At 39.0% G+C, this 288,358-nt stretch overlaps 5 protein-coding genes across 6 annotated transcripts; 1 reads left to right on the plus strand and 4 right to left on the minus strand.

Annotated features, from left to right (window-relative positions):
- Positions 1-528: 528 nt before the first annotated feature.
- mov10l1 (Mov10 like RNA helicase 1) lies at positions 529-141,184 on the plus strand (the record flags this gene model as incomplete). Its single annotated transcript, XM_079820450.1, has 26 exons — positions 529-625; positions 712-899; positions 3,486-3,645; positions 10,483-10,595; positions 19,086-19,273; positions 21,619-21,759; positions 29,449-29,706; positions 38,527-38,724; positions 99,538-99,652; positions 102,493-102,670; positions 109,865-110,368; positions 113,334-113,404; positions 114,652-114,743; positions 117,635-117,716; positions 117,858-117,939; positions 120,113-120,294; positions 122,904-123,050; positions 123,167-123,288; positions 125,635-125,734; positions 125,843-125,989; positions 128,968-129,141; positions 129,220-129,369; positions 134,518-134,625; positions 139,062-139,202; positions 140,874-140,965; positions 141,073-141,184. The coding sequence occupies 26 exons, from the start codon at positions 529-531 to the stop codon at positions 141,092-141,094; spliced, it is 3,852 nt and encodes a 1,283-aa protein (XP_079676576.1). The 3' UTR covers positions 141,095-141,184.
- Positions 141,185-148,671: 7,487 nt separating this feature from the next.
- LOC307127992 (uncharacterized protein) lies at positions 148,672-150,835 on the minus strand. 2 transcript variants are annotated; one of them, XM_079819499.1, is made up of 3 exons: positions 150,765-150,835; positions 150,326-150,457; positions 148,672-150,124 (listed from the first exon to the last, which is right to left on the minus strand). In XM_079819499.1, the coding sequence occupies exons 2-3, from the start codon at positions 150,417-150,419 to the stop codon at positions 149,505-149,507; spliced, it is 714 nt and encodes a 237-aa protein (XP_079675625.1). In that variant the 5' UTR covers positions 150,420-150,457; positions 150,765-150,835; the 3' UTR covers positions 148,672-149,504. The 2 variants fall into 2 exon arrangements, with proteins under 2 accessions (XP_079675625.1, XP_079675626.1); XM_079819500.1 differs by having other exon boundaries at positions 150,692-150,798.
- A 10,053-nt stretch (positions 150,836-160,888) lies between these two features.
- On the minus strand, positions 160,889-171,069 carry LOC307127991 (uncharacterized protein). Its single transcript, XM_079819498.1, has 3 exons — positions 170,891-171,069; positions 162,186-162,348; positions 160,889-162,020 (listed from the first exon to the last, which is right to left on the minus strand). The coding sequence occupies exons 2-3, from the start codon at positions 162,268-162,270 to the stop codon at positions 161,041-161,043; spliced, it is 1,065 nt and encodes a 354-aa protein (XP_079675624.1). The 5' UTR covers positions 162,271-162,348; positions 170,891-171,069; the 3' UTR covers positions 160,889-161,040.
- A 28,676-nt stretch (positions 171,070-199,745) lies between these two features.
- On the minus strand, positions 199,746-228,965 carry LOC307127995 (uncharacterized protein). Its single transcript, XM_079819508.1, has 4 exons — positions 228,950-228,965; positions 228,656-228,854; positions 200,860-201,022; positions 199,746-200,708 (listed from the first exon to the last, which is right to left on the minus strand). The coding sequence occupies exons 3-4, from the start codon at positions 200,942-200,944 to the stop codon at positions 199,885-199,887; spliced, it is 909 nt and encodes a 302-aa protein (XP_079675634.1). The 5' UTR covers positions 200,945-201,022; positions 228,656-228,854; positions 228,950-228,965; the 3' UTR covers positions 199,746-199,884.
- A 19,686-nt stretch (positions 228,966-248,651) lies between these two features.
- Positions 248,652-267,857, minus strand: LOC307127985 (uncharacterized protein). Its single transcript, XM_079819488.1, has 4 exons — positions 267,794-267,857; positions 258,113-258,199; positions 251,037-251,170; positions 248,652-250,913 (listed from the first exon to the last, which is right to left on the minus strand). Exons 2-4 carry the CDS (start codon positions 258,118-258,120, stop codon positions 249,961-249,963), a joined length of 1,095 nt encoding a protein of 364 aa, XP_079675614.1. The 5' UTR covers positions 258,121-258,199; positions 267,794-267,857; the 3' UTR covers positions 248,652-249,960.
- Positions 267,858-288,358: the final 20,501 nt, after the last annotated feature.

Genomic DNA, 288,358 nt, shown 5'->3' on the forward strand with positions numbered 1-288,358 from the left:
ACTGATGTGTCCTTAACAATATAGACACAAAACAATTTAATATTCAACATAATACAATGCTATTGATCACTAATAACACCGAATTAGATAAATTAATCTCAAAACTGCAAATCTCACAAGTGTTGATATTCAGATGAAATTAAAAAATTAAAAATAAGTGCCATGCATCAAAAGTGCTGAGATTTTGTGTCATACTCATATGGTCAAAATTAAGGTGGTTGAAAAGAAAAATAAGCAATTTGATCATGTTTTTCAATTCGAAATTGAGCCTGAACACTTGTGTACCCATACCCATGGAAAATGTGGCAGGAAGAGTGTGCGCAGCAAAGCGTTAGCAAAGTTTAATTTTCATCGTCACGTGTTGATCGTGCACTAGATTTATCAAGCGTCTACGTCACACGTTTTCTCGTTTTCTCACTGTTAGGACACGTGTCCTTCATCTGGTACTGGAAACTCTAAAGAACAATATTTGCGGCTATTTTTGACGCGATATTGAACACCAGCTCTGTTTGGTTGCAGATAGTAATCATGGTGAGCGTCGTGCAGTGTTTCATGTCTAGGCTGCTTTCACCGCTGTGGCGCAGAGCTCAGGAGGATGAGGAGGAGAAGGATCCTCACTTTGAGGGTGAGTGAGTGGATGAAATGAGTAGATCCTAACTGATATTTTAAAGTCACCTTAACAGGCGAGACTGAGCTGTTTGCTGTGTTCAGGTGTGGCGCAGATCCGGCAGGTGCAGACGGGCGTCGTGACGCATCTGTGCGTGGATTATGGTCTCATAGATCATGCTGTGTATTTCACATCTGAAGTTGTGTTAGGAGGAGCCGTGCTGTGTGTGGGAGACACGGTCCAGGCCCTGGCCGTCCGGGAAGGAGCTCATGGACAGTGGAGGGCGCTCAGGGTGAGATCTGAGTACAAATTGACAGTTTGCATTCTGGTGTTCTTATAACTTCATACTCTTAAAGGATTAGTTCACTTTAAAAGGAAAATTACCTCATGATTTACTCACCCTCAAGCCATCCTAGGTGTATATGACTTTCTTCTTTGTTATGAACACAATCTTAATGCTAGTTATTAAGTTGCTTAGAGTTATTAAAACTAGTTTTCATGCATTCTGACTTATTTACACTGTTAAAGTGTTAAACATGGCCACAATTTCAAAAAAACAAGTTGGACGTGTGACAGAGTATTTCTGTGACATACATTCTCTCAGGATTCGAATACGTTTCGGAAAGTTTTTTTTTCTAGTATGGCACTGTATGACTTCATAAAGGGGCGGTATAGCTTGTATTGCACTTCTCCCGGATGAGCATGCGCACATCAACCAGAGCGAGAGCGTGCCCATCAACGAGCTTCGTTCGGGTTACGAAAGCCGTCGGCAGCACTGTCATTTCGTTTTTAGACCACGAAATCAACAATGTCACTAAAGAAGTGTGTTTTTGGTTGTGTAAGGGAAAGATAACCTTGTTCAGCTTCCCAAATAACCCAGTGTTAAGGAAACAGTGGATGCAGTTTGTTTTTCTGGAGCAGCAACAGAGTTTTGCAAGTGTGTTTGCATCAAATGTCTGTTTTGTTGGCAATCCGCGCGTAACTGCATATAATATAAACTACACAAACATGTAGTGAATCGAAAGTTATCAAGGGATGAATCCATGAATGCCATGATGTATTTTGTGTGCTAGTGACTCTTTAGCTCCGCCCACTGCACGCCTGCATGACCTCGGCTGTTTTCGTACAGAATCAGTACAGCGTATCTGTCTTTTATAAATATAAAGACTTTTCGGAGATATGAAGGATGCAATACTTCTCTATAGGTTATGTAAATATCCTGATGCGTCGAAGCTTTATAATGGCACTGACTGGGTCCATTGAGTTTGGAGGTCAAAAAAGCACATCCATCATAAACATACTCCACACGGCTCCGGGGGGTTATTAAAGGCCTTCTGAAGCGAATCGATGGGGTTTTGTAAGAAAAATATCTATTTTTAAAACTTTATAAAGTAAAATATCTAGCTTTAGTCAGACCGCCTTCTATATTCAACTTAAGAATAAAGTGTAACGCATCTCGCAGTGCAAAACGCATACTCTACATCCGACTTCATACGTCGCTTTATTTGTATGTTGAATACAAAGCAACGTATGATATGGCTTTGCTGTCATTTGCATGCATTTCAGTGTAGTTTACACTTTTAATACTGAAATGCTGGAGAAAGATTTGAAATGGGTCATTATTATGGCAGAAATTATATACACTACCAGTCAAAAGTTTGGAACGATTAAGATTTTTAGTTTTTTAAAGAAGTCTCTTCTGCTTCTGCTTCTGCATTTATGTTATTAAAAATACCCAAAAAAGCTGTAATATTGTGAAATATTATTAAAATGTAAAATAACTGTTTTCTATTTGAATATATTTTGAAATGTCATTTATCCCTGTGATGCAAAGCTGAATTTTGATCATCACTACTCCAGTCTTCAGTGTCACATGATCCTTCAGAAATCATTCTAATATGATGATTTGCTGCTCAAGAAGCATTTCTGATTATTATCAATTTTAAAAGCAGTTGTGTAATTTTTTTTTAGGATTCTTTGATGAATAGAAAGTTCAAAAGAACAGTATTTATCTGAAATAGAAAGATTTTGTTACATTGTACTACCGTTCAAAAGTTTTCGGTTGGTAAGAATTAATTTTTTATTTTTTGGGAACGAGCTTAAAGAAATTTAATAAATGTATTCAGAAAAGATGCATTAAATTGATCAAGTGACTGTATAGACATTTATACTGTTGCAAAAGCTTTATATTTCAGATAAATGCTGTTCTTTTGAACTTTCTATTCATTAAATAATCCTGAATTATTTTTTGTACACAACAATTTTACACAATCAATCAGCAAGGTGCATGGAATAAAAACGGTGCTATTTTTGGTCAATACCGGTAACACTTGTGACGTCAAAGGGTCAGAATAAACAAAAGATCGAGTTGAAAGAGTAACGATTAAGCTCTTTGTCATTGAAATGTCACGGTTGTCACAAATTGTTTTACAAAGTGTGTACAGTCAGCCATAGAAATTCAATGTAAAACAAATATATCAAATACACATCCTTTTTTCCTCATAAAATAGAGAGAACCTGTGTATTTACCTTTTTCATCCTAATATTTATAGGACGTTTGTTCTTTTTGTAATGTTTATTTGTGCCATTCACTATATAGGAAATAGTAAATGAGTGAATGGGTCCCTGTTTTTGAAAACCGCTATTGAATCATTCACTCAACTCATTCAAACTACTCACATACTGGCTCCAGGAACAGGATTTCCATACTTGTCATCCTGTGAAGTAACTGATTATGCAGTCTAGATGTTGTTCATTAATTTGTTCTCGAAAGCAGTAATAATGTGAGCATAATTTTTCTTTTCTTTTGAAGTGGTGTTGATTTTGGAGTATATTTATAAAAATGTAAATGTGTACAATTTCTTTTTGTTGATTTCAGGTGGAGCGACAGAAGGACATGTGGGAGAGTGGAGGATCAGAGGCACTCAACAAGGACGCTGCCAAACCCAGGCCTCTGATTGGTACAGTGACATCATGTGATCGAGATGGAGGACTTATAAACCAGACAACGTATTTCCCACGATCGGCTCTCTGCGAAGGTCAGAAGAGCAGTTTATTTGCTTTAATGCTCAATATTATGCTCTGATAGGCCTTTATTGCAGCTCACAGACTGATATTTTATCTCAGTGTGTGAGTATTTAAAGGTCTTTTATTATGTATCTGTAACTGTCAAAAACACAAAACATTTTCCCCTGTCCAAAAATAGAATTTATTGGGTTTGAGCATGTGTTCATTTTGTTAGCTGTTTTTCAATTTAGTCTTAGTCCTGTGTCAAATGTACTTTTTAGTTTTTATCATATTTAGTCAGCTTTGTTCTGTTTTTGTTTAGTCAAGTTTTAGTAGACTAAAAGGCTGGGCATTTTAGTGTAGTTTTACTCAACATGCATAATGGTTAATTTGATAAATAGGCTAACGATTATTTTGGGGTGGTGTTAATAAAGGCCTTCTGAATCGATGCGTTTGTGTAAGAAAAATATCCATATTTCAAACTTTATAAAGTAAATTCTCTAGCTTCCGGCCGATACCTTCGATATTCAACTTAGGGAAAGTGTAGCGCCCGCGATTCTCACAGTTCAAAATGCTTACGCCACGTCTGACGAGCGTAACTGGTGTGCAATGTCGTCAGATGCAGCGTAAGCATTTTTAACTGCAAGAGGTGCGGGCGCTACACTTTAAAATTTTTTTTTTAAATAATTTGATAAATTAATGACATGTATCACTTTATTCTATAAAACATATTTAATTTTAATTTATTTTTTATTACATTTAAATAATTCGTATTTATTTTGTTTTTTTTGTCACCAAAATGTCAGGTGGTGCAACTGTCCGAACAAATGAGAAAACTATTTAAAATGGTGTCTTGATAATGAAAAATGAAATGCTATGGCATCATTTCAGGTTTGAAACCTTTCATATAAACACATTTTAGAAATATCAGCAGTTTTAAAGCTGTTGAAAAACGGTATAGTCCCAAATACCAGGGTGGCACAACTGCAAACATGGCTCTTTTATTATGAATTGACAAGTTAATATCCGTAAACATAATGCATCATCCAGAGGAGCCCAACTCATGTGGCGGAGTGAAAAGGTTTGTAAGGTTTCTCTCAAATACTGGTAAACACTAGCCGCGTTTCCACTGTCGGGCCAGTGCGAGCCATATGAGGAGCTAAATATGGGTATCAGACAGTCCGGTATAAAGAGACGAGACATACTGATGGATCAAATAAATTCCTTATGAAACTTCAAAGGGTTTCCTTTAAAATGACACACAATACACAATTGACCTATCGGTAAGCCCCGCCCTCCTAACTCGGACAAACAAACGGAGTTGCTATATCTTACAATGACAGCTGTCAATGTGAAAACATTATCCCAAGATGTTTTTAGATACAGAATGTAGCGTATATCCCGTCCGAATGATGACCAAAGACTATTACAAACCGATTGTAATAGTCTATGATTTGTATGATTTCTTCAAGCGGTCGTTAGGCTTGCTACAATAGTCTGTGTTGCCGGTGTTACTAGCACTTGCACGCCCGCTTTGGGCCTAACAGTGGAAACGCGGATAATGGCCTTTAAGCAGAATATCTCAAATGGAGATCGCTGAAGTACTGTTTACTTGTTTGTCTGTTTTAATTTTGTTTTTTTTAGATCATCGGTGGCACTTCCGCAGTGTAGAGAGAGTTTGTGTGCATAGTTGCCATATTGCAAATATTAGGTAAAACTGCAGAAAATGTATCCTTTTAAAAGAAAAGCTCTAATTAGGGGTTTTAAAATGTTGACATCTGGCAACCGCAAACATGAAAGCTTGTAGAGGTTTGTTAAAAACATTCTGTAATATTGTCTCCTCTTTTTTCGACTAAAACAAAGACGTGTTTTGGGAAAGTTTTTATATTATTAACTACATTTTAGTCTATTTTATTTCTTTTTTTCTTCAACGATATTGCATGGTGATAGTCACAGTTATCGTTTATGACGTTGGTGTCATCTCGTTATCTTCTCTTCTTAGTCATGGTAAAAAAGTTCATCAAAGTACATTTTTCAACATAGATTTCGTTAACGAAATTAACACTAGTTTGAGCTATAAAACTGAAATTATTCTGAACTCACATTGCAAGTTTGTGACATAACAGAATGAAGAATGCATTTGAACACAAGGGCCCATGTCAGTGACACCTGTTGGATGACCTGATACTTGGTCTTCACACTCAAGTTGAGGTGCAGTAATAAAGAGAAAGGAGACAGCGGAATAGAGGCTGTTATTAAAATCCAGGGGCTTGCAGCTCGAGATGTTCTGATACCCTTTTTCCCTTCCCGATTCCGATACCTGGGCTCAGGGTATCGGCCGATACCGAGGACTAATCCGATACCTGGGTGTGTATCTGTACAGCTGTATATACTACTAGCCCTGTGTGAATTGCTAGAATTATTTTATGGTGTGCTTCAGACTTATCCCTTAATAAAACATGAACAAATACATACAGTGAACTACCTTATTCATTACAGTATTTTTATTATCTGACATGCATTTGACAGTAATATTAAAATCTCTTTACAACAAAACAAGTGGAAAAATAAGCAACCATCTAGGCATTATTATTATTAGTAGAGACATATTATTATTACTTAGAGACGTAGCTAAATCTACTGTACAACAGTAGCATGATATATTCTGTCAATTAAAAAAAATTTAAACCAAACTTTTATTTTGACGGGTTGCCGTGAAGATATTTCAGTGTCTGTGTTCATTATATGACAGTTTTCTCAAATGAAACGGTAAATTCTCATGAAGTGATAGTTTATGCGTTCTCTATTTCTCCCCAAGAAACTGCACTGTATCTCAAAAATGCAAACACATCTCAAGCTGGTCTCACTGTCGAAATAACCATGGCAACTGATAGTGTATCCTCCTAATATGGCGGTGCCTTCCCGAAATGCAACGCGGAGTAAACATCGTTACGTCACCTTTTCATTCTCAATAGTGACCATAGACTGAATATGGAAAGTGAAATCTGAATCCCGTTGTTGAAATATTTTGTCCGGTTGCTTTTGGCTCTCTATGGTCTTCTCGACATGCTTCTCCCTTAACTTTATCGGCCTTTATGCCTCCACGTCCCCCCCGATTGCCTCATAGACAGTAAAAAAATTGCCTGCAAGCTTCTCCTCGGGTCTATACGGTACAGCGCGACAGAGTCGCGTGGTTATGACGCAATCGTTAGCCTATTTTTTACAAAAACGGCTTCTACGGGGCGATAGTGTAAGATACAAGGTAATGGAGCATTTTATACATTGTCGTGTTTGTTTAGAAATAAACAATGGACAATTGGAGTCTTTAAACGCCTCAGATGTAAAGATATTCGCTGTCAAAGTGAGGCCAAAATGAAAGGGAGTCAATGGGATGCGAACAGCAGGTGATGGCTTGGTTGGCAATGGCTGCCCCTATGGAAGGTACGCTTTCCGGGGGCTGGATTACCCCCTTGCTGCTAACGTGTTTTAATTTCTTCTTCTTTGCTGCTCTAAACAGGGGTTGCTTGTGGCAACACAGCACAACTTCCTGTGTTTGCAATGCATTTCGAGCAGCGAAGAAGAACCGTGCAGCGGTTAGGCAAAGCTTGCGGTCATAACTAGGTCTTGTTTAAGAAAATGGTATCGGATTGGAACATGGGTTCAAGTACTCGCCGATACCGATGCCAGAATTTGTTGTGGTATCTGTGATATTTCCGATACTAGTATCGGAATCGGAACAACTCTACTTACAGCCACTTGCAACCATCATCTTAGTAATAATACAGAGATTTCAGTAACTGTAATACTACTTTTTAATATTGATATGATTATATACCAAAACAATTATCAGTAAAAATGAGGAACAAAAACAAACATCAAGGTATCAAAATAAGATAAGCAAAAATTACAAACTTTCTTTGAATTTATTTAAAATGTATTGTCAGTATTGCGTTTGCAGATCACGTGGGTAAGGTACTTTTTTACTGTGCGTGCGTGCGTGCGTGTGTGTGTATGGATGACCATGTCTGTCAGCAACCACGAAGACCATTTTTGACACCAGGAAAAACCCTGTACACACATCAAGAGTAATTTTAATCAATTTTTTTAGCTTGTAAACAATGTCTCATTTACCTCAGAAAAGTAATTAAATGACTATTAACTCATTAGTCAGCTGTTTTTAATCTTTCAGCTGTTTTTGTTCAGAGAATCAATGGGGTGCAACAGTTTAATTGCACAAAAAAGGACATTAAGGTTGTGTAAAAGTAATCCATTTGACTCCAGGTGTTTAATCCAGGTCTTCTGAAGTGATACAACCTCTTTCTATGATGAACAGAGTGAAAGTTGCAATTCACTCTTTTAAGCTATTAAATTTGTAAGCTTTAAAGTCATAGTTCACCCAAAAATGAAAATCACCCCATGATTTACTCATCCTCAAGCCATCCTAGGTGTATATGAAATTTTTCTTTCAGACAAACACAATCTGATTTATATTTAAAAATATCCTGGCTTTTCCAAGCTTTATAATGGCAGTGAATGGGAGCCCAAAATTTTAAGCTAAAAAAAAGTACATCCATCCATCATAAAGGTAATCCACACGGCTCCAGGTGGTTAATAAAGGCCTTCCGAAGTGAATCGATGGGTTTTGCGAAGTAAAAATATTAGTGCTGTCAAACGATTAAAATATTTAATCGCGATTAATCGCATTAATGTCATAGTTAACTCACAATTAATCACAATTAATCGCACATTTTTATTTATTCTAAATGTCCCTTGATTTCTTTTTGTCCCATTATTTTTTCTTATTTTAATGCTCTTATCAACATAGAAAAGTGGATCGGCTTGCTTTGTTCAAATGTTTGTTTTATTGAAAACAACATTGGCATACTTTAGTGTTCGATTTCACACCAACATTCTCACTTGGAGCAAATAATCTCACACAATGTAACACTGCCCATCAATAAAAGGGTGAAACAAATACTTTGTTGCACAAACAGCCCCTTCAACAGCCCTTTCTAAGGGATCAAAACAGGGTGATACAAAATAAAATTACAAAGTGCACATGCAAGGTAAACTAGGACTCCGCCTATAGTGCAGTTAAACCAGGGGTCGCCAACTAGCGGACTCCGGTCCGAATCCGGACCGCGAGATGCGTCCATCCGGACCGCGAAGCCTTTTGACATAATGAAACAGTTAACGTTGCAATGCTCACTGTTACTACGTTCAGACCCAGACGCGCGGTCAAGCATGCAGTGAAGAAGAGACTGATGGTGCGTTCACACCGGACGCGAATGACGCGACATGCACGCCGCTTAATCCGCGCCGCAGAATGTCTATTTGCGTCTTTGCATTGACTTAAATCACTCGCGCAAAACGCTTCATTCGCGTCTGGTGTGTAGGCTACGCACCATCAGAGCAGAAAGCAGCGCTCAAGACAAGCACTTTTAGTTGAAGACCCCTGAGTTAAACCATGGCTTAATACGTTTCTCATTTCGGCGTCTCACGCCTGCCATCCACGTCTACTCTTTTAATGGCCCAAACGAGTGCGGGCAGCCAGCCGCAGCGTGCCTGATGTTTTGTTTCCGGTCTAGCTACATCCGGAGTGGTGTTGTAGTTTTTCTAACGTTACTAGTTGTTGCAACAGCATGTGAAAAAACTACAAAGTTTGTTAGACCAAAAAGAACGTTAATCTCGCGATAAAAAAATTGACGCCGTTAAAATAGGTTTGCGTTAACGCCGTTAATAACGCGTTTAACTGACAGCACTAAAAAATATCCATATTTAAAACTTTATAAAGTAAAATATCTAGCTTCCGGCAGACCGCCTTCTGTATTCAGCTTACGAAAAAAGTGTAACTGGCGTAACTATGATGTTGACTGGAGCGTGAGTGCTTTGAATTTCGAGAGGCATTACACTTTGTGTAATTTGAAAACGGAAGCTGGTCTGGCAAAAATAAATAGACAAAAATAATTTCATATGTAAAATGCACAATTTCATACATGAAAAAAAATAAGATGGTAAAAAAGGGTATGCAGTCCATAGTTTTCAGTCACGTGACTGGAGGGCAAAACCGCCATAGAACTCCATAGAACGGCAGCACAAGCCTGTCAAATTTCCATCTTAAAACAAAAATATGTGAACAAGATGCACGTTTTGGGCACTTATGATCCATGTACAGCACCTGCTGCAATATTTCAATCACTGAAAACAGCGTGACATTTTTTAAACGCTTAACGTGAAAAACACTATAGGGTGAGTTGCACCAATAAGGATTAAATTAAGCAAAGTTTAAAGGATTTGATGATATGGGTTTTATTTTAAATCGAGTCGTTGCACCACTTCATTTTAAACATATAAATTACGCTGTAAAACCGTTATAGAGCTGATCAATCAGCAGACGGAGGTGAACTGAAGACAGGCTAAAGAATCCTTAGTGCAACCCACCCTTAAAGTGCTGTAATGTACTAAAACAGTGATATTAAAAGATCAAATTCAGTTTACACCTTTTTGATGATGCATACTATATACAGGCAAGTAGATGAGGCAAGAATATGAACGCAACATGTTTTCTTTATAATGGATTTCGATGGGAAAAACACCTAACGAGAAACCTCATGTTGCACTAATATTCTGTGTTCGTCTGCTTTCCTGTACAAAGTATGCAACATCACTAAGGTGTATATTGAATTTTGTATTTTAATATCACTGTCTTACCGCATTAATACTGACTACAAACCTGGTAAAAATGACTAGCGGGCAATGGAGGAGAGCCTTGTTTTGCCCTCCAGGTGGGCGTTCCTATAAGCGTGTGATGACACGTGAAAACTTTGAATAGAGTGATTTAAAATTGTGTGTGTGTGTGTGTGTTTTAGGATTCGAGCCAATGAAGGGAGACTGGGTGCTGGCGCAGTATGTCATCAGCCCTGCAGAATGTAGCAGTCAGGCACAAGCTGTTTCTCCATTGCGTTACCGCCGCATGGACGGGGTTAGTAATTATCACACTGTGCATGGGAGACTGTTGTGGGGAAATCTGTACTTTTTATTATTTATTATACTGTAAATGCAGCACTTATATTTGACACATTTGATATTTGACACAAGTTTAACATTTAACTCCCATGTCCAAAATACACTTAAATTCATTTTTCACCTCAGAAACATTGCAAAACTGTGCCCCATGCTATCGTTTTCTGTTACTGAAAAATTGATTAACACTTTTGTATTTTCACGATTATTACAATGCTCTTCTGGCTGGGGTCTCAAAATCTAGCTTAAATAAATGAGTCAGTTCAAAATTCTGCTGCTAGAATTCTTTTCAAAGACCAGGACAAGTGAACACTAGGGCTGTCATTTTTGAGAAAAATCTAATTCGAACGGATATCAAATATCAAGCAATGTATTCGAATATATTTGAATATCTACGAACGCCCCAAAAACGTGGCTTAATGTACTAAGACACTGTTATTAAGAGACCAAACTCAGGAAACATAATACTAATAACATATACTATGTACAAAAAATCAGATGAGCCCAGAATATGAACGCAACGCGTTAAGCCTTTTTCTCTCATAGAAAACCATTAGGCTATAAGAAAACGCTTAACGTGGCTTAATGTACTAAGACAGTGTTATTAAGAGACCAAACTCAGGAAACATAACAAAAATACTGTTCGATAGAACTGCGTTTGCTTGGTTTGTTTCCACAGTTATATGCGTGCTTCCTCAGCGATGCACACGCATATGCGGCTATTTTTTTTCTTCAACTCCTCAGGATCCATCTCGACGAGTGCAGGCAGATCGCGCGTGCGGTTGTGATTCTCCTGGAAGGGCGCGCGCGCTGCGTGGGCACAAATAAACTAATATGGATTTGAAATTATTTTATCATCTTGAAATACATGCAAGGCATATGTATTGTAGATGATTTTGTACATCTAAAATATACATGCATATATTTTTTGTATATATTCGTTTGCACGTGACTGTTTAGACCCGATGTTCTTTCTTGTCCGACCCGCACCCGTATCCGACACAGTTAGGATGTTTTTCACCCATTTCAGCAATATTCGCGGCTACCCGCACCCTTTAAAAAACGGATAGTTTATTTATATAAACCGGATTTCACGTCATATTCGAATAACGAATAAAAAGTGGCAGCCCTAGTGAACACATCACTCCAGTTTTAGAGTTATTGCACTGGCTTCCTGTCAGGTTTTGGATTGATTTTAAAATTCTCATGTTGACCTAAAAGGCCCTATGTGGCTTGGTGCCTCATTACTTGGCTCAACTTTTAACTGTTTACACTCCTAGATGTGATCTCCGCTCCTCTGTTTTGGGTCTTTTAGTTGTTCCTCCTACCCGTTTACGCTCTATGGGTGACTGGGCCTTCTCCACTTGTGCACCTAAACTATGGAATTCACTTCCCATTGTGATCAGACTGAATCTTGTACTGTTTTTAAATCTGCTCTTAAAACCCTTTTTTTCAGAATGGCTTTAATGTGATATTTTTTGTGTTACATGTATGGTGTGCCTTTATATGTTTATGCTTGTAAAGTGCTTTTGAGATGCACTTTTTAAAGGCACTATATAAAATGTATTATTATTACTTAGTGATGTCCTGACAAGGGTAGGGTTGGGAATTGGGAATCGTTTACAATTCTGGAATGGGATACTTAAGGTCAGTAATTGGATACTTGTTATAAAATTCAAATTTTGATTCTGCTTATCGATTCATGTGTGCGCATTTTAATGTGGTTTTAAACCATTCAAGTGCAAGAAGACTCAAAAGAGAACTCAAATTCGGCACTTTCGCTCTGTTTTCTGTGCTGGGCACGTCCAGAGTTTGCACACAAAAAGCTGCCTCTCATATAGTGCATGAATACCTAATTGAGTTCTCTTTCATGTCGTGAAAATTATGTCAAAATATCCTCGTAATCACACTTGGTTATGTCTTAAGTGAATGTAAACAGTTGTGAAATGGATCTGTGCTTAGTGACAGCAGGCTAATATATACCTGCTGCTGTCCGTGTCATTACTGTTAATCAAAGAACTAAAAAAAAAAGAAAACCACTCGCTGATCTTGACCGAATAACTTTTGTAACTTCAATAAAGATTCATCTGTATTGTATTTATAAAAAAAACTATGCAATGTTCAAGGGCTGGACCTGAGTATTCGAATATTTGTTCGGTGGGTTGGTATTCGATTTTCAATTTTGGAATTCGAATATTCATTTTTAAAAAAACAATTTCGCACACCTGGCATCCCTCTCAAAACGGTTCTCATTTGCACTTGAATATGTTAATACTATAAAAAAATATAGCGATTTACAATATTTATTTATTTTCTTTTTTTTTTTTTTTTTTTTTTTACAATTATCTTATAGCCTAGCCGTTTTTAATAGGATGGACAGTTGAATAGGAACCCAACCTCGTTATACTTAATAAATATATTTGCTGCGGTGGGCAAGTGATGTAATGGTGTTATGCCTAAACACCGGTAACATCAACTATCGCAGCAAACCTATTACCCGTTATTATCAATCTAAATGAATCTACTGCGGAATTATAGGAGCTTGTTACTAGGACGTAACAAACCTGTGTGTTTTGAATCACTAGTGCAGTGTCCATTCTCGGGAGATATAAGCCCTGTCTACGTGAGGTGCGCCGCTTCTTGAGATTCCTGCCTTTACTAGAGAGAAGAATATGCTCAGCCCCCTCCCTTTGAAGCTTTGAATATTTGGTGTTGATTACTACCGAAGCTTCGAAGCTCAAAAAATGGTATTCGGACCAGCCCTAATTTGTTCGGCTGTATTTATTTGTGCTTTTGCTAATTTGCTTATTTGTTCTCATATTTCTGTTTACAAGGATATTTTGACACTATTTTTTTGTGTGTTTGTCCGTTCAAGTGCAAGAGCTGAATAGAGTTCTCTTTCATGCCTTCCTGCCCTTGAATGGTTTAAACACATTAAAATGCACACACTTGAATCAATAACAACAGATTGGGCCATCTGGCCATTCAGAGCAGAGTAGGCTCGTGGGAAGGAGGAATTTAGAGAGACTGAATCATCCATCGAGTGGTTTGAGAATCATTGAACATTGTGGTGATGTGCAATGTATTTTATGAGAAAATTAAACTGACCTTTGGTGCATGTAAACCTATTGTTGGAGACATCCAAAACTAAATTAGGAAACTTTAAAATAGCATAATAGGGGTACTTTAAAAGACACTTAATATTAAGTAATATTATAGATTTTACTACACCAACACTTTCGGATGAGAGCCAAACCTCAACTGAATTGAGCTGAATAACTACACTATTGTCTTCTGTAGAACTTCACAGCTAAAATGTAATTTTGTCTTAATTGATGCAATGTGCAACATTTTGTAACATCCACTCTGGTCGTCGGTTCAGTGCAATAACAGTGTCGATGTTACAAAATTCATGAATTAAAGGATTAGTTCACTTTAAAAGGAAAATAACCCCATGATTTACTCACCCTCGCACCATAGGTGTGTATGACTTTCTTTCAGCTAGGGTTGTGCCGATAGGCGATATCATCGTCCATCGTGATGGCTGACCGACATCATGATGTAGAGCCACCTTCCTGATGCCACGCCCCCCGTTGCGAGTCTTGCGAGTGCGACACAATAATCCTAGTCTCTTCTGTAGTTAACCTAAAAACTTTGCAGGGATTGCTCTGTAAATTAAATTGAGAATATAACTAATGCATATATGCTATTTTAAATACTGTAGTCTATGCCAGAGACGTGACATGTTAGTCTGTGAAAATACTGTCAGGCAGGCTTCACAAATATTGATCTTGACATTGTTAGTCCTTTTGTCTTTTTTGCATGTCTTACACTGTGCATTTAAATGAAAATATTTAATTTTGTTCAAGAAAACATCCCTTATTAATGAAGTATAAGTAGCCTATTGTAGTGTCTCAGGAAATCTTGATCACTGTCACGTATAGCTCTGAGGCTACGGCACTGAAGTGGCAGTTTAAGATGAACCCAGACTTCAGCGAACATCAAATAACTTATTTTTTTATTTAACTCAGGATTTACATTTCACTTATAATTAGCAGCACAATTAACTTTTTGTCGTGCAAAGCATAGCATAGGCTACCACATAAATTATGTTATTGAACTATTGTAAGGTGGTCATATAAACTACACGAATGAATGTTTAAAAAACAATATGCAAAATCAAAATTGAATGGCTCCGTAACGGATTGCGAAATGTGCATATAACCTATTGGAAAGCGCGGATGAGTCATTAGTTGGGTTGGTAAAATAACGAAATTATAGTGTTTAAGTAGAAAAAAAAAAATTATGTAAAGAGATAGTAAAATAAAAATGGCTTAAATGTGCACAACTCTTAAGTGGAAGAAAAAAAAAATTGCCTCACGTGCAAACTATTGGAACGCGCGGATGAGTCATTAGTTGTGTTAGTAAAATAATGAAATTATAGTTTTTAAGTAGAAAAAAATATTTACAGCTCTGGAAAAAATGGAGACCACTTAACATTGGTTTCTCAATGTTAAGTGGTCTCTTAATTTTTTCCAGAGCTGTATTTAAAGAGATATAGTAATAACATTTAAATAATCAAATAAAATAAAACTCAAATAAAATTTGCTTAAAAGTGCACAACTCGTTTTTTTCCCCCGTTAGTAAAATAATGAAATTACATAAATATTTTTTTTCTACTTAACTAAAATTTCGTTATTTTACTAACCCAACTAATGACTCATCTGCACTAGGTTGCACATGAGGGGGGAAACGTAGCTTTCTTCCACTTAAGAAGAGTTGTGCACTTTTAAGCAATTTTTATTGTACTATATCTCTTTACATAAATATTTTTTTTCTACTTAACTATAAAGAAATATAGTACAATAAAAATTGCTTAAAAGTGCACAACTCTTCTTAAGTGGAAGAAAGCTACATTTCCCCCCTCATGTGCAACCTAGTGTGGATGAGTCATTAGTTGGGTTATTAAAATAACGAAATTATAGTTTTTAAATAGAAAATGATATTTATGTAAAGAGATATAGTAAAATATACCATACTGTGCTATGTCCTGCGTAGGGATGCGCGGTATACTGTACTGGGAAAATACCGGTATATATTTAATTTAAAACGGTACGATATCAAGATTTTGCTCATTTTGGTATATGCTGCTGTTCCGTTGTTCACCGCTAGGTGGCAGTGCGCTATCCAAACTGACGCGAAACCGGCAAATGTGGCAACATAGAACAAAATGAATACAGCAGTTGAATCTCACTCAACACGCACAAAAGGAGTTAATAAAGAGAGAAGTGAAATTTGGAATTACTTTGCTTATAAAACTGCTGAAGAACCATCAAACCTTGCCAAGCATCTGCCACTTGCCCATCCTGACTTGTACAAGACATTAAGAGATTGACAGGTGAGTGCATAAATCAAACAATCTAATTTAGACATTTATTTTCTTTTAGCACTGATCAACGCACATACATAAGATCGTATCGTTTAAATGTAATGAAATCTCCAGCGTTCGTTTCAACCAATGACGTTTAGATTTCATAATATTTGCACACCTACTATTGCACTAAATTCGCGCAAGACATAACCAACAATGTTTAGTGACTACTCACTAAAGATGGACATTTTTGACATAATTTTGTGTGTATTTGACTAAGGAATAACAACTTAATGTGGAATGCGGGACGCTCGTAGGCTTGTCTGTTTGTTGTTGGTATGAGCGCAAAGAAAACTCTCTCCCATCCCATGTATTACGGAATACTATAAAATCACTGGCATGTTCAAATTGGCCAGGTTTAAAAAGACGTGGGCAGTGATTTCCGTCAGCTGTCCCGAAACGAAAGCATAAGTTTTGAATCATTTTGCATTGAATTTGCATGTGATGTCTTTTGAAGCAATTTGCTCATTTTGAGAGCGAGAAGGATGTATTGCTGAAATTACTTTGCACAAGAAAGTTTCCAAATGACAGATTTGATAATCTTTGTTGATTCTTTTAATAATAAACATTTGCGTTAATTTCCCGCTTTATAAACCTCAAACCTGCGAGATTGAGTAAAATTATGCGCTATACCCGTGCCAAAATTCAGACCCTGTATGATATCGATTTAATATCGGTACTTCGGTTTTAGATTGTGGTACTGTACCGAAGCCAAAATTGTGGTATCGAGCCATTCCTAGTCCAGCGTCATACGTCGCGCCAGATACAGTGGGGCAAAAAAGTATTTAGTCAGCCACCAATTGTGCAAGTCCTCCCACTTAAAAAGATGAGAGAGGCCTGTAATTTTCATCATAGGTACACTTCATTAATGAGAGACAGAATGAGAAAAAAAAATCCAGAAAATCACATTGTCTGATTTTTAAATAATTTATTTTCAAATTATTGTGGAAAATAATTATTTGGTCACCTACAAAAAAGCTATATTTCTGGCTCTCATAGACCTGTAACTTCTTCTTTAAGAGGCTCCTCTGTATTATTGGCACCTGTTTGAACTTGTTATCAGTATAAAAGAGACCTGTCCACAACCTCAAACAGTCAGACTCCAAACCACACTATGGCCAAGACCAAAGAGCTGTCAAAGGACACCAGAAACAAACTTGTAGACCTGCACCAGGCTGGGAAGACCTGAATCTGCTATAGGTAAGCAGCTTGGTTTGAAGAAACCAACTTTGGGAGCAATTATTAGAAAATGGAAGACATACAAGACCACTGATAATCTCCCTCAATCTGGGGCTCCACGCCTGATCTCACCCGTGGAGTCAAAATGATCACAAGAACGGTGAGCAAAAATCCCAGAACCACAAAGGGGGACCTAGTGAGTGAGCTGCAGAGAGTTGGGACCAAAGTAACAAAGGCTACCATCAGTAACATACTATGCCGCCAGGGACTCAAATCCTGCAGTGCCAGACGTGTCCCCCTGCTTAAGCCAGTACATGTCCGGGCCCGTCTGAAGTTTGCTAGAGAGCATTTGGATGATCTAGAAGAGGATTGGGAGAATGTCATATGGTCAGATGAAACCAAAATAGAACTTTTCTAGAATTCGTGTGATTTTGAGTAAAAACCCCTTATATCAGCAAGGGCATTGAAGATGAAACGTGGCTGGGTCTTTCAGCATGACAATAATCCCAAACACACCGCCCGGGCAACGAAGGAGTGGCTTCGTAAAAGCATTTCAAGGTCCTCAAGGGGCCTAGCCAGTGTCCAGATCTCAACCCCATAGAAAATCTTTGGAGGAAGTTGAAAATCCGTGTTGCCCAGCGACAGTCCCAAAACATCACTGCTCTAGAGGAGATCTGCATGGAGGGATGGGCCAAACTACCAGCAACAGTGTTTAAAAACCTTGTGGAGACTTACAGAAAACGTTTGACCTCTGTCATTGCCAACAAAGGGTATATAACAAAGTATTGAGATTAACTTTTGTTATTGACCAAATACTTATTTTCCATCAGAATTTGCAAATAAATTCTTCAAAAATCAGACAATGTGATTTTCTGGATTTTTTTTCTTCTCATTCTGTCTGTCATAGTTGAAGTGTACCTATGAGGAAAATTATAGGCCTCATCTTTTTAAGTGGGAGAACTTGCGCAATTGGTGGCTGACTAAATACTTTTTTGCCCCACTTTAAGTTTTCCGTAAGTTGAATACAGAAGGCGGTCTGCCGGACGCTATATTTTTTACTTTGTAAGAAAAATATTCATATTTAAAACTTTATAAAGCCCTATCGATTTGCTTCAGAAGGCCTTTATTAAAACCCCCGGAGCCCCGTGGAGTACATTTATGATGGATGGATGCAAATTTTTTTGAGCTTCAAACTCAATGGACCCCGTCAATGCCATTATAAAGCTTGGAAGCATCAGGATATTTATTAATATAACTCAGATTGTGTTCATCAGAAAGAAGAATGTCATTCACCTAGGATGGCTTGTGGGTGAGTAAAGCATGGGATAAGTTTCATTTTAAAGTAAACCGCTCCTTTTAAGAAACATTCAATTTCGGATTTAAGCAGCTCTACAGAAGACAATAGTGTCATTATTCACTTTGAATCGGTTCAGTGTTGATTCAATTCAGTTCAGTAACAAAGGGAATAATGACACTGTTATCCTCTGTAGAGCTGCTTAAAGCTGAAATTGAACACATTTCATAATTTATGAACTTTTCACTGTTATTAAACTGAGCTGAATAATGACACTATTGCTTTACAGCAGATTTTGAATTTATTTCATTTTTGAAGTTTGCATCATGGATTTAGTTTTTTTCCTGTTTTATTACCGTAAAACTGTTTTGAAACAATCTGTATTGTATTAAGCGCTATAAAAATGAAGGTGACTTGACAAGTGCGGAAAGGGCTCATCACTTGAGAATTGGAATTTAAGTTATTTTTATTTGTATTGAGTGTTTTGTTCTAAAGCACATGTGAGGTGTGAGTTCCTCAGGAGTCTCCTGCCATCTGTCTCTCAGGTCAGTGTGACGAGAACACAAGGCAACAGTGGTGTTGTGGAAGACAGCGTGTTCTTCAGCCTGGAGTCTCTGATCGTGCCACCGGGCTTCAGACCTGCTCGCGGTGACGTGGTCAATGTGGTGGTGCTGGAGAGCAGTCAGTCGCTGTACTGCTGGAGAGCTCTTTGCATGACGCCTGTTCTGCACAGGTGACACTTCCCTCACTCCATCATCACGAGACTGAAGTGATTGTTTGCAAATAATTGCGTTTTTTTTTTTTTTTTTTTTGAAAATCCCCAAATTTCAGATGCATTTTGCTGTCACAGAATTTATTAATATATGTTATATTTTATTTAATATATTCTCAGAGTTTAGTAATATATGATTATAGAATATATAAATGCCATAACATTTTTCAGAACCGGAGTGTGAGACTCCACTTCAGTCACTGAGCATTTTCATCATGAAATCAAAATATTATAATATTTATTATGAATGTTTTATGTGTGCACATTATTAATTTTACAAATTCATGTCCCCTTGTAATCTTTAAACAAAATAACTTAACAAAATAACATCATCTCTTCTCTGATGATGTGTTTACTGGTACAAGGGCGGGGCAACCTGTCACTCACATGAGATTGCCCAATAGCAAACCATAACCATGCAACCAATTCCCCACAGACAAAATCAAGCCCCACTCTACATTTGATCTTGTTTGAGAAGCCGCTTCTCTCAGATATAAGTCATAGTAGGGAGGAAAAGACTTCAGTTACATGTTCAGACTTCATGTTTGCCCAAAAATGAAAATTACCCCATGATTTGCTCATCCTCAAGCCATAAGTTGGTCATGAACTGCATTTTTCTTTTACATGTTGTATAAAGTGAAAAACATATACATTCTCATTTGCAGTGTCATGCTATTAATCAAATGAAACGTGTTGTAATGTCTTACTGTTACAAAACGGATGACACTCACTGAAATTCAAAACAATAACAAAAGCAACATTTTCTATGTGCTTTCCTCTGTGTCTGATAATCCAACGAATTATCCTGATTAAAAATGCAGAAGCAAAGGAAAGAACGGCAAATCACCGCTATTACAACTATTCAGTTTGACTGCGGCGCTACTGTATAAATATTCAGTACAGATCAAACGATCTGTATCAGACAAAGCAATAGTGATACATGATGCATGATAAAAACTAACTTGTGTGTTGCGACATTACTGTCGTATCAGATCACTGTCATTTATTTGTTTATTTTTCTTCCAGTCTCTGAAAAGTCTGTGTCAAACTGTCTTGTTTAAAAACAAATCCGCAATAAAATTAAGTGAATTCAAACTTCGTTAAAATGAAAGTTCATCCATGCTTTCTTATTGCTAGGATCACAAGGTAGGCAATGCAAAAATTGGCCTTTTAAAACATATTGTAATCCTCAGAGCATCTCTATGGTTTTGTTGCTATAGTAATAATCCTGTATTTGCATCGGTCTCGTATTTACTACTACATGTCATGTGTGAATCAGTAGGCGGGGCTAAAGAGGCAATGATGTAGAAGTAGGTGTTGATCTTCTTCTGCAGAGACACACAATGATGTAATAATGTGACAATCCAAAACGAGTCGTTCTCTGGGCTTGGTTTCAAGGAACGCTGTTTTTGGACTAACAAGGAACTTTTGAATTCTAGAACTTACAGGATATTTTCATAGTACTATGACCTCTAATTTGTCAAAAGATCACGGAAATTTTTCTAATTTCATGGCCCCTTTAAATTCATAATTTCAGGGTGGAAAAAAAAGCTACCGTTTGACTACCAAGCCCGCTAGAGGGTGCAATGAGTAAATGTAATTCAAATCAAGCTTTTTATTTATTCTAGTTAAAGAAATAAGATTATGGTGTTAAAATAAATTTGTGCAATGTATTAAACACATGTTCATAAATCAAATATAATTTCATAAATTGTCTAAATGATTTTCTATATAAAAAGAGTACCATGTTTTTAAGCATAGTTTAATACAAGGACCATGTCTGACTGGTAACAAATGTGCAAGTAATAAGAAACAGCCTGAGAACCTACATTAAATCATATCTGTAATATGAGAAAACAAACTCTTAAGCAGACCATCTTATGTATTATGTGAACGCAAAAACACTTTTACAGTCCAGAAACCAATTAAGTACTTTTAGGGCTATTCAGCACATAGTGGAAAGCATTCAAATTAAGCTAGTACATGACACAAAGAGATCAGTTACGCAGTTAAATGCATTACCAAAAGTTTAATTTTGGTTTCGGTAAAATAATAATTTCAGTACATCACTATTTAAGCTAATAAATTCTTGGCATTCTACCCTGTGCAGTATTTGTTGTTTTGGTTCATAAGAGAAGGAAACAAAAAAACAATTCAATTGTTAATTGCAACTCTTTGTACAACAAACCAAAATATCATAAAGTGAAATAAATGAATGTTTTGACCTAGTCTCCATTAACAAAGTCATGACTTTTTTCCCCCTTACATGTTATTTTTCATCTTCCCTCTATGTGTGTGTCTGATAGTCCAAACCCCTCTGAGCTGAATATGCCAGATGCTGAGATTCACAGTTTGCTGGAGAATAAGGGTGGGCTTCAGGTCAGCCAGGAAACACATTTTGGGTCTCTCCTACTAGGAATCCGCAAGCAGCTGCTGATCTGGATCCGGTGAGTTCACACATGCACACCTTAAATATCATTGACTTAGGGTGCTTTCACACTAGCACTTTTGGTGCGCTCCCGGGTTTGATTGACATCATTGCCATTATGTACTGAAGCTTTGGAAATAAAACCAATGGTTCGAAAACTAAAATATAAAAGTGGGGTGAGCAACGCTATGCATTTTGCTGCCTTCTCCAGTGCTGTTGCTACCAAGCAACGGGGTAAACAGCTGCTGCTTTGACACAAACACCACGGTTCACACACAAATAATATAATCTGAACAGTCCAGCTGGGGCAGAGGGAGGGGGGAGCAATCGAACTCTGTTTCAGACCAGGCAATCAACCCAAGTGTGAAAGCACTCTAAGAGTTAGGTTGGTTAGTTTTAGTTAGAACGAAAATCCTGTCATTTATTCACCCTCATGTCGTTTCAAATAGGGGTGTGCGACATTGACTAAAATGATATTGATATTTTCTGGCGTTTTTGCTTGTTGCTGAAGATTTTAATATTTTGTGCAGCGGTCAGTTCACAGCAGTGACAGAAATTAACTTTTAGGGGATAGTTCACCCAAAAATGAAAATTCTGTCATTAATTACTCGCCGTCATGTAGTTATGAACCTGTAAGACTTTCGTTCATCTTTGGAACACAACTCTCAACTCTGAGAGCTGTCCTTCCATTGACAGTCAAAGCAACTACCGCATGTTGCATTTTTTTTCCCCCCACAATCGCGGTATAAAATTGAGGTTAAACCACTGGAGTCACATTGATTACTTTTTTTATGATGTATTTACTATTTTCTGGGGCTTGAAAGTGGTAGTTGCATAGACTGTTTTAACTGCATTCTACTAGGACTGCAAAGTGAGTGACATACTTGATAAGGTCAGCTTCCACATCATTAAAACAACAATTTCCATAGTATCGTAGAAGATGCATATTGCACACCTGTAGTTCCAAACCTGTATGACTTCTGTTGTGGAACACACAAAAGTGTGAGTGTCTGAGCTGTTTTTATGCATACAATTAAAGGGGTCATGAACTGGCTTTAAAAAAAAAAAAAAGTTGTTGTCTGAGGTCAACTAATGATGTTTGCGTGGTTTTTACATTCAAAAACATCATAATGAATAAGTAATAGGCTATTTTCTATCCTGGTTTTGAGCCTCTCTCATGGAACTCTCAGTTTTTATGGGCGTGCCGCACTGAAGACTTGGAAGTAAGCGCTATGATTGGGATAAGCTTTGTATATTATAATGAGCGATCAGCTCCCCTGTGAGTACATGTGAGGGATTGTTTTGAAAGCGTGGGGAAACGGCAACCGAAATGATGATTATCCCAGAGGGCTCGCAAAATTTTTATCAAACAAACACAATGATTTATCTCCCATCCGCCCGCAAATAATTGGAATGTTATTTTTTATTACTTGGCCTGCCTGATCGGTGGATATAACCAGGAACTGTGCAACACACACACACACACACACACACACACACACACACACACACACACACACACACACACACACACACACACACACACACACACACACACACACACACACACACACACACACACACACACACACACAAGCCTCACTGCAGAGTCACTGCAGAGTCACAACAATTCAACATGATCAAAACTTCAGAGAATGCATTTTTCCTTCAAATATCAAGTCAAGAGAGTGAACAATGCACATCAAAAAAAGGAATGTTATTTAATTATTTAAGATTCACCGGCCTGCCGACGGGCTCACGTTTTGGTAGTCTGTCTAGAAAACACATAGCCCCGGGACGTTGGGCTTTGTGAACCCTGGCCCATACATGTTCTAGTCTGATCACGAATCGCAGCAAGAAGCCGCAGCGGGTGCACTAATAATAAAGTTCTGTGTGAACTTGAATAATTAGCTACACATCAGAAATAACTGATCACAGATCAGAAGGAACTGAAAAAAGACTTCTGTTTTCATTTGTACATCCAAACACTGAGAAACTGCCAGCATTCACTCGTTCACAAGCCATGATCTCTCGAGGACAAACAAATATGGCGCTCGCATGGGCGTGCCAAATTCACTGGGTGGAGGAAAGGGAGGTAACCGTTCCGGTTATGACGTCATAACAGGAAAATTCAAGAAAAGCTCGTCTGAGCTGTCATTTTCTCAAAGGCAGAGAAAGACAGCCAGAACTCTGTTTACACCGATCAAAATTTCTTGCCACTTGGGGACAATATTCAGGCTAGGGGAACTCGTATTAATGTTGAAAAACCTCATAAAATGAAAATTTCATGCCATGGGACCTTTTTAAGAGATTGTTAATTTAGTTGTATACATGTGTGCATATATTTTTACATAGTTTTATACAATTCTTTTGCAGTGTGGTTTTTGGTGAAGTGTACTAAAATAAATATCACCTGTGTACATTAGCCCACTTCTTCTCGACACTTTTTCCTGAAGGTTTATAGAACAATTACTCCGAGTCACCCTCTGTCATTTCAAAGAATAGTACAACGGCAAGCGCGTCGAGTATAAACGCCTCGTCCGTTTGAGGGCGTGCGCAGTCAGCGGAGGCTCACGCTGCGGAGCCAGGCAAAAGTAGAAACAAGGCTTAAGACCTAATGCACGGATCCTATTGACAGGCATTCAGTTTGGGCGGCAGTGGTTCATGTAGGTTGTCTACAAACTGGAAGGTTGGTGGTTCGATCCCCGGTTCCACCTGACCAAGTGCCGAGGTGTCCATGAGCAAGACACCTAACCCCAGCTGCTCCCGACGAGCTGGATGGCGCCTTGCATGGCTGACACCGCCGTCGGTGTGTGAATGAGTGTATGAATGGATGAATGTGAGGCAAATGTAAAGTGCTTTGGATGGCCGTAGGTCTGTTAAAAGCGCTATATAAATGCAGTCCATTTACCTTTTTTTTTTTTTACCATTTCTTTCCCCAACTGATATAGTTCACTTAAAGCATAACTGACTGTGTTTACATGAATACTCATCAAGACAGCCATGTTGACATAACTCTGTGTGTATTTGACAGTTTGAGTGTGTAACAAGGCACGAAACAGAAGTGAAGGGATCACAGGCTTTCAGAGAGGCGGCTTGTGCGCACGTTTCGGTGTGTGTGTGTGTGTGTGTGTGTGTGTGTGTGTGTCAGACAGCAGACATTGCGAGACTACAAGGAGTTTTTTTCGCAAGTTTAATAACTCTTTTTACTGTCAAGCAAGTCACATAAGTAACCGTCGTGTGCCTAGTCTATTCTCTGCTATATGCGTCGACCTAAAACGTACACTTTTCACATGTTGAAGTAGCATATTAAAGTCATTCAGATATTGCGTGCCGTTGCGATATGCATATCGCGATATGAACATTTGCGATATTTCGATTATATTGCGCATCCCTACTAACAACACATCAAATAAAGGATTCTCCAGGCTGTGACAGTGTGCCAAGTTATGTTCAGTTAGACAGCTACTCATAATCAATAGATATCAAATGATCTGTAACAATGCAATACTGTCACATAAATTTTTTTTACTTGCATAAGTGTGTTGCTTAATTCATTCATTCATGTAATCTCTTCCTGTCTGCAAATCCAGTCTCTTGTTTACAAACGAATCTGTGGTGAAATGAAGGAACAAACTTACAATGTCTTCCCCACGTGAGCTGGACCTTCATCAAAAATAAAGTTCAACCATGCATTTACAGGGCTGCCAACTCTCACGCATTGGCCGAGAGACACACGCATTTGATTGGTTTCACACACACTCACACGCCACACCCCCGATTTCTCACGCTGAAATGTCAAATGCCTGAAAGATGAGTTTATCTATAGAGTTTATCTATAGATCTGATGAGCCACTTGTGATCGATTAGTTATGCTTTCGGTGAGGTGGTTCAAGATAAATGTGCAAATAAATACAGTGTCGCGCGACCAAAAGCTGCATTCTGTTTTGGGTTCTGAAGAGAACGAACCTGACCCTGTAATGAGCGGAGCGGTGTGACTCCGCTCAATAATCTGCTCACCGGTAAAACGTTCGCTCAAATCCCGCTTAGACATGACATTTATATGTACTTGTTGTAGCCATTAAACAATGTATTTTGTTTCATATTTATGTTCAACCCCTAGGAGTCTGAGCTGTTTTGGGGCCCTTTAGAAGTTTTGACATGCTCTGACATTTGTGCATTTTTCATTTGCTTATAAACATATTAATGCCAAAAGTGTAATTCCACTGTATTCAGCACAAACTGGGCTACCATAATATGTGAGCAACACGTATGTACATGCTTGTATTTTTGAGAGAATAATGTTTATGCATAATTTTTGAAAAAACAAAAAAAATTGTTTTAAAATTAAGGCTTCAAAACACAATAGATATGTGTTCACAAGCCCTTTGATTATTGGGTGTTTTTGTTTAGAGTTTTTGCTTTAAACTGATGTGAGAATCATTGAGCCTACTCATTCACATAAAACAATATATTAATTTACATTTTGTAAAACACTTTTTCTTTACTCAGGCCTTATGCGAGTAGGCGTGAACGAACCATGAATAATAATGTGATCACTCCTGAGAAACAAAGACCTGCATAATAATGAGCTGCATAATGAATGAGCTTTAGGTAGGCCTACTAGATTTTAGGTTTACTAGATAAGTACAGTAACAGTTAAAAAAAAAAAAAAAAAAAAAAAAGTTTTCTGAGGGAAAAATCAATGTTTTTTTACTTAAAACAAGCTAAATTATCTGCCAAAAAAAACAGTAATATTGTGACACTGAACATTGGCTCACTCATTTCAATGGCAAATATTTTCTGATTCATTTGTAAACGATCAAATACACACAATACTCAAATATCATTTCGAGCTTCAGTCAGAAACACGTGAAATGCATGAGCCAGCACTAAGGCTATTGTCTGCTATATTGGTATCAAATATACTAATATATTTATTATACCAGTCTGTTATATTATATTAAATATATTAAAAACATTGATTAAAATTAAGATACAATTTATACAAAACAAAATTCACTGTAAAAAAGGCAATTAATACTCAAATATCATTTCCATCTTAAGTTAATTTATTAGACGCGTGCAATGCAGCGCTGAGGCTATTGTCTGTTATATTGAAGCAACTATATTAAAAACATTGATTAAAATTAAGATACAATTTATACAAAACGAAAACAGGCCAAATAAATCTTGTCTAAACCGTCTTGCCATGTGGATTTCTATTTAAACAGTCTTTTTGCGTTTCATATTCACAGATGATAACTGAATAAACTTACCACAATGAGCTCTAAATCAGCTTTCCGTGAGGAGAATTATTCCAGGATTATTACTCAAAGCGATGTATCTGAAACATAGCTTCACTAGTTGTGTTTGCATGAGTTGATGTGTGTGTGGGTGTCGACGCATGGATTGCCTGTATTTGAATCTGAATGAGCGCGCGGCCCGTGGGTGTGGCCGCATAAGCGGATAATGAGTAAGTAATGAGTTGACTGATATCTCCCACTTTTCACACAGATTACATAAACACAGAATATTTTTTTTTCGTTTTGATTTACATGACTTAACCTGGCATTTCAACGTTTCTTTAGACATATGTCTCATGTTTGTGAGACAAGTATTCAGGTCATTTTCTGAAGAGAATCAGATTAGACATCATTGAGAGAGAGGCTAAAGATCGCGAATCATGTTTGTTTCCCTTATTTTACAAAAAGTACAACAATTTGTTTTTATTGTGACTGTACACAAAAAAAATAGAAACTTAACAGAATATAATGTATAACATTTGCATGAATGATAAAAAAAAAACGTTTTGAGTTATTTGAGTCTCTTTGGCACTGCTGACTCGAGGGGTTAAATATTATAATGCTATTTTAAAAAATGCGTAATATGTCAAAGATTTTGACCACTTAATCAAGTTTTGTTTTGTAGAAAGCCTTTATTTAAAGTGAATTGTATCTTAATTTTAATCAATGTTTCATCAGCCAATTGCCTGGATTTAATAAATAAGAAAAAAAATGACTATAGCAGACAAAAATCGTGACATGGAGGCGATCACTTGCATTGCACATGAACTGGAGAGCGTCTCATAAATAAACCGGAACTCAGCAGGCTACTTGCCTCACAGACATTAGAAATATGTGTATAGAAAGCTTGAAATGTCCACTTTTAAACAAAACAATTCGAAACGAAAAGAAAGTTAATCAAAGGGCACTACACACGAGCAGCTCATGACTGGCGTCTAAGAGCGGTTCTGTTCAGAATGCTGTGCTCCATCACTGCATGTGAGTTTAACTTAACTCCTGGGTATTTAATTTAAGTTGTATGCATTTTGTTCTTGCACTTATGTTAAATTTGTAGCCATTTTGCACTTTGACAGCCAGTTTGAGATGTAGGCTATATTTGAGTATTGTGTGTATCGGATAGTTTACAAAATCAAATGATTCTGACAGTTATTGCCATTGAAATGACTGGGAAAAAAGTGTCCCAATCAACCTGAATTCACCCTATACTTTTTGAAATCATAATTACATTGCATTATGTTGCTTGAAACCTCAAATATTATAACATTCTCCATTAACAATTGTTCAGTTTTTTGTAACAGTGTACATTACCCAGTAATTTTATGGAAATTTTCGTTAACCCTTAAAACACAAACTAATGCAATGTGTAATTCAAAATACAGGTAAAACACCTGTAAAAAAAACAATACGGAAAATTCCTTCATATTTATACCGTACATTGTGACCTATTTTTATGGACTTTTTTATATAGTGTATATAATTTATTTTTAAAAAAGTGTGTGTACGGTAATGATGCTGAATGAGCCAAAAATATTTGCTTTGTACGCTGCTAAATTTTGGTTGGCCCCACCAAATCTCACTCCAAGTTTTTTTTTGAAAAATTGGCAGCCCTGCATTCATAATATTAGAATCTGAAGTAAGCTTTTGCAGTGACTGTTCTTCCACAACCAGGCACCGTACAATATCTTGCTATCTTCTGCATGTTTATTGCTCGGTAGAGTGATCCGTTTAGCTCTACAAAGGCCCATGTTATTTGTTACATTTCTTGCAAAAGTCAGTGGGCTGGGCTACAGAATCAGGCATACTACTGCTGTTGAGGCGGCGTTTCACCACACTCAGAATCTGCCAAGCTATGACATCAGAGATCTCTCGTTAGCTGGGTCTGGTGTCAATAAAAGCTTTTCTTTGACTAACAAGGATGTTTTCAGCTCTGAAACTTACAGGATATTCTTATATCACGATGAACTTTTATGTATCAACGGCTGAATGAAAAGGTGATTTCTCAATTCATGAACCCTTTAAAAAAAAATCCCATAAAAGTAGCCTGTGTGACCCGTGCGCTGGTTGTGTGTGGTGTTACTGGTTGCGCTGCACCAAATTAGTAAAAAATATATGAGCAATGGCATTTTGCTGAACTTCTATCGTTTTCAATTAAAGAAAGACATGCAGGGTGAAAACCAGTTTTGACATTTCAGAGTGATGACATTTCATTACTAGGTGTGCTGTTCCTTTAACGCTTCAATGCCTTTATTATAGTATTGTCTTAGTTACAGTTAGTTATTTCCAACATTTACTATATTATGTCGCTACATTGTAACATCATTTCATGAGTTATTATTGAGGAATTATTGATTGCTCCTGATGCATCTGTTGCTTCTCTCTCTTTCTGTGCTGATTTAAAACAGAAACACAGGCTCAGAGAGTCACAGGCTGAAGTGCTGTGAGTTTGCAGGATGGGACTCGGGACAGCAGTTCTTTCTCAGTTCTGGGTCTCTCAACAATGGCAAAACGCAAGACAACTTCCTCCGGTGCGCTGGTGAAAGCAGGACGAATGGGGAGGTAGAGGACGGTGAAGGTGTAGATTCTGTGGAGACTCAAGCTGTGCAGATGCTGGAGATTGAGCCTGGAGAGAAGGTGTCTGTGACCGTCAGCTGTCAGGCCAAGTGAGGGGTTTTCAAACGCATTTATACACTCACTGTTACTGCACGATATACTGGAATAAAATTGAAATCATGATATAGCAGTCCCGTCATACAAAATTGCATAGTTGGGAAACAAAACAGATGCAACGCAGTGGTGTTCATATAAACATTATTTATTATAAATGCCAAGCCTAAATTAAATTACGTAAGGAAAGGAAATGCACTGAGACGTAACTGTACAGTGGATAGCGCGCTGATTGAGAATCTAAAAACGTTCTCCTCCAGTTCAGGCCAATGCACTTTGTGCCCACACTAGGGATGTCAATTTACACAAATTTCCATGATCGATCGTCGTTTAAATTAACGATCAATTAATCGATTAATCGTTAGCCTTAACACTGCATATGCGTCTACAGCAGTGGCTTATAGCCGACCGCATGACAGAGTGTGCAAATGCTGCTCAAGACACCATGTTCCTCACCAAATCAATATGAGAGGTTTTAATCTAAATAAAGGGCCATAGGATTGTAAAATGAATCGATGTGATTGATCATTTAATTAAATTACTTATTTAAGAATAAAATATGAGTAATACAACGTGTCACCTGCGGTAAAAAGCAGACCCTTTTTACAGTCTATGGTGTGGCTTTATTCCTCGTGTCTGATTTACAGTACATGTTTCGCGGTTGAGCAGCATGCACGCGTATGACCCTGATTAATCGATGATCGATAGGTTTTATCGATTAAATGTATTATCGACAATTAATCGATCATCGATTAATCATTAACATCCCTAGTCCACACATCAAATATACTAAACACATTTGAGCTGCTTCTTTTCCTTTTAATGAATGTCTCGGTTGGCAAACCCAGTTGAAGGTGCAGAGTGCCACCTACTGCACGACACTGGCATGACAGCTTATGTAAAATAAAGGCTTGGGCTTAGGATAAGCGGATAGTGATCAGTTAAAAAATGCTTACTTGGCCGTGATCCTTGAGGCCGGCTCAGGACATTCCTACTTTCAATGGATTGTACTGTTATTTAACAACATAAATTATTCAGCTGACATAATGTCTTCATGAAAAAACAAAAACAAAAAAAACTTTCAGTAGACAAAAACGCCATAAGAGTTGTGCAAGTTGTGAGTTGAAAATGATCAATACGTGATGTAGACAAGGACCTTTAAAGGGTTAGTTCACCCAAAAATGAAAATTCCGTCATTAATTACTCACCCTCATGTCGTTCCAAACCCGTAATGGTGCGTTCACACCAGACGTGAATGAAGCGAATAATAGTTGGACGCTTGAACATTTTGAGTTTTCTCACTTCATTTGCGCGTGAAATTCACTACACAACAGACGCGAAATCGCGTCATGGGTGGGGCTTCTGCCAGCCGGCTCGTCTCGTTGCGAAATGGCTGACATGGATTGTTTTAAAATACGGCGAATAAGCTCAATTTGCCGGCTTAAACTAGCTTGTAGTCTCAATAGGGTGAATTCGGGGTGATTGGGACACTTTTTCCAAGTCATCTCCAATAGCAAAAAGTGTCCCAATTACCCTGAAATCACCCTAATCCCTTTACTCAAATTGAGTAAAGCAGTGCTTCTCAAACTTTTTTGGTCATGCCCCCCTTTCAACCTATGACCCCCCCTTTGTCTTCAGTGAGGAAACAGCAGAGAACCCTGTTTCACACAGATAGGACGTAGCAAAGGGGAGCAGAATTGCAACTGCCTTCTGACCAATGAGTGGTAACTCCTTCTCCACACCAAGCCAGAATTCACAGAGGCTTTGTGATGGGAACTTTAGCCTCATGTTTGAGTCAGACGTCATTTCAATGAACTGCTCTTCCTCAGAGGAGCTCAGATCAGCAGGTGCAGAAGCAGTGAACGGATCTCTCACCCAATCAAACTGCACACTATTGTCAGGGAAGTACTTCTGAAAATGACGTCTCATAGCAGAAATGTGTTCCAAAAAACACGGGATCGATGTGATTTCTGTGAGCTTATTAATTTCTGAAAATCTTTTAAGATTTTCAAATGAATCTGTATTGCCTTGCTCAAGTTTCCTGCCCCACATCTCCAATTTTCGGACGAATGAGGTGACTTGGTCTGCCAGGTGGTAGGTGTTTGTCTTTGCCCTGCAGCTGAAGGTTTAATTGATTCAGCTTGGCGAACATTTCACTGAGATATGCCAATTTCATTAAAAATTGTTAATTGCTGAACTTGCTGGCAAGCTCAATCAATCCTTCTTCCTGCAGAAAAATTTTAATTTGCTCCCTGAGTTCAAACACCCTGGATAGCACTTTGCCGCAGGAGAGCCATCTCGTTTCGCTGTAAAACAGCACAGTACTGTGATCGGTGCCCATCTCCTGACAGAGCGTGGAAAACAGTCGGGATTTCAGCGGTCTTGTTTTGATGTAATTTAACGCAGTAACAACGTCCGTCAAAACATCATTTAACTCAGGACTTAACTGCCGTGATGCGAGTGCTTCTCTGTGTATAAAGCAGTGAGTCCACTTTGCTTTCGGTGCGACTCTCTTAATGAGTGCCTGCAATCCTGCTCATTTCCCAGCCATGGTCTGTGCGCCGTCCGTGCAAATTCCCAAGCAGTCCTCCCATTTAATCCCTGCCTCTGTCACGTACGTAATCTTGAAAAGTTCATCAGCCGTTGCTCTGTTTGGGATGTACTTGCAAAACAGTATATCTTCAGTCAGTGAGTTTTCATCAACGAAGCGCATATACGCGATTAACAAACTGTCTTGGAACTGTCAGTGGCCTCGTCAACTTGGAGCGCAAAACGTTTCCCTTTTATTTTCTCAATGAGCTTTTCCTCCACGTCATTTGCAATATCAGAAATTCGTCTTGATATTGTGTCATTAGACACCGGGATAGTCTTTAATTTCGTGACACTCGCCTCATCAAGCATAACTGACACCATATCCATGGCAGCGGGCAGAATCAATTCTTCTGCAATCGTGTGATTTATTGCAATGTGCAATGCGATAAGCAATTTTGTATAAAGCCAGTTGTGCTTTCGTTGTTGCTGAAGTGGCTTTTACAAAATTACTTTGCTGCCCACGACATTGATCAAGTTTTCTTTTAAAAAACTCAAGTGGCTTTTGAACATAATTCGGATGTACCGTCTCAATGTGTCTTCTTAATTTGTTAGGTTTCATGCTGTCTGCTGCCAGCGTTTTAAGACATAGGACACACATGGGCCTCTCCTCTTCGCCAACAACATTAACAGTAAAACCGAGAGCAAGATATGCCTCGTCATATTTTCTGCATTTCGCTTTTAAATGACCAGCACCTGCCTGGGATGTCTGTGAGACCTTATCTACTGCTTTTCTCTTGCCTTTTATAAAGCGATCCATCTTCCATGGGACGACAGGTAACTTGACAGTTGTAGTTGTAGTTGTTGTTTTTTAAATGTCCTGCGCCCCCGCTACGTCATTTGGCGTTGTTTTTTTTTATGTCCCGCGCCCCCCCTGCAGTAGCCGTGCACACCCTTAGGGGGCGTGCCCCACACTTTGAGAACTACTGGAGTAAAGAGTGTTTTTTCAACTTACCAGATTGTCCGACCTTCTCACTCACTTTCTTCCAAGCAAGATCCTTTTTATTCCTGTTTCTATAAAGTATGTATAGCTCCGGGTATCCACATATGATTTTGTCACTACTAGAGCAAGCTCCTGATTGGTTAACGCGGCGCGAATATCCGCCAAAGTTTAGATTTTTCACCTCGCGTCAAACACTCAATTCGTTCAATTCGCGCTGTATCATTTGCGCCGCCTCATTCGTGCGAATGTCGATTTGTGTCTTTGCATTGACTGAACGTGTAAATCACTCGCTCAAAGTGCTTTATTCGCGTCTGGTGTGAATGCACCATGAGACCTTCATTCATCTTCGGAACACAAATGAAGTTATTTTTGTTGAAATCTGAGAGCTCTCTGACCCCTCCATAGACAGTAATATAATTAACACTTTCAAGGCCCAGAAAGGTAGTAAAAACTTTGTTAAAATCATCCATGTGGGACTCCAGTGGTTCAGCATTTTATTTTATGAAGCGACAAAAGTACTTATTGTGGGCAAAAAACAAAATAACAACTGATGCAGTGTAAACCGTGTGCAGCGCTTTCAGAACGCTGGCTTTCCATTGTCCAACGTTGTTCACGTGAACACCACGACGCATGCGCACGAGTGGTTCTGCCATAGAACTAGGAAACATTACATCAACAGCATAAAAGTCTGGCACGGGCTAGAAGAATTTGTTGAATAAAGTTATTTTTTTTTTTTTTTTTTGTGCACAAAAATTATTCTCGTCATTTCATAAAATTAAGGTTGAACCACTGGAGTCACATGGACTATTTTAACAATGTCTTTCCTACCTTTCTGGGTCTTGAAAGTGTTAATTAAATTGCCTATGTGGGGTCAGAGAGCTCTCGGATTTCATAAAAAATATCTTAATTTGTGTTACGAAGATGAACGAAGGTCTTAACGGGCTGGGAACGGCATGAGGGTGAGTAATTCATGACAGAATGACACATTTTTGACACTAATCCTTTAATAACCGTGCTTGCCTTAGTAAAGACTGCATCTTTCCCTCACACACTACTAACTAATGGCTCGTTTCCACTGAGCGGTACGGTTCAGTACAGTTCGGTATGGTATTACATTTTTGCCATTTCCATGGTCAGAAGTTGTTAATGGTACTCTAATTCCGTACCGTACCACTTTTTTGGCACCCTTTCGTTGGGGTACCTAGTACAGTAGTTCGATACTAAAGGGTGGAGCTAGTCTCACTGCAGAACGTTGATTGGTTGACAAAGAATCGTCACTTGCGTGTGCTTTTCTGGCTGTTTTTCCTTGCAGCCTTGGCTCAAACTAAGTCTTCTTCTAGTGACAAGAGCCTCATACTGAGAATGGCCCTCCCCTTTATTTTGCTTATGCCACTGTCATGTTAACGTTACATATTGAAATTAATATATTATTGTGAAAAGTGTGTATCTGCATCAAAACAAAATCATTTAATTTTATCTCAGATATTTTCATGCATTGTTTTACTCTGCTGCTTGCACCAGGTTCAGTGAAATGTCCACTCGGAAGATGAGCCAGGTGAGGGAATATTTTGGCAACCTATACAACTTTTCTGTTTTCTTCTATGTCATGTCAAACTAGTATAACAATTAAGCTTACTTAAGCTTGTCATACTACCGGTTAAGAGGGACAATACGGTGTGAAATTTTATATCAGATTAAAGGAGAAACATTATGAGTGAAACTTACTTTTACACTTTGCTATATCAACATCCTAAGGATAAGACAATAAAGTTAAATAATGTATAGTTGTCAGATACTTTTGATCAAACCTGGTTGCTGTGGTAATGAACAGTACCACTCGGTGGCCATCTTTGAAACGCCTTTCGAGCATGCAAGTGCAGCTCATATCTCCAAAACTGTTCGCCAAGCTTGAGATTTAAATTTAATATTTGAAATCACCAATGAAGTCTCAAATCATGACAAAAAACTGCATTATTCAGCCTGGACAAAGCTCATGCGCAGGCCTACTACCTGTTTCTATAGCAACCGGAGCTTCGAACAACAGCTGCAGTGACGCATTGTTTTTACTAATCAACAATTGGCTCTTTTGTTTAGAAGGTGGGGCTTATTCGACATATTGGCCGTTGCACTTTCTCCCATTCATAAGTAATTGGTCTTCCTATATATAAATGTTGCTTAAGTGAACGCTCAAGTTTAATACAACGATCATAATGCAAGTTGAGCTCATCACATGTATCTGATTCTGACCTATTTTTGGCATTCATATGGGATTTGACTGTTCATAGATTGTGATCTTTCAAGTGGATCACATATATTACAGACTGTCTCCGGGAGACTGGGCTAGACTAGTCGGTTGCAAAATTTCTGTTTAAATGGTTATGAAATTAGTCGTTGCGCTCATCCCTAATCAGAAACCGTGCGCACTGATATAGAGATTAACTCCCTTTGGATGGACTTTGTGCTTTGTAACTTTGCAGACCTTTTTCATGCTCAAACAGAAACATTACACAATAAAGAAAGATAAACATGGCAAAAACATATGATATGCAGATAAAATTTACTTTAATTAAAAGTAAATTAAAAAAAATTGAATATTCTACTCTTATTAAATCTACCATTTGTTCACTTGTAGTATCATACTGAACTGACCAACAGCTTCAGTGATTATAAAAGGAGCACTCTTTACTAGTCTTTGTGACTTCCTTCTTTTATTTCCATATATTAGTAAAGGGCAGTGAAAAAGTATTTGTGGAAAAAAAAAAGTCAAATAAGTGCTCCTCTGCTGCTAACTACTGGTTATAGTGGTAATTTAATGTCTTTTTTTAAATTAAAGTGCTTGTTTGCCACAGTGTTTGCTTTCCTACAACTTTAAACTTTTAGTTTTACAGATCATCACATTTAAAAATAAATAAATGGATAATTAAAATTGGATAATATTTGGAGCTTTGAAGTGGGGAAAAAAAGAGTGAAGCACTTGAAAGCCCTTGAAAGGTGCTTGAATTTTACTCTCAAAAAGTTGTACAAATCCTGAGATGAATAAAGTAAAAACAAAAAAGGTTCTGCTATTTGTCACAATACCATGGGGTGTTACTACATTAAATCCATGGTGAATGTTGGTGATTTCGTGGACTGCAACCCCTGAACTTTGTTCATGGCACAATGTTTCCCCTTTTTTCCACGTCAGCGCTGTTTGATCTGATATCTGTGGTTTATTACAGAGAATTCTGCACTGAATGCTTCCCACTAGATTTCGCAGTAGTGATGTTATTAATTCTGTGGCGAATTTAAACACTACAAAGCACTGGATTTCCCAGCGCTGTGTAGTAGTGCGGTTCCGCTCTGCTTTCGTTTCGTTTGCTGTTTGATGTTTCTCATATGTAACAGAAATTGCAGCTCTTATTAGTTGGGCACTGTAGTTCACACACAAACAAAGTCGTCACACCTGCAGAAAAAAAGGTTGCAGCCTGGAGCCCTAACAGTAATGTTGTTGTTAGTTTTTGTGTTTTTTTTATTTTTGTTTGTTTTTTTAAATGTCTCAAGTCTCAAGTCTGATTTATTTATAAAACCCTTTCCACTACAGAGTAGCCCAAAGGGTTGTACAATAACAATAAAAAATTTCTAGAAATGTTAAACAGAACATAAAACAAAGATCAATAATTACAGAAAAAAAAATCAACAGTTAAAAGCCATAGAGAACAAGTATGTTTGCAATCGAGATTTAAAAGTGCCAATTGAGGGTACAGATCTGATGTCAGGTGGTAGGGTATTCCACAGTCTCGGACCAGCAACAGAAAATGCCCGATCCCCTTTAGTTTACAGGAAAGTTTTCGGAATTGCGAGGAGTAAGCAATTTAGTGATCTTTGAGGTCTACTAGAATTCATATGAATCAGATTCGTAATATATTCTGGGGCTAGACCATGGGGAGCTTTATAGACATAGAGCAGCACCTTATAATGAATCTGAAATTTAACTGGAAGCCAGTGCCGTTTTTCTAATATTGTCGTAATATGCTCCCTTTTCTTTTGCTCGTGAGGAGCCTCGCTGCCGCATTCTGGACTAATTGATGTTTTATAAACAAATTTCGGGAGAAGCACATTCAGAAAATTAAAACCTAATTAAACAAGTGGAGCAGGCCCAGATAATTAAACCTAATTGAACACGAGAGGAGCATATTAAACTAATCAGTTAATCAACGATAGGAGGTGTATATAGACAGCCGATTTACCTTCCTGTCGTTGACAGTTTCTTAGCTTCACCCCACCACCCCTTCTCCTCACTTACTTAATTAAACTCCTATAAGACATCAACACAATCATAAATACATGCAGTCTAGTTCTAGACTATTTCCATTACGGGGGGATACTCTGGGTTCGGGCCAAAATTCCTCCCCCGGAGCCCTCCCCCGGAAAGCACGCCAAATACGCATAATCTTTACTCTATTTAATTTGATGTAAGTGTGAACTCGTGAACTGTAATTTCGAAATTGGAGATCGATTTGCTCCAAAATAAAGTTCATAACAATAATCCAAGCGGGAGGAAATAAATACGTGAATCACAGTCTCAAGATTAGCAACAGACAAAAAAGATTTAATTTTAGCAATAGTCCTTAGCTGAAAAAAACTTTTTACCACACACTTAATCTGAGCAGCAAATGATAAGGATGAGTCAAATATTAAACCCAGATTCCTTGTCTTGGGCAGGACATTTCGTTGACCAAGGACCCAAAACATCTTTCAAGTCACTGTCATTTGGCCCAAAAATGATAACTTCAGATTTGGCCGCATTTAGCTGGAGACGGTTTTGCTCTAACCAGCACTTCACCTCCTTAAGACATAACAAAGATGAATGAGAAGTTGATCCTCCTGATTTAATAGACAAGTAAACCTGAATATCATTGGCATAAAGTTGATCTGACATACCTTGTCTTTTAAAGACACGACTTAAGGGCTGCAAAAATAAACAAAATAGGCCCTAAAATGGAGCCCTGAGGAACACCACAGTCAATATGAACTACAGAGGAAGAACTGAAAAGGATCTTTTCTTCAAATAAGAGGAATTTTAAGATGGCCCCTCTCAGACCCACAACATGCTCTAAGCACTCAATGAGAATATCATGATCAAAACACTTTTTATATTTTATTTTACATTTCAAGTAACACTGTCTTTGTATGGTTTTAGTTGATTATAATAACCCTGGTTTATGCTGGCTGACGGCTGCTACTCTCTAACACACATCTTCCTGGTTCGAACAAATTGTAAGGTGTTTTAATGTGTTTGCTGTAGGACTCTGGGTCGCTCTGCTGAGCTGCTGCTCCTGCACTTCTCCTCTTTCACCATTGCGAGGCGTCTGGAGGTGTCGGTGAGCAGTGTGGAGGAGAGTCTGCTCAAACCCAGCGTCCCCTACATGGCTTTAACAGCACTGCCACCGCAGCAGCAGCCCGTCCAGGTGCTCACGGTTACGGCTCCTCCGGCTCCCATCAGGTGAGGCTGATTTCCTGACACTCGCTGATCTTTACCAAAACATCACTGATTGTGCGCTCAAGTGCATTTCCTTTCCTGTTTACCCAACTTCATCAACAAGGTTCTCTTCAAACTGGAAGCTTGCAGTGTCTTTTATTTTATAGGAGTTTAACTACTATATAACTTAAAGCAGGGGTGTCCAACCCTGGTCATGGAGAGCTACCACCCTGCAGATTTTAGCTCCAACCTCAATCAAACACACCTGAACAAGCTAATCATGGTGTTCAGGGTGCTAGATAATTACAGACAGGTGTGTTGGAGCAGGGTTGGAACTGAAATCTGCAGGACGGTAGCTTTCCAGGAGCAAGTTGTGTTCACAATTTGAAGCCCTCCAAAAGGTTTTAACCCTCTCGAGTCGGCCGTCGCGCCGGCGTGATTGGCTTGCTTTTTTTCTTATCAGTGCCAAAGAGACTCAAATAACTGTCGTTTTTTATCATTCAGGCAAGTGTTATACATCATTATAATCTGTTAAGTTTCTATTTTTTTTGTGTACAGTCACAATAAAAACAAACTGTTGTGCTTTTTGCAAAATAAGGGAAACAAACATGATTCGCGATCTTCAGCCTCTCTCTCAATGATGTCTAATCTGATTCTCTTCAGAAAATGACCTCTAGCTTAGTGAGAACATGACACACGAACATGAGACAAATGTCCTAAAGAAACGTTGAAATGTCAGGTTTTAAATCATGTAAATAAAAACGAAAACAAATATTCTGTGTTTATGTAATCTGTATGAAAAGTGGGAGATATCAGTTAACTCATTACTGCCTCATTACCCGCTAATGCGCCACAGATACATCGCTTTGAGTAATAATCCTGGAATAATTCTCCTCATGGAAAGCTGATTGAGGCCTAGTCCACACGTACACGGGTATTTTTATAACCGGAGTTTTTCCTCCTCCGTTTTAAAAAACCATCGCGTCCACACAAGCACAGTTTTAAAAAAATCTCCGTCCACATGAAAACGCAAAACCGCGCTATGATTGGCTGCTTGATTTCCACATGGGTCCCATCTACGGCACCGATGCACTGAGGGATGCCATGGGCTCAGTGAAACCCTTCTACAAGTTTACTTTGGAATCAGTGACACTGACAACTGTAGGGGCAGGGCTCAAGTGGACTGAAGCTTCACACACTTGCCTTACTATGTTGTATTTTTGTATTCTGGCGCCTCTGTTCTGCAATACAATGAGATAACTGCGCATGTATCTGTATGTAATAAGCGCTGTTAGCAGAGTTATTAAAAGTTACGTCCGCCATTGCATAGACTCCACTCATGTATAAACAAAAGCGATAACGGCGCACAATCTGATGTCAAACAAAGGAGAGAACGGCACACATTTCAACTTAACAAGCCGAAATCTCCGGTTTCACCGTCTACACGACAACGCTGTAACCGGAGTTTCTAAAAAACTTCACCCTGGCCGGAGTTTTCAAAAAAGTCCGGTTTCAGTAACCGGATACTGCGTTTGCGTGTGGACGAACAGCCAAACCGCGTAGAAAAAGCTGCGGTTTTGAAAATACCCGTGTTTGTGTGGACAGGGCCTGAGAGTTCATTGTAAGGTAGGCTAAGTTTAAAAGGCTCAGTTAGCATCTGTGAATATTAAATGCAAAAAGACTGTTTAAATATAAATCCTGATGCAACATTACGCAAGACTGTTTAGACAAGATTTATTTGGCCTGTTTTCGTTTTGTATAAATTGTATCTTAATTTTAATCAATGTTTTTAATATAGTTGCTTCTTATTTTATAAGAAGTCAATATAACAGACAATAGCCTTAGTGCGGCATTGTACGCGTCTAATAAATGAACTTAAGATGGAAATATGTGAGTATTAATTGCCTTTTTTACAGTGAATTTTGTTTTGTATAAATTGTATCTTAATTTTAATCAATGTTTTTAAAACGAATTTTGCTTCATATTGATGTTTAAATATTATACCCTATGTTTTTGTTTGTTTTTTAGAAAGTTAATTGCTTTCTTTAAACTGAATTTCGTTTTGTATAAATTGTATCTTAATTTTAATCAATGTTTTTAATATATTTGATATAATATAACAGACTGGTATAATAAATATATTAGTATATTTGATACCAATATAGCAGACAATAGGCTTAGCGCTGGCTCATGCATTTCACGGGTTTCTGACTGAAGCTCGAAATATTTGAGTATTTTGTGTATTTGATCGTTTACAAATGATTCAGAAAATATTTGTTATTGAAATAACTGAGAAAAAGTGTCCCAAATCAACCTAAAGTCACCAGATACTATTTGAAATCATAATTGCATTTCATAATCCCAAATATTTTACGTATAACATTCATCATTACCAATTGTCACAATATTACTGTTTTTTTAGCTCTTCTTTCAAAAACATTTCTGATTGAAATCTTGTTTCTTTTTTGGCAGATAATTTAGCTTGCTTTAAGTAAAAACTTTTAAGTAAGAAAACATTTAGACTTTCCCCCCAGAAAAAAAAACGTTTTTTTTTACTGTTACTGTACTTATCTAGTAAACCTAAAATCTAGTTGGCCTACCCAAAGCAGTTTATTTATTATGCAGCTCATTATTATGCACGCCTACTCGCATAAGGCAGAGTAAAGAAAAAGTGTTTTACAAAATGTAAATGAGCCTACTCATTCACATAAAACAATATATTCAATGATTCTCACATCAGTTTGAAGCAAAAACTCTAAAAAAAAACACACCCAATAATCAAAGGGCTTGTGAACACATATCTATTGTGTTTTGAAGCCTTAATTTTCAAACAATTTTTTGTGTTTTTTCAAAAATTATGCATAAACATTATTCTCTCAAAAATACAAGCATGTACATACATGTTGCTCACATATTATGGTAGCCCAGTTTGTGCTGAATACAGTGTAATTACACTTTTGCCATTAATATGTTTATAAGCAACTGAAAAATGCACAAATGTCAGAGCATGTCAACTTCTAAAGGGCCCCAAAACAGCTCAGACTCCTAGGGGTTAAAGTATCCATGGTAACCCAATATCCAATTTCAAAACTGTTTCACATAATTAGGGGCCAAGCACCGAAGGTGCGAAGGCACCTATTGAAACCGTTCCCGTTCTTATTATTATTATTAGGGGCCAAGCACCGAAGGTGCGAAGGCACCTATTGAAACCGTTCCCGTTCTTATTATTAGGGGCCAAGCACCGAAGGTGCGAAGGCACCTATTGAAACCGTTCCCGTTCTTATTATTATTATTCATCTTCTTCTTCTTCTTCTTCTTCTTCTTCTTCTTCCGCCACGAAGTCTATGGCAGCCCATAGAACCGTATGGTAAAAAGTTGTGAAATTTGGCACACTAATAGAGGACAGTCTGAAATGTCACAGTAGCAAATTTGGAGTCTCAAACTCAATCCCTCTAGCGCCACCATCAGTCCAAAATTTGACTCATGTTTATGCTAATAACTTTTGAACCATAAGGGCTAGAAACAAAATTCCTTTTTCCTCTGATTCCTTGGCTCAAGACGATTCGATTGCACCCTATGACGTCATTTTCCGTCATAAAAATTTTCCCGCCATTTTGAATTTTCCAAAAAACCTACTTTTACGAACTCGTCCTAGACGGTTCATCCGATTTGCACGAAAATTGAACCAGATCATCTTCAGACCATGCTGACAAAAAATCTTGCAAATCAAGTTGATTCGTCAAATCATTTGCGATAAACGCGCAAACAAATTTTACGTAGCGGTTGCAAAAACACTCTTAAGGCAATATCTCCGCAACGCTTTATCGTATTTAAACCAAACTTGGTACATGTCATCACAAGCATGACTTGAGGCAACATACAGCGTTTCGGCGCAGCGCCACCTACTGGTCCGGAGATACGAAAAATTGCTATTTTTGCTTATAACTTCTGAACTGTTTGTCCAAAAATCATAAAAGTGGTCTCGTTACATTCAGGACGGCATGCCGAGTCGTCTGATATTCAATTTTACCATATCGGCCATTTTGGCTGTCGGCCATTTTGAATTTTGTCAAAAAATGCGATATTTTACAAATGCATTAGTATATTGTTACTAAACTCGGTATGTGACTTCCTTGCTATGCCCTGAAGGTACTCAAAAAGTTTTAGGGCAGTGCCACCTTGTGGTCAAAAGATATAACAAACTTGACAAAAATGCTAATAACTTTTAATTAAATTAGCCTAGTATATTGAAACTGGTCATAATAGAGTCATTGGCTCATGCCGATTCAATTGCAACCTATGATGTCATTTTCGGTCATGATAATTTCCCCGCCATTTTTAATTTTCCAAAAAACCTACTTTTACGAACTCGTCCTAGACGGTTTGTCCGATTTGCACGAAAATTGAACCAGATCATCTTCAGACCATGCTGACAAAAAATCTTGCAAATCAAGTTGATTTGTCAAATCGTTTTCGATAAACGCGCACACAAATTTTGCGTAGCGGTTGCAAAAACACTCATAAGCCTATATCTCCACAACGCTTTATCGTATTCAAACCAATCTTGGTATATGTCATCACAAGCATGACCTGAAGCAACATGCAGCGTTTCGGCGCAGCGCCACCTACTGGTCCGGAGATACAAAAAATGGCTATTTTTGCTTATAACTTTTGAACTGTTTGTCCAAAAATCATGTCTTCCGCACCATGCTTTGAAGGTACTCAAAACGTTTTGGGGCAGTGCCACCTTGTGGTCAGAGGTTATAACAAAATTTACAAACATGCTAATAACTTTTGATTAAATTAGCCTAGTTTAATGAAACTGGTCATAATCCAGTCATTGGCTCATGCCGAGAACAGAGATACTAATTTTTCCATATTTGGTCAAACATCCTGTCCTCAATGTTCTTATTTGATCAAAACCTACTTTTTCAAACTCTTCCTAGACCGTTTGTCCAATTTCCACCAAAATCGAATCGTATCATCTTCAGACTGTGTCAACAAAAAGTTAGGGATTTTGCATCAATAGATGAAACCGTTTTTGTAAACCGCAGCGACGAAGTTGAGCCATTATGCCAAAATTACTCTTGAGGCTGTATCTCTGCAATGCTTTGACATATTGGCATCAAACTTTGCATGTGTCATTGTTCCCTTATTCTGACCACACCACATCAATTTCGTATCTGTGCCACCTATTGGTCAAAAGTGATAAACCATTAACTTACATTATCAGTGACTCAATATATGATATTTCAGCCATTTTGCCTAATCTTCTTAAACTGTATAATTGTTAATTGTTGCAGTTGGTCTGACACTCTCAGACTACAATGCATTTTCAGCCTTTTGCTTAAAATCATCTTAAAACGTGATTAATTGCTCATTGCTCCAGTTGATCTGACACTGCCAGCCATTTTGGCATGTCTTGTCTTCTTCTTTGCGCTTGGCCCCGGTATTGCTGCTTGCAGCTATATTTCATCTTCTTCTTCTTCTTCCGCCACGAAGTCTATGGCAGCCCATAGAACCGTATGGTAAAAAGTTGTGAAATTTGGCACACTAATAGAGGACAGTCTGAAATGTCACCGTAGCAAATTTGGAGTCTCAAACTCAATCCCTCTAGCGCCACCATCAGTCCAAAATTTGACTCATGTTTATGCTAATAACTTTTGAACCATAAGGGCTAGAAACAAAATTCTTTTTTCCTCTGATTCCTTGGCTCAAGACGATTCCATTGCACCCTATGACGTCATTTTCCGTCATAAAAATTTTCCCGCCATTTTGAATTTTCCGAAAAACCTACTTTTATGAACTCGTCCTAGACGGTTCATCCGATTTGCACGAAAATTGAACCAGATCATCTTCAGACCATGCTGACAAAAAATCTTGCAAATCAAGTTGATTCGTCAAATCATTTGCGATAAACGCGCAAACAAATTTTACGTAGTGGTTGCAAAAACACTCTTAAGGCAATATCTCCGCAACGCTTTATCGTATTCAAACCAAACTTGGTACATGTCCTCACAAGCATTACTTGAGGCAACATACAGCGTTTCGGCGCAGCGCCACCTACTGGTCCGGAGATACGAAAAATTGCAATTTTTGCTTATAACTTCTGAACTGTTTGTCCAAAAATCATCTCGTTACATTCAGGACGGCATGCCGAGTCGTCTGATATTCAATTTTACCATATCGGCCATTTTGGCTGTCGGCCATTTTGAATTTTGTCAAAAAATGCTATATTTTACAAATGCATTAGTATATTGTTACTAAACTCGGTATGTGACTTCCTTGCTATGCCCTGAAGGTACTCAAAAAGTTTTAGGGCAGTGCCACCTTGAGGTCAAAAGATATAACAAACTTGACAAAAATGCTAATAACTTTTGATTAAATTAGCCTAGTATATTGAAACTGGTCATAATAGAGTCATTGGCTCATGCCGATTCAATTGCAACCTATGATGTCATTTTCGGTCATGATAATTTCCCCGCCATTTTTAATTTTACAAAAAACCTACTTTTACGAACTCGTCCTAGACGGTTTGACCGATTCGCACGAAAATTGAACCAGATCATCTTCAGACCATGCTGACAAAAAATCTTGCAAATCAAGTTGATTTGTCAAATCGTTTTCGATAAACGCGCACACAAATTTTGCGTAGCGGTTGCAAAAACACTCATAAGCCTATATCTCCACAACGCTTTATCGTATTCAAACCAATCTTGGTATATGTCATCACAAGCATGACCTGAAGCAACATGCAGCGTTTCGGCGCAGCGCCACCTACTGGTCCGGAGATACAAAAAATGGCTATTTTTGCTTATAACTTTTGAACTGTTTGTCCAAAAATCATGTCTTCCGCACCATGCTTTGAAGGTACTCAAAACGTTTTGGGGCAGTGCCACCTTGTGGTCAGAGGTTATAACAAAATTTACAAACATGCTAATAACTTTTGATTAAATTAGCCTAGTTTAATGAAACTGGTCATAATCCAGTCATTGGCTCATGCCGAGAACAGAGATACTAATTTTTCCATATTTGGTCAAACATCCTGTCCTCAATGTTCTTATTTGATCAAAACCTACTTTTTCAAACTCATCCTAGACCGTTTGTCCAATTTCCACCAAAATCGAATCGTATCATCTTCAGACTGTGTCAACAAAAAGTTAGGGATTTTGCATCAATAGATGAAACCGTTTTTGTAAACCGCAGCGACGAAGTTGAGCCATTATGCCAAAATTACTCTTGAGGCTGTATCTCTGCAATGCTTTGACATATTGGCATCAAACTTTGCATGTGTCATTGTTCCCTTATTCTGACCACACCACATCAATTTCGTATCTGTGCCACCTATTGGTCAAAAGTGATAAACCATTAACTTACATTTTCAGTGACTCAATATATGATATTTCAGCCATTTTGCCTAATCTTCTTAAACTGTATAATTGTTAATTGTTGCAGTTGGTCTGACACTCTCAGACTACAATGCATTTTCAGCCTTTTGCTTAAAATCATCTTAAAACGTGATTAATTGCTCATTGCTCCAGTTGATCTGACACTGCCAGCCATTTTGGCATGTATTGTCTTCTTCTTTGCGCTTGGCCCCGGTATTGCTGCTTGCAGCTATATTTATTATTAGGGGCCAAGCTCCGAAGGTGCGAAGGCACCTATTGAAACCGTTCCCGTTCCTATTATTATTATTATTCATCTTCTTCTTCTTCCGCCACGAAGTCTATGGCAGCCCATAGAACCGTATGGTAAAAAGTTATGAAATTGGGCACACTTATAGAGGACGGTCTCAAGTGTCTCCATAGCAAGTTTGGAGTCTCTAACTCAATCCCTCTAGCGCCACCATCAGTCCAAAATTTGACTCATGTTTATGCTAATAACTTTTGAACCATAAGGGCTAGAAACAAAATTCTTTTTTCCTCTGATTCCTTGGCTCAAGACGATTCGATTGCACCATATGACGTCATTTTCCGTCATAAAAATTTTCCCGCCATTTTGAATTTTCCGAAAAACCTACTTTTACGAACTCGTCCTAGACGGTTCATCCGATTTGCACGAAAATTGAACCAGATCATCTTCAGACCATGCTGACAAAAAATCTTGCAAATCAAGTTGATTCGTCAAATCATTTGCGATAAACGCGCAAACAAATTTTACGTAGCGGTTGCAAAAACACTCTTAAGGCAATATCTCCGCAACGCTTTATCGTATTCAAACCAAACTTGGTACATGTCCTCACAAGCATGACTTGAGGCAACATACAGCGTTTCGGCGCAGCGCCACCTACTGGTCCGGAGATACGAAAAATTGCTCTTTTTGCTTATAACTTCTGAACTGTTTGTCCAAAAATCATAAAAGTGGTCTCGTTACATTCAGGACGGCATGCCGAGTCGTCTGATATTCAATTTTACCATATCGGCCATTTTGGCTGTCGGCCATTTTGAATTTTGTCAAAAAATGCTATATTTTACAAATGCATTAGTATATTGTTACTAAACTCGGTATGTGACTTCCTTGCTATGCCCTGAAGGTACTCAAAAAGTTTTCGGGCAGTGCCACCTTGTGGTCAAAAGATATAACAAACTTGACAAAAATGCTAATAACTTTTGAATAAAATAGCCTAGTATATTGAAACTGGTCATAATAGAGTCATTGGCTCATGCCGATTCAATTGCAACCTATGATGTCATTTTCGGTCATGATAATTTCCCCGCCATTTTTAATTTTCCAAAAAACCTACTTTTACGAACTCGTCCTAGACGGTTTGTCCGATTTGCACGAAAATTGAACCAGATCATCTTCAGACCATGCTGACAAAAAATCTTGCAAATCAAGTTGATTTGTCAAATCGTTTTCGATAAACGCGCACACAAATTTTGCGTAGCGGTTGCAAAAACACTCATAAGCCTATATCTCCACAACGCTTTATCGTATTCAAACCAATCTTGGTATATGTCATCACAAGCATGACCTGAAGCAACATGCAGCGTTTCGGCGCAGCGCCACCTACTGGTCCGGAGATACAAAAAATGGCTATTTTTGCTTATAACTTTTGAACTGTTTGTCCAAAAATCATGTCTTCCGCACCATGCTTTGAAGGTACTCAAAACGTTTTGGGGCAGTGCCACCTTGTGGTCAGAGGTTATAACAAAATTTACAAACATGCTAATAACTTTTGATTAAATTAGCCTAGTTTAATGAAACTGGTCATAATACAATCATTGGCTCATGCCGAGAACAGAGATACTAATTTTTCCATATTTGGTCAAACATCCTGTCCTCAATGTTCTTATTTGATCAAAACCTACTTTTTCAAACTCATCCTAGACCGTTTGTCCAATTTCCACCAAAAATCGAATCGTATCATCTTCAGACTGTGTCAACAAAAAGTTAGGGATTTTGCATCAATAGATGAAACCGTTTTTGTAAACCGCAGCGACGAAGTTGAGCCATTATGCCAAAATTACTCTTGAGGCTGTATCTCTGCAATGCTTTGACATATTGGCATCAAACTTTGCATGTGTCATTGTTCCCTTATTCTGACCACACCACATCAATTTCGTATCTGTGCCACCTATTGGTCAAAAGTGATAAACCATTAACTTACATTATCAGTGACTCAATATATGATATTTCAGGCATTTTGCCTAATCTTCTTAAACTGTATAATTGTTAATTGTTGCAGTTGGTCTGACACTCTCAGACTACAATGCATTTTCAGCCTTTTGCTTAAAATCATCTTAAAACGTGATTAATTGCTCATTGCTCCAGTTGATCTGACACTGCCAGCCATTTTGGCATGTCTTGTCTTCTTCTTTGCGCTTGGCCCCGGTATTGCTGCTTGCAGCTATATTTCATCTTCTTCTTCTTCTTCTTCCGCCACGAAGTCTATGGCAGCCCATAGAACCGTATGGTAAAAAGTTATGAAATTTGGCACACTAATAGAGGACAGTCTGAAATGTCACCATAGCAAATTTTGAGTCTCTAACTCAATCCCTCTAGCGCCACCATCAGTCCAAAATTAGACTCATGTTTATGCTAATAACTTTTGAACCATAAGGGCTAGAAACGAAATTCTTTTTTCCTCTGATTCCTTGGCTCAAGACAATTCGATTGCACCCTATGACGTCATTTTCCGTCATAATAATTTTCCCGCCATTTTTAATTAACCGAAAAACCTACTTTTGCGAACTCGTCCTAGACGGTTCATCCGATTTGCACGAAAATTGAACCAGATCATCTTCAGACCATGCTGACAAAAAATCTTGCAAATCAAGTTGATTCGTCAAATCATTTGCGAAAAACGCGCAAACAAATTTTACGTAGCGGTTGCAAAAGCACTCTTAAGGCAATATCTCCGCAACGCTTTATCGTATTCAAACCAAACTTGGTACATGTCATCACAAGCATGACTTGAGGCTACATGCAGTGTTTCGGCGCAGCGCCACCTACTGGTCCGGAGATACAAAAAATGGCTGTTTTTGCTTATACCATTTGAACCGTTTGTCCAAAAATCATAAAAGTAGTCTCGTTAGATTCAGGACGGCATGCCGAGTCGTCTGATATTCAATTTTACCATATCGGCCATTTTGGCTGTCGGCCATTTTGAATTATGTGCTAAAATGCTATATTTTACAAATGCATTAGTGTATTGTTACTAAACTCGGTATGTGACTTCCACTCCATGCCCTGAAGGTACTCAAAAATTTTTGGGGCAGTGCCACCTTGTGGTCAAAAGTTATAACAAACTTGACAAAAATGCTAATAACTTTTGATTTAATTAGTTTAGTATAATGAAACTGGTCATAATACATTCATTGGCTCATGCCGATTCAATTGCATCCTATGACGTCATTTTCGGTCATGATAATTTCCCCACCATATTTAATTTTCCAAAAAACCTACTTTTGCGAACTCGTCCTAGACGGTTTGTCCGATTTGCACGAAAATTGAACCAGATCATCTTCAGACCATGCTGACAAAAAATCTTGCAAATCAAGTTGATTCGTCAAATCATTTGCGATAAACGCGCAAACAAATTTTACGTAGCGGTTGCAAAAACACACTTAAGGCAATATCTCCGCAACGCTTTATCGTATTCAAACCAAACTTGGTACATGTCATCACAAGCATGACTTGAGGCAACATAAAGCGTTTCGGCGCAGCGCCACCTACTGGTCCGGAGATACGAAAAATGGCTATTTTTGCTTATAACTTTTGAACTGTTTGTCCAAAAATCATGTCTTCCGCACCATGCTTTGAAGGTACTCAAAACGTTTTGGGGCAGTGCCACCTTGTGGTCAGAGGTTATAACAAAATTTACAAACATGCTAATAACTTTTGATTAAATTAGCCTAGTTTAATGAAACTGGTCATAATACAGTCATTGGCTCATGCCGAGAACAGAGATACTAATTTTTCCATATTTGGTCAAACATCCTGTCCTCAATGTTCTTATTTGATCAAAACCTACTTTTTCAAACTCATCCTAGACCGTTTGTCCAATTTCCACCAAAATCGAATCGTATCATCTTCAGACTGTCAACAAAAAGTTAGGGATTTTGCATCAATAGATGAAACCGTTTTTGTAAACCGCAGCGACGAAGTTGAGCCATTATGCCAAAATTACTCTTGAGGCTGTATCTCTGCAATGCTTTGACATATTGGCATCAAACTTTGCATGTGTCATTGTTCCCTTATTCTGACCACACCACATCAATTTCGTATCTGTGCCACCTATTGGTCAAAAGTGATAAACCATTAACTTACATTATCAGTGACTCAATATATGATATTTCAGCCATTTTGCCTAATCTTCTTAAACTGTATAATTGTTAATTGTTGCAGTTGGTCTGACACTCTCAGACTACAATGCATTTTCAGCCTTTTGCTTAAAATCATCTTAAAACGTGATTAATTGCTCATTGCTCCAGTTGATCTGACACTGCCAGCCATTTTGGCATGTCTTGTCTTCTTCTTTGCGCTTGGCCCCGGTATTGCTGCTTGCAGCTATATTTAGGGGCCAAGCACCGAAGGTGCGAAGGCACCTATTGAAACCGTTCCCGTTCTTATTATTATTATTAGGGGCCAAGCACCGAAGGTGCGAAGGCACCTATTGAAACCGTTCCCGTTCCTATTATTATTATTATTAGGGGCCAAGCACCGAAGGTGCGAAGGCACCTATTGAAACCGTTCCCGTTCTTATTATTATTATTCATCTTCTTCTTCTTCTTCTTCTTCTTCTTCTTCCGCCACGAAGTCTATGGCAGCCCATAGAACCGTATGGTAAAAAGTTGTGAAATTTGGCACACTAATAGAGGACAGTCTGAAATGTCACCGTAGCAAATTTGGAGTATCTAACTCAATCCCTCTAGCGCCACCATCAGTCCAAAATTTGACTCATGTTTATGCTAATAACTTTTGAACCATAAGGGCTAGAAACAAAATTCTTTTTTCCTCTGATTCCTTGGCTCAAGACGATTCCATTGCAACCTATGACGTCATTTTCCGTCATAAAAATTTTCCCGCCATTTTGAATTTTCCGAAAAACCTACTTTTACGAACTCGTCCTAGACGGTTCATCCGATTTGCACGAAAATTGAACCAGATCATCTTCAGACCATGCTGACAAAAAATCTTGCAAATCAAGTTGATTCGTCAAATCATTTGCGATAAACGCGCAAACAAATTTTACGTAGCGGTTGCAAAAACACTCTTAAGGCAATATCTCCGCAACGCTTTATCGTATTCAAACCAAACTTGGTACATGTCATCACAAGCATGACTTGAGGCAACATACAGCGTTTCGGCGCAGCGCCACCTACTGGTCCGGAGATACGAAAAATTGCTATTTTTGCTTATAACTTCTGAACTGTTTGTCCAAAAATCATAAAATTGGTCTCGTTACATTCAGGACGGCATGCCGAGTCGTCTGATATTCAATTTTACCATATCGGCCATTTTGGCTGTCGGCCATTTTGAATTTTGTCAAAAAATGCTATATTTTACAAATGCATTAGTATATTGTTACTAAACTCGGTATGTGACTTCCTTGCTATGCCCTGAAGGTACTCAAAAAGTTTTAGGGCAGTGCCACCTTGTGGTCAAAAGATATAACAAACTTGACAAAAATGCTAATAACTTTTGATTAAATTAGCCTAGTATATTGAAACTGGTCATAATAGAGTCATTGGCTCATGCCGATTCAATTGCAACCTATGATGTCATTTTCGGTCATGATAATTTCCCCGCCATTTTTAATTTTCCAAAAAACCTACTTTTACGAACTCGTCCTAGACGGTTTGTCCGATTTGCACGAAAATTGAACCAGATCATCTTCAGACCATGCTGACAAAAAATCTTGCAAATCAAGTTGATTTGTCAAATCGTTTTCGATAAACGCGCACACAAATTTTGCGTAGCGGTTGCAAAAACACTCATAAGCCTGTATCTCCACAACGCTTTATCGTATTCAAACCAATCTTGGTATATGTCATCAAAAGCATGACTTGAAGCAACATGCAGCGTTTCGGCGCAGCGCCACCTACTGGTCCGGAGATACAAAAAATGGCTATTTTTGCGTATAACTTTTGAACTGTTTGTCCAAAAATCATGTCTTCCGCACCATGCTTTGAAGGTACTCAAAATGTTTTGGGGCAGTGCCACCTTGTGGTCAGAGGTTATAACAAAATTTACAAACATGCTAATAACTTTTGATTAAATTAGCCTAGTTTAATGAAACTGGTCATAATACAGTCATTGGCTCATGCCGAGAACAGAGATACTAATTTTTCCATATTTGGTCAAACATCCTGTCCTCAATGTTCTTATTTGATCAAAACCTACTTTTTCAAACTCATCCTAGACCGTTTGTCCAATTTCCACCAAAATCGAATCGTATCATCTTCAGACAGTGTCAACAAAAATTTAGGGATTTTGCATCAATAGATGAAACCGTTTTTGTAAACCGCAGCGACGAAGTTGAGCCATCATGCCAAAATTACTCTTGAGGCTGTATCTCTGCAATGCTTATACATATTGGCATCAAACTTTGCATGTGTCATTGTTCCCTTATTCTGACCACACCACATCAATTTCGTATCTGTGCCACCTATTGGTCAAAAGTGATAAACCATTAACTTACATTATCAGTGACTCAATATATGATATTTCAGCCATTTTGCCTAATCTTCTTAAACTGTATAATTGTTAATTGTTGCAGTTGGTCTGACACTCTCAGACTACAATGCATTTTCAGCCTTTTGCTTAAAATCATCTTAAAACGTGATTAATTGCTCATTGCTCCAGTTGATCTGACACTGCCAGCCATTTTGGCATGTCTTGTCTTCTTCTTTGCGCTTGGCCCCGGTATTGCTGCTTGCAGCTATATTTCATCTTCTTCTTCTTCTTCTTCCGCCACGAAGTCTATGGCAGCCCATAGAACCGTATGGTAAAAAGTTATGAAATTTGGCACACTAATAGAGGACAGTCTGAAATGTCACCATAGCAAATTTTGAGTCTCTAACTCAATCCCTCTAGCGCCACCATCAGTCCAAATTTAGACTCATGTTTATGCTAATAACTTTTGAACCATAAGGGCTAGAAACGAAATTCTTTTTTCCTCTGATTCCTTGGCTCAAGACAATTCGATTGCACCCTATGACGTCATTTTCCGTCATAATAATTTTCCCGCCATTTTTAATTAACCGAAAAACCTACTTTTGCGAACTCGTCCTAGACGGTTCATCCGATTTGCACGAAAATTGAACCAGATCATCTTCAGACCATGCTGACAAAAAATCTTGCAAATCAAGTTGATTCGTCAAATCATTTGCGAAAAACGCGCAAACAAATTTTACGTAGCGGTTGCAAAAGCACTCTTAAGGCAATATCTCCGCAACGCTTTATCGTATTCAAACCAAACTTGGTACATGTCATCACAAGCATGACTTGAGGCTACATGCAGTGTTTCGGCGCAGCGCCACCTACTGGTCCGGAGATACAAAAAATGGCTGTTTTTGCTTATACCATTTGAACCGTTTGTCCAAAAATCATAAAAGTAGTCTCGTTAGATTCAGGACGGCATGCCGAGTCGTCTGATATTCAATTTTACCATATCGGCCATTTTGGCTGTCGGCCATTTTGAATTATGTGCTAAAATGCTATATTTTACAAATGCATTAGTGTATTGTTACTAAACTCGGTATGTGACTTCCACTCCATGCCCTGAAGGTACTCAAAAAGTTTTGGGGCAGTGCCACCTTGTGGTCAAAAGTTATAACAAACTTGACAAAAATGCTAATAACTTTTGATTTAATTAGTTTAGTATAATGAAACTGGTCATAATACATTCATTGGCTCATGCCGATTCAATTGCATCCTATGACGTCATTTTCGGTCATGATAATTTCCCCGCCATATTTAATTTTCCAAAAAACCTACTTTTGCGAACTCGTCCTAGACGGTTTGTCCGATTTGCACGAAAATTGAACCAGATCATCTTCAGACCATGCTGACAAAAAATCTTGCAAATCAAGTTGATTCGTCAAATCATTTGCGATAAACGCGCAAACAAATTTTACGTAGCGGTTGCAAAAACACACTTAAGGCAATATCTCCGCAACGCTTTATCGTATTCAAACCAAACTTGGTACATGTCATCACAAGCATGACTTGAGGCAACATAAAGCGTTTCGGCGCAGCGCCACCTACTGGTCCGGAGATACGAAAAATGGCTATTTTTGCTTATAACTTCTGAACTGTTTGTCCAAAAATCATAAAAGTGGTCTCGTTACATTCAGGACGGCATGCCGAGTCGTCTGATATTCAATTTTACCATATCGGCCATTTTGGCTGTCGGCCATTTTGAATTTAGTCAAAAAATGCTATATTTTACAAATGCATTAGTATATTGTTACTAAACTCGGTATGTGACTTCCATGCTATGCCCTGAAGGTACTCAAAAAGTTTTAGGGCAGTGCCACCTTGTGGTCAAAAGATATAACAAACTTGACAAAAATGCTAATAACTTTTGATTAAATTAGCCTAGTATATTGAAACTGGTCATAATACATTTATTGGCTCATGCCGAGAACATAGATACTAATTTTGCCATATTTGGTCAAACATCCTGTCCTCAATGTTCTTATTTGATCAAAACCTACTTTTTCAAACTCATCCTAGACCGTTTATCCAATTTCCACCAAAATCGAATCGTATCATCTTCAGACTATGTCAACAAAAAGTTAGGGATTTTGCATCAATAGATGAAACCGTTTTTGTAAACCGCAGTGACGAAGTTGAGCCATGATGCCAAAATGACTCTTGAGGCTGTATCTCTGCAATGCTTTGACATATTGGCATCAAACTTTGCATGTGTCATTGTTCCCTTATTCTGACTACACCACATCAATTTCGTAACTGTGCCACCTATTGGTCAAAAGTGATAAACCATTAACTTATATTATCAGTGACTCTATATATGATATTTCAGCCATTTTGCCTAATCTTCTTAAACTGTATAATTGTTAATTGTTGCAGTTGGTCTGACACTCTCAGACTACAATGCATTTTTCAGCCTTTTGCCTGAAATCATCTTAAAACGTGATTAATTGCTCATTGCTCCAGTTGATCTGACACTGCCAGCCATTTTGGCATGTCTTGTCTTCTTCTTTGCGCTTGGCCCCGGTATTGCTGCTTGCAGCTATATTTCATCTTCTTCTTCTTCTTCTTCTTCTTCTTCTTCCGCCACGAAGTCTATGGCAGCCCATAGAACCGTATGGTAAAAAGTTATGAAATTTGGCACACTTATAGAGGACGGTCTGAAGTGTCTCCATAGCAAATTTGGAGTCTCTAATTCAATCCCTCTAGCGCCACCATCAGTCCAAAATTGGACTCATGTTTATGTTAATAACTTTTGAACCATAAGGGCTAGAAACAAAATTCTTTTTTCTTCTGATTCCTTGGCTCAAGACAATTCGATTGCACCCTATGACGTCATTTTCCGCCATGATAATTTTCCCGCCATTTTTAATTAACCGAAAAACCTACTTTTGCGAACTCGTCCTAGACGGTTCATCCGATTTGTAGAAAAATTGAACCAGATTATCTTCAGACCATGTTGACAAAAAATCTTGCAAATCAAGTTGATTCGTCAAATCGTTTTTGATAAACGCGCACACAAATTTTACGTAGCGGTTGCAAAAACCCACTTAAGGCTATATCTCCGAAACGCTTTATCGTATTCAAACCAAACTTGGTACATGTCATCACAAGCATGACTTGAGGCAACTTACAGCGTTTCGGCGCAGCGCCACCTACTGGTCCGGAGATACAAAAAATGGCTGTTTTTGCTTATAACTTCTGAACCGTTTGTCCAAAAATCATAAAAGTGGTCTCGTTAGATTCAGGACGACATGCCGAGTTGTCTGATATTCAATTTTACCATATCGACAATTTTGGCTGTCGGCCATTTTGAATTATGTGCTAAAATGCTATATTTTACAAATGCATTAGTGTATTGTTACTAAACTTGGTATGTGACTTCCACTCCATGCCCTGAAGGTACTCAACAAGTTTTGGGGCAGTGCCACCTTGTGGTCAAAAGTTATAACAAACTTGACAAAAATGCTAATAACTTTTGATTTAATTAGCTTAGTATAATGACACTGGTCATAATACATTCATTGGCTCATGCCGATTCAATTGCACCCTATGACGTCATTTTCGGTCATACAAATTTTCCCGCCATTTTGAATTTTCCGAAAAACCTACTTTTACGAACTCGTCCTAGACGGTTCATCCGATTTGCACGAAAATTTAACCAGATCATCTTCAGACCATGCTGACAAAAAATCTTGGAAATCAAGTTGATTCGTCAAATCATTTGCGATAAACGCGCAAACAAATTTTACGTAGCGGTTGCAAAAACACTCTTAAGGCAATATCTCCGCAACGCTTTATCGTATTCAAACCAAACTTGGTACATGTCATCACAAGCATGACTTGAGGCAACATACAGCGTTTCGGCGCAGCGCCACCTACTGGTCCGGAGATACGAAAAATTGCAATTTTTGCTTATAACTTCTGAACTGTTTGTCCAAAAATCATAAAAGTGGTCTCGTTACATTCAGGACGGTATTCAGAGTTGTCTGATTTTCAATTTTACCATATCGGCCATTTTGGCTCTCGGCTATTTTGAATTATGTGTTAAAATGCTGTATTTTACAAACGCATTAGTCTATCGTTACGAAACTTGGTATGGGTCTTCCGCACCATGCTTTGAAGGAACTCAAAAAGTTTTGGGGTAGTGCCACCTTGTGGTCAAAGGTTATAACAAATTTACAAAAATGCTAATAACTTTTGATTAAATTAGCCTAGTTTAATGAAACAGGTCAAAATACATTTATTGGCTCATGCCAAGAACATAGATACTAATTTTGCCATATTTGGTCAAACATACTGTCCTCAATGTTCTTATTTGATCAAAATCTACTTTTTCAAACTCATCCTAGACTGTTTGTCCAATTTCCACCAAAATCGAACCGTATCATCTTCAGACTGTGTCAACAAAAAGTTAGGGATTTTGCATAAATAGATGAAACTGTTTTTGTAAACCGCAGCGACAAATTTGAGGCATGATGCCAAAATGACTTGAGGCTGTATCTCTGCAATGCTTTGACATATTGGCATCAAACTTTGCATGTGTCATTGTTCCCTTATTCTGACCACACCACATAAATTTCGTAACTGTGCCACCTATTGGTCAAAAGTGATAAACCATTAACTTATATTATCAGTGACTCTATATATGATATTTCAGCCATTTTGCCCTAATCTTCTTAAACTGTATAATTGTTCATTGTTGCAGTTGGTCTGACACTGTCAGACTACAATGCATTTGTCAGCCTTTTGCCTAAAATCATCTTAAAACGTGATTAATTGCTCATTGCTCCAGTTGATCTGACACTGCCAGCCATTTTGGCATGTCTTGTCTTCTTCTTTGCGCTTGGCCCCGGTATTGCTGCTTGCAGCTATATTTCATCTTCTTCTTCTTCTTCTTCTTCCGCCACGAAGTCTATGGCAGCCCATAGAACCGTATGGTAAAAAGTTATGAAATTCGGCACACTTATAGAGGACGGTCTCAAGTGTCTCCATAGCAAGTTTGGAGTCTCTAACTCAATCCCTCTAGCGCCACCATCAGTCCAAAATTTGACTCATGTTTATGCTAATAACTTTTGAACCATAAGGGCTAGAAACAAAATTCTTTTTTCCTCTGATTCCTTGGCCTAAGACGATTCGATTGGACAATATGACGTCATTTTCCGTCATAAAAATTTTCCCGCCATTTTTAATTTTACGAAAAACCTACTTTTACGAACTCGTCCTAGACGGTTCATCCGATTTGCACGAAAATTGAACCAGATCATCTTCAGACCATGCTGACAAAAAATCTTGCAAATCAAGTTGATTCGTCAAATCATTTGCGATAAACGCGCAAACAAATTTTACGTAGCGGTTGCAAAAACACACTTAAGGCAATATCTCCGCAACGCTTTATCGTATTCAAACCAAACTTGGTACATGTCATCACAAGCATGACTTGAGGCAACATGCAGTGTTTCGGCGCAGCGCCACCTACTGGTCCGGAGATATGAAAAATGGCTATTTTTGCTTATAACTTTTGAACCGTTTGTCCAAAAATCATAAAAGCGGTCTCGTTAGATTCAGGAAGGCATGCAGAGTCGTCTGATATTAAATTCTACCAAATCGGCCATTTTGGCTGTCGGCCATTTTGAATTATGTGCTAAAATACTATATTTTACAAACTCATTAGTCTATCGTTACGAAACTTGGTATGTGTCTTCCGCACCATGCTTTGAAGGTACTCAAAAAGTTTTGGGGCAGTGCCACCTTGTGGTCAAAGGTTATAACAAAATTTACAAAAATGCTAATAACTTTTGATTAAATTAGCTTAGTTAAATGAAACTGGTCATAATACATTCATTGGCTCATGCCGATTTAATTGCACCCTATGAAGTCATTTTCGGTCATGATAATTTCCCCGCCATTTTTAATTTTCCAAAAAACCTACTTTTACGAACTCGTCCTAGACGGTTTGTCCGATTTGCACGAAAATTGAACCAGATCATCTTCAGACCATGCTGACAAAAAATCTTGCAAATCAAGTTGATTTGTCAAATCGTTTTTGATAAACGCGCACACAAATTTTGCGTGGTGGTTGCAAAAACACTCATAAGGCTATATCTCCGCAACGCTTTATCGTATTCAAACCAATCTTGGTATATGTCATCACAAGCATGACCTGAGGCAACATGCAGCATTTCGGCACAGCGCCACCTACTGGTCCGGAGATACAAAAAATGGCTATTTTTGCTTATGACTTTTGAACCGTTTGTCCAAAAATCATAAAAGGTGTTTCGTTAGATTCAGGACGGCATGCCAATATTTACCATATTGGCAATTTTGGCTGTCAGCCATTTTGAAAATTGTCAAAAAATGCTACATTTTACGAATGCATTAGTGTATCGTTACGAAACTCAGTGTGTGTCTTCCGCACCATGCTTTGAAGGTACTCAAAAAGTTTTGGGGTAGTGCCACCTTGTGGTCAAAGGTTATAACAAAATTTACAAAAATGCTAATAACTTTTGATTAAGTTAGCCTAGTTTAATGAAACTGGCCATAATACATTCCTTGGCTCAGGCCGAGAACATGGATGCCCATTTTACCATATTTGGCAAACCTTCTTGTCTTCCATCTTGTTATTTGCTAAAAACCTACCTTTTTTAACTCGTCCTAGACCGTTTGTCTGATTTCCACCAAAATGAAATATCATCTTCAGACTGTGCCGACAAAATGTTAGGGATTTTGCATCAATAGATGAAACCGTTTTTGTAAACCGCAGCGACGAAGTTGAGGCATGATGCCAAAATGACTCTTGAGGCTGTATCTCTGCAATGCTTTGACATATTGGCATCAAACTTTGCATGTGTCATTGTTCCCTTATTCTGACCACACCACATCAATTTCGTAACTGTGCCACCTATTGGTCAAAAGTGATAAACCATTAACTTATATTATCAGTGACTCTATATATGATATTTCAGCCATTTTACCTAATCTTCTTAAACTGATAGATACTAATTTTGCCATATTTGGTCAAACATCCTGTCCTCAATGCTCTTATTTGATCAAAATCTACTTTTTCAAACTCATCCTAGACCGTTTGTCCGATTTCCACCAAAATCGAATCGTATCATCTTCAGACTGTGTCAACAAAAAGTTAGGGATTTTGCATCAATAGATGAAACCGTTTTTGTAAACCGCAGCGACGAATTTGAGACATGATGCCAAAATGACTCTTGAGGCTGTATCTCTGCAATGCTTTGACATATTGGTATCAAACTTTGCATGTGTCATTGTTCCCTTATTCTGACCACACCACATACATTTTGTAACTGTGCCACCTATTGGTCAAAAGTGAAAAACCATCAACTTATATTATCAGTGACTCTATATATGATATTTCAGCCATTTTGCCTAATCTTCTTAAACTGTATAATTGTTCATTGTTGCAGTTGGTCTGACACTGTCAGACTACAATGCATTTTTCAGCCTTTTGCCTAAAATCATCTTAAAACGTGATTAATTGCTCATTGCTCCAGTTGATCTGACACTGCCAGCCATTTTGGCATGTCTTGTCTTCTTCTTTGCGCTTGGCCCCGGTATTGCTGCTTGCAGCTATATTTAGGGGCCAAGCACCGAAGGTGCGAAGGCACCTATTGAAACCGTTCCCGTTCCTATTATTATTAGGGGCCAAGCACCGAAGGTGCGAAGGCACCTATTGAAACCGTTCCCGTTCTTATTATTAGGGGCCAAGCACCGAAGGTGCGAAGGCACCTATTGATACCGTTCCCGTTCTTATTATTATTATTCATCTTCTTCTTCTTCTTCTTCTTCTTCCGCCACGAAGTCTATGGCAGCCCATAGAACCGTATGGTAAAAAGTTGTGAAATTTGGCACACTAATAGAGGACAGTCTGACATGTCACCGTAGCAAATTTGGAGTCTCAAACTCAATCCCTCTAGCGCCACCATCAGTCCAAAATTTGACTCATGTTTATGCTAATAACTTTCGAACCATAAGGGCTAGAAACAAAATTCTTTTTTCCTCTGATTCCTTGGCTCAAGACGATTCCATTGCACCCTATGACGTCATTTTCCGTCATAAAAATTTTCCCGCCATTTTGAATTTTCCGAAAAACCTACTTTTACGAACTCGTCCTAGACGGTTCATTCGATTTGCACGAAAATTGAACCAGATCATCTTCAGACCATGCTGACAAAAAATCTTGCAAATCAAGTTGATTCGTCAAATCATTTGCGATAAACGCGCAAACAAATTTTATGTAGCGGTTGCAAAAACACTCTTAAGGCAATATCTCCGCAACGCTTTATCGTATTCAAACCAAACTTGGTACATGTCATCACAAGCATGACTTGAGGCAACATACAGCGTTTCGGCGCAGTGCCACCTACTGGTCCGGAGATACGAAAAATTGCAATTTTTGCTTATAACTTCTGAACTGTTTGTCCAAAAATCATAAAAGTGGTCTCGTTACATTCAGGACGGCATGCCGAGTCGTCTGATATTCAATTTTACCATATCGGCCATTTTGGCTGTCGGCCATTTTGAATTTTGTCAAAAAATGCTATATTTTACAAATGCATTAGTATATTGTTACTAAACTCGGTATGTGACTTCCTTGCTATGCCCTGAAGGTACTCAAAAAGTTTTAGGGCAGTGCCACCTAGTGGTCAAAAGATATAACAAACTTGACAAAAATGCTAATAACTTTTGATTAAATTAGCCTAGTATATTGAAACTGGTCATAATAGAGTCATTGGCTCATGCCGATTCAATTGCAACCTATGATGTCATTTTCGGTCATGATAATTTCCCCGCCATTTTTAATTTTCCAAAAAACCTACTTTTACGAACTCGTCCTAGACGGTTTGTCCGATTTGCATGAAAATTGAACCAGATCATCTTCAGACCATGTTGACAAAAAATCTTGCAAATCAAGTTGATTTGTCAAATCGTTTTCGATAAACGCGCACACAAATTTTGCGTTGCGGTTGCAAAAACACTCATAAGCCTATATCTCCACAACGCTTTATCGTATTCAAACCAATCTTGGTATATGTCATCACAAGCATGACCTGAAGCAACATGCAGCGTTTCGGCGCAGCGCCACCTACTGGTCCGGAGATACAAAAAATGGCTATTTTTGCTTATAACTTTTGAACTGTTTGTCCAAAAATCATGTCTTCCGCACCATGCTTTGAAGGTACTCAAAACGTTTTGGGGCAGTGCCACCTTGTGGTCAGAGGTTATAACAAAATTTACAAACATGCTAATAACTTTTGATTAAATTAGCCTAGTTTAATGAAACTGGTCATAATACAGTCATTGGCTCATGCCGAGAACAGAGATACTAATTTTTCCATATTTGGTCAAACATCCTGTCCTCAATGTTCTTATTTGATCAAAACCTACTTTTTCAAACTCATCCTAGACCGTTTGTCCAATTTCCACCAAAATCGAATCGTATCATCTTCAGACTGTGTCAACAAAAAGTTAGGGATTTTGCATCAATAGATGAAACCGTTTTTGTAAACCGCAGCGACGAAGTTGAGCCATTATGCCAAAATTACTCTTGAGGCTGTATCTCTGCAATGCTTTGACATATTGGCATCAAACTTTGCATGTGTCATTGTTCCCTTATTCTGACCACACCACATCAATTTCGTATCTGTGCCACCTATTGGTCAAAAGTGATAAACCATTAACTTACATTATCAGTGACTCAATATATGATATTTCAGCCATTTTGCCTAATCTTCTTAAACTGTATAATTGTTAATTGTTGCAGTTGGTCTGACACTCTCAGACTACAATGCATTTTCAGCCTTTTGCTTAAAATCATCTTAAAACTTGATTAATTGCTCATTGCTCCAGTTGATCTGACACTGCCAGCCATTTTGGCATGTCTTGTCTTCTTCTTTGCGCTTGGCCCCGGTATTGCTGCTTGCAGCTATATTTATTAGGGGCCAAGCACCGAAGGTGCGAAGGCACCTATTGAAACCGTTCCCGTTCTTATTATTATTATTAGGGGCCAAGCACCGAAGGTGCGAAGGCACCTATTGAAACCGTTCCCGTTCCTATTATTATTAGGGGCCAAGCACCGAAGGTGCGAAGGCACCTATTGAAACCGTTCCCGTTCTTATTATTATTATTCATCTTCTTCTTCTTCTTCTTCTTCTTCTTCTTCTTCTTCTTCTTCCGCCACGAAGTCTATGGCAGCCCATAGAACCGTATGGTAAAAAGTTGTGAAATTTGGCACACTAATAGAGAACAGTCTGAAATGTCACCGTAGCAAATTTGGAGTCTCAAACTCAATCCCTCTAGCGCCACCATCAGTTCAAAATTTGACTCATGTTTATGCTAATAACTTTTGAACCATAAGGGCTAGAAACAAAATTCATTTTTCCTCTGATTCCTTGGCTCAAGACGATTCGATTGCACCCTATGACGTCATTTTCCGTCATAAAAATTTTCCCGCCATTTTGAATTTTCCGAAAAACCTACTTTTACGTACTCGTCCTAGACGGTTCATCCGATTTGCACGAAAATTGAACCAGATCATCTTCAGACCATGCTGACAAAAAATCTTGCAAATCAAGTTGATTCGTCAAATCATTTGCGATAAACGCGCAAACAAATTTTACGTAGCGGTTGCAAAAACACTCTTAAGGCAATATCTCCGCAACGCTTTATCGTATTCAAACCAAACTTGGTACATGTCATCACAAGCATGACTTGAGGCAACATACAGCGTTTCGGCACAGCGCCACCTACTGGTCCGGAGATACGAAAAATTGCTATTTTTGCTTATAACTTCTGAACTGTTTGTCCAAAAATCATAAAAGTGGTCTCGTTACATTCAGGACGGCATGCCGAGTCGTCTGATATTCAATTTTACCATATCGGCCATTTTGGCTGTCGGCCATTTTGAATTTTGTCAAAAAATGCTATATTTTACAAATGCATTAGTATATTGTTACTAAACTCGGTATGTGACTTCCTTGCTATGCCCTGAAGGTACTCAAAAAGTTTTAGGGCAGTGCCACCTTGTGGTCAAAAGATATAACAAACTTGACAAAAATGCTAATAACTTTTGATTAAATTAGCCTAGTATATTGAAACTGGTCATAATAGAGTCATTGGCTCATGCCGATTCAATTGCAACCTATGATGTCATTTTCGGTCATGATAATTTCCCCGCCATTTTTATTTTTCCAAAAAACCTACTTTTACGAACTCGTCCTAGACGGTTTGTCCGATTTGCACGAAAATTGAACCAGATCATCTTCAGACCATGCTGACAAAAAATCTTGCAAATCAAGTTGATTTGTCAAATCGTTTTCGATAAACGCGCACACAAATTTTGCGTAGCGGTTGCAAAAACACTCATAAGCCTATATCTCCACAACGCTTTATCGTATTCAAACCAATCTTGGTATATGTCATCACAAGCATGACCTGAAGCAACATGCAGCGTTTCGGCGCAGCGCCACCTACTGGTCCGGAGATACAAAAAATGGCTATTTTTGCTTATAACTTTTGAACTGTTTGTCCAAAAATCATGTCTTCCGCACCATGCTTTGAAGGTACTCAAAACGTTTTGGGGCAGTGCCACCTTGTGGTCAGAGGTTATAACAAAATTTACAAACATGCTAATAACTTTTGATTAAATTAGCCTAGTTTAATGAAACTGGTCATAATACAATCATTGGCTCATGCCGAGAACAGAGATACTAATTTTTCCATATTTGGTCAAACATCCTGTCCTCAATGTTCTTATTTGATCAAAACCTACTTTTTCAAACTCATCCTAGACCGTTTGTCCAATTTCCACCAAAATCGAATCGTATCATCTTCAGACTGTGTCAACAAAATGTTAGGGATTTTGCATCAATAGATGAAACCGTTTTTGTAAACCGCAGCGACGAAGTTGAGCCATTATGCCAAAATTACTCTTGAGGCTGTATCTCTGCAATGCTTTGACATATTGGCATCAAACTTTGCATGTGTCATTGTTCCCTTATTCTGACCACACCACATCAATTTCGTATCTGTGCCACCTATTGGTCAAAAGTGATAAACCATTAACTTACATTATCAGTGACTCAATATATGATATTTCAGCCATTTTGCCTAATCTTCTTAAACTGTATAATTGTTCATTGCTGCAGTTGGTCTAACACTCTCAGACTACAATGCATTTTCAGCCTTTTGCTTAAAATCATCTTAAAACGTGATTAATTGCTCATTGCTCCAGTTGATCTGACACTGCCAGCCATTTTGGCATGTCTTGTCTTCTTCTTTGCGCTTGGCCCCGGTATTGCTGCTTGCAGCTATATTTAGGGGCCAAGCACCGAAGGTGCGAAGGCACCTATTGAAACCGTTCCCGTTCTTATTATTATTATTCATCTTCTTCTTCTTCTTCTTCCGCCACGAAGTCTATGGCAGCCCATAGAACCGTATGGTAAAAAGTTGTGAAATTTGGCACACTAATAGAGGACAGTCTGAAATGTCTCCCTAGCAAATTTGGAGTCTCTAAATCAATCCCTCTAGCGCCACCATCAGTCCAAAATTTGACTCATGTTTATGCTAATAACTTTTGAACCATAAGGGCTAGAAACAAAATTCTTTTTTCCTCTGATTCCTTGGCTCAAGACAATTCGATTGCACCCTATGACGTCATTTTCCGTCATAATAATTTTCCCGCCATTTTTAATTAACCGAAAAACCTACTTTTGCGAACTCGTCCTAGACGGTTCATCCGATTTGCACGAAAATTGAACCAGATCATCTTCAGACCATGCTGACAAAAAATCTTGCAAATCAAGTTGATTCGTCAAATCATTTGCGATAAACGCGCAAACAAATTTTACGTAGCGGTTGCAAAAACACACTTAAGGCAATATCTCCGCAACGCTTTATCGTATTCAAACCAAACTTGGTACATTTCATCACAAGCATGACATGAGGCAACATGCAGCGTCTCGGCGCAGCGCCACCTACTGTTCCGGAGATACGAAAAATTGCTATTTTTGCTTATAACTTCTGAACTGTTTGTCCAAAAAGCATAAAAGTGGTTTCGTTACATTCAGGACGGCATGCCGAGTCGTCTGATATTCAATTTTACCATATCGGCCATTTTGGCTGTCGGCCATTTTGAATTTTGTCAAAAAATGCTATATTTTACAAATGCATTAGTATATTGTTACTAAACTCGGTATGTGACTTCCATGCTATGCCCTGAAGGTACTCAAAAAGTTTTAGGGCAGTGCCACCTTGTGGTCAAAAGATATAACAAACTTGACAAAAATGCTAATAACTTTTGATTAAATTAGCCTAGTATATTGAAACTGGTCATAATAGAGTCATTGGCTCATGCCGATTCAATTGCAACCTATGATGTAATTTTCGGTCATGATAATTTTCCCGCCATTTTTAATTTTCCAAAAAACCTACTTTTGCGAACTCGTCCTAGACGGTTTGTCCGATTTGCACAGAAATTGAACCATATCATCTTCAGACCATGCTGACAAAAAATCTTGCAAATCAAGTTGATTTGTCAAATCGTTTTCGATAAACGCGCACACAAATTTTGCGTAGCGGTTGCAAAAACACTCATAAGCCTATATCTCCACAACGCTTTATCGTATTCAAACCAATCTTGGTATATGTCATCACAAGCATGACCTGAAGCAACATGCAGCGTTTCGGCGCAGCGCCACCTACTGGTCCGGAGATACAAAAAATGGCTATTTTTGCTTATAACTTTTGAACTGTTTGTCCAAAAATCATGTCTTCCGCACCATGCTTTGAAGGTACTCAAAACGTTTTGGGGCAGTGCCACCTTGTGGTCAGATGTTATAACAAAATTTACAAACATGCTTATAACTTTTGATTAAATTAGCCTAGTTTAATGAAACTGGTCATAATACAGTCATTGGCTCATGCCGAGAACATAGATACTAATTTTGCCATATTTGGTCAAACATCCTGTCCTCAATGTTCTTATTTGATCAAAACCTACTTTTTCAAACTCATCCTAGACTGTTTGTCCAATTTCCACCAAAATCGAATCGTATCATCTTCAGACTGTGTCAACAAAAAGTTAGGGATTTTGCATCAATATATGAAACCGTTTTTGTAAACCGCAGCGACGAAGTTGAGCCATTATGCCAAAATTACTCTTGAGGCTGTATCTCTGCAATGCTTTGACATATTGGCATCAAACTTTGCAAGTGTCATTGTTCCCTTATTCTGACCACACCACATCAATTTCGTATCTGTGCCACCTATTGGTCAAAAGTGATAAACCATTAACTTACATTATCAGTGACTCAATATATGATATTTCAGCCATTTTGCCTAATCTTCTTAAACTGTATAATTGTTAATTGTTGCAGTTGGTCTGACACTCTCAGACTACAATGCATTTTCAGCCTTTTGCTTAAAATCATCTTAAAACGTGATTAATTGCTCATTGCTCCAGTTGATCTGACACTGCCAGCCATTTTGGCATGTCTTGTCTTCTTCTTTGCGCTTGGCCCCGGTATTGCTGCTTGCAGCTATATTTATTATTCATCTTCTTCTTCTTCTTCCGCCACGAAGTCTATGGCAGCCCATAGAACCGTATGGTAAAAAGTTGTGAAATTTGGCACACTAATAGAGGACAGTCTGAAATGTCTTTTTGAACTGTTGAACTGTTTGTCCAAAAATCATGTCTTCCGCATGTCTTCATGCTTTGAAGGTACTCAAAACGTTTTGGGGCAGTGCCACCTTGTGGTCAGAGGTTATAACAAAATTTACAAACATGCTAATAACTTTTGATTAAATTAGCCTAGTTTAATGAAACTGGTCATAATACAGTCATTGGCTCATGCCGAGAACAGAGATACTAATTTTTCCATATTTGGTCAAACATCCTGTCCTCAATGTTCTTATTTGATCAAAACCTACTTTTTCAAACTCATCCTAGACCGTTTGTCCAATTTCCACCAAAATCGAATCGTATCATCTTCAGACTGTGTCAACAAAAAGTTAGGGATTTTGCATCAATAGATGAAACCGTTTTTGTAAACCGCAGCGACGAAGTTGAGCCATTATGCCAAAATTACTCTTGAGGCTGTATCTCTGCAATGCTTTGACATATTGGCATCAAACTTTGCATGTGTCATTGTTCCCTTATTCTGACCACACCACATCAATTTCGTATCTGTGCCACCTATTGGTCAAAAGTGATAAACCATTAACTTACATTATCAGTGACTCAATATATGATATTTCAGCCATTTTGCCTAATCTTCTTAAACTGTATAATTGTTAATTGTTGCAGTTGGTCTGACACTCTCAGACTACAATGCATTTTCAGCCTTTTGCTTAAAATCATCTTAAAACGTGATTAATTGCTCATTGCTCCAGTTGATCTGACACTGCCAGCCATTTTGGCATGTCTTGTCTTCTTCTTTGCGCTTGGCCCCGGTATTGCTGCTTGCAGCTATATTTAGGGGCCAAGCACCGAAGGTGCGAAGGCACCTATTGAAACCGTTCCCGTTCTTATTAGGGGCCAAGCACCGAAGGTGCGAAGGCACCTATTGAAACCGTTCCCGTTCCTATTATTATTATTATTCATCTTCTTCTTCTTCTTCTTCCGCCACGAAGTCTATGGCAGCCCATAGAACCGTATGGTAAAAAGTTATGAAATTTGGCTCACTTATAGAGGACGGTCTCAAGTGTCTCCATAGCAAGTTTGGAGTCTCTAACTCAATCCCTCTAGCGCCACCATCAGTCCAAAATGTGACTCATGTTTATGCTAATAACTTTTGAACCATAAGGGCTACAAACAAAATTCTTTTTTCCCCTGATTCCTTGGCTCAAGACGATTCGATTGCACCATATGACGTCATTTTCCGTCATAAAAATTTTCCCGCCATTTTTAATTTTCCGAAAAACCTACTTTTACGAACTCGTCCTAGACGGTTCATCCGATTTGCACGAAAATTGAACCAGATCATCTTCAGACCATGCTGACAAAAAAACTTGCAAATCGAGTTGATTCGTCAAATCATTTGCGATAAACGCGCAAACAAATTTTACGTAGCGGTTGCAAAAACACACTTAAGGCAATATCTCCGCAACGCTTTATTGTATTCAAACCAAACTTGGTACATGTCATCACAAGCATAACTTGAGGCAACATACAGCGTTTCGGCGCAGCGCCACCTACTGGTCCGGAGATACGAAAATTTGTAATTTTTGCTTATAACTTCTGAACTGTTTGTCCAAAAATCATAAAAGTGGTCTCGTTACATTCAGGACGGCATGCCGAGTCGTCTGATATTCAATTTTACCATATCGGCCATTTTGGCTGTCGGCCATTTTGAATTATGTGCTAAAATGCTGTATTTTATGAACACATGAACGGATTGTTACGAAACTCGGTATGGGTCATCAACACGGTGCCCTGAATGAGCCCAAGAAGTTTCGAAACAGCGCCACCTAGTGGAGATTTTTTTTTTTCAAATGCTTATAACTTTAGGTGAGATTGACTTATTTTCATGAGAGTAACTTTTTTTGTCTCCTGAATCCTTGCCGAGTCCAACGATACCAGACTTGCCAGGTTTCGGCGTATTATTTGTGCAGCGTTGTAATTTAGCACTTTAAAAACATTAGCTGATATCTTCGAAACCGCTAGTCCGATCGAGACGAAACCAGCATCAGAAGTTCGAAAACATAGGTCGATAAATATACAATAATGCCCAAATGTCAAAATATTGATAGTAAGGGGGTGTAAAATCCAATCAAAGTCAGGTGTCAGTCATTTTTCATGTGTTTTTTCATATAAATGTCTATAACTCCAAAACCAAATGAGATATTTTCACCAAAATTGATACAGACATGTATGGGCTCACTACGAGGACACGTAAAAAAAATGGTAGGATTGTGCCACTTGGTGGCGCTATAATAGAACAAAACATGAAATTCCCATTGACTACAATGCAGTATTATGATATAAAATGCTATGCTTTACAAATGAATTGGTGTATCATTACGAAACTTGGTATATGCCATCAGCACCATGCCTTTAAGCTGCTTAAACGGTTTCAAAACAGCACCGCATGTGGTCCATTCTTATATTGAAAAGGCCTCTTGAGGCTAAATTTTTGCAATGACATATTGACACATACAATGCATTTTTCATATTAGTCAAGAAGACTTTGTCTTCTCGACTAATATGTTTCATTTAGATTGTTATTATATTTCATTAAGCATGTCAAACACTTTTGTGTTAGTATTGTATATTAATACATGTATAATTAATATTAGTCAGTGTTTGAAATATTTTTTTTTTTACTTGGTAGCATTAGTGCTCCCAATTAAAAATTTAGGAGCACCAGCAAAAATGTAGGATTACCACAACTAACATGTTTATATATATATATTGTGTGTTTGTGTGTGTCTGTGTGTGATGAAAATATAATGTTTATTTTATAAATACCATTTTTTTAATCAATATTCTCACCATTTTTTATGAAGGCCATTCCCCTCTAATGTTATTAAATGCATTTTTATTTTCAATTCTTTAATTTAATCAATACATTAAAAGAATTAGAATAAAAGTGTCTATTAGAATAATTATTAACTATAGGGCTGTTGCCAATCAAATTAAATAATTTACACATGAACATAAACATCCAGTAGGTGGCGGAAGGTGACCATCTTAATGGGTGAGTCATTGAGTCATTTATTCAAACGATTTGTTCAAACGGCTGATTCATTGAATGAGGCAGTTGTTTATGAAAGGGTAATCACTAATGATAAGGTGCTGTCATGACATGCTGCTGTGATTTGTTTCTAACTATTTTTTTCTGCTGAAAAAGAACAAGTACATATTGTGTCTAAAATGTAATTCACTTCATTTGAACTGTTTATTAAACTGTTGTATGAAACTAGTGTTAATTTCGTCAGACGAGACGAGACTAAATATGTTCGTCAACAACCTTTTTTTCCCTGACGAAGACGAGACGATGACGAGACTGCATCAATGTCCAAAAACGCCGACTAAGACTAAATTAACATGCACTATTGTTGACGAAAAAGGACGAGACTAAAATGTTTTGCATAAAATAAAAACTAAGATAAAATCTCTCTTCATTTTCGTCTACAATCGTCTCTACTTTTTCATCATGAGATGAAAATTCAGCAGTTCAAAATATTCCGAAAGAGTTCGCGCTGTTGCTCGAGTAGGCTACAGGTCTCTCTCATTCTCCTCCTGTCATCTAGCTGCGGCGCGCGCGGTCAGTCACGTGGTTCACGGAGCGCTCAATACTTCTGCGCAAGTTACACAACAGCCGCGCAAGTTACACAACAGCTTCACTACACAGGTGTTTGCATCAATTTTTGGTAAACAGTAGCCTACAGCATATAGTGTGCATTAATTATTACATCAGCCACATTTACAGTATCATTTTATTATGGAGAGTGGTAGTGGAGATGCAACATTGTTAACATTAATGTTAATGTTTTTCTTGTATTTAGCCCTCAGGTATTCTAATTAAGTCACACTTATACTCATTGATGGTCAAATGTGACCGTACATCTTAACAATTTTTTTAAATAAATAGCCTATATTTTAGTTCAATAATATTTATTGAATATTTGGAGGTGATCTTTTGGTACTAAATACTATTTGTGCAATACTTATGGTCCATTAATGACCACTTAAAACATTTTTCTTCTAATATTTGTATTATTTATATTACAATTAGTGTATTAATCAAGGTTAAAATAGAGAATTCCAATGCAAAGAGGCAAATTAGAGCCATTTTGTGGCTGGAACAATAAAAAGTTTCACTTGTAATGCCTTTACTGGTGCCTGTATGGCTCTTTAATAAATATACATGTAGTCTAGTTGCTCAAAAAAGTATTGCAGATTATAACTGCTTACTTATTTGTTACATTTTAAGATGTTAATAATAGTGAATAGTGAATGCAAGCAAATATAATATAACCCCCAAAAAAGTTTAAAATAGTGCTAAAAGGCAAACTTGTTTTCCTTATATGTACAGTAGGCTATAGGCCTATACATATGTAATTCATACTGAATCAAGATCGAAATCAATATTTGTGCCCATCGTCTCATAAGCTAATGCTGATTTTAGGCATCTACACTGTAAATCATCCAGTTAGCTGTGGTGTTGTGGCACATACATTATGCAGGTTGTATGCAGAGTTTTCCTTTGACTAAAACTAGACTAAAATGACGAGACTTTTAGTAGACTAAAACTTGACTAAGATACCTTGAGTTGTTTTTTGACTAAAACTAGACTAAAATGACGAGACTTTTAGTCGACTAAAACTTGACTAACAAAAAAAGATATCTAAATGACTAAATATGACTAAAACTAACAAGGACATTTGGCACAAGACTAAGACTAAGACTGAATAAAAAATAGGTGACAAAATTAACACTATATGAAACTATCACATTTTCAATCTTTGTGTGTGCTGTTGATTTGTTTTAATTTCTCCTTGAGAGGCTGCACCAGCCTCAACAGGGCAACCTTGTTACCGTCAGTAACATTATAGTAGGCCCTACATACATTATTATCCACTATCACTTACACTAAATTAAATACAATCTGAATCATTATTGCGTTTTGGTTATTCTTTAGTTATGTTTGTTATTCAACAGTTAATCAGACTACTTATGTCTGGTCGGGCAAGTAAAATTCTTTCAGCTCTTTAGATTAGATTCAACTTTATTGTCATTACACAAGTACAAGGCAACGAAATGCAGTTTAGGTCTAACCAGAAGTGCAATAGCAGCAAGTGCAGGATATACAAAGGTTGCATAAGTGCAGGACATGGAAATGTACTGAATATATATAAATATATATAAATAGAGAGATGGTTATTACTATAAACAGAACAGAATTTACAGGTGAATATGTACAGTGAATAAATATACAGATGGCTATATTGCTATAAACAGAATTTACAGGTGAATATGTACTATGAATATAATATACAGATGGCTATTACTATAAACAGAATTTTACAGATAGAGTTATACAATGATATGTTAGGCTAAACGAGGAATATAGCAGTGGATTAAGTTAGTGCAATAAATTATGGACAGAAGCTATCCAAGAAAGTGTAAAAGTGCAGTGGAAAGTGATTGCATATTACAGTTAGAAGTATGGTGCAAAATGCAAATGTAAACAGTAGGTACTGTAAATAACAGTCGGCAGTGCAAATGAGCATAATCCAGTTAAGGTATTTTAGTGCAAAATGCATAAGTAAACAGTTGTTACTGTAATAAACAGTCGGTAGTGCAAATAACAAAGTGAATGTAGGTGTGAGGTAGGAGAGTTAGCAGTTTATGAGGGAAGTGGATCAGCTGGGGTTTGAGTTCAGTAAAGAGACAGCTCTGGGGAAAAAACTGTTCTTAAGTCTGCTGGTCCTGGTCCGGTGGATCCTGAAACGCCTGCCGGAGGGCAGGAGAGAAAACAGTCTGTGGGCTGGGTGAGAGGAGTCCTTGAGGATGCTGCGAGCTCGATGCAGACAGCGTTTCCTCTGGATGTGCTCGATGGCAGGTAGTGGAGTCCCTGTGATGCGCTGGGCAGTTTTCACCACCCGCTGCAGTGCCTTGCGCTCCGCAACAGAGCAGCTCCCATACCATACTGCCACACAGTTGGTCAGGATGCTTTCTATTGGGCAGCGATAGAAGTTCACCAGGATAGCCGAGGAGAGCTGATTCTTCCTCAGTGTCCTCAGGAAGAAGAGGTGCTGGTGAGCCTTCTTGACCAGGCTGGAGGTGTTGGTCGTCCACGACATGTCCGCCGAGATGTGGATTTACATTTTGCGTGCTGCATTTAGCTCTCTGTCATGTGCACAAAGCACAGTGAAAGGAAGTAACTAATTAAACAACCTAAAGCCTGCTTTAAAGTTTAGAGTGTGAAGATGAAGTTGAATTTGTTAATTATAGAATGGTGGTTCAGTCAGTGTATCAGCTCACAGCAGGCACAGTAATTACAATTTGTAGAAATGAAAAAAAAGTTTGCACCACCACAATTATTTGCACTTGCATATTCAACTTGCATATTCAATTTTACCATATCGGCCATTTTGGCTTTCGGCCATTTTGAATTATGTGCTAAAATGCTATATTTTACAAACTCATTAGTCTATCGTTATGAAACTTGGTATGTGTCTTCCGCACCATGCTTTGAAGGTACTCAAAAAGTGTTGGGGCAGTGCCACCTTGTGGTCAAAGGTTATAACAAAATTTACAAAAATGCTAATAACTTTTGATTAAATTAGCTTAGTTTAATGAAACTGGTCATAATACATTCATTGGCTCATACCGATTCAATTGCACCCTATGACGTCATTTTCGGTCATGATAATTTCCCCGCCATTTTTAATTTTCCAAAAAACCTACTTTTGCGAACTCGTCCTAGACGGTTTGTCCGATTTGCACAGAAATTGAACCATATCATCTTCAGACCATGCTGACAAAAAATCTTGCAAATCAAGTTGATTTGTCTAATCGTTTTCGATAAACGCGCACACAAATTTTGCGTAGCGGTTGCAAAAACACTCATAAGGCAATATCTCCGCAATGCTTTATCGTATTCAAACCAATCTTGGTACATGTCATCACAAGCATGACCTGAGGCAACATGCTGCGTTTCGGCGCAGTGCCACCTACTGGTCCGGAGATACAAAGAATGGATATTTTTGCTTTTATCATTTTTTTAACCGTTTGTCCAAAAATCATAAAAGTTGTCTCATTAGATTCAGGACGGCATGCCGAGTCGTCTGATATTCAATTTTACCATATCGGCCATTTTGGCTGTCGGCCATTTTGAATTATGTGCTAAAATACAAACGCATTAGTCTATCGTTATGAAATGTGGTATGTCTTCCGCACCATGCTTTGAAGGTACTCAAAAAGTTTTGGGGCAGTGCCACCTTGTGGTCAAAGGTTATAACAAAATTTACAAAAATGCTAATAACTTTTGATTAAATTAGCCTAGTTTAATGAAACTGGTCATAATACATTTATTGGCTTATGCCGAGAATATAGATACTAATTTTACCATATTTGGTCAAACATACTGTCCTCAATATTCTTATTTGATCAAAACCTACTTTTTCAAACTCATCCTAGACCGTTTGTCCAATTTCTACCAAAATCAAATCGTATCATCTTCAGACTGTGTCAATAAAAAGTTAGGGATTTTGCATCAATAGATGAAACCGTTTTTGTAAACCGCAGCGACGAAGTTGAGGCATGATGCCAAAATGACTCTTGAGGCTGTATCTCTGCAATGCTTTGACATATTGGCATTAAACTTTGCATGTGTCATTGTTCCCTTATTCTGACCACACCACATAAATTTCGTAACTGTGCCACCTATTGGTCAAAAGTGATAAACCATTAACTTATATTATCAGTGACTCTATATATGATATTTCAGCCATTTTGCCTAATCTTCTTAAACTGATAGATACTAATTTTGCCATATTTGGTCAAACATCCTGTCCTCAATGTTCTTATTTGATCAAAATCTACTTTTTCAAACTCATCCTAGACCGTTTGTCCGATTTCCACCAAAATCGAATCGTATCATCTTCAGACTGTGTCAACAAAAAGTTAGGGATTTTGCATCAATAGATGAAACCGTTTTTGTAAACCGCAGCGACGAATTTGAGACATGATGCCAAAATGACTCTTGAGGCTGTATCTCTGCAATGCTTTGACATATTGGTATCAAACTTTGCATGTGTCATTGTTCCCTTATTCTGACCACACCATATCAATTTCGTAACTGCGCCACCTATTGGTCAAAAGTGAAAAACCATCAACTTATATTATCAGTGACTCTATATATGATATTTCAGCCATTTTGCCTAATCTTCTTAAACTGTATAATTGTTCATTGTTGCAGTTGGTCTGACACTGTCAGACTACAATGCATTTTTCAGCCTTTTGCCTAAAATCATCTTAAAACGTGATTAATTGCTCATTGCTCCAGTTGATCTGACACTGCCAGCCATTTTGGCATGTCTTGTCTTCTTCTTTGCGCTTGGCCCCGGTATTGCTGCTTGCAGCTATATTTAGGGGCCAAGCACCGAAGGTGCGAAGGCACCTATTGAAACCGTTCCCGTTCTTATTATTATTATTAGGGGCCAAGCACCGAAGGTGCGAAGGCACCTATTGAAACCGTTCCCGTTCCTATTATTATTATTATTCATCTTCTTCTTCTTCCGCCACGAAGTCTATGGCAGCCCATAGAACCGTATGGTAAAAAGTTATGAAATTTGGCACACTAATAGAGGACAGTCTGAAATGTCACCATAGCAAATTTTGAGTCTCTAACTCAATCCCTCTAGCGCCACCATCAGTCCAAAATTAGACTCATGTTTATGCTAATAACTTTTGAACCATAAGGGCTAGAAACGAAATTCTTTTTTCCTCTGATTCCTTGGCTCAAGACATTTCGATTGCACCCTATGACGTCATTTTCCGTCATAATAATTTTCCCGCCATTTTTAATTAACCGAAAAACCTACTTTTGCGAACTCGTCCTAGACGGTTCATCCGATTTGCACGAAAATTGAACCAGATCATCTTCAGACCATGCTGACAAAAAATCTTGCAAATCAAGTTGATTCGTCAAATCATTTGCGATAAACGCGCAAACAAATTTTATGTAGCGGTTGCAAAAGCACTCTTAAGGCAATATCTCCGCAACGCTTTATCGTATTCAAACCAAACTTGGTACATGTCATCACAAGCATGACTTGAGGCAACATGCAGTGTTTCGGCGCAGCGCCACCTACTGGTCCGGAGATACAAAAAATGGCTGTTTTTGCTTATAACTTTTGAACCGTTTGTCCAAAAATCATAAAAGTGGTCTCGTTAGATTCAGGAAGGCATGCCGAGTCGTCTGATATTCAATTTTACCATATCGCCCATTTTGGCTGTCGGCCATTTTGAATTATGTGCTAAAATGCTATATTTTACAAATGCATTAGTGTATTGTTACTAAACTCGGTATGTGACTTCCACTCCATGCCCTGAAGGTACTCAAAAAGTTTTGGGGCAGTGCCACCTTGTGGTCAAAAGTTATAACAAACTTGACAAAAATGCTAATAACTTTTGATTTAATTAGCTTAGTATAATGAAACTGGTCATAATACATTCATTGGCTCATGCCGATTCAATTGCATCCTATGACGTCATTTTCGGTTATGATAATTTCCCCGCCATATTTAATTTTCCAAAAAACCTACTTTTGCGAACTCGTCCTAGACGGTTTGTCCGATTTGCACGAAAATTGAACCAGATCATCTTCAGACCATGCTGACAAAAAATCTTGCAAATCAAGTTGATTCGTCAAATCATTTGCGATAAACGCGCAAACAAATTTTATGTAGCGGTTGCAAAAGCACTCTTAAGGCAATATCTCCGCAACGCTTTATCGTATTCAAACCAAACTTGGTACATGTCATCACAAGCATGACTTGAGGCAACATGCAGTGTTTCGGCGCAGCGCCACCTACTGGTCCGGAGATACAAAAAATGGCTGTTTTTGCTTATAACTTTTGAACCGTTTGTCCAAAAATCATAAAAGTGGTCTCGTTAGATTCAGGAAGGCATGCCGAGTCGTCTGATATTCAATTTTACCATATCGCCCATTTTGGCTGTCGGCCATTTTGAATTATGTGCTAAAATGCTATATTTTACAAATGCATTAGTGTATTGTTACTAAACTCGGTATGTGACTTCCACTCCATGCCCTGAAGGTACTCAAAAAGTTTTGGGGCAGTGCCACCTTGTGGTCAAAAGTTATAACAAACTTGACAAAAATGCTAATAACTTTTGATTTAATTAGCTTAGTATAATGAAACTGGTCATAATACATTCATTGGCTCATGCCGATTCAATTGCATCATATGACGTCATTTTCGGTTATGATAATTTCCCCGCCATATTTAATTTTCCAAAAAACCTACTTTTGCGAACTCGTCCTAGACGGTTTGTCCGATTTGCACGAAAATTGAACCAGATCATCTTCAGACCATGCTGACAAAAAATCTTGCAAATCAAGTTGATTCGTCAAATCGTTTTTGATAAACGTGCACACAAATTTTACGTAGCGGTTGCAAAAACACTCATAAGGCAATATCTCTACAATGCTTTATCGTATTCAATCCAAACTTGGTACATGTCATCACAAGCATGACTTGAGGCAACATGCAGTGTTTCGGCGCAGCGCCACCTACTGGTCCGGAGATACAAAAAATGGCTGTTTTTGCTTATAACTTTTGAACTGTTTGTCCAAAAATCATATCTTCCGCACCATGCTTTGAAGGTACTCAAAACGTTTTGGGGCAGTGCCACCTTGTGGTCAGAGGTTATAACAAAATTTACAAACATGCTAATAACTTTTGATTAAATTAGCCTAGTTTAATGAAACTGGTCATAATACAGTCATTGGCTCATGCCGAGAACAGAGATACTATTTTTTCCATATTTGGTCAAACATCCTGTCCTCAATGTTCTTATTTGATCAAAACCTACTTTTTCAAACTCATCCTAGACCGTTTGTCCAATTTCCACCAAAATCGAATCGTATCATCTTCAGACTGTGTCAACAAAAAGTTAGGGATTTTGCATCAATAGATGAAACCGTTTTTGTAAACCGCAACGACGAAGTTGAGCCATTATGCCAAAATGACTCTTGAGGCTGTATCTCTGCAATGCTTTGACATATTGGCATCAAACTTTGCATGTGTCATTGTTCCCTTATTCTGACCACACCACATCAATTTCGTATCTGTGCCACCTATTGGTCAAAAGTGATAAACCATTAACTTACATTATCAGTGACTCAATATATGATATTTCAGCCATTTTGCCTAATCTTCTTAAACTGTATAATTGTTAATTGTTGCAGTTGGTCTGACACTCTCAGACTACAATGCATTTTCAGCCTTTTGCTTCAAATCATCTTAAAACGTGATTAATTGCTCATTGCTCCTGTTGATCTGACACTGCCAGCCATTTTGGCATGTCTTGTCTTCTTCTTTGCGCTTGGCCCCGGTATTGCTGCTTGCAGCTATATTTCATCTTCTTCTTCTTCTTCCGCCACGAAGTCTATGGCAGCCCATAGAACCGTATGGTAAAAAGTTGTGAAATTTGGCACACTAATAGAGGACAGTCTGAAATGTCACCGTAGCAAATTTGGAGTCTCAAACTCAATCCCTCTAGCGCCACCATCAGTCCAAAATTTGACTCATGTTTATGCTAATAACTTTTGAACCATAAGGGCTAGAAACAAAATTCTTTTTTCCTCTGATTCCTTGGCTCAAGACGATTCCATTGCACCCTATGACGTCATTTTCCGTCATAAAAAATTTCCCGCCATTTTGAATTTTCCGAAAAACCTACTTTTACGAACTCGTCCTAGACGGTTCATCCGATTTGCACGAAAATTGAACCAGATCATCTTCAGACCATGCTAACAAAAAATCTTGCAAATCAAGTTGATTCGTCAAATCATTTGCGATACACGCGCAAACAAATTTTATGTAGCGGTTGCAAAAACACTCTTAAGGCAATATCTCCGCAACGCTTTATCGTATTAAAACCAAACTTGGTACATGTCATCACAAGCATGACTTGAGGCAACATACAGCGTTTCGGCGCAGCGCCACCTACTGGTCCGGAGATACAAAAAATTGCTATTTTTGCTTATAACTTCTGAACTGTTTGTCCAAAAATCATAAAAGTGGTCTCGTTACATTCAGGACGGCATTCCGAGTCGTCTGATATTCAATTTTACCATATCGGCCATTTTGGCTGTCGGCCATTTTGAATTTTGTCAAAAAATGCTATATTTTACAAATGCATTAGTATATTGTTACTAAATTCGGTATGTGACTTCCTTGCTATGCCCTGAAGGTACACAAAAAGTTTTAGGGCAGTGCCACCTTGTGGTCAAAAGATATAACAAACTTGACAAAAATGCTAATAACTTTTGATTAAATTAGCCTAGTATATTGAAACTGGTCATAATAGAGTCATTGGCTCATGCCGATTCAATTGCAACCTATGATGTCATTTTCGGTCATGATAATTTCCCCGCCATTTTTAATTTTCCAAAAAACCTACTTTTACGAACTCGTCCTAGACGGTTTGTCCGATTTGCACGAAAATTGAACCAGATCATCTTCAGACCATGCTGACAAAAAATCTTGCAAATCAAGTTGATTTGTCAAATCGTTTTCGATAAACGCGCACACAAATTTTGCGTAGCGGTTGCAAAAACACTCATAAGCCTCTATCTCCACAACGCTTTATCGTATTCAAACCAATCTTGGTATATGTCATCACAAGCATGACCTGAAGCAACATGCAGCGTTTCGGGGCAGCGCCACCTACTGGTCCGGAGATACAAAAAATGGCTATTTTTGCTTATAACTTTTGAACTGTTTGTCCAAAATTCATGTCTTCCGCACCATGCTTTGAAGGTACTCAAAAAGTTTTGGGGCAGTGCCACCTTGTGGTCAGAGGTTATAACAAAATTTACAAACATGCTAATAACTTTTGATTAAATTAGCCTAGTTTAATGAAACTGGTCATAATACAGTCATTGGCTCATGCCGAGAACAGAGATACAAATTTTTCCATATTTGGTCAAACATCCTGTCCTCAATGTTCTTATTTGATCAAAACCTACTTTTTCAAACTCATCCTAGACCGTTTGTCCAATTTCCACCAAAATCGAATTGTATCATCTTCAGACTGTGTCAACAAAAAGTTAGGGATTTTGCATCAATAGATGAAACCGTTTTTGTAAACCGCAGCGACGAAGTTGAGCCATTATGCCAAAATTACTCTTGAGGCTGTATCTCTGCAATGCTTTGACATATTGGCATCAAACTTTGCATGTGTCATTGTTCGCTTATTCTGACCACACCACATCAATTTCGTATCTGTGCCACCTATTGGTCAAAAGTGATAAACCATTAACTTACATTATCAGTGACTCAATATATGATATTTCAGCCATTTTGCCTAATCTTCTTAAACTGTATAATTGTTAATTGTTGCAGTTGGTCTGACACTCTCAGACTACAATGCGTTTTTCAGCCTTTTGCCTAAAATCATCTTAAAATGTGATTAATTGCTCATTGCTCCAGTTGATCTGACACTGCCAGCCATTTTGGCATGTCTTGTCTTCTTCTTTGCGCTTGGCCCCGGTATTGCTGCTTGCAGCTATATTTCATCTTCTTCTTCTTCTTCCGCCACGAAGTCTATGGCAGCCCATAGAACCGTATGGTAAAAAGTTGTGAAATTTGGCACACTAATAGAGGACAGTCTGAAATGTCACTGTAGCAAATTTGGAGTCTCAAACTCAATCCCTCTAGCGCCACCATCAGTCCAAAATTTGACTCATGTTTATGCTAATAACTTTTGAACCATAAGGGCTAGAAACAAAATTCTTTTTTCCTCTGATTCCTTGGCTCAAGGCGATTCGATTGCACCCTATGACGTCATTTTCCGTCATAAAAATTTTCCCGCCATTTTTAATTTTCCGAAAAACCTACTTTTACGAACTCGTCCTAGACGGTTCATCCGATTTGCACGAAAATTGATCCAGATCATCTTCAGACCATGCTGACAAAAAATCTTGCAAATCAAGTTGATTCGTCAAATCATTTGCGATAAACGCGCAAACAAATTTTACGTAGCGGTTGCAAAAACACTCTTAAGGCAATATCTCCGCAACGCTTTATCGTATTTAAACCAAACTTGGTACATGTCATCACAAGCATGACTTGAGGCAACATACAGCGTTTCGGCGCAGCGCCACCTACTGGTCCGGAGATACGAAAAATTGCTATTTTTGCTTATAACTTCTGAACTGTTTGTCCAAAAATCATAAAAGTGGTCTCGTTACATTCAGGACGGCATGCCGAGTCGTCTGATATTCAATTTTACCATATCGGCCATTTTGGCTGTCGGCCATTTTGAATTTTGTCAAAAAATGCTATATTTTACAAATGCATTAGTATATTGTTACTAAACTCGGTATGTGACTTCCTTGCTATGCCCTGAAGGTACTCAAAAAGTTTTAGGGCAGTGCCACCTTGTGGTCAAAAGATATAACAAACTTGACAAAAATGCTAATAACTTTTGATTAAATTAGCCTAGTATATTGAAACTGGTCATAATAGAGTCATTGGCTCATGCCGATTCAATTGCAACCTATGATGTCATTTTCGGTCATGATAATTTCCCCGCCATTTTTAATTTTCCAAAAAACCTACTTTTACGAACTCGTCCTAGACGGTTTGTCCGATTTGCACGAAAATTGAACCAGATCATCTTCAGACCATGCTGACAAAAAATCTTGCAAATCAAGTTGATTTGTCAAATCGTTTTCGATAAACGCGCACACAAATTTTGCGTAGCGGTTGCAAAAACACTCATAAGCCTATATCTCCTCCACGCTTTATCGTATTCAAACCAATCTTGGTATATGTCATCACAAGCATGACCTGAAGCAACATGCAGCGTTTCGGCGCAGCGCCACCTACTGGTCCGGAGATACAAAAAATGGCTATTTTTGCTTATAACTTTTGAACTGTTTGTCCAAAAATCATGTCTTCCGCACCATGCTTTGAAGGTACTCAAAACGTTTTGGGGCAGTGCCACCTTGTGGTCAGAGGTTATAACAAAATTTACAAACATGCTAATAACTTTTGATTAAATTAGCCTAGTTTAATGAAACTGGTCATAATACAGTCATTGGCTCATGCCGAGAACAGAGATACAAATTTTTCCATATTTGGTCAAACATCCTGTCCTCAATGTTCTTATTTGATCAAAACCTACTTTTTCAAACTCATCCTAGACCGTTTGTCCAATTTCCACCAAAATCGAATTGTATCATCTTCAGACTGTGTCAAAAAAAAGTTAGGGATTTTGCATCAATAGATGAAACTGTTTTTGTAAACCGCAGCGACGAAGTTGAGCCATTATGCCAAAATGACTCTTGAGGCTGTATCTCTGCAATGCTTTGACATATTGGCATCAAACTTTGCATGTGTCATTGTTCCCTTATTCTGACCACACCACATCAATTTCGTGTCTGTGCCACCTATTGGTCAAAAGTGATAAACCATTAACTTACATTATCAGTGACTCAATATATGATATTTCAGCCATTTTGCCTAATCTTCTTAAACTGTATAATTGTTAATTGTTGCAGTTGGTCTGACACTCTCAGACTACAATGCGTTTTTCAGCCTTTTGCCTAAAATCATCTTAAAATGTGATTAATTGCTCATTGCTCCAGTTGATCTGACACTGCCAGCCATTTTGGCATGTCTTGTCTTCTTTGCGCTTGGCCCCGGTATTGCTGCTTGCAGCTATATTTAGGGGCCAAGCACCGAAGGTGCGAAGGCACCTATTGAAACCGTTCCCGTTCTTATTATTATTATTCATCTTCTTCTTCTTCTTCTTCTTCTTCTTCTTCTTCTTCCGCCACGAAGTCTATGGCAGCCCATAGAACCGTATGGTAAAAAGTTGTGAAATTTGGCACACTAATAGAGGACAGTCTGACATGTCACCGTAGCAAATTTGGAGTCTCAAACTCAATCCCTCTAGCGCCACCATCAGTCCAAAATTTGACTCATGTTTATGCTAATAACTTTTGAACCATAAGGGCTAGAAACAAAATTCTTTTTTCCTCTGATTCCTTGGCTCAAGACGATTCCATTGCACCCTATGACGTCATTTTCCGTCATAAAAATTTTCCCGCCATTTTGAATTTTCCGAAAAACCTACTTTTACGAACTCGTCCTAGACGGTTCATCCGATTTGCACGAAAATTGAACCAGATCATCTTCAGACCACGCTGACAAAAAATCTTGCAAATCAAGTTGATTCGTCAAATCGTTTTTGATAAACGCGCAAACAAATTTTACGTAGCGGTTGCAAAAACACTCTTAAGGCAATATCTCCGCAACGCTTTATCGTATTCAAACCAAACTTGGTACATGTCATCACAAGCATGACTTGAGGCAACATACAGCGTTTCGGCGCAGCGCCACCTACTGGTCCGGAGATACGAAAAATTGCAATTTTTGCTTATAACTTCTGAACTGTTTGTCCAAAAATCATAAAAGTGGTCTCGTTACATTCAGGACGGCATGCCGAGTCGTCTGATATTCAATTTTACCATATCGGCCATTTTGGCTGTCGGCCATTTTGAATTTTGTCAAAAAATGCTATATTTTACAAATGCATTAGTGTATTGTTACTAAACTCGGTATGTGACTTCCTTGCTATGCCCTGAAGGTACTCAAAAAGTTTTAGGGCAGTGCCACCTTGTGGTCAAAAGATATAACAAACTTGACAAAAATGCTAATAACTTTTGATTAAATTAGCCTAGTATATTGAAACTGGTCATAATAGAGTCATTGGCTCATGCCGATTCAATTGCAACCTATGATGTCATTTTCGGTCATGATAATTTCCCCGCCATTTTTAATTTTCCAAAAAACCTACTTTTACGAACTCGTCCTAGACGGTTTGTCCGATTTGCACGAAAATTGAACCAGATCATCTTCAGACCATGCTGACAAAAAATCTTGCAAATCAAGTTGATTCGTCAAATCATTTGCGATAAACGCGCAAACAAATTTTACGTAGCGGTTGCAAAAACACTCTTAAGGCAATATCTCCGCAACGCTTTATCGTATTCAAACCAAACTTGGTACATGTCATCACAAGCATGACTTGAGGCAACATACAGCGTTTCGGCGCAGTGCCACCTACTGGTCCGGAGATACGAAAAATTGCAATTTTTGCTTATAACTTCTGAACTGTTTGTCCAAAAATCATAAAAGTGGTCTCGTTACATTCAGGACGGCATGCCGAGTCGTCTGATAATCAATTTTACCATATCGGCCATTTTGGCTGTTGGCCATTTTGAATTATGTGCTAAAATGCTGTATTTTATGAACACATAAACGGATTGTTACGAAACTCGGTTTGGGTCATCAACACGGTGCCCTAAATGAGCCCAAGAAGTTTCGAAACAGCGCCACCTAGTGGAGAATTTTTTTTTCAAATGCTTATAACTTTAGGTGAGATTGACTTATTTTCATGAGAGTAACTTTTTTTGTCTCCTGAATCCTCGCCGAGTCCAACGATACCAGACTTGCCAGGTTTCGGCGTATTATTTGTGCAGCGTTGTAATTTAGCACTTTAAAAACATTAGCTGATATCTTCGAAACCGCTAGTCCGATCGAGATGAAACCAGCATCAGAAGTTCGGAACCATAGGTCGTTAGCCATATGAAAATGCCCAAATGTCAAAATATTGATAGTAAGGGGGTGTAAAATCCAATCAAAGTCAGGTGTCAGTCATTTTTCATGTGTTTTTTCATATAAATGTATATAACTCCAAAACTAAACAAGATATTTTCACCAAAATTGACACAGACATGTATGGGCTCACTCCAAGGACACATAAAAAAATTATAGGATTGTGCCACTTGGTGGCGCTATAATAGAACAAAACATGAAATTCCCATTGACTACAATGCAGTTTTATGATATAAAATGCTATGCTTCACAAATGAATTGATGTATCATTACGAAACTTGAAATTGGCCATCAGCACCATGCCTTTAAGCTGCTTAAACGGTTTCAAAACAGCACCGCCATGTGGTCCATACTTATAATGAAAAGGCCTCTTGAGGCTATATCTCTGCAATGACATATTGACACTATATTGACACTCTGCTTTGATATATTGACACCAATCTTTGCATGTGTCATTGTTCCCTTATTCTGACCACACCACATCAATTTCGTAACTGTGCCACCTATTGGTTGAAAGTGATAAATCATTAAATCATTATTATTGACTGTATTTATCATTTTACAGCTATTTTGCCTAAAATCAGCTTAATAGGTCTTTAATTGCTCATTGCTGCCGTTGATCTGACATTGCCAGCATTTTTGGCATGTCTTGTCTTCTTCTTTGCGCTTGGCCCCGGTATTGCTGCTTGCAGCTATATTTAGGGGCCAAGCACCGAAGGTGCGAAGGCACCTATTGAAACCGTTCCCGTTCTTATTATTATTATTCATCTTCTTCTTCTTCTTCTTCTTCTTCTTCTTCTTCCGCCACGAAGTCTATGGCAGCCCATAGAACCGTATGGTAAAAAGTTGTGAAATTTGGCACACTAATAGAGGACAGTCTGGCATGTCACCGTAGCAAATTTGGAGTCTCAAACTCAATCCCTCTAGCGCCACCATCAGTCCAAAATTTGACTCATGTTTATGCTAATAACTTTTGAACCATAAGGGCTAGAAACAAAATTCTTTTTTCCTCTGATTCCTTGGCTCAAGACGATTCGATTGCAACCTATGACGTCATTTTCCGCCATGGTAATTTTCCCGCCATTTTTAATTAACCGAAAAACCTACTTTTACGAACTCGTCCTAGACGGTTCATCCGATTTGCACGAAAATTTAACCAGATCATCTTCAGACCATGCTGACAAAAAATCTTGCAAATCAAGTTGATTCGTCAAATCATTTGCGATAAACGCGCAAACAAATTTTACGTAGCGGTTGCAAAAACACTCTTAAGGCAATATCTCCGCAACGCTTTATCGTATTCAAACCAAACTTGGTACATGTCATCACAAGCATGACTTGAGGCAACATACAGCGTTTCGGCGCAGTGCCACCTACTGGTCCGGAGATACGAAAAATTGCAATTTTTGCTTATAACTTCTGAACTGTTTGTCCAAAAATCATAAAAGTGGTCTCGTTACATTCAGGACGGCATGCCGAGTCGTCTGATATTCAATTTTACCATATCGGCCATTTTGGCTGTCGGCCATTTTGAATTTTGTCAAAAAATGCTATATTTTACAAATGCATTAGTATATTGTTACTAAACTCGGTATGTGACTTCCTTGCTATGCCCTGAAGGTACTCAAAAAGTTTTAGGGCAGTGCCACCTTGTGGTCAAAAGATATAACAAACTTGACAAAAATGCTAATAACTTTTGATTAAATTAGCCTAGTATATTGAAACTGGTCATAATAGAGTCATTGGCTCATGCCGATTCAATTGCAACCTATGATGTCATTTTCGGTCATGATAATTTCCCCGCCATTTTTAATTTTCCAAAAAACCTACTTTTACGAACTCGTCCTAGACGGTTTGTCCGATTTGCACGAAAATTGAACCAGATCATCTTCAGACCATGCTGACAAAAAATCTTGCAAATCAAGTTGATTTGTCAAATCGTTTTCGATAAACGCGCACACAAATTTTGCGTAGCGGTTGCAAAAACACTCATAAGCCTATATCTCCACAACGCTTTATCGTATTCAAACCAATCTTGGTATATGTCATCAAAAGCATGACTTGAAGCAACATGCAGCGTTTCGGCGCAGCGCCACCTACTGGTCCGGAGATACAAAAAATGGCTATTTTTGCGTATAACTTTTGAACTGTTTGTCCAAAAATCATGTCTTCCGCACCATGCTTTGAAGGTACTCAAAACGTTTTGGGGCAGTGCCACCTTGTGGTCAGAGGTTATAACAAAATTTACAAACATGCTAATAACTTTTGATTAAATTAGCCTAGTTTAATGAAACTGGTCATAATACAGTCATTGGCTCATGCCGAGAACAGAGATACTAATTTTGCCATATTTGGTCAAACATCCTGTCCTCAATGTTCTTATTTGATCAAAACCTACTTTTTCAAACTCATCCTAGACCGTTTGTCCAATTTCCACCAAAATCGAATCGTATCATCTTCAGACAGTGTCAACAAAAAGTTAGGGATTTTGCATCAATAGATGAAACCGTTTTTGTAAACCGCAGCGACGAAGTTGAGCCATCATGCCAAAATTACTCTTGAGGCTGTATCTCTGCAATGCTTATACATATTGGCATCAAACTTTGCATGTGTCATTGTTCCCTTATTCTGACCACACCACATCAATTTCGTATCTGTGCCACCTATTGGTCAAAAGTGATAAACCATTAACTTACATTATCAGTGACTCAATATATGATATTTCAGCCATTTTGCCTAATCTTCTTAAACTGTATAATTGTTAATTGTTGCAGTTGGTCTGACACTCTCAGACTACAATGCATTTTCAGCCTTTTGCTTAAAATCATCTTAAAACGTGATTAATTGCTCATTGCTCCAGTTGATCTGACACTGCCAGCCATTTTGGCATGTCTTGTCTTCTTCTTTGCGCTTGGCCCCGGTATTGCTGCTTGCAGCTATATTTATTATTCATCTTCTTCTTCTTCTTCTTCCGCCACGAAGTCTATGGCAGCCCATAGAACCGTATGGTAAAAAGTTATGAAATTTGGCACACTAATAGAGGACAGTCTGAAATGTCACCATAGCAAATTTTGAGTCTCTAACTCAATCCCTCTAGCGCCACCATCAGTCCAAAATTAGACTCATGTTTATGCTAATAACTTTTGAACCATAAGGGCTAGAAACGAAATTCTTTTTTCCTCTGATTCCTTGGCTCAAGACAATTCGATTGCACCCTATGACGTCATTTTCCGTCATAATAATTTTCCCGCCATTTTTAATTAACCGAAAAACCTACTTTTGCGAACTCGTCCTAGACGGTTCATCCGATTTGCACGAAAATTGAACCAGATCATCTTCAGACCACGCTGACAAAAAATCTTGCAAATCAAGTTGATTCGTCAAATCATTTGCGATAAACGCGCAAACAAATTTTACGTAGCGGTTGCAAAAGCACTCTTAAGGCAATATCTCCGCAACGCTTTATCGTATTCAAACCAAACTTGGTATATGTCATCACAAGCATGACTTGAGGCAACATGCAGTGTTTCGGCGCAGCGCCACCTACTGGTCCGGAGATACAAAAAATGGCTGTTTTTGCTTATAACTTTTGAACCGTTTGTCCAAAAATCATAAAAGTGGTCTCGTTAGATTCAGGACGGCATGCCGAGTCGTCTGATATTCAATTTTACCATATCGGCCATTTTGGCTGTCGGCCATTTTGAATTATGTGCTAAAATGCTATATTTTACAAATGCATTAGTGTATTGTTACTAAACTCGGTATGTGACTTCCACTCCATGCCCTGAAGGTACTCAAAAAGTTTTGGGGCAGTGCCACCTTGTGGTCAAAAGTTATAACAAACTTGACAAAAATGCTAATAACTTTTGATTTAATTAGCTTAGTATAATGAAACTGGTCATAATACATTCATTGGCTCATGCCGATTCAATTGCATCCTATGACGTCATTTTCGGTTATGATAATTTCCCCGCCATATTTAATTTTCCAAAAAACCTACTTTTGCGAACTCGTCCTAGACGGTTTGTCCGATTTGCACGAAAATTGAACCAGATCATCTTCAGACCATGCTGACAAAAAATCTTGCAAATCAAGTTGATTCGTCAAATCGTTTTTGATAAACGTGCACACAAATTTTACGTAGCGGTTGCAAAAACACACTTAAGGCTATATCTCTACAATGCTTTATCGTGTTCAATCCAAACTTGGTACATGTCATCACAAGCATGACTTGAGGCAACATGCAGTGTTTCGGCGCAGCGCCACCTACTGGTCCGGAGATACAAAAAATGGCTGTTTTTACTTATAACTTTTAAACTGTTTGTACAAAAATCATAAAAGTTGTCTCGTTAGATTCAGGACGGTATTCAGAGTTGTCTGATATTCAATTTTACCATATCGGCCATTTTGGCTCTCGGCCATTTTGAATTATGTGCTAAAATACTATATTTTACAAACGCATTAGTCTATTGTTACGAAACTTGGTATGGGTCTTCCGCACCATGCTTTGAAGGTACTCAAAAAGTTTTGGGGCAGTACCACCTTGTGGTCAGAGGTTATAACAAAATTTATAAACATGCTAATAACTTTTGATTAAATTAGCCTAGTTTAATGAAACTGGTCATAATACATTTATTGGCTCATGCCGAGAACATAGATACTAATTTTGCCATATTTGGTCAAACATCCTGTCCTCAATGTTCTTATTTGATCAAAACCTACTTTTTCAAACTCATCCTAGACCGTTTATCCAATTTCCACCAAAATCGAATCGTATCATCTTCAGACTGTGTCAACTAAAAGTTAGGGATTTTGCATCAATAGATGAAACCGTTTTTGTAAACCGCAGCGACGAAATTGAGCCATGATGCCAAAATGACTCTTGAGGCTGTATCTCTGCAATGCTTTGACATATTGGCATCAAACTTTGCATGTGTCATTGTTCCCTTATTCTGACCACAGCACATCAATTTCGTAACTGTGCCACCTATTGGTCAAAAGTGATTAACCATTAACTTATATTATCAGTGACTCTATATATGATATTTCAGCCATTTTGCCTAATCTTCTTAAACTGTATAATTGTTAATTGTTGCAGTTGGTCTGACACTCTCAGACTACAATGCATTTTTCAGCCTTTTGCCTAAAATCATCTTAAAACGTGATTAATTGCTCATTGCTCCAGTTGATCTGACACTGCCAGCCATTTTGGCATGTCTTGTCTTCTTCTTTGCGCTTGGCCCCGGTATTGCTGCTTGCAGCTATATTTAGGGGCCAAGCACCGAAGGTGCGAAGGCACCTATTGAAACCGTTCCCGTTCTTATTAGGGGCCAAGCACCGAAGGTGCGAAGGCACCTATTGAAACCGTTCCCGTTCCTATTATTATTATTATTCATCTTCTTCTTCTTCTTCTTCTTCTTCCGCCACGAAGTCTATGGCAGCCCATAGAACCGTATGGTAAAAAGTTGTGAAATTTGGCACACTTATAGAGGACGGTCTGAAGTGTCTCCATAGCAAATTTGGAGTCTCTAATTCAATCCCTCTAGCGCCACCATCAGTCCAAAATTGGACTCATGTTTATGTTAATAACTTTTGAACCATAAGGGCTAGAAACAAAATTCTTTTTTCCTCTGATTCCTTGGCTCAAGACAATTCGATTGCACCCTATGACGTCATTTTCCGCCATGATAATTTTCCCGCCATTTTTAATTAACCGAAAAACCTACTTTTGCGAACTCGTCCTAGACGGTTCATCCGATTTGTACAAAAATTGAACCAGATTATCTTCAGACCATGCTGACAAAAAATCTTGCAAATCAAGTTGATTCGTCAAATCGTTTTTGATAAACGCGCAAACAAATTTTACGTAGCGGTTGCAAAAACCCACTTAAGGCAATATCTCCGCAACGCTTTATCGTATTCAAACCAAACTTGGTACATGTCATCACAAGCATGACTTGAGGCAACATGCAGCGTTTCGGCGCAGCGCCACCTACTGGTCCGGAGATACGAAAAATTGCAGTTTTTGCTTATAACTTCTGAACTGTTTGTCCAAAAATCATAAAAGTGGTCTCGTTACATTCAGGACGGCATGCCGAGTCGTCTGATATTCAATTTTAACATATCGGCCATTTTGGCTGTCGGCCATTTTGAATTTTGTCAAAAAATGCTATATTTTACAAATGCATTAGTGTATTGTTACTAAACTCGGTATGTGACTTCCATGCCATGCCCTGAAGGTACTCAAAAAGTTTTAGGGCAGTGCCACCTAGTGGTCAAAAGATATAACAAACTTGACAAAAATGCTAATAACTTTTGATTAAATTAGCCTAGTATATTGAAACTGGTCATAATAGAGTCATTGGCTCATGCCGATTCAATTGCACCCTATGATGTCATTTTTGGTTATGATAATTTCCCCGCTATTTTTAATTTTCCAAAAAACCTACTTTTGCGAACTCGTCCTAGACGGTTTGTCCGATTTGCACAGAAATTGAACCAGATCATCTTCAGACCATGCTGACAAAAAATCTTGCAAATCAAGTTGATTCGTCAAATCGTTTTTGATAAACGTGCACACAAATTTTACGTAGCGGTTGCAAAAACACTCATAAGGCTATATCTCTACAATGCTTTATCGTATTCAATCCAAACTTGGTACATGTCATCACAAGCATGACTTGAGGCAACATGCAGTGTTTCGGCGCAGCGCCACCTACTGGTCCGGAGATACAAAAAATGGCTGTTTTTGCTTATAACTTTTGAACTGTTTGTCCAAAAATCATATCTTCCGCACCATGCTTTGAAGGTACTCAAAACGTTTTGGGGCAGTGCCACCTTGTGGTCAGAGGTTATAACAAAATTTACAAACATGCTAATAACTTTTGATTAAATTAGCCTAGTTTAATGAAACTGGTCATAATACAGTCATTGGCTCATGCCGAGAACAGAGATACTATTTTTTCCATATTTGGTCAAACATCCTGTCCTCAATGTTCTTATTTGATCAAAACCTACTTTTTCAAACTCATCCTAGACCGTTTGTCCAATTTCCACCAAAATCGAATCGTATCATCTTCAGACTGTGTCAACAAAAAGTTAGGGATTTTGCATCAATAGATGAAACCGTTTTTGTAAACCGCAACGACGAAGTTGAGCCATTATGCCAAAATGACTCTTGAGGCTGTATCTCTGCAATGCTTTGACATATTGGCATCAAACTTTGCATGTGTCATTGTTCCCTTATTCTGACCACACCACATCAATTTCGTATCTGTGCCACCTATTGGTCAAAAGTGATAAACCATTAACTTACATTATCAGTGACTCAATATATGATATTTCAGCCATTTTGCCTAATCTTCTTAAACTGTATAATTGTTAATTGTTGCAGTTGGTCTGACACTCTCAGACTACAATGCATTTTCAGCCTTTTGCTTCAAATCATCTTAAAACGTGATTAATTGCTCATTGCTCCTGTTGATCTGACACTGCCAGCCATTTTGGCATGTCTTGTCTTCTTCTTTGCGCTTGGCCCCGGTATTGCTGCTTGCAGCTATATTTATTATTCATCTTCTTCTTCTTCCGCCACGAAGTCTATGGCAGCCCATAGAACCGTATGGTAAAAAGTTATGAAATTTGGCACACTAATAGAGGACAGTCTGAAATGTCACCATAGCAAATTTTGAGTCTCTAACTCAATCCCTCTAGCGCCACCATCAGTCCAAAATTATATTCATGTTTATGCTAATAACTTTTGAACCATAAGGGCTAGAAACGAAATTATTTTTTCCTCTGATTCCTTGGCTCAAGACATTTCGATTGCACCCTATGACGTCATTTTCCGTCATAATAATTTTCCCGCCATTTTTAATTAACCGAAAAACCTACTTTTGCGAACTCGTCCTAGACGGTTCATCCGATTTGCACGAAAATTGAACCAGATCATCTTCAGACCATGTTGACAAAAAATCTTGCAAATCAAGTTGATTCGTCAAATCATTTGCGATAAACGCGCAAACAAATTTTACGTAGCGGTTGCAAAAGCACTCTTAAGGCAATATCTCCGCAACGCTTTATCGTATTCAAACCAAACTTGGTACATGTCATCACAAGCATGACTTGAGGCAACATGCAGTGTTTCGGCGCAGCGCCACCTACTGGTCCGGAGATACAAAAAATGGCTGTTTTTGCTTATAACTTTTGAACCGTTTGTCCAAAAATCATAAAAGTGGTCTCGTTAGATTCAGGACGGCATGCCGAGTCGTCTGATATTCAATTTTACCATATCGCCCATTTTGGCTGTCGGCCATTTTGAATTATGTGCTAAAATGCTATATTTTACAAATGCATTAGTGTATTGTTACTAAACTCGGTATGTGACTTCCACTCCATGCCCTGAAGGTACTCAAAAAGTTTTGGGGCAGTGCCACCTTGTGGTCAAAAGTTATAACAAACTTGACAAAAATGCTAATAACTTTTGATTTAATTAGCTTAGTATAATGAAACTGGTCATAATACATTCATTGGCTCATGCCGATTCAATTGCATCCTATGACGTCATTTTCGGTTATGATAATTTCCCCGCCATATTTAATTTTCCAAAAAACCTACTTTTGCGAACTCGTCCTAGACGGTTTGTCCGATTTGCACGAAAATTGAACCAGATCATCTTCAGACCATGCTGACAAAAAATCTTGCAAATCAAGTTGATTCGTCAAATCGTTTTTGATAAACGTGCACACAAATTTTACGTAGCGGTTGCAAAAACACTCATAAGGCTATATCTCCACAATGCTTTATCGTATTCAATCCAAACTTGGTACATGTCATCACAAGCATGACTTGAGGCAACATGCAGCGTTTCGGCGCAGCGCCACCTACTGGTCCGGAGATACAAAAAATGGCTGTTTTTGCTTATAACTTTTGAACTGTTTGTCCAAAAATCATATCTTCCGCACCATGCTTTGAAGGTACTCAAAACGTTTTGGGGCAGTGCCACCTTGTGGTCAGAGGTTATAACAAAATTTACAAACATGCTAATAACTTTTGATTAAATTAGCCTAGTTTAATGAAACTGGTCATAATACAGTCATTGGCTCATGCCGAGAACAGAGATACTATTTTTTCCATATTTGGTCAAACATCCTGTCCTCAATGTTCTTATTTGATCAAAACCTACTTTTTCAAACTCATCCTAGACCGTTTGTCCAATTTCCACCAAAATCGAATCGTATCATCTTCAGACTGTGTCAACAAAAAGTTAGGGATTTTGCATCAATAGATGAAACCGTTTTTGTAAACCGCAACGACGAAGTTGAGCCATTATGCCAAAATGACTCTTGAGGCTGTATCTCTGCAATGCTTTGACATATTGGCATCAAACTTTGCATGTGTCATTGTTCCCTTATTCTGACCACACCACATCAATTTCGTATCTGTGCCACCTATTGGTCAAAAGTGATAAACCATTAACTTACATTATCAGTGACTCAATATATGATATTTCAGCCATTTTGCCTAATCTTCTTAAACTGTATAATTGTTAATTGTTGCAGTTGGTCTGACACTCTCAGACTACAATGCATTTTCAGCCTTTTGCTTCAAATCATCTTAAAACGTGATTAATTGCTCATTGCTCCTGTTGATCTGACACTGCCAGCCATTTTGGCATGTCTTGTCTTCTTCTTTGCGCTTGGCCCCGGTATTGCTGCTTGCAGCTATATTTATTATTATTCATCTTCTTCTTCTTCTTCCGCCACAAAGTCTATGGCAGCCCATAGAACCGTATGGTAAAAAGTTGTGAAATTTGGCACACTAATAGAGGACAGTCTGAAATGTCACTGTAGCAAATTTGGAGTCTCAAACTCAATCCCTCTAGCGCCACCATCAGTCCAAAATTTGACTCATGTTTATGCTAATAACTTTTGAACCATAAGGGCTAGAAACAAAATTCTTTTTTCCTCTGATTCCTTGGCTCAAGGCGATTCGATTGCATCCTATGACGTCATTTTCCGTCATAAAAATTTTCCCGCCATTTTTAATTTTCCGAAAAACCTACTTTTACGAACTCGTCCTAGACGGTTCATCCGATTTGCACGAAAATTGATCCAGATCATCTTCAGACCATGCTGACAAAAAATCTTGCAAATCAAGTTGATTCGTCAAATCATTTGCGATAAACGCGCAAACAAATTTTACGTAGCGGTTGCAAAAACACTCTTAAGGCAATATCTCCGCAACGCTTTATCGTATTTAAACCAAACTTGGTACATGTCATCACAAGCATGACTTGAGGCAACATACAGCGTTTCGGCGCAGCGCCACCTACTGGTCCGGAGATACGAAAAATTGCTATTTTTGCTTATAACTTCTGAACTGTTTGTCCAAAAATCATAAAAGTTGTCTCGTTACATTCAGGACGGCATGCCGAGTCGTCTGATATTCAATTTTACCATATCGGCCATTTTGGCTGTCGGCCATTTTGAATTTTGTCAAAAAATGCTATATTTTACAAATGCATTAGTATATTGTTACTAAACTCGGTATGTGACTTCCTTGCTATGCCCTGAAGGTACTCAAAAAGTTTTAGGGCAGTGCCACCTTGTGGTCAAAAGATATAACAAACTTGACAAAAATGCTAATAACTTTTGATTAAATTAGCCTAGTATATTGAAACTGGTCATAATAGAGTCATTGGCTCATGCCGATTCAATTGCAACCTATGATGTCATTTTCGGTCATGATAATTTCCCCGCCATTTTTAATTTTCCAAAAAACCTACTTTTACGAACTCGTCCTAGACGGTTTGTCCGATTTGCACGAAAATTGAACCAGATCATCTTCAGACCATGCTGACAAAAAATCTTGCAAATCAAGTTGATTTGTCAAATCGTTTTCGATAAACGCGCACACAAATTTTGCGTAGCGGTTGCAAAAACACTCATAAGCCTATATCTCCTCAACGCTTTATCGTATTCAAACCAATCTTGGTATATGTCATCACAAGCATGACCTGAAGCAACATGCAGCGTTTCGGCGCAGCGCCACCTACTGGTCCGGAGATACAAAAAATGGCTATTTTTGCTTATAACTTTTGAACTGTTTGTCCAAAAATCATGTCTTCCGCACCATGCTTTGAAGGTACTCAAAACGTTTTGGGGCAGTGCCACCTTGTGGTCAGAGGTTATAACAAAATTTACAAACATGCTAATAACTTTTGATTAAATTAGCCTAGTTTAATGAAACTGGTCATAATACAGTCATTGGCTCATGCCGAGAACAGAGATACAAATTTTTCCATATTTGGTCAAACATCCTGTCCTCAATGTTCTTATTTGATCAAAACCTACTTTTTCAAACTCATCCTAGACCGTTTGTCCAATTTCCACCAAAATCGAATTGTATCATCTTCAGACTGTGTCAAAAAAAAGTTAGGGATTTTGCATCAATAGATGAAACTATTTTTGTAAACCGCAGCGACGAAGTTGAGCCATTATGCCAAAATTACTCTTGAGGCTGTATCTCTGCAATGCTTTGACATATTGGCATCAAACTTTGCATGTGTCATTGTTCCCTTATTCTGACCACACCACATCAATTTCGTGTCTGTGCCACCTATTGGTCAAAAGTGATAAACCATTAACTTACATTATCAGTGACTCAATATATGATATTTCAGCCATTTTGCCTAATCTTCTTAAACTGTATAATTGTTAATTGTTGCAGTTGGTCTGACACTCTCAGACTACAATGCGTTTTTCAGCCTTTTGCCTAAAATCATCTTAAAATGTGATTAATTGCTCATTGCTCCAGTTGATCTGACACTGCCAGCCATTTTGGCATGTCTTGTCTTCTTCTTTGCGCTTGGCCCCGGTATTGCTGCTTGCAGCTATATTTCATCTTCTTCTTCTTCTTCTTCCGCCACGAAGTCTATGGCAGCCCATAGAACCGTATGGTAAAAAGTTGTGAAATTTGGCACACTAATAGAGGACAGTCTGAAATGTCTCCCTAGCAAATTTGGAGTCTCTAAATCAATCCCTCTAGCGCCACCATCAGTCCAAAATTTGACTCATGTTTATGCTAATAACTTTTGAACCATAAGGGCTAGAAACAAAATTCTTTTTTCCTCTGATTCCTTGGCTCAAGACAATTCGATTGCACCCTATGACGTCATTTTCCGTCATAATAATTTTCCCGCCATTTTTAATTAACCGAAAAACCTACTTTTGCGAACTCGTCCTAGACGGTTCATCCGATTTGCACGAAAATTGAACCAGATCATCTTCAGACCATGCTGACAAAAAATCTTGCAAATCAAGTTGATTCGTCAAATCATTTGCGATAAACGCGCAAACAAATTTTACGTAGCGGTTGCAAAAACACACTTAAGGCAATATCTCCGCAACGCTTTATCGTATTCAAACCAAACTTGGTACATTTCATCACAAGCATGACATGAGGCAACATGCAGCGTCTCGGCGCAGCGCCACCTACTGTTCCGGAGATACGAAAAATTGCTATTTTTGCTTATAACTTCTGAACCGTTTGTCCAAAAAGCATAAAAGTGGTCTCGTTACATTCAGGACGGCATGCCGAGTCGTCTGATATTCAATTTTACCATATCGGCCATTTTGGCTGTCGGCCATTTTGAATTTTGTCAAAAAATGCTATATTTTACAAATGCATTAGTATATTGTTACTAAACTCGGTATGTGACTTCCATGCTATGCCCTGAAGGTACTCAAAAAGTTTTAGGGCAGTGCCACCTTGTGGTCAAAAGATATAACAAACTTGACAAAAATGCTAATAACTTTTGATTAAATTAGCCTAGTATATTGAAACTGGTCATAATAGAGTCATTGGCTCATGCCGATTCAATTGCAACCTATGATGTAATTTTCGGTCATGATAATTTTCCCGCCATTTTTAATTTTCCAAAAAACCTACTTTTGCGAACTCGTCCTAGACGGTTTGTCCGATTTGCACAGAAATTGAACCATATCATCTTCAGACCATGCTGACAAAAAATCTTGCAAATCAAGTTGATTTGTCAAATCGTTTTCGATAAACGCGCACACAAATTTTGCGTAGCGGTTGCAAAAACACTCATAAGCCTATATCTCCACAACGCTTTATCGTATTCAAACCAATCTTGGTATATGTCATCACAAGCATGACCTGAAGCAACATGCAGCGTTTCGGCGCAGCGCCACCTACTGGTCCGGAGATACAAAAAATGGCTATTTTTGCTTATAACTTTTGAACTGTTTGTCCAAAAATCATGTCTTCCGCACCATGCTTTGAAGGTACTCAAAACGTTTTGGGGCAGTGCCACCTTGTGGTCAGATGTTATAACAAAATTTACAAACATGCTTATAACTTTTGATTAAATTAGCCTAGTTTAATGAAACTGGTCATAATACAGTCATTGGCTCATGCCGAGAACATAGATACTAATTTTGCCATATTTGGTCAAACATCCTGTCCTCAATGTTCTTATTTGATCAAAACCTACTTTTTCAAACTCATCCTAGACTGTTTGTCCAATTTCCACCAAAATCGAATCGTATCATCTTCAGACTGTGTCAACAAAAAGTTAGGGATTTTGCATCAATATATGAAACCGTTTTTGTAAACCGCAGCGACGAAGTTGAGCCATTATGCCAAAATTACTCTTGAGGCTGTATCTCTGCAATGCTTTGACATATTGGCATCAAACTTTGCAAGTGTCATTGTTCCCTTATTCTGACCACACCACATCAATTTCGTATCTGTGCCACCTATTGGTCAAAAGTGATAAACCATTAACTTACATTATCAGTGACTCAATATATGATATTTCAGCCATTTTGCCTAATCTTCTTAAACTGTATAATTGTTAATTGTTGCAGTTGGTCTGACACTCTCAGACTACAATGCATTTTCAGCCTTTTGCTTAAAATCATCTTAAAACGTGATTAATTGCTCATTGCTCCAGTTGATCTGACACTGCCAGCCATTTTGGCATGTCTTGTCTTCTTCTTTGCGCTTGGCCCCGGTATTGCTGCTTGCAGCTATATTTGAGTTATGAGTTTATATCAGAAATGTGAGGGAAAAAAGTCAGAATTGTGAGAATTCCAATTATCTTAAATTGTTTCATTTCGTTGCAGAAACAAGCTTCCATAATATACTGTACATACTTGTGTGAATGGTGAAAATACACTAAATATGCAAATTTTTTTGTTGCTTTTTTGAGCATTTTGTCTATTTCGTCAGGCTTACAAGGCGGCATCTTCCAAACTTCTTGGGGCAGTACGCCGTGCCGCAGGCTCTCAGAGATTGTGTAGAAGCCCAGAAGGACGTGCTGGTTGTCCAGCCTGCTCTGGCAGAGGTAATGTTGTCTTCAGTGCTGTCTCTCCCACATGATCATTCATCTCAGTTATTCCCAAATTCTGTGTTTTCTGTTATACATTTTCTGGATTCTATTTAAATGGTGTAAATTACATTATTGTTTAACACAAATTACATTTTGGGGGCTCTATTAAATCCTTTTTATTTTTCCTAAATTAACGTGATTTCTGTATTCCATTTTAATGATTTAATTACATTTTCAAAAACTGTTCAATTATAATTTAATGATAATTAATAATATTTTCAAGTTAAACCGTACTTTTATTTTGACAGGTTGTAGTGAAGAGCTTTTGAGTGTGTGTATCTGATGTTAGTTTTCTCAAATGAAATGGTGAAATGCTGGGGAAGTGACTCTCAGAGCAGCTCTGGAGATGAAGTTCATGTAGTGAGACGGCAGACGAGCGTGCTTGAGTTTGTGTATTAGTGTTACACGTCTCATAATCACAATCATGATACTGGAATGTTTACTTCTGGGTACACACTACAAGATTGGGCCGATTTCTCCCCTTCCGACAATCCTAGGTAAAGTCCCGATTATCTTGATGGTTCTATAGATTATCTCATCAGATTTTCCTGTGGTGTGTTAAGAGTGAAAGTATCTGCTCGGAAGAACGTCAGAGCCTCCCCGATCTCAGAAATCCTGTTGTGTGGGGGGAACCCCGAGGACAAACGTGCACACGCTCTGGAGATTTATCATGTGAAACGAAACCATACCCAATCAGAAAGCGAGATTTTTCTTGTATGTGCTGATCCATGAATATGCAAATGATCCCCATCTCCACTCACTCACTCACACCAGCTCAGAGATTCACACACTCAACTTTACGCTGCACAATGGCAAGTGGAAATACTGGTTTAATTCAGCCATATATGTTTGAACCAGAAACTAATTCAGAAAAAGAGGAAGAGTGAATTTTATAGGCTCGTCTACAAATCGATGTATCAGAATGGTGATACGTTTTATGTATCTCTCTCTACAACATCTGACATAACGATAATTAATATGATTAGCCTTTGGCTTGATTACCTTATCAAACAGCTTATAATGTGTTGCTAATGTTACACAAACCATGTTCCCGTTCTCCATCTCAGAGTCAGATGGCTGCCTTCTAAAAATCAGCATCCTTAGAAACGCTTTGAACAACTCAAGAAAGAAAGGCATATAAGCCGCATTTCCAAATTACCCGGAACAATTTGTACCAGGAACTTTTTTTACAGGAACCCCCCCCCCCCCCCCCAGATCTGAAACTGTCTGCGTTTCCACTGCGGTCTAAAGTACCGGGAAGATTAGGCAAATTAGTCTGGTGATGTAGGACTGCGCGCGGCTGCTCCTCCCAGTCAACGACAGACAGGAATCATTTTTGCGCGATACTGTCTGCAACAATAACGAGAAGATGCAAGCAGCGCTGCTTTTGGTAGTTATGTATTGTTTTAATAAAGAGGTCATTAACAAAACGGCGGAAAAGAGACGAGCACTGATACTAAAGCTTATTTTAAATCTATCTTTACGAGCTTTCAGAATAAGACAACGCATGTTATTATCAGCTAATACGGACATTGTTCGTGAGATTGCTCAGAGGAACGTGCACCATCAGACAGAAAGAGCAAGACTGATATTTACTGAACGCAGAACGAACGAACCTCGCAAAAGACTTTTAAAAATGCTGGTTGAAATAAAATGCTGCGTGAGTTCAACCAATCAGCATGTTCAGCGCCCAAGTCCCACCCCCGAAAGTTCCCGAACTTTAAAAAAGTACTACACCGGGAGCAGGGCCGTTTGGAGGGGGAAATATTTACCCAGAACTTCATTTAGACCCTGGTTCCTGCGGTCGAAACACACAGAGTACCACCTCAAAATTCCTAGTTCCTGGGGAAAGTTCCTGCTGTGGAAACGCGGCTATAGTTCATCATAACATTGTAATATACATCATATACATAATTCACCCTCTATATTGCTAAATATACCCGAAATACTACAGAAATTGAATTAAGTAATCAAATGTAAAATAACACTGGATAGTCCTCATTGTAAATATTGAATACAGATTATTCCTTACAGTTAATGTTAAGAAAGTTCAGTCAAGAGCAGTGAGTGATTTTGTTGTCTTTAGTTGTTTGATTTAACATTAATGTCATAGATCGCAGCAGGTTTATTAGGCTGCTGTCACTTTAATAGTGAATGTACAGATCCAATATACTGTTTAGGGATGGGCGATACCACTTATTTTATTTTCGAGGCAATATAGATACTTTCAATGGCTAGTATCATTGAAATCAATACTGATACCTCCAAACTGAACTTAAGAGTAAAACGGGTAATGATATCCAAATAACATTATATTTAAAAGCCATTTTAACATTAAATACACCTTAATTACAAATTATTAGATTGTTTTTGTAAGAAAAGAGCTGACTCTGTAATTTGTAAATAAAATAATAATAATAAAAATAAAAAAAAACTTTAATTTTCGCTTTTTTTTTTTTTTTTTTTTACTTGGGTGCATGTAAATCTATTATAGGAGACCTCCAAAACAAAATGAGGAACCTTTTAAAATGGCATAATAAGGGCGCTTTAAAACCAGGTGTAAACCAGGCTTGGGAGTTGAAGTGTATTTACCAAATAGAATTTCACAATAATAACTTTTAAACACATTTCTTGAACACTCCGTCTACTAGTGGTTGGACAAACATAGGCACACGTTAAATCTCAGCATTTGTTAAAAGTATTTTTAAATGATTCTTTTGTAACACCTGTCACCTTTTTAATTGAAGTTATTAAAAGCTTGTTATTATAGCTCCTCTCCTCTTCTGTTTTTGCAGCCCTTGAGTTTGTCATCTATGTTGCGGCGTTTCTCTGCTCTTTTGTGGTTGGAGGAGCTGGAGGCTGAGAGGGAGCTCAGAGAGTTCAGCCTCACCGGCGCCATCCTCAGGAAGGGAGCGGTATACTTGCACCTGGAGGTGCCAGGACTCACTGAGGGCCGGCCAAACCTCTTCATTGGTGAGGGCGTTCCCTTTTTAATCTGTACTTTTTAATCATTAGTATGTATACGTTTAGGGGGAAAAAAAGATTTAGCCAGAAATTAATGGGAAAGCATAAGAAAAGTAGTCCTATAACATAGGTGAGGGTCTGGACCCAGAATCCGTCTCTTACGGACCCGGACCTACAGCCATGTCCCCTAAATTGGCAGTTGACGATGTTTACAGTAAAACATCGCGATGGACGAATATTATTTTCTACTTAAAAACTATAATTTCGTTATTTTACTAACCTAACTGACTCATCCGGGCTTTCCAATATTACACATGAGGGGAAAAAACATTGCTTTCTTCCATTTAAGAAGAGTTGTGCACTTTTAAGCAATTTTTATTTGACTATATTTCTTTACATACTTAAAAACTATAATTTCGTTAGCAATTTTTATTTTACTATATCTCTTGTAGCGACTATGAGTCAGAAAAAATAATAACTTATTAAATAACTTTAGGGAATTTAATTAAAATGAAAGAGACTCGAATGACACTATAATTTATAATTAATGTTTACACCTTAACTCATACATGGGCAATATACGGCCCGGGGTGTGAAATATACAGTGTGTAAAAAATACACACTGATGGCTGTGGAAGCAGCAATAACAATCTATTCAAATATAATTTTTCCGAAGTGATATTATACCAGACAAACATAGTGGAAGTAACTATTAAGTTTACTCTATTCTTGTCACAGTTCACCGGCCACTTTCTTGCACGTATTTCGGGAGAAACTGATAACCCTGATTCTCTGGGAATAAAAGCGATGCATCTGTAATACAGTGTTATTGTGGGTGCGGTGTCACGTGACAAATATGACGCATCGCCATGGAAACATTAAGGGGGAACAATCTAAAATAGGAACCGCCTTGAAAAAACTCACTGTGGAGTCAGTTAGAATATTAAAATTAAGCGTGAAAGGGTTAATATATGCAGAATAAATTACGCTGGCTTATCTTTTTATTAAGCTAGTTATCAGTGTGTATTGATCATTGATGGTATAAAGTTAAGCCCCCTTAACAATTTCACGTGCCCCATTTCATACTGCATTTCATACTGCAGCCGGACACACACGCCGCCTTTATCTGACAATCCAACAGATGTCGCTGTGTGAAATTACAATTTGTGACTTTACAAAGTTCCATTAAGTTACCCTTGATTGATGTTATTTTTAGAACATTGTTCAGTTTCATGTTGCTATTTCTTATGCATGTCCTGTAGATGGTGATGATGATACAGCTAAATCAAATTTAAATTCTGTGAGACGCATTGGACTATTCCATGTTGTTCTTTATCTTTCAAGCAAACAAACGTGTGATGAAGTTGATCTGCACTTAAATTGTGTTCTATTTTATAAAAGATTTAAACAACATGTTAAAAAAGAAATTACAAAAAATTAAATAATAACAAGTGAAATAAGCTGAATATGCTTTTCATTTAGTGATGAAGGTATCCCCAATTAAATTGTATAATTCCAAGCCAGATTGCCTGAAGTCTGTATGTTAATGTAACCTGCACACATACATTTGCAGTTTTGTTAATAGTTTTTGATCTTGAATAGCTATAGCTGGTATGAATGACAGTTGAACAAGATGCAGGGTAGTGTAGTAAATGAATCCTTGAAAGTAAATCTGTAAAAAAAGTAAAATTGTAACCTTAGAGTAGCCTATGTCAGACAGGCCGCACAAATATATATATTAGGCCTTGAAATAGGCTGGCAAAAGTAAAAGTAACTGTAGCCTTATACATATCTGCATTTAATTAATTTGTACGATTTAATCATGTAGCTATGTTTAATTGCAATTGTCCAAAGTGTGGCCCTCCTTTTACTTTGCCAAAGTAACTGTGGCCCTCAGACTAAAACTGTTGCCCACCCCTGCCTTAACTTATTCGTCCGCCGATATGTAAGAACTTAAAGGGGGCTCTGTTAAAGGGAAACATGTATATTTAGCTCAAATGAATGAATTAATTAATTCACAGGGAATTTTGAGAGTCTATTTCACAGCCGAGCAAATGACTCTTCCAGCGTTCATTTGGACAGGCCGTAAATATCAACTCTGCAGCGGATATTAATATCCGAACAATAGTGAAACACTATTTAACAGCCAGGTAACTTAGATCGGCAGTTCAAGACATTAAATTGAGAAGCACATAACACAAGAACAGTTAACTTTGAATACAAACGGAACTTTATTGATTACTCTAACACATCAAACTAATATCTAACATAAACACACGCACTCGCACATTCACACGTTGCAGAAAGGAAGAAGGTGAGGAAAAGAATAAGTTCTAAGAGAGAGAAATTATGAAATCCCAAGCAATATATGCATTTATGACACGACCTGAAGAAACCATTGATCAGTAATTTAACCTCCTATCGCTTCTTAGGCAGGGTTATTACATTTGATCTAATGCACCAGTTCAGCTGGGAATCTAGAGGCATTACTTGCGTTTGTCTCGTGTGTCGTCTGACAAAGGGGGTTCCCTTTTCCTGGCTGCACAGGGGTTTTCCCGGATCTTTGATTCGCTGAAGGTCTGGTCGTGTCTTGGATCGACGTCTTGGGAAGCCAATCACGTGGCGTGTTGGCGGCTGGATAAAAGTCTTGTGGGCGTTGTGTGAAGTTGAAGCGCGCTTTTGGAAACTCGTTGTTGAGAAACTTTTGCGGCGGAACTTAACAGAACCCGAGACTTAATGGAAAGAAAATAAACTTTAAGTAAAAGAAAGGAAAGTGAGAGAAAAGCAGATGGCCTGAATGAAATCGTTGTTTAACCCATTTTCTCTGATCTTGGTCTGCCACGATCGTCAGATCGTCTCCTGGGAGCTCTCTGTTCAGAACTCAACTCTGGTCAAACTGCTAGGACTTAATTCATCTCTAAACGAACAGGCCTTGAACCGGCTCGAACTGTTGTGACGTGAACTAGCTGTGACGTGAACTGGAACCGAACTGAATTCTTCGATCGTGTTCTGAGATTAAACTCAAAAATGTGCCCATCCCCTGGATGGGTTCTGGCCAATTAGGCTTCAGGGGTGACTGTGTCTCCACCCCTCCCATAAAATTGGGTTATCTATAGTAATTTAGTTTCCTGCTTTTAAGCAGAGAGTAAATTTAGACCTAATTTCTTACTATAAGGACATGATCAATTCTATAAAGATTTCATTCAGCTCATCTGTTGGATTATACCCATACGAACACACAGGTATCAAACATAGTGCCTTTTCATCCACTCATTCAATAGTTATATAATTGCATGAATTGGGAGTAATATACATGCATAATAGTCACGTGTATCAGTTGTAACACACTAACAAGCTATGTTGAAGGCTATTTGAATGAAAGTCTAACAAGCTATGTTGAAGGCTATTTGAATGGAAGTCCAATAATCAGTGATTTGATGCACTCCATATGTAACAGTTTCTGTGAGTTTGCTTTGAGTTTTAGCTGTGTCACGTGGAGTTAATTTACCGGTCATTGAAAAGACAGAGATCTGGTTTGTTTCTCTGTCTTGTGATCACAATGAGTCCTCTGTCCTCTTTAACTAAGTTTTGAACAAAAGTCCATCGGAAGTCAGTTAATTATTATCAACAACTAGTAGCTCCGGGCAGAATCGAGCCTCCATCTCTCTTGTGATCGATGGTCGATTTCCTGGGGTCTGGAGCTGAATTGGGCTTTGTGAAGGGGATGTTCATTTGATCGAATAATTTGGAAGATTCATTAAACTATATGTCTGCGTCCACAATTCCTACAGACGCTACACTCTAAACAGAAATATTTTTTTTCTACATAAATATAATTTTGTTATTTTACTAACCCAACTAATGACTTCCAACAGATTGCACGCACTTTTCGCAATCCGTTACAGAGCTATTCAATTTTGATTTTGCATATTGTTTTTTAAACATTCATTCGCTAGTTCATATGACCACCTTACAATATTTCAAGAACATAATTTATTTTCAAAAATTAATTGTGCTGCTAATTATAAGTGAAATGTAAATCAGAGTTTCGGTCTGAGTGTTGTTCCCGTTTTCTTGTTCTTGATTTGTTGTTATTCTGTGTTTTAATAAATGTGTGTTATCAGAATCACCTTCATTCTTTTATTTGATTTTACATTATGGCCAAGGCAAATTGTCTTTTAAAAGTAGCTATTAACCAGACAAAAGTTTTGACGTTCGCTGCAGTCTGGGTTTATCTGTGCAGTTAAGCCATCCCACTTGATACCAATCAAGTCTGTTTTCAAGGCCGTAAACAATAAACTTTGCGACTACAGTGCAGACAGATGAGAGAGGTAGAGGCAAGTTACACATGAAAAGGTGAGACGAAATAAGTGAGTGAGAGAAACAGTCGAGTGAGATGGAGAAAATGAGTGAGAGAAACAGTCGAGTGAGACGGGAGAGAAACAGACGAATGAGACGAAGAAAGTGAGTGAGAGAAACAGACGAATGAGACGGAGAAAGTGAGTGAAAGAAACAGATGAGTGAGACGGAGAAAGTGAGTGAAAGAAACAGACGAGTGAGATGGAGAAAGTGAGCGAGAGAAACAGACGAGTGAGACGGAGAAAGTGAGTGAAAGAAACAGACGAGTGAGATGGAGAAAGTGAGTAAAAGAAACAGACGAGTCAGATGGAGAAAGTGAGTGATAGAAACAGATAAGTGAGACGGAGAAAGTGAGAGAAACAGTCGAGTGAGACGGAGAAAGTGAGTGAGAGACGGACAAGTGAGACAAAGAAAGTGAGTGAGAGAAACAGATGAATGAGACGGAGAAAGTGAGTGAGAGAAACAGACGAATGAGACGGAGAAAGTGAGCGAGAGAAACAGACGAGTAAAACAAAGAAAGTGAGTGAGAGAAACAGACAAATGAGACGGAGAAAGTGAGCGAGAGAAACAGATGAGTGAGACAGAAAGTGAGTGAAAGAAACAGACGAGTGAGACGGAGAAAGTGAGTGAGAGAAACAGACGAATGAGACGGAGAAAGTGAGCGAGAGAAACAGACAAGTGAGACGAAGAAAGTGAGTGAGGGAAACAGTCGAGTGAGTTGGAGAAAGTGAACAAGAGAAACAGACAAGTGAGACGAAGAAAGTGAGTGAGAGGAACAGACGAATGAGATGGAGAAAGTGAGCGAGAGAAACAGACGAGTGAGACGGAGAAAGTGAGTGAGAGAAACAGTCGAGTGAGTTGGAGAAAATTAACAAGAGAAACAGACAAGTGAGACGAAGAAAGTGAGTGAGAGAAACAGACAAGTGAGACGAAGAAAGTGAGTGAGAGAAACAGACGAATGAGACGGAGAAAGTGAGCGAGAGAAACAGACAAGTGAGACGAAGAAAGCGAGTTAGAGAAACAGACGAATGAGACGGAGAAAGTGAGCGAGAGAAACAGACAAGTGAGACGAAGAAAGTGAGTGAGGGAAACAGACGAATGATACGGAGAAAGTGAGCGAGAGAAACAGACAAGTGAGACGAAGAAAGTGAGTGAGAGAAACAGACGAGTGAGACGGAGAAAGTGAGTGAAAGAAACAGTCGAGTGAGACGGATGAGAGAAACAGTCGAGTGAGATGGAGAAAGTGAGAGAAAAATAAAGAACAAATGGCGCTCTCCAAAAAAAGAAAAGTGGACAGCAAAAATAGAGCCTTTAATCCAGAATGGACAGATTAATTTCTGTTCATACTTCCCACTGGGAGCATTACACCAGTGTGTCTCATATGTTCAGAAACCGTAGCACTTATTAAAAGTGCCAATGTGAAACGCCATTATGAGACAAAACATAAAGGTTTTGAACAAACATACCCATTCAAATCTGAAGTGAGATCACAGAAAATAAGTAGCCCAGCTCAGAGCCCAATATGACCAGTCCACCAGGATCCTGAGCCACACATTCACTGCCCAACAACGTGCTAATGAGTGTTCCCTCAGAGTTGCATGGATTTTGGGTCAACACAAAAAGCCATTTACTGATGGGGGGATTGTCAAAGAATGCATGAGTGCAGTAGCTGAAACACTACTTGAAGGAAAACCAAAACAAGAGCTTTCTGATAAAATAAAGCAAATACCTATGTCAGCATCATCTGCCACAAAGAAAAGCAAACTATTAGCTCAGGACGTGCTAACCCAGCTAGATGAAGCCATGCATAAGGCATCATGTGTAGGCTTAGCTGTGGATGAGTCCACTGACATGTGTGACAATGCTCAGCTGTTAGTGTATGTAAGGTTTTTCAACACAGACCAGAAAGCATTCTGTGAAGACCTGTTAGGTGTCACTCCCCTTCAGACCAGTACAAGAGGAGAAGACATCTAACTGGTGTAACCACAGATGGAGCCCCTGCTATGATAGGGAGAGAGAAAGGAGCTGTAGCAAGACTGAAAGAGGACAATCCTGAGCTCATAGCTTACCATTGCATCATCCATCAATCTGTCCTCTGTGCTAGAGGGCTGCATTGGGATTGAGTCCCGCGGGACCCAACGTAAATCTCGCGGGAGCGGGCGGTTTGAATTTTGCTGCGGGCGGGAATGGGCGGCTAAAAAAAACACAGCGGGAATCGGCGGGATAGGGAGGTTACCTAACGACATGATGGAGAAGATGTCAATAGATGATGTAGAAAAGAACCTCAAACGAGGTATTTACAGCACAAAAGCTAAGCAAGGAAAGTCTGACATTTGGAGAAGTTTCTCAATTGTTTTGGTAGGCAAAATCATGCGGTATAACGTTATATGTATCCACATATTGCGCAGCTGGCAAATACATAGCTACTTGATCATACCTCACCAAAAACGCTCAGCACTCCCTGCAGGTCAAGTTGACATACATATTGCGGGAGCGGGCGGGAGTGTAACACATACGTTGCGGGAGCGGGCGGTAATGGTCAGAAATTCGGCGGGTGCGGGCGGGAGCGGGATGAAGAAAACAGTCCCGCGCAGGGCTCTACTCTGTGCCTCCCTGTCAGATGAGCATGCTGAGGTGATGAATACAATAATGAAAATGATAAATTTTCTCAGGGCATCCTCTTCTTACCAGCATCGCATGCTTAGGGAATTCCTCAGAGAAGTTGATGCTAATGCTGATGATCTTTTGTTGCACAACAATGTGAGATGGCTCCGCAAAGGGAGGGAGCTAAGAGAGCTAAGAAGTCAGAAGGCAACACAGTTTTCTCTCTTTTTTTTTTTTTAGAAAATGAGAAACGGATGGATAATGTGGGCTTTTTGGTTGATATCACTTCACATCTGAATGAGCTCAATTTGAGGCTACAGGGCAAGGACAATTCAATTTGTGAACTGATGACAGCTGTCCCCTCCTTTCAGTGGAAACTTGAGGTGTTCAAGAAAGACCTGCAGGGAGACTGTGCACACTCCCCAGCAGTGCAGGAACAGGTTCAGGGACAGAGAGATGTGTCTTCTTTTGTTTGTATTGATAAGCTGATTGTAAACTTTAGCAACCGTTTTGACAACTTCAGCTTTGGAAAGCAGCTCATCATGTTCATTCAGAACCCATTACTCATCACAGATGTGAGGGGGTTCTCGAAAGAAGTCACACAGCACTTTAAATGGGCAAATGCTGGGTCCCTCCAGATGCAATTGGTTGATCTCCAAGAAGATGTGGCCCTGAAAGAGCACTTAGTAAGAACTGACCCTTCCACTTTCTGGCTCCAAATGGTCCCTGAGACCGCTTTCCCAGGTCTGATACCCCTTTTCCACCAAGGCAGAGCTAGAGCTAGATTGGAGCCAGAGCCTAGTTTCAAATCGGTTCTTCGTGTTTCCACACCCAAATCCCCAGCTCCGAGCCAGGAAAAGTGGTTCTTAAGTAGCACCAAAACATTGCTGGGCTAGAAGTAAGAACTGATTACGTCAGGCGCTGGGGGCGGGGTCAACAAGACCAACACAAACTTGAGATCCGCCATTGTTGAAATAGCAGCTAATGGAGCTAACAGCTGCTGCTCGTTTGTAATCTCCGTCTATACAAATTACGGTGAACTGCATGAATGCGTTGGATTCGCTGTGTTTTCGTTGTGTTTTGATGCTGATGTAGGATCGTAAAGCCATGTGAATCAATAGTAACGCAGCGTTTGCATTGTTGATGGAAGGCTTGTTCGCAGCGGTGCTGTGCAGAGACCGATCGTCGTATGATAACGAGTCCAGCGAGAGTATATGACTCCTTATGCTTTTGATTCACTCATGCGTTTTTTTTTATATCATACGTGGATGGGTCTGTGCAGTGTTGATGCATCTCGAACAAGCCTGGTGTGTGTTTGTTTCCCGCTGCCCAGGGTTGCCAGGTTTTCACAACAAAACCCGCCCAATTGCTACTCAAAACAAGCCCAATCGCGTTTCAGGGGGGATTCCCCAGTAAAAATCACATTTGGGGGTAAAATATGTGTTTTTTTGGCATGGTTGCCTACTAAAATTCGCATTCCCGGGGCTAATATATCACACAATTGGGGTCGCTTCATCCCGCGGACATGAAAAAAACAGCCCGCGGCAAAACTACGGACTTGGCAACATTGCCACATCACCTGGCTCTGTTGTGGCTCTCAGCATGTGGAAAAGCAAACGGTTCTTAGAAGGCTCCTCAGTCGAACCAACTATGAACTGGGACTAGCTCTGGCTCTGAATTAGCTCTAGCACTGCCTTGGTGGAAAAGGGGTATGAGAAAAGTAGCCCTATACACCTTGACCATGTTTGGCTCAACATACAACTGTGAGGCAGTTTTCTCTACAATGAACATAATCAAAACTAAATATCGTTCTAGGCTCACCAATGAGCACCTCCACATGTGTATGAGAATGGCCCTGACTCCATTCAAGCCCAGGTTTAAAATTCTGGCAATCCAAGCTAGAGCTCAATTCTCTCACTAAGAAATGGGATATAAGAGGGAAAGAACGTGATACTCATAACTGTTCAATTGTTAAGATGTGTTGAGATTTATCATCTGTAAAATTGGTCGAGACTATTAAGTCAAGATGAGAAATAGAAAAGGGGAAATTCAAGCTGTTCCTCCCTTTGTTTTCTTTTTCTGAAGTTAAACATTTTGTTTGAACATACACAATTTTTGCATTTTATTTTCTCTTATTTTGAAATGTAGCCCTTTTATTTATTTAAAGCTACACTATGTAACTTTTCCGTCCACTAGAGGTCGCCTGTTCAAAATAAAGGCGTAGTTTGATGACGGCACGTTTGAGCGCAGAATCTTGGGACATGTGGTCTTCACCTCACAGCCGGATAAATAAAAAAAAACAGCTGAAAACGTAAACCGAAAATGAATGTCACCCGCCCCTCCCATTCGTGCGCAAGCGCTAAGGTTTCACTCACGGTCGAGCCGTTATCACGCGACGCGTCTGCCTATCAAAGATTAAGCATGTCAGCGGTATGAGAACAAATAGAGACGTATCCAGCTTAACTACCCATTGCCAGAAGCAACAATCCCCTTGACTACTGGCGCGCGAACGAAGGCCGCTTTCCATTGCTTGTGCGGATGAACGCAGGTATTTATCTGCCCCAAGCAGTGTTGCCAAGTCCGCGGTTTTCCCGCGGGATGTTTTTCCATGTCTGGGGGCTGAAGCGACCCCAATTGTGATATTTAGACCCAAGAATACGGATTTTAGCAGGCAACCCTGCCAAAAAAAACACATATTTTACCCCTCAAATGCCATTTTTCCCAGAGAACAGTGACAGACATTAAGAGACTATTCAGTGCAGCATCTCATGTTCTTAACGAGAACCATTCTGTGATTTTGTGTGCAGTTATTCCGATAATTGTGGATCTTTTTTTGTACAATTGTTAAAAAACTATTTTATTTGATGGAACATAAAACTTGAAGAATAATATTAGGCCTATTTGGTATTATTATTTAAATTTATTGTTAAAAATATTTTAGGTTTTGTAATGTAACTTAATAAAAGTTTGATTATTCTATTGGTTTCTGATTTTTTTTTTCATTTCAGATCCATTAAATTCAAGCAATATATATTAGTATACATTTTTAAAAGAAGCCATTTTCAGCTTCAGTTTCGGTTTTCGGCCAAGTGCATCCTAAATTTTCGGTTTCGGCCCAGAATTTTCATTTCGGTGCATCACTAGAGAGAACGTTATATATATCTACACTTATGTTCAGTTCTATGTTGCGTGACAATAAATATTGTCAAAAAGTTTTTGAATTGAACTGAATTCATTTGATTTGACAGTCAGGTATTGATTTCATGCAGATGTTGATACAACTATTAGGCTACTTAAATATATATCACACTAACTAGTTTGACATTTATGATCTTCCGGACCTTCGCGTCAAGAAATTTTCTCTAACTGGACCTCTTTAAATTTAAGTTGAATACCCCTGTCCTATAAAATAGTCCTATAAAATAGTCCTATAAATCAAGCACTACATTCCAAGTCTCCTGAGGCAAGGAGGAACAGGAGAAATACTGAATACAAAATATAATAGTTAATCACTGATAATGGAAAATAATACTGTGAGAATAATGCAAGGGTGAGTAAATGCTAAAATAAAGTTTCATATTTTGCATATTAAATATTCATAAAAAAAAAAAAAACTTGGTGAAAAGAGCAAATTCTGCATCTAATTTTGCATCTTTTTGTGAGAGTCATTTGGTGTACGTAATACTAAAATTGTTTAATCCTCCTATAGGTGATAAAGTGGTTCTGAAGAAACCCTGTAGTGGAGGAATTGTTCTTGAGTATATGTCTTACGTCACAGAGGTATCTTGAAAATTTCTGTTCTTAATGTTTAGATTATTCTTTCCATGTAGGTCTCCAACTAGGTTTCTTCATATAGTTAATTTACATTTACATTTATGTAGGGCTGTCACGAGTACTTGCTTTAAAAAAAAATTGTTTGCAATTTACCCGTGTCGATTTAACCAGCAAAATACCAGAAGTGGAGCATTCTACAGACGAGAATCCATGAACTGCATTATTAGACCATTTTCTAAGGTTGCACAATGTATTAAAACCATTTAAAAACAATACTAGAGCAAATATAATGCTATTGAGAATTCACAAAGAAATATTAAATTAATATATGCCCTGCAGGTTTAATATATGTATGCGCTTTTAATTATTAACATGCGTGTTGGTTACGTGTGTCTCCACATGACTGCTAGACATGAACTGTTCTCATTTACATGTTCTCATCTCTGCATATGATGTGAGTTTGGGATGCTTGTAACGTTCATCTGAGAACGCAAAGATTTGTAAGATAAATCATTTATAAACCTACAGCAACACAGGAGAGAACATCATTTTCTAAATATGCGAACTGTTCATCATGATTTCAAAATAAAAGTTTGCATGTTTTGATGTCCACATTTTCTTGTTCAAGAAATTACAGTGACTGTAGCATTTCTATTGTAAAGTGATCAAATATTAAAGCTTAAGTGAACATTTGAATCAAATAGTAAATAATATTGACCAATATTAAAGGATTTGATCTGCTGTAAAGTGTAACAACATCAGGCCGCTGGCGCCCTTCTGCAGGCATTTGTCATACATAAATGCATACATTATTTACTCAAGTTGATTGTAAAAATACATATTATATATAATATATAGACAGTGTTCTATAAAACCATATGATTACTTGATTTTAATACTTTATTTGAACCAAATATTACCTTATTGTTATTTTTTCTAAAAAAAACAAAATTATATATTGTTTGCATAGGTCTATTTTATATGATTGATTAATCAAAATAATTGACTGATTACTTGATTTAACAAAAATAATTGTTAGTGACAGCCCTACATTTATGTATGCTTTGTATCAGTTTGTGAATTTCCTGGTAATCAGAGCCAATTTTTTTTCAATTGTTTTTTTTTTTTCTTTTAAAAGTTGTAACCAATAAGACGGTGAATGTTTTGCAGGAATTTACCTTATTGTATTGGGCAGTATTTGTAATGTGATTTGATTGACTTTGTCACTCAAAAGTGTGCAATGATGTTCACAGATCACAGAAGATGACGTGAGTTTACGCGTGAATGCTGATTTCCAGCATAGCTACCTCGGAGAACCTCTGGACGTGGAGTTCTCCTTCAACAGGTGCTGCTGGCTCGCTCCACCACACTGCTGCCATTTCATGTTTAAAGATTCTTACAAGAATATCCTGTTTTGTCCAGGGTGACCACAAGGAGGTGCCATTGCGCTTTGGAACAGATAAAACATTTTGGCGACAACAGTAAGAATCACATTGTGCTAATTATTACATCAGATATTTTCAATGTCATATTGCTTTGACAAATAACTCTATTGCAAATAGTTTCTGTCACCATTGGGCAAATTATAAAACGACTTTTCTGTTGAGCTTTTAACAGCTGAAGTTCTGAGACAATGTCTAGAAAATATTGGCGCTTCTATGAGAGATAAAAACACCGTCTTGGACTATTTGGTGTGACATGCTAAAAGCAGTCAATTAAATGTCACATTATCAGAATTTTGGAGTCGCAAAATGATCTAATGAAGAATCAAATGGTTTGGTCGATTTTGACGGAACTCCAACTATTTGTTAGGGCTGTCCTCAATTAAAGATTTTTCTAGTCAAATATTAGTCGTTTATTATTAAGTTCGACTAGTCACTCATTTATGATATTAATATAAATATTTAAACCCTTTTCTGTTGCCACAAGTATATGTTTGAGTTTCAGAGCTGAAAATGAATATTCAATTTAACATTGTTAACATAGTACCCTATTTCTCAGTAAATGTAGAACAAAGCCAGGGCCTAAAACTAACTTTTAATAAATATTTTTTACCGAACATTAAACTGTTTTTGCAAAAAAGGCACCAATATACCGATACTGTACACATGCGTTTTCTTTCTCAACTGTTTACATTCACTTAAGATATAACCGACTATGTTTACTCGGATACTCGCTATTTTTTTAACATTTTTTTTGTGTGATTTTTTTTTGCAAAAGCGCATGTAGACATGAACGAGAGCTCCGTTTAAGTATTCACTTGCTGTCTGAGGAGCGGCTTTCTGGACGAGCTTTGGATGTGTGCGCACACTAAACTTTCCACACAGCGCGCAATTAATGAAATTAGCTCCCTTTCGCATCGTCTTGCACTTCAATGATTAAATTGTCAAGGTTTAAACATGACAATGCAGCGCTGGCCCGTCAACTGTCCCGAGCCTCGTTCAGGTTCATGCATTGATAGAATTGATGATAACTCTTTTCCTCTTCTTGTTGACTAATGTTTAGTCTACTATTAGGGGGCAGCCATACTATTTGTATAGTCTGACATGAAGTTTGGGATTTTATGTTGTCACTGGGGAAATATTGTGCAAACAAATCTTTTTAAGGACAGGAAAAGAGCTGAGTTTCGTTGTATTCTCCAGTCTTCATGTCTAGCATATGCTTTAAACTTTTTCTGTTAACCTGCACCTCCACATTGGAGCATAGACCGGTAAACCTATAAAATTGCAGTCGCTTAAAGATATAAATGGTAAAACAGTGGTCATATGTAGAAGCGCAGGTTTCAATTATTTTTTTGATTGATGTGTATTTTGTCAAGAACTGATATACACTATATTGCCATAAGTTTTGGGACGCCTACCTTTACATGCACATGAACTTTAATGACATCCCATTCTTAATTCGTAGGGTTTAATATGGATTTGGCCCACCCTTTGCAGCTGTAACAGCTTCAGCTCTTCTGTGAAGGCTTTCCAGAAGGTTTAGGAGTGTGTTTATGGGAATTTTTGAACATTCTTCTGGAAGGACATTTGTGAGGTCAGGCACTGATGTTGGACGAGAAGGCCTGGCTTGCAGTCTCTTCTCTAATTCATCCCAAAGGTGTTCTATCGGGTTGAGGTCAGTCAAGTTCCTTCACACCAAACTCGTTCATCCGATGTCTTTATGGACCTTGCTTTGTGCACTGGTGTGCAGTCATGTTGGAACAGGAAGGGGCCATCCCCAAACTGTTCCCATAAAGTTGGCTGCATGAAACTGTCCAAAATGTCTTGGTATGCTGAAGCATTAAGAGTTCCTTTCACTGGAACTAAGGGGCCTAGTCCAACCCCCGACACACACACACCATAATCATGTACAACACACACACACACACACCATAATCCCCCCTCCACCAAACTTTACACTTGGCACAATGCAGTCATGCAAGTAATGTTCTCCTGGCAACCACCAAACCCAGACTTGTCCATCGGACTGCCAGACAGAGAAGCGTTATTCGTCACTCCAGAGAACACATCTCTACTGCTCTAGAGTCCAGTGGCGCCGTGCTTTACATCACTGCATCCGACGCTTTGCATTGCACTTGGTGATGTAAGGCCTGGATGCAGCTGCTCTACCATGGAAACCCATTCCATGAAGCTCTCTATGCACTGTTCTTGAGCTAATCTTCTGCGCACTGTGCGCCTCAGCATGCGACTGACGTCGCTCTGTGATTTTACTTGGCCTACCACTTCGTGGCTGAGTTTCTGTTGTTCCCAATTGCTTCCACTTTGTTATAATACCTTTAACAGTTGACCGTGAAATATTTAGTAGTGAGGAAATTTCTCAGTGCACAGGTGGCAACCTATCATGGTACCCTGCTTCAATTCACTGAGCTCCTGAGAGCGACCCTTTCTTTCATAAATATTTGTAGAAGCAGTCTGCATTCCTAGGTGCTTGATTTTATACACCTGTGGCCATGGAAGTGATTGGAACTCAATTATTGGAGGGGTGTCCCAATACTTTTGGCAATATAGTGTACATTGGTTAAGCTTATGGTTTAAACAGGGGTCACCGTGACCACCTGCATGTTAACAAGTTTAAAAAATCATGGTGGTTTTGTTCTGAAGGAATCTGGATCCTACTGTTAATGATTTTTACAATTTAAGTATATAAAATGGATGAGCATTTGAGTTGTTTTTTATGGAGAAACAATAGTTTAGATTTAATGTTGTATTGTCTTGGTTGAGTTTTGTTTCCCAGTATGCTCACTCTGCAACCGCCCCAGTGGAATGGAGAGTGGGGTCCACAGGAAGAGGATGAACATCTCCCAGAGGAGGTGAAAGTGAGCATGTTCATTTATTCATCATAGTTATGACAAGATCTAACTCTTAGAACCTAATCTAACACTTAGAACCTAGAGTCTGTAATATATGATCATGGATCATGTGTTTGATAAGTCTGTCTGTGTTCTGATTGTCATCAGGAGAATGGCGCAACCCAAACAATCAATGGCTCATCGTCACTGACTGCAGAGATGGTGTCTGTGGCCACACAAACTAAAACAGGTAACTCCAAAAAAGAAAAGGGAAAAAAAGCGGAATTCACTTTTTTTCATCACTTTTAACTGCAACTTTTTTTAGGGGCCAAGCACAAAAGGTGCTTTAGCCACTATTGTAATTGTTGGTTCTCTTTATCATTTTTCTTGGTTTTCTTTATATTTCAGCCCTAGAAACCAGAAACTGATGAAATTTGACACCCTGATTATGGTGCTCCTGAATAGTAATCTGACCAATTTTCAGTTCTCTTGACCAATTTTCATTTCTCTTGGACCAAATCTATAGCCACACCGGCTGTTAAATTTATTTTGGTAATGAAATTATTAGTTCACCTGATTACTCTTCTCATGCTGATCACAATCAGTCTCTTAACTAAAACTAACGAGTACAGTTTCCTCCATATTTATACCATGGTTAATGTAAACATAGAATTAAACCGAAAGAAACAGGCTATTAATTAATTACTGTGTGCGTTCAGAGCTTTTGTAAGCACCAAGTTCCCTTATGAACTGAAAGGATCAATTATCAGCGCAATATGACTGAAGCCCTATTATTTAATTTTGCATGAGGGGTGTGTGTATCACTGTATAGGCCACTATGTGTGCGTTTGCGCTCAAAGTGTGATAAGATTTGCACAAGACGTTCCTATCACAAAGCTAATGATAAAATGTGTAACCCATTTGATTTCTATTGAGAATTTAATCACCGTTACTAGAAATGATAAAGTTTTATTGTATTTATTGTGGTAAGTTTTGACTAACTTATTGAGTTTATAATTGATCATCTGTTAAGGGCATAGGTTTTCCACTAAAGATTTTTATAGCATGGCATGTTGTAGCTATAGTTTCTTGATGTGTAGGCTGCTATTTTTCATAGATAAAAAAAGAAGGAAAAAATTGGCCTATATTATTTGCTAAGCCTCACCTGTAATTATAGCCTTGTCGTAACAGATGTGACCCATGCTGGCAAAATTAGTCGCAATGGGCAAATTTTCAAAAATGAGTTAGTTATTTTCAACCATACCGTAAAGTCCCTGGTAGTAACACAAAATTTTGCGCACACACCACATCAAAATCAAATGTCTATAGGAAAAATATTCAACTTTTTTTTTTCATGATACCACAATGGTTTGATTAACATTGAGACAGACAGCCTATATTAAGACCTATTGTACCGCACGTATCTAATATAATGTCAGACATCAGATGTTTTTCCCCAACAGTTAATCAAATGTTCACAAAAGACTTAACTTTTATTAAGATATTTTGAAATACTGTAATTCCGTGTATACGTGTATATCGGGATCATGCGCTGTCTGAGACGTCTGTGCGTGCACGCCAGTCAGCACAAGTAAGATCATTTTGTTTACATCAGCATGAGTTTGAAAATCACATTTCATTGGTTTAGACTCCATCGAGAATCATTTTGAATATTCACAAAGTTGGAATGCTGTACTTTAAAGTGATTCCAAACTTGTACTGAGGGAGAGGCGGTATTAACATTTAAGTGGCATGGCATCTGACGCACCGAAGCCGATGGCACATGTCGCTATGCTTAGTGACACATGTGGTGACCAGTGTTTAAATCAAAACTACATCATTGAACTCTACCCATTTACTGCAATCGCCATTTTATAATTTTTATTTTTCTTTTTCTTTTTTTGCTGCTACTCTTACCAAAATTGACTCAGAGGATCACTGGACCGAGCCACACAGAAATGACGGAACATAATTTTTCACCTCAGTTCATGTCATTGTAACTTTTGAACTAAGCAGTGTCGATCAAATTGGTTGAGAGGCTGTCTTGGCTATAATTCGATCTATTGAAACTAAACTCGGGTATACTTAATCAGCACTATGATCTGAGGGTACTTGCTAGATTTGGAAACAGCGCCACCTACATGCGCAGAGATTTGCTATATATTTTATACACTATGACGTATCAGCACAACATTTGGTAGAAATCATTGTCAGCATGTCCTGATGGTGCCTGACAAGTTTAAAGACAGAGCCACTTAACACTTACCTTTCTCAAGTGGACCGTGCATGTTTTTTGCCCTGAGCCATGTTAGCTTAGCTTACTAATCAATAATCTTGTTTCTAATGTGGCTCTTGCTGCTTGCATCTAGATTTCCTTCGGAATTTGTAATTTTGTGAATTCAGCCATATCTATGCTATTTCAGATTTGACGTTGTCTGCAAAACGCATCCCAAACGCTGGCCAGTTTTTCAACGTTCAGCTGAATTCTGCCCAGAAGGAGGCCATTAAACGGATTCTGAGTGGAGAATGTCGTCCCACGCCCTACATCCTGTTTGGGCCTCCTGGCACAGGCAAAACCATTACACTCATAGAAGCTATTCTGCAGGTAGTTTACGAATTACTACAGTTTGTGCCTGTGCCTGGAAATCTGCAAATTGTTTAAAAAAAAATGCTATTAATAAATGTTTATGTATTGCATAATGTTTAGGTTTGCTTTAGTGGTCAGACAATATTTGGCATTTTTTTGGGGTTATAAGCAGGGCTTAAAAACGGAAAAAATATCAATCGGTTCACTCCGAGCAGAATCGATATTATAGCGTTTCCGTTTTTGCGTTCCTCAATAAACATTACTGTTCCGAAAACGGTTTGATTTGAAAAAATACCGGTTAATAACGTTATTTTAATTTAGCCTATACTTTAAACAAATATGTATAAATAGACTTATTTTTCACTCAATAATAATAATACGCATGGTAATTAAACTTGAATATTTATTTCATAACATTTTTAAAACCACAACAGAAATACATGCATTAATTACAAAGCATAAACAGCGGGACAAATATTGACCTGTTTTAATGGAGCGGAAAGTGGCCCTCTTATGCCTAATTCTTTTCAGAAGAGTGATAACATTCTTTGTACATAACTTTTTTTTCAACACGACTTGTTTTAAAAATTGCATGAATAAAGAATAAATAAACTGGATAACCATTGCTCTTTTAATGCACTGTCAACTGCTAATTTCAAAGCAAACACTGCGCAACACTTCCTTGCATCACATAATCAAATTCTGTCAGCTAATAAAGCTTGATCATTTAATGCAATATAACATACCATTTAATACAAAGCATCAACCGTCTATATAGAAAACATTGACCTGTCCTGATCTGAAAGACTATAGGAAAAATGTTTGATAGATGCTAGTAGCCTACTTGGATAGGCTTAAACGGAATCCATAAACTAGCCTAAATCAGTCTATTTGAGCTTAAAGTCCGTACTGCTTATTTAAACATACGAAAAGAATGTCCTCCAATAGCTGCACATTCATTGTAGACCTCAGCGGGGAAAGAAATGTACTTGAGGCATGAAAATGCGCGCTCTACACTGACTTGCGTACCGGTAGATTCATAGATGACTGGTGCGCGGGCATTTCACTCACGCTTGATACGTCAACATCACATGCTGTACTACTCAATTCATGATTGGTCACTGCCAAATTAAAAAATTTGTTCCTCTTAATTTCGTTCGTTTTCGTTTTCGTTCCTTGAACCGGTTCAGAGCCCTGGTTATAAGTGTCAGAAGCAGGACTTTTATTTTGAGAATACCTAGATGGCCAGATGCACAGGAGCTTCCATTCTCTGGCTTCATTAGCTGTAAAATTATTAGACGATTAAACTGACTTGGCTTCCATTAATTGGTAATAGAAAGGCATAAACTATAATACTTTCTCATATACCATCGGCATTCAGCAAATACACATTCATTAAAACAATTACTAATTTGTTCAATTTGTCACTAAACAAGTACATTTCTCTTTATTATAGTGTTGTGAACTTCTGTTGTTTCTTGAAGTAGAGACCAGGAGAACTTGGATAGGTTTTTCAGCAGGATTCTTTATTGAGAAAAACGTGCTGTCTTTCCGCTGAGGTTCCAAGTCTGACTAAAGCCAGTTGAACATTGTATTTTATATACATTTCAAGGGGAGGGATTATACAGCAGGGGAGGAGACACTCTAAGCAATACAATGCTTGATTTAATCAGCATAACCGTGTCAATCAAATGCATAGATGCTAATCCAATCACTCAGCATAACAGTGTCACTCAAATGCATAGATTCAATCAGCCTACCATAGGGCTGGGCGATATATCGCATGACATTGTTAGGCGCATCTCGTCAGTAAAGCCGGTTCCTTGATTAGTAGTAAATCGCCATCACCTGCTTTCAGATAGAGCGGCATTTACTACACAGAGCCGTAGTTCACTGACAAGCTGAGCCATATCGCATTAATTATCACGGACGTATCGCCTGCGATAATTAATGCGATATGGCTCAGCTTGTCAGTGAACTACGGCTCTGTGTAGTAAATGCCGCTCTATCTGAAAGCAGGTGATGGCGATTTACTATTAATCAAGGAACCGGCTTTACTGACAAGATGCGCCTAACAATGTCATGGGATATATCGCCCAGCCCTAGCCTTCCACTCAGGGGCTCCAAAAGTCATTAAAGACAAATGGTGCTCATTTTAGAAACAATGAAGAGAACAGGAACTGGCCTGGAAAATACAGGTTTTGGGAAACCTGCCCAGACAGAGTATCACCAATCTCTGAGCTTATGCTAAATGGTCAGGAAGTGCATAAAGACAAAAGACTTAATGTCTCAAACACTTACACGGTCTTACGTAATCTCCTTAGAATTTCCTCAAGTTTACTTCAAAATGTAAAACACAAATATAGATAATGTTTTCAGTTATATTCTATTACATTGGAACCTATATATAACAATGTATACATTTGTAATCCCACAATAGCATTAATATTAAGCTAAGGGGGAAAAAAATACAGGAAATGTACTAAAACAGAATCCAGCAGTCATTGCCTTTTTTCATAATTTGCTGCTTTATTAGAACGCATGTCAGCCAAGAGTGCATGTTCTGTTTTCTTACATCAAAGCACAATAATGTGCATAAACTATGTGTACTGTGTTTGTATGTGCAGGTGCATCACCGCATCCCCTGCAGTCGTGTGCTGGTGTGCACACCCTCGAACAGCGCCGCTGACCTCGTCTGCATGCGCCTGCACCAGAGTGGATACTTGCACGCTGCCAGTCTGGCTCGTGTTAACGCCACCTGCAGGCCAGAAGAGGTGCTGTTGTGTCTCCAGCTGTTATTTTAATGTGGTTCTCTTGCTGTTCTCTCCCATCTGGTGATTCTACCTGGGTTAGTAAAGCATTTTTAATTATCATATTTTGTGCTCTACAGTCTATGCCAGAGGAGTTGCGTCAGTACGCAAGAGCTGGAGAAGATATTCGACATGCCAGTTTTCATCGTATTGTTGTTTGCACTTGTTCCAGTGCTGGAATGTTCTACCAGATTGGTCTGCGGTAAAAAACTGACACTTAACACTGTTACATGCTATGTGCACTGCATGGCTCTGTTCTTAAATATACTTCATAAAATATTGTGCATTGTGCTTTATTTTGACACTTAAACCACACTTAAATCGATTGGTTCACAAATGAGAATGCTGTCATCATTCACTCCAGTTCTGAATGTGGCGACTGACGTGTGAATGTGGCACATCACCTGAACTTTTGTTCGAAATACATGTAATGCACATGTAAATGAAAATGTGAATCGGACTGCAAAATTTGGGGTTCATATAAACAGAACTTTCAGAATCCAAAATCAGATTAATTCGGTTTGATGAACATTGTTGCATGTAAACTAGGGCTGCGTGGTATATCAGTTTAGCATCGATGTTGCAGGATGTACGAATACACGCCAAAATTATGTCAAACTGCCCGTCTCAGTGAGTATCCTCGTAAATGCAGTCGTTTTTGGCTTAGGTGAACGTAAACAATAGAAAAAAAAACAGAAGTGTATCATATTGGATCTGTGCATTTGGTCTTTAATGACAGACAGCAGTGTATTAGGTGTATTAGGCTGCTGTTACTTTATGTTAATGAAGAGAATACAAAGAGTAGGGATGCACCAAATCCAGGATTCTGGTTCGAATTCGGCCGAATATTAGACTTTTTGACGGGGTTCGGTTTCTGCCGAACCTTAGAATTTTTTTCCACCGAACCTGGGGCCTCATTTATAAAACTTTGCGTAGGATTTGCGTCAGAAGTGGCATACGGATGAAACATAGGACGTGCGTACGCACAGAAATATTCGGATTTATAAAACATAAAAGTTTTCCCTTAATAAATCACAATCAATTCTAAATGTAGCGGAGCTTTTGCGGCTTCATGTCACGCCCATAGTTGCCCATAAATAGTTAATATTCATCGATTGCGAAATCATGGCAAACATGGAGAGGAAATAAAAAAAACGTAACTTCACTCAACGTGAAATAGAAGTTATCGTTGACGAGGTTGAAAAGAGGAGAAAAATGTTGTTTTGGAGGGCACAGTGTGGGCATTACTAATGCCAAAAAGGCACTTGAGTGGCAAAAGGTTGCAGACGGCGTAAATGCTGTAGCCTCACAACCTCGGACCATGGCCGAAATAAAAAAGAAATGATCGGACATCAAATTCGAGGCAAAAAAGCGTCTAGCGCTCCATCGCCAGAGTGTGTCCTCATTTGCCAGCAAGTCTTCTTGCTGTCTGAAGATGCGTTCACTCCGAATCCTTCCATTTGCCACATCTTCTAGTGCAAGATCAGCCATTGTGCGTCTTTTACGCATTGTGATGGGGCATTTTATTTCCATCCATTTAATTGCATCTGACAAGCTACAGATGTCGGTTATAATCTATGTGGAAATGGGAAAAGTTCAGTGCAAATGTAATGTCTTGCAGCTTTCTGAATGGTTGAGACATACGTCATACATTATTTTATCAAAAATAAAACTAAAGGCATATGCATGAATACCATGATTCCGTAGCTGATGAAGAAATTGTACCATGAAAACAACTTTCGCCAGTGGACAATTAATACATCTATCCATCTATTTATCTATCTACCTATATATCTCCCTAATTATCTATCTATCTAATTGCATCTATATCTGCTCAGCCAGACGGACACATTGACGACAATATCAGTTTTGCACATTATTTCGTTCTGTTTACCATATTATTTGTGAGGATGAATTGCATAACATGCCAATATTATTGCGGAACATATTTAACTTTTCTTTTTGCAAATATTTGTTAATTTGCATTTCTGTTGTAATTTTCGTTTGATTTTGTTTTTTACACTGCAGATCGATCAAACGGGTGTTCGTGTAGGCTGTTAATTGTAAAACTTGCTTTGTGAAGTCTTCATGTTATTTATGATTGGCAGTATTGCCATTTTTTTTACACAACGGTCTACAGTTTCACACACTTTCACGTGTTTTTTCCATCTGCCGACGTTGTCGCCATTTCTCATTTCACCCGTTTTTGTGCGTACGCCTGGGTCAGAGCTTGCGTGGAGGACCGCACATTTTCCCGTCAAGTTTGCTTTTTATAAATACCAATTATTGCGTAGAGAGTGGCGTACGCCTTCTTTTGTGCATACGCAACGTTTATAAATGAGGCCCCTGAACACTAGGCTTGCACTTTGCGCACTCCGCTGGTCGAACGTAATGATGCCGCCGTTGTTTATGGGAAGGTGTTTACTAGCTGGACCGTTCGGCTGCATTACACTGAGTGAAATATAAGGGTTATTCACTCTCAAATTTAAAATGGCAACATATAATGTCAATAATGTTGCATATTTTGTGTATGTACGTGTGTTTTCAGGGTTGGTCATTTTACCCATGTGTTTGTGGATGAGGCTGGTCAGGCCACTGAACCCGAAACTCTGATCCCTCTGAGTTTGCTGTCTGAGACAAGTGGGCAGGTAAGACTTGACAGTGTTTGTGTTGACCCTTTGAAACCATATTGAGCTAGATTGTTCATTTATTTATTAGCCTACATCCTCTGACTTTTGCCCATCTTTATTCAATAGATTGTGCTGGCTGGTGATCCAAAGCAACTGGGGCCAGTGGTGAAGTCGAAACTTGCTGCTGTGTTCGGACTAGGGCTTTCTCTTCTAGAGAGGCTGATGGGAACTCAACTCTACAGCTGCAGCGAGAGAGGCTACAATCCCATGCTGGTCAGGACACAATATCACAGAATATTGCTTTATAAATCACACAAATTTGAGTTAAGCTTTACTGACAGGATGTGTGCCATGCTGTCAGTTACCACAGAAAATAATTTGGTCTACAGAAATTCAAACTTTTGAAATGCATCGTCATCTCACCGTTTAAAAATTAGAGTCTTATGACTGAAAATTAACAATCCTGCAAGTTAAATCTGTTGTCTAAGCTCATGACACACACAAGGTTGCCTAAAAGGGGCATTACCCAATTATCCGTAAAGCGCTTTTTAAGAGAGCAAGATTCTGCTCGCAGGAATTACATTGGTAACTCGTAACCTTGAGAATTTATCTTGCATAAAAATGACAGTGTTGTGACAAAAGATCCAGGAATGTACGATTTTTGTCAGTTCATGTAAAATGTGTGTAATTTCTGTGCTACAAATGCAACCAACTGGAATTGCAGAAGTAATGTTTCTTTTCAAACAAGTTTTCCTGTCATTCGACCATGTCTGCCATTTGAGAAAATGTCAAAACAAAGAAAATGTGCATCAAAAATGCTACACACAAATCATCTGGGCTTGGCGGGAATAAGCCTACAAATGTCTTTACTTATGATGTCTCTGCATATTAAGCTGAGTTATAAGAAGGTAACATTAGAAAAAATGAGGCATATAAATGGACTATATTCTAGACTAATTTCAGTATTGAAATATTAATATTGAAATCTCCTTGCTATTAATTGGCAGCTGCAGATTCTTGCCCTCCAGTAGCTCCATCAAGAACCAAGAATAAAATCAACACAAACATTTAAGGCTAGAATCATAGTGTATTTGCACATTTAAAATGGTTCAGATTTCCTTAAAAAAAGTTTTTTGGCTGTTTGTTATTCAACCACATGAGCGTTTACATTACGAAAGCAATCCGGTCGAATAAATAGTTGAGTTTTACCGTTTTTTTTAATCCATTCAGCCGATCTTTGTATCTGGCGGTAGCACTTTTAGCATAGCTTAGCATACATAATTGATTCTGATCAGTCCATTAGCATCTCATTCAAAAAATGACCAAAGACACTTTCAATATTTTTCCTATTTAAAACTCGACTCTTCTACAGTTACATCGTGTGCTAAGACCAACTGAAAATGAAAAGTTGCGATTTTCTACACCTATATGGCTAGGAACTACTTTCTCATTCCTGCGTAATAGTCGCGGATCTTTGCGGCCATACCATGGCTGCAGCAGCGCAATAATATTACGCCCCCAGCTAGGTAACTTTCAATGTGACCGGCACTAAGTTCGTGTAGTTGCAGAGAAAGTTTCAGGCTTGCAGCCGACAAATTGTGTTGTGGATTTAGTGTGAGCACGAGTGTGATTAGCCATGGTTCTGTGTGTTGTAAAGGGCTGTGATAGTAAGTCGAAGGTGTATACTACCACCATGTTTCACAGAATACCACCGAATCATTGCGCCGCTGCAGCCATGGTACGGCCGCGAAGATCCGTGACTATTACGCAGGAATGAGAAAGTAGTTCCTAGCCATATAGGTGTAGAAAATCGCAACTTTTCATTTTCAGTTTGTCTTAGCACACGATGTAACTGTAGAAGAGTCAATTAATACCAGGAGTAAACAGAACCTTTGTTTAGGGCTGTCACTTTACATTCGAAAATCGATTGCACAATCGATCGGACCAACCAACACAAATTTCGAAAACGAAAATAGGGAATCGATTTTAACCAAATATGTACACTATTATTTTTGAACGAATTAAACAAATAAATTTTAAACAAATAAATAAAGTTATTAACAGGTATTATTAATATGTTGAAATATGTTTTTAAAACTTGCATGAGGTCATATTGTGACAATGCTGTGTGCGTAGAAAAGAGTGAACGCTATTTCCTCCAGAATGAAGAGCAGCTTTCTCATTCCTCTCAGCGCCGCTCGCTCAACCCGAAATGCCCTTTGTGACATGCCGGAACAAATATAGGTCTATCTGAAATAAATGGCTATAGGGCTGCCCCAACTAAAGCTTTTTTCCTAGTAGGGTAGTTGTTCATTTAAGCCGTTGTTCACGCGGAGCCAGCGCCTCCATGTCATTGTATGCTATATTTTCTTATTATTTATTAAATCAATGCAATTAAATTAAGTCGATAAAACATGATTTATGAAAAGGAACCACCTTTGCCAGCTGACAGCGACCCGCTTTTGTGGTGGAAATACCACCCACCTTGCGCAGATGGCAATGAAGTACCTGAGTGTCCCTGGAACATCAGTGCGGTCGGAGCGCGTCTTCTCAACAGCTGGGCATATAGTGAATAAAAAACGCTCTGCTCTGGACCCTGAAAATGTTGATAGAATTCCTGTCCAATAATTTGTAATAGAGCCTTATTTGCACGTTTCATCAGTAACGCCCGCATAGCCTAAGTGTCGGTTACGTTCAATTAAAAAAAACACTTGGCCTGTTCGCAAGCTAAGTTCATTCAAAGTTTCATTTTGAACGGTTGAATAATTACGTTAAATTATTATCCACACGAACTTCACATTCAGTGTAGGCTAGTCAATTTTTAAGCTTTATTTTCAACCTCTTTTCATGGGCTACAATATTTTTGTTGTTGTGGAATTTATAATCGTAAACACAGCCATGTTAAAGCCTGTAGCTAATGTTTTTCTTTGACGTTATGGCAGTCCACTCTGCTTAATGTTTTTTTTCCCCAGAATGTTGCACTCCTGTTTGTCATTGTGCACAAAATAAATCATCAGAAATATTGCTGACTTGTGCGTCTCAAGCGCCCTCTTTACTTTCATCCTAATGCCCGTTAGTTGTCCGTGGATTGCCGTAGGCTATATTTAGCGTTGAAAATGAAAACGTCATTTAAAATTGATTTTAGAATCGATTCAATGAACACTTGTGTCTCAAAAATCGAACAGGATTTTTTTTACAAAAGTGACAGCCCTACTTTTGTTGAATACAGTTTAATCCTTGTTGCTTTGTAGGTGACTAAGCTTGTCTATAACTACCGATCCCATGAGGCTTTGCTGGAGTTGCCATCACGACTCTTTTATGCTGGCGAGCTGTGTGTGCGCTCTCAGAGAGCTGTAGTGGATGCTCTCTGCCACTGGAACAAACTTCCAACTAAAGGCTTCCCCTTTATTTTTCATGGAGTTCGGGTATGTAAAGACTCAAATGTCACTTCTCAGACCTTGCATGAGTTTTTGTCTGCTGTACATGTTGATTGTGTTTTGAAGGGCACTGAGATGAGAGAGGGCAGTAATCCATCATGGTTTAATCCTGCTGAGGCAGTGCAAGTCATGATGTATTGTTGCCAGCTAGCAAAGAGACTCTACAACCCCATACCAGCTACAGACATTGGCGTCATTGCTCCCTATAAAAAGCAGGTGAGTAAGTATCTGTACTAGGGGTGTCCCCGACTAATGATTTACACATTTGAATCAGAATTGTCGAATCTTTCTATAGTCGACCGATAGTCGAATCATCTGTGTGTGTGAACGGGTTGGGAGGGGCACGATAGTCAGCAGGAGGGTAAAACTATTTTTATTTTATTTTACACACTCCACACAGCAACAACTTTTAATAAAACGACCAAAACTGCCTGCCAACTGACAGACGAACTGACAATGCATTCTTATTTAGGTTTAAATAAAAGGTAATGTGGTGGATAAACATTCGTAAAACGTTTTCTCATAACATTTTAAAGCCGTGTTCGAAATACAGAACATCACACAAATATATAAAAGAACATTTTGATAAATAAACCTAAAAAAATACCTGCCTAGAGAGTAAAAGGACACCCTGAATGCAGACAGGATTTGCATTTCACATTTTGCTAAATTAAATTAAATCGGCAAAATTGCTGTGCCAGCATGCTTTTAGTGCAGCGCAACATCGAGACAACGAAAAACAATAAAAAGCATTAATTTACAGAATTCAATTAGAACAGAATATACATTTCTAATAATAAAAAATAAATAAAGTCAGAATCAAGTCTCAAGGAGCATAATAAATGTGTGCAAAATGCCAAAGTGCAGGGGAACATATGAAGACTTCAGATGCAAAAGCCTCTAAGTCTGTCTGACATCTTTCTTTAAAATAAGCATTTTTGACAGGCTTCTATGTATAGGTTTCTACCCAAGTACCGGTACTTCTGAAGGGGCTGAGGCTGGGATTTAGTGGGTTTGAAGTGAAAGTATTTGAAGTGAGAGCATTCACAATTTTTGACCGAAGTGGCTTTTAGAGGCTTTTGCATCTGAACTATTCATATTCATATATATATATATAATATATATATAAAACACAAGCCACAGTTAAATTAAGTAACCCTGAGTGATCAATAAATAAATTATTAAAACAACGAAAGTTTAGCCAAAATTGTGAAATTTCTCTTTTTAACTGCCGAAACAACAATAAACGCTAAACTGGCAGTTTTTTTAGCTAAACATGTTCACAGCAAGAAACGGCTGAAATGTTTGAAAACACTTATACCCTACCCGATCGGAAAAAAATCCAGTCTTTCACTCTGCTTGTGCGTTTGAGTAGTGCGCTCTTAAACTTGCCCGTTTTAAGTGGAAAGCCATGTTTGTTGTTGATGAGTGGTAGCCTAGGGCATGAGCTGTTGGCACAACTTGCATTTTACTTTTTTTGGATCATCTTTTACCATTTCAAAGTGCATCCACACTTTAGAGTTTCTTATTCCAGACATTGTTAAGCATTCCCTGCCGCCAAGATGCGCCTCATCTGTCACGGATCAGGGAAAGTGAAACTTAAATCTGTCACAGGGGTGGTTGGATTTATTCACACACACGTTAAAAATATTTATTGAACGCTTTTTTTTTTTTTTTTTTTAATTATTCATATTTAAAGTATTATCATAATTAAAGGCTGTATATAACTTAATATAACCATACAAAACCAGTAGTTCTGTGTGAAATTAGACATTGAGCACCCCCATATTGCCAAAATGGTATGATCCTCGTTTCATAACACCCGCGAAGATTCGAAAGTGAGATCGGTGGTCGAATCAGGCTCCGCATATCGATGCATCGAATCTTCGACTATTCGGGGTCACCCCTAATCTGTACAGGAGATGCACAATTTTCTCACCACATTTGAAAATGATTTCAGACCCTATGTCTCTCTTTACTGTTTTGATTATGGCATCATGCAATGTATTATTATTTTCAACCTCCTACTCCTGGTTTTACAAGATGAAATGCATAGGCCCCTGAAAATAGTTTTTAAAAGAAACCCCACCACTTCAGGTCAACTTTGCACCAGGGCCATTTTTTCATTAAAGAGTTTTTTAAATTTTAAATAATGTGCATGAAACCGATCCGATCAGTTATCCATATACAGAAGCCATTTGATGTTGACAAGTGTAAATGCGTGTGTCCTGATTGGCTGATGATCTGATCTTCTTGATCAGATCACGGTGATCGCATGTTATTGCAAAATGTAAACAAAGCCTATAATTGCACTGTAACAAGGACACATTAAAACAAAGTTTAACCATGTTTTTAATTAGATTTACTTTTTATAAAAAAGGAGAAGGGGTGTAATGTTACATCGTTATCGAAATATCACAATATGAAAATAAGATGTGTATCGTTGATGTAAATATGATACGCGATATAGAGTTAGTTTTATCCAAAGTCCTATTCACACAGGATTAGTATTACCTGGTGACCACTAGTAATTTGTAATAATTGCGGAGGTTGTCTGTGATCTTAATCCCTTGCGAATCGACCATGTCTGTAATTTGTAAAGTAAAAATTCCCCTGCAAATGACCTAACATATTTAATCTAACACCGAGGTCCTGTCATAATATTAGTCCCGTGCGAATCAGTGTCTCTGTGATTTGACCAGGATTTGACGGGTCGTAATAAACGTTTTTTTTTTTGCACATTTTTATCCATCTTTCGCAAAGAATGGAGGCTGCATTCATAACGCGGTGCCGTTAATGTCTGTTTGGCCGTGCGCACTATACTTTCACTTTAGAATTAGCACCAATTTGAAAGCGAATTTTACTAACCCAAATAATGACTCATCCGCCCTAGGTTGCACGTGAGGGGAAAAAAGTAGCTTCCTTCCACTTAAGAAGAGTTGTGCTCTTTTTATTTTAATATATCTCTTTACAAAAATACTATTTTCTACTAAAAATATAATTTTGTTATATTACTACCCAGTGTTTTGTATGTAAATGTACAAAACTGTTTCACGTGAATATTACCACAGGAGGGAAGCACAAAGCTTTGTTTAGCCTACAAAGGAAATAAATTAGCACTTCTTTATTCTGTTTTGCGATTTGGTCACCCGATTTTCCATGAATTTTAACAATAGGCCTAGTCCATTTTATCCCAGTGGACATGGACATCTCGTTTCCTTTCCCAAATCTTCACTCGTGTCGCACCCATTTTCGCAGGGGATTATAAACGTTATTTCCTTTCGTTTGCTTATAATTAAGTCTATTATAACTATTCACATCCTTTACTGTAGGACGAATACCTTTTTACTTCAAATTTTATTTAACACAGTTTGTTCTTGTTATTAAAGTCGGCATGAAACGGAAGTTGAGATCGTCTTTTTCTCCTTATTGTGACGTATATCCGAGTGAAACGGCTTCTGAAATTAGAAAAAATGTAGGGCGAGGCTTGATTTCGTCCTTCGGGAATTGATTGGATCGTTGGAAGTTGGGCGTTGCTAACAAAATGGAGGCAGATTTGAAGTTTGCACTCAGTTGTGGAGAAAAACTCAATCTATCTCTTAAATAAATGTATTTTCTTTCTAAATCTTTTCTACATAATGTTACTGAGCATATTTCCTCACTTTTCGCTGGTTTATGCTACAGATTTTACTTATTTTAAGCCTTTTATGGCTTTATTTCTGTAAAGCTTTTTTCTCAGCTCTCCCTTATAAAGGGGGCGCGCCGTAAGCGCGTTCACACGCTGCATTCCTCAGTGCGAGTCGTCACGATAAGCTGTTCGTCCGACTATGTTGAGTAATTTTTACATTAAAAAAAGCTTTTATTTCTCATATATTTCTCTCTTTTTGCCTCAAGTCCTTCTTGAAGAAGGTATTGTGTATACCGAGAAAAATGCACCTAACCACGATCAGTGACAGGTTTCTGAGAGGAGGTGCAGAAACGAGACGGGGCGATAACCCCGCCCTCGCGCCATAGCACATGACCGGGGGAGAAGAGAGGTCGTTTCATGGGGGAGGGAAAGTTAACATATTTGATTAAAGATTATAAAGGTAAATGAATTTTTTTAAAAGAATGAAGTGAACAGATAAATCAGTTTTAGTAAACACTACAATATTAATATAAAAATACAAATTGTAAAATTTGATTTCATGCCGCCTTTAAACTTGGTAAGGCGCGTCAAGTTTATTTGAATAGCGCATTTCTCACACACACACACACACACACACACCGGTAATTTTAGTTTCGTTTTCTCTGGCAGTAATTAATCAAACATTGCCTAAATGTCTTGACCCTGTGGAAGATAAAATTCGCTCTTCAGACATTTTACAACAAGTGTTGCTTTGCAACATCAGGAGAACACATGAAGATGAAGATATTTGAAAAGAAGGTGTCTATCCAGCTCGTGTCCCACATTCATCTCAAAGCGCAGAGCGGTATATTACGCATCTTTGCGGGGAAATCGAATGAATCAAATATTTTTTAACTAATATTTCATTTTCTTATATTCTTTAGGGTACCATTATTTACTGATGATCATTTATATGTTTTATTGGCTGTAGTGTGTTGTTTCACTGACGGAAGTGCTACAATAAACATGCATGCTTATGAAATGGATGTTTCAGCCTCAAATCATTTAAAAAAATAGCATATATGCATTAGTTATATTCTCAATTTAATTTACAGAGCAATCCCTGCTGATAGAAGCTAACTATAGAAGACAATTAGTGCGTGTAGCACTCACAACAAGACTCGCAACGGAGGGCGTGGCATCACGATGGTGGCGCTCCATCGTGATGTCGGTCAGCCATCACGATGGACGATGTTATCGTCCCTTGGCACAACCCGATTCAAAATTATTCTTGATGAAAAACACAACAACAGAACAGTACAATGACAAGTTCGCTTAAATGGGCGCTTTTACATTTAGCTTTGAAACCAAATCTTCCATTGTCATATTGTCAGCTCCTCACTCTCATGATAAATTAAATCGGATTCCTGCTGCTGGTCTGTGCTCAGTTCAGTTTCCAATTGTAGTGTCTGTTCTCTAACTAAAGCAAATAATTTTTATTACTATAAAAAATCTTATTTCTAAATTACACGAGGTCCCCAGACAATACTAATCCTGTGCCAATAGGGCTCAAGACTCTGCGTACCTTATTTATAAGGTATAATTCACCCAAAAATGTAAATTGTCATCATGTACTCACTCTCATGCCTTTCAAACCTTTTAGTTTTTCGTATGAGAACCTCCAAACACAAATTAAGATATTGATGATTTTTATGACAGATTTTATGTGTGAAAAGCCGTTGTGAATGTGTTGTCAGGTGGAGAAGATCCGTGTGCTGCTCCACAGGGTGGGACTGGGAGAAGTGAAGGTGGGCTCAGTGGAAGAGTTTCAGGGTCAAGAGTTCCTCATCATGATCCTGTCAGCGGTAAGAATCGATTTCTGGATGGGTGCTTTGGAAATAAATAAGTGGAAAAGTTCTAAATACAGTGCCCTACTTTAACAAATTTGGGAGTAACTGAGGATTTTGCATTTTTATATAGCCATACAAGTACTATATACAGTGAATATGAAAGGTTCATTCTATAATTAGGGGTGCATTTGGAAGTTGACAATGTAAAGAAATCAAGTTTTCTTTTTTTCCAAATCACAAACAGGACCTTACACAAAAGCCTTAAAATCAAGTAACTATTCTATTAGGCAAACTCGGCAAAAAACTTAGTGGATTTTTCCCCTGTAAAAATGTTATATGTATTCCGGTCAACTATGTTACGGACAAAATAAGTATTTGTTCATAGCTTGGAAAAATACCTACAATTTAAATAGCCACCTGACTGACAGATTATATATCCACTTACCAAAATAAAACATTATAATCATTAACACTTTATGGAAAATATTAAGAGGTATAATACCTCTCTATTTTCACAAAAGTAGTTAAATGGTCCTAACATTTTCTCAAACAAGTCAAATTTGTATATGTTTTTTTGGAAGAAAAAAAACCTTGATGGACAAAGGACACATCTGGTAATCTCATAACAGTAAACATGTTGTGCAGTAGGCATGTGGGTATTTTTGAAAATTAAAAACTCAGCAGTAACACAGTTGACCACATGGAAACATAGTTGACAAAGGTATCACAGTTGACTGGACATGAGAAATGTTTACTTCCTTTGTTTAGTTCCTGTCCTTGGCTTTGTCCGAAGTCGCCCCCTGTACCCTTCAATAAGGCACTATTTGATGGGACAGCCATTTGTAGTGGTGTCCGAAATTATTGTTGACATTATTGAGTGCACTTATTCAATCCCACAATGCACCGCAATAACGAGTGTACTGATGTATGCTTAACGGCTAGAGAATACCCATAATGCACTGTGATAGCCGCGCACTGAATGAATTCCAGCCTCTCACCAGAAAATGGCGACCGCAGCTGAATCATCCATTTTCCAAACCGCACTGGTCCAGCATAATATCATACAGGTATAAATTCCTTTTTAATCTATTATTAACTATTATTAGTTACCATGCCAACAAGTTCAAGGTATAAGGTGTAAAGCCACAAGTTTACTTTGGGTTTTTTACGCGGACACAAGGGTATGTGCACAGCCTTGCAAAGTATACTTCTTTTGACTTGTATGCGTACACAGGCGTTTGACGCATGCACAGTTTTGAGCAATCTCTCGCCTCGAGTTACAACCCATGTAAATACTGCTAAAAAATGAAATCGCATATGCGACCTGCGCGTGCAAAGTATGCGCGGTTACAAAAATCCAGCGCACTGTCCGCTTACCCTCGCATACACGTAAAAAGTGAAGTATACTTCACTTAAGGGTAAACAAATCATCTACACATATCCCTCGTCAGCCCCTGGTTAACTTGTGTATAAATACCCTAGTGTTTGCTCATGTTCTAGGTCTAGTCTGGTCTTGTCTTTTGATGGCTGTTATGTGTTTGGTTCTGTCCTGTTCATGGTTTCTGTTGTTTTGGTTCCTGTTAATTCTATTATTAAAACTTATCTGCATTTGGATCCTCTCGCCTTGGTCCCTGAGTTTCACCACGCGTAAAAGTTTGCTACTGTCCACTATGTTACCTTTACTGGGCAACACAGTTGATGGTTACTTAGTTGACATTTTTTAGCATTTTGGGCCTATACTCAACATTTGAAGCCTAAAACCACTGAGATCATGGTATGTTTAGAAATATATTTTCATAAACATAACACAAGTTTTTGTAAAAATGTTGTTGTTCAAATTTGCAGCAGTAAAACTTATGCAACACTGGACAGTCAATTAATCCACTCTTGAAACGGGTTTGCTTTTTTAACTAAAATTATGGAAAAGAGCGAGGACCCAACTTTTAGTCTTTCATCCCTGTGCTTCATGATGAAATGACATCACACTATGCAAATTATGTGAGATTGCGACAATCCAATTATTTTTGAAATGGGTTTTCCTAGTGGGTAACTTTTTTCGGACACACGTGATGTATATATTTCCATAAATATAAAGCCAAAGTGCTTATTTTCATAGTACAAAAATTATATTTTCCCCAGTCACACTACTACATGTGGAAAAACCCATATATTTTGTTAAATTAGGTTCATATCACATAGAACCCTGGTTCAGCTGTCCGGTTTTGTAAAGTTGCTCATTCTACTCTGCATCTAAGCATGAAAATTATCTCAAACTAATTAATTTTATAGTTTTACCTTCACTTAGATTAGATAATCAAGACATTAGGTTGTGCTCTTCAAAAATAATAAGGTTTTATTGTGATGTACCTTATTATTTTTGAAGAGCACAACCTAATGTCTTGATTATCTAATCTAAATGAAGGTAAAACTATGAAATTGACTAGTTTGAGATCATTTTCATTCTTCGATGCAGAGTAGAATGAGCAACTTTACAAAACCGGACCGCTGAAAACCAGGGTTATATGTGATATGAACCTAATTTAACAAAATATATGGGTTTTTCCACATGTAGTAGTGTGACTGGGGAAAATATAATTTTTGTACTATGAAAATAAGCACTTTGGCTTTATATTTATGGAAATATATACAAAATATACATCACGGACATGAGATGTACCCACAATTATAGAATGACCCAAAAATATTAATTAATAAATATTTAATATAAAAATTCTACACGCCTCTTTTAAAGCATTTGTTTTTTGTGATGTAAAAATGAAATGCAGATAAATCAGATAAGAGTACAGTTATTTATTCCAAGTTTTTCTTTCTAAATTGTCACTTTGGTTTGCAGTGGGATTGCATAAGTTGTTATTTTTACAGTTCTGATATGATTAATCTTTCGTATTTTTTACATCACAAACAACAGATTATTAGATTTATATCCACTTTAACATGTAATGACATTTTTAACAACCAGAGACTGACCAACAAAAACAAGAACCATCATTTTTTTCAAATGATACACTTTACCAATTTCACTAGCTTTATTAGGATAGCTCTTAAGTTTGTGTGCAAACCCTGAGCAGTATTGTAAAGCGTCTGCTGTATTGTAATGAATGTTTAGAAGAAATGTTTGAAGTGGTCTGTTTAAATAAATTCACTTGTACAGTTGTAATCAAAATTATTCAACCCCCATTGCAATTCAGGTTTCTTGGCAAAATTTGCAGACTTGCACAACAAATGTTTCAAGTGGTTTCCCCAAATTTAGCTGTAGAAGTCATAAAAAGTTGCATTTTTTCAGTCTCAAAATGATTCAACCCCCTGAATAGAATCCCTCAAAACAGCACAAATCTCAAGCACACCTGATGCAACTAATCAAGGGCTTCATTAGCACTAAATGTTTCTAGCGACATCGTTGGAAGCATAGTTTGCCAGTTCAAAGTTAGGAACAGCAGTTACACTACCTGGACGGGGCAGAAAGAGGAAGCTATCAATGGCAGCAAGCAGATTTCTGAGAAGGCAGGTTCAGAATAAAAACTTAAGTGACTGCAAAGGACCTGCTGCAAGACTTGGTGTCAACAGGCACTGAGGTTTCAGCTTGCACAGTAAGGCACGTACTAAACAAAATAAATAAATAAATAAGCCACAGAAGTTTTGGGATTCTGTTCTGTGGTGCGATGAAACAAAACTTTTGAACTTGGAACTTTTCAGCCCTATGGATCAGCGTTATGTCAAGAGGAAGAAGAATGAAGCACATTCTGAAAAGAAGAACACTCTGCCTACAGTTAAGCATGGTGGTGAATTGGTGATGCTCTGGGGCTGCCTTGCATCGTCTGACACTGGAAGCCTGCAGAGTGTGGAAGCCAAAATGGGTTCATTGAAAATGCCATGCCATCAGTGAGGAACCTTGGGCGTCATTGGACCTTCAAACAGGACAATGATCCCAAGCATACCTCAAATTCCCCTAAGCCTTGGTTGCAGAAGAAGTCCTGGAAGATTCTACAGTGGTCATCAGTCACCTGACTTGAGCCCCATAGAAAATGTCTGGTGGGACTTGAAGGCGGTTGCAGAACGCAAACCCCAGAATATAGGCCATTGCTCATGAAACGGCCTAAGATTCCTTAGAAACGTCTGGTTCTACATCTCGTTTGCAGCTGGTAATAGCAGCAAATGGGTTCTATTAAGTACTAAAGATGCTTGCCATGAAGGTTCGTTTGACTCATTTTGAGACTGCTGAAGTCATCAAATGTTTTAAGTGGTTTCCCCAAATTTAACTGAAAATGCAACTTTTATTGTATTGAGCTATTTCAATTACTTTTGTTTGATTTGTTCATTTCAAACAACTGAAAGTCAGTAAATGTTGCCAATTAACTGTAGGTACAAGTGACAGGTGTTCAGATTCATCTTTCCTCTCAGATAAATATAAACCTATTTGTTTAAATCTATAGGTCCGGTCCAATGAGTCCTTGCTGAATGAAGATCTGCAAAGCATCCTGGGATTCCTCTCCAACCCGAAGCGTTTCAATGTTGCCATTACACGAGCCAAAGCTCTACTCATTGTTATCGGAAACCCACACATTTTAATCAAGGTGAGATTTAAAGCCGTTTACTTTAACAGTAACTGAATGTCTTTTGTATAGATATGCAAAATGAATCCAATGAGGGGCACTACACTATAAACTTTCTCTATTGATCCTGAGCAGTGGACCAGGGGTGCCATGAACAGTTTTAAAGGAATTATGATTTGCGATGCATGTAGGAGATTCATTCATCATACTGTGATTGACTGCTTTTGTTCTTTTTCAACAGCGAAAATTGTTTCAAACTTTTTTTGTGAATTAGTAATTCATACAGCAATTAATTTGGCCTCATTCATGCGGAACAGATTTTTGTGTAAACCGTTCATAAAGCCGTTCTGACATATTTTTGAATTCATGAAAATGTTTGTATTTTCAAAATGTTAAAATGGTATGAAAGAAATTTATACATGCTCCCTACCATGTGTAAATGTGTAAATTCAACACATTCGTACATTCACTATCTAGACCAGGGGTGGGCAATTCCGGTCCTCGAGGGCCACTGTCCTGCAGAGTTTAGCTTAAATTCTGCAGGACAGTGGCCCTCGAGGACTGGAATTGCCCACCCCTGATCTAGACAAACCTCATTCTTTACAAGGGATGGAAGGGCAAAAAGTAATGTATGAAGACCTCCAGTGCTATAGCCTCTAAAAGCCACCTCGGTCAAAAATGAGATTACGATACTAGGGATGAAACGATTACCGGTTTCACGATAAACAACGATAAAATGTAGTGACGGTTAGTATCGTTTAAAATTGAATTATCATTAAAATAATGATGATGATTATCACGATTTTGAAAACTCGCGGTAAATCTTGTCCAGTCAGCGTCAGTCTGGTGCAGGCGCAGCGCGCAACGCTGTTTTTGAATGACAAGAAATGGCAGTGATTGCGGCACAAGATTTTTCAGCCTTCTACAAGGACCAAATCCGAGGTGTGGTCATATTTTGCCTTTTACAAAAGTCCTGAGTGAAACTTAATCAAAGATGGTCACCCTGTCTGCAGAACATGCAAGTAGAAAGTCGCTGTAATAGGGGGAAACGCTTAAAAACTACGAACGCAAGGCACACAAATTAGTTTCAAACAATTATCACACAACATAACCATAACGCACCTGATGTGACTGGCATAAAGGCGGCTTGACGTTCGATATTCACAAATTTAGGGACCGTCTGTAAAGTTACATACGACATTGGTATACATGTTTCTAACTTCAATAGCATTTGAAGAGAATGGCTTACAGTCATAAAACCAACTGTAAAGTGTTCATCTGTGTCAGGTATGATGCACACCTTTTTAGATTTTTTAGATTTAATAAATTAAAGATCCATATTTTCATGTGATTTGACAGTTTATTTCACTAGGCTACTGTATGAGCTCATACACTAGATTTAAATGTCATAGCTGATAAAAATTAAAATCTTAACAGCTTTTGATGACCTGTCATGTTATACATTACAACCGTAGACATCCAAATTAAGTCTACATGAAATTTACATATAGCCAACAACAAATTTCCTGACAACAAAATAATTGTGGCCAGTGAAAATGCTGAGTGGCTAGTAAAAACCACTAGCCACAGTGGCTGGTGAGCAAAAAAGTTAATGTCCAGCCCTGGCCTGGCATACCCGGTTTCATGTGTGCTTTCTCCTTGTTTGTCTTAATCCATGCGTTTTAATTACAGGACCCATGTTTCAGTGCTTTGCTGCAGTACTCGTATGATAACCGAGCGTTCGTGGGCTGTGACCCTCCAATGAGTCTACAGGCCTCGTCAAGGTTTGATGATTTTGTTTTTGTCACAATAAAGAACTAGTCATGTACTTTTGTTTTTGTAGTTCAGGAATAAATGGTTTCGTCACATAATGCTGTTAATGTTTTTACAGGATTCTCTCCGAAGAAACCTAGAAATCACTTTGGCCTGAACTTGGACCAGCAGAGAGTTGTGATAACTGGTCCACGATTGTTTTGTGTTTAATGAATAATGGATCTGTCATCTAGCCACTTTTTGCTTATTCCTAGTTCCCGTGTTCCTAATTCCCAGCACAAGTATTTTTGACTAAACCTCCCAGGATTTGTCCTGCTTCTGGCTGAATGGGACTGCACTGTGAGAACCAGTGTTTATTTCTGTTATGTTCCTTGAAATGTGTTTATTAAAATCATTTCAGCAATCATTCATTTAAAGTGTTCTTGCCACTGGGTTCCATCTGTTCCTTACACATGCCGGTACGTTGTTTAACGTCTCCCTTCCCCGTGTTCCGCTTCCTGTCCTTGACCTGTTTTTGGTATGTTGTTTGGTATCCACTTTTGATTGCTGCTGGATTGCTGCTCCTGTGTGATCGATTGCTCGCTGATCGATTGCTCCTGTCTGCCTGCTGTGTCTGTTGCTCTGTAGCTCAAGTCTGTAGCTCTGTAGAGCCTTGCTTACGTTTGAATCTTTATTTTGATATTTCCTCTTTCTTCTACTGCTAAATATAACTTACTCATCACCATACATTGTTTAAAAATTGCCTATCACGTTAAATTTGACATCGCTAGCTTTTAATCTAAATCACCATCACACGTTAGCATTTTGCTAGCCTGTTAGCTTGTTATCTCTGCACCCGGGCCTCCCTTTTTCTGAGTTCATAACTTGGATTAGTAAATTGTGTCCAGCAAACGATTGTGGTAAGTGGTAAATTGGATTAATCAACAAACACGGTAAGTCATGTCTTCTCCTGTCATTATCACCTGCAGTGCATGCCACATGTTCAGTATAGGCTTCTCCGCTGGCGAAAAGGGCTTCACATGTGATAAATGTAAGGAGATAGTTAGGCTGACGGAGAAGATTTCAGAATTAGAAACACGCATCCATACTTTATCTGAGAGTAGTGAGGATGTAACAGCTTTAGACACTGATTTGGATGCGAATAGCTTAGTGAACTCTGTACATTCTTCGGTTCCGGCTGCAGGGCCCTCGCAGCAGGGAAACTGGGTAACAGTGAGGCAGCATAGTCGCAGACCAAAGAACCGCTTTTCCGTTCCGGTTAGAACATCAAACAGGTTCTCCCCTCTCAGTGAAGCACCCACTGAGTATCCTGTTGAAAGTGCCCTAGTCATTGGCGATTCTATTACACGGAACGTGAAGATAGAGACACCAGCTACCATAGTCACTTGTTTACCGGGAGCCAGAGCACCTGACATCAAAGCAAATTTAAAAGTGCTGGCTAAAGCTAATCGTAAATTCTCTAAGATTATTATTCACGTCGGCACTAATGATGTTCGACTTCGCCAGTCGGAGATCACCAAAATTAACATTAAAGAGGTGTGTGAACTCGCTAGTACGATGTCTGAGGCTGTTTTTTGTTCTGGACCGCTCCCGGTAAAAAGGAGTGATGAGATAGTTAGCAGACTATCATCACTCAATGGCTGGTTGTCTAAGTGGTGTCTGCAAAATAACATAGGGTTCATAGACAATTGGAAAAGTTTTTGGGGCAGACCTGACCTGTTGAAGAAGGATGGCATCCATCCCTCTTGGGGTGGTGCCGCTCTTCTCTCTAGTAATCTGGCACATAGTCTTAGAGCTAAACCTTGACTCACTAGGGCCCAGGTCAGGAAGCAGACAAACTGGCTAAACCGACCGTCTGCTAGCTGTCTCACGTTACCGGAGTCAGATAAATCCCAGCACATAGAGACTCTTTCACCTAGATATTATCATATAGAGACTGTGTCTGTTCCCCGAATTAGTAAATACAAAAAAACATCAAAACCATTCAACAGTAAAAATTTAATTGACGTCCAACAAATAAACAAAATATATAATACAGATGAACAATTGATAAAGCTTGGGTTGCTGAATATTAGATCCCTTTCCCCAAAAGCGCTTATTGTTAATGATATTATTACAGATAATAATCTAGATGTGCTCTGTTTGACAGAAACCTGGCTAAAACCTGACGACTACATTACCTTAAATGAGTCCACCCCCCAAGATTATTGTTATAAACATGAGCCGCGTCTGAAAGGTAAAGGGGGAGGGGTTGCTGTAATTTATAATAATATCTTCAGTATTACTCAGAAGTCTAGTTTCAAATATAATTCCTTCGAAGTTTTGGTGCTTTATGTAACGCTATGTAGTGTACATGATAAAACCCGTTCAACATTTGTGTTAGCTACTGTATACAGGCCACCTGGGCATAATACAGACTTTATCAAAGAATTTGCTGATTTTCTATCAGAGTTAGTACTGGCCGTAGATAAAGTACTAATTGTTGGTGATTTTAATATCCATGTTGACAACGGAAAAGACGTATTGGGATTAGCATTTAAAGACACACTAAACTCTATTGGAGTTAGGCAACACGTGTCAGGAGCCACTCATCGCCATAATCATACTTTAGACCTAATATTGTCACATGGAATAAATGTTGATACCGTTGAAATTCTGCAGCAGAGCGATGACATCTCAGATCATTACTTAGTATCATGTATACTTAATTTAGCTAAGGTTGCAAAGCCGCCCCCTCGCTTTAAAAATGGCAGGACAATCACTGCCGCTACTAAAGATTGCTTTTTAAATAATCTCCCTCATCAGTATCATCTGCTCAGCATCCCAGATAGTATAGAAGAACTCGATGTTGCAACAGAAACTATTGACTCTCTCTTTTGCAGTACTTTAGACACAGTTGCTCCTCTGCGCTTAAAGAAGATTAAAGAAAATAGTCCAACGCCGTGGTACAACGAGCACACCCGGGCCCTTAAAACAGCAGCCAGAAAAATGGAGCGCAGCTGGAAGAAAACAAAATTAGAGGTATTTCGTAATTCGTGGAAAGAGCACATGATCACATACAGAAAGGCTGTAAAAACTGCTAGATCTGCTTATTTCTCAACTCTCTTGGAAGAAAACAAACACAACCCAAGGTATTTATTCGATACAGTGGCTAAATTAACCAAAAATAAAGCTTCAACTTCTGATGATTGTAAACAGCACAGCAGTAATGACTTTATGAACTTCTTCACATGTAAGATTGATAATATTAGGAAAAAATTTTTTAACCATGCAGCCGTCTAATACAGCATCACATCAGACAGAGCATTGTAGTGTCACTGAGGAAAAATTACACTCATTCACTGCTATAGGAGAAGAAGAATTGGCTAAACTCGTTAAATCATCAAAATCGACAACATGTATGCTCGACCCTATACCAACTAGGCTATTAAAAGAGATGCTACCAGAGGTCATAGATGAATTAATGATATTAAGAAGAGGATCTTTGTCATTAGGATATGTACCGAAAACTTTTAAGTTGGCAATTATTAAACCACTTATTAAAAAACCGCAACTTGATCCTACAGATTTAGTCAATTATAGACCAATCTCAAATCTACCCTTTCTGTCAAAAATACTTGAAAAGGCAGTGTCTTCACAATTATGTTCCTTTTTAGAAAGAAATGGTATCTGTGAGGATTTCCAGTCAGGATTTAGACCGTATCATAGCACTGAGACTGCTCTCGTCAGAGTTACAAATGATTTGCTCTTATCATCCGATCGTGGCTGTATCTCCCTATTAGTGTTACTCGATCTTAGCGCTGCATTTGATACTATCGACCACAACATTCTTTTGAATAGACTCGAAAATTATGTAGGTATTAGTGGAATTGCATTATCATGGTTTAAATCATACCTATGCGACCGTTATCAGTTTGTAGTAGTAAATGAAGATATGTCACACCGATCGCAAGTTCAGTATGGAGTACCGCAAGGCTCAGTGCTAGGACCGCTACTCTTCACCCTGTACATGCTACCACTGGGAGATATCATTAGGAAGCATGGCGTTAGTTTTCATTGTTATGCTGACGATACTCAGCTCTATATTTCTTCACGCCCTAAAGAAACTTACCAATTCACAAGATTAACGGAATGCATAGCTGATATAAAACATTGGATGACTGGTAATTTCCTGCAACTCAATTCAGAAAAAACTGAATTTTTAATTATTGGACAAAAAAGCTCCACAAGTAGTAACCTAGAATACTGTCTAACACTTGATGGCTGTTCTGTCAAGTCCTCGTCGTCAGTGAGGAACCTGGGTGTGCTCTTTGATACCAATCTTTCGTTTGAAAGCCACGTTTCTAGCATCTGTAAAACTGCTTTCTACCATCTTAAAAATATATCTAAATTACGGCACATGCTCTCAATGCAAAATGCTGAACAGTTAGTTCATGCGTTCATGACCTCAAGGTTAGATTATTGTAATGCTCTACTGGGTGGTTGCCCTGCTCGCTTAATAAATAAACTCCAGCTGGTCCAAAACGCAGCAGCTCGAGTTCTTACTAGAACCAGGAAGTATGACCATATTAGCCCAGTTCTGTCAACACTGCACTGGCTGCCTATTAAACATCGCATAAATTTTAAAATCTTACTTATTACTTACAAAGCACTAAATGGTTTAGCTCCCCAATACTTGAGCGAGCTCTTAACATATTATACTCCATCACGTCTACTGCGGTCTCAAAATTCTGGCCAGTTGATCATACCGAGAATATCCAAATCAACTGCAGGCGGTCGATCGTTTTCCTATTTAGCACCTAAACTCTGGAACAGTCTTCCTAACATTGTTCGGGAAGCAGACACACTCTGTCAGTTTAAATCTAGACTAAAAACACATCTCTTTACTGTGGCATACACATAAAACACTTTTTCAATGAAATGATTGTTAGGCTGCATTAACTAGGTCAGCCGGAACCGGGAACACTTCCCATAACACCTGATGTACTCGTTACATCATCAGAAGAATGGCATCTACGCTAATGTTAGTCTCTCTGTTTTATCCCGAGGTTTACTGCAGTCAGCTGGATCCGGGCCGTATCCAGATCAGATGGTGGACCTGCGCCCAGAGAAGACCAACACAGGACCCCGAAGTGTCTGGGAGACAGTGATTAGACTCCCCCTGAAACTGCCTCATCGACACGGCATCTCAATAAACCCGTCTCCTGCGTGTTGCCTCCGATCATTCGAATATTGCACTTTAATAATTATTTAATCAACATCATCCTCAATAAACCCGTCTCCAGCATGTTGCCCCCGGTCCCTCGAATATTCTGATCTATTATGACCTCCGAGCTGTAAAACTGCCAGAATAATAATAATAATAATACGCTGTTTGTTAATTGGCCAGAGGAGAACTGGCACCCCGACTGAGCCTGGTTTCTCCCAAGGTTTATTTTTCTCCATTAGGTCACCTAATGGGGTTTTGGTTTCCTTGCCACTGTTGCCTCTGGCTTGGCGTGCTCAGTTGGGGACACTAAATTTTTCAACTAAACATCGAAATACATCTAAATAATAAACTAAATTAACCATTTAAACTAAATTACTGATCAAATTATTAATCTAAAGCCCACACTGTCACTGTATGATACTTGAAATTTTTCCAGAATGGCTATACAGCTGAATAAAATTATGCTGCATTATTTTCCTGTTTAACACTGTAAAGCTGCTTTGAAACAATCTACATTGTTAAAAGCGCTATGTAAATAAAGTTGACTTGACTTGACTTGACATGCCGGTAGGCAGGAGGGGGGTTTGGGTTGTTTTAACGAGTGATGGAGATGAGGAGAGAGCAGGAATTGTCAAATAATCTACTGCCCACTGACTTGTTTTAAAGCTATTTCTCATCCATTTTTTGGCCTTCGAATGGCCTTAAAATGCACATATGTAGATCAGAGAAATCTAATTTTCTTGGGGGAGCATGCCCCCGAACCCCCCTGAATAGCAAGTGTGTGTGCTTTATTAATAAATAGGCTAAAGCACCTTTGTTTGCTGACCAATTAATGATCATACAAATGTTAATTGAGTGACGTCTTCAAAACTTCTAGTTTCACAACATGTTTTTGTTTCATTTTATCTTAATAGTTCTGTCACGTGAATTTGTGATTTGGACATTGTGGGCAAGTTTTGGTTATCCATGCCAAATAATATACACTAATATACGTTTCACACAGTGTGTGTTTGGATTGAAAAAGGTGGTACATGATCTTGGTTAGCAATTTGACAACATTGTAATAAATATGCTTTTTGATACACAGAAAATAGATATAGAAAGATAATCCAGCAAAAATTAGTGCATAAAAAGTAACCAAAATTAAGTATTTGAATGCAAAGTGGAAATTGGACTAGGGAAAAAAAGACCTGTTACTTCCAGGAGGTGAAGTTTTTACATTTAGTTGTCTGACAGACAGTTTTGGTGATCTTAACATTATTGAGACTCAAGATTTTTAGAACTTTATTACGTTCATCTGACCAACATCTAAAGCAACCAATAACCGTCAACTTTAATATGACGGGCAGGTATGGTGAATGTGGTATTCTGTAATTCTTAACGAATCTGAATATCCACGTGCTCAAGGTTATCAGATTTGATGGCACTAACTTTGAAAACGTCATCCAATTTAACGATTAGAGCTTAGATCTTCAATTTGACATGCAGCCCAGTACCTCGTAAACATCTTTTTCTTTTAAACTGATAAAAACGAATGTACCCTAATGTAACTCTCTGCCAGTCATGCAGCCAATCAAATTGTAGCTTGACGTTATCCAATGTCACACTATATAAAATACTTTTGTGAAGTACGTTTCTCACCAAATGTAGCACTTATTCAGACAGTGTGAAATGTTTGGTTTCCTAAGAATAAAAAGTGAAACGCCAGAGCCTTTCCAAAGGTTTAGAAAAAAAGGGGCTGAAAATAATGCTTATGTACACTGGGGAGGAGAAGAGGCCTTTCTTAATGACTGTCAATGGAGGCTTTAGTACACTGAATAAACTGCTTTTATGAGCAAACAGCTGACTACCGTTCAAGATATATATTGTAATACTATCATCAACGTCATCAGCAGCCCTTTTTGATAGTTGTTTTCGAGGCCCTCAGTTGTCCTCAGTGTAAAAAGATGGATCTAAAAATCATAGTCACTGCTGGGAAGGGTTCAAATATGCAAAAGATGCTGGAAAACAAAAAAAAATTTGCAGGACCTGAAGAATTTTTCGGAAGAACATTGGGTAGTTTACCTGTTCAGGACAAACAAGGGAATCAACAGCTGTTTATCATCCAGGTAACACCGTATTAAGAATCAAGGGTTCATAAACTTTTGAATGGGTTCACTTGTATAAATTCATTTTTGTCTTGTGTTATGTAAACATCTTATGTAAAATATCTAATTCAGGACCGTACAAAATCACAAATAACATGCATTTTGTACGATTCCTCTTATTTTGTTAAAATTAACATTTTGCAGATTCTGCAAGGGGTATGTAAACTTTTGAGAACAACTGTATATATAAATGTCTGCAAGTTTGATTTGGTAGGGTCTGTTAACTTGAGATCCGTTATAACATTTTCTGGGATAAAATCCAATGTCATAAAGTGATCATTATTTTTTCCCAGCTGATGGTCATAATTGTGGTAGATCACTAGGGAAAGTCAAGTGATTGAAACAGATGAACATTGCACTTCACATGTATATAGCCAACACTGCTTGCCGAGTCACATTTATTTATATAGCACTTTATACAATACAGATAAAATCAGTACAGCTTTACAGTCATAAACCGCATCAACAACAGGAAAACAAAACAGTATCAAGTCATATCAAATCATCAGTTGCAAAATTCTTCAATGAGGAAACAATAAATCCACTTCTAATTACTAAAAAGCACCCCTGGAGAAGAAAATATAGCGCCATTATTCCGCTCAATTCAATTCCAACAGTGTTCTCATTCAATAATTACATAAAATAGTGTGAACTTTTAAGCCTAAGGCTCGGTTACGCAATTACAATGCGCAAGCAAGTATGTTTTTCTATTTGGGATTTTCAGTCATAGTAAATCAAGGTCTGTAAAATGACCTCAATCGCAAGTATACCTCAGCTATGATTAACTAAACTGAATGCTTAAACATGGAGGAAGATATAATATTAATTAGCAACTGCTCTCTTGCACAAGTAATGTATTTACAATTAATATGATTTACAACTGCTAGTCCTGACATAAAGGAACTGCTAATAGTTTCCCGAATTAATATTTTGACTCGTCCTTTGTCGAACAAGCACAACTTTCGACTACAGGTCATTTTTAGAAACTTCCCTGAAAAAAATGTTAAATCTCTCAGTCGGCTGGACTTAAAAAAGAATGCATTTTGCCATCACTAATTGAAGCAATGCTTTTCTCTATGACCGGGTGAATACTCAAGTACAGGTTATTTGCAGCATTCCCACACCCAACACACACACAGACTTTCAGACAGTATATTTTATGGTTCTTTGAAACAAGCCAAAAGCAAAAAACGCTCAAGATTTCTCCTTTGCATGCCATCTTAGGTGTCTCTTTAAGTGTGCCGACAGGATAAATCTCTGACCACAGTGATCACATTTAAAGGGCATTGCTCCAGCATGATAGAGCACAGGAGTTTTGAAATTGCACACTTGCGCCATTTTCTTGTCACTGTGAGGACTTCGGCTTGATTTCTCACCCACATGAATTTTCATGTGACTTGTTAGGTTTCCTTGATGTCTGAAATTATTCCCACACTGATGGCATGTGAAAGGCCTCTCTCCAAAATGGCATATTATGTGTTTCTTCAGGTCTCCCTTGCGCGTGAAGCTCTTTTCACACTGCGTGCATGTGAAAGGCTTGTCTCCGTTGTGAATTAACAAGTGATTCTGGAGGTTGATTTTCTGTGTGTAACTCTTTCCACACTGAAGGCATGTGTACGGCCTCTCACTGTGAATTGTCATGTGATCCTTAAGGTCTTCTTTACATTTGTAGCTCGTTCCACAATGTGGGCATCCGAACGATTTTTCATGGCTTTTTTGAGAGTTTTCTCCAGTTGTGAAGCTATGAGGCTCCTGAGTTTTCTCCCCTTCATTCTGATCTTGACTTTCCTCCTCCACTTCCACTTCAATCTGGTCTAAAATGAACAAGTTGGTAATAATCAATTCAAGAGCAACAATGGTGAAAGATGATCTATAAATAAACCTCATTTGGACTGCAGATAAAGGGTGAGATAACTTCTATCATTAGCTTGCATAATGGCATCAAACGATGGTAAACAAATACACACAACTTCACGATCATTTATATTTTTTTCTATTCAGGATCGGACACCAACCTCTTTGCTCCTCAGTTTCTTCTTCTTTCACTCTTCTTTCACTGAATGGTTCTATATCAGGCAGATCCACAATCTCCACTTTAATAAACTCCATCGTCACGCAGATCTCGATTGATAAACCTCAGGCTTTTTCTGTTGAAACGATCAGAGATCACGATCGAGATGAGGATGATGGTCAAATCGAGAGGAAACAAAAGGCAAAATACGTTATTCTGTTACGGATGAATGTAACGTTAACACTCAGAAATGAAGATTTCTGCTAAAAGACGCCGTCGACACGTCACATAAATGCATTGTAAATACAAAAAATAACAAACAACATTAATTTAAGCATTACTAAAAACAAAACGGGTTTATTAATATTACCAGGTTGTTGGGGCAAAAAAGAGTGAAGAACTTTGAACGTTTTGTATGGTTTTATACAGATGAAAACACAAACCTTTTATCCAGCGGACATTAGAGAATGCGCGGGCGCAGAACTTATGACGTCAAACGAAGACGCCGCCGTTCAGAGAATCAAAATAAAAGTGTCCAGCATTTTACTGGTACAGATATAGTACCTATTAATGTAACTACAGCCCTGACAATGTTCCTGCCTTGCTGTCTTCTTTTTATAAACAACTTCTTCCCACATAGTTTGTCACAGCAAGGATATGCTGTACAAAAATAAACCAATTTATTAACTGGCTGAAAAGATGCCTTGAACCATGTCATTATGGTTTTTCATTCCACATAATATATATATATATATATATATATATATATATATATATATATATATATATATATATATATATATATATATATATATATATATATATATATATATATATATATATATATAAAATAAATAAATAAAAAATTATAAAAAAATAAATAAACCAATTTATTATCGTAGTACGGAGCCCCTAAAGGGACGTGGTGGTGGAAAAAAATTAGGATGGGAGGATATTTTTTTTTCCAAATCGTTTGCGTTCCCTCGCAAAACTTTTGCGTTCCCCCGAGAAACTTTGCGTTCCCTCGCAAAGATATTTGCGTTCCCCTGAGAAACTTTGCGTTCCCACGCAAAGATATTTGCGTTCCCTCGCAAAAGTTTTGCCTTCCCTCGCAAAGATATTTGCGTTCCCACGCAAAACTTTGCGTTCCCTCGCAAAGATATTTGCGTTCCCTTGCAAAGATAGATGTCCCACGGGCCGTTTCAAACAGCTCAGTAGGCTACGTTAACAATATTGTATCCATTAATGGAGCGGTTAGAGTTATTTTGAACTTGGACTTAGGCTATAGCCTAGTGCTTCGGTGAGCTAAACGTTGTTAAAACACAATGTCTCTTTAATGTAGACAACAAGCTGCAACCTATTTTTCCTCAAAACGCCTTATAATATAAATTAAATTGGTCTGAGCAGGCGGCTGAGAGACAAGTCCGAAGGAACTGTCTGCAAAGTGCAAAACCCGAAAAGCGTATAGCCTACTACAAGTCATTAACTTCAATGTTACACACTGTGTCTCCAAATTCAGTTTACACATCAATGGTCACTTAGTTTGATAAAAACAGTTTGTTAAAATGTGCTTTTGCATAATTGTTAGGATTATTTTATTATGAAAAATATTCAGCAAACTTCACTGAAATGCACTGTAGCCTACTGTCACCAAATTCAGTTCACACATCACGCTCTCCTGCTGGTTATACTACAACGCTTAGTTTGGCAAGTAATAGCACATAAAAATAATAAAAGTAATAGCACATAGCATAGGCCTATTCTTTACACAAATGATGTTGGTTCCCAGCTAAAATACAGTAGTTGCAAGTTCCATAGCTTTTGTATGATAATTGCTTACTGATTTTGATGGCATTACACTGTATACTGTATTAGTATATTGTAGTAGGAGATTGATTGTTATTGCCTATTTTTTAGTAACGCCTTTCGGGTTTTGCACTTTGCAGACGGTCCCTTTTTACTTGTCTCTCTTAAAGGGTAACTAAACCCTAAACCAACTTTTTTTAGTTAATGATCTGTAATACTGGGGCTTTATTAATGCTGTTCATTGATTCGAGTAAATGTTTTGACATTTGAGTATAAAGTGTTTTAATTCTATAAAATATGGTGTAAAACCGCCAAAGTGCTGCCCTCTTAAGGTTGAACGGTGGCTACTGCTGTTGAATTTTCCTATTGGACGTTGTGGTACATCGTGACGTAGGATGGTACCTCCAACGGCTCACTATCCGCGCCCCTAGCACGAGCTCCCCACGCCCTCAGAAATGTTTCCCCCAATCACACGATGAGAACGGCTTCACTCCAGTATGAACTGTCATATTACATGAGGTAGAAACATTATGAATGAAACTCACTTGACACTTGCTTTAACATTGTATTGAAGAAAATACGGTTAAATAATGCAGTTGTCAGTACACGTCAGGCTTTTCTTGCGATATTATTGCCGCCCGTCATGTGTACAGATAATTTTCATGCATGAGACGCGCTTTCAAACCCTGACACGCAAGTGGTTGCCGCGGACGCAGATAGATTAGGTCAGTTCTCTTGCGCGGCTGCTTCACTAGTATCGTCTGCATCGGGAGTTAACGCAGTTTGAGCAGCGGCTCGCATTGATAAGGCTCCGGGTTTGTGTCTGTTACAGACAATTCACCCTCCTCCACTTCAGGTGAAGGTAGGAGAAATGACCGCTCTGTTGCAAAGCTGGCGTCACTCCAGTCATTCTCCATCTTTGCGACTCGCGAGTCAGACAGCTGTCAATCAATCCGTCACTGCGGGTCTCAGGTGCACGCCCTCCGCTCAGCTCCGCCCTCGGTTCGTCCCCTCTGCCCACTTTTCCAGCATTTTTTTAAAATTGCCAGTGGGTGGAGCTCTTAAGCTCTGAGCAGGGGTTTAGTTACCCTTTAAGGCTTGTTTTGAGGGAAATTACGTTGCAGCTCGTCTACGTTAAAGAGGTCATTTGTGTTTTAACAACGTTTTTAGCTCACGAGTTATTGATCCGGGAAGTTAAAATCTGTGAATACATTGCCAACTACTGAACTCCGAATCACTGACTGTATTTATTTATACTTAAGCCCAAGTTCAAAATAACTCTAACCGCTCCATTAATGGATACAATATTGTTAACGTAGCCTACTGAGTTGTTTGAAACGGCCCGTGGGACATCTATCTTTGCGAGGGAACGCAAATATCTTTGCGAGGGAACGCAAAGTTTTGCGAGGGAACGCAAAGTTTTGCGTGGGAACGCAAATATCTATGCGAGGGAACGCAAAACTTTTGCGAGGGAACGCAAATATCTTTGCGAAGGAACGCAAATATCTTTGCGAGGGAACGCAAAACTTTTGCGTGGGAACGCAAAGTTTCTCGGGGGAACGCAAATATCTTTGCGAGGGAACGCAAAGTTTCTCGGGGGAACGCAAAAGTTTTGCGAGGGAACGCAAACGATTTGGAAAAAAAATATCCTCCCATCCTAATTTTTTTCCACCACCACGTCCCTTTAGGGGCTCCGTAGTTCTGTAGCCTATAGGATGATCATTTTTATTTGGTAACACTTTAGAATAATGGTCATCAGTTAACTACATTAGTTAACATTAACTAATAATGAACTGCACTTAATTATAAAGCGTTTATTAATCTTTGTTAATTTCAACATAATGCATTATTAAAATCTTGTTAACATTAATGCACTGTGATGTTTATATTAACTAACGTAAACAAAGATGAACAAATACAGTAACAAATGTACTGCTCATGGTTAGTTCATGTTAGTTAATACATTAACTAATGTTAACTAATGACCATTATTCTAAAGTGTTACCTTTTATTTGACCTTAAAGGGTTAGTTCACCCAAAAATGAAAATTCTGTCATTAATTACTTACCCTCATGTCGTTCGACACCCGTCAGACCTCCGTTCATCTTCGGAACAGAAATTAAGATATTTTAGTTGAAATCTGATGCCTCTGAAAGTCCTCCATTGGCTCAATGGTACTCTACACTCTCAAGACCCTTAAAAGGTACTAAAGACGTCGTTACAAAGTCCATCTCACTACAGTGGTTCTAAAATAACTTTATGAATCTGCGACAATAGTTCTCTTTCATAGGTTCACTCGACGCTGCGTCACTTTAATGACGTAATGGGACGCCCTCTGGGTGTGCCGATTGTCTGAAGCCCTTATAGAATCACGCCAATTGATTGGCTGATGGCGCGCACGTCGCCCCACTTGACGTAGTCACCTATATTAGCGCACGCACGCCATCTGCTCCTCAGATTTCTCTGCCTTCACGAAGCGGCCATTTCATGCCCTTCGGTTTTTTCGATTTTTCTGGCCCAAATTCTAGGATTTCAGTCGATATCTACCTCAGCACTTCAGCGACCGCGGATTGTGGAACTTTGTTCTCCTTGTGGTGAAGTGCTATGGAATTCCGACGTTGCCCACCGCGGTGCACTCGCTTCATCGCGATCGACGATCCCCACAGTAAGTGTGTTAAATGTCTGGGATTTCCTCACGCACGCGACGCGGTTCAGGGGTTCTCTAATTGTAAATACTGCGATAACCTCCTTCTCAAAACCCTCCGCTCGAGGCTCGCGGTTTTTGAGAAGGAGTCATCCGTTTTTCCCCGTCGCGCTCCCGAGGCCGCGCAGGCCTCTTTTGGATCCGCGACCTGGGGTTCGGATGTAGAGCTCGAGGATGTGGAGTGCGAGCAGACGGGCCTCGCCCTTTCTCTCCCTCTCTCCCCCGAGCACGTGCACGGCACTCCGCCTGTGGAATACTCGCATGATTATCTCTGTCCCAGCCCGGAGGCACGCGATGCTTCATACTATGGCCATTCTCCAGGCCTATCAGGCGGATGTGCTTAAGGAAATGGACGAGGGCACCGGTTTGACACCGGAAGCAGTGAAGGAGCTTCGCAAAGCCACGGATTTGGCGTTACGGGCTACTAAACACACAGCTCGCGCTGTAAGACGCTCTATGGCGGGCACGGTGGCGGCGGAGCGCTGAAGGAAGGAGACGCTGTTTGCCTTCTCCCCTCACGTCTGATTGGCTCACCATCCGCCGCTCGTCCAGACGGAGACACATCCGGTCTTCTCCGGGAACCAGAGCGGCCCAGCCTTCCACTGCCTACTCCGCGCCAGGACGCCACGTGCTCTCCTCTGCGGATGGCCACACCCCCCTCAGAGGTCCAGCTCGACACCCTATCTCAGGTGTGTCCACCGCACCTCATCATACCTCCCACTTTGTCAAATTTCTTCCACGAGTGGAAGCTTTTGCCAGGGATATCATGCTGGGTCCTCCGCACGATTCAGTCAGGCTACACGCTTCAGTTCTGTCGCAACCCTCCTCGCTTCGACGAGGTTGCTCAAACGGTAGTAAACAGCGCCTCTCAGGCTTCTGTGCTACAACAAGAGCTCTCTTCTCTCCTCCTAAAGGGGGCAATAGAGGAAGTTCCGGCAACAGAGGAGATATGTGGCTTCTTCAGCCGTTATTTCCTTGTTCCGAAGAAAGACGGCGGTCTGCGTCCCATCCTGGACCTCCGCCGCCTGAACTTCACCCTCTACAAAGGGAAGTTCAAGATGCTAACGCTAAAGACTATATTGTCTCAGATACGTGCGGAGGACTGGTTTGTCACTATAGACCTGAGAGATGCTTACTTCCATATTCAGGTTGTCAGATGACACAGGAAGTTTCTCAGGTTCGCCTTCAAAGGCTTATCAATACAAAGTCCTTCCCTTCGGCCTTGCCCTGGCACCAAGGACGTTCACGAAGTGTATGGATGCTGCTCTGGCCCCGCTGAGGCTCCAGGGCATCCGTATTCTCAATTACCTGGACGACTGGCTCATTCTGGCCCACTCCAGGGAGTTAGAATGGTTACGACGGACGCCTCTCTTACCGGCTGGGGTGCAGTATTCGAGGGCAGAACAGCTATGGGGATCTGGGAGGGGGAAGTTCTCTCCTGGCACATAAATTGCCTGGAGTTGAGAGCGGTATCCCTGGCCCTTCAGCATTTTCTCCCCTCACTCAGGGGGCATCATGTCATTGTCAGGACCGACAACATGGCAGTGGTGTCTCACGTAAATCGCCAGGGAGGATCACGGTCGCGCACCCTGGACAGGCATGCGCGCCGACTCCTCCTGTGGTCTCAGGACAAGTTTTTGTCCCTGAGAGCAGTCCATGTACCCGGAGTCTTAAACCTCGCTGCAGATTATCTGTCGAGACAGAAGCTCCGGTCAGGGGAATGGATGCTGAACCCTCAAACTGTGTCACAGATTTGGGAGATGTTCGGGAAAGCGGAAGTGGACCTCTTTGCCTCGAAGGAGTCGTCCCAGTGTCGGCTCTGGTTTTCTCTGAGCTCTCCGGCCCCGTTGGGGATAGATGCGTTCGCGCATCCATGGCCCAATCTGAAACTCTATGCGTTCCCGCCCATCAAGCTGATTCCGGCGGTTCTGTACAGAGTAAGGGAGAGTGGGGCCAGCCTCCTGCTGGTGGCTCCACACTGGCCATCCCAGACTTGGTTCTCGGAGATGGTTCTCCTCCTGGACTCCTCCCCATGGGAGATACCGGTCAGGAAGGACCTTTTGACACAACTTCAGGGCAGGATTTGGCACCCTCACCCGGAGATTTGGAAGTTGTGGGTATGGCCCATCAAGGGCCAACGACACTAAACACTGGTCTTTCTGCGGACGTTCAGGAGATCATTGCTAATGCGAGAGCCCCCTCCACAAGGAAGCTCTATTCCTCCAAGTGGAGGGTCTTTGAGTCGTGGTGCTCGACTCATGCAGTAGGTCCAGTTAACTGCCCGGTTGGTTCGGTTCTGGAGTTCCTGCAGGAGAAGTTTGCTGCTGGAGCAGCGGCCACCACCCTTCGGGTCTATGTCGCAGCTATAGCTGCCGGTAGGGAGTCGGACGAAATCCCTCTAGGCAAGCATAGACTGGTTTCATCTTTCATGCAAGGGGTTAGGCGCCTGAGACCAGCACGCTCCCCTGGTATTCCCTCTTGGGACCTCTCTGTGGTCCTTGAAGGGCTAACTTTGGCTCCATTTGAGCCTTTGGAGTCAGCTCCTGAGCGAATTCTGACTCTCAAAGTTGCTCTTGTTAGCTCTGTCTTCTTTGAAACGAGTGGGCGATCTACAGGCTCTCTCTGTTAACGGGACCTGTATGGATTTTGCCCCTGGCCTAGTCAAGGTTACCTTAAGACCTGGGGCCGGGTTATGTGCCCAAAGTTTTGTCCACGTCATTTCGCTCTCAGGTTATTACTCTTCACTCCTTTCACCCCCCTCCGTTTGGCTCGGAGGAAGACGAGAAACTTAATTTGCTCTGCCCAGTTCGAGCGTTGAAGTGTTATGTTGACCGTTCCGACGGGTGGAGGAAATCTAACCAGCTGTTGGTGTGCTTCGGTGCTGGCCGCCGCGGGCTTGCCGCTTTGAAGCAAAGGGTTTCCCATTGGGTGACAGAGGCTATTTCCTTAGCTTATGAGGTGCGTGGTTTACCTTCACCTCTTGATATTAGAGCGCATTCTACCAGAGGTGTGGCTTCCTCTCAAGCACTTTTTAGAGGGGCTCTTTTGGAGGATATTTGTGTGGCGGCAGGTTGGTCCTCTCCGCACACTTTTGTGAGATTCTATAGTTTGGATCTCGACATGGCTCCGGGTTCGCATGTCCTGTCTGCTTAACCTAGTCATGCAGGTTATCTGGTGTTCTTTGAGCCAGATACGGCAGCGCTTTAGCTTGGCGTGTTTGGTATATCGTTCCCATTACGTCATTAAAGTGACGCAGCGTCGAGTGAACCTATGAAAGAGAACGTCTCAGGTTACTTGCGTAACCTATGTTCTCTGAGTAGGGAACGAGACGCTGCGTACGCTGCCAAGCTCCTTGCGCTGCCGACAGGCCTTCCTTTTCGGCAGAGAAATCTGAGGAGCAGATGGTGCGCACGCTAATATAGGTGACCATGTCAAGTGGGGCGACGTGCGTGCCATCAGCCAATCAATTGGCGTGATTCTATAAGGGCTTTAGACAATCGGCACACCCAGAGGGCGTCCCATTATGTCATTAAAGTGACGCAGCGTTTCGTTCCCTACTCAGAGAACATAGGTTACGCAAGTAACCTGAGACGTTTTTGTGCGCAAAAAAAAACTAAATAACGACTTACATAGTGATGACGATTTCAAAACAAAGCATCATGAAGCTTCGAAGCGTTATGAATCACTGAGCCGAATGATGATTCGGATCGCGTGTCAAACCGCCAAACTGGGGGTTCACATTTATCAATGATTCTCAAAGGACTCATCCTAAATCCTTCCTTTCTGCAAGCTACTCAGCTCTGATTGGCCAGACGGCCCAGTCTGTCATGATACGTCTACCGCTTACAGCGCACGTTGGAAGACCAAACCATTACCATAACTGAACTTCAGCTCTTTTACCATTTCAATCCGAGCGCTAGTCTGATGATGAAACATAGGAAGAACTAGTTATTCAACCCGAACCTCCATCGCAAGGACTTGAGCTGGACATTTTCAGTGATATGCTACTTATTTTGACGTGCATTATGATACCTCACCATCAGCATTAACAAATGTGTGTCCACCAACAAACTGATGTGTAAATTAGTATTTCTAATTTATTGTAATAGCATGAGTTAGCCAGAAACTTAAACATTTTTAAACACAAAACTACGTATCTTGAACCCCTGGTAATATACACTCACCTAAAGGATTATTAGGAACACCATACTAATACTGTGTTTGACCCCCTTTCGCCTTCAGAACTGCCTTAATTCTACGTGGCATAAATTCAACAAGGTGCTGAAAGCATTCTTTAGAAATGTTGGCCCATATTGATAGGATAGCATCTTGCAGTTGATGGAGATTTGTGGGATGCACATTCAGGGCACGAAGCTCCCGTTCCACCACATCCCAAAGATGCTCTATTGGGTTGAGATCTGGTGACTGTGGGGGCCATTTTAGTACAGTGAACTCATTGTCATGTTCAAGAAACCAATTTGAAATGATTCGAGCTTTGTGACATGGTGCATTATCCTGCTGGAAATAGCCATCAGAGGATGGGTACATGGTGATCATAAAGGGATGGACATGGTCAGAAACAATGCTCAGGTAGGCCGTGGCATTTAAACGATGCCCAATTGGCACTAAGAGGCCTAAAGTGTGCCAAGAAAACGTCCCCCACACCATTAAACCACCACCACCAGCCTGCACAGTGGTAACAAGGCATGATGGATCCATGTTCTCTTTCTGTTTACGCCAAATTCTGACTCTACCGTCTGAATGTCTCAACAGAAATCGAGACTCCTCAGACCAGGCAACATTTTTCCAGTCTTCAACTGTCCATTTTTGGTGAGCTTGTGCAAATTGTAGCCTCTTTTACCTATTTGTAGTGGAGATGAGTGGTACCCGGTGGGGTCTTCTGCTGTTGTAGCCCATCCACCTCAAGGTTGTGCATGTTGTGGCTTCACAAATGCTTTGCTGCATACCTCGGTTGTAAAGAGTGGTTATTTCAGTCAAAGTTGCTCTTCTATCAGCTTGAATCAGTCGGCCCATTCTCCTCTGACCTCTAGCATCAACAAGGCATTTTCGTTCAACAAGGCATGTTTTTCCCTTTTCACACCATTCTTTGTAAACCCTAAAATGGTTGTGCATGAAAATCCCAGTAACTGAGCAGATTGTGAAATACTCAGACTGGCCTGTCTTGCACCAACAACCAGGAGGCAGCCCATGCTGACCCCTGTCCACCGCCGAAAGCGCCAACAGTGGGCACGTGAGCATCAGAACTGGACCACTGAGCAATGGAAGAAGGTGGCGTGGTCTGATGAATCATGTTTTCTTTTACATCACGCAGATGGCCGGGTGCATGTGCGTCGCTTACCTGGGGAACACATGGCAACAGGACGCACTATGGCAAGAAGGCAAGCCGACGGAGGCAGTGTGATGCTTTGAGCAATGTTCTGCTTGGAAACCTTGGGTCCTGCTATCCATGTGGATGTTACTTTGACACGTACCACCTAAGCATTGTTGCAGACCACGCACACCCTTTCATGGAAACGGTATTCCCTGGTGGCTGTGGCCTCTTTTCAGCAGAATAATGCGCCCTTCCACAAAGCAAAAATGGTTCAGGAATGGTTCGAGGAGCACAACAATGAGTTTGAAGTATTGACTCCAAATTCCCCAGATCTCAATCCAATTGAGCATCTATGGGATGTGCTGACCAAACAAGTCCGATCCATGAAGGCCCCACCTCACAACTTGCAGGACTTAAAGATCTGCTGCTAACATCTTGGTGCCAGATACCACAGCACACCTTCAGGGGTCTAAAGGAGCTCATTCCTCGATACTGTGAAACTGCTTTGAAACAATTGGCATTGTAAAAAGCGCTATATAAAAAGGTGACTGGACGGGTCAGGGCTGTTTTGGCAAAAAAGGGGGACCAACACAATATTAGGCATAATGTTATGCCTTATCGGTGTAATTGCACTGAACAAAACAGTAGATGGACTGAATTAAAACTCACTCTCGAACAGTAGGTGATGCTTATGTTTTATAGAAATGGAGAGCAGTTACCTCTGTACACAAAGCAGTTATGGAAATACTTTATTATAAACTTTATTCAGGATTATACAGAGGTGTGAAGAAAACACCATTGACACTTTTCTGAAGACAGTCAATACCCACATTTACATAAAACACCCCTCCATAATAATAATAATATAAAATCAGCTTTATAATTGTGCTGACATTCCATTTAATTTTGGGCATTTCTCCTTACTGTGCATCTGTGCAGTTCTGTAATGGCTGAATCTCTTGCCACAGTGACGGCATTGATACGGCTTCTCTCCAGTGTGAATTCTCCCATGTCCTTGAAGGGCTCCTAACTGACTGAATCTCTTTTCACAATATGAACACTTGTAAGGTTTTTCTCCAGTGTGGATCCTTTGGTGCATTTTCAACAGAGGGGCTGTAGTAAAAGCTTTACCACAATCAGAGCACAAATACTCTTTCACACCAGTGTGTATTTTCTGATGCTCTTTAAAACGTCCCGGCCATGCAAACGTCTTACCACAAACACAACACAAGTAAGGCTTCTCTTTTGTGTGAACTCTTTTGTGGCCCTTTAAATCTGATTCCTGAAAAAACTTCTTATCACACTGATCACAATTAAATGGCTTTTCTCCAGAGTGAATGAGCTTATGAATTTGAAGACTTTTTGTCCATTTGAAACTCTTTCCACACTGATCACATGTGAACGGCCTCTCATCAGTGTGAATTGTACTGTGGCTCTCAAAAGCTCCTTTCTGTGAGAAACTCTTGCCACACTGAGAGCATGTGAACGGCTTCTCACCAGTGTGACGTCGTTTGTGAATCCGAATGGCTGATTTATATTTGAAACTCTTTCCACACTGATCACATGTAAATGGCTTCTCTTCATTGTGAATTTGCATGTGACCACTAAGGTTTCCTTTAGTTATGAAACTCTTTCCACACTGAGGGCATGTGAACGGCTTCTCACCAGTGTGACGTCTTGTGTGAATAATTAAGACTGAATTACACGAGAAGTTCTTTCCACATTGAGGGCAGGTAAAAGACTTTTTGACTTTTTTTTGTCCTTTTATTTCTCCAGTTATGGCATCATGAAGGTTCTGAATCTGATGTTTCTTCTCCATTTTATTAAATTCTTCACTTTCCTCTTGCACTTTCAAGTCTAAAATGAAAAAATATATTTTTAGATGTGATTTTGAATAATATGTCTATTTGTCCTATGCTATTTTTTTGTTTTTATGAATCTTTAAGAACTGTCTACAATTCTGTTAATCTGTCAGAAAATGTTTCAATAGTAATTAATGAAGAGTCAAGAATGGACACCAACCTCTTTGTTCCTCTGTATCTTTATCTTTCACTCCACATGATTCTGAATTTTTGATATCATCATTGTCCCCTTCAATAATCTCCATCTTTACCACAGCTTTCAGTTGGCAATGGCTTGGATGAATGTGTGAGCAGTGATTGCTATGAGGTATGTAGGACCAGATCTGAAAATAAAGTGATACAGTACAGATAATTACTTCATACAATTAATTTTACTTGAACTTTATTCAATGATTCAACAAATTAAATGTTAAATTAAATGACACTGTGTCTGACACAGGATACAAAAATAAATCAAATCAAATCAAAATCAAATTACTTTATTGTCACAGAACCATATACACAAGTGAAACAGTGGGTGAAATTCTTAGGTGCAGTTCCGAGCAACACAGCAGCCATGGCATGAGACGCCAACATCAGATTACACATCTAATGCACGCACAATTACTCACATTTTAAACATTATGCAATTAATGATACTATTCATCATAAAATGAATACAGAGTAGGCCTAATTAGGAAATGTTGTTTACTATAATAGTTGAGTATGATTTACTTATTGGTTTGTGTCAATAGTGAACGAAAATGCACTTGTATTTATCTGCAAAAAGTTCACATACAGGAGCTTTCAGCAGACTGTTAATGTATAACTAGTCGTCTATTTTGAAGATATACATGTGCATAAACAACGACTAAAGCTGCCAGAAGTTTTTGCCCAAACTTCAAAGACACATTTAAATGATTAAAACTAGAGGCATATCTTAACTTTAATGTTACTTTAATCATGTAAACTACAGCATGTTATATATGCATATGTGTTTGGGACAGAGGGGAACCCGGTCGAACAAAGCACAGTTTTATTCTGCTTCTGTTTAAAGGACTCCCACACTTTTGAAAGTCGCGGTCTGGCTTTATCCCGGGAGCAGAAGCCGCCATTATTCTAGATCTGTTCTATCTAGAACGTAAATAATGTGACGCATCGACGCATTTCACGCATGTCGACGTATTTTCGTAGTCGACATCATCAAATTATTTATTTGTGCACATAATTTTTTTAATTGTTTGTAAACTTTAATCAGAATAACTTCCCATCCCTCTTGCAGTGACATCTCTTCTCTGATGACAACCTGTCACTCACATGAGATCGACCAATGGCAAACCACAATCATCCAATCAATTCCCCATGGACAAAATCAAGGCCAGTCCTACATTTGTTTTTGTTTGAGAAGACGTTTTATTTGGATTTATATATATATGATCGAGATTACTTTTTTTTATTCACATCCTCATTATACCCACTCGCATAGATTCGTTTTCAATATCCACCCAGCTTTGTTTGCTGGATGTTGAATATCTCCCTTGTTTATTGAGTGACCATTCTCCCCTTGTAATGTAATAGTCCATCCCAGGACAGGGACTTATAGGTGGAGACTAGGGATGGGCATTTTTGTCAATTTCTCATTTCGATCATCGATAGGTCTCAAAAACGAGTACTCGAGTACTCGGGGGCGGGGCATGTGCAGGGGGCGGGGCATGTCCGTCATTGAGATAATGAAAACTGTTATGAAAATGGTTGTTGACAAATACAAACGTGACATGAAAACAGGTATATGAAAACATGAACATTTAAAACAAAAAATAACTGCTAGATTATGATGCATAAATGTCTTTGAAAAAGAAACATCTTTATAAAATGACCGTCTCAAATAACCAAGTCAGTAATATTGAGCATTGCCTTTGAGCTGAAACTGTGAAATAACACCACCCTGCAGAGCTTGCTAGCTGGTTAATAAACTCAACCAAACGCACCCTATATCAATATTAATATGAAGATTAATATGAACCTATAACGACATAAATCAACACAAACGGACGTGAATGCGCACGTGAACTTCAGCGTGCTAGATTTTACAGGCTATGGTTTGAAACGGAACATTTTGAATGCGCTCTTCCCTTAACAACGCTGATACACGGACAACGAATTCACACAGAAACAACATTTTATTAAAATAGTGTTCTCATTATAATGCTTTGACAGATTGACTCTGCACATCATGCACTTAATTGTATTATTCATGATCGAAGCGTTTACAGACATCACTGCGCGTTTTCGAACTCATAACGAAAAACAACTTTAAATAAACTAGGTCTACTGTTAAAAAATACGAGAACAGTATAGCACTGCTGCATTACTAATATCAATGATTCTGAGAAAGAAATAGCCTATCTAAAAAGAATATGACCGTCTCTAAACCATCATGTCAAGCATGAAATATGCGTTTGAGCTGAAACGGAAGAGATTGAACAACAGCCGGTATAACGGCGGCGCTTTTAAGTTTTTGTTCCTGAAATCCACCCTTCTGCTGGGATCAGTATAATCCTGATACTTTGGATCTAACGTATCCCAATTTTACAAAAAATACTTGAACACAACAAACTAATGATTTGATCCAGATCAAAACCAAGATGGGATTTTGTGATCTAATCTGATTTTAGAATCCGAATTTTGCAACCCATTTTCAAGATTTGATACAATCCGATAGCTGAAATACGATTAGATTACATTTGAACAACTGGCCCCAAGAGATTAGAAACCCATCTTTCTCTGTTGATTAACCCAGACCAAACTAGTTTTGTAATTGAGAGACTATCAGCAAACAATCTGAGGAGATTTTTCAATGTCATTCATACTGCTAAAGAAAAACACATAGCTGTTTCTCTTGATGCCGAAAAGGCTTCATCGCATCGAATGGTCATATCTTTTTGAAGTGCTGGAAAAAAAATGAATTTGGAGCTGCATATATTGAATTCAATCACATTATAAATCCCATAAAAAAATTCTACTGGAATTAATGCTGGTCGATAATGGCAAAAATCATAATCACGATTATTTTGGTCAATATTGAATATATATGATCAACGTCTTATTTCATGATGTGAGTAATTTTAAATGTCAGTGAAATTTCACAATTGTTGATACTTCAGTAAAAACTAATACTAAATCAATGTAAGTAAAAAGTCCTCAAAACAGTTACAGAAGGCAAGTAAACAGTCCGCAATAAAATAAGAGCAAATAAACTAATTACAAACAAAACCGACAGAAAATACAACAGATCAAAAATACAGATTAAATAAACAGTGCTTTAGGTTTTTCAGGGAGATGAACTTACAGAGGTATTCAAATAAGTAATAGCCTACAACAGAAATTAAATAAAGTAATCAAATTGAAAATTAACACTGCTGTATATATTAAATATAGACTAAACCTAATTTAAAATTATTCATTCAAAGGCAGTGAGTGATTTTATCTTTGTCTTTTCTTGTTTGATTTATAGCCGAGGCTATTAGATGCAACCCTGATATAAAGGGCTTTGAAACCGGCCCTGAAATGCATAAAATATCATTGTTTGCCATAGGGCTGGACAAATTTACAATTTTGATATTCGAATATTCTTTTTTTTTTTTATCGCACACCTGGCATCCCCCTCTAAACGGATCTCATTCGTGCTTGAATATGTTTACACTATAAAATCTGGCGTTTTTAATAGGACGGACAATTGAATAGGAACCCAACCTCGTTATACTTAAAGGAACACTCCACTTTTTTTGAAAATAGGCTCATTTTACAAGTCCCCTAGAGTTAAATAGTTGAGTTTTACCGTTTTTGAATCCATTCAGCCGATCTTTGTATCTGGCGGTAGCACTTTTAGCATAGCTTAGCATACATCATTGATTCTAATCAGTCCATTAGCATCTCATTCAAAAAATGACCAAAGACACTTTCAATATTTTTCCTATTTAAAACTTGACTCTTCTACAGTTACATTGTGTGCTAAGACCAACTGAAAATGAAAAGTTGCGATTTTCTACACCTATATGGCTAGGAACTACTTTCTCATTCCTGCGTAATAGTTGCGTATCTTCGCGGCCATACCATGGCTGCAGCGGCGCAATGATTCGTTGGTATTCTGTGAAACATGGTGGTAGTATACACCTTCGACTAACTATCACAGCCCTTTACAACACATAGAACCATGGCTAATCACACAGGTAAATCCACAACACAATTTGTCGGCTGCAAGCCTGAAACTTTCTCTGCAACTACACGAACTTAGTGCCGGTCACATTGAAAGTTATCTAGCTGGGGGCTACTTTCAGGCGCTGCGTAATATCATTGCGCTGCTGCAGCCATGGTACTGCCGTGAAGATCCGCGACTATTAGGCAGGAATGAGAAAGTAGTTCCTAGCCATATAGGTGTAGAAAATCGCAACTTTTCATTTTCAGTTGGTCTTAGCACACGATGTAACTGTAGAAGAGTCAAGTTTTAAATAGGAAAAATATTGAAAGTGTCTTTGGTAATTTTTTGAATGAGATGCTAATGGACTGATCAGAAACAATGATGTATGCTAAGCTATGCTAAAAGTGCTACCGCCAGATACAAAGCTCGGCTGAATGGATTCAAAAACTGTAAAACTCAACTATTTGACTCTAGGGGACTTGTAAAATGAGCCTATTTTCAAAAAAAGTGGAGTGTTCCTTTAATAAACATATTTGTTCTTAGCGTTCCCTGCAATGGAGTATTCTCTGTCTAGGGCTCATAACTGCATTAGTTTATACGGAAGAAGCGCATGCCTGAGCTTGTATTTTGGGTTAAACGGCATTGGTTTGACATAAAAAAATATAATAATAGAATAAAAATGTATTAGCCTTTTTACCTGTTAGGGAATGACAGTGCGGCCGTGTGCATGTTACTTTCGGTTTAGAATTAGTGCCAGTTCGGGGGCGGGTTGCTTGAATGGTGGGTTCATTTGCCTATTATTCTTAATGAAAAACACAAAAACAAAACAGTACAATGACTAACTTAAATAGGCGCTTTTACATTTAGCTCTGAAACCAAATCTTCCACGATCATCTTGTCATTCAGCTTCTCACTCTCGTGATGAATGAAAACTGAAACCTGCTGCTGGTCTGTGCTGCGACTCTCATTCAGCTTACGCTCTATTGGGCAGACATGTTCCGTATTTATTTGTAGCGTTTGCTCTCTAACTGAACAAAATTATTTTATTAGCCTACTAGAAAAATAAATAAAAAGATGGTGGGGGTGGTGCCGCGTTGGGCAAGTGATGTAACCATGTTATGCCTATACACCGGTAACACTGACTATCGAAGAAAGCCTATTATTATCAATATAAATGAATCTACTGCGAAATATAGGAGCTTGTTACTGGGACGTAACAAACCTTTGTATTTTGTATCACTAGTGCAGTGTCCGTTCGCGGGGCATATAAGCCCTGTCCGTGTGAGGCGCGCCACTTCTCGAGATTCGAGCCTTTATTAGAGAGAAGAATTATGTTCAGCCCCCTTCCTCCGAATATTCGGTGTTGATTACTACCGAAGCTTTGAAGCTCAAAAAAAATGGTATTCGGACCATGCAGCCCTAGTTTGCAGATGATATTCTTTTATTTCTTACCAACCCCATAATTTAAAGAGCATGTTACAATTATAAAGCACTTTCTCTGGATATAAAGTCAATAGACAAAACTGTCATTTTGCCATTATCAGGATTTGACTATTCTACACCTGATGGTTTTTCCTTTAAAAGGTAGGGGTGTAACGGTACACGTATTCGTACCGAACCGTTTCGGTACAGGGCCTTCGATTCGGTGCACGCGTGTACCAAACGGTTTCTGAACGCAGTCTTTAACAGTTAACAGTCGGCTTGTGTTAAGTGCGGAACACACTTCAATCCTAGTTCCCACACGAACATATTAAGTATTCAGTAAATGTTATCACGAAATTCAAACGATAAATGCCGTTTTGACGCTCTTTTATGTGGCGTTACTGATCACCGTTCAAGCGGCCGCACAACGCATGAGCGCGATCATCTGTGAACGCGATCGATCATCACAATCAGTGTTTCAATGGCGAAAGACCTCAATATAACTGCTTGTAAACTAAACAATGTCATGTAGCATCACATTTACCTCAGGCGGTCATTCAGTGTAAATGGTAAATGGTAAATGGACTGCATTTATATAGCGCTTTTAACAGACCTACGGCCATCCAAAGCGCTTTACATTTTTGCCTCACATTCACCCATTCACACACTCATTCATACACCGACGGCGGTGTCAGCCATGCAAAGCGCCATCCAGCTCGTCGGGAGCAACTGGGGTTAGGTGTCTTGCTCATGGACACCTCGACACTTGGTCAGGTGGAACCGGGGATCGAACCACCAACCTTCCGATTTGTAGACAACCTACATGGACCACCGAGCCACTGCCGCCGCACTGCCGCAGTGTCCACAGAATTTTATTCACTAGAGAAATCAAATATTTTGCTAAATATATGCACTATATTAGCCTATTCATTATATTCTACTTAACCTGTAAGTGATGTCTTGATTAATTAATGTATTTTTTTTTTAAAAAACCTGTCATGAAAATGACACTGTATCAATGATTATATTTCAACAATCACTTGGAGAAAAAACTATTTTATAATTAGATTTAGAAGTTATTGCAAAAACTGCCTCATGTGAAGTTTACATGTTTGCGTACTATGTTATTTGAGTGATTATTATACCTAAAAATAAATAGCAACTGAATTTAGGCTAATAGTTTGGGCTCTGTAGTTAACCTTTAATATCCATGTGCAAGTAAGGGCTTCCTATATAGTTTACAGCAATTCAATAAACGTTTAGTTAGAAATCGTGGGTGATGCGGGTATGATGTCATTGATAGGCGACGCACGGACAAGGTCCGTGTCCTGGTTAAAATTGTTTATTTCTCTGGATGTAAACATTCTTGCAAAATTTGGGATAATGTACACAAGTCAGCTAAATATAACGTTGTTCTAGTGGTTTTTAGATATTTGGATATATTTTCTTAATCCAAAAATCTGACATATTGTGCCTTTAATGGCTTTTGTTCGGTTTTGTTTTTCGATTTTGTTTTTTGAACGAGTGCACATTTTTAATGGTTACTTTATTATTCACTGATTCGGGATACTTTATTTCATGCTAACTGTTGAATTTTCAACTTCCATTCTTTTAACTATAAAGATATAACTTACACGTATCATTTTGTTTAATTACGGTTATAATTTACAAACGTCTGCGGAGTATGAAATGGCCTTAAAAGTTCATCACCTGACAGGGCATAATAGCCTAATAAATCTGCGTAATGACACTGCAGCAAGGTAGGACTTTAGCCTATTAGCCGCAGAGCTGCCAACTCTCACGCATTGGCCGTGAGACACACGCATTTGATTGGTTTCACACGCTCACACGCCACACCCCCGATTTCTCACGCTGAAGTGCCAACCCGGTCTGTCAAATGCCTGAAAGATGAGTTTATCTATATATCTATATCTACATGTTGAGCCGATCATGCTTTCGGTGAGGTTCAAGATAAATGGGCAAATAAATACGGTGTTGCGCGACCTAAAGCTACATTCCGTTTTGGGTTCTGACGAGAACGAGCCTGTAATGAGCGAAGTGGAGCTGTGACGTTCAGGGGTGCGTTTCCCGAAAGCGTCGTTCGCTAACTATGGTCACAAGTTCCGTCATTATAAGCATAGTTAAACGAGTCGTGTTTCCCGAAACCATAGTTCCAACGAACGTTCGCAAACAGTATCGCAAAGTTGATTTGCATACATTTTGTTCTTGCACTGATGTTAAATTTGTAGCCATTTTGCACTTGGGCAGCCAGTTTGAGATATAGGCTATATTTGAGTATTGTGTGTAATGATTCTGACAGTTTTTTCCATTGAAATGACTGGGGAAAAGTGTCCCAATAACCCTGAATGCCTTTACTCTTTGAAATCATAATTATTGCATTATGAAGCTTGAAACCCCAAATTTTACAACATTCTTCATGAAAAATTATTCAGTTATTTGTATACAATCTCATTGTAAAAAAGAAGAAGAAAAAGAAACATGGTTTCAATGTAGCCAGCTACTTTTTGATAGTAACTTGTAGTGTAGCTATTTTCAAAAGGGTAGCTTGAATATAACTTAACTACTCAAAGTAGTTTTTACTACAACACTGTTTTTTTAGATCAGCCACAGCAAAAAAAGAACCACAGAATAGACAGAAGAGCGACAGGACAGTTATTTTCCTTTTTCTTCCCTGTAAAAGTATGCTGTAGGTTGATGTATAATCAATTTGTTCTATTTAGACAAAACCATGCCTCTACATAGTGCTTTAAAATTATGTGTGTGTGTGTGTGTGTGTGTGTGTGTGTGTGTGTGTGTGTGTGTGTGTGTGTGTGTGTGTGTGTGTGTGTGTGTGTGTCTATAGGATATACTGTATACAAAGCGTCATATAGATGCATTTTGTCTTGATAGAAATAATTAATTATCAACCTTATCTATCAAAGGCAAAAAAGAAATCAACAACAAAAGCCAATACTACCCCATTCAAATGCTGATGCAGAGAGAGTGTTTTCTGTGATGTGTGTGTGTATATAGCTATTATATACATATATATATATATATAGCTATTATTATAATATTATTATTTATTTTATTTTTTGTTGCAATTTTTGCTTTGTTCGCGGCAAAATTTTGGTTAGCCCTACCAAATCTCACTCTAAGTTTTTTTCAAAAGTTGGCAGCTCTGTAGCCGTACAGAATTCTAACAACTCATTCAGAAAAGGAAAACATTCTTAAAACATTCACAAAATACAAAGTGCCATCGTTACTTGTTTTGGATCTGACGTTTGACGAATCGTTGGTATTGACCCATCCTTCAGAAACAACTTTTTGGCAAATCCAGCGTTGTACTGACCCTCGTTGGTGAAGCAGTCCGGAGAAAAATGATTTGCGCAAATATACAACACTTTAACGAGGTTCTTTGGCACATTTCCTTCATAAATGAAATTTATCCACTGCCTCCTCAGTTGTTCAGATTCCCGGAGTCTATGGAGACTTTTATGTTCGTTTGTACATCCAATGACAGAACATTTGTAATGTTTTTTCGGCACAGACATTGTTTATCTCCAGCTGCTACAGCGAGAAAACAGAAATGAATGGCGGTGGGAGTGGTGGAACCAGGGTTGCCAGGTCTCAGAAAAAATGTCCAGCCCTAAGTCGTCTTCTTCTTCTTTGGAATTCTGGCGTATCCCGCAACATAGGCACATACCGCCACCTGTTTACTGTACTGTAGACACGTCTCTATTCATATTTTTATATTATTTTAATAATAAAATAAGTTTGTTTTATTTCGGGTTCACCCAAGCTGAATTTCTGGCTGCTGCGTGTTCAGCTCCCATGGCAAAAAACAGCTTGTGTGTTCCCATATTCCTTTTTATTATTATTATTATTAAAATATATCAAATTCGTTTGTTTAACCCTGTTTATATTTTATATTCAGTGCTGGGGAGTAGCTAGTTTCATGTAGCCTAACTATGTAATTTAATTACAAAAGAAATGTAACTGTAATCCGCTACATTTAGCCTACTGAGAAAAAAAAATTGTTATTAAATTACAGTTACTTATGAAAATGTTAATGATTACAAAGCATAATAAAAAGTTAGGATATGTTGAATTATATTAATTTGTTGCTTTGCCTGTTTTTGATATGCACGATGTCTCCTGCCATTTAAAGGCTGTTTCGTAAAGCAATGCTATTCTGATGCTTTTGATCAGTTCTCTTGTTTGAATTTGCAGAATTTGCACCACATCTGCCAATTACTTCGATTCACATTGTCGCTGAAAGCTTTAGGCTTCAACCTGTCTGAGAGTTGCCAACCTATCGAGTGATACAAATGCGTTCCAGTGCTGGGAATTAGAAAAGTAATCAAAAAGTAATCAAATGTAATCAGTTAAATTATACTTTAATAAAGTAATTGAAATGGTTAACCTGTAATCTGTAACCTATTACATTTCCAAAGTAACCTTCCCAACACTGTATATTCCATTACTATTCTTTGATTAATACCCTCTTTTAATCCTTTTCCTTATATCCAATTTATCTTCTTTTTTTCCTTAGTATTACCTTTTAAGTTCTTTATCATTTTAATTCTCTCTATAGTATTTCCTACATTTTAATATTACATGTTCAACAGTTTCTGTTACCCAACAAAAGGCACATTTACCTTTTTTGTAATATGTTTAACTATTTTGTATAGTGATGCATTTAGTCATGTGTATCCTAGTTAAAATCACCTCATCTTTCTGAAATGATAATTCTTTGACTGATGAATTCAACCCAAAGTCAACTCAGAACCCGCACAAAAGGAATGAAAACTAGCCCAATTTTTTCCCCTGTCCAATCACAGTTGCCAGCTTCGGGACGTTTTATTTATTCAATGTTTTAATTGGATTTTATTTGGATGATATTAGCTAGACTTTATATATAGACTAGTATGAATACTAGCCTATATTTAATTATTTAATGTTATCCCTCCTCAGTTATTTATTTATTTTGAATTTGGTATCCTGCATTTAATTCATCTTTCAGCCCTTTGCATGATAAATGGTTTAAAGGTCCCATGGCATGGCATTTTTCTATTATTTTATAGTGTTTCCTGAGGTGTACTTATATTGTTAGTATGTTTTTTACATCATAAAATGTCATAATTTAGAAATAAAAGGCATTTTTTCTATACTGCTGTTTGCCCTGTGGCTGAATGCCCTGCTTCAAGAGGCATGTCTGCTGTGAGACTTCAGTAAAAACGCCCACTGTTGTGATTGGCTGACATCTTTGCATTTTAAATGAGCGGAGGGGGCGTGGTTTAACAAGGCACGAGCAGGCACGAGTCTGCCAGAGACGGATGGACCTGAGTTTACTTCTCATCAGTTCTCTCAGCATGTCTCAGTTCAGGGTGAACTGTTGTAGTTACTAGCATATACTTCAGGTTATTAGTTTATTTCTAGTCGGAGGGGCTGTCACTCATGTCAGAAAGTTAGTAACTTTAGTAAATTATGGATCAGCGCTGACTCGAGACGCGAACCGTTTAGAATGATTCAGTCCGATTTGGTGAACTGGTTCGGTTCACTAAAAAGAACCGATTCAAAAGAATGATTCGTTCGCGAACCGGACATCACGGAGACGGAGCGATTGCTAACAAAGTTATTTATTGTAACTACTGAGTTATGAGAGCGCTGTCTTTCAGCGCAAGTTTATTGTGTTTGTATCTGAGAGTTCTGAATAAACACGAGTCCCAGTCACACCGAGTCCGTCTTCATCATTATTCTACCAACTTTGTAACACATGCAATGTACCATTACAGTGAGATGAACGAGTTAGTAAGTGTTGAGTATAGCATTATTTCTAGATATGTTCCAATCATATGAATAGCGTCAGTGACGCGCATTGAGTAACGTTACACAGCGCAAACAAAGAGACAACAGCTGTAATCGAATGTAATCCAGTTTATTGTGGGGAAAGCTGGCTAGCCTAGCCCAGATACGCTCACGCTTACCCCCGTCTGCTTAATCTCACGCCGCGTTTGGTGCCTCCGCTGTGGGTCAGATGCAGTACTGGGGGTCGGGGATGTTGAAGGCCGAGCTTCGGCGTGTGTGAAGTTTATCTCTAAAGATGTGACTGCTGATGTTAAACAGAAAAGACTGTATGCACATTTTAGAACAGATAGACGCGACGAGGACGTACAAAAACACTGACTCACAAGATAGAAAACACGAAAACACCGTTCTGTCGGGAGAGAGAGAAGCCGCAGTGTGTGCACGAATAATAAATAATTAGCTACACATAAGAAATCAATGATCACAGATCAGAAGGAACTGAAGAAAGACTTCTGTTTTCATTTGTACATCCAAACACTGAGAAACTGCCAGCGTTCACTCGTTCACAAGTAACGTTAATGATCTCTCGAGCGCTTGCATGGGCGTGCCAGATTCTCTGGGCGGAGGAAAGGGAGGAAACCGTTCCTGCTTGGACGTCAAACCAGGAGACTTCAGGATTGGCTCGTCTGGGCTGTCATTTTCTCAAAGGCAGAGAAAGACAGCCAGAACTCGGTTTTACACCGATCAACATTTCTATCCACTTGGGGACAATATTCAGGCTAGGGGAACTCATATTAATGTTGAAATACCTCATAAAATGAAAATTTCATGCCATGGGACCTTTAAAATGTGAGCTATAAAACTTACAATGTAATACACTGACACAGCCACCCATTAATGGTATTTTTCCCCCTTTTTAACTCATTTTAGTTGCAAACTTTACATGACCCAGACCCAGAAAGTATTCACAGCGCTTCACTTTTTCCTCATTTTGTTATGTTACATCCTTTTTCCAAAATTGATTAAATTAATTATTTTTCTAAAAATTCTACATACAATCAATTAATCCGAAGGGAAGCTGTGGTGTTGCACAGCAGCAGAGGCTTGCTTGCGGTCCATTTTCAAGCAGTACGCATTTCCATGTCCTTTTCATGTTTTTCCCCAAAGTATGTATATAATCCAGATTTACCAAGTTAATTTGCATCTGGATTGCACGAACACTTTCATACGCAATTTAGGACCCTGTCCGACTCATTTCCACAAACGAGACAAGCAGATGGAAATGTTGTACTTTGTGTCGTTCACTGTAACGCTTGTCTATACACAGGTTTTGTTACCGACGGTGCTCACTGGAAGACTACTTTATCCAGCATTGCTTGAGAGCCAGAGCAAACTACGGCAATTCAAATAGCTCAAAATACATAGCAATTTTTCCCCCTTGATTCTAAATGGTATAATTTTGTATAAAGTTGGAAAGTAATAGTAATGATTTAAGTAGTATTTTGTGTGCTTTATTAGGCAATTTTAAAGTAAAAGTAATATTGCTAAAAATAGAACAAAGACTTGACTTGAGACTTGACTTGGACCTCAAAGACTTGAGACTTGACTTGGACAACAGGGACTTGTGAACATGTCTGCTGCATGCTGTTTCTGTGAGAGACTATTGCTTAATTTCTACTTCAACAAGAAGTTGTAGCGAATTAGCTCTGAGGGGAAATATTCATAATTTTTCATAACTCATTATGATTATTCATTATTCAATTCAAATTTATTTGTATAGCGCTTTTCACAATACACATTGTTTCAAAGCAGCTTTACAGAAAGTGCATTTCATAAATGTACATTGAAAAAATGTTTGAAAGAGAATGTTAAAGAAAAATGTTAGAATAAGTTAATCAATCATGTATTATTTTAGGCCATAACAACGCTGGCGTTGAGTCGTCTCTTCACAGGCGTCGAGTCGTCTCATCACAGGTGTTGGGGCATCTGAAGTCTCCATGAGAGGCTGGATACAAACTGGAGCTGATGAACTATTTACCTCGGGACTAGTGTCCCGAGATAACAACAGAAAGGCAGATGGGAAATAATTAGCATACACTCAAAAAAATGATTCAAGCCCTTCTTAGATATGACACATTTATATTGTGTTCACTTTATTTAAATATATCTAATTAGGATGAATACTTATATATATTTAATAAGTCTAACGTAAAATATATAAACAGCTTCATCTATGAGATTTATTTTAATTCGATTAACTCAAAATAATTTGGGTTTTGGAGCACGCCATTCGAGCATGCGCATAACAAGCTCAGAGAATGGAACAGAACAAGCTCACAGTGTGGCCACCATTTTCTCATCTGGTGCGGCGAGGATGGTGCTGCGAGGACTGTTATTCCTTATTGGTAAGTATTCGTTTTTTTGTTTTGTTTTTGTAGTTAAGAATTTACCTCACTGTCAAATAATGTGTATAGGCCTATCGTAATTCTGAGTGAAATATGCTACAGCTGTGAAAGTTATGCGAGGTGGATTGTTCAAAGTGCTTGCGATCGTTTTGGCGCCGTTTATTTGTTGCTGCGTCACCGAATTGGTGCATTGTTCTCAATCAAATTTGACCTGATTAACACGAAAAATACCACATTTCGACATATAAATTAATCGTATAAGTGAGATGTTCAGTATTTCTCAATCTCCAAATGACTTTAAGCCCTGTTCAAGATTCAAGAGTTTTATTTGTCACATACACAGTTATATACACAATATACAACTGGCAGTGAAATGTAAACAGGTCCGCTCCATGGACAGTGCAAATAACAGTTACAAGAAATTAAATAGAAATAGAATAAAATTAGAATAAAAAGTATTAACATAAGTAGAATTATAAATAAATCAAGTAAAAGATAAAAATAGGAAATAAGATAAAAATAAAAATATAAAAAATATGTGGATATGATAAGTGAGATAAACTGTAGACTTAAAAATAAGTGGTTAACATAAAATATATAATATGTATATATAAAGAAGTATAATGTGCAAGGTTTATTACAGGTTGTTACGCAGTAACAATAGGGACGTAAAGTGCAGTGCAATTGCAGTATGTGGATGTTAATGTTGAAAGACCGTATGTTTATGCGTGTGCGGGGTGAAGTGAAGTCACGTGACTGAGTTCAGGAGTCTGATGGCCTGGGGGAAGAAACTCCTCCTGAGTCTTTCAGTCTTTGCCATCAGGCTACGGAAGCGCTTACCAGATGGCAGCAGGGTGAAGTGAGAGTTTGCAGGGTGATTAATGTCTCTGATGATTTTAGTAGCTCTACCTCTGCAGCGTTTGGTGAAGATGTCCTGCAGAGACGGGAGAGCTGAGCCTGAGATGCGCTCGGATAAGCGCACCACTCTTTGCAGGGCTTTGCAGTCGTGACTGGTGCTGTTCCCGTACCACGCTGTGATGCACTGAGTCAGGACACTTTCTATCGCCCCTCGATAGAAAGTTTTCAGGATGGCTGGTGAAACCCTGAATTTCCTCAGCTGGCGCAGGTGGTACAGTCTTTGCCTGGCTTTTTTCACCTGTGTCTGGATGTGTGTAGTCCAGGTCAGATCCTCGGAGATGTTCACACCCAGGTATTTGAAGCTGCTCACTCTCTCTACCGGTGTCCCGCTGATCATGAGAGGGGAGTATGACCGATGCTGTCTCTTCCTGAAGTCCACAATCAGTTCTTTGGTCTTGTTAACATTCAGAGAGAGACAGTTGTCCTGGCACCATGATGTCAGTTGCTCCACTTCGTCCAAGTATGCCGTCTCATTGTTGTTGGAGATGAGACCCAGGACAACAGTATCATCAGCAAACTTGATGATCGAGGTGGAGCTGTGTGTGGACAAACAGTCATGGGTGTAGAGAGAGTAGAGCAGGGGACTCAGCACACAGCCCTGTGGAGCTCCAACACTCAGGGTGATGGAGGTGGAGGTGAACTGGCCTACTCTCACCGCCTGGGGTCTGCCAGTGAGGAAATCTTCAATCCAGAGGCAGAGAGAAGAATTCAGGCCTAGATCCAGGAGTTTGTGTGTTAGCTTAATGGGAACTATGGTGTTAAAGGCTGAGCTATAGTCAATAAATAGCAGCCTGACATAGTTCCCACTTTTGCTGTCGATGTGAGTGAGGCAGGAGTGAAGGACGTGAGAAATGGCATCTTCAGTCGATCTATTGGGACGATAGGCAAACTGAAGAGGGTCCAAAGTGTCAGGAATGGAGGAGCAAATGTTGTTTTTAATGAGTCTCTCAAAGACCTTCATGACTAAAGATGTGAGAGCCACTGGACGATAGTCATTTAGGCAAGAGGGTTTACTGATCTTAGGTACAGGGATGATGGAGGATCGTTTGAAGGAGGTGGGGACAACAGATGTAGCAAGGGACTCGTTGAATATGGATGTAAAGAGCCCTGCGAGCTGATCAGCACAGGACCGCAGAACACGACCTGAAATACCATCCGGCCCAGCAGCTTTCCTGACATCCACACGTTTGAGTGCCCTCCGAACCTCGTCCTCCGAGACAGAGATCACGTGACCGTTGCTGCTCTGAGGGACTCTCTCTGACGCGTCACTCGCCGGAGTCGCGCTGCCGCGATTACCATCAAAGCGAGCGTAGAAAGAGTTTAACTCGTTCACCAGTAACGGATCAGCTCTCACCTCTGCAGAGGATTTAGTTCCAAAAGCACAGATGGTTCTCAGTCCCTGCCACATCCGCCGGGAGTCGTTGAGTTGGAAATGAGATTCCACTCGGTCTTTATAGCGGAGTTTTGCGGCTTTAACGGCGCGCCGGAGGGCGTAACATGAAGCTTTGTACTCCCTCATATCCCCCGTTAGGAGACCGGCATTGTAAGCGGTGGTGCGCGAGTTTACTGCAGTGCGAATTGAACTGTCCACCCACGGTTTCTGATTAGGGAAGGACGTTATAGTTATTGTTTGTGTGGCTTGCTCTGTCAGTGTGTTAATAAAGCAGAGCGCCACTTCTGTGAACTCGCTGACGTCTTCAGAACTCGCGCGGAACATGTCCCAGTCGACGTCATCAAGAGCTGCCTGTAGCGTGATCTCTGAATGGGATGACCAGCGTTTGACTTCCCTCCTCACCGGGGGCTCTTGAACGAGCCTTTGTTTATATTCCGGTGTGAGGAAAATGGCGGCATGGTCCGATTTGCCAAAAGCTGGCTGTGAACGAGCTTTGTAGGCGTTCTTAAACGGAGAGTAGCAATGATCCAGTGTGTTTGCTCCTCGTGTGGGACAGGAGACATGCTGGTGAAAGTTTGGCAATACTTTCTTTAGGTTTGCTTTGTTAAAATCACCCGCGACGATGAAAGCAGCGTCGGGGTGTTTGTTTATGAAGCCGCTGGTCACATCATGGAGGGCAGATAAAGCCAGCCCCGTGTCTGCTTGTGGTGGAATATAAACGGCAGTGGTGATGACCGAGGAAAACTCCCTCGGCAGGTAGAAAGGCCGGCACATGAGAGTTAAATGTTCCAAGTGAGGCGAGCAGGATCGCGAAAGAATGGAGATGTTCCTAGGATCGCACCATTTCTTGTTTATCATGAAACACACTCCACCGCCTTTAGATTTCCCGGCCTCGGCTGTTCTGTCCATCCGAAAAACAGAGAAGTTCTCGGACGGCGTCACGGCTGTATCCGGGACCGCTGGCGTGAGCCATGTTTCGGACAGACAATAGATGTTGCAGTCTCTCATGTCCCGTTGAAAACTTATCCTGGCTCTAAGATCGTCCATCTTATTCTCCAAGGATTGGACATTTGCGAGCAAAATGCTCGGGAGAGGAGGACTGAATGCTCTTTTTCTCAGTCTGTTGCGGATCCCAGCGCGTTTCCCGCGGTGTTTTTTGAATCTTCGCCGTCGACTCGAGTGGCCATTGTTCAACTCGGCGTCCCGGCGAATCTCAGATGGAAGATTGGAGAAAGTGTCCTGAAACAGGTCAGTGTAGCGGTAACCAATTTCCAGAAGTGTTTTGCTGTCGTAACAGATCAAAGCAGATGATCCGTTGGAAAAAATAGAGAGTAAAAGAGAGTAGAATAATAAATAAAAGCAAAGTCTTAGCGGAGCGACCTGAACGGCGACCGAGCACGGCGGCGCCATCTTTGTACGAACATGTGTGAGAAAATGCACGAAAACACTACCCAAAATTTATTTTATGGATTAATGTACGATCCCTTAACACTACCCCCAAACCTAAACATACCAATTTTATACAGAATATAAAGAGAATAAAACGTAATCATACCAATTTTATACAGAATATAAAGAGAATAAAACGTAATGGACAGAATGTGATGGAAAATGACGTTTTTAGTAACAATATAGCTTTAAAAATATATTTTGAACGGCTAATCCTACACCTAAGTTACCCAAACCATTTATTAAAACCATTTATTTTAAATAAAAGCACAACAGACAGACAAGTGTAATCACAATAATTTATTTATTGTAAAAATGTCAAAAGCGGTACCAAGAGTAGTTCAAATGACGATGTGTTGCAGTCGCAGTACTCTCTGGTGGTACATAATAGTTTTGTATGAGCACTGAGTAGGGTGTAAGTTATTAATCGGTGAAAATATTAATCCGGCTTCAGTCCGTGAAGGCGCGCTTTCCCCATTTTTTTTTTAGGACAAATCGACTGAAACACGGCATGTCACAATCTGTGACGAAGCAGGCGAGAGCCAATGAGCGTTCGATGTCACTGCCGTAAATCATGTCGTAATGCTTCACGAGGGCGCGTTTTTTGAATTTGAAATGTGAAAACATACCAATGAGCGCGGGATTTGACGTTTACGGTCGCTGATGAGAATGGAGGTGAAGATCACTGGACAAAGGGCTGAATTTGGATCAGTTCCACGCAAACGTATGGATTCTAAAGATTTGGATTACAGAGAACGAATAAAATCGATGTGTTTTAAGAGTTTATGTTGTGTTTTTGTGTATCTTATGATCGACATTTCAATCATGTCGCGCCACAGAATTAACACCGGCGGCCACTTATTGCGAGTAGTTATAATTTTTTTAAGGCTATTTAAAGCACGCGTATTTGTTCAGCTGCAGCCAAAGCCTTTAAAAACAGAGTTGCGACATGCTCTGCTCTCATCTCCAGCGGCGCGCGCGGTCATGTTGCGCTGTCCATACATTTAAATGGATACACAACAGCTTCACTAATACTAGTGATGCACCGATCATGATTTTACATGGCCGATTCCGATACCGATTTTTTTCAAGAAAACTGGCCGATTCCGATACCGATTTCCGATTTTTTTAATTTATTTTTTAGCACAATAAAATAATGAAAGTATACATGAACAAGATGTTTATTTGGTATTTAACAGGCTAAATTGGCTTTTGGCTAATGAAAACAAGTCCGCAATTTGAAATTAACAAGAAATTTAATTGGAAATTAAAAGACTGAAAGGTGAAATTAAAGGCAACAACTGCATATTCTGCAATCCAAACAAAGATGTTACTTAAATCAGCATTTGTTTTTAAATTCAGTGTAAAGAAAAAAAGTCTTTACCAGTGAAATTAAATAAAACCAAAGTATATAATTATTCCAAAATGTTAAATCAAATAATGTTTAGTGCAACGAAAAAAAACTAAGAAGGTGCTTTTTAAATCAAATTAAGTCAATGTAATTAAGGTAAAATAAAAGGTAACACTTTAGAATAATGGTCATTAGTTAACATTAGTTAATGTGTTAACTAACATGAACTAACCATGAGCAGTACATTTGTTATTGTATTTGTTCATCTTTGTTAACGTTAGTTAATATAAATACAGCTGTTCATGGTTTGTTCATGTTAGTTCACACTGCATTAACTAATGTTAACAAGATTTTAATAATGCATTAGTAAATGTTGAAATTAACATTAACAAAATTAATAAACGCTTTATAAGTGCAGTTCATTATTAGTTAATGTTAACTAATTTAGTTAACCAATATTAACTAATGACCATTATTCTAAAGTGTTACCAAATAAAAATGATCATCCTATAGCAGGGTTTTTCCTGGGTCAAATATTAATATTTGACATATCAATATTAAAAAGTAGCATAAAAAATTAATAAATAGCCAAATTTTCTACCATATACAATTTAGTAAAATTATCAGCTAGCTAACAACTTTGTTCTGGTCTCACCTCACTCCAGTCTAAACTAAATTATATTTCACTACACATTGTCAACATAAATAAGCTGAATGACTGTGGATGATTAAATTAATTCTTACTATTCACTCTTGCTGAATTGGGTAAGCACACTTGTGTTCTCATTTCAGAGGAGTTCTGAGTAAATTAATAAACTGGTTCGTTAGTTCAAGTGTTGGACGGATCAGTTGTTCTAACCAGTCGTTAAAATGATTCGGTTCAAATGAGTCATTGTTTCGCGAATCGGACATTAGCAGACGCGTTGTGTGTGCAGATGAAGCTGAGCTGAACAAACGCTCACTATCTGCACTTGTGCAGGGCGCGGAGAGGTAGGCTCGCGCAGGAAAGCGGCTCTTCCTCAGTTCTCCAGTTTCCGTTTGTAACACACTAGTGACATGTTCGCGAATGATTGCAATATAGGCGTATGTGCACGCGGGCGCACTTCCGGATAAATCGGCAGAAAAATACAAAGAAAACCGGCCGGTTGCCGATCGCGCGCTAGAAGCAAAAACCGGCCGGTTCCGGTTTTTGGCCGGTCAACCGGTGCATCCCTAACTAATACTATACAGGTATTTGCAGCAATGTTTGGTAAACAGTACAGCATAGTGTGCATTTATTATTAGGTCAACCACATTTAAAGTATCATTTTATAATGGAGAGTGATGGAGATACAACTTCGTTAACATTAATGTTAATGTTTTTCTTGTATTTAGCCCTCAGGTATTCCTTAATCGTTCACACTCATACTCATTTATGGTCAAATGTGACCATACACCTTTTTTCAATTAAATAAATGTTCTATATTTTGGTTTAAATAATATTTATTGAACATTTTGTGGAGATATTTTAGTACTAAATAAACCTAATATTTGTGCAATAATTATGGTCTATTAATTACCATTTAATGAATTAAAATATTATTATTTTTTAAAAATGTTCTTATTTATATTACAATTAGTGTAGTATTTAGGGTTAAAATAGATAATTCCAATACAACGAGGCAAATTAGTCATTTTGTGGCTAAATTAAATTGTAATGCAATTACCCACTATAGGTACCTGTATGGCTCTTTAATATAATACATATTTAGACATGATCAAACACTAGATTTCTTTAAATGTGGAATTGTAAAACGTTAATAACTTGCATTCTAATATTTTTAATTATACTTATATAAGGGAATATTAATGAATGCAAGCTAATATAATTTAACCCAAGAAAAGTTTAAAATAGTGCTAAAAAGGCAAACTTATTTTTCCTTATATGTACAGTAGGCTATATACATATGAATTGATACAATTCAACCCCGCCCGCCACCACAAATTAGTTTCTAATCTGTAGGAAACACTTCTTTAACATGATCTAATCATCTGAAATGGGTTTGCAGCAGAAGTCACAAACAGAGCAAAATGTTATTTTATATTAAGTAGATTAGTAAAATGCATTTAATAAATGCGACTGAAAACATGATGTGACAATTGAATACAATAGAAACAAAACATTAATGCCACGATTGTAATATTGCTGCATGGGAGCTGGTACACGTTCACACTTGGATACGTAGTGCTGTTAATACGTCAATATTGTACGTTTTAGTGTGTATGAAAACGTAAGTAAATGTACGTGTAGTAGAATAACACTTTAGTAAAAATACACACGTATTCTCATGAGATCACGTTGAAATTTGGAGAACAAGACCGCTCAGCAAGTTAATGTTGAATATGGAGAGGTGCAACAAAATGTATGTTCCCCATATATATATATATATATATATATATATATATATATATATATATATATATATATATATATATATATATATATATATATATATATATATATATATATAATTATAATATATAGCATATCATCCATTCTGCATGCATAGTAATGCACAAAACATACCAGTGCTTAGTGTGATTTTTTTTTTTTATTGTGTAGTACCCCATTAACCTATTTGAGTCAGAGGACAAATTTAATTTAAGGCCAAAATACTAAAGAATGACATGCCAACCCAGATCTAAATGGTGTATTTGTGTTTTTAAAGTTGGTCATCAACATTCACAACAACAGTTAAGTTATCTCTGAATAATTATTAGAATTATTCAAAATCATTTGACAACATAAAATATATTAAAACATGGATGTCCTTGTGTAATATTAATGGTACAGACAATTGTATCACGTAAACATTTTATTATTTAATTTTATTTATTATTTTATTAACATTAATTAGTTAACAAAAAATTGAATTACTTGTGATAAGTGTGAAGTGTATTCACATAATAAGTGAATTAATTTAGTAAAATATATCCATGTAAACAAAAGGCATATTTTCATAGTATTGGTACTGGTTCCCATTCCTAATCGACATCATCTTTTTTACAGTTTGATGGACATCACCAAGGTACCAGAAACCTCCTAGTTATAGTAAGTCATATACAAATAATGTGATTTACTTGTGTAATTTGTTAAATATTGTATCAATTAATACTTTTCTATTCTTTTTAGGATTGTGAATGTGGCAGTGCAAAGAATGCCCATCGAAACTAGCTAGCAGGTATTTGTTGCTGCAGCATTTTAGGCAGACTCATGTGTGTTTTAGTTCTCGCTATCCATGTCCATACACAGATTGCCCATGCACGTTTAGTACATGGAGTAAGCTTCTTAATCACACATACAAAAAACATGCTAAACAGGATACACCAAAACCAGAAAAATTAACCACATTCCAGTGTCATGTGTGCTTATGCAAGGAGCTAGCAACAGAAAGAGATTATTTTCTACACATTAATGGACATCTCAGGCATAATGAAACAGTTCAGTGTATGTTTGTAGGATGTGCATTTGAAAGTAATATTTACAGCACATTTAACACCCACCGATACAGGAAACACAATCCACATTCATTGAAAGACTTCAAAGCCATTGCCATCAGTTCAAGTGATTATTTGCGTCAGTCAGACAATTCTGTAGATGGTCCAGCAGAGTCTGTGGATACAGATTATGAATTTGAAACTTTATGCGGTGATGAAACTGTAGAAGTAGATCTGTCAAAGTGTATTGAAGAAAAGGTTGCTTGCATTTTATTGAAGTTGGAAAATAATGTTCATGTTCCAAAGTCAGCTGTAGATGAGGTCCTTTCTGAACTCCACTATATATTAAGTACAGCATCTTTGCCCATCACAAAGGCAGTCGTATCTGATCTATTCCAAAGTCACAATATTCAAGTTGAGGAATCGTTAGTTGATGAACTTTCTACAGTTATATGCACATCTAATCCACTGGGCAGAGCTATTTCTAAGGAGGGCTCTCTTGCTACTGCATATAAACGTAAACAGTACTACACAACTCATTTTGGTGTTGTAGAGCCAGTTGAGTACATTCTAGAATTACAGAAGAGCAGGACGTTTCAATATATTCCTATTTTACAGTCTTTGCAAAATCTGCTCAGTCAAAAAGATGTCCTTGAACATCTTGACATTCAGATAACTGAAGACCCTCAATTGACTGGTCTCAAGTATTACAAAACCATAAGAGATGGTGAGTACTGGAAGCAAAATCAGTTTCTTTCCGGAGAAGGTTTGAGAATAGCCATTAATCTTTATGTTGATGATTTTGAGTTGTGTAACCCACTTGGGACATCTCGAAAAAAGCACAAACTCTGTGGTGTTTATTGGGTCTTGGGTAATTTGCCACCCGGTTACCATTCAACTCTGTCTTCAATCTATCTTGCTGCTCTTTGCAAATCTGATGATATCAAGACTTATGGCTATGGAAAAGTTTTGGAGCCTCTTTTGCAAGACCTACAAGTTTTAGAACAGCATGGTGTTTTCATTTCTCAGCTTGGTCAGTTGGTTAAAGGAACTGTTCAGTGTGTAATAGCGGACAACCTTGGAGCCCACTCAATAGGTGGATTTGTTGAGAGTTTTTCTGGAGGTTCAATATGTAGATTCTGCACTGGACAAAAGTCAGAATATCAAAATAAGGATGTCGGGTCAGGGGCTTTCCAACTTAGATCCAGAGATAACCATGATGCTCATGTACAGACAGCACAGGCGAATGAAAGTATCTGTTGTGGTGTCAAAAAACAGTGTGTTTTAACTGAGCACCTTTCACATTTTCATGTCAGCACTGGCTATCCTCCAGATATTATGCATGATCTCTTTGAGGGTGTTGTTCCAGTTGAACTAGCGCGTTGTATTAGTTTGTTGATCTCCAAAAAGTATTTTACTCTTGACATTCTCAATAAACTGATACAGGCATTTCCATACAAATGGAAAGACAAAACTAATCGCCCACACGCCATACCACGCTCTTTTACATCCAACAACACAATAGGTGGTAATGCACATGAAAACTGGACTTGAAAAAACTTGTTAAGATTACTTCCTTCTATTATTGGACAGTTGTTGCCAGATGATGAGCCAGCATGGCAGGTGATCTTAGATCTTAAAGATATAGTCGAACTGGTTGTAGCCCCTGTTCACACAGACGAGACGATTGCATATCTGGAGGCCAAGATTTTTGAACACAGACAGCGCTATCTTGAACTCTTTTCTCATGTCAAGCTCCTACCAAAGCATCACTATTTAGAGCACTATCCGCAAATGATTCGTTGCTTCGGACCTCTAATTGGACTGTGGACAATGAGATTTGAAGCAAAACATAGCTTCTTCAAGCAGGTTGCTCGTCACACTAATTGTTTTAAAAATATAGCTCGCTCGCTAGCTATTAAACACCAGTTCATGCTTGCCTATCACACACATTCCTCGAGTCTCAAGAAATCATCCTTGGAGGTCACAGATGTTTCAGTTGTGCCTGTCGATGTCCTTAATGAGAGATTGTGTACATTGAAACAAAAGTATTTGATTAAACTGAGTTGGACCAACCCAGTTAAGTTGGTTCAAACTGAGTTGGACCAACTCAATTAAATTGGTTCAAACTGAGTTGGACCAACTCAATTAAATTGGTTCAAACTGAGTTGGACCAACTCAATTAAATTGGTTCAAACTGAGTTGGACCAACTCAATTAAGTTGGTTCAAATTGAGTTGGACCAACTCAATTAAATTGGTTCAAACTGAGTTGGACCAACTCAATTAAGTTAGTCCAAATTGGGTTGGACCAACTCACCTATATTTCATTGCATGAATTAGTTTTTTATGAGTTGGGGCTACACATATTTATTGGATGGAAAACCTGCCCTCAATTAAATTGAGTTTGTCCAATGAGTTATTTTTTTGAGTGTAGCTGCTGTTCAGAATATTAATGCTTTTGATCCGATTTAACTGTAGTATAAAACGTATTTATAATGTGAATGCTTGGCTAAAGAGATGCGTCTTTAATCTAGTTTTAAACTGGGACAGTGAGTCTGAACCTCGACCAATATCAGGAAGACTATTCCAGAGTTTAGGAGCTAAATGTGAAAATGCCCTCCCTCCTTTAGTGGACTTAGATATCCTAGGAATGACCAGAAGCCTCGAGTTTAGTGATCTTAAAGAGCGCGGTGGATTGTAGGGCGATACAAGATCCGTTAAATACACTGGAGCTAAACCATTTAGGGCTTTATAGGTCAGTAGCAATACTTTGTAATTGATACGCTAGTATAATAAACAAATGTTACATTGCAAATATGGAAACTTTGGACCGAATGAAAGATGTCCGATACAGTCCAACGTCGATACAGTTTCTATTCAAATAATTTAATTTAGGCTTGGTATTTAAACTAAATGTTGTTTGTAATAAATGGCACAATATATAGGCTAGACTATTTTTATATAGGCTTCTATGTATATTTTTTTATTACATTGCTACTTATATTTTTCATTCTTGTTGTTTTCTTAATAACATTAATTTAAGGATTTGTCATACAGCGAGGGGAAGTAAAATACGCAAAGCCATGTTAATAGTGTTTATTAGGCCTATGTTAATGTTGTATTTTATTTACCGGTATTTTTAACTAGGCTACTTCTGAATGTAGGCTAATAATAAAATGCAGATTTTACTACAATGCAACGTTCGCGTGTTTCTCTCTCAACATGACCCGGCGTGTGAATTAGGCTACACTCGGTGCGACTTTTCTGGCAAGGCTACGGTCAATTATAAAATATGCTGTATTATTACAAAATGCATAGGATGCATTATAGGCTATACATTGTGTTAATTATCCTCACCCACATTAACTTTGTCACTGCCTAATTATATGGGGGTCATTGGACATTTATTTACTCAATATGAAATAAACTCAAAGTAGGCCTAATAACTGGTGCGTATTTCCTGAACATGTCCCCGCCTGACTGGTGCGTTTATCTGCAGTTTATTACGTTTATTTAACCCATCGCAATTTATTGGAACTGTGTGAAATAGGGTACCTACAAAATGATGTTATGCTTATTACTTTCTTTTTTCGGAACACACACACACAGACACAAAATTCGCATTTGCCCCTTTTTTTTAAAAGCGGATGATATCTCGTAACATAATCCATATATGCAACTCATGCCATAGGCTATTCCAAGCGCTCTGAAGGTATACTGGGTTTGAGAAACAAACTGAAATGGCAAGATATTACAGGCTTTAATGAAAATCTTGTGTGCAGCAGTAGCCTACACAAGCACCCTTTCGAGGTATCAATTATAATCCATTTTAATAAAACAGGCATAAATCATAAAATAAAAGAGTAGGCCTATGTCTTTTAATATCTGTTTTTCTCCGGTTGTCTGGTTGTAATGCATCATTCTTTCCTTTTTGTATTAGTGTTTAAAATATTTATGTTTAATTATTTATTTAACGAAGGTAGGCTATGACAGCCGTCATATATCCTGCCAGCTGATGCAAAGAGGTGAATTTATATCTACACGAAAAAACCCTGCCTAGGCTCTGCCCCGGTACGGGTTGTGTCGAGCCATTCGTTAGTCTGGTTGTTTGATGAGAAAAATATATGAAATGTAGTTGCAATAAAAGCATTAAGAATCCACACAGCTGTGGCTGCGCAGGACTTTTATTCTGCTGTGCGGAACTGAGGAAGAACCGATGACGGAATAGTTTGATCTTCGGCTGACCAATCAGCAGAAAGGGGCGTATAATTCCCGCCCACATGTAGAAATCGAATATTCAAACTGTTTATACATTTTTCTACCTCTAAATGAAAAACGAAAAATCAAGCAGAAATCTCATTTTTCGTTTGTCTGAAAATAATGAAAAAAAGAAAAACGATTCGTTTTTTCGTTTTCTGTTTTTTAATTGAAAACGGATTTGGAATGGACGCAAGATACCCTGATTCCTCCGATATACCTTCCCCGTCACTCCAATTACAAAAGAAAAGAAAGGAACAAACAATAATGATAATAAGCTGGTAGGCTACTAACCAGCTCCAAATAAAGAAAAAGTCAACAATCCGCAATGGAAAGAAAATACACAAAAAAAACAATATTCAAATCAATCTCACCGTGTAACTCAAAATAAATTTAGACCTAAAAATAAATAAATCACATTACATACAATACACGCAAAAATAAGCACAAAACAGAAAAAAACTAATCAAAAGAAGGACACAAACAGGTCCACGATCGCCCGCAATGTGAAGGGTGAGCCAAGATTCAAGATTCAAGATTCAAGAGTTTTATTTGTCACATACACAGTTATATACACAATATACAACTGGCAGTGAAATGTAAACAGGTCCGCTCCATGGACAGTGCAAATAACAGTTACAAGAAATTAAATAGAAATAGAATAAAATTAGAATAAAAAGTATTAACATAAGTAGAATTATAAATAAATCAAGTTAAGATAAAAATAGGAAATAAGATAAAAATAAAAATATAAAAAATATGTGGATATGATAAGTGAGATAAACTGTAGACTTAAAAATAAGTGGTTAACATAAAATATATAATATGTATATATAAAGAAGTATAATGTGCAAGGTTTATTACAGGTTGTTACGCAGTAACAATAGGGACGTAAAGTAAAGTGCAGTGCAATTGCAGTATGTGGATGTTAATGTTGAAAGACCGTATGTTTATGCGTGTGCGGGGGTGAAGTGAGTCACGTGACTGAGTTCAGGAGTCTGATGGCCTGGGGGAAGAAACTCCTCCTGAGTCTTTCAGTCTTTGCCATCAGGCTACGGAAGCGCTTACCAGATGGCAGCAGGGTGAAGTGAGAGTTTGCAGGGTGATTAATGTCTCTGATGATTTTAGTAGCTCTACCTCTGCAGCGTTTGGTGTAGATGTCCTGCAGAGACGGGAGAGCTGAGCCTGAGATGCGCTCGGATAAGCGCACCACTCTTTGCAGGGCTTTGCAGTCGTGACTGGTGCTGTTCCCGTACCACGCTGTGATGCACTGAGTCAGGACACTTTCTATCGCCCCTCGATAGAAAGTTTTCAGGATGGCTGGTGAAACCCTGAATTTCCTCAGCTGGCGCAGGTGGTACAGTCTTTGCCTGGCTTTTTTCACCTGTGTCTGGATGTGTGTAGTCCAGGTCAGATCCTCGGAGATGTTCACACCCAGGTATTTGAAGCTGCTCACTCTCTCTACCGGTGTCCCGCTGATCATGAGAGGGGAGTATGACCGATGCTGTCTCTTCCTGAAGTCCACAATCAGTTCTTTGGTCTTGTTAACATTCAGAGAGAGACAGTTGTCCTGGCACCATGATGTCAGTTGCTCCACTTCGTCCAAGTATGCCGTCTCATTGTTGTTGGAGATGAGACCCAGGACAACAGTATCATCAGCAAACTTGATGATCGAGGTGGAGCTGTGTGTGGACAAACAGTCATGGGTGTAGAGAGAGTAGAGCAGGGGACTCAGCACACAGCCCTGTGGAGCTCCAACACTCAGGGTGATGGAGGTGGAGGTGAACTGGCCTACTCTCACCGCCTGGGGTCTGCCAGTGAGGAAATCTTCAATCCAGAGGCAGAGAGAAGAATTCAGGCCTAGATCCAGGAGTTTGTGTGTTAGCTTAATGGGAACTATGGTGTTAAAGGCTGAGCTATAGTCAATAAATAGCAGCCTGACATAGTTCCCACTTTTGCTGTCGATGTGAGTGAGGCAGGAGTGAAGGACGTGAGAAATGGCATCTTCAGTCGATCTATTGGGACGATAGGCAAACTGAAGAGGGTCCAAAGTGTCAGGAATGGAGGAGCAAATGTTGTTTTTAATGAGTCTCTCAAAGACCTTCATGACTAAAGATGTGAGAGCCACTGGACGATAGTCATTTAGGCAAGAGGGTTTACTGATCTTAGGTACAGGGATGATGGAGGATCGTTTGAAGGAGGTGGGGACAACAGATGTAGCAAGGGACTCGTTGAATATGGATGTAAAGAGCCCTGCGAGCTGATCAGCACAGGACCGCAGAACACGACCTGAAATACCATCCGGCCCAGCAGCTTTCCTGACATCCACACGTTTGAGTGCCCTCCGAACCTCGTCCTCCGAGACAGAGATCACGTGACCGTTGCTGCTCTGAGGGACTCTCTCTGACGCGTCACTCGCCGGAGTCGCGCTGCCGCGATTACCATCAAAGCGAGCGTAGAAAGAGTTTAACTCGTTCACCAGTAACGGATCAGCTCTCACCTCTGCAGAGGATTTAGTTCCAAAAGCACAGATGGTTCTCAGTCCCTGCCACATCCGCCGGGAGTCGTTGAGTTGGAAATGAGATTCCACTCGGTCTTTATAGCGGAGTTTTGCGGCTTTAACGGCGCGCCGGAGAGCGTAACATGAAGCTTTGTTCATGTCTTTGAATACACGCAAAAATAAGCACAAAACAGAAAAAAACTAATCAAAAGAAGGACACAAACAGGTCCACGATCGCCCGCAATGTGAAGGGTGAGCCAGCCAGGAACATACCTGTCAAGTTTTGGATTTGAAAATAAGGGAAATTTTTCGGCGCCCACCGCAAGCAGTCCCACCACCCCAACCAAGCTCCAGTATCCCTTACATTTTAAGACGGGTGTTATAGCCCAAATGATAACACAAAAGGGTATATATAATGAGCATTTATTTAAAGGCTTATTTGCATATTTTCTGTTCATTTAAAATTGCTTGTCTTTAGATTTTATTTTCATTCCACACATTCTTTTCATTTCATATTGCTTTTCTTTTACAGTTTTTCTTTTCATTTCACACAACTTTTCTTTACTCTTTTAGTGAGTTATTGTACACATTTGTTGCAGACTTTGCATTCTTTAAGACTGTTTTGGAAGGAGTGTATTTGTGGGCTGGGCCAGAGTGGTTCATTTTACATGAGAGTAGAGCACAAACAGTTCTGTTGTCTAATGTCATCCTATTCTCTGTAACAATCTTTCGTACCATGCTAAATACCCTTTCTGAACTTGCATTGCTATGGGCAGGGCTCGACATGAACACTTGTACGCTTGTCCGGTGTCCTGACATTTCATCCTACCCGTCAGATTGTCCTACCAAGGCTTACTGCGCATGCCCACATCAATGTTTTTTATATTTACATTTTAAGGGTAGGTTTATGGTAGGGATAGGGGTAGGTATGGATATTAATGGATATTAATAAAGCAAATCACATTAATATGATTCTGGTAGCACAATCTGATAGGTAGCATTTTACATCCATATTTAATATTTATTTATTTAAAATATTTACATAGTTTTCAGGGTAGGTTCAGGGTAGGAGTAGGTATGGATATTAATAAAGCCTCAAATCAGATGAATATGATGCTGGTAGCACAATCTGATAGGCAGCATTTTTTGCCGTCGAATCGTGCTACCTACTGTTTTAATGGGAGGTAGCAAAATCTGACAAGGTAGGACAAATCGACAGAACACCGGGACAAGTGGATTTTTTGAAGGGGCAAGTGAAAAATAATTTTACTTGCCCAACAGACAAGTATCCTGAGTAAAATGTCAAAACAAAAAAATAACTAGGGAATCACCAAAGTGCAATAATGATTCTGCATTCAGTTAGTGTAAGTGGAGATCGATAGTGGATAATAATATCAAACGAACTGACAACAATGTTGAGTGGTTGAGGCTCGCGCAGCCTCTCGAAGAGAAAATCGAAAACAAATGAGTGGCGCTCACACACAGAAACTCAGTTAACATACACGGTTAAAATGGTGTAGTTATTATATTTATAACATATGATACAGTTAAGCAACATTACACTAACAAGAGTGTTGTTTTCCAGAATACCATCACGACTGGAAATGACACTGATTTCATACGCCAGTTCCATAAACAATTAATTAACATTAAGTCACTTACATTTTATAATTAAATCCGCTGTCCCATTGATCACGGTATTGACAATAGGGGTTTTTTTGTTTTGTTTTGGCAGGAGTGCCTTAATCCGTCTCTATCGTTACGTCCATCATCATCCGTCTCTGTTTTGTTTTTTTCCCGCGTTGTCACTCGTCATCTGACCTCACACACTAGCCTCGCGACAACTGGCACCTATACTGTAGGCTACTGCAGATGCCAGTTATCGCGAGGCTAGTTACAGAGCTCAGATTGGAAATGTTTTTGTTTTTTTACTCCGGTATTATTGTTTTTTAATAACGCAGGTTAAAATACGGGAGATTTACAGGAAAATACTAATACGGGAGGACGGCGGGAAAGAAGGGTAAAATACGGGACTTTCCCGGCCAAAACGGGATACTTGACAGGTATGGCCAGGAAACAGCCACGCTTCCACTTTTACTCACGCTTCGGTGAGCAATCGTCAGAGCCCGCTGTTATCAAACACAAAGTTCACTCCTCAAAACGACAACCGGAATAAACCCAGGCAAGGCAGCAGTGCGTTAAATCAACAGACACTCATCTCGTCCCACAATATAGAGGTGAAACCCTTGATCCTGTCATTCAACCGGAAGATGTTCACAACGCGGTACTATGCATGGTCGCGGACCGTAACCTGCAATGGGTTGTTCGCTGACGAGCTCAAAGCCAGGGGCAGCCTACGCACAGCAGCACAACACAGAGACGGCACTCCAGACACTCTCCCATTCATAAATGGCAACTTCCGTAAAGGGGCGGTACGGGTGACAACGCATCCCAAGTGACAACAACCTCCCCATTTTATACCATGACATCAGACTGCTGATAGGTTCAATGTTTTCACATGACACTGGCCAATGATCAACAAGGTACACTTCACCCTGCTACACCAGTGTATGTCATCCATGGACAAAACGTGAACAATTTGCTTAGCCGAGCCACTGCGTCTGGTTAAACCATTGAGGAAGTTCACAATGCATTTGGAGAGCATAGAACTCTTAAAACAGAACCTGTTAAAATCCAGCTTAAGGAAAATGCTAAGCCATATGCAGTGCACACAGCACGCAGAGTTCCCCTGCCCATCATGCAAAAGGTAAAGGATGAGCTACAACGCATGAAAGAGAACGGGGTCATTGAGCCAGTGACAGACCCCACAGACCGGTGTGCACCCATGGTGCCAGTACCAAAGCGGAATGGCAAGGTACGCATCTGTGTAGATCTGAAAAAGTTGAACGAAGCAGTGAAACGAGAAAGATATGTTCTTCCAACAACAGAGGAAATAAAGGCAAAGCTGAGTGGTGCAACAGTCTTCTCATCTTTGGATGCTGCCTCAGGCTTTTGGCAGATACCATTACATCCAGAGAGCAGCAAACTGGCCACTTTCATAACACCATTCGGAAGGTACTCCTTTAAACGTCTTCCTTTTGGCATCTCCAGTGCCCCAGCAATATTTCAAAGAAAGATGACAGAAACACTACAAGGGCTTGAAGGAGTATCAGTGTATATGGATGACATATTGGTGTATGGAGACACCATGGAACAGCACGACCAACGGTTTACCAAGGTGTTGGAGAGAATTGAGTCTGCTGGTTCTGCTAATTGAGTTAAATCGTGAAAAGTGTCTGCTGAGACAACAGCAACTTCACTTCCTCGGTCACTTGATCGATAAAACTGGCGTGAGGCCCGATCCTGAGAAGGTCAGAGCAGTCCGTGAGCTCTCACCTCCACGTAATGTTCAGGAGCTAAAACGTGTACTTGGACTGTTCAATTACCTGGGCAAGTACATTCCTAATCTTTCAACAGAAGGTAAACCACTATATGACCTGCTGAGGTCAACAACAGTATGGACTTGGGCATATCCTCAGGAGGTGGCTTTCCAGCGCATTAAAGACATCCTTTCCACTTCTCAAGTTTTGAAATTCTACAATGTGGCTCTACCTACCGCTGTTTCAGCTGATGCTAGCAGCTATGGCATAGGTGGAGTGTTACTGCAGCTGCATGATGGAGAATGGGAACCTGTGGCGTATTGCTCACGCAGTTTATCTGAGGCTGAGTCCAGATACGCCCAGATTGAGAAAGAATGTCTGGCGAGTGTCTGGGCTTGTGAAAAATTCGAAAAGTACCTGATTGGCCTTGAAAACTTCAAATTAGTGACAGATCACAAACCATTAGTGCATATTGTGCATTCAAGTTCAACGTAATATACAGGTGCCAATAGATGGTAGTAGCTACACTGGATATAACACAGGTTTTATTTAGTGCTATTGACGGACTTTTCAACAACTTTATTGAAAATGAATTTGAGGACTGTCACCCAGACGAAAATTTGATTTAAACTTTAAACAAAGAGTTTTAAAGTATGCGGAGGAAAACTCGGGTGAAAAAGCTGCAGGACATTTCAACATTGACCCCAGGAGAATCCGATACTGGAAGAAACAGAAGGATGAGCTGACAAGATTAACGTTACACGACAAGAGCAGAGCACGGCTAGGTGGAGGCAGGAGGAAAAAGGTTAGCCTGGAGCTAGAAACAAAACTGCCAGAGTGGATCTACTCCATGCAGGACAAACACAACCGAGTATCAAGAAAAATTACACAAAATAAAGCGTTGGAGATCTACAATTCCGTGAGTGATGGAGGAGATTTGTTTGTGGCTAGCAGGGGTTGGCTACAAAGATTTCTACAGGGCAATGGTTTCTCACTTCGAGGTCGCACCACCATGGCCCAGAAGGACCCAGATCTACTAACTGAGAAACTTGTTTCATACGTTCACTACGTTAGCAAGGCTGTCAGTTCTAAACAGATTTTAGAGAAGGACGTCATTGAAATGGACGAGACTGCAGTTTGGTTTGACATGGTGTCTCCCACTACTGTTGACACACGAGGAGCAAAGAGTGTGGCTCTAAAAACCACAGGACACGAGAAAAGCCATCTTACCGTTGTCCTTGCTGGAAAGGCAGACGGAACCAAACTGAAGCCTTATATTGTTTTTAAAGGGGCTATTCGTGAAGTGAAGGTGATGCAGCAGCAGATCTCCAGCGCAGTAATCAGCACTTCTGTGAATGGCTGGATGAATGACTCTCTCACGGCAGATTGGCTGAAGTGTGGTGGGAAAATTCAACTTCACCCCGCGGCTGCTTGCGTGGGACTCATACCGCTGCCACATCAGTGCCGCCACCAAAATAGGAACTAAAATGTGGCTACAATATCACAACAGCGGTGATCCCGGGAGGCTGCACTAAAAATATTCAAGACCCCGATGTGATGTGGAACCAACCCTTCAAGGCGAGCCTGAACGATGCCTAGAATCAGTGGATGGCAGGGGATGCAGATAAGGAATATACAGCTGGAGGTAACTTAAAAGCCCCCACCCGACGCCTGCTTGTGGACTGGGTGGTCGCTGCCTGGAACAAACTGGACGTGGATATGATCAAAAAGTCTTTCAAAGTTTGTGGACTGTCTGTGAAAAATGACGGGAGCGAAGATGACCTCATCCTCTGCTTCAGGGAGGGACAGCCTTGTGCCGCTGGACGGGAGGCGCTCGATCGGCTCCGACAGCAGGGCCGGGAGAACCAGCGCAAAGCACCTCAGGAGGGGGAAGATGAAGAGGAGCTGTTTAACAATGAACTTGTAGTTATTGATGATGATGGTGAGGATGGGAATTTTGAGGTCGGGCACTGACAAATATCGTTGTGGCCGGGTAATTACACCATTTAATTTATAATGGTAAGCTGCAACAATGCTATTTTTAAGAATTTTGTTCGGATTCGATTTATTCGATACCGGCAGTTGACTGTGCTGTCAGGAATGTCTTTTGACTTTAATGTTATGGTATCCAGAGTAGCGTTACTTCAGATTTGTTGTTGTTATGTTTTGAGACTGGATGTGACATATCGTATGCTTACTACTCACACGTGTAATTTAGCATAACTGATGTGTAGCTCTGGATTTTTTTTGTCATGTTCATGCTGGTTAATAACTACCGTCTGTAACGTTAATCAGATACTGTTGTGTTGCAAACCAGCAATGTGTTTTACTTAGCTACCATATGCTCTTATTGTTATATGCCAGCAATTTTACCAGCAATAAAAAAAAAAATTGTTAGTACCTGTATTTGAAATAAACATTTTACATGTTTTGCTTTGTCGCCCTTCTGGCTGTTGTTGTAAATGGTGATATTTTTGTAAATTATTCTTTAAAAAAATAAATGATATCTGACCACTGGAACACTATCGATTTTAATTTAAAACAGTTTATTTAAAACAATTATTTTTCAAACAGATGGAATTAGAAATACAGGCCTGCCTCTAACAAAAGCCTGCTTCAAATAAAAGCCTGTTACATTCGGCAGTTCAGGTAAATAAAGGCCCCGGTTTTTATTTGAGGAATTACGGTATGTTATCATTCAGTGATTCAATAGATACAATTTATTTTCACTCCCTCATTGAGACTCTTACAGTTATTTTGAACACAAACTATTGGCAAAAGTGAATTCCCCCATTATGAGGCTTTTTTATTGTATAAAAAAACTAAGGCGAGCCAGTTACAAGCATGAAGAGGTTTGTTTGTGTTTTGATTGTTTATTTTTGAAGTCTAATAAATAGCCCATTAAACGCTGCATCCTTGAGTCCTTCATCCCTTGCCTCACCTGACAATAAGTAACATTAAAAATATTTTATATTTTAAATGTAATCTGTTTTATACATAACATTTATACTAAAACTCTATGACGTGTCAGTGATAGTGATTTGTCACATATATAATATGTGGAATAGAGATATATGTCAATATATGGAATTTCTGATAGCTGTGCATATATGTGCATTTATGCTTTTACTCTATATTTCATACATGAGACATATATGTCAAAATATGTATTATACATACATAAACATATATAATATATGGTATTGTTCCAATTCCCAATAGGTTTCATATACAGTATGTTTTTACTTTATATATCACATATATTGGGGCGGCAGTGGATCAGTGGTTCATGTAGGTTGTCTACAAACCTGAAGGTTGGTGGTTCGATCCCCGGTTCCACCTGACCAAGTGTCGAGGTGTCGTTGAGCAAGACATCTAACCCCAGCTGCTCCCGACGAGCTGGATGGCGCCTTGCACGGCTGACACCGCCGTCGGTGTATGAATGGGTGAATGTGAGGCAATGTGTAAAGCGCTTTGGATGGCCATTGGTCTGTTAAAAGCGCTATATAAATGCAGTCCATTTACCATATATTAATATTTTATGTATACACATATATTACATTTCCGTATGGGTTCATTGTTACCGAGTCCAACTCCACACAGAGAAAAGAGATGCTCTGCACAGGGAAGAGCTTGGTCTTCTCCCAATCGGGCTAGATGCTCATGTCCTCGTGTGCACACAACAGCTCTCGAGAGTGAGCTAGGATTAGCCAGTCGTCAAGATAGTGATAGTGTATCTCCCAATGGGGCAAGGGTAGACCTTGTACTGGTATGCCCAACCTTCGAAGGTGAACCATAGAAAATTACCTGTGCCAAGGAAAGATTGAGAAACGAAAGTATGCGTCCTTCAGGTCTACCTCGGCAAACCAGTCCTGCCATCTGACACACATTAACGTGTCTCTGAGTGAGCTTCTTGAACGGGAGACCCAATTCAGTACTTGTAGATCCAGAATCGTCTGAGCCCCCCACTCCTCTTGGGTATGTATGATGAGGTAAGGGCTGTAGAAGCCCTTCTTCACCTCGGCTAGAAGGACTGCAATCTCAAAATTATGTTTTTGGAGATTAAGTCATACATGTAATCATAGGCGGAGCATGTGTAAGGTTGGGGAAGATTTAGCCTTCCCCTGGCCACGAGTCAAAAATTAACTGGGGCTTTAGCCAAAAATGCACCTGCACATTAACGTGTCTGAGTGAGCTTTTAAACTAAATTTTGTAATAAAGTATAAATAAAAATTAAATAAAAAATATTATAATTTAACTTGTAACAAAAAAGTGTAGACAATCTTGCACAAACTTTTTAAAGTACTCATGACCACCCTTGCAACAGTTTATCATGTTTTATTTTGGTAAATTTTGAACTTCATGTAGAATTTAAAATGGATAATCTGATAAAAGAATAGATTATACACTGATGAGCCAAAACATTATGACCAGCCACATCTCCTAATCGGTCTGGGTAGAATAGACGGTAGATGAGATGGTAGGCAAACAATCAGTTTTTGAAAAAGTAGGTTTTTGAGAAAAAACAAAATTTTGGCGAGGAGTGTTCTTTTAAAACTGGACCAGCGAGTGGGAGCTGAAGGCTTGAAAGGAGTATTAAAAGTGTTGTAAACAGTGAGGATAAATCCTGTCCATTACACAGTATTTATTCAGTAATGTTCAATGTAACATTTAAAAGCATTTTCATTAAACTGTATAGCCGTTGATTTACCTTTCTTGTCTGCACTTTTTCTCATTCACATACATGTGTACATGTTTACAGTAACCTGTGCGTTACTGTGTTGAAGTGATTATAATTGCCAACCCATTGTGGAGTTAATTTTAACATAGCAGTATCACAACTAGTAAATAGTCAAATAGACCAGCATGTTGGGTCAAACATTTAATACGACCCAGCTGGGTCAATAACATCCCAGTGGTAGGGTAGCCAAAAATTTTATTGTTTTTTTTAACCCAGCATTTTTTGGAGTTTATGGTAAAATCATAAAGAGTAAAATAACAGAAAAATATAATTTAAACCATATTTTAAGAAAAGGCATGATCATAAATTGTTTTGTATTTTACATATAATTGTCCTGAATAAAACAATGAAAACTCACTCTTGAACAGTAGGTTTATGGAACAGCAGAAATGGAGCAGTTACCTCTGTACACAAAGCAGCACTACACTTATGAACATACTTTATTATAAACTTTATTCAGCATTACACAGAGGTGTGAAGAAAACACCCTTGAAACTTTTCTGAAGACAGTCAACAGAACACCCACATTTACATAAAAGCATCCCTCCCAATAATAATAAGTAAGAATAAAGCAGCTTTATAATTGTGCTGACATTCCATTTAATTTTGGGCAATGCTTCTTACTGTGAATCTGTGTAGTTTTGAAACAGTTAAATCGCTTGCCACATTGATGGCATTGATACGGCTTCTCTCCAGTGTGAATTCTCTCATGTGCTTGCAGGGCTCCTAACTGCTTGAAACTCTTTTCACAATATGAACACTTGTAAGGCCTTTCTCCAGTGTGGATCCTTTGGTGCACTTTCAGCTGAGTGGCTGTAGTAAACGCTTTACCACACTCGGAGCACAAATACTCTTTCACACCAGCATGTATTTTTTGATGGTCTTTAAAACGTCCCAGCCATGAAAACGCCTTTCCACAAACAGAACACAAGTAAGGCTTATCTTTTGTGTGAACTTTCATGTGGCCCTTTAAATCTGATTCCTTAACGAACTTCTTATCGCACTGATCACAATCAAATGGCTTTTCTCCAGAGTGAATGAGCTTATGAACTCTGAGACTATATGACCATTTGAAACTCTTTTCACACTGATCACATGTAAATGGCTTCTCTTCATTGTGAATTTGCATGTGACTACTAAGGTTTCCTTTATTTATGAAACTCTTTCCACACTGAGAGCATGTGAATGGCTTCTCACCAGTGTGACGTCTTGTGTGAACAATAAAGGCTGAATTACATGAGAAGCTCTTTCCACATTGAGGGCAGGTAATAGACTTTTTGGCTTCTGCTCTTTGAGATTGTCTTTTTTTTTCTCCAGTTATGGCATCATGAAGGTTCTGAATCTGATGTTTCTTCTCCTTTTCATTCAATTCTTCACTTTCCTCTTGCACTTTCATCAAGTCTAAAATAAAAATAGAATTTTTTAGATGCGATTTTCAAAAATCTGAATGTTTAACTATTCAACAACTGTCTACAATTCTGTTGATGTCTAAAATGTGTTTCATTCAGGTTTTTCAGCAGTAATTAATCAAAAATAAAGAATGGACACCAACCTCTTTTTTCCTCTGTATCTTTATCTTTCACTCCACATGCTTCTGAATTTCTGATATCATCATTGTCCCCTTCAATAATCTCCATCTTTACCACAGCTTTCAGTTGGCAATGGCTTGGATGAATGTGTGAGCAGTGATTGCTATGAGGTATGGAGGACCAGATCTGAAAATAAAGTGATATAGTTGCAGATAATTACTTCATAGAAATAATTCCACTTGAACTTTATTCAATGATTCAACAAATGAAATATTAAATTAAATGACACCATGTCTAACAGTCAAGAAGAGCTATAAAAAAGTAATTGTAACCTTGAGCTGTGTGATATGCATGTTCAACGATAATTTGGTAATTGTTTTAACGATGTGCAAGCTGACATTATCGAGTAAGTCAATCACTTTGGAAAAAACAAACAAAACACGCTTTGAGAGTCCTATTAGAATATAACAAAGTTAAAATTCCCTAAAAATTCAAGATATGGTTGCAAAAATGCCCCTGAATGTGTTTTTGTTTATATAATATACTATTTCTACATAATATTTCTATATAATACGCTTAGTCACCATGAAATCATCATCTTTTTTATAGAATAAGTATTTATCAAAATCCATGTGCCTCGTAATCTTAAAATAACTATTGCAGTGACATCTCTTTTCTGATGACAAGGGCAGGGCAACCTGTCACTCACATGAGATCCACCAATAGCAAACCACAACCATTCAATAAATTCCCCACAGACAAAATCAAGCCACGCTTTGTTTTTGTTTGAGAAGCCATTTTATTTGGTTATATAGACATCACAACAGGGAAGAAAAACATATCACGACTAAGAAATATCACGCAACTAAGTGTGCGGTTTATCCTGAATATCAGCACGAAAATAGGAAAAACTGTCATATATAATGCCATTTACATCATTTTAATATTATAATTTGTCTATTAACTGAAATTCTATGCAATCAATATTTTCAAACTTCAAAAAGTACATGACATTGTGACAATAAACCATATGAATATGGTTTAATTAAAGTCTTCTGAAGAGACATGATCACTATGCTATCAAGACGCATAGTCACTTTTTAGTGTGTTTATCAACGCCGTTTGATTCTATCCCTACACTGCCCCTGTCCCTAAACCTACCCATCTCAAGAAACATTCTGCATTTTTACATTTTCAAAAAAACATAATTTAGTATGTTTATAAATCCATTTACATTCACGCGGAATCACACGGCGTAGACATACACGCGGAATCACATGGCATAGACATACACGCGGAATCACACGGCGTAGACATACACGCGGAGATGATGGTTAGTTTCAACGTACACATACACGCGGAATCACACGGCGTAGACATACACGCGGATAGCTCAAAATGCGTACAGATAACACGCCATTTGGCTTTAGAAAGTGGCGTGTATGTTTACGCAAAGTCATGATGTCATGTTGCTCTCTCAATGTATTTGTGTTTCTACAATGAGGTAATTTTGATGCAATAGCTTACACAGCACAAAAAACTTGATTTCAAACTTTGAATTGAATTTATGACAAGACAAGTAAACAGAAAGCAAAAAAATATGAATGAATAAACTAATTACAAACGTCAGTAGTGTTGCATGATATACCACTGCTAGAAAGCACAGAGACACATTTCCACATGCGTGGAAAAACGTGCCACCTGCTGTCATCCAGCGGACTTTTGCAGACAAAAAAAAAAGGAATATTTCACTACAGACATAGACGTTGTACAAAACAATATTGACAATACAAAGCGCATTGAACAAGTTCTCTTTCGAGAGTGGTCACTTCAACATTGCGTTAGCTGACGCCATGGGAACTCCTCCCCTATTCTGAAATTCCTGAAAAATTATAGGATTACGGCAATAAAATTAACTGGTCAATTGTTACGAAATATGCAAATTGCATGCAAATATTGATGAGCCTTAAAATGCAGAGGAGTGACAATTGCATCGTAATCGCCTCCTTTACGCTGCCATTGACGCAACACAAGAGACTTCTTCACCGCATGCGATGGCTTACTTCTGTTGACTTTGTGTGTCATGGCCCAGGGCGTTCATCCTCTGCCGTCGCCCCATTCCCCAGTCCTTTTTGCTGATGAGAGCCTTCGCCCGCCACGGACATTGTTTCATGTCCATCTTGGTGTCGGAAAAGGACTGGAGTGAGTTGGAGTAGGATCGCCCCAACGCAGAGGACCCCCCAGACCTCCGGAAGAACCGGAGCCAGGAGTAAGCTTGACTCCTGGTACTTCCAGTTACAGCTGTAATCGGGCCTTAAAAGTTAGGCCCGACAAGGACCGAGCCCGACAGAATTCGGCCCGAGCCCGACAAGTACATTTTGATTGACAGGTTTTTAAAAGCCCGAACCCGTTTACAGCCCGACATTATTCAAATGTGCACGCACACAGCTCTTTTGCCTTTAGTCAGGAATGAGTGATTTATACATTGTTTTAACATCATTTATTCATGACTAACGTAGATAGGCCACTTGGAAGTTGGAACAAAGAAATAAATAAGTCCTCTGCAACATCGTAACTTTTACACTTAGCCTAAATAGGCTTACGGGCCCATAAAAAAGTATTTCTTAACAAATGAAATCAAGATAAATTTTATATTTAACGAATTAAGTAAACTAAATAACGAAATAAAACTAAAAGTTACATAAAATTGAGATTAGGCCTAAGATAAACGAAACCGGGACTTGCTTGCAGCCGCCTCTCTCCACAATCACGATACTAATATAAATAGGCAAACGCGCCAATAAAAAGGAGTATTTATTAACAAATTAAATTAAGATAAATTGTAAATTAAGATGGGCATTTGGTAATAAGTAATTTAAGATAAATGCTCCGCTGGATTGGCTTCGGCCCTTCTCTCCACAATCCGACCTCAACGCGACGGTGAACAGCAGCTGAAATGTAATAAAAGGATAATGCCAACATTAGCCTATACTCAGTCTAAATTATGCATTTAAGACTCAATTAATATTTAATTATAATTTGAAAAAAACTTTTACTCACCAAGATTAGGCTACATGTTTTTGTTGAGGAAAATTATTGAATCCACTGTAGATGGCTTCAGCGCGGTCCTACGCTCACTGATAGTGCGTCCAGCAGCACTGAACACCCTTTCACTGCTACTGCTACTGGCCGGGATGCATAATACTGATCTGGCTAGTTTTGCAAGTTTTGGGAAGGATGGTTTGTTGGTCTTCCACCAGCCAAGAACATCCATTTCATTTTCCATGACAGCCGTTTCAATGTAGCGAGTGACCTCGTCATCTTGCCTGACATTTTCTTACTCCGCAAAATGTGCCCTTTTTGCCGGAGGAGTGGGTTCGACTCTGGCGAGCTCTGGGACTGGGTCTCGAATCTCCACATCGGGTGCACCTGCAGCCATGGCTTGCAGAAGAGTGCGGACATGAGCATGCACAGCATTCCTGTCTGAGTGTGAAAACATTCTCAGCTGGTTAAATTTTGGCCAGAAGAATGTTGCGATCTTGTGGAGGTCTTGTATTATAACTTTACGCGCGAGCCAGTCTTCGTGCCGTTTACGCACGACAGCTTGCTGAGGGGAGTCCAGGGCATTGGGCTGGCAGTGGCGTTTCAGTTTCTCACACCAGAGACACACACTATTAAGTGTTGGATACTTGTCTCCCTCAAGTTCCCGCTGTGCTTCATAGAACGGCTTCAGAAAGTCTATCAGAAAGCCCAGTGTGTCCGGTGCTATTTTTTCAATGCGCGCGCTCTCCCCTCGTGCCTCCAGCTTTTCATGGAGCTCAGGATAAATGGCCTGTATAGAAGTCAGTGTGAGGTACACTGTACTGAACCGAGTGTCTCCCATTTGCAGCAATGTTGTTGACAGTTGCGCAGCCAGCCCCGACTGTTTAACGTACCTCACTAATGATTTAGCAGCAGAAATGGTATCTCCTATGTCCGGAGCACCGTCGGCTTTGGATAACTCGGCAATGTCGAGTCCATGGCGCAGTACCGTATTAGGGTGTACTCACACTAGCCAGTTTGAACCGTGCCCGAGTGCGTTTGACCACCAAAGCGCGGTTCGTTTGACTAGTATGAGTGCTCCGAACCGTGCCCGGGCGCGGCTCGATTAGCCAGCCCTGGCCCGCTTGGAAGAGGTGGGCCAGAGCACGGTTCAGTTGGACTCGGGCGCGGTTCGCATGCAGTGTGAGCGCTAACCGTGCTGGAGCACGGAACAGGACGTGTGACGTCACGTTTTTGCGACGCTCCAAAACCAACATGGCGGGGAAAGGGTCGCTTTGGTCTACGGCAGAGGTGCAATGTTTGTTGGAAATTTGGGCAGATGAGAGCATACAAGAACAGCTGGACAAAACGCATAAAAACTCAGATATATTTAGGAAAATCCGTGACTATCTTCTTCGTCATGGATATCAAAGAACTACCGAGCAGTGTAGAGACAAGGTAAAAAAACTGCGGGCACAGTATTTAAGGGTACGAGATGCACTCCGTAAATCGGGCAGCTCTGCAGAAGAAAAGGAAAAATTTCAATGGTATGACGCTGTCGACATTATAATTGGCAGCAAACCTTCTAGCCAACCGAATGTGCTGGAGTCCCATCCACGAAGATCGCTGGATTTTACGTCATCTGATACGGAGAACACAGGACTGGAGAGATCACAGAGCTGTGAGTAACGTTAACATACATACCAGTTCCATTTGATAGCTATTCTGTTAAATTAGTATTTGCATGTCCCTAAAGTAAATTACGCACGGTTTTACTACGAATCCAACCAAGGTTACTGTAGTAAAATCTTGGTTTCCACAAACTGACCATGGGTATGCTGTTAAAACTGGGTTTTACTACAAAAAGAAAAAAAAGTTTACATAAGGGATGTTTGTTTAATGTTATTATTAAAATGATTACCTTTTGTGTTTATTTTGCTTTTGTGTTTATTTCTGTAGTTACATCGGTCAATTCAGACTCAACAATCGCTTCAAACACTGGTGATAAGACACAGGACACATCAGATAACACTGAGACAATACCTTCAGAACAAGGCAAAAAGAGAAAGAGAAAGGTAGAAGTGAGTGACATGATGACTGCCTTTGTAGATATGCAGAAAAAACAGCATGAAGAATTCATGCAAGGGGAGCACTTGCGTTACCAGCAAGAAAAAGAAATGCTTGATAACTGGATGAAGGCTCAAGTACAAATGGAGGAGCGCCGACTGCAACAGCAGAGGGAGGAACGCCAGGAAACAAACATGATGTTCCTGCAAACCATGAACAGACTGTTTGATGCCATGATTCCCTCACACTCTCATCACCAACCCTCTCCTCACCATCCCTCTCCTCATGCTCCTCCTCCTACACCTCCTCCTGCTGCTACTCCTCCTCCTACTCTTCCTCCTCATCTGCAGTATCCCTACCATGCTGAGACATCATCATCCTACTCTGAGCTTGATAAGTCTACACATGTTTATCCCATCCTGTAAAAGTACAGTTGTTCACGTCCATGTTTTTATGTTGTTATTGTATTTTGGGGTTGCCTTTCATTATACGGGTTATTTAAGTTTTATCTTGTTTTTTTAATTAATAACATGTTTGTAATAGGTAAATATGACCAAAAGTTGTTTAATTTCCTGTAGCATATATTTACTATGCACTTTAACCTAACACTATGCATATATACCTCAAACCTCTAAACTTTATAATTCTACCTCGAACCTCTACAATATATACCACACAATTCCATAAATTATACACCACACACACTAGGTAGCTTATAGTTCTCTCAAACCTTTCCATATACACTCACTGGACTTCACACAAACTTTTAGAATTTCATGTTTATATACCTTCTATGCTGTATTGAATAATGACACTCAGGTATGTCTGCAAATTGAAGTAAGGTATACTGCAAGCAAATTGTCATTTGAGAAAACTTCTTTTCCCAGCAGTGCCTTGATACATAGCACTTTGTATTTGGTTTATTTTCTTATTTTGTTTCACAGATGCACATGGTTGTGTTCTGTGGAGTACTGTTTTTTTTTTTTCCTGTGAGAAGTGCTCCTGAGTTTATGATTAAAACTTTTTTCGGCATCATCTTATGTTTTGTGTGTTATTTGCAAATAACTCCTGCACTGTTCTTGAAATGAACAATATGACTTTATTGACAACAGCACGAAAATAAGTCTTAGTAAACCAATAAGTACAACAAATATACATGCACTGAATGTAGTAGCGGCATGACACAGAAATTTGTAATGAAAACCATCCTCCTGAAATATACACTATCTCTCTACACATTTGAGAAATATGAACACAATGCATCTCTGGTGGCATTTGAACTAGTGGCTTTATTACGAGGATTCCACTCACTGTTCACATTTTCCTCTTCTGTGGCAATCTCATCACATTCCTCACCATTTACTTGACAAAAATTGTGCAGAACGCAACATGCGCTGATAATAGTGTTTATGTTGTCTATGCGGCAATCACACCTCTTCATTAAGCATCTCCACCTCCCTTTCAGGAGGCCAAATGCCCTTTCCACAGTCATCCGTGCCTTGCTGAGGCGGTTGTTGAAGGTGGCCTGTGCAGGGGTTGTTTGTTGATTTTCTGGATATGGTTTCATCAACCATGGCAGTAATGGATATGCAGCATCCCCCAAAATCACCACTGGCACATCTACTCCTTCAAACCTCTCTGTTATCCGAGGGAACAGTGTATTACTCTTGACCCCTCTCAAACAAGGATGAATTGGCAAAAACTCTTGCATCATGAACCTTGCCCGGCCATCCCACATTAATGTCCCAGAACATAAGTCGGTTGTCAACCACACCTTGCAGAATAACAGAGTAGAAACCTTTCCGGTTGTAGTAGTCTGCAGAGCTAACAGGTGGAGCCAAAATCCCAATGTGAGTGCCATCAATAGCTCCTCCACATTGTGGGAAGCGCCACCTGTCTCTGAATCCCTGAATTATGCTTTCAAATTCCTGTTCAGAGGGTGTTCTGATGAAAAGGGAAAGCAAATTTTTCACAATTGCAGAGGCTACAGTGTTGGTGATGCTAACAGCAGTTGACTGACCAATCCCAAATAAATGGGAGATGGTTCTGAACTCTACATTTGTGGCCAGTCTCCATATGCATATTGCAACACGTTGGTCCACGGGCACTGGTTTTCTGAATGAAGTGGTCTGTCTTTGAAGGTGCGGCTGCAGGCTTTTGCACAACTGCAAGAATGATGTCCTTCTCATTCTGAAATTAGCCTTCCACTCATAGTCTGTCCAGCTGCTGAGAACATGCTGCCACCACACACCAGATCTCTGCCGAATCCATATGGTCCTGCAGCAGAATGGAGAAATATTGTTAACTGTATATAGTTTATGCATACACAATTACCTTACAGCACTTTGAAGTGTAATTAAATAAACAACAAACTACTACTCCAGTGCATAAATAACAGTTATGTGTCCCGTTGAATACAGGTGTCTTAATACAAGAATGTAGCTAATATTAACCAGCAAATGATATTAAGTTACATGATTATTAGCTTTAGAACGCTACTGTCATAATTACAAAAAAAAACATTATACACATATTGTATTTCAAATTTCACAATACACTTTTCAATTGTATTCAATGACATTTCAGTATATTAATTCTTACCTTGTCGATGTACGGGAACTGTAGTCCGTAATCAAAGCTGCAAAGTCCTTGCTGCACTTCAGCTGGTACCTTGCAAACCTCCTCATACGAGCAGCACGATTACGGGAAAATTTTCGTGCCACAAAGGCGATAGATCGGTTTAACAACAGGCTGTGAGAGGGCTGTGGACCACCGTGGACCAAACGACACAAAATTATCCACAAAGTAAACAGAGCGATGGCCTCCATTGTGTTCAGTGAGAGCGCCGCTCTTCCTGTTTATCCCGAAGCCGTCGCACCATAATGACGTAAGCGCGCCCCGGCACGAATGCTGAAACCCTATGTGAGTGCAGGCCAGAGGGGGACAATCGTACTCGGGCCCGGTTCATGGCAACAGTGCCTAGTGTGAGTACACCCTTAATTACGTGGTCAATGCAGTCCAATCTCTGGTATGGCCGCAGGGCTAATTTAATGTTTGCCCCCTCATCGGTCACCCATACAATTTTGCTGAGAGAGGAAGCGTCAAGGCCAAACTTTGTCACCAGTAGTTTCAGTATCTCCCGTCTGATATTTTCTCCCGTCTTTGCCTCTTCCAAAGGGAACATTGCAGTTGTCAGGGTTTTATTCACCAGTTCCATATCCTCACTTATGAAATGGCATGTGATTGTCAAATAACTGATTTTCCTATAATCCTCTGTCCACATATCTGTGGTCATTGCGACTGTGCCATCCTTCAACAAAGTCTTTTTCTGTTTCTGTACTAAGTTTCTGTACTAAAGCTTCCCTCTTTTCTTCTGCCATCTCAGTGCACCTTTTCGCAATTATCACATGGCGGGGAATAACAGAGTTTACGGGAACCCTCCCATACGCAGCCCCGACATTGATTAGTTCTTGTGCCAGCTCTTCAAACCCCTCGCCATTTACGATATTAAAAGGCCTAATGTCTTTACAGCATAAGCTGACACACTTCTCCGTCACCGTTTGTTTCACCTTTGCAGGGATGGGTTTTGATGCTGTAACGAACAATGTGATTGTTGGTTGATCCTGGGAACTGGCAGGTGTTGAACAGCTTCGATCAGCATGCCTTATCAGTGACGAATTCCCTGTCGTTTTGCTGTCGTACTTTAACAGAATGCCACATCTTTTGCATTTTACATAACCCACTGGCTCATTATTCTCATTATGCACATGGTCAAACGTTTTCCACACCTCAGACTTTGCTTTCTTTGCCGGTGCAACCAATACGTAATCGCCAGAGGCCAGCCTCCGTTTCACCTCCTCAGCATCCATTTTCGCGATAAAAAAACCGCATCACCTGACTGCTCATTTTACCGCGCAAACCCGAGCCCGGCCCGAGTCCGTGTAAAATGATAGAAATTAAGACCGAACCCGTCGGGTCCCGTCTGGCTCAGTCGGGTTCGGGCAAAGATCTTCAGCTCTACTTCCAGTCGGGCCGCCGTCAGGTTGCTTTGAGGAGGGAGACTCCGTTTGTCCATGAACACGTGGTGAAATAGTGGTTTGCACCCCAGTCGGCATGTGTCCACACTTCTATGCAGGCCATCTTTTCCCATGTGGAGGAAGCCCATGGTTATGTGCGCATGCGCCCTCGTCGAAGAGTCTGTCGCCACCCATCTGTGCTCTTCCTGCCATCCAAGCCTTGCAGACTAACTGCCCACCTCGCCGACAAGGCCTACACCAGCAGCACTGTACGTGATGGCGGTGCTACATGTTTTCAAGCTAAGATTCTGCAGTCCCCGGATGGCAGCAACGTGGACACAGACGCCTTACGGACTCTCTCTAAGGAGAGAGCTCGTTGGAGGTCTGGCCCCCAAGCCCCGCATTCTGCATTGTGTTCCCTCAGTTCTTACAGGTGACGAATGCAATGTTCCTATGTCTGTTTGTGCAAAGAGGAACTATGTCTGTTTGAGCCGTTTCCTCATACAATCAATATTGCTTTCCTTACCTCTTCTTTTCGCTGTTTCACTCCCCGCTAGTGGGGGACGCTCTGACATTGTGTTCCCACTGGTAAAGATTTTTCCCTCTGGTGTTATGCAAAATCAGGGAGGAGATCGGTGTTGGTAATTCTCATTGCCCCGAACTTGCCGAATCAGCCTTGGTTTCTGGATCTCAGAGAGATGCTGGCGGCTCCTCCTTGGTGAATTCCCCTCAGGAGGGACCTGCTGTCTCAAGCTAACGGTGCAATATGGCATTCCAGCCTGGAGTTGTGGAGCCGTCATGCATGGCTGCTTCAGGGGTCTTAGAGGTGGCCGGCGCCCGGCCTTCCCATGTGCTTGAGTCAACAAACTTACAGTCTTGTGCGCCTTCCACTAGGTGCCTTTATCCTATAAAATGGGGAGTGTTCGTGAAAAGGTGCCATGATAACGATATTGACCCGGCAAGCTGTTCCGTGTAGGATGTTTTACATTTCCTGCAACACAGGTTGGATAACGGGAGCCAGTTGTTTCGTTTTAGAGGCTCTTTCACTGGATAGTGGACGCTATTGCTTTGGCTTATGTGAGCCAGGGACAGGAATGCCCCCTCAACATCAGAGCACACTCAACGAGGGCTATCGCCTCTTCATAGGTCTGGTCTAAAGGCATGTCTATTTGGGATACATGTTTTATAGCTGGCTGGTCTTCTCAGAACACTTTCGCCATGTTTTACAAGTTGAATGTGCCGTCCTTGACGTCGCAAGTACTTTCGGTGAGTGAATAACCTCACTTATTTTCTTTGTCTTTCTTATTTGACTGCTTCTGGGCAGTTTGTTACTGCGTTGTGTGAATTTTGTGATAAAATGGACAGAATACTTAATATGTTCGTATGAGAACTCTGATTTTCTGCGGGTAAAACAAGCCTACTGTTAACTGTTAAAGATTGCATTTGGTACATGTGCACCGTACCAGAAATCCTGTACCGAAACGATTTGGTACGAATATGTGTACTGTTACACCCCTACCAAACCACCATAGACCAAGGCATTGTGTTTTGTTTATGCTTGGAAGGCTGATTCACAGAGCTCTCTTGCAGTGTCAAGTCAAGTCAAGTCAACTTTATTTATATAGCGCTTTTAACAATGTAGATTGTTTCAAAGCAGCTTTACAGTGTTAAACAGGAAAATAATGCAGCATAATTTTATTCAGCTGTATAGCCATTCTGGAAAAAACGCTGATGTCATCAGTTCATTTCAATTATCATACAGTGACAGTGTGGGCTTTAGATCAATAATTCGTTCAGTAATTTAGTTTAAATGGTTAATTTAGTTTATTAATTAGATTTATTTCAATGTTTAGTTGAAAAATTGAGTGTCCCCAACTGACCACGCCAAGCCAGAGGCAACAGTGGCAAGGAAACCAAAACCCCATTAGGTGACCTAATGGAGAAAAATAAACCTTGGGAGAAACCAGGCTCAGTCGGGGTGCCAGTTCTCCTCTGGCCAATTTACAAACAGCGTATTATTATTATTATTCTGGCAGCTTTACAGCTCAGAGGTCATAATAGATCAGAATATTCGAGGGACCGGGGGCAACATGCTGGAGACGGGTTTATTGAGGATGATGTTGATTAAGTAATTATTAAAGTGCAATATTCGAATGATCGGAGGCAACACGCTGGAGACGGGTTTATTGAGGATGACATATCGATTTAAGTATTATTTAATTGTAATATTCGAACAATCTGAGTCAACACGCCGGAGACGGGTTTATTGAGATGCCGTGTCGATGAGGCAGTTGCAGGGGGAGTCTAATCACGGTCTCTGCAGACACTTCGGGGTCCTGTGTTGGTCTTCTCTGGGCGCAGGTCCATCATCTGAACTGGATACGGCCCGGATCCGGCTGACTGCAGTAAACCTCGGGATAAAACAGAGACTATCATTAGCGTAGATGCCATTCTTCTGATGATGTAACGAGTACATCAGGTGTTATGGGAAGTGTTCCCGGTTCCGGCTGACCTAGTTAATGCAGCCCAACAATCATTTCATTGAAAAAGTGTTTTATGTGTATGCCACAGTAAAGAGATGTGTTTTTAGTCTAGATTTAAACTGACAGAGTGTGTCTGCTTCCCGTACAATGTTAGGAAGACTGTTCCAGAGTTTCGGAGCTAAATAGGAAAAGGATCGACCGCCTGCAGTTGATTTGGATATTCTAGGTATTATCAACTGGCCAGAATTTTGAGACCGCAGTAGACGTGATGGAGTATAATATGTTAAGAGCTTGCTCAAGTATTGGGGAGCTAAACCATTTAGTGCTTTATAAGTAATAAGTAAGATTTTAAAATCTATGCGATGTTTAATAGGCAGCCAGTGCAGTGTTGACAGAACTGGGCTAATATGGTCATACTTCCTGGTTCTAGTAAGAACTCGAGCTGCTGCGTTTTGGACCAGCTGGAGTTTATTTATTAAGCGAGCAGGGCAATCACCCAGTAGAGCATTACAATAATCTAGCCTTGAGGTCATGAACGCATGAACTAACTGTTCAGCATTTTGCATTGAGAGCATGTGCCGTAATTTAGATAGATTTTTAAGATGGTAGAAAGCAGTTTTACAGATGCTAGAAACGTGGCTTTCAAACGAAAGATTGGTATCAAAGAGCACACCCAGGTTCCTCACTGACGACGAGGACTTGACAGAACAGCCATCAAGTGTTAGACAGTATTCTAGGCTACTACTTGTGGAGCTTTTTTGTCCAATAATTAAAAATTCTGTTTTTTTCTGAATTGAGTTGCAGGAAATTACTGGTCATCCAATGTTTTATATCAGCTATGCATTCCGTTAATCTTGTGAATTGGTAAGTTTCTTCAGGGCGTGAAGAAATATAGAGCTGAGTATCGTCAGCATAACAATGAAAACTAACGCCATGCTTCCTAATGATATCTTCCAGTGGTAGCATGTACAGGGTGAAGAGTAGCGGTCCTAGCACTGAGCCTTGTGGTACTCCATACTGAACTTGCGATCGGTGTGACATATCTTCATTTACTACTACAAACTGATAACGGTCGCATAGGTATGATTTAAACCATGATAAAGCAATTCCACTAATACCTACATTATTTTCAAGTCTATTCAAAAGAATGTTGTGGTCGATAGTATCAAATGCAGCGCTAAGATCGAGTAACACTAATAGAGAGATACAGCCACGATCGGATGATAAGAGTAAATAATTTGTAACTCTGATGAGAGCAGTCTCAGTGCTATGATACGGTCTAAATCCTGACTGGAAATCCTCACAGATACCATTTCTTTCTAAAAAGGAACATAATTGTGAAGACACTGCCTTTTCAAGTATTTTTGACAGGAAGGGTAGATTTGAGATTGGTCTATAATTGACTAATTCTGTAGGATCAAGTTGCAGTTTTTTAATAAGTGGTTTAATAATAGCCAACTTAAAAGTTTTCGGTACATATCCTAATGACAAAGATGAATTAATTATATTAAGAAGAGGATCTATGACCTCTGGTAGCATCTCTTTTAATAGCCTAGTCGGTATAGGGTCGAGCATACATGTTGTCGATTTTGATGATTTAACGAGTTTAGCCAATTCTTCTTCTCCTATAGCAGTGAATGAGTGTCATTTTTCCTCAGTGACACTACAATGCTCTGTCTGATGTGATACTGTAGTAGACGGCTGCATGGTTAACATTTTTTTCCTAATATTATCAATCTTACATGTGAAGAAGTTCATAAAGTCATTACTGCTGTGCTGTTTACAATCATCAGAAGTTGAAGCTTTATTTTTGGTTAATTTAGCCACTGTATCGAATAAATACCTTGGGTTGTGTTTGTTTTCTTCCAAGAGAGTTGAGAAATAAGCAGATCTAGCAGTTTTTACGGCCTTTCTGTATGTGATCATGTGCTCTTTCCACGAATTACGAAATTCCTCTAATTTTGTTTTCTTCCAGCTGCGCTCCATTTTTCTGGCTGCTGTTTTAAGGGCCCGGGTGTGCTCGTTGTACCACGGCATTGGACTATTTTCTTTAATCTTCTTTAAGCGCAGAGGAGCAACTGTGTCTAAAGTACTGGAAAAGAGAGAGTCAATAGTTTCTGTTGCAACATCGAGTTCTCCTATACTATCTGGGATGCTGAGCAGATGATACTGATGAGGAAGATTATTTAAAAAGCAATCTTTAGTAGCGGCAGTGATTGTCCTGCCATTTTTGAAGTGAGGGGGCGGCTTTGCAACCTTAGCTAAATTAAGTATACATGATACTAAGTAATGATCTGAGATGTCACCGCTCTGCTGCAGAATTTCAATGGTATCAACATTTATTCCATGTGACAATATTAGGTCTAAAGTATGATTATGGCGATGAGTGGCTCCTGACACGTGTTGCCTAACTCCAATAGAGTTTAGTGTGTCTTTAAATGCTAATCCCAATACGTCTTTTCCGTTGTCTACATGGATATTAAAATCACCAACAATAAGTACTTTATCTACGGCCAGTACTAACTCTGATAGAAAATCAGCAAATTCTTTGATAAAGTCTGTATTATGCCCTGGTGGCCTGTATACAGTAGCTAACACAAATGTTGAACGGGTTTTATCATGTACACTACATAGCGTTACATAAAGCACCAAAACTTCGAAGGAATTATACTTGAAACTAGACTTCTGAGTAATACTGAAGATATTATTATAAATTAAAGCAACCCCTCCCCCTTTACCTTTCAGACGCGGCTCATGTTTATAACAATAATCTTGGGGGGTAGACTCATTTAAGGTAATGTAGTCGTCAGGTTTTAGCCAGGTTTCTGTCAAACAGAGCACATCTAGATTATTATCTGTAATAATATCATTAACAATAAGCGCTTTTGGGGAAAGGGATCTAATATTCAGCAACCCAAGCTTTATCAATTGTTCATCTGTATTATATCTTTTGTTTATTTGTTGGACATCAATTACATTTTTACTGTTGAATGGTTTTGATGTTTTTTTGTATTTACTAATTCGGGGAACAGACACAGTCTCTATATGATAATATCTAGGTGATATTATATCTAGGTTTAGCCAGTTTGTCTGCTTCCTGACCTGGGCCCTAGTGAGTCAAGGTTAAGCTCTAAGACTATGTGCCAAATTACTAGAGAGAAGAGCGGCACCACCCCAAGAGGGATGGATGCCATCCTTCTTCAACAGGTCAGGTCTGCCCCAAAAACTTTTCCAATTGTCTATGAACCCTATGTTATTTTGCAGACACCACTTAGACAACCAGCCATTGAGTGATGATAGTCTGCTAACTATCTCATCACTCCTTTTTACAGGGAGCGGTCCAGAACAAAAAACAGCCTCTGACATCGTACTAGCGAGTTCACACACCTCTTTAATGTTAATTTTGGTGATCTCCGACTGGCGAAGTCGAACATCATTAGTGCCGACGTGAATAATAATCTTAGAGAATTTACGATTAGCTTTAGCCAGCACTTTTAAATTTGCTTTGATGTCAGGTGCTCTGGCTCCCAGTAAACAAGTGACTATGGTGGCTGGTGTCTCTATCTTCACGTTCCGTGTAATAGAATCGCCAATGACTAGGGCACTTTCAACAGGATACTCAGTGGGTGCTTCACTGAGAGGGGAGAACCTGTTTGATGTTATAACCGGAACGGAAAAGCGGTTCTTTGGTCTGCGACTATGCTGCCTCACTGTTACCCAGTTTCCCTGCTGCGAGGGCCCTGCAGCCGGAACCGAAGAATGTACAGAGTTCACTAAGCTATTTGCATCCAAATCAGTGTCTAAAGCTGTTACATCCTCACTACTCTCAGATAAAGTATGGATGCGTGTTTTTAATTCTGAAATCTTCTCCGTCAGCCTAACTATCTCCTTACATTTATCACATGTGAAGCCCTGTTCGCCAGCGGAGAAGCCTATACTGAACATGCGACATGCGGTGCAAGTGATAATGACAGGAGAAGACATGACTTACCGTGTTTGTTGATTAATCCAACTTACCACTTACCACAATCGTTTGCTGGACACAATTTACTAATCCAAGTTATGGACTCAGAAAAAGGGAGACCCGGGTGCAGCGATAACAAGCTAACAGGCTAGCGAAATGCTAACGTGTGATGGTGATTTAGATTAAAAGCTAGCGATGTCAAATTTAACGTGATAGGCAATTTTTAAACAATGTATGGTGATGAGTAAGTTATATTTAGCAGTAGAAGAAAGAGGAAATATCAAAATAAAGATTCAAACATAGGCAAGGCTCTACAGAGCTACAGACTTGAGCTACAGAGCAACAGACACAGCATGCAGACAGGAGCAATCGATCAGGCAGGAGCAATCTCAGGCAGGAGCAATCAATCAGTTGTGTGTGAGGTATAATAGGTACTAATGATAGTCTCTCTGTTTTATCCCGAGGTTTACCGCAGTGTTGCCATGACCACTTATTATAAAGCATTTTTGGGCTTGGTGTTTGAGTTTGGCTACAATGTTGTCGAAAAAAAAGGCGGCGCCACTGAACTGCAAGAGCAGTGCAGCACCCAGACAGTTTAGAGAATGCGCAGGCTTTCAACAGGGGAAGCATTATGAGTGAAGCATAGACAACATCTATATCTATACATTAAAAAAATCCTTATGGAAGGATATCGCGGACTATTTTCAAAAGGAATTGCAAATTGTATTTCCAATTGCGTTTTCAATTTGTAGAGGCATAAAATGTGACAATCCAAACTCAATTGCAAATCACGCATTGCTGTTTGCATTTTCGTTTACGTACAACTCCTGCCAAATGAAATGAAAAAGCAAAGTCTGTTTGCAATTGCATTTCCAATGTCTATAATCTGTTAAAATTCATACTTTTAGTCAACGGTTAAACTGTCAAAATAAGCATCCCTAATTTTCATTTCTTCTCGATAATGTGCTTGCAACCAGATCAGTCTTCTTTTGGTTTCTTTTTGTTTGGTTGACAGGTGATAAATAGTTATATTTTATATAACTAAAATATATTTAGTTCCAGGTTTTTGATGGTGGCATAAAAGTAGGGCTGCAACAATTAGTTGATAAAATCGATAATAATCGATAATGAAAATCATCAACAACGATTCACATTATCGATTAGTCGGGTCTGCCACCAACTTCCACCAGTTACACCAAATTACAGCATTGAATAGCAAATTTTTTAAAAGAGTTTAATAAGAGTAGCAACTGTAAAGGGATGTGTTACAAGATGGCGCCGCGGCCTCTACTAAATTTTATTGATCTATGAGCCAGCTGCTTTAAGTGAGAGCCATTTTCCCTTTTTGTATATTAATACAAGACAGAATAATATTATCCTTTCACTACACAGCTCAGCCACACTTCAAGTAGTCACTAGCTGAATGTTATTTTGATGTGTATGTGTATGTGTATGTACATTACCCCTCTGTTCTCGATTCATCGCACGCACATACACATTAACATAACATTCAATCACTGTATATGGTCGAGCAGTGTGGTGAAAAGATCCTTCGTAATATTGGGTCAGAAAACAAGATGAGTAACATTGAATAATTTAAGTGAAATATGTGCATAAATATCAATCACAGCAGGCCAAAAATTACTAAATTTGATGGAATTTAAAGAGTCAGAAGTGGGAAATGAAGAGCTGTTTGGGAGCTGAAAGAGCAGACTCTTATTACTGAGCCAAATGATTTGGTTCTCTAAAAAGAGTCCTCCTGTGGGTTTAGTGTTCGCAACGTCAGAATTTATTCGGCAAATGCGTTTCCATCTCCCATTATTTGCATTAACTTGTTTTCATACTAGTCAAAAACCACCTCAAGTGAGTGTAAAAACTTTTTTTTGAATTTTGTTTCTAATTTTTCGCATTTCCATCACTCGTTTCTGATGCAATCCTTCAAAATACCTCAACACAGTGATAGAACCACAGCTAATAAGGACTGCCTGATTAGCCAGGGTCAGCATGAAAGATGCTGACGGAATTATATATATTTATATATATATATTGTGTGTGTGTGTATATGAGTGTCTGTGTGTATCTCAGCTTAAACATATTTTCCCATTCAAAATTCCTGTTTGTGATTTTACATTTCTGCTCTCAACAGAGTCAAATATAGATTCAGAAAGAGCTACTCAAATGACTGAGTGGCTTAAAAATAATATCTGGCCACTAAGTCAGGTTGAGCAATACATGAAGGAGACGTCTATCCATAGGGCCAAATGGATTCGCGACAATGGAACCAAGACAATCATGGAAATATTCAAGGAGTATTCACGTCTCCTCAACACTCCAGGCATGGTGGGTTTAAATTTAAGAAATTAAAACATTGGCTCAGTATTTTCTTTTTTGTTTAACAACTTTTTTTTGCCATGTTGGCCTTTGTTTTGTATTTTTTAGATATCCCAGGATTTCTTAATTTTGAATCCAGACTCCGCTTCAAAACTCACCGAAAATTGGGTCCCTGTGTTTAAGGATAAGATTCTGCAGTTTGCCAGCAGAGAGAAACAATCTCGTGATCTACTTTCCAGTGTAGACTTGATGTCAGCAGGTAATGGGTATTATTGTTACAAATAAATAATACAGTCATTCTAAAAAAGGAGAGATTTTCCCTGTTTACAGTTACTGTTAGTCATGACAATTTTCATAGTAAGATAGTAAGAATTTTCTCGAGCAAAATACATTGCTTGCTGCAGTTGATGTTTGCTTTAAGGCATTCTACATATTTGACATAGACTACCCGAAACAGTGTTCCACAGTGTGGCAGTTTTTACAGACTGTGGTTTATGGACTTTCTGGGGATGAAACGCCAACAATGAGAGTTTTGCGAGCATTCATTTTTGCTGACAAACAGTAATTCTCACATGATGTTATGCTCAAGATGTTGATGTAAATGCTTTGAAATGTTTTAAGATTTCAAAATCATATGTTCTTCAAAAGGTTCATTTTTCTGACTCATTTTGCTGACAGTTTTTGTTATTACTGTCTGAGACCTTGCCTCTTTTATGCTGTTCTTTTTATATTTACTACTATTACTTCTAAATACTTGTACTTTTCTTCTACAGTACAATTACACTACAATTGATTACTGAGTATTTTTCACACATGATGTATGCTCAAGATGTTGATGTAAATGCTTTGATATGTTTTAAGATTTCAAATTGTCTTCAAAAGGTAAATTTTTCTGACTCTTTTGCTGACAGTTTTTGTTATTATTGTCTCTGACCTTGCCTCTTTTATGCTGTTCTTTTTATGTTTACTACTATTACTTCTAAATACTTGTACTTTTCTTCTACAGTACAATTACACTACAATTGATTCTTACTGAGTATTTCGCTCACATGATATCTTATGTGCAAGATGTTGATGTAAATGAAATGTTTTTAGATTTCACTTCATATTTTCTTCAAGAAGTTATTTCAAGTCTCATTGAATTTTGTCAATAGGGAGGGAGTGATGAAAAAAAATGTATTCACAAATGGACAATTTTACTTGATAAAACAAAAATAAAATTTCATATTTTGATTACTGAAGTCTGTATTGCTGTAGATGTGTGTTATTTTAGTCATTTTAATTACTCAAATTTCTAGTTTAAACTTCCAACCCATTTTGGGTTACATCAACCCAGCAGTGTAGTAATTTTTAACCCATAATTGGGTTAAAATGACAACCCAGCACTGGGAACGTCCCTTTTTGACCCAGCACTGGGTTGCCAAAAAACCCAATTTGGGTTGATTTTAACCCAGCAGTTTTTAGAGTGTATCGTTTGGCTTTAAATGTAAATAAAATTTTCATTAAATTTCTTAAAATATTTCCAAAATATTAGTTATGTTATTACATAACTACATTGCCTTTCGATCTCTGCATTTTAGATCTCATCTATATATATTTTTTTTCTTTTAAAAGGGAAAACTTTAGAAAAGGCCTTTGCACCACAAGTTGATATGGAGCACAAAGCACTCGAAGGTTGTTTTAAAATAATTTATGAGTGTTTGAAGCGTAAATGGCCCCATCATGCAAGTTATTAACCACTCATTCAACTGAGCAAGAGACTTGGATGCACTTACTTTCAAGGACTGCAGGTATTTTTATTTTGTTTCACTAACTTTAGACCTCTATTTTTAAATCGGTGTATAATTTAATATGAATCGAATGCACTTCTTTTAGGCTAGTTCAAACACAACATACACTTGCAGCCACATTATTGATGAGCAGTTAAAGATCATAGGGAAGTGGATGGATGACCAGCTACTGACTGAAGTAGCAAAGTCATCTGCCTGGGGCCTTATGGTGGATGAGATCACAGACATCTCCGTTGAAAAACAACTTGGTGTTGTAATCAAGTGTGATTTGTTTTAGCCATCTTAACTGACAAATACATTTTTCTTTGTCAATTCACTTTTAATTTATGCACTAACTAATAATCTTTTCAGTTTTCTTGGTTTAGATGCTGTTGGTCAGACAGTGCCAAAACCAAACGTTTTACAGGTGGCTAAGGTTAAGGCTGGGGATGCTGCAACCATAACAGAAACCATTCTCAACATCATAGCAGAAAAATGCCTTCCTACGGCCACTCTTGCATCATTTGCCAGTGATGGTGCTTCTGTTATGATTGGTAAGTGTTGATAGTTCTATTAGAATATATTTAATGTTATAAATTTTAGCTTTTGAATTTAATTTCAAGGAAAGACATCTGGAGTGAGTAAGAGGCTTAAAGACCATTTCCCTGGACTTATCACTGTCCACTGTGTTGCCCATCGCATCAATCTTGCAGTGTCAGATTGCATGAACAAAATGGGGATGTCTTACCTAACCAAACACTGAAGCACCATGTAAACAATGTTTTGGTTCTATCAAGCAAGCAGTACAAGAACTAGCAGTCTCAGAGAGATGGATAAATTATTTGAGCTTCCACAACTAAAACTGCAGGTATGAATCAGAATTATAGAATAAAAAGACTAAAAATAAATAAAAAATAATTTGAGAAATGTAAGCAATATTTGAATTGGAGAACAGTGGTATAAAATACATTTTGAAGTAATTTCTGTTATTTAAAATAGGGTGGAAACCAAACTAGATGGGAGAGTAACAAAGAGGCCACTGATGTAGCCTGAAAGATCCTCCCAGCCATTCTGGCAGACCTGTCCCTTCAGGCTAGAACAGAACCAACAGCCCAAGGCCTTTACAACTTTTGCAAAGGCAGAGTTCTTCCCTCCAGCACTCTGCCTCATGCAGATTGTGCATGAGAAGCTGCACAGACAGTTTCAAGTGTTCCAAAGACGCAACCTCTTCTTTTCTCAAGTTGAACAGGAGGTCTGAACACAATACCACAGACTTGCTCATTTAAAAATGGTATAGCCTATTTAGAGCTGTGCTATTTTTCTGTATTTAGGTGACAGCACTTCAGTCATCCCTTGGGGAGCTCAAAATCAAAAGCACAGTGAAGGACAGGTGGGAGTCTTGGCTCACTTCAGAGACAGGCCTAAAGTCAATGAAGGAGGAAATCCCTTCATATTTCCAGGATGGTATCTGGGAAAGATTTCAAAAGACTGTAAGATCAATACAAATAATTAACATTTTAAACTAATTATCTATAAATAACTTAATATATAAATACTAAAAACTAGGGCTGTTTCAAATTTCAGTAGTCGAATACAATTCGAATATTAAAAAAATTAATACTAATCGAATGTTAAAACTACTATTCGAATGGGTTTAAAAAAGAATTAAAAAAAATTTAATTTGTTGACTATCTTTAGCGAAGATCTCAACGGATCTCGAGAAGCGATACAGTCACAACAAAGACGCATTCATGCTGCTTAATACCGCTAGCTACCTCGACCCGCGTTTCCATCGGCTAATTCATTTGAAACGAGACCAGCAGCAGGAGGTACATGAGAAAGTAAAAGCGGAGCTGATAGCGATTGAGGAGGAAAGCTATGAGGAAGATGAGGAGGGAGCAGCCATGGCGAAGGGGACACAGTGCCAGGAGAAAACTGCTCTCAGTGTTGGGCGATCTTTTTGGGAATGTTTATCTCCAAGGCGCAGCCGCAGACGCATGGGGTGGTAAGCCTACCTTGGACATTGGCAATATGTTGCAACAAGAAATGCTGATCTACGAGAGTGAGACCCCGCTACCCACCAACGGCGATCCACTGTCGTGGTGGAAGACATCAGGGTCTAATGGTGCGTTCACACCGGATGCGATTTGCGTGAGTGATTTACATGTTAAGTCAATGCAGAGACGCGAATAGGCATTTCTCCGGTGTGAACGCCACAAAAGTACTCTCACATTGCCCAGCTGGCACGACACTACTTGAGCATCCCAGGCACCTCGGTTAGAGCAGAAAGGGTTTCTCCGCGGCGGGGATTATAGTAAATAAAAAACGCTCTGCACTAGATCCAGAAAACGTAGATCGCCTTGTGTTTTTGGCCAACAACCTTTAGGACCAAATCTTGCCCATGTTGATTATTATAGCCTGGCCTATAGCCTAATGTTAGTGTCACTGTTACTAACTTAAGCAGCGCACTATGGTTTACATTTGTTCTACATTTCTTTAATGCTAATTTGTTTGGATAAGTTTGTATTTTCGATATTGAGCAAATTTCGAATTGAAAATTGTATTGTCAAATTTGAGCATTTAATATTCGAATATAATTCAAATATTTAAAAAAAACTAATGAATGAAATTCGAATGGGATAATGGAGGAAGATTGACAGCCCTACTAAAAACATTATTTACTAAATAATACAGTTTGTATGTTGTCATAGGTTATGAACCCATTCATTGACATGCTGATTAAAAATGTCAGTGAGAGATTTCCAAATATGGGCAGTCTCAATCATTTCTCTGTCATGACACCAAGGTCTATCCCCACACAAGCCTTGAACCAAATTATGATGAGGATATGAAAGCTCTTGCAAAAGAGATTCCAAGGTTGTCTGAGGAGCCACTACTTTCTGAGTGGGGTACCTTCAAACAGAGAGTTAGGAATCCAGATTTGAAGGTAGGTGTAAAATAATAAACTACTTACATGAGCTAGTTTTACTCAGGTCAAAGTTCCATCAAGTACCATCATATTCTTACATCACTGAAATCAACCTAAATACAGTCTTTATACCAATAAATTATTTTATAGGTTACATCAAGTATAAATAGTTTTTTTAAGGTAACAATTGCAGTTTGCCCCTTTTGCAGTATATTTGAGGTAATAACCCATGTACCCATGCTTTACCATGCTTTCTACAGATGAAATCACTTGAGGAGACATTTCTGTGGCTTGTTTCTGAAGATGTCAAGGACATTAACCCATTCCTGAGTTTATCTGCAGCTATAGCCCTAACAGCACTTGTCCAGACTGTGGATGTAGAGAGGCTTTTCTATTGCCTGAAATTGGTACTTAAACTTGTTAAAATGTTGCTGATTTAAGTGGTAAATATTTGTTGAGAGATCTGTGTAATGTATATGAACAGGCTGAAGGACCAGCATTTGGATGTATGCTGCAAGGTGGCTGTAGATAGGCCCCATCAGGATGAAATTGACTACAGAGACCTTGTAAAAAGGTTCTACAGTGTTAATAAAAAGAGACGAGTTAAATGCTCATCTCCAGGCTGTGATATTTGTAAATAGACAAATTGTGACGTGTTTGATAATTCAGTTCTACATTTTTGACTATACTTTGGTAATGATGGTGTTTAAATGTAAAATAAGTTATCACTTTCTTTTATTATCTGTCCTGACAGTGATTGTTTTTTTCATGAATAAATAGGATAAGCAAAAAAAAAAAAAAACATTCACAAACGTTTTCTTTGTATTTATTTTAAATGTATTGTCAGTATCGCAGATCATGTGGATAATACAGTACTTTTTACTGTGTGTGGATGACCATGTCTGTCAGCCACCACCGAAGACCATTTCTGACCTAGGAAAAACCCTGCAAACAGCCCTGTACTAAGAAACTTACAGCTTAATGCGTGCAAGGTTCAAGAATCTGGTGCCTCTGATGAACGTCTACCTGGTCCTACCAGTCAACACAGCTGTGTGTGAGAGAGGATTCTCCACTATAAAACGAGTGAAGCCTGACTGGAGGACCAGCCTGAGTCCAGTCCAGCTCCAGCGACTGATGTTTTTATCAGTGGAGGGCCCAGCTCTTAAGCACTTTGACGCCGGACTGGCAGCAGAGAGATGGTGGACCAGCAGCCAAAGACGACGTCAACCAGGGTTTAACCCCTGGGAATCAAGAAATATGTGCAGCAACTCTGAAGATACAGAAGTGCTGGACTGAATGTGACACAAACTTGTATATACACAACTATATATGCTCTAATGATTTGTATAACTACAATAAATAATTATATTGACTCCGGGCAAGTAACTTTTTTACTTGGACAAGTGAATGACAAATGTACTTGTCCGAAGGACAACCACATGACAATGCTTAATGTCAAGCCCTGATATGATTTAATCAGTTTCAATAACATTGTTTTCATCCTACTAAGAGAAACAATGTGAAGTTGACCGTTTAGACACTGGTTTGATTTACTGACACAAATAGCAATATACAATTTCGAGACACGTGAGAATGCATGTAACACGTGAGAATGCATGATGGCGCCGATGTGTGTGGCCTGCTGTCTGCCTGTTCTGCCTGTTGTGTCTGCCCGTTTGTTTCTTATAATGTGTTTTATGTTAGTTGTTTTACAAAATGTTTCATCACTTTTAACATATGATCGTCAAACGCTGCTTGACATTAAACACATAACTGAAGAGCTACTCCATGATGTCAAGTGTGGTGCACAGTTTGCCTCTCCTTTGGTGACTGTACCTGACTGTCTGCGCCACCTGCCTTGTCCCTTGCCAGGTAGGAAGCGCCGCAAAAGACGGGGAAGGCGCGGAGGTTTTGCGGTCAAGTTGAGGCTTTTATTGCTGTCTAAATCGGACTTCCCGCTTCGCACTGGCCTACGAGCGTATGCGTCTGGTTGTGGCCGCTTCTTTGTGGGGTGTTTGCTGGAACCACTGCACGCTTGGAATACACCGATCGTAGGCAATCCGACGGATCAACTTCCAAAAATTCGCCCACCCCGTCTGCGCCGAGGCGGTGTTTGCTTCAGTCATCTCCGTTCGTTATACCAAGCACCACAGCGGGCTACGGAGTCGCGGCAGATCAGGATGTCTTTAATCAACGCCAGGTCAGTTGTAAACAAGACTACTATTCTTAATGACTTTTTTACTTCGCGCAGTCTAGACTTTCTGTTCATCACGGAAACTTGGCTTACTCCAGGAGATTTGAGCCCGTTTTGTGAACTGGTACCACCTGACTGTACATTTTTAAACTCTGCTCGTACTGTGGGTCGAGGGGGAGGACTGGCTTGTATTTTTAATCAGAACTATCGCTGTCGGATGGTAGTGACTGATGTTTATCCTAGTTTTGAACTTCTGTTATTTGTATTGGAATTGGATAATCCAGTGGCAATTTCAGTCATCTATCGACCACCTAAACCACACAAAGATTTTATTAATGAATTTTCTGACTTTTTAGGAGGAACAATCCCCAATTTTGATAGACTTTTAATCCTTGGGGATTTTAACATACATGTATGTTGTCCAGATAACGCTTTAGCCAAAGAATTTTTGAGCCTTATGGACTCATTTGATCTGGTACAGCATGTGAATGTTCCCACTCATAATCATGGTCATACTCTGGATCTAGTGCTTTCACATGGCCTGACAGTATGTGATTTGGCAATAGATGAACATGTTATCTCAGATCATAAGCCTATCATTTTTAGAGTCCCCACCTGTTATAATGTTACAAGACCCACTAAGGCTGTTCGCTGGTCTCGTATGATTACTCCAACTACGGGTATTGAATTTTCTGCTGCTTTTAAGGAGGTGTCTCAATCATCTTTATTTTGTGAGGATTGTAGTGGTGTGGATTATTTTAATCAGTTCAATATTGTCTCCACTAATATTTTAAACTCTTTGGCTCCTTTAAAAGCCAAAAAACATAAATCAAAGGCTGAGCCCTGGCTCAATGATGACACTCGCACACTTCGTCAGGGCTGCAGGAGGGCCGAAAGAAGGTGGAAAAAGGATAAGCTGCAAGTCTCATATGAAATATTGAGGTTCAGTCTGAAACAATATCAGAAAGGGGTGAAAACAGCAAAGGACAAATATTTTTCAGACCACCCCTCTGCCGAACTTTTCCCCTGCGAGTCTCTGGAGATATGTGACAAATTTCTTAATTTTTTTTTGGACAAGATAAGGGGTATTAGGTCAAATATCCCCTCTTCTTCTTTTTCATTTTCTTCATATGATTTTTCTATATCATCATCTTCCACCAACACTCTGAGTCAATTTGAACCTGTAACGCTGCCTGATTTGCACAATATTGTAGACCAGCTCAAACCTTCTGGATCCCCCCTTGACGCTCTTCCCCCACTGTTTTTTAAACAGATTTTTGAGGTGATTGGACCTCCTGTTCTAAAGATTATGAACGGCTGCCTTGAAACAGCTATGGTACCAGATGACATGAAGCATGCCATTGTTCGTCCACTTCTCAAAAAAACTAATTTAGATCCGACAGTTGTGTCAAATTTTAGGGCAGTCTCAAATCTCACTTTTATGTCTAAAATTTTAGAGAAAATAGTGTTTCACCAACTACAGAGCTTTCTGAATGAACACCAGATTTTTGAGGTGTTCCAATCAGGTTTCAGGAAATACCACTCCACAGAAACCGCTCTGGTAAAAGTTTTAAATGATGTGTTACTGACTCTGGACTCTGGCAGGTCCACGGTGTTAGTGCTGTTAGATTTGAGTGCGGCGTTTGACACAATTGACCACTCTGTTCTCATCTCACGTTTGGAGCACTGGGTGGGCATTCGGGGAAATGCCCTTAAATGGTTTCAATCGTATTTGATTGTTAGAAGATTCTCTGTTAGGATTGGTGAATCTACTTCCAATGCGTCTCCTCTCATGTGTGGTGTCCCTCAAGGTTCTATTCTTGCTCCGGTTTTATTCTCTTTGTATATGCTCCCCCTGGGGGCGATTTTTAGGAAATATGGCATCTCCTTTCATTGCTACGCAGACGATACTCAAATCTATCCCCTGGGATATAGTGCCCCTGGGAACAAATAACGTTGGTTTGGATACCCTGTTGGCTTGTCTAGCGGAAGTAAAGGCCTGGATGTCCCTGAATTTTCTTCACCTCAACGAAGGAAAAACAGAGATTATAGTTTTTAAATCCTCAGAAGCTGCTAGTTCCCCTAGTGCTAATTTTAGTTATTTGTCTTCATGTGTGAAACCACTAGTAAAAAATCTGGGGGTGTTTTTTGATAGTGCTCTTAAATTTGACAAACAGGTTAATAACATTGTCAAAACCAGTTTTTTTCATCTTCGAGTACTGTCTAAAGTAAAATCATTTCTCTCGTTCAAGGATTTTGAACGGGTGATTCATGCTTTTATTTCCACAAGGCTGGACTACTGTAATTCCCTCTATATGGGTATCAATCAAGCATCTTTGAACCGTCTGCAGATGGTACAAAATGCAGCTGCCCGGCTCCTCACCGGTGTTCGTAAACGTGAGCACATTACTCCAGTTCTGAGATCCCTGCATTGGCTCCCCATTCGTTATAGAATTGATTTTAAAGTTTTACTGCTGGTTTTTAAATCATTGAATGGATCAGCTCCGGTATATATGTCAGATTTACTATCGATCCAAAATTCTGGAAGGTCTCTTAGGTCAACCAACCAGAGACTGTTAAATGTTCCCCGGTCTAGGCTGAAACTGAGAGGAGACCGTGCCTTTGCCATTGCTGCACCAAAACTTTGGAATAGTTTACCTGTCTCTATTAGAACTGCCTCTACATTGCACGAGTTTAAAGCAAAACTCAAAACTTATTTTTTTTCTCTGGCTTTTAATTGTAGATGATTTGTGCTGTGTCTGGTCTGTTTTGTGTCCTAATGTATTTTTTAGCCTACGTGGTGCTATATTTTACTAATATTCGATATAATGTACAGCACCTTGGTCAACAATTGTTGTTTTTAATGGTGCTATATAAATAAAGCTGAGTTGAGTTGAGTTGAGAGACAAAGAACATTTGACTGTACATGAAACATTACATATCAGAAATCACTGGTCACTGGTGATTTTGGTTAGACATGTACACATATTCAGAACATATCAAACGATCTGTAACAAAGCAATAGTAAAAAAAAGAATTACTCACATAAGTGTGTTGCGCCGTCCCTGTCGGATCCAATATAGAAGGCACGGCACCATTTTTTAATCTCAGTCTCTCTGCAAATCCAGCATCGAACTGTCTCTTGTTTGCAAAGGAATCCGCCGTGAAATGAAGCGAACAAATGCTCAGTGTCTTATTCACGTGATCAGGAACTTCATTAAAAACAAAGTTCAACCACGCACACCTAATGTTTGAATCAGAAGGAAGGTTATGCAGCGACTGTGTTTTTCTACAACATGGTACTGCACAATATTTTGCAACCTTCAAAGGCATGTTTACTGCTTAGTTGATTGATCCAGTGTTAGTGTCACATGTTATTTACCTAAAAAAAAAAAAAAGAAGAAGAAAAAAGTTAATTTACCTACAACTTGTCATGCACAAATCAGTGGGCATGGCTACAGCAATATAGAAGTAGGCATTGATCTTCTGCAGAGGTGGTGTTTCACAATAGGCAAATTCCAAAACGAGTCGTTTTCTGGGCTTGGTTTCAATAAAAGCTGTTTGGACTAAAAAGGAAGTTTTCAGATATTCTTATAATATGAATACCTCTGTCAAAAGCTCAAGGAAAATAAGATTTCTCAATTCATGACCCCTTTAATAACTTCATTATAAATGTACATTTATTTGTATATTATATCAACAGCAATAATAAAATATTCCTGTTATTGCTACCTAGCGTTGATGTGGTAACACTCCAAATGAAGCTAATGAGGAAATTACGTGGTGTTTGTTGCTCCCTTCCTTTGCCAAGTCCATTCCAAATGGCTTCATTATGACATACAAGTGCCCAGCTCCCTCCAAAGTCCTCAATTCAAGGCCTCTACTCTTCGGAGTGAGTAGGGCAAAGGGATGCTCACTTCCAATTGGAATTTGCCCAATTTGGTCCCCTTAACATAGGATCTTGAGGCCACGACTTTACATTGTGTGTAACTTGAGTTACATAATCAGATTACTTTTTTCAAATAACTAGTAAAGCAACGCATTGCTTTTAAATTTACAACAAAATATTTGAATTACTTTTTAAAATAAGTAAAGCAATTTTTTTACTTTTTTTCCATTTATTGTCTGACAACTCTCTTATGTTGAGATAAATCGTGAGTGAGTGTACAGTTGTGTGCCCTGAGTAAATATGATGGTTATTGTAGTTTTAGAATAAATGTGAGCAGAATTTAACAGCTTTACCGAATTTTATTGTGGTAATATACCACACAGCCCTACATTCGCTTCATTACGTACATTATCTATTCACTATTTGCATACACTAGGGTGACCAGACGTCCCCGTTTTCCGGGGACAGTCCCGGTTTTTGGTGTTCTGTCCCCAACTGGAGCTGTCCCTGGAAATGTCCCCGTTTTACAGTTTGTTCAAAACAACCCGCATTCACATCGCAAAAAAGCCCAACATTTACATAAGCGTTTCCACCGCAGGAACTTTCCCCAGGAACTAGGAACTCTGGGGTGGTACTCGGTGTGTTTCGACCACAGGAACCAGGGTCTAAATGAAGATCCGGGTAAATATTTCCCCCTCCAAATGGCCCTGCTCCCGGGCAGAGTAGTACTTTTTCAAAGTTCGGGAACTTTCGGGGGTGGGACTTGGGCGCTGAACATGCTGATTAGTTGAACTCACGCAGTATTTTATTTCAACCGGCATTTTTAAAAGTCTTTTGCGAGGTTCGTTCGTTCTGCTTTCAGTAAATATCAGTCTTGCTCTTTCTGTCCGATGGCGCGCGTTCGTCTCAGCCATCTCACGGTCAATGTCCGTAATAACATACATTGTCTTATTTTAAATCTAGCTTTATGAGCTTTCAGAATACGCTTTAGTATCAGTGCTCGTCTCTTTTCCGCCGTTTTGTTAATGACCTCTTTATTAAAACAATACATAACTACCAAAAAGCAGTGCTGCTTGAATCTCCTCGTTATTGTGGCAGACAGTGTCGCACGAAAATGATTCCTGTCCGTCTCTGACTGGGAGGAGCAGCCGCGCGCAGTCCTACATCACCGGACTAATCTGCCTAATCTTCCCGGTACTTTAGACCGCAGTGGAAACGACTGTACTTGGTCGCGCGCTACTTCATGAAGAACGTAACCAAGAGCAGAGTGTCATTATCATCAAATATCAAACGAAACATCGTTATCACTTTCAAGGTAGTAACATACTAACTATTCATGTTAAATTAAAGTAAAACTGTTTGCATGTGCTTTATAACAGAGCATCGACAGGTGCGGGATTGTTTTGTCCCCAAAACTTCCGCAGTCACAAAGCAGTGATACACATCTGGGGTCCGTTCTTCGTACCTCGCTTAATACATCTGAGATGATTTGACAGATCCCAGATCGTTTCATCGTGATAACTGATGTCTGGCTAATTTGGTTCTTCAAACGAATTTGCGGATTGGATTTAAATATCTGGATTAAATGATCCAAGATCACTGCGCGTTCTTGTTTTCCCTGAAGAGGGCAGATGCATCGATACTCGAAACCATGATCAGCAATGCAGCGATTGGCGTCAAGACAGCAATGTAATGACATCATATAATTAAAAAAGCCACCTGGCAAAAAACTTGGCAAATTACACCAAAAAAAAAAATGTTTTTTCCCTTTATAAGGAAACAGCCAAACGACCAAACCAACATAAAAGTTATAATAGATAAATGATAAATGTTTTTTTTTTTAAACATGATTACCAATTATTTATATTCACGATTTTATACAGTATTTGTTTATAGTAATGTTGTAATTTAATTTTTAATTTAATTTGAAGCAGATTTGTAACGTGACAGTTTCTTATGGGTCAAGATCAAATTATCCTCTCTTGCGCTGCATCAAGCCACTCCTCTAATATCCGTGATCACTCAATGCACGGCTCAGAGTAACTGTACAACATGTGTGTAAACCGATAAAAACAAAATTATATAAAGTAATTATTCCATCACAAATAAATCGCTCAATCAAGTGGCTGTGTCTATAGTATTATACACAACATTATACATTCTCATATACATACAATATAACATTTTTATATTATTATTTAAAATTATTATTATTGCCCCTGGTTCAGTAATGCACTCTTGTAATAAAGTAGCAGTGGCTGGGACAGATTTTAAGTATCACCTCAAGAATCTAATCCTGTTTACATGAAATAAGCCTGCTCCCGAGCAGGTTTAAGCTTATGGACCTGTTACTATGACAGCAAGTCCAGGATGAGCTTCGAAGAACCAAACAATCCAAGATCATGCCAAATCGTCAACAATCAAATCCAGCTAACTGAGTTAGCGAGGTACGAAGAGGGGCCTGTTCTTCGTACGTTGCTTATTACATCTGAGATGATTTGACAGATCCCAGATCTTTTAATCGTGATAACTGATCTCAGGCTAATTTGGTTCTTCAAACGAATTTGCGGATTGGATTAAAATATCTGGATTAAATGATCTAAGATCACTGCGCGTTCTTGTGTTCCCTGAAGAGGGCAGATGCATCGAGACTCGAAACCACGATCAGCAATGCAGCGATTGGCTGGCGTCAAGACAGCAACGTAATGACATCATATAATTAAAAAAGCCACCTGGCAAAAAACAGACAAATTATACAATAAAAACCCCACGAATTTCTGGACCTTTATAAGGAAACAGCCAAACCACCAAACCAACATAAAAGTTATAATAGATAAATGATAAATGTTTTTTGTTTTTTTAACATGATTACCAATTATTTATATTCACGATTTTATACAGTATTTGTACACCCTTTACATTTTTATTTCAATGTTGTAATTAAATTTTTAATTCAATTTGGAAAAGATTTGTAACGTGACTTAGTGACGAGTATTAAAGTTTCTTAAGGGTCAAAATCAAATTATCTGCATCTTCTGCGCTGCATCAAGCCATCCCATAATATCCGTGATCACTTAAATTAATGCACGGCTCAGAGTAACTGTACAACATGTGTGTAAACCTCCAATAAAATTATAAAGTAATTATTCCATCACAAATAAATCGCTCAATCAATTGGCTGTGTCTATATTATTATATACAACATTATAATATTATAGCCTATACATTCTCATATACATAAATAATATAACATTTTTATATTATTATTATTATTTAAAATTATTATTATTGCCCCTGGTTCAGTAATGAACTCTTGTAATAAAGTAGCAGTGGCTGGGACAGATTTTAAGTATCACCTCAAGATACAGCAAGTTACTATGACAGCAAGTCCAGGATGAGCTTCGAAGAACCAAACAATCCGAGATCATGTCAAATCGTCAACAATCAAATCCAGCTAACTGAGTTAGCGACGTACGAAGAACGGGCCCCTGAACTATAAAACACCTAAACAATTACACTCACAACACATTCATGTGCAGAATATACATACTCACACACATGCTTAAAATAAGCCTAAATGCAAAATAACAAAACCAATTAAAGATAGAAAGAGTTATTTTCAAGCTCAAACGTAACAAAACATTTGAAGTAAAAAATAAGAAAAAAGTAATTTATACAGTATAAACTTGTGAAAATTAAAGTATTAAATACAATTATATTTTGTTAAATAGTTTTATTAATCATATCATATTTATGTTGTTTTATTTTTGTAATGTGTTTTTGTTAAGTCACGTTATAATATTGTTTTGAACGGCTTGTGATTTACAGTGGTTACTATTTACTGTTTTCATTGTTTGATTTTTGTCTTGGTGAATTGTATTAATACCAGACCAAAAATCTTAATAATCAAATTAAATCATAATAATTCTTAATGTTAATAATAATTTAGGGAGCCCACAACAACAACAAAAAAACATTCATAAATATATTGTCCCCGTTTTTAATTATTAGATAATAACAAATGTGATTTTCAGTGATTCTGACCCCTCAAATGGGAAATGTCCCCGGTTTCCATTTAAGAAATCTGGGGCCTCATTTATAAACGTTGCGTACGCACAAAAGAAGGCGTACGCCGCTCTCTACGCAATAATTGGTATTTATAAAAAGCAAACTTGACGGGAAAATGTGCGGTCCTTCACGCAAGCTCTGACCCAGGCGTACGCACAAAAACGGGTGAAATGAGAAATGGCGACACCGTCGGCAGATGGAAGAAACACGTGAAAGTGTGTGAAACTGTAGACCGTTGTGTAAAAGAAATGGCTATGCCTCTCATAAATAACATTAAGACTTCACAAAGCAAGTCTTACAATGAACAGCCTACACGAACACCCGTTTGATCGATCTGCAGTGTAAAACAAACAAAAATTACAACATAAATGCAAATTAACACATATTTGCAAAAAGAAAAGTGAAATATGTTCTGCAATAATATTGGCATGTTATGCATTGCAATTCATCCTCATAAATATGGTAAACAACGAAATAGCTAATGTACAAAACTGATATTCTCGTCAAGTGTCCGTCTGGCGGAGCAGATAGATGCAATTAGACAGATAGATAGATAATTAGGGAGATATATAGATAAATAGATAGATGTATTAATTGTCCACTGGGGAAAGTTGTTTTCATAGTAAAATTTCTTCATCAGCTACGTTCATGGTATTCATGCATATGCCTTTAGTTTTATTTTTGATAAAATGACGTATGTCTCAACCATTCAGAAAGCTGCAAGACATTACATTTGCACGGAACTATTTCCCATTTCCACGTAGATTATAATCGACATCTGTAGCTTGTCAGATTCAATTAAATGGATGGAAATAAAATGCCCATCTCAATGCGTAATGACGCACAATGGCTGATCTTGTGCTCTAGAAGATGTGGCGAATGGAAGGATTCGGAGTGAACGCATCTTCAGACAGCAAGAGGACACACTCTGGCGATGGAGCACTAGACGCTTTTTTGCCTCGACTTTGATGTCCGACCATTTCTTTTTTATTTCGGCGATAGTCCGAGGTTGTGAGGCTACAGCATTTACGGCGTCTGCAACCTTTTGCCACTCAAGTGTCTTTTTGGCATTAGTAATGCCCACACTGTGCCCTCCAAACAACACTTTTCTTCTCTTTTCAACCTCGCCAACGATAACTTCTACCTCACATTGAGTGAAGTTTCGTTTTTTTTTAATTTCCTCTCTGTGTTTGCCATGATTTCGCAACCTATGAATATTAACTTGTGGGCGTTTCACGGACTATTTATGGGCAACTATGGGCGTGACATGAAGCCGCAAAAGCTGCGCTACATTTAGAATTGATTGTGATTTATTAAGGGAAAACTGCGTAGGATGTGCGTGCGCACGGTTTTATAAATCCGAATATTTCTGTGCGTACGCACGTCCTATGTTTCATCCGTACGCCAATTCTGACGCAAATCCTACGCAAAGTTTTATAAATGAGGCCCCTGGTCATCTTAGCATACACGCCTTTTTTTTTCCTGGTGCTAAGAGGACCAACAGTCACGTGCACAGGAGTTAATATTGCATTTAAATTGAAGGAGTGAATCCGCTAACATTTCGCTAACGAGTCATTGAACAAATTTAAATTAAAAACATCTTCAAATGCTCTGACTACGTTACTCAACCAGAGTTCCCTCAGCAAAACTGCGATTTCCAGACAGCACTGAGTCCACTTCAGTAACAGAGAGACAAGTATTTAAGACATTAGAATTACTCCCAAAAACTAAAGAACACCTTAAATGAACCAGATCCAACACTTGCCAAATGCTCCGTACATTACAACAGAAGTTGCATTCGAAATCTTGTTGTTGTTGTTGTTATTGTTCTTCTTTGATGTTTTATGGAGGTCGGCAAACCAGCTTTTGGTGCGTATTCCGCCACCTACTGGGATGGAGTGTGATGCGATAATATAAAGGAAGAAATAATAAATAAAAAAAAACTAGCTAAGCTACATACCTATATTTTTTTATACAACATTTTTCAAAAAACTTAAAAGAGCTTTATAAGCTTTATAAGAACTGCTTATGTCAAAGAATGTATGCCTGTAGATTTTAATTCCTTTTTAACTATTTCACTTTCATATCCTGCACATTTTATCAGCACATGCTCTACAGTTTCTGGAAGTCCACATTTATTTACACTTTATTTACATTTATTCATGTTTTCCTATCCTGTTTTATTAGAGTGTCAGGACGACTGGCACATCCGGGAACTTAACTGTCAATTTCGACAACGCCCCCTTTTAGGGGAAAATAAACTAGACTTCCCATAGACTTCAATACAAAATAGCGGCACAAAACAATGCAAAACAGCCGGCATGCTTGAAAAACACCCCGTTGTGTACCGCTATTTAGTATTGAAGTCTATCCGCGCAACCGGCGCAACGTCATGTCTCTGAACAGATTCACGCCCACTTTTAGGGGAAAATAAACTGGACTTCCCATAGACTTCAATACAAAATAATTTATGACTGGTTTTGTGTTCCAGGGTCACAAATGTTAATATATGAATTATTAAGCTCTAGTTTTTTTTTTACTCATTTCAAATTCTTAATTCATAATATGAATGATATACAAGTATGTAAGGAATATTAATTCGATGGAATTTTGCTATGAATTCCTCGCTTAATACATTAGAGATGATTTGACAGATGCCAGATCTTCTAATTGTGATAACTGAACTCTGGCTAATAAGGTTCTTCAAACAAATTTGTGGATTAAATTAAAATATATGGATTAAGTTGTCTGAGGGTGCGTCTCAATCAGCTTCCTAGTTCAGTAGTCAGTGCACTGATAAGGACATAAATCAATGGGCTGACTCCGTGATCAGTGCCCTGACTACTGAACTAGGGAGCTGATTGAGACGCACCCGGAGATTACTGCACGATCTCATGTTCCCTGAATAGGGTAGATGTATCGATACTCAAAACCACGATTAGCAATGCAGCGATTGGCTGGCGGCAAGACAGCAACATAATGACATATAAAAAATAATTAAAAAAGACACCCGACAGAAAAAAAAAAATCGAATTTCTGGATCCTTATAAGGAAACAGCCAAGCAACCAAAATGTTGTAATTAGCAATTCATTTAATTGTACCTTTGAAGCAGATTTCTTATGTGTCAGCATTAATTAAAGTCCCCCCCCATCCCATATACTGCAGGTTTCTCCATAAAGCTCTGTCATCAGTGTATAATGATTTTCCTATTCCTAATCCCATTTCCCTTAAAATAATGAATATTCATTACCTACTTTGCTTGTTGTTCGTTTTTCCAGGAAATCCATAACCCAGTTACATAACCTCCCCTTGATGCCCATTTGATCCAATTTAATAAACAGTCCTTCCTTCCGTACCATGTCCTATGTATTCTCTATGCCATTAAAGTACTCCTAATACCAATTCTTTTTTCACTTGAGCTTATTTCAGTCTCTATGCACATAACTGCATCTGATATGGATGTAATACGTTTCTGTTTTACAGAATATATTACAATCAAGACAGCCATTCTTTCCATTAATTTGCACTTATTTGACGTTAAAGCTATGGGTCTATAGTTAGATCAAATAGATCGATCTTTCCCATGCTTTACTATTGGCACCACTATTCCTTGTTTCCACGAAGAAGGGGGTGTCCCTAATCTCCATAATTTATTGTAAAGTCTTAAAGGGGACCTATTATGCAAAATTCACTTTTATAAGGTGTTTGAAAACCGATGTGTGCCCGCAGTGTGTGAGAACATCCAGCCTATAATGCTAAAAACCCACTCCCAATTTTTTTTAAATAATTCAAAAGCAGTCTCTTCAAATGAGCTGATTCCGATTCCCCAGTTAACATCACTGTAGGTAAGCAGGTGAATCTCTTGAAGCTCCACCCTCTCCCTGAAAGGGGGCCGGGAGCACCAGCTCATTTTCATTTAAAGGGACATACAAAAAAGGTGCATCAAAAATGCTCTGTGGGGTATTTTGAGCTGAAACACTCTGGGGACATCAGACTTATTTTACATTTTGTAAAAAGGGGTTTAAAATAGGTTTAAAATAAAAATGTAATGCATTTAAAGCAACATTTAAAATAACATTCTAATGCAATTTCTTAAAGATGCTTGATCAAGGATCATCTTTCCCTGGTGTCTTACCACTTCCAGAGCCTGCTTCAGTTCATACATAAACAGGGCTTAACATTAACTTTTTTGTTCATCAGCCACTGTTACAAGGCACTCAGCATTTTCACTGGTCACAATTTTGACATCGATACCATGGGGAAAACCCATTTATATTATCTCTAGTGCTGTCAATTCGATTAATCGCATCCAAAATAAAAATTTGTGTTTCAATAATATATGTGTGTGTACTGTTTATAATTATTATGTAGGCTATATATAAATACACACACATGCATGTAGGCTATATATTTACGACTCATTTGTTATATTTATATATAATATAAATTATATATATATATATATATATATAGCATATCGTCGCTGCCCGATGAAACTCACGTATGTCCAAAACGCTTAATTTTCAGGAAGTGAAAAAAACACCGTTATTCAAAAACAGTTGAATGTAGCGTTGTCATACTTGGTACGGCATCTTTACATGTAACCATATTCTTGTCAGTGTAATGATATAATCCACATTTGACCAAATTTGAGTTTAAATGGACATACGTGCATATTTTACAGTAACGGTGGTCGATACGCGTTCTTCCGATCATTAATTAGAATGGCCAAGTCGCGTTTCATATTGACAGAGGAATACGTGCTGGACATTCTCAGCCTCTGGCATGCGGTGATAGCAGTATGAGTGAGGCATGTTCTAGTGACAATCATGACAGTAGCATTACAGGCTATAGTTTGATCAGTTTGACTAAGAAAAAAAGGCTGAATCTTAGGGCCCGTCCACACGGAGACGTGTCTCACTGTATACGTATACATTTTTTATCATATTGGCGTTTCGTCCACACGGATCCGGCGTTTTGGGAGACTGAAACCGCTATTTTTTTTAAACCGGATCCTAAAGTGGATAAATCTGAAAACGACACCCTTGCGGTTTCGTGTATACGGCCAATCCGTATATTTTGTGTAACGGTGATGTCATCACACCACGTCCTGCGCGAGGAAGACTTAAAGGGGATACAACTACGGGCACTGGGCATGCGCACATCAATACTGCGTTGTTTAATTACTGTATTTGCATTATTGTAAGGGTATGTTTAGGGTTGGGGTAGGTGTGTGCGTTAATAAAACACATCTGGTAAGTAGCAAATTTATTTATTGTTATTTTATTGTGAGATTTTACCTCACCCTTCGACTGTTGCCGTACCCCTTCTAGCACAACTCTTCTTCTCCGTTTTTAGTGTATTTCTGTGGCAGAATTACAGTGCCACATACTGGCCTGGCATGTATACTACATCGTTTTGAGCCGTTTTCATGCTCTCGTGTGTGCGCGGATATTTCTTGAAACGAGGGGGAAAAAAAGATCGTATAGGGAAAGTTCTGGCTTCGTGTGGACATGGCCTTATCAATGAGACAGAGTTTATTTACATACTAGCAAGCAAACTAATCTGTGAAGAACTAGATTAGAACTAAACTGTGGAGAGCTTCAATGTCGTACTTTCAGCTATCCAGTGCTGAGCTTCGATGAAACTTCACGAGACCGGCGAGACCGGCGAGATGCTTCCACAGGGCGGGAGATACGCGGCGTGATTGACAGCTTTGACACCAAATGGATATACGTGAAAATCAGATGACATGATTTCACAACTTTTCATTGGCCATTTAGATATGTGAAGCATGCTGTATACGGAAATGAACCTGGACATTCAATCCGTCGAAAAATCTCAAAATCGGCAAAATGGATTTACGTGTTTTTCATCGGACAGCGACGATATACATGCAAATATTTCATAAATATATACATGAATGAGTGTGTATTTATGTATACATAACAATTATACATAGTACACACACATATATTATGGAAACATTAACTTTTATTTTGGACGCGATTAATCGATTTGACAGCACTAATTATCTCATAATTTGGCAGAAGGTAGATAAGGCTGCTGACACTTTAATCTGCACGCAATTCAAGCCATGTATCACCAACAATATTCATCCGGAGTAAATGAAACAAGTGAGTGAGGGGAGGGGAGGCGTGTGCGTCAACTCACTGTGAGAAATCACAGCTGGTATTGTGTATCTATTCTGTGGAAAATGAGTATTGGATGTGTTTTCGATATTTCAGTATCGATATGTATTGAAAAATCTTTCTTTTTGACAACACTTTTGACTTTTTTCAGGTATTCTATTCAAGGCGTTTACTGGCCCAAGACTGTAATGAAATTCATCCAGAGGGATGACGGACTACGAAGCAGCTGAGGGATCGAACGGCTAAGGTGGAGCCAGAGGGTCAAACATCCCAAATTGTCCCACAAATCACAGGACCATGATTAATCTTAATAGCCAGGAGACTGTGGTCATGCTGGTGGAGCCTGAGGACTTGAGAACACCAGTAGAGCAGGAGGACAAGGTGTTAGCGAGCTGGTCAAAACCAGTGGAGAAAGAAGGGCCAGGGAATTGGATAGAACCAGATATCCCAAAAGACAGGACCAGCGGCAGATGAAAGGCTTTAAGCGTGGATGCAAGGTTGGGAACCTGCCCCTGGACAGACAGGTCAATGGGCTCTGACTCTGGAATGGACAATTTTATAGGTGTTGGCTTCACCTCTGGCTGAGAGCTTTTGGGGGAAGGAAGATGGGCCAAGACCACAAAGTGAATGTGAGCCTCACTCACAGGGTCTAGGGGAAGCTAGAAACCGCCACAGAGCTGATGGCCACGTCGTAAAAGACCATCGCAGAAACGGTGGAGGAAAAAAACATTGCAGAGCCGGAAGAATGAAAGATCCATGGTGGAGCCAGAGAGACCATTGCGGGGCTAGGGAATCGGAAGACAGAGGCGGAAGACAAGACTATCATGGAGGTAGTGGAGGAAGAGACCCCTCCAGAGCCAGAGTCCACAGCATAACTGATGAAGTTGGAAACCATGGACTGCATTTATATAGCGCTTTCAGCAGACCCATGGCCATCCAAAGCGCTTTACATATTGCCTCGCATTCACCCATTCATACACCGACGGCGGTGTGAGCAATGCAAGGCGCCATCCAGCTTGTCAGGAGCAGCTGGGGTTAGGTGTCTTGCTCATGGACACCTCAACACTTGGTCAGGTGGAACCGGGGACCCCAGTGGAGCAAAGAGTGAAGGGCCCAAGCACAGCCAAGGAAGTCTATGATGTCTATTTTTTTATGTTGTAGCTTTAGGCTAAAAAAACTTAAATCATATACAGTGGCAAGGTTAAGTCTGTGAAGCCTCTAGAGTTTGGCATTGGTTACTAAGAAAATGTGGTCTGATCTAAATTTAACTCACCATTATAAATAAACACAATCTAACTAAACTAATAAGACAAAGTTGTAAGTGTTACATTTTTGTTAAATACCATAAATACGCCACAATGCAGGGTGGAGGAATTAAGCGAACTTTTGAATGTAGTAACAAGTAGACCCTCCTCCTTATAGCAGCAAAACCTCCACCAAACATGTTTCTGTAGCTGATTATTCGACTGGCCAATTTTGGACCATCCCATCAATGTATCAGTATTTCTGGGTTGTGTTGATATGTTCTCTTTAGGTTAGCCCAACAGTCTTAAACCCTGTTTAAGGAGACCCACTGCCCTGCAAAATGTATATCTAACCTGCTTTGGCTTCTGTTTTTAAGAGCTTTATTACCTGTTTATTAAACTCTGCAGGACAGTGGGTCCCAAGTGGCAGGGTTGAAGATCTCAGGGTTAGCCAATGCCACAGCATCTCATTTGGCTCAAGGTCAGGACTAGGGTTGGGCATCGAGAACCAGTTCCAACTTGGAACCATTTAAAAAATAACGATGCCATTGGAATCATTTAGAAAATTTGTTTTCGATTCCGATCATCGGGTCCAAATGGGCAAGTTTTGGTTTCCATGGTGGCCACCGTATTTCGGAAGTGCTTGCCGCGCCCGCTTGTTCTGTTGCAGCCATGGAGCACGGTAAGCGGCGCTCAAAAGTGTGGCTTGATTTTACTTTAACAAAGCCTGGGTCGGCACAGTGCAACACGTGTAACAAACCTATTTCTTGCACGGGAGGGTGCACTACCAATATGACCAAACACCTACGCCTGCATGGTGTACAAATTAAGGAGTGTAGCGTATTTGACGTGCTGCGCAGGTCCAACGTCTCGTCATCCTCGGGCAACCCTGCGCTAACCAACGTTATTAACGTTACCTCGTCACAATCAGGTAAGTGATTGACTGTAGTGTAATAACAAAGCCCTTGACCAAATTGCTAATTGTGGTGAACAACAACGTTGCTGAAATAAATTTTTTTCTCCTTGTAGATGAATGTAGCGTTACGCAAATTGCCCACGCTAGTAGCAGTCCTTATATGACTGCTGCTAGCGCTAATGCTATTGCTAACCCAGTGGAGAATCCGTGTGATACTCCATTCACCCTTGCTTCAGTTAATGTTAGGTCCTATCGTTATGCGTTTTTATGTTCACAGGGATATGATCCGTTCTATCAACCCAAAGTACCCCCCCCCCCCCCCCACCAGAGACTATTTAGCAAACCAGTTAATCCTAACTTGGTACAATATAGAACAATCTAATGTAATCTCTGAGCTTGCTAATGTCCACTCTGTTGCCATCTAGCATTGCTCAAGACCACTACCTAACTGTAACAGCACACTATTTAGTAGAGGGCAAAATGAAGCAAAAAGTGCTGCAAACCAAAGCTGTCTACACTGCCCAAACCGGACATGCTGTGGCAGAGGAGATCGGCGACATCGGCTGCGACGTGAGAAAAGCAGCCCAGTTTTACAAACTTTAGTCTTTTTATGTCCATATTTGCTGCATTATCCACAGTAGCTGCCACTACTTTGTCAAAAATGCCATATTATTTAAAATATGGCATTTTTGACAAAGTAGTGGCAGCTACTGTGGATAATGCAGCAAATATTGATTGATTGATTGATTTTATTTCTGGATCAAACCGGTACAAAAAGAAAGAAACAGTAATCCAAAAGGATAACATGCTAAAGTAAAAATACTTATTTCCAGCATGGTCCTTGGTGTTACACACTGTAAAACAATAAACAGAAACATAATGGACAAAAACAAAGAAAAAACAAAAACAAACCCATACAATATGAAGAGGAGGGTAAAAAAAAAAATCACATAAAACAAACTAAAACAAAATAAAAACACTATAAAGACTCTCCAAACTATTAATAACTAATATACCCTATCCCATAAATGTTTTTTGACCTGTGTTTTAAAAATCCCTCTTGATGATAGGAGTTTTGTAGCAGTAGGCAAAATATTCCATGCCATGATACCAGTATAAAAGAAAGAATTTTTAATTGCATTTGTAGCTCTAGGAACTATGCAAGAGCGGATGCTGGCCCTAGTATTATAGCCATGCTGCGTATGGACCATGTTTACGTTAGAGCATAAATATTTGGGGGCATGACCATTAACAATGTTAAACATATGATTTAACTTAAGTTGTTCTACTCTTAGATGTACAGGTAGTAGACCAGCTCTTGTAAACTCCTCCCTACCAATATGAGTACGGGAGGGTACTTTTAATAGGTACCGAATAACATTGTTTTGCAGCACTTGGAATTTATTTTTAAATTTCGCAGTCAACTCAGAAAACCATGCAGAGCAGGCAAAATCTACATGACATTGAATCAGAGTTAATACCAATAATTTCTTTACAGAGGAATCAAAAAGCTTTGTCTTGCGATAAAAAAACTTTAACTTACAGGCACATTTGGCTAAAACCTTGGCTGCAATGGCTTCACCTTTAAGCGATTGATCCAATGTTAGACCCAAATATGTAACACTTGATTTGGATACAATTTCAAACCCATTACACATCACCTTTACAGTATTTGATTTTGCCAGTTTCCTTTTTGTACCAAACAAAATTGATTCAGTCTTGCCCAGATGCATAGAGAGCTTATTGTCTACTAGCCACTGGCTGACAGACTCGAGCTCTATGCCAAGAGTATTTTCAATGTCTTTAACATTACACCCTGGGACAAGTAAAACAGAATCATCAGCATATAATAGCAACTTGCACCGTACCGCAGCTGATATATCATTTATATATACTAAAAATAACAGGGGCCCCAGGATCGAACCTTGGGGCACCCCGCATGTTATACTCTGTGGATCAGAAAGGGTCCCCTCAACATCACAGACCTGGGTCCTGTCTGTTAAGAAAGAAGTGAACCATATGAGTGCTGAGTTACTAAAACCCATACACTGTAATTTAGAAATCAAAATCTTATGGTTCACAGTGTCGAATACTTTTTGCAGGTCAAGTAATAGCATACCAACATAATTCCCTCGATCAAAATTCTGACGCACATAATCAAAAAGGTGAATGAGACAGGTGTCGGTAGAATATGCAGCTCTAAAGCCAGACTGGAGCTCATATAATAAATCATGCCTGATGAAATACTCCTCCACCTGTTCATACACAAGGCGCTCAAAAATCTTTGATACAGCTGACAGGATTGATACTGGCCTATAATTTCCAACATCAGTTCTGCTACTTTTCTTAAAAAGAGGAACCACTCTGGCATTTTTCATATCGCATGGAAAAACTCCCTGACTTAAGGACAAATTTATAATATGGGTAAGAATACTATATATAACCCCTGCACTATCCCTAAGAAACCTGGAGAGGATAAGATCCAAGCCAGAAGCCTTATTCACTGACAGGGTGGAGAGGATCGCTTTTACTTTATCCTCTGTGACCGGGCTAATTACAAATGCACCTGCAGAGACATTTTTACTTTTATAAAAAGAGTTAATAAAATTGATGCCAAATTTGTCAGAAACACCAGGCAATTTACTGACCAGACTGGCAGCAATGGTTGTAAAATATTGGTTAAAATGACAGGCAATCAGCCGCTTATCAAAACACATCTCATTCTGAATAATAAGCCCCGCTTTTCCAGACTTAGATTTTGCCTTTGCTGTTGATCCCATATCATTGAGAATTTTCCACAGTTTTTTAGGCTGTTTTACATTTGCAGCAATGGAATCAGTATAACATGTAGACTTAGCTTGCTGTATCTTGCAATTAACTTGATTTCTAAGATAAGCATAAGAGTTATAGTCCGCTGGAAGTTTAGACTTTTTAAACTTTCTGAAACATCTATTACGTTGTCTGATCATGTCAACAATTTCAGATGTCATCCAACATGCACTTCTATGCTTAATTCTTGTTTCCCTCATAGGAGCGACTTCATCAAGAGCTGCTATAAAACGCAGCTTAAACAAATCCCAAGCCTTATCAACATCATTACATTCAAACACATCAGACCAGTCTCTCTCAGACAGCCTTTGATTGAACACCTCAGCAGAGTACTGTTTGGTACATCTGTATTTGATAGAACAGTGCTCATTTATTGGCTGAGATTTCATTTTTTTGCATGTGCAAAAGACTGCATTATGATCACTAAAAGCCACATCCAACACACCCGATTTACTTATCATTTCATGGTCAGATACCAAAATTAAATCAAGAAGGGACTGACTGTTTATAGACAACCTAGTAGGCTCTGTAATTAATTGCTGTAAACCAGACACCCTACATAGACATGAGAGACATTCTTTCAAGCTACTTCGTGGCAATAATAGATTTGTATTAAAATCACCCATAATGATGCATTCTTTCTCTAGGCATACATTGCTTTTACAACAGACAGATTCAAGGAGTTCATAAAAGTCAGTTTGCTTAGGAGGACGATAACATACACCAACAATGATGGGCTTGGTTTTAGGAAGAATTAACTCCACCCAAGCTGCCTCCAAGCCATCAACCTGCAGATCGTGGCGCGGATTGAAAGTTATATCAGACCTTATAAAAAGGCACACTCCTCCTCCATGTCTGTTGCGATCGCGTCGGTAGATGGAATAACCTGTAAGCCCAACTTCACACTCTTGAATCGAACAGTCTAGCCAGGTCTCCGATACAGCGATCACAGCAGCCTTAGATGTAAACGCGAGGTGGCCAATTTCATCCAGTTTGGGTAACAGACTCCTTGCATTAACGTGAATAAAATGCATCCCTTTCTGATTTAAAAGACCAAGTGACTCAGAGTGTCTCTCATCCATACTGTCGTCATCATAAGTTCGCAATTCCTTTGTGTCATCAAAGACATTTACGCCGCACATTTCCCGCACACAACACCGGTTACAAACCAGCGGGATATCCGACTCAGTTCTTACTGCCCGGTCATACAATTGTGGAGCAATATTTCCGCATTTTATATGAACAAAAACGTCACACAGGTCACAGGCAACTGCTTTGGCATTTGCTCTTACCACCTTTCCGCAGTTAGGGCAGCAGTTGATGGTAAACTTCTTTTGCCGGTATTCCACTGTTTCAGAGTTAGTAGGGCCCGGACACTGATGGATATCTCCCGAAAGCAGTAGGCAGATTGATAGTATTTTGCCGAAAGCATCGGGTCGCTGGGTTCCTCTAGAACTTGCTTTAAAAGTGGCTTTAGACTGCCAGGTGATCAAGGCAACACTGTCGCATCCACAAAGTTTGTCAGCATTTACTGACAGATGACAATCTTTGTCTAAATGCTCGATTTTCAGATGCACAAAGGGATCATATTCGAAGCCCTGTTTAGAATTTTTAAAACGGTAACCAAAACTGCTTAAAAACACAGTATAAACTGATACTGCTATCAGAGCTCCAAACACACCCGGCACACCTGCCACCATCTTGGAAGTGACCAACCTGATGAATGTCTGAGGTTGAATGAATGAGAGAGAGCATATGGACATAAAAAGACTAAAGTTTGTAAAACTGGGCTGCTTTTCTCACACGCTCAATCTACTACTCCCTGTCTGCAGTGACTCAGTGGACTGCAAAGATCCGTTCCATCATCGTGTGGATGAAGAGGTCCTCGATGGCAAAGGTTGTTCTGCAAGAGAAGCAAGATCTCCTCAGTAAGAATCACTGAATTTGTTTCATTTGACCACTGTGAATGCTATATAATTAAAATGCCTTTTTTAGTAACGTAAATTTTGCATGCATTTAATTTTTTCAAATAGTACAACAATAGCTGATGTCTGAATGTAACTAAATCACATAAATGTTGTATGATGTATGCTTTATAATATAATTTGTTTCTCTGTATTTGTGATTGTATTGTTTGTGTCAGAGCTGCCGCAACACTCACTCATACTTGATGTGAGAACTCGATGGAACTCTATCTTATGATGGAGAGATTCCTAGAGCAATACCCTGCAATTCAAGCAGCCAGCTTGGATCAACGGCTGAGAAAGAATATGGAGAGGGACAGGTAGAGCTAGTCTAGATAGGACAGAGGAAAATCTGGGTATCCTACGCAATGTATTTATACACCACAGCACCAATAATACACAAGATGAATAAAAAACTAAGCAGCTCAAGTTTCAGTCAAGTGAGAGTCTAATGTTAGATAATTAAAAATAAAAAGTGTAAGCAAGAATAACTATTCGTTTTATATTATAAAATGTATCCTAATTGTCACACGCAGACTTGCCCGGTTGAGTGATGAAGACTTCAGGAAGGCAGAGGACTTCATCAACTTGATGAGAGTTCTTCACACTTCCACGCTTTGAGTTTCCACTGAAAAGAACCCCACATGTGGGTAGATTCTGCCAATTCTCAAAAAACGTATGCACTTTACTCTTGTTGAGGGAGACACAGTATTTGTATCCAATCTCAAGAAGCAAGTTTGGGCAAACTTGTCCAAGCGATATCAGGTAAAAAAATTTGTGAAATTTAATTAAAGAACAATACATAAAATAATTATATTCCAGTGACTTATTTGTATATTTAAATTACATTTTTATTTTACAGAGCGAGAGAATCAGGAACTTTCTTGAAGTGGCAACAGCATTAGCATTAGACCCACACTTCAAAAATAATATGGTGATGACGCTGTCGGTATCTGGGACCGAATCAAGAGAGACATGATGATGACAGACTCTGAGCACGATCAGGTTATATAATGTCATTGAAGCTCAAACATTTAATGTCTCCAAATCAGTCATTAAAATGTTTGGTCAATAAATGCCAATTCTGTTATCTGCAGTCAACAGAGGACGATTGTGGAGAAGGTAGTGATGTCAGAAAAACAATGCGGTCAGACAAAAGGCATGAGAATGATGAAGTGGAGGAGGAAGATGAGAATGTAAGCACAGAAATTATATTTAAGATCTTAGCCTCTGCCTTTAGTAGATGTTTTACTTTTAGCTAATAAGTCTATTCTTTGTTTTTGCAGCAACAACCTCCAAGCAAACATCCAAGAAAGTCTCCATTGGAGGAGCTTTTTGCTGATGAGGATGCAGAAAAGATGTCATCACAGAGGAGGACCATGTCCATCCAGGACCATGCAGAGAAGGAGATGCAGATGTATAAGGAGACACCACCAACCTTTACGTCTGATGACCCTGCAGCCAGGTGGTGGAATCAGCGCATGACTTATCCTTTAATGTCAAACATGGCCTTTTCGTATTTGTGTGTTCAGGCCTCCTCAACACCTAGTGAGCGGGTGTTCTCAACTGCCGGTGACACAATCTGTGCTGAACGTTCACGGATACTGCCTGAGAAGGCAGACATGCTCATATTTCTGAATAAGAACTGTTTTTAATGCATTGAGTTAGTTTATACATGTCCAGAGTGTCCATATATAATTAAGTTCTGCATATATAAATCTGTTTTTTGGTCTGGTGCAGAGGCATTCCTAATTTTCTCCCACATGTGCTGCAACTCCCAAAACTAAAAGTCATTACTGAATCAAAATAAAAATTTCCTCTATGAAATGAACCTGTGACATGTTTTGACTCCACCCTTCAAAGAATCGGAATCGAGAATTGAAAAGAACCGGAATCGAAAGTAAGAATCGGAATCAGACTCGTTCAAATCAAAACGATGCCCAACCCTAGTCAGGACTCAGGACAATACATAGTTTTTCAGTCATTTATTCAGTCACTTCTTTTTAATCATTAGTTGATTTCATTTAGACCACTGTCTTGTAGCACCAGCAATTAGCTGATGAGACGTCTCTCTTCTCAATGAAACCTTGAAAAAGCTACCTGTGAGGTAAGACTGAAGCCAACCAAAGTACCATAACTGTGAAGGGCAGAAAGATGCAGACTCCCGCTGTTGACATCTTTGGACAATGTCAGTGCCAAACTCAAAACCTACCCAAAAGGAATGAAAACTAGCCCATTTCCCCCTGCATCCAATTAGTTGAGAGCTGCTGGAATCTAAGTGCCTTAAAAAGTAAACATTTTGATTTTATTTATTCTGAGTTTAAAATTCTATTTGGATGATTTTAGCTATACCAGTTTACATTTGATATGTGCATATTTAATTATTTAATCTATATTTTATAGGTTACCTTGTACATTTACTGAATCTTTTTATACATATTTTAGCAAATTTAATTATTTTACTTTCTCTGATTTAAATTTTATAATTTTTTAAGCACTTTGCATAATAAATTGTTTAAAGTGAGCGTTTTATAAACATTTAACCCAAGCCAGCTGGGTTGCCAAAATAACCCAAATTTAGTTGTTTTAAACCCAGAATTTAGTGTATGGAAACATCCTAAAGAGTAAAAATTGCCATTTAAACTGAAAGCTCACCCACAAATTTAAATAATCCCATTATTTACTCACCCTCAAGCCAATAAGCACTGGCTTCCAGTAAGCTGTACGCAAGTTGAGTTCCAGCCGAAAAGTGAACTCTGAAGTGAAGGTTGTTGTCCAGCCCTATCTGTTTGAACCGCAAGAGGCGTCTACTCTCACTTAAGCCAACACTGCTCCTACTAGGATGTAGGAGCAGTGTTGGCTTAAGTGAGAGTAGACGCATCATGCGTCTGGTCAGAGGTCACTGTTCTGCCAAAACTAGACTCCCATACGGTCGTTACTGGAAACCTGTGATTATAGTTTATAAAGTTATAAATATGGATTTCTTTCTTACAAAAAAGCATTACTTCACTTCAGATTTCAGAATGCCTTTATTAACCCCCTAGAGCCATATGGAGTACTTTTATGATGGATGGATGCACTTTTTTGGGTTTCAAAACCTAAGTTACTATTCACTCCCAGCTTGGGACAGCCAGGATATTTTTTTTAATATAACTCCAATTGTGAAAGTCATATACACCTAGTCATATGGCTTACAGGTGAGTAAATGATGATATAATTTTCATTTTTAGGTGAACTAACCCTTTAAGTTCACAAATAACAGGATAATGTAAAACAAGGGCAATAATTCAGCACTTATTAATATCTGTGCTCTTATGGTCTTGTATCTCCAATTGTACGGACATTCCATTTAATTTTGGGCAATACTTCTTACTGTGAATCTGTGCACTTCTGGAATGGCCGAATCTCTTGCCACAGTGACGGCATTGATACGGCTTCTCTCCAGTATGAATTCTCTCATGTCCTTGCAGGCCTCCTAATTGCTTGAAACTCTTTTCACAATATGAACACTTGTAAGGCCTTTCTCCAGTGTGGATCCTTCGGTGCACTTTCAACTCAGTGGCTGTAGTAAAAGATTTACCACAATCAGAGCACAAATACTCTTTCACTCCAGCGTGTATTTTCTGATGGTCTTTAAAACGTCCCGGCCATGCAAATGTTCTACCACAAATAAAACACAAGTAAGGCTTCTCTTTTGTGTGAACTCTTTTGTGGCCCTTTAAATCTGATTCCTGAACAAACCTCTTATCACACTGATCACAATTAAATGGCTTTTCTCCAGAGTGAATACGCTTATGAATTTGAAGACTTCTTGGCCATTTGAAACTCTTTCCACACTGATCACATGTGAATGGCCTCTCATCAGTGTGAATTCTTATGTGTCTCTCAAAAGCTCCTTTCTGTGAGAAACTCTTCCCACATTGAGGGCATGTGAACGGCTTTTCACCAGTGTGAATTTTTTGGTGAATCCGAATGGTTGTTTTATATTTGAAACTCTTTCCACATTGAAGGCATGTGAAAGGTTTCTCTCCAGTGTGAACTCTTATGTGATCCTTGAGGCTTTGTTTAGTTGTGACGCTCTTTCCACACTGAGGGCAGGTAAAAGACTTTTTGGCTTTTGCTCTTTGAGGTAGTTCTTGTCCTTTTTGTCCTCCAGATATAGCATCATGAAGTTCCTGATACTGACATTTCTTCTCCATTTCATTAAATTCTTCACTGTTCTCTTGCATGTTCATCACGTCTAAAATGAAAATGGATATGTAACAACAGCCTAAGATTCTATTCAGTAATCAGTCATTTTCTATTAAGAAAATTTGTTACATTCACATCAGCAGTCATAAAATAATCAAGAATGGGAACCAACCTCTTTGTTCGTCATTATCTTCATATTTCACTCTGCATGCTTCTAAATTTCTCATATCGTCATTCTCCTCTTTAATAAACTCCATATTTACAACAATGTCACAGCTCATTGCTATGTGACATGGAGAACCAGATCTGAAAAAAGTGATTATGCAATACATTACTTCATACAATTAATTCCATTTAAACTTTATTCAAAATAAATTAAATGCATTTTAACCTGTTAACTGTCACTGGCCCACCGGTGGGCCCATTTGCCACTGCATATTTAAAACAATTATATCCTATATTTATCCTGATCTAATGTTGACAAACTATATATCATTCGAAAGCTTACGAACTCAAGATTCATCCTGTGAAAACCATTTTGAAATCGGATTTTGCGTTCCCATGGAAACGGTACTCTAAAGTCTTCTAGCGGCTCCTCCCCTAGTGGGCGTCGTTATGTTTCATATTACAACATTTATTTTAAAAACTTTAAAATAAAAACCTTTTCTAATCTTGACAAAACACATATCATCGGAAAGGTCTGAGTCTCATGGTTCTATATCTGCCCACTGTTTTGGGATATTTGGACAAAAATATATACATTTGTTACAGGAGAGTGCGTGAAAAAAATCAATGGAATTTCAATGACACCCGGTGGCTATTTGTGGAACAGCGCCTAAACAAAATCTCATGGGAACTTCAATTTTTGTGGTATCAACTTCAAATTTGGAACACAAATTGGTTAGACATTTGGCTTTTATGTGATGGTACTTTTAGAGTACAAATTATTTTGTAACATATATATTTTACATAAAATATTAAATATTTAGTACAGTACATTTGATTTACAGTAAATTTAAACTTTCATAACTTTTTCATACTTTCATTTTTTGAAGTGTTTTCACTTGAGCCATAATCTGCTGACTGTCTTCTTTAAAATGAGACCAAACTTATGTCTATATTCCAAAGCATTCTTGAATTGCAACCATTTAAGTTTGGATAGTGCATTTTCATGTTTATTTTCAAAAAGGGGGGTGACAGTTAACAGGTTAAACTTTAAAAGAGACCACTGTGTCCGACATATAATTTAGAACATAATATAATTCAAACAAGAATGCTGTTTTCCTGAATATCAGCACGATTGCATTTTTTTTATCATTTGCATACATCAGTATACGGTTTTCTATTTGGCTGATGTGTTCGCTAACGGGAGTTTTATTCTGACGGCGCTGAGCACACAACACTCCCATTCTCAGTGTAAAATTTTATTAGATAGAACTGTTAAATGTCCCACTTTATATTAGGTATCTTTAAGTACTATATACAAACATTTAAATAAATAATTTGATACAACGCACTTATTGTGTACATCAAAAATGTAAATAAATAAATAAATAATTTACTCAACCTCAAGCCATCCTAACTGTATATGACTTTGTCCTTTCAGACGAACACAATCGTAGTTATATCAAAAAAATATCTTTGCTCTTCCAAGCTTTATAATGGTAGTGAATGGCGCTCCTGAAGTCCAAAAAAAGAGCATAAAAGTAATCCATACAACTTTAATAAAGGCCTTCTGAAGCGAGGTGATGCGTTTTTGTAAGAAAAATATCCATATTTAAAACTTTATAAAATAAAATAACTAGCTTCCGGCAAATGCAAGTCGATGCAAGCTTTGACGCTTCTCGCAGTTCAAACAAATAGGGCTGGGCAACAAACTCCAGCTCCTCTTCTCTTATATTGAAATCCTCTGATATTTCTCTTTCAAATGTTCATTTTAGACTTCTTATTTGTGACAGAATTTGTGTTCTAATTTTTTTTTTTTTTTTGCTTCATCCTCTACACTTCCACCTTTGTCAATACGTCATGGGTCAGGTCAATGGTTACTCTTTCGCTGTAAATCAATGCATGCTGTCATCTGCTGGAAGCTAGTTATTATTTTTATTACCCCCCTGGAGCCAGTTTTATATCTTTTATGATGGATGGATGCACTTTTTTGGACTCCAAAATCAGGAGCGATATTCACCACCATTATAAAGCTTGAAAGAGGCAGGATATTTTTTAATATAACTCAGATTGTGTTTGGCTGAAAGAAGCAAGTCATGTACACCTAGGATGGCTAGTCGCAGTGTTGGGAGTAACGAGTTACAAAATAACGGATTACAGTAACGATATACATTTTTTGGGTAACGAAGTAAAGTAACGCATTACACTAAAAACATTGGTAACTACACTACTTTACTTGACTATAGGAACGCGCTTTCCTGTGTTAACCAAGCCGTGTTTGCCTGTGTAAAGTTCTGATCTGTTTAAGTGCTGCATGCATGCGTGCTGCCTGCGTGTGTGCTTGCCTGGGCACCGTTGCAATAGAGATCGATTTGAGTGACGTAGCTGCTGCCTGCAAAGGAGAGAGGGAATGGAGACGGAGACAGGGGTTTCAGCCAGTAGCGATATTCACATTACTTTCAGTTTATTGCTCGAAAGGATAAAAATATTTGAGTTAAATGCACTCTATGACCAGGCGACAAGTGTTTCAACTGCTGCCAACTCAATGAGCAAGCTGTCTAAGCAGTCAGCCCAGCTTGGCAATACAAAACTTGTGGCGAAATATCCTGCTTGCCGGTCATTTGAAGGAGTCACTCGAGCAGCCGACCCCGCATAAACAAGCTAAGCTTTTGTCAAGTCTTGGAGCGCAGCAGGTAACACAAACAGAAATGAACAGGCTAGTTGCAGAAAAATACTAGATAAATACTAGCTCGCGACTTGCAAGCCGACGTCCAACATTGGGAGGAAGTGCAATTTTCTATTTATTTAATTAATTGCATTTTCTGTTTCCTTTTTATGGGCTTAAGTGCATTTCTGTTTTAATTTTTTGGGATAAAGTGACCTTTATTTTTATATTTTTCATTGACCACTTTTTTTGTTGTTGCCATGAATCTAATAAAAAGCTGGTTTTGTTCTCATGTCTCATGCATACACTCTAAAAAAGGGTGCTATATTACCCCTTTTCCACCAAGGCAGAGCTAGAGCTAGATCGGAGCCAGAGCCTAGTTTCAAATCGGTTCTTTGTGTTTCCACACCCAAAGCCCCAGCTCCGAGCCAGGAAAAGTGGTTCTTAAGTAGCACCAAAACATTGCTGGGCTAGAACAGGGCTAGAAGTAAGAATCGATTACGTCAGGCGCTGGGGGCGGGGTCAACAAGACCAACACAAACTTGAGATCCGCCATTGTTGAAATAGCAGCTAATGGAGCTAACAGCTGCTGCTCGTTTGTAATCTCCGTCTATACAAATGACGGCGAACTGCACGAATGCGTTGGATTCGCTGTGTTTTCGTTGTGTTTTGATGCCGATGTAGGATCGTAAAGCCATGTGAATCAATAGTAACGCAACGTTTGCATTGTTGATGGAAGGCTTGTTCACAGCTGTGCAGACCGATCGCCGTATGACAACGAGTCCAGCGAGAGCATATGACTCCTTATGCTGCGTTCACACCAAACGCGAATTGAGCGTCAAAATCGCGTCTACCGCGTCTAGTTTCACGAGCGAACATTTTGAATGCATTCGCGCGTCCGCAGAGAATTGGACGCGCGTAGAAATCGAGTGTTTGAAGCGAAATTGACGCACGTTCAAAGCACTCCAGGAGAAATATGTCATAAAACACCACTCTGCCTCTTTTCATTTTCCTTAAACATATATATTAAGCATTAATAGCCACACAAATGTGGTCCAGGCAACTCCTACATTATCTTCACTACATGTATATTTAAATATCCTTAAAATATAAAGTTATGAAACTTCTCTTTGCCCTCAGTCAAAACGATTTGGCAGACAACAAATTATAGATTCATGAGAGTAAAGCTCGGCCGTTAGATCTACACAAAATGAACCACTACAGGACATCAGAGCCAGCGGCAGACACCAGAAGGACTGGCCGAGGAAAGGCTGCCTTCGCCGGGGTTATGAGCAGTGATTGCCCGGTGATCGCCTGGATCTCCCAACTCCAAAAACACAAGATTATTTTTTTAAATAGGCGCTCTCTTTATAAATAAACCACAGATTTGAGCTTTAAACAACTACATTCCCACCTGAAAAAGTCTTAAAACTACATTTTGTGACACAATAGTACTATTTTTAATTTATGCAGGGTTTCTCATACACGTCACTTTACCACGTGACAGCAGCGAGCAGGCTCCTGATTGGTTAACGCGGCGCGAATTGACGCCAAAGTTCAAATTTTTCAACTCGGGCGTCAGACGCGAATTCGCTTCAAACGCGTGAATGCACAAAAGCACCATTCGCGTGTAACGCGCGTATCGCGCAAGACGCTCAATTCGCATCCAATTCGCGCAAACTGGACGCGCGAATGAGGCGGATTCGCGGCCTTCCGCGCCGCGGGACCTCCAGACGCACGTCAACGCGCCTTTCCATTGACTTAACATTGAAATCACTCGCGCCAGACGCTCAATTCGCGTTTGGTGTGAACGCAGCATTATGCTTTTGATACACTCATGCGTTCTTTTTTTTAATATATCATACGTGGATCGGTCTGCGCAGCGCCGATGCTTCTCTAACAAGCCTGTTGTGTGTGTGTACGGTGTGTGTGTTTCCCGCTGCCCAGGGTTGCCAGGTTTTCACAACAAAACCCGCCCAATTGCTTCTCAAAACAAGCCCAATCGCGTTTCAGGGGGGCTTCCCCGGTAAAAATCACATTTGGGAGTAAAATGTGTTTTTTTGGCATGGTTGCCTACTAAAATTCGCATTCCCGGGGCTAAATATCACATAATTGGGGTCGCTTCAACCCGCGGACATGAAAAAAACAGCCCGCGGCAAAACCGCAGACTTGGCAACACCTCGCTAGCGTTGCTGAGAGAGATGAGACGTATACAGTGACGTAAGACATGGCTCTGTTGTGGCTCTTAGCCCGTGGAAAAGAAAACGGTTCTTAGAAGGCTCCTCAGTCGAACCAACTATGAACTGGGACTAGCTCTGGCTCTGAACTAGCTCTAGCACTGCCTTGGTGGAAAAGGGGTATTAGGCACTAAAAGTGGTTCTTTGGCTCGTAATCATAGGGGAATCACTTTTGGTGCTATATAGCACCATATCTTAACATGTTCTGTATATGGTAGCGGTACTATATAGCACCTCAGCCAAAGAACCACTGAAGAACAGGTGAAGAACCACTGAAGCACCAAGATTTGGTGCTATACAGCACTTAAAGTGGTTCCCCTATGATTACGAGAAAAAGAACCACTTTTAGTGCCATATAGCCAATTTTTTTAGACTGTATTCCTTTGTGCAGACAGGGATTTTGTTCTTTCATATGGTTTAACATGCCATTTTGTATACAGTGATGATAGGGCTATGATGTTTGTCCATGTATCTACACGGTAAATTAAGAAACGGGAAAGTAAAGTAATAAGTAGTGAAGTTACTTTTCAAATGCAGTAACTAGTAAAGTAATCTCATTACAATTTACAGAAGTAACTAGTAACTAATTACTTTTTTTGAGTAACTACCCCAACACTGGCTAGTCGATGGATGTTAGGCGAACATTTGGATTTCCTGCCCGGCATACTGTAAAGACATGTTCACACCAAAGACGATAACTATAAAGATTACGAGAAAAGACATAGCTTATATTAAAGAATAGCAGAGTTCACACCACAGCTATAACGATAATGGCACAGATAAACAATATTGTTGGAATTACTTTCAGAACGATTTTATCCAGCTGATAAAAACTCTAAAAACAAAGTCAGCCAATCAGAATCCATCCTGCCGTAACAAGCTTGAGCATTTAAAGCAGCAGTAAGCCCGCGCTTAGAGTAAACAGAACTATATTGTTCGCTGGTGTGGACGCTAATATAGTTATCGTCCTTGGTGTGAACAGGCCTTAACTACCACAAAGAACTGCCGTTAAAGTCCCTGTAAAGGCAATTCTGAGATTTGTTTCTAAACACATTATAAATGTTAGAAATGTATTGCTGAAACACATTACAAGGACTGTGAACTGTGTAGTACTGAATTCAGAAGTTAGACCGTTAAACATTTTTTCACCATTGCTGTGTTCAGGATTTTCTGGGCGGGGCTAAAACGGTGGCTCGATGACGCACTGGAGCCACAGAGCCTGGCTCCTCCCCTAACACGATCATAACTAGAGCACATTCACATCAGTTTGCCCGCTCGATCGCGAGTTACTGTCAGTACTGTTAGTTATTACAGCCTACAATTTACAAAACAGCTTTCAAAACAAAAACGATCAAGAAGAGGTGGATTCATTTTGTGAACATCTGCCTTGATGGATAGCTGAGGATCACCACCGACACCTGCCTCTGCAGTGACTTTACACCGGATAGTTTTACAAACTTCACCGGAGACAACTGGGATTCACTGATAATCCGCTGCAGAACCGACTATCCCCCGCCCCGGCCTTAGTCCTCCCGTCCCGCCGACATCTGGTGCGTCGTGATCATAGACGGTCGTGATCAGTACGTGAGTGTTGTCTTGTGTGCTACTGCAGCTTTCCCGCGAGTGGGCGTGGTTTCGGCGCCGACAGCTCCAGGGAGACATCAGGGATAGCAATGCTCTCTGTCTTACCGAAACATGGTTTGATCTGGTGACTCTCCCTCACTCTCGCTCTGCACAAACCGGACCCCACCCACTCCGAGGACACTTAAAACTCCATCACCCCTCGGAACATGCCCAGTTTGAAGAAGGTAACGTTAGTAAAGGTAAAACGGCAACAGCAGGCCAGAGCTCAGAGCCAGCCATAGGTCTGCAGCCTCTCCTATCTTTCCTTGGTATAAGCAGCGAAAGGACCAAAGCCATTACAAAGAAATTATGGACTTCATGGCACTGGATGACCAGCCGAACGCATAAACCGTCACTTCATGAGAATTTACCGTTTCATTTGAGAGAACTGTCATATCATGAACACAGACACTGAAGGGCAATTGCAACCCGTCAAAATAAAAGTTTGGTTTAAAAAACATTTAATTGACAGAATATATTGGGCTACTATTGTAGCCTACTGTAGATTTAGCGCCGGCTCTATGTAATAATCAGGGATAGCAATGCTCTCTGTCTTACCGAAACATGGTTTGATCTGGTGACTCTCCCTCACTCTCGCTCTGCACAAACTGGACCCCACCCACTCCGTCACAGCTCTGGTCCACACTGCAGAAGACGATCTGGTTAGTAAAAACAAAACAAAAAAACAATCAATGGTTCAGCTTTATTTGGTGATGGTTTGGATTTAAAAGATCAGATGAGCAGAAAAAACAGGCCATCTGTAAAGAATGCCATAAGACAAAATTTCAAGTGGAAGCCCATCAAATCTCTTCCACCATAAAGTGCAGTACGATGAGTGTTTAGAACTTCAACGTCTGCTGCAACCTCAGCCACGAAGACTATGCAGCAGGAAAACAAAGTTGTCCAAAAACAAAGCTTGTTGGAAGCTTCTTTTACCCACAGCGTGCCTGGTTGTACGAGAACGAGAATAGTTTTTGTGCGCAAAAAAAACCTAAATAATGACTTATATAGTGATGACGATTTCAAAACACGGCCTCATGAAGCTTCGAAGCATTATGAATCAGTCGAGTCAGCAGTTTGGATCGCCAAATTTCAGCAGCTTGGCGGTTTGACACGCGATCCGAATCATAATTCGACTCACTGATCAAAATTTGCTTTGGCAGCCGCCAAAAACGCAATATGTGACGGCCGGTGTTGATTTTGTGGCGCACCACCGCGACTTAGTCTATGTGTGGGAAACACTGGAGAGACACACACCACACGCGTCTAAATCTCAGCCAGGTGGTCGCTGAATAAAACTCCCACAAATACCACGGTACAACGTCGGCATTACTTAATCCTATGACCAGTGCTCGTAACAGCTACTGTATGTATACAGATAGCCTACAACTTAGCTATTTGCAGCTCCCGAAATACAATAGCAAGCAGTTTTATAGACGAGGCATTCAGCATTTGCATTTTACATTTGGACGCACAAACTTGCTTAGCTATAGTTGTGAGCACATATAGAGCAACGTGTTTCCACTTTCAAAGTGTATGGCAATATTTCTACTAAGTCAAACAGTTAAAAGATGCTTTGAAAGATTAAAACTTATCGTTGTCTTGAAGAGAAGATTCCAGCACTGCTAGTGGGGCGAGGGGCCAGGGGCGTAACTACAGACAGTGCAGCCGCACTGGGGCCCGTGCGGCGGGTGGGGCCCGTGACGAACGCGGGCCCAGCCCACATCGCAAGCGGGGCCCTGGCGATGAAGTGTCAGTGTGACAGGATGCGCCAATACCTTGGGTTCGCGGGGGCTCGAGCACCCTCGGGAAAAAAGGCTAAATATTCTCCATTCATTTTAACCAATTATAAAAACGATTGCAGCTTTCAGACACGACTTTCATCTCGTTGTATAGTTAATTTGAGGCCGTTTCTATTGCGTTATTTTAATGACAAATGCGAGGGCATTAACGGGCATCCATATTACGAATCTCTCCGCTCTCTAGCAGAAAATCGACGTGCGCTCTCAAATGTCTCACGGCTCTGCTCTTGCTCGCATATTACGTGTGCGTGCTCAAACTGTGTTCTGTGCACTCGTGAATCTATTGCTCTTTCTCTAGAATTTTCTTCTATCCTGGATTTAATGTTGCCAGAAACTTTAGACCACCAGATTTTTCACGATTGACTGATAAAATAAATAACACAGTAGGCTACCTATATAAATTATACGGACTTCACCTTTGCTTCCTTTGAAATCTGATTTTAGTCAGCCAGTTCTCTAGTTATTTTATTGTTTAATAGGGCTAGTTATTTTTGAGTTAAGTGCTTATGATAAATGTGTTTAATGAATTATTTATTTAGTGAACTAGTACTATCAGATCACCAGATCTACTGTGTGGGCACTGGGCACGCACTGGCAGAAACATCGGCGCCTATGCGTTGTGAAATTAAATGCGCTGAATTTAAAATCACACGTCACCGCTCACTACACCCCGAAATGTGCCCTTTGCCTTGGTGTTTTATCGAAAAAAAAGACAGTAGCACTAGCAAGCAAACGTAGGCTATAGAAATACTTTGAGGAAACCAATAAAAATATTCCAATTACCACATAATTAATTAGTCTTGTTTTATTTGTTATATGTCATTTCCACGGCTTTCCAAAAGAGGGGGAAATATTAAGAGATTGGCAGACGAAGAAAGTAAGATGTCAAATTTGCCGTAGGCTATCCCTCGCAGTCTCAGCCAGAGATACCCAGCAGCGCTAATTCTGTTTTTGTCATTTACTTACTTCCAAGATAGGCTCTAACACATTTTAAATTAATTTATAACATATAATAAAAGATAAGATATAAAAAAAACAATACTTTATATATGTGTGTGTGTGTTCAAAACAATACATAAGTAATAACAGAATACAAAAAACAAAACAAAAACTAGGAAAATGTACTAGATCTGCGATGTTGACGGCTGTGGAAACACGTCATTGCAGTCCGTGAAATTGGTCCATTCATAAATCTCTATTTGATCACGTGACAAGACGACAATACTCCGGCGGCAAAATCAAACGGCTTAGCTGAGACTGAAGTGCGAGAGTAGCCATGCCATTCAAACATAAAAGTGGTTCTAAAAAGAGACAGGAGAGAAAAGAACAGGAGGAGAAGACTGCAAAGCTTCCAAAATTAGATTCCTTTGGATTTTTTACCAATACTAACCAGCGCAAGTCTCCCAGCAGCAATATTTGTACTACTACATCATCATCGGTTCAGCATGATTCAACTACAACGCTGCCCTCATGTAGCTCTAGCAGGTAGACAGTCTAGTCATAGGAGCAAGCTAGCTAATGTTGGTGTAAATAATCATAACGTTAAGCTTTTGTGTTAGGTGTAAATTTAAAGAGAAGTGATATGGATATGTATTGTGCAACGTCAGGTTTTGTTGAGGCTAGGCTACTAGTAGACCTAAATAAATTATTATTATTAATAATTTATAATAGCGCTAATTAATAGCGTTGTAGACAGTGCTTGAAGTGGATGAAATAAAGTGCCGGCGGTACTCATGGGCGTCTGAACCATTGTGTGTGTGTGTGTGTGGGACTGGAACAAGTCCCACCCACTTTTTACGACCAATGATATTAGACCCACTCACTTTTATCGTCTCTGCACATGTCTGTTCACCTACCCCTAACCAAGAAACACTTATTATTAAACACGTTAGACGCTTTATTTCCACTTTTCTAATATTTTCTCAATTTGTATTGAAAATAAATGCCCACACAGACCACAGGGTGAGCGCCCCCTGCTGGCCTCACTAACACCTCTACCAGCAGAAGCCTATTTTTCCCAGTTGGTCTCCCATCCAGGTACTGACCAGGCTCAACCCTGCTTAGCTTCAGTGTGAAACCAGTCTTGGGCTACAGGGTGATATGTTTCGGTGTGGGTGCTCAACATGTGAGAAGTGCCAGTACTGCGTACCGGTGCATAGTGACCCACTTCAAGCACTGGTTGTAGATGTTGCCTATTTCTAGCCTTAGATAATAAATGTATTGATATTTTCATTTTCAGTTTCAAGCTGTGCCAGACAGATACAGAGCAACAGGGCAAAGAGTCAGAACCAGGCAGTTCAGGTGTAATACCTGAGAGGACAGAAGCCAGGACTAGTGGTGATACGGACCAAGTTAAGGTGACGCCAGTTAGTGACAGCGAGACAGAAATTGAGCAGGAACACCAGCCACAACCACGTCTGCTTTACCCCACAGATAGGGGACATTTTGATTTAACACATAAAGTAATACACAGCTGTACAAATTTCCTGTCAGGGATGACACAATAAAGTTACTTATAAAGCTAGCCAGATTTTGGGACATCATTCATTTTGGGACTTATTTGGTGTTGATAAGTTTTTCGGACCTCTTTTGTCTCATTTAGTCTCTAGCCTCTTGTAGAGGAATGCAGTTGCTGCGTTTCCTGGGGTTACTGTGTTAAAAATACCAAAAAGGTTGCGGTAATTTCAAAACCATAGTGCTGATTTGGTACATCTGGCTTCTGCGGCCAGGCGCAAACAGCACAGCCACTGTAGCGTGTGTTGGAGAGAGGTGTACGCAAAGAGAACTGTTCAACTAAATATAAGAAACTGATAAGTGTTGGTCTAAATGAAGTACGTTAGGCACACAAATTTGCATATATTCCCTTCTAGAGCGCAGTGTGTGTGTGTGTGTTTGTATGTGCTTCATAAATGTGCAGACCAGGGGGCCCGTCGTAATAACCTGCACTGGGGCCCATCATTACTAAGTTACGCCACTGGGAGGGGCAGTGCATGAACTGCAGCGTCTCCAGCAACACATAGCTGCCTGTGGACGCCTGTCTGTAAATAATGCCGGGGAAAAAATATCGGCAAACGCAGCAACACGTAAATATCTGTGTCTAACACTACTCCAAACACAGTCCTAGTCGCTGCTGCTCTGGATCCCAGGTTTAGAAAACTTAAGTTATTGCCTGCTGATGACGTGTTGAAGGTCCAAAGCACAGTACAAACCATGGCACTGTCTGCTAAAAATAAAGTGAAGCAGCCTTAGTGCATCCGGAAAGTATTCACAGCGCTTCACATTTTGTTATGTTACAGCCTTATTAAAAAATTTATTCAATTCATTATTTTGGGGGGGAATCACATGTAGATAGGTATTCACAGCCTTTGCCATGACACTCTGACAGAGCTCCAGCTTTTCTCTGTGGAGAGAGGAGAACCATCCAGAAGAACAACCATCTCTGCAGCTCTCCACCAATCAGGCCTGTATGGTAGAGTGGGCAGACGGAAGCCACTCCTCAGTAAATGGAGTTTGTCAAAAGGCACCTGAAGGACTCTTAGACAATGAGAAACAAAATTCTCTGGTTTGATGAAACAAAGATTGAACTCTTTGGCCTGAATGGCAAGTGTCATGTCTGGAGGAAACCAGGCACCGCTCATCACCTGGTCAATACCATCCCTACAGTGAAGCATGGTGGTAGCAGCATTATGCTGTGGGGATGTTTTTCAGCGGCAGGAACTGAGAGACTAGTCAGGATCGAGGGACAGATGAATGCCGCAATGTACAGAGACATCCTTGATGGAAACCTGCTCCAGAGCGCTCAGGGCCCTAGACAGGGGCAAAGGTTTACCTTCCAACAGGACAACGACCTTAAGCACACAGCCAAGATAACAACGGAGTGGCTACGGGACAACTCTGTGAATGTCCTTGAGTGGCCCGGCCTGAGCCCAGATTTGAACCCCATTGAACATCTGTGGAGAGATATGAAAATGGCTGTGCACCGACACTCCCCATCCATCCTGATGGAGCTTGAGAGGTCCCAAAGAAGAATGGAAGAAACTGCACAAAAAATAGGTGTGCCAAGTGTGTAGCATCATACACAAAAAGACTTGAGGCTGTAATTGGTGCTTCAACAAAGTATTGAGCAAAGGCTGTGAATACTTATGTACATGTGATTTTAAAAAAATAATTCAAAACAAACGTCTTTCACGGTGTCATTATGGGGTATTGTTTATAGAATTTTGAGGAATATAATTAATCCATTTTGGAATAAGGCTGTGATATAACTAAATGTGGAAAAAGTGAAGCGCTGTGAATACTTTAAAAAAAATGCAGCACGCTATCCAACGCTGTCAAAGTCCTTCCTGCTTGTTCCAGCAACATCCAGGCCATCAGAGCATCTGTTTTCTGCAGCAGGAAATATTGCATCAAAGCACTGACTGGACAAGCCTTAGTTCCGAGCATGTTGATATGCTCATTTAAAAGAGTACACACACACACTAGTATGTAGAGAGACATTTAAGGAGGTTTATTTTCCAAATAACTAATTTCATGATGCAGTTTTATGTGACTCTTGTTCTTGTTCCAAGTTACCTTCCTGTCCACAAATTTTTGCCTCTTACAAAAGCCACAAATCCTTCCAAGAAGACAGTAAATGCTCATGCCTGAGCTGTAGTTAGACTGAAACTTGAAAGTTAAATTGCACAACATAATTGCAATGTTTAGGTATTATTATTTATATTTATGGACCTGTTGATATAAAAAAAAAACAGGTTTGTCTATAGATTATTTATTTTTGAGCTAAATCTCAATTTGTCCTATGGTGTGACTGTCTCAGCATGGTTCAATAAATTACAACTTTTATAAATTAAAAAGAAAATCATAAAAATGTTAATAAATACCTCGGGCATAATCTTACAAGTGTCTATTTTAGTAAATTACAATTTTTTTTTTTCATCCAAATATTTCTAAAAGCGTAGGATACATACTTGATACATTTTGCCACTGAAAACCATGTCCTCTGGTTTGACACCATGTCCTGATTTTAAATTGGGCAATTTCCCAGGGAAAGCAAGAACTGACAAAATGTAAAATGTGTAGCTTGAAGACAATGTAAGTCGCTTTGGATAAAAGCCTCTGCCAAATGCATAAATGTAAATGTAAATTTCAGTTTAAGTTTAATTAGTTGAAGCACCCCATTCAAGGTCATGTCACTGTGAAGCCTATGACATGTGCACATGGTAAGTTTTTGTCTCAGAATTGTTCAAATATGTTATACTACCACTATAAAGGTGTTCATTTCTGTTGTCCTTTGGTGCGACACCCTTATATTCTTTCTATGTCATACCATAGAATACATTTCAGTAAAAATTGTTCAAAAAACAGTGAAAGAATTGACAAAGTTGGTGACCCCTTATATTTTCTCAAACACCAGACTTCACACTACATAATATGTATTTTTTTCTTCAAAAGAAATTTGTCAACCACCCATTTGCATTTTGAATGTAATATGGCAATTAAATGCACTAAATGGGTTAGTTTTCATATATTAATGCATGCAATTTCAGCAATAAAAATGTTAGTTTTTCTAAAAAGGAAACAAAGCAGTTGTTCATTTTAAGAGATGTGTTTTATTTTCTCTTGTATATTTATTATTGCTCTTTAATAAAGAAAAAGTACTTATCCGATTACTCAATTAATCGGTGGAATAATCGGTAGAATACTCGATAATCAATAGCTACAGCCCTAAATACACTTTCAAATATATATATATATACACTACTTAATACTCTGTTTAGTAAAGAACATTCTACCTCAAAAATAACCTACTTGCTCTGACAAAGTCAAGTTTTCTGCTGTTCTCTTTACATTGTTATTCGCACATCAGAGCTGTGTATTTAGTTAAGCAAGAGGAATTGTACTAATTTAATCAGTTGTTCTTGCACATTTTCAGAGAGAGATCTATGTAATTTAATAGATTTTTTAATTTACATGTTTGTATGTTGTGCAGCTGTATATTTTCAAAAAGGGAGGAAAACCCTGTATTTGCATTTTATTTTGATCATAAGCGGTTTTAATAAAGATGATTGTGACATCTCACACAAGGCTTCGACTTGCAAGCATTTATTCCACTTAGTAGAAAATACAGAGATATTGTATATATCACCTTTCATCCCAAAAATAGCAATTATTGAACAATTTGAACTTTTTTGGTCCTGAGACATCCACAGAAGATGCATTTTTTTAATTTAAACTTTTTTTAATAAAAAGGTCATGTTTGTAAATGAGAAGTGGTTCTCAAACAGTTTACCTGGATAAATAAAGGTTAAATAAATAAATATAAAAAAAAGTTTATAACAAAAAATATGCCTACCCTACCTTTAAATCAAGATACATTTATAGAGTGCCGAAGTAATGACGTCACTTTGTAGGCCAAAACGCGGAAGTGAGTTAGCATTTTAGCCCTATGGGTTCCCTCGCCCTAAAGTCTATGGGTTTTTTGAATGGGTTTTTGCTAAATCGCCTGAAATAAGGTCTGTGGTTAACAAAGCCTCTATCTATTTTCACGTTTTAATCTATGACATAAAACACACTAGTTATAACCTGCTTGTGATTTTTAAAGACTTTATTGTGTCTTAAAAACGGTGGTTGCTAACAAGTTGCTAAAAGGGACTACATCCTTTGGCGGGGACTTTAGACGTCATCGTGACAAACAGGCAACGATAAACGAATGGGCAATCTCTCACTAGCCCGCGTTTCAGCCTTATGAAGAACTTATGTGGCGTGAATAAATCGCGCTATTCGTGCAAAGTTGGATGCTTGAACATTTGGAGTTTACTCTCTTCACATGTTTGTCTCGTTGAGAAATGGCTGACATGGGCTGTGTTTACACGTCTTTTTGTGTTAAAATCTACTGTTAATGTGTGACAACTTAGTTTTAAGACTTTTTCAGTCGATAATGTAGTTGTTTAAAGCTCAAATCTGTGGTTTATTTATAAGAAGAGTGCCTATTTAAACATTTTATCTGGTGTTATCGGAGTTGTGAGCTCCAGTGAGTCAGCGGCGGTCAGCGCTTGTTTAGCCGGCGAGAGTTGACTTTCCTCGGCTAGTCCTTCAGCCGTCTGCCGCTGGCTCTGATGTCTCTGTGGCGTCTCGAGCTATAATTAGTCTTGTGGAGATTTAACGGCCCATATTTGCTCTCATGGATCTATGATTTGTTCCCTGGCAAATCGTTTAGGCTGAGTGCAAAGATAAGTTTCATTACTTGTTTATTTTTAGGCTATAACTGTACCGTTGTAAGTTAGCCGACTAGAACTGACTTTGAATGTTTGACTGAATTGTTTGCTTTATTTCATGTGTAGCTTATTATACGTTTTGTATTATTGATCATACATGAACTTGCATTTAACAAAAAGAGACTGGGTTGTGTTTCATGTCATTTAATGTTATCACAGTGATAATCATATTGTCTGAAAAAACATTAACAAAAGATAAATCTCAGAGAGGCACTCATAAACAAAATTAGTTTCTAACATTTTTGGAAAAAACGAATGGGCAATATTTCTCATGAAAAAGTGGATAAGTGTTCATACACAGCGCAGATCATAATGAGCGAGCGTGCTTTTAAATAAAGTTTGAGGAAGCTTGATGATGACGTTGATCCGCGACCATGGTGTGCTGTAGTCCGTTTATAGCCCACCGTTAGCATTTTATATCTGACGGCTTTATTTGGGTTTCAAAATGTATACATTTTGGATTAACTTGTAAAGATTATCTTGGTAGACAAAACGTGTAAGGGTCATTACTCTTTGTTGAACACAGATCTTATTTTTTGCGATTTTCCAAAAGTCTATGGGGAAAATGAATGGCTTTTTGATCGAGGGAACCCATGCGCCGCTAACTTCCGGGTTGGCCTACAAAGTGACGTCATTACTTCGGCAAATTGATATAAGATAGGAAATCTTATTTTCTGTGAAACTGATCAAAATGAAGAGTTTTAATGCAAACTTTATTAATTTTAGATATTCTGCTCTGATTTAAGATCTTTTAAGGCTTTAATTTGTGGAAGGGCAAAATAAGACTTTCTAGTACCCAAAGAAACCTTCCATTTTAAACGTTATTGAGAAAATGCCAGAAAATATGGAGATATAATTTTTGTCAACATCCCTGTGTTTGCTCGCTTCCATGTGTACTGTATTCATTATTTGCATAAAAGCTCCGGGAGTGAATAAATACTGCATATAAATAAGGGAGTGGATTCGTAAAATCACTGAACACATTGCGATTGAAATCATCTTCAAATGCTCTCTGACTTCCCTCAATCATATGCAATTTACAAACATGCACTTCAGTCCACTTCAGTTACAGAGAGACAAGTAGGCCTATAAGACATTAAAATTACTCCCAATATCAAGAAACCATAAAAACAATAATTAAATGAAGCAGAACCAGCACTTACTAAATGCTCCGTACAATATTACAAGACGAGAGGGCTGAACTGTTGTTGTTGTTCTTCTTCTTCTGTTGTTATCGGTGGGTGGCAGAGAAACTTCAGATGAATTACCGCCACCTACTGAACTGTAGTTGACTTGTGGTGGAAAGGGTTGCAACACAAAATAAAAAAAAACAGATAAAACACAAATGATCACATCAAGTACAGGGAAAATATTAAGAACATCCAGTGTTTATAAAATTCTGCATTCCAGATTAAATAATAGATGCTTTCTTTAATGGACTACTAGTAGGTTACTTATTTAATACTTGGCCTACTTCTTATTTATTAGATAGCCTACTGGTACCAAATAGGGTTAGGGCTATTAATCAATTGAATTAGGCCTAAACATGGCTTAATACATTAAGAAAGTGATAAAAGACAAAATTCTGTTGGCCCACCATACCATAATATGTACAGAAAAGCAGATAAACCCAGAATATGAACATATAGTTATACGTTAAGCTTTTTCCTCCCATTTAAAAACCAAGAAAATGTTTAATGTGGCTTTATGGACCAAAAATATGTATTAAAACACAGGCAGGTTTACTGATCTGCAAAAAAACTAATCTGTACTCACACATTCTTGGCTCATCTGCTTTTCTGTACATCATATACTTTATTAGTATGGTGTTTACCGAGTTTGCTCTTTTAACCCTTTAAGGTACACACCATGAAAAAAGCAAAGGAAAAATTATTTCTTTGCATTTTTTATTCAATTATGATAACAATAACAACAATATTTTTTTTTAAAATTAGACCCTACAGTATTTTAGATACAGTCCTCTACCAAATGGTTGAGACGTCTGTTCATAATAAAATAACAATATTCAGAACAAGTCATATTAAGTGCAATTTCTTGACCAATAAAAAAATCTGATGGCTGCTATTGATGGCTCCAAACACATCAAGTGTGTGCGTGTGTGTGTGTGCTTGTTTATGTGATTTATGAGGACACAAATTTTTTATAATGACATTGGTTTTACACTGGTATTACAATGTAAACGTGGTCAATGAGGACATTTCATGTGTCCACATAATAAACATAGCTTTAAAAACATGCTAAACAATGTTTTATTAAAAATCTAAAAATGCAGAATGTTTTCTGTGATGGGTAGGTTTAGGGGTAGGGGTAGTGTAGGGGGATAGAATGTACAGTTTGTACAGTATAAAAACCATTAAGTCTACAGTCACTGACAAAAGTCTTGTCGCTTGTGTACAAATTGACCTGAAGTGTCGCTGAAATATATTTCTAATCAAGATTTTTTTTACAAGAAATGGCTCATTTTAATCCCAACAGCTTTTGTAATAATGTTTCAGTGCAAAACAAAACTGTCAAAAAGTATTCTAATATTCACAGCTTGGTAAAGCCCATTGAGTCAATTTTTGCAAAGACATAAGTCTTGTCGCCTTGTCATATGAGCTTCACCTGTGACTAATAATGGATCAATTAGGTCTCAGGTGTGTATAAAAAGAACCCCAGTACACTAGACCTTCACATCAACTGCAACTAGACCTCTGCAAACATGCCTAAGATTCACCCTGAGACTAAAGTTTTGATTATCAAGAGGCTGAAGACCAGATCCACTGCTGATATGGCAGACACCTTCAATGCGTCTCACCGTCAAGTACAGAGGATAAAAAAAGATTTGAAGAGACTGGAGACGTTTTTGACAAGCCCAGGTCAGGCAGACCCCGCAAGACAACTGCTCGAGAGGACCGTTTGTTGGCTCAAAAATCCAAGGCCAGCCCATTTTCCACTGCAGCAGAGCTCCACGAGACCTGGTCACCTGAAGTCCCTGTGTCAACCAGAACAGTTTGTCGGATTCTGTCTCGAAATGGCCTCCATGGTCGAATCAGTGCCCAGAAGCCAGCACTAAACAAAAGACAATTGAAAAACCGTGTGGCATTTGCCAAGGCCCACAGCCTGCTAAAAGGATGGACGCTGGAAAAGTGGCAGAAGGTGGGTTTTTCAGATGAATCTTCTGTTGAATTACACCACAGTCACCGCAAATATTGCAGGAGACCTACTGAAGCCCGCATGGATCTGAGATTCACCCAGAAAACAGTGAAGTTTGGTGGCGGAAAAATCATGGTCTGGTGTTACATCCAGTATGGGGGTGTGCGAGAGATCTGCAGGGTGGAAGGCAACATCAATAGTATAAAATACCAAGAAATCTTAGCTACCTCTTATATTCCCAACCATAAAAGAGGCCAAATTCTGCAGCAGGATGGTGCTCCATCGCATACTTCCATCTCCACATCAAAGTTTCTCAAGACGAAGAAGATCAAGATGCTCCCGGATTGGCCAGCCCAGCCACCAGACATGAACATCATTGAGCATATGTGGGGTAGGATGAAAGAGGAAGCATGGAAGACGAAACCAAAGAATATTGATGAACTCTGGGAGGCATGCAAGACCGCGTTCTTTGCTATTCCTGATGACTTCATCAATAAATTGTATGAATCCTTGCCAAACCGCATGGATGCATTCCTTCAAGCTCATGGAAGTCATACAAGATATTAAATTTGGATCTCACAGCACCACTACTTAATTTGCTGACATATTTTTGTATTTGTAGTAAATTTGTTCACTTTCTGTATAGGCGACAACTTTTGTCTTGCCAAAATTTGACCTTTCTGTCTTGATTAAATGATAAATCTTTTTTTCAGTGAAACTAATTTATTTCAGTGCATTAAACATCATATGGGAGGGTTTTAGCTTTTCATATGAGCTATTTCTAACACCAATTGATTAATTAAAAGTCAGGTTAATAGCAGGTGTTTCTACAAAATAGATAAGCAACAAGACTTTGTCAGGGACTGTATGGAATGTCCTCATAATGTAGTTGCACCAACGTGTGTGTGTGTGCGTGTGTGCGTGTGTGTGTGCGTGTGTGCGTGTGTGTGTGTGTGTGTGTGTGTGTGTGTGTGTGTGTGTGTGTGTGCGCGTGTGCACAAAACTTCACCCAAGATTTGATTAGAATTTTTTCTTTTTTTTTTTTCTTTTTAATGTCAGTGGGAGAAAAAGAAAACCTCCACTAAGCTTTACAGACACTGTTATGAATATGGTCAGACTACTTTAATCCACTGTGCAGTAAGGTCTTCTTTGTAGAGTTTTAAAGACGATTAAAACAAATACAACAAATATTTTTGGTGGTCATGCAACAGCACAAATTGGTTTTGGTGGTCGTGCAACAGCACTTATTTTGCCTTTGGCCATTCATTTCTGATGGTATGCTGCAAAGCATTCCTGCTTTGCATTCATACTCAGGAATACATGACATTTCTGGCATTTCCATCTCGACACTCCCTTTGGACAGAGGTTGCATCGCCCCCGCTTGTTAGAGTGTAGTGGCAAATGTCCGAAGTTGTCATATTGTACATCTGTTTGTGGGTTGGAGGGTCTTGGGGTGTTGGACTTTTTGTTTGACGACATCTGTGGTGGAGAGGATGATGAAGGTCGGCCAACTTTGGATGCTGGCTTGTTGACTTGAGCCAAAGTGTGCGACTGCCAGACGGAACTTTTTGAGAGGCAGCAGTGCTTCTTTCAGGAGTCTGCAGTCCCGCTTGTAGACAAGCCAGGCATTTGAGATGCAGAGGTCGAGGATGTATCCAAACAGGGGAAGGTACCATCGCCTGGATTTCGCCGGGGCCTTATACATGTATACCAGCATGTCAGACAGATCAATGCCTCCCATATGCTGATTGTAGGCAGGGATGAGTGATGGGCACGGGTCAGCGACCTTTGCTTTGGCCTCTTTGCTCCACCGTTTGACAGAGGAAAGAGGTGTGATCCCACAGGCACTGCTAAGAAGGCTCACACATTTATTATCGAACCATTTCACTGCGAGCAGCCCTTCAGCAGACATAAAGTCAAAAGCTCCACGTCCTTCCTTCATCAGCTCTTTGTCCATCTTTAAGGTTGCTCCACCCATGCGGTTTGATCGGACAGTGCCAATGCACCTGATGCCCAGGTTCTCTTGCAGGTTGTGGACCAAGTCGAAACTGGTGAAGAAGTTGTCACAGAAGACGACTGAAAGTCTTGGCAGTGTGATGGTTTTGCAGTGTTGTCACAAGTTTGGCCCCTAGAAGCAGTGCCTCCTCCTGCTCAGTTAGGGCAACGTTGAAGAATGTGGACACCCCCTGATAGAGCAGAAAGTCATGAATGATGCCAAATGAGCTGGCCTGGCAAAACAATTTAAAGCCCCACTTGTCTGGCTTGTTGGCAATATACTGGCGGAGAGAGCCAGCCCTTGTGCTTTTATACGCCACCATGACCTCATCCACACTGTGCTGGTAAGTGGATGAGATCAGAAGACAAAATGTCAAAAAGGGGGCGGATTTTGTAGAACCTGTCTGGACTGCCATTGCACTGCTGATTATCATTAAAATGAAGGTACCGGCATAACAGCTTGAATCTTCTCCTTGGCATAATATCGGCTATCACACTGAATCGTGACTCAATGTACCAGTAGTCATCGATGGCTGGGAAACTGAAAACACCCATGAAGAGAAGCATTGCCAGGAATTTTTCAATCTCTTCAGGACTGGTGCTGATTGGATCTCCCAGCTCCTGGGCAGCATAGAGATTGGTTTGCTCAGAGATATGTGTAATCATCTCATACGTGAAGAGCATTTTAAAATACTGAAAGGGTGTCTTTACTGCATCAGGGAGGTTAAAACTTGAGTCTGGAACCTGGAATGTCTCAATGTCTTCATGCCTCCACAATCTTCTTCTGCCTTCCTTTCCATCTGGGGGTGATGGTTCAGGTGTGTCCTGTAGCTCTGCCAAAGAAACAGTTTTCAGGGAGTTTTTCCCCATTCTCCTCTTCTTTTTGGACGGTGGTTTAGAGGATGAACTTGTTGAGGCAACCTCGTCCTCATCCATTGAATCAAAATAAGTGTCCCCACTCTCTTCTGCTGGTGTGGGCAGACAATTTGGATCATCTACGGGGTCATCATCACTCAGATCCGCATCTGAGTCCTCAGGGTTTTCTGGCACAAGGGCCAGAAAAGTGTGTGGTCTTGAACCGTAAAATGATTTGGCGTCCATCTATCATGTCTAAAACATAAAGAAAACAATTTGTATTACAAACCACGTACTCTTACAATGCTAGTCATATAGTAATACACAAACATAGTCAATTTTAAATTATGAAATTAATATTGGTATTAATTCTTCAAATTTATTCTTGATATTTACCATATACAGTACAGAAATGGTGAAAAAATGATATTGATCAAATATTTTTCATCAAATATGTAATTGAATAATATTAAATTAATCATTTTAACAACACTAACCCTTTTGTACATTGTAAATAGCTCATTTTACCAACATTAACTAATTTGACCAACATTAGCTAGCTTCTCTACCATAAAATCACATAAAAAAGCACCAGTCACGACTGCAAAGCCCTGCAAAGAGTGGTGCGCTTATCCGAGCGCATCTCAGGCTCAGCTCTCCCGTCTCTGCAGGACATCTACACCAAACGCTGCAGAGGTAGAGCTACTAAAATCATCAGAGACATTAATCACCCTGCAAACTCTCACTTCACCCTGCTGCCATCTGGTAAGCGCTTCCGTAGCCTGATGGCAAAGACTGAAAGACTCAGGAGGAGTTTCTTCCCCCAGGCCATCAGACTCCTGAACTCAGTCACGTGACTTCACTTCACCCCCGCACACACATAAACATACAGTTTTTTAACATTAACATCCACATACTGCAATTGCACTGCACTTTACGTTCCTATTGTTACTGCGTAACAACCTGTAATAAACCTTGCACATTATACTTCTTTATATATACATATTATATATTTTATGTTAACCACTTATTTTTAAGTCTACAGTTTATCTCACTTATCATATCCACATATTTTTTTATATATTTTTTTTTTTTATCTTATTTCCTATTTTTATCTTTTACTTGATTTATTTATAATTCTACTTATGTTAATACTTTTTATTCTAATTTTATTCTATTTCTATTTAATTTCTTGTAACTGTTATTTGCACTGTCCATGGAGCGGACCTGTTTACATTTCACTGCCAGTTGTATATTGTGTATATAACTATGTATGTGACAAATAAAACTCTTGAATCTTGAATCTTGAAATGTAAACTCAACCGTTTGGTAGAGCAAAATTATTTGACCCTTATAAGACTTATTTTTGTTTAATTAAGTTACATAATTCTGTTTAACAACTCCCCTGAAATGATCATATGTTAAAAAAATTGTCTTACCTTTAAAAGTCCCGCCGATATGCGTCATCAAAGGACGAGTACATTTTCGCTGTGTCACGTGCTGTTTGAAGGAACACTGAAAAGGCATGCTGCTCACAGACACAGTGCCATTTAGTGGATTTTTCTAGCATTGCACAACTACACCAAACGATAGAGATGGCTCATTCAGGTTGAGGTAAACGATGCATTTTTCAATGAAATATAGTGACTTAAAGTGACTTTAAGTGTGGTCTACCAAATGGAGTAGTACCTTAATTAATATCACTTACTTAGCACACGTTAAGCATGTTTTTCAAGTTAAAGGATCATCCAATATGTTTGTGTCTTTCTTACTTCAATAGAAATAAATTTTTAAGAAATGAAGGCCTGGGTTCTAAAAGTGAAATCATCTCCATTGCATTTACTTTATGCATTCGAAAACGATCTCGAAAATATATTGCATCAAAATGTTGCAATGGGTCACTTGTATGTCTGCAAGAATGCATCTAGCTGGTGTTAAACATCGATCGTCATTGACATAGTCCAAGTAATCCATGTGTCTTCTTTGACAAACGACCTTAATCTGAAGTTCACCTGCCTCCATGGTAGGTTTAATTTATGCCTCAAATTTAGTCCTGGAGTAGCTCTGGTCTTCCTCCAGGAAATCAGCTTATTAAACTCTGGACTAAACTAAGTCTAGGATTATTTAAAACCATGACAGAGAAAGCAGATTTCTGTTAATCTGGTTTAAAGGGCCATTTTAGTCCAGGACTAGGCTTAATCTCTGTCCGGGAAACCACCCCATAGTGTTGCAATGTATAAGATAAAATAGATCAAATGCAATACAGATATATACAATGTCAAAATCATAACTACTTCTCTTTGACCTGCTTTGCCCTTATAAAGTTCATATTTGACAATTCAAGCCTTAAACAAACACACAAAGCTTTTGATTCCATTGAGCACCGTTTTCTTTTGCATACTTTAAATGTATTTGGATTTGGTAAATCTTTTATAAGGTTATCAATAGCTCTGTCATTGTTAATTTTGACACTTCCAAAAAGTTTGCTGTGACAGTGTTACACATTGCACATACACATTTTCATGTTGTTTTTACTTTTGCCTATTGTTTATTTATGGGTTGCAGTGAAACATCTTCTGTTGTTATGCTAGGGCATATCGTCATCAGTGATGTTTCGCAAGGCCATCGGGTGTTTCAAATCTTGCAAACATCAGACACCCTCTCTCAGGTGACCTACTGAGGTTGATCAAGACTCAGCTTGTGCCATAGCAGCAATTTTGCACGTATCTGCTCTCTTGATCCACAGCCACCTGAGGCCCATTTCAGAAAGGAGGTTAAGTGTTAACCCTGAAATGAGGGTAATTCAAGCCCATTTCTGAAAGAGAGGTAGCTTATACTCAGAATCAGTTACCATGGTAACTTACTCTGTGAACTTAACCTGGTCAGGAGTAAGTTTTCTCTGGTAAACCCAGTTTATTTATTTCTCCTCCCCCTTTTTAAAGCGTAAGTGGTGTTTAAATACCCCATTCATTCAGTACATTCATTGATTGCACACATTTTCGTCACACAGAGTCTGTCTAAAATGGCATGTCCTTTTATATTTTTTTGTAAGATGAGGTTTATAGAACTCCTTAACTGGTAACTGAAAATACACAAGACTGTTACAACATGTAGTTCTACATGAATTAAACTGGCATTTACTGAACATTACTGTTCTGTGTTCATCTGTACTGAAGAATTTGATGGACCCTCCTTCATGCTGTTCTGTCACGCTGTGACAGATTGATTGTGTAGATTGTGTGAAGTGTAGACCAATAGTATTAACAAGACCAAAGCATGCACATGACCAGCAAAAATATGCTCAGGTTTGGGTGCTCAACAAAATAAATAATAAAAAAACAGAAAAAAAGTCGGCACACCAAAGCTCCAAAATATGCAAACATTTTTATCATGGACTCACACAGGGTTTACGCTTTTAGGCTCTTCATCAGACAATTAAAAAACATTTACCCAATAAGCCTTTATACTTACTACTTTATGACACATGGAGAAAAAAAAAAGAAACGAAAAAGATACTAAAAGGCAAAAGAAAAATATAAGATACTAAATGTGAAAGTCACATTTTAAACACACTGCATAAACACAGAAAACCAAGAGAAAATCTTAAAGAAACGGACAAATATCAAAATCTTTATTTAATCCCCTAGGTGCTAAAGTACCTAATGTGTAAATCCAAAAAGTCACCTCCACGCCATATATATTTGACTAATTCTATTCCTACGTATTATAAGGTAGAGAGCAAATCAGACAACCTCATAAAATGATAGTTCCTTATTAGGTAATCAATAATTACTGAATGAGATTGACATCACTATGAACTAATAGGTATGACAAATTATAAAGAATTACTTATTAATTAATAATCACAGGGCCCACTGCACCAGCAAAAGGTCTGACAATGGCTCTGAGGATTACATCCCACTACCTAACAGCAGTAAGGGAACCATTGGCTAGCACGTGGAGGTCTGTGCAACCCTCCAAGGATATTCCTCCCCAGACCATTGGCACACTCATAAAGTCTGTTTCTAACAGTTTGGTCAGAAACATGCACACCAGTAGCCTGCTGGAGGTCATTTTGTAGGGCCCTGACAGTGCTTCTCCTGTTCCTCCTTGCACAAAGGAGCAGATACCAGTTCTGCTGCTGGGTTGTTGCTCTTCCATGTCCCTGTCCAGCACTCCTCGTGTAACAGCCTGACTCCTCCATGCTCTTGAAACTGTACTGGGAGACACAACAAACCTCCTTTTGACGGCATGCATGGATGTGCCATCCTGGAGGAGCAGGACTGCCTGTGCAACCTGATTGGGTTGCAGGTACTGCCTCAGGCTACAGACAGTGACAAGGACCCTAACAAAACACAAAACTGAAGACAAATTAGTCTTGCTGTTGCCTCTCCAGTGCACCTGTTGTCACAACAGTTTTACAGTCACTTTTACAGATTGAAATCACTGAAGTGTAATTGACTTGTTATACTGTGATGATTAAGTGTTCCCTTATTTTTTTGTTTTTGTTTTGAGCAGTGTATTTCACAAGTTTTGGTCAGATTAACCCTTCTTCGATTCTTTAACTTAACTATTCTGATTTATGGCGGTTTCACAAAGCACCAGCCCGTTTACCTCAGTGGAAAGATTCTGATGAAACGGCTTATATAGGCAAATGGGCCTGCCATTTGGGCACGCTGAGATGCCATTGGTCTGTGTAGTTGCACAGATGCGATTCAATCAGGCTTCAATATTTGGGAGAAAGAGACTTTTCCTATAGAATTAGCTAGGACACAATGTTAGTGACTGGGATGTTATGTAACAACAATGGTTAATGCAACTTTTAAAAAGCAATTTAATTTAACTCTATACGCTGTATAACTGTTCGTTTGCCATCTTTGTCAACACATTGTTTTTCCTTTTGCCTATTGTTTATTTCTAGGTGTTCTTGTCAATACATTTCCCCCCCTTTGATTATTGCTGTTGCTTGTGTTGTTACTGTAGGATATGTCTTGATACCAAAATTCCAGTAGACTGTACCAATACCATAAAAATTGTATGGTTCTTGGTACCAATTTCGGTACCACAGCAAAATGCTTTATTTTTATTTTATTTAACAATTTGAAGAATTAAAAAAAAAAATTAAATTCAATGAGTTTATTATTTATGACGTTAATACACATATAAACATTTAAAGGCTACATGCTTTTTAAAAGTAGATATTGTTTATAGAAAAGATCAAGTGAAAAGCAACCCTCTAGGCACACCTAATAAGGAGACCAGGGACAGTTGTAAGAGGGGACGGTTGTAACACCTTGAATTTCTCCAATCAGAAACAACCTAGAGTGATGACACTCACTGTGCTCATGCTCAGTTAGTTTCCCCCCATTATTGTCAAAAAGGGAGCCACATTTGAAACTTCCTGACAGAGTTATCAACAAAAGGTTGTTTTTGAGGTAAAAAAAAATATTTTTCTTTCTATTATTAGAATCACTGTTTTGTAAGGAAAAAATAGAAATGGCTAACAAGTGTCAAACTAGCCGTCAAGCTAGCTCACATGAGATGAAAACATGGGTGGTGATACTGGGACGGTTGCAACGCCCAATTACAACTGTCCCAGTATCACCAAACAAGTTTAATTTATATTTTAAAAACTAATCAAGCTAAAATGTGCACTATGCATTGCAAATTAAATGTAAAATGTAATCAAATCACATTTTAAGGTAATTATCTTTTTGCTTACAGCATGCCAAATATCAGAAAGAGGAAGACCGACAGAGGAGTCCCATTTCCTGTGCTGGAAAGGGCTTTCGATGAAATCAAGCAGGGAAAGTCAGTCAGGCGAGTGGCCAAATCATATGGCATTTGCCATGTGACCCTGCACCGATTCCACAAGAAGAGGAGCCAGGTATCAAAGACACTTTCCAGAGTTGGATACTGGACTCCGAAAAGGGTTTTCACACTAGAGCAGGAGCTCCTCTTAAGAGACTACCTGATGCAGGCAGCTGATTTGTATTATGGTTTGATTCATGTCAAGTCAAGTCAACTTTATTTATATAGCGCTTTTAACAATGCAGATTGTTTCAAAGCAGCTTTACAGTGTTAAACAGGAAAATAATGCAACATAATTTTATTCAGCCTTATAGCTGTTCTGGAGAAAACGGTGATGTCATCAGTTCATTTCAATTATCAATCATTTAATTCATAATATAAGGAAAGAAAAAAAAGATAATCTTATAAAATACATTTTGTGAGTGTCACACTATGTACATTTGTTGTGCATTAAACTAATTAACAATTTATATAATTTAGGTCCGGAAGTCTGCCTATGATTGGCAAAGACCTACAGTTGCAGGTACCCTGAAACCTGGGCAGAGAACGGGATGGCTGGAGCTGACTGCTTAACAACGTTTTTGAAGAGGAACCCCACTCTCTCCATAAGAAGCCCTCAGGCTACAAGCCTCTCACGGGCTACGAATTTCAATGAAACAAACCTCAATACATTTTTTGACAACTTGTTTTCTGTCCAGGACAAACACAGATTTGCTGCACAAGACATCTGGAACATGGATGAAACAGGTGTGGTGGAGATTATCTATATCTCCCTCAGACACCTTCCAGAGGCTCACAGCCTTACAAAATAAAATCATTACAGGACAAAAGTAAAATAACATAATATTTTTCTATACAGGAATCACCACAGTGCAAAATCCTGAAAAAATTGTGGTCAGAAAAGGAGTCAAGCAAGTAGTTGCAGTTAGATCTGCAGAACTGGGGACACTAATTTCGCTGCCTGTGCAGTGAATGCCTTTTGGAATTACATCCCACCAATATTCATCTTCCCGCGGAAAAAAATACATCCTTCCTTTACCATCAATGGCCCTCCTGGCTGTATCGGTACAGCAAATGGGGCTGGGTGGATGCAAGGGAAGGACTTTTTGGTCTTCCTCAAGCACTTCCAGACTCACACCAAGTCAAAAGTGTTGCTAATTCTGGACAACCATACCTCCTACCTTTCTGTGGAGGGGATTGATTTTTGCAGGAGCCATGGCATCGTCCTCCTCTCATTCCCCCCACACTGTTCCCATAAGCTGCAGCCCTTGGATCGCAGTGTATATGGGCCACTGAAGAGGCTGGTATACAACTGCTGTGACAGCTGGATGAAAGCTCATTTATGATCTGCCAAGCATTGTGAAGAGTGCCCTACCCCGTGCTGCATCACTGGCAAATATTCAGGCAGGGTTTGTATGCACTGGAATTTGGCTTTTTAATAGGAATATTTTCAGTGACAGTGACTTTGCACCATCCCTAGTCACAGACCGCACACTGCCAGCAGTGACAGCAGAGGTTCCATCTTCCTCTACAACTCCATCACCCAATGTGGCAACAGTGGCATCCTCCAAGCCACTCAGAGCACCATCCCCTGTCACACCATGTGTGGTGTCCATACCTGAGCCACACCCAAAAGCTGGCCCAAGAAAGCCGGAGGGCAAGAAAGCAAAGGGCAGGAAAAGAAGGGAAACCATTGTCCTTACAGATACACCTGTTAGAAAACAACTGGAGGCTGAGAAAAGCAGGTCTGCTGCTAAATGAAAAATTAATTTCAGCCAAAACAAAAAATCCAAAACGAAAATGAATTCTGGATTGTGTGCTTAGAAAACTTCTCCAGGCCAAGGGAGGTCTGGCTCCAGTGCTGGTCCTGTAAAGCCTGGGCACATAAGGATTTTTACACTTGCCACAACTGTAACTCGGACTAGGCCTACCGAGCCCCCAACCCCTCTCTCTCTCTGTTGTTGAGAATGTTTGAGTTCATGTTTAAACTTTTTTGAGGTGTTCTACCCATTAAATAATTTTCTTGCGTTATAAATTGACGGTTTCGCCTCTTTTTTGTCAGGTAGTATTATCTATGTGTTAAAGTGATTTTAATTTCCAAACCATTTTGAGTTACTTTCAACTAGGCAGTATAGTAATTTAAACAAAAACCTTTGAATGAAGAAATGTATGCATATAAGGCATCATTCACGGCTAGAATGGTGAACTTCAAGTTTGCAGGTATGATTGTAAAGAATGACTCAAATTCAGTTCTCATGGTGGAATAATCGTTTTAATAAGAAGTCAATCTCATTTGGTCACTTTTCAGTGGTTTCAGTGAATCCATTCATAACAATGATAAGTGCAATAATTTAGCCCTTATTAATCATTGTGCTCTTCTGATCTTTTTTTCTCCAATCGTATTGACTTTCCATTTAATTTTGGGCAATTCTTCTTTCTGTGAATCTGTGGAGTTCTGGAATGGCTGAATCTCTTGCCACATTGATGGCATTGATACGGCTTCTCTCTAGTGTGAATTCTCTCATGTCCTTGAAGGGCTCCTAACTGCCTGAAACTCTTTCCACACAATGAACACTTGTAAGGTTTTTCTCCAGTGTGGATCCTTTGGTGCACTTTCAACAGAGTGGCTGTAGTAAAAGCTTTACCACAATCAGAGCACACATACTCTTTCACACCAGTGTGTATTTTCTGATGGTCTTTAAAACGGTCCAGCCATGAAAACCTCTTTCCACAAACACAACACAAGTAAGGCTTCACTTTTGTGTGGACTTCCATGTGGTGCTTTAGGTCTGATTCCTTAACAAACTTCTTATCGCACTGATCACAATCAAATGGCTTTTCTCTAGAGTGAATGAGCTTATGAACCCTGAGACTATTTGACCATTTGAAACTCTTTCCACACTGATCACATGTAAATGGCTTCTCTTCAGTGTGAATTCGTATGTGAGTATTAAGGTTGCTTTTACTTAAAAAAATCTTTCCACACTGAGGGCATGTGAACAGCTTCTCACCAGTGTGACGTCTTGTGTGCATCCTAAAGCCTTTTTTACATTTCAGACTCTTTCCACATTGAAGGCATGTGAAAGGTTTCTCTCCAGTGTGAACTCTTATGTGATCCTTGAGGCTTTGTTTACGTGTGACGCTCTTTCCACATTGAGGGCAGGTATAAGACCTTTTGGCTTCTGCTCTTTGTTCTTTTACGACATTATGAGGTTCCTGTTTCTGATGTTTCTTCTCCATTTCCTGTAATTATTCAATTTCCTTGTGTACTTTCGAGCCTAAAGTGAAAATATAAGTCATGGACTTTTATTTTTTCTAGATGTGATTCAAATGTCACTTATATATGTAACCATTTTATTAATAGCTTATTGTTTTGATATTTTGTTGGTTTTATAAATTAGTGTTAAGAGCCTATGATTCTGGCAAAAGTCATTAATAATGAATTAAGAATGGACACCGACCACTTTGTTCCTCAGTATCTTCATCTTTCACTCTGCATGCTTCTGAAATTCTCATATCATCATTCTCCTCTTTAATAGACTCCATCTTTACAACATCACAGCTCATGTGGTATGGAGGACCAGATCTGAAAAAAAGACGATTTTGAATACTCCATACCAGGACTGCACAATATATTACTTTAGTCACAACGCAGGATGTGTGATGTCAAGTATAGAGATCTCGGATTAATATCAATTTTGAACTATCATAGATCAAAAGTTTACCATTTGCACCTGCAATTTATTTTAGGTCCTATTGACGTACATATACACACAGAAACACACCTAGAAAATCCCATTAAAATGAAGTGGGGGGAGGGGGGCATATAATGGGACAATGGTTTTAATGTATACCTGTTATTATAGGTTTAACACTTGAGCTTCTGTTTATCATAACTGGTGTGTGTTGATGAATGTTTATATGTGAATAGAATAATAAATAAAATCTGTTCAGCAAATATAGTGATTAAGTCTCTTCAGAAAATGTGGACTATTCATATGGATTAGTTTTAAGATCTTTTTGAAATGTCAAAGTGGTAGTTACGCAGCTGTCAATGGAATGACAGAAAACATTTTTTCATTAAAAAATATCTTCATTTGTGTTGCAAAGATTAATGAGTAAAGGCTTGATCACACCGGGACGATTATCATGCACGTTTATCGCCGACGTTTAACGCCTCGTAACTAAACAAAGGTGCCAGTGTGAGTGTGCACACCGATGCGCAAAGTGCCAGGTAATTAAAAAATTATTTTTGGTTTGATGCGCCGTGTTAAAAACTGGCCAAACAATGAGATTGGTGCTTTTGTTCACATGCCTGGAGCTGCTCAAATTACAGTAAAAAAACGACTTAGTTGCGCTCGAGCACAAAACAGTCTTGCCAAGCACACATTGATACCCAAGAAGAAGGGGGGGTCATAAAATTCATCATAAACCTCAATTAAATAGCCTACATTTTGAAAATAAACGAGGCTCAAACATCCATTTAAGCATGCGTGTTTATTTTAGTAATTCCGTCAGTGAAACAACATACTACAGCCTGTAAAATATTTAAATAAATATCAGCAAATAATGGAAATATAAATAATATAAGAAAGTTTAATATTAGTTGAAAAAAAAAGTTTTATATTGCCCCAGAGGTGTGTCTTAGTCAGGGTGTGAATTACACAGCGGCCTTCAGAGGTCAGAGAGTGGGCAAAAAAAAAAACGGTAACACTTTACAATAAGGTTAATTAGTTTAACATTAGTTAACTACATTCGTTAACATTAACTAATAATGAACTGCACTTTTAAAGCATTTATTTTACCTTTGTTAATGTTAATGTCAACATTTACTAATGCATTATTAAAATCTTGTTAACATTAGTTAATGCACTGTGAACTAACATGAACAAACCATGAACAGCTGGATTTTTATTAACTAACATAAACAAATATAAACTAATGCTGAACAGAGGTGTTGTTCATGGTTAGTTCATGTTAACTAATGCTGAACAGAGGTGTTGCAAAATAAAACATAATACCAGGTTAGGTGGTTAGGTCATGTTAACTAATGCATTAATTAATGTTAACTAATACATCCATGTAAAGTGTTACCAAAAAAAAAAACTTTAGTCCATTGTTAATGTTAGTTCATATTACTTTATTGTTTTATTATTATTACACACTTTACTTCCCATATAAAATGGCATTTGTAGAAATGTACATAAGCCAGAATTTAAAAAGGCTTTAAAAGTATTGTAAGTTAATGCTAACTATTGTGTAGGATAATGCTAATGGCAACACAACCTTATTAAAGTTATTAAATGGCATGGCATTTTTCTATTATTTTATAATGTTTCCTGAGGTGTACTTATATTGTTAATATGATTTGTACATCATAAAATGTCATAATTTAGAAATAAAAGGCATTTTTTCAATACTGATGTTTGCCCTGTGGCTGAATGCCCTGTTTCAAGAGGCGTTTCTGCTGTGAGACTTCAGTAAAAACGCCCACTGTTGTAATTGGCTGACATCTTTGCATTTGAAATGAGCGGAGGGGGCGTGGTTTAACGCGGTCTACGAGGCACGAGCTGCTGCCAGAGAGACGGATGGACCGGAGTTCACTTCACATCAGTTCTCAGCATGTCTCAGTTCAGTGAACTGTTGTAGTTACTAGAATATACTTCAGGTTATTAGTTTATTTCTAGTCGGAGGGACTGTCACTCATGTCAGAAAGTTAGTAACTTTAGTAAATTATGGATCAGCGCTGACTCGAGACGCGAACCGTTTAGAACGATTCAGTCCGATTTGGTGAACTGATTCGGTTCACTAAAAAGAACCGGTTCAAAAGAATGATTTGGCGAACCGGACATCACTAATGTACCAGAGACGGAGAGATTGCTAACAAAGTTATTTATAGTAACTACTGAGTTATGAGAGCGCTGTCTGTCAGCGCAAGTTTATTGTGTTTGTATCTGAGAGTTCTGAATAAACACGAGTCCCAGTCACACCGAGTCCGTCTTCATCCTTATTCTACCAACTTTGTAACACATGCAATGTACCATTAAAGCTGTCGAGATGAACGAGTTACGAGTAAGTGTTGATTATAGCATTATTTTTAGATATGTCAGTGACGCGCATTGAGTACACAGTGCAAACAAAGACACAACAGCAGTAATCGAATGTAATCCAGTTTATTGTGGGGATAGCTGGCTAGCCTAGCCGGATACCCTCATGCTTACCCCCCTTCTGCTTAATCTCGCGCCGCGTAAGGTGCCTCCGCTGCCGGCCAGATGCAGTACTGGGGGTCGGGGATGTTGAAGGCCGACCGGTCAGTACAGCCCGAGCTTCGGCGTGCGTGAGGTTTATCTCTAAAGAGATGTGAGTCTGCCGATGTTGGGCAGAAACGACTGTATGCACATTTTAGAACAGATAGACGCGATGAGGACGTACAAAAACACTGACTTACAAGATAGAAAACACGAAAACACCGCTCTGTCGGGAGAGAGAGAAGCCGCAGTGTGTGCACGAATAATAAATAATTAGCTACACATAAGAAATCACTGATCACAGATCAGAAGGAACTGAAAAAAGACTTCTGTTTTCATTTGTACATCCAAACACTGAGAAACTGCCAGCATTCACTCGTTCACAAGCCATGATCTCTCGAGCACCTGCTTGGGCGTGCCAGATTCTCTGGGCGGAGGAAAGGGAGGTAACCGTTCCTGTTTGGACGTCAAAACAGGAGACTTCAGGATTGGCTAGTCTGGGCTGTCATTTTCTCAAAGGCAGAGAAAGACAGCCAGAACTCGGTTTACACCGATCAACATTTCTATCCACTTGGGGACAATATTCAGGCTAGGGGAACTCATATTAATGTTGAAAAACCTAATAAAATGAAAATTTCATGCCATGGGACCTTTAAAGTGTTCCTGGCATTAAACACACATGCTGCATGGAGAGACTCATATCATGCACTTTTCCAACTAATCCTAAACTAACTTTTCTTCACAGAATAGAAAGAAAAACTCTTTATTCTCTTTGCGGACCATTTTCCTTATGATGATTCTGAAAGAAAACGCACCGGTGTCTACTGCTGCCATTATCGGACGCAACTTTAATGCGCATCTGATTGATATATAAACCGCACGCTCTTATTTCAGTGTTGGTAATGTTGTAGTTACTTTAGCAGTTTCCTTCGTATATTCAGTTAAACGACATTAAGTTAAATTTCATGTATCATTCATCAGAACTGTGACATTTTACATTTTAGACACTTACACAAACGTGTTTGCTCCGTCCATGCAATAAATGTTCATCCTTGAATAAGCAGGGTTTTATTTCAACTGCTCAGGTAGGCCTACTGTATTTCCGTAAAACTTAAATATCTTATTTTATATAAAATAACGGTGACGTTCCCACGCCATGAAAGAGTTTTATTTCAACAGTAGTGACTGCGGTGACTTGGCAGTTGACAATGGCTTGCGGTTTGACTCGGGACAATTCCTGTCTCGATAGAGAGCGATCATCTGCTCATGTGGTCGCAGTGGCCATCCTGAGGAGAGCTCAAACATGAGCTGCTCAAACATGTGTCAGTGAGAGACGGACGGAGCGCGAGAGCACTCCAGTGAAGGTGGTAAAGCGCGCGTCTGTGAAGGCGAGCTGAGGGCGCGGAAGACGCAGCACAACGTCTAATTCACGCATTTAGTAGATATAATTCAATGTTAATTTTTAAAGCACTGAATCGCTATTGAATCGCGATTCATTCGATTCTTAGCATTTTAAATCGATTATCGGCCGAAATAAACGATTCACGATTCAAAATGCACGTTTCAAGATCGATGCATAACCTATGCATTGTCAGGATTTGTAATCGATGCATCGAGAAAACGAGTGAATCGTTACACCCCTAATATATATATAAAACAAGTGATGCAGCTATCATTATACATAATGATAATGTGTGCGTGATGTGTATGTTTGTGTTTTGTATTTTTAGTGGAGGAGTGTAGAAAAAAGTGGAAGAACCTCCGTGACGCATATAGGAGGGAGGTTAATAAAACAAAAGACCAAAAGAGAAGTGGGTCAGCAGCAGAGCGTCACAAACCGTGGAAGTACAGTGCCATCATGGGCTTTCTCAACCCTTTCATATGGAGGCTAGACCCAGCAGTGGGAACATGCTGGAAAGGGTTAGGGAGCCCGGATGGCAACTGAACAGAGAGACACATCAACGAAGGCAAAGCAAGTCAGCCAGTCAGTACTGAGCATCCAGGAAGGTCCAGCGTTCAGCCAGGAAGGTCCAGCATTCAAGAAGGTCCAGCATTCAGCCAGCCCCAGCATTTAGCCAGGCACACGTAGCAAACAGCCAAGCAGACAATGTATTGAGGCAAGAAGGAGAGCGCTCGAAAAGACACAAGGGTGCAATGACGGTATTTGAGAAACAACTCATGGCTGCATTACATAGGCTGGAGGCATCATCTAGGCCACAATGTGTACCGTCAGAGGACCCAGATGAACTATTCATTCGAAGCTTGTTGCCCCAAATTAAACAGCTAAAACCAGGAAGAAAAGAGAGGCTGAAATTTGAAATACACAAATTAGTTTATGAGGCCCAGTTTAGTCAGGAAGAGGAGGAGAGCGGGGTACAGCTGACAAGGCCATGAGGGGTGTTAGTCAGCTTATTTACCCTCATGGTCCTGTCAGCTGTACCTTGTGCAGTGTGTTCATAGTGTTTACACTTTTTGTTGTCCCTGTTAAAAGAACATAACTGTGAAGTATTGTTAATCAAAATAATTAATGTACTGTATATATGTTTGAGGAGAGCGGAGCCTATAGCTCGTGCCTCGAGAAAAAAAAATCTGTTTGATTTTGAGTATCATCTCTAATAACATCTAAGGTCAGTTTTGATAAATAAACGCATACATTTGCTTCAGTTTTCAATCTGTTCCTTTTTGTGATTAAGTAGATAATTTGCTGAAAAAAAACATATAATTATTTATATTTAAAATGAGAATAAGTTACTACATTTACCCTTATGATTTGCAATATAAAACAATTTAGTACATATTACAGTTTATAGAGAGTGTTTACAATACTGCATTGACTATAGGACAATATTTAATATCTGCACGTTATGCATTTGGGGGAGATGTGTTTGCATAAGAATTGACACATGAAAAAATGACTCTTTTATTCAAATGTGGGTGGCTCTTAAAAGAGCCTTTGGTTTGGTTCTGTGAATAATTATTTATGCCTGTGGCTGCCAAGGAACTGCACCATCAGCACTGAAGTAGTTCACCAGTGTCTCCCTCACACGCATTCCCGTGCAGCATTGCTTCCCGTGCAGCATTGTTGCTCCCTACTTGGCTGATGTTGTGCAGTCCAGAGGCTTCTCTGTCACCAACATAGGAAACCGTCCACGTTGTCCTCCACAGGAAGTTGTGTAGAACACAGGTGGCCTTTACACAGGTTTCTGCATTGGAAGGACTGATGCCAATAACACGACGGTACATTCGCCACTGCGCTGCGAGTATACCAAACGCGTTCTCCACAGTTAGTCTTGCCTGCGAAAGCCTGTAGTTAAACACCCTGTGTCTACTGGGAAGGGTCTCATGAGGTCTCTACGGAGAGGGAAGGCTTCATCTGGCACAAAGACAGCAGCAGCGTGTCCTCAGGTAAGCCAAGGGTGACACGGCGAAGAGCATTACCAAAAGGACTATTTGCCAGAGTCCCATCATCACTGGTCTTTCCATAACTGCCAACATCTATGATGTGGAAGCAGTATTTGGCATCTACAACTGCCAAAAGGACAATAGAGTATGTCCCTTTGTAGTTGTAGAATAGTGACCCAGAGTTGTTGGGAGCCTGGATCACTACATGCTTCCCATCAATAGATCGTACACAGTTTGGAAAATTCCAGCGATGGTACTTTG

The sequence above is a fragment of the Gobio gobio genome, assembly GCF_949357685.1.
Source record: "Gobio gobio genome assembly, chromosome: 6".
Classification (NCBI taxonomy): domain Eukaryota; kingdom Metazoa; phylum Chordata; class Actinopteri; order Cypriniformes; family Gobionidae; genus Gobio; species Gobio gobio.

Bases quoted from the DNA above. Each gene is read 5' to 3' on its own strand.
- LOC307127991 (XM_079819498.1), bottom strand. From the start codon at position 162,270: ATGGAGATTATTGAAGGGGACAATGATGATATCAAAAATTCAGAATCA. The intron at 162,021-162,185 runs GTTGGTGTCCAT...TTTTCATTTTAG, and splicing joins AGATACAGAGGAACAAAGAG to ACTTGAAAGTGCAAGAGGAA.
- LOC307127992 (XM_079819499.1), bottom strand. From the start codon at position 150,419: ATGGAGTTTATTAAAGTGGAGATTGTGGATCTGCCTGATATAGAACCA. The intron at 150,125-150,325 runs GTTGGTGTCCGA...TGTTCATTTTAG, and splicing joins AGAAACTGAGGAGCAAAGAG to ACCAGATTGAAGTGGAAGTG.
- LOC307127985 (XM_079819488.1), bottom strand. The intron at 250,914-251,036 runs GTTGGTTCCCAT...TTTTCATTTTAG, and splicing joins AGATAATGACGAACAAAGAG to ACGTGATGAACATGCAAGAG.
- LOC307127995 (XM_079819508.1), bottom strand. From the start codon at position 200,944: ATGGAGATTATTGAAGGGGACAATGATGATATCAGAAATTCAGAAGCA. The intron at 200,709-200,859 runs GTTGGTGTCCAT...TTTTTATTTTAG, and splicing joins AGATACAGAGGAAAAAAGAG to ACTTGATGAAAGTGCAAGAG.